At 25.4% G+C, this 266,746-nt stretch overlaps 16 protein-coding genes, 1 long non-coding RNA gene and 2 pseudogenes across 25 annotated transcripts; 5 read left to right on the top strand and 14 right to left on the bottom strand.

Moving 5' to 3' along the window:
* Positions 1-16,782: 16,782 nt before the first annotated feature.
* LOC114127538 (eIF-2-alpha kinase GCN2) lies at positions 16,783-26,721 on the bottom strand. Its single transcript, XM_027991802.2, has 23 exons — positions 26,484-26,721; positions 26,227-26,393; positions 25,173-25,308; positions 24,956-25,075; positions 24,734-24,870; positions 24,348-24,405; positions 24,048-24,182; positions 23,608-23,802; positions 23,216-23,343; positions 22,951-23,112; positions 22,640-22,834; positions 22,447-22,579; positions 21,926-22,092; positions 21,655-21,829; positions 20,942-21,326; positions 20,690-20,877; positions 20,395-20,622; positions 20,165-20,322; positions 19,888-20,104; positions 17,581-17,684; positions 17,317-17,524; positions 17,075-17,229; positions 16,783-17,007 (listed from the first exon to the last, which is right to left on the bottom strand). The coding sequence occupies exons 1-23, from the start codon at positions 26,532-26,534 to the stop codon at positions 16,878-16,880; spliced, it is 3,732 nt and encodes a 1,243-aa protein (XP_027847603.2). The 5' UTR covers positions 26,535-26,721; the 3' UTR covers positions 16,783-16,877.
* A 3,415-nt stretch (positions 26,722-30,136) lies between these two features.
* On the bottom strand, positions 30,137-45,325 carry LOC114127532 (bombyxin C-1-like). The gene is made up of 4 exons (XM_027991794.2): positions 45,193-45,325; positions 31,380-31,524; positions 31,044-31,230; positions 30,137-30,398 (listed from the first exon to the last, which is right to left on the bottom strand). The coding sequence occupies exons 3-4, from the start codon at positions 31,222-31,224 to the stop codon at positions 30,211-30,213; spliced, it is 369 nt and encodes a 122-aa protein (XP_027847595.1). The 5' UTR covers positions 31,225-31,230; positions 31,380-31,524; positions 45,193-45,325; the 3' UTR covers positions 30,137-30,210.
* A 2,557-nt stretch (positions 45,326-47,882) lies between these two features.
* On the bottom strand, positions 47,883-51,871 carry LOC114127547 (uncharacterized). Of its 2 annotated transcripts, XM_027991817.2 has the most exons (3): positions 51,765-51,871; positions 48,809-49,520; positions 47,883-48,661 (listed from the first exon to the last, which is right to left on the bottom strand). In XM_027991817.2, exons 1-3 carry the CDS (start codon positions 51,783-51,785, stop codon positions 48,135-48,137), a joined length of 1,260 nt encoding a protein of 419 aa, XP_027847618.1. In that variant the 5' UTR covers positions 51,786-51,871; the 3' UTR covers positions 47,883-48,134. The 2 variants fall into 2 exon arrangements, with proteins under 2 accessions (XP_027847618.1, XP_027847617.1); XM_027991816.2 differs by having other exon boundaries at positions 47,883-49,520.
* Positions 51,872-61,361: 9,490 nt separating this feature from the next.
* On the bottom strand, positions 61,362-63,537 carry LOC114127550 (translation initiation factor IF-2-like). Its single transcript, XM_027991819.2, has 2 exons — positions 63,413-63,537; positions 61,362-62,674 (listed from the first exon to the last, which is right to left on the bottom strand). The coding sequence occupies exons 1-2, from the start codon at positions 63,431-63,433 to the stop codon at positions 61,592-61,594; spliced, it is 1,104 nt and encodes a 367-aa protein (XP_027847620.2). The 5' UTR covers positions 63,434-63,537; the 3' UTR covers positions 61,362-61,591.
* Positions 63,538-66,703: 3,166 nt separating this feature from the next.
* LOC114127546 (cyclic nucleotide-gated cation channel beta-1) lies at positions 66,704-88,784 on the top strand. The gene is made up of 14 exons (XM_050206485.1): positions 66,704-66,721; positions 66,985-67,198; positions 71,750-71,908; positions 74,208-74,314; positions 76,156-76,305; positions 76,386-76,645; positions 78,082-78,180; positions 79,169-79,356; positions 80,249-80,390; positions 80,941-81,100; positions 81,552-81,733; positions 83,010-83,173; positions 86,955-87,056; positions 87,519-88,784. The coding sequence occupies exons 3-14, from the start codon at positions 71,754-71,756 to the stop codon at positions 87,625-87,627; spliced, it is 1,818 nt and encodes a 605-aa protein (XP_050062442.1). The 5' UTR covers positions 66,704-66,721; positions 66,985-67,198; positions 71,750-71,753; the 3' UTR covers positions 87,628-88,784.
* Positions 88,785-89,647: 863 nt separating this feature from the next.
* LOC114127549 (ATP-dependent DNA helicase DDX11) lies at positions 89,648-98,186 on the bottom strand. Its single transcript, XM_027991818.2, has 17 exons — positions 97,884-98,186; positions 97,571-97,750; positions 97,190-97,438; positions 95,985-96,182; positions 95,168-95,331; positions 94,786-95,032; positions 94,574-94,726; positions 94,191-94,314; positions 93,969-94,123; positions 93,660-93,801; positions 93,321-93,528; positions 93,002-93,212; positions 92,781-92,930; positions 92,540-92,663; positions 92,325-92,455; positions 92,051-92,269; positions 89,648-90,117 (listed from the first exon to the last, which is right to left on the bottom strand). The coding sequence occupies exons 2-17, from the start codon at positions 97,739-97,741 to the stop codon at positions 90,085-90,087; spliced, it is 2,679 nt and encodes an 892-aa protein (XP_027847619.2). The 5' UTR covers positions 97,742-97,750; positions 97,884-98,186; the 3' UTR covers positions 89,648-90,084.
* A 3,807-nt stretch (positions 98,187-101,993) lies between these two features.
* On the bottom strand, positions 101,994-128,532 carry LOC114127561 (uncharacterized). The gene is given in 20 exon segments (XM_027991836.2): positions 101,994-104,182; positions 104,546-104,663; positions 106,217-106,361; positions 106,424-107,328; positions 107,331-108,584; positions 112,309-112,529; positions 112,625-112,723; positions 112,845-112,907; positions 112,974-113,028; positions 113,447-113,616; positions 117,152-117,273; positions 117,347-117,589; positions 117,664-117,901; positions 117,963-118,060; positions 118,129-118,324; positions 119,914-120,042; positions 120,102-120,218; positions 120,386-120,445; positions 120,580-122,946; positions 127,972-128,532. Coding segments are annotated over 18 exon segments (6,468 nt in total). The 5' UTR covers positions 122,925-122,946; positions 127,972-128,532; the 3' UTR covers positions 101,994-104,182; positions 104,546-104,655.
* Positions 128,533-136,248: 7,716 nt separating this feature from the next.
* On the bottom strand, positions 136,249-145,675 carry LOC114127537 (protein FAN-like). Of its 2 annotated transcripts, XM_027991801.2 has the most exons (18): positions 145,261-145,675; positions 143,925-144,119; positions 143,506-143,599; positions 143,333-143,446; positions 143,058-143,240; positions 142,735-142,806; positions 140,801-140,994; positions 140,305-140,467; positions 140,070-140,224; positions 138,948-139,126; positions 138,753-138,884; positions 138,463-138,636; positions 138,092-138,377; positions 137,795-138,025; positions 137,286-137,374; positions 137,075-137,216; positions 136,698-136,807; positions 136,249-136,504 (listed from the first exon to the last, which is right to left on the bottom strand). In XM_027991801.2, the coding sequence occupies exons 1-18, from the start codon at positions 145,275-145,277 to the stop codon at positions 136,404-136,406; spliced, it is 2,631 nt and encodes an 876-aa protein (XP_027847602.2). In that variant the 5' UTR covers positions 145,278-145,675; the 3' UTR covers positions 136,249-136,403. The 2 variants fall into 2 exon arrangements, with proteins under 2 accessions (XP_027847602.2, XP_050062499.1); XM_050206542.1 differs by lacking the exon at positions 145,261-145,675 and having other exon boundaries at positions 143,506-143,594; positions 143,925-144,071.
* Positions 145,676-148,337: 2,662 nt separating this feature from the next.
* On the bottom strand, positions 148,338-149,517 carry LOC114127560 (uncharacterized; annotated as a pseudogene).
* A 2,576-nt stretch (positions 149,518-152,093) lies between these two features.
* On the top strand, positions 152,094-173,744 carry LOC114127562 (AT-rich interactive domain-containing protein 4A-like). 7 transcript variants are annotated; one of them, XM_050207964.1, is made up of 22 exons: positions 152,094-152,227; positions 158,620-158,708; positions 159,813-159,904; positions 160,780-160,893; positions 160,972-161,034; positions 161,119-161,212; positions 161,268-161,454; positions 161,559-161,753; positions 161,816-161,895; positions 161,966-162,087; positions 162,249-162,386; positions 162,776-162,894; positions 163,951-164,677; positions 164,996-165,225; positions 165,300-165,402; positions 165,935-166,111; positions 166,719-166,881; positions 167,710-170,248; positions 171,218-171,348; positions 171,427-171,531; positions 171,747-171,818; positions 172,039-173,744. In XM_050207964.1, the coding sequence occupies exons 3-22, from the start codon at positions 159,830-159,832 to the stop codon at positions 172,251-172,253; spliced, it is 5,649 nt and encodes a 1,882-aa protein (XP_050063921.1). In that variant the 5' UTR covers positions 152,094-152,227; positions 158,620-158,708; positions 159,813-159,829; the 3' UTR covers positions 172,254-173,744. The 7 variants fall into 7 exon arrangements, with proteins under 7 accessions (XP_050063921.1, XP_050063923.1, XP_027847639.2 ...); XM_027991838.2 differs by lacking the exon at positions 152,094-152,227 and adding an exon at positions 157,178-157,561 and having other exon boundaries at positions 159,813-159,889; XM_050207965.1 differs by lacking the exon at positions 152,094-152,227 and adding an exon at positions 157,178-157,561 and having other exon boundaries at positions 167,710-170,197.
* LOC114127522 (uncharacterized) lies at positions 153,039-154,447 on the bottom strand (annotated as a pseudogene).
* Positions 156,889-157,395, bottom strand: LOC126552873 (uncharacterized). The gene is made up of 2 exons (XR_007606331.1): positions 157,300-157,395; positions 156,889-157,206 (listed from the first exon to the last, which is right to left on the bottom strand). It is a non-coding gene; the product is annotated as an uncharacterized LOC126552873 (long non-coding RNA).
* Positions 173,745-175,121: 1,377 nt separating the features above from the next.
* Positions 175,122-180,389, bottom strand: LOC114127524 (LON peptidase N-terminal domain and RING finger protein 1-like). Its single transcript, XM_027991785.2, has 5 exons — positions 179,926-180,389; positions 179,365-179,485; positions 179,040-179,286; positions 178,208-178,421; positions 175,122-178,131 (listed from the first exon to the last, which is right to left on the bottom strand). Exons 1-5 carry the CDS (start codon positions 180,056-180,058, stop codon positions 177,839-177,841), a joined length of 1,008 nt encoding a protein of 335 aa, XP_027847586.1. The 5' UTR covers positions 180,059-180,389; the 3' UTR covers positions 175,122-177,838.
* Positions 180,390-183,478: 3,089 nt separating this feature from the next.
* Positions 183,479-188,254, top strand: LOC114127523 (acidic fibroblast growth factor intracellular-binding protein). The gene is made up of 8 exons (XM_027991784.2): positions 183,479-184,983; positions 185,076-185,274; positions 185,967-186,086; positions 186,151-186,258; positions 186,334-186,561; positions 186,625-186,753; positions 186,829-186,954; positions 187,759-188,254. The coding sequence occupies exons 1-8, from the start codon at positions 184,890-184,892 to the stop codon at positions 187,829-187,831; spliced, it is 1,077 nt and encodes a 358-aa protein (XP_027847585.1). The 5' UTR covers positions 183,479-184,889; the 3' UTR covers positions 187,832-188,254.
* Positions 188,255-188,456: 202 nt separating this feature from the next.
* LOC114127552 (erbin-like) lies at positions 188,457-195,384 on the bottom strand. The gene is made up of 11 exons (XM_027991822.2): positions 194,453-195,384; positions 194,204-194,369; positions 192,955-193,090; positions 192,596-192,885; positions 191,917-191,991; positions 191,019-191,144; positions 190,738-190,957; positions 190,363-190,650; positions 190,125-190,291; positions 189,421-189,540; positions 188,457-189,355 (listed from the first exon to the last, which is right to left on the bottom strand). Coding segments are annotated over exons 1-11 (1,701 nt in total). The 5' UTR covers positions 194,455-195,384; the 3' UTR covers positions 188,457-189,244.
* Positions 195,385-198,361: 2,977 nt separating this feature from the next.
* On the bottom strand, positions 198,362-205,405 carry LOC114127531 (putative defense protein Hdd11). Its single transcript, XM_027991793.2, has 4 exons — positions 205,239-205,405; positions 203,706-204,084; positions 203,101-203,195; positions 198,362-198,657 (listed from the first exon to the last, which is right to left on the bottom strand). The coding sequence occupies exons 1-4, from the start codon at positions 205,346-205,348 to the stop codon at positions 198,558-198,560; spliced, it is 684 nt and encodes a 227-aa protein (XP_027847594.2). The 5' UTR covers positions 205,349-205,405; the 3' UTR covers positions 198,362-198,557.
* A 10,723-nt stretch (positions 205,406-216,128) lies between these two features.
* On the bottom strand, positions 216,129-221,896 carry LOC114127530 (calumenin-A-like). The gene is made up of 6 exons (XM_027991792.2): positions 221,389-221,896; positions 220,672-220,819; positions 218,899-219,022; positions 218,201-218,399; positions 217,987-218,110; positions 216,129-217,838 (listed from the first exon to the last, which is right to left on the bottom strand). Exons 1-6 carry the CDS (start codon positions 221,570-221,572, stop codon positions 217,688-217,690), a joined length of 930 nt encoding a protein of 309 aa, XP_027847593.1. The 5' UTR covers positions 221,573-221,896; the 3' UTR covers positions 216,129-217,687.
* Positions 221,897-225,821: 3,925 nt separating this feature from the next.
* LOC114127539 (protein virilizer homolog) lies at positions 225,822-228,586 on the top strand. Its single transcript, XM_027991803.2, has 4 exons — positions 225,822-226,184; positions 226,918-227,027; positions 227,169-227,304; positions 227,364-228,586. Exons 1-4 carry the CDS (start codon positions 226,110-226,112, stop codon positions 227,616-227,618), a joined length of 576 nt encoding a protein of 191 aa, XP_027847604.1. The 5' UTR covers positions 225,822-226,109; the 3' UTR covers positions 227,619-228,586.
* A 20,726-nt stretch (positions 228,587-249,312) lies between these two features.
* On the top strand, positions 249,313-265,508 carry LOC114127525 (uncharacterized). The gene is made up of 22 exons (XM_050208145.1): positions 249,313-249,460; positions 250,475-250,546; positions 251,774-252,034; positions 252,180-252,215; positions 252,929-253,146; positions 253,255-253,426; positions 253,783-253,857; positions 254,560-254,679; positions 255,856-255,996; positions 256,154-256,291; positions 258,244-258,383; positions 258,913-259,102; positions 259,208-259,278; positions 259,418-259,649; positions 259,740-259,888; positions 260,107-260,296; positions 260,373-260,512; positions 260,597-260,762; positions 261,282-261,532; positions 261,661-261,733; positions 261,816-262,027; positions 265,092-265,508. The coding sequence occupies exons 1-22, from the start codon at positions 249,349-249,351 to the stop codon at positions 265,215-265,217; spliced, it is 3,285 nt and encodes a 1,094-aa protein (XP_050064102.1). The 5' UTR covers positions 249,313-249,348; the 3' UTR covers positions 265,218-265,508.
* Positions 265,509-266,746: the final 1,238 nt, after the last annotated feature.

Raw genomic sequence — 266,746 nt, 5'->3', positions numbered from 1 at the left:
TCTGAATACAGTATTCGGAATACTTTTTCTAACGTCCAAATTTCATTACTTTTTTCGTCATTAAAGCTTTTGCACTTGTTTAAAACTATAAATAAAACGAGATTATTATATTATTCATTTATAAACAATGAATTGAAAAAAAAATATGTTTTTGTCATTGAAATCTAAATCTACTAAAAAAAGTATTCGAAAAATATTTGGAATACTTTTTATGAAGTATTCCAAATACTTGAAAATATTATTATTATAAAGTGTTCAAATATAATATGTTCTGAATACTTTTTTTAAAAGTATTTGAAATATGTATTCAAAATACTTTTAAAAAGTATATTACTCAAGTCTGGTTATTATTGCATCAATAAAATTTAAATTAATCTTTACGATTTTATATCAAAAAAAAAGGCGGATGCTGCAATCATAATAAATAAATCAAACGACAGACAACAATGAAATAAATAATTTATAGTATAGAAGGTATAGTACAAAAAAAAAATATATTAAAATTTAATTTATTTATTTTTATCCACAATGAGCTATAAATGTTACGACAATTTTGTCCTCAGCTATAACATTGATTATTATTTATAAATACTATTTATTTACGTGTAGGTTATACGCAAAGATGTATACAATTTATTATTTAAAAATATAAAACAATACATTATAATATCTTACATTTAAATTAGCACAGCGCGTCAATAAGTGGGGACCAATATAATATATAATTTTGAAAGTGATAAAAGTTCCCTCACCATATAGGCGTTAGTGTGAACGTATAAATAGCCCATCTTTGTTTTAACTATACCTATATTTTGTAGCCTCAAGAGGATGTATTAGCGCACAATTTGTCTTCTCTATAAAACGACTCGCGACATCTGATTTGCGTTCAGCAGAACCAACTTGTGTAGTTAGCTTTAGAGTTAAAGTGAATCGACTCTTATTATCAAAATCAAAGTTAAGAACATTATCTGTGTTTTTGCATTGGTTTTTTTACGATATTTTAATTCGTAAGCAATAGTTACTATAAAAAAAGATGCTCGTTTTAAAATCGAAATATCATAAAAAAATTCGACGCAAAAAAAAACAGATAATAACATAATTTGATAATATGTGTTCTTCACTTAATATGTTTGGTAATAGGTCAATTCGCTCTAATATTTAAGCCAACAACTCGAGATTGGTTTTATATAATATATATAATGAACGCTAATTTGTCGTATATGTAAGTGCTGCGTGGGTCAGAGAGAGAAAACAAAATATATATATATATATAGTACGACACTGAAATCCTCTTAAGTCGGCTCGGTAATAAATTACTATATATATATATACAGTATATACTCGTACATATATTTTGGGCGTTTTATGCATATAATATAATATAATCATATTATATATTATTATATTATAATATATCTAGTGGATAATTTTGTTTTAACGCCAATGAGACGACGACGACGACAGAATATTCGCAATGAGCGGTATATATATATATATATATATAATACTGTAATGATATTATAATATTATCTTCTCGATGATGATAATAATAACATATCATACACACGGTTTTTGCGGTCGAGTCGGCGCACACGGTTCGTTCGTGCGGTCGGGCTCGCGGTGTATACGGCGCGCACTCTGCGAAACGAGCGCCGCGGCTGCCATCACGCGACGAGTGGGAATCGACCGTCAAAAAGTGTCGAAAGGTCGTTGACTCGGACTCGTCGGGCAGCGCCGCCGCTGCACAGCCTTCGGTATTCTCGTTTTATATTTTGCGCACAGCGTTATGTAATAAAACGCGTACGAACGACCGACGGCCGGCCATTTTGCGCGTTGCAAAATGCCATTCATTTTTTTTTTTTTTTTTTTTATTATTATTATTTTTATTTTTATTTTTATTTCCTTTTCTCCGACCCGACGAACCACACCTTGTGTGTCTAATACTCTATAGTCAGTCCGTAGTCGGTTTATTATTTCGCTGTTCTCTCGGAACGACCGCGACCACGACGACGACGACGACGACGACCGCGACCATAATATTTCAACTACCTATATTATAATATTTATTTTATTAACATAATTTTGCAATACATTATTATTCTAATGCTCGACCATACGGCACGATATTGATATATTATTATTATTATTATTTATTACCTAAGTTTTTATAGAAACCGAACGCGTCTCTGTCCGGCGGATATCTCTGCCGTAGGTACGGATATTATTTTAAAATAATATATTATTAGAACGCGTTTGCCTATACGCTCCTGACACCTGACCGATTATTATTATTATTATTATTAGAACATGAAAAATAATGTAAAATTTAGTGTTCGAGATCGATTTCGGTCGATCGCCCTTAGTTGTATCCTATAATTGATTTAATTGAGATACACGCAAATAGGTAACAAACGCACTGGCAGTACAGACGATCCAACGACTTAGACCGAATAAATGTTATGATAAAATTATAATATTATGTGAGTGGATTTTATCATTACAGTAAAGTTTGACAACGTTTCGCGCGACCGATCGATCGAGATATTTTTTTTGTTTCGTTTCAAGGACAAACGACGCGTTTCGTTTTTATTATTTTTTTTTTTTGTTTTGACAAGACTCAAGAGCCGTTCTTCCGAAGTACTTAAAACCAACCTTGTTATTCGGCGCAACCATAAAATACAATTTATAATTTTTATTATATACATATTGCATAATATACCTATTGTGTGCGATGCGCAGCTCTAATCCGATATTATTAAATTAAATACCATATTTTATACTTAGGCAATATTTAATATTATATTATATTATATAATTATTGTATACCTACATGTGTCACTAGTTTTTTTAACTATTCGTTATCAGACATAATATTATTTTATGACTTATTCGTTTTTCTTCTATCGTATTCAACTTGTATAAAGTTTTTTTACTGATTTATTTTATCTACCTATAATCTATATATAATATAATTATTATGACGTGGTTTTCACATAATAATATTATAGATAATTATTAGGTTGTCTAGTTAATAGTTTCTTCCGAATTATGTACTAAAACTAAATAGTTTTCTGTATTAGAAAATCATAGTTACGAATTAATTTATGTAAATAACAATATCACGTGCAGTGTAATGTATAGGTACTCGTTTTGTTATAATAATTTTAAATAATAAAAGTTCTTGCAAGAATTCTACTTCAAATTGAGAAAATTATACTATCTACTATTACCTACCTATATAATATATAAAACGTCTTTGTTCAAATGTTCAACTATGAATATAAATTCATTTATTCATAAAAATACAAACATATTTGTATAAATTAAATTTTACAGCTTGATAAATGATTGGATTTCAATATTTTTAGTGATATTGTATAGATGTATTAATTAATGATTTCTAGTAATTTCTATACAGATAATTTATTAAAATATACTATTGTAATAGTTCTACCTAACAAAATTATTTTTGGTTAAATCATTTTCGCAATCACTTTAAATTATTATTCATCAAGCTTAATTGTTATTTGCGAAATTAAAATGGCTGTCCGTGTCATACTCATTGCTGAGTATTGATTAAATTGAATGCGTTCTTATACACTGTGAAATTGTTATATTGTTCAGTTTTGGCATGGTATTTGTTCATTTACAATTTTATAAACTAACTAAATAATACTATACTCAACATTCGTATATCTGCACGTATTACACATACGTATACGTATATACATATACAAATAATACTATTTATTTTATATATATAAGGTACATGCTACATATATATAGTTTTTAATTGTAAATTTCCGTTCTCAATTTAAACTTCTATACATGGTGCACATAAATTAAAACAACTAGTAGGCGGTATTCATCATTGGTCAACATTATACATAGTATATACTTTGAACATAACAAACGTAATAATATATAATATAGTGTTTAAATTATTATTGGAGCTTCGGAGATGGAAAATCGAATGGCAATTTTTGAATGATTCTTCATAAGTATTTTTTTCTAAATAAGAACATTTTGTACGAAAGAAAGTCGACGACTAATTGTTTAGTTTTATTTTATACTATTATACTTATAAGTTATAAGATATACTGTTGATCGTATATTTTTTAACACCTTCATTTATAATATTATATCTTTTTTGTGCTATACAAAATAAAGTTATTATCGACTTTTTAAAAATATTTCAAATTATTATACAAACAAATTTTTATAAGTGTAGAGTAAAAAACCACGAGAAAGTAATAAAAACTTCCTTATAATTCAATTTTATGCTAATTAAAAAGTATTAAAATATAGTTTCAATTTCTTTAGTGTTTGAAATTTAAATTTTGACAAAGAATAATGATTAATTCTAAAACGATTTGAGTCGTTGTATTACTATTTAAAAAATATTAGTCGTACAAACTTAAAAACTTTCATTAGTAAGAATCATATTTTTTCATTACACGTTATAAAAATATTGAGACAAATAATAAGTCCTAATTTTGTCAGAACTAGATATTTAAACTAAAAATATGATTTTTTTTGCAACGATGTTGGTTAGGTTAAAAAATATATGTATAGTAGTATATACTAGTAATACTGTAATAGTAGGTATATACTTATGAAAAATATTCATCATGTATCTAAAGAATTGAAAATGTTCGCTATAAAGTATGTAATAAATGTATTATAATTTATAATGCTTAAATGCTTAGATTTATTTTAAGATATTTAAAATATAAGCCTGAGCACGCCGCTTTACAGCTAGTAATATTTATATTTATGTATAGAGAATTTAAATAAATGAATAATAATAGTACATAATATATAAATGAATTATAAAATATCCTTAAAAATATAACTGAATTATTTACTTAACATATTCACTCAGAAGCGTTTAACGAATATAATAGTTTATAACGATAGGACAAAATTCGTACGATTTTCAAACTCATGAAAAAATAAAAAGTATTCAAAAAAAAAAAAAATTGATGTGGAGTAAAAATATTGGAGTATAACATGGTTTTTCGAAATCATGCATATTGGCGATTGCGTGCTAAATACTCGTGAAAATAAATAGGAGAACTTGCTTTGTTGTACATATAGTAGGTGTCAAGTTTTTTCGACCTTGAATAGATTACTGTAATGAATATTATGTTAAATTTGAATAACATTTTAAATCATTCTATACAAAACACTATTCTATTAGTCTATATTATTAAGTATATTATATTATTATATGATATATTTCTATTTCTATTAAAAAAATTTATTTTATTACCGATCTATAAAGTAATATAAAAAGTTGAGTTAATTTTTGCCAAAAACATTGCATATGAAAATATCTTTGTATGTTAAGTATATTATTATAAAAGCATACGTTAAAAATTTCATGTATTCACGAATAATGTTTTTAAAATACAAAAAAATAACTAAAAATTGTTGTTTTTGTCTTAATATAAAAATTTCTTTTCTTTTTCAAATTTAAACATAAAATACTGATAGAAAAAAAATTAAATCGTTATTTTATGTGTGAATTTTTAATTTAATCAACATTTAAATTTTGAGTTCAGACGACCATAAAAATTATCGTTAGTATCTATTTTTATAAATTAGTATCTTCGATTTTTAATTTAAACATTACTTTAAATATCCATAAAAAAATTGTAATTATATCCTTTTTAGATTTTTTTCCTAATACTGTTTTTAAGTTTTCAAATAAAAATTTTAAATGTTATATATTTTTAACTACCAACAAAAAAGTTTGCAAATGTTCATTATTTTCATAATTTTGACAAACTTTGTAAGAATTTAAATTCTAACTTTTATAATAAAAGTGTAGTATATTATATTTTTAATATTTTTGAACTATTATTATAAGAACAAGTTGTATAAGATCTTACATTAAATTTTCAAAAAATGAGTACTTCTATTATGTTTATACTATACAGTAGGTATTGAATAGATCATACTATAATTGATGTGTTAAATTTGAATTCAATTATATATTATTGTATATGAAAAACGAATCTGACAGGAGACGGTCCACCATCACTTACAATAGTGATACAACTATTTCATGTTATATTTTAGGTGTGTATTTTTTTTTTTGTGGTGTATGTCTGTTTTATCTTTTTGAGTAGTAGAAAAGCTTAGATTTTTAACAATAGTGGTAGTTTCTGGTAACAAACTGGTTCTAGTTGATATTTGGGGTGTTAAAAATGATAATTATAAAGTATTTTTCTTAATAACCGAAAAAATTAATTATGAGAAAAAACATTTTTACGCTTAACCTGTTTTTAAGAAAATTATTTTTTTTATTTTATTAAAATTCAAAAAAAATAATAATCGTAGAGACTTGACATTTTTAACAAATGGTTACTTGTACATTATATATCTTAATTGTTTTTAAGTTTTTAAGTTTTAAAATTTATTTTTTTTCTTTATAAAATTACATAAGTGTCATTAACATAGATTTTACATAGACTGTTACATATATAAATAAAAAGTTGAGAGCATAAATTTACAAAAAAAAAAATTATTTTATTGTTAAAAATGCTTAACATTTTTAAAATTCATCCTTAAAGTTTGAAAAATTTTATACAAGGTTTAAGATAATTATTATATTAAAAAAAAAAAATTCTACCAGAATGTTAAATTAATTTTTTATGAACTTTTGAAGTTCAAATCTTTACAACATTACATATTATTTCATTCCTAAAATAACAATTTCTCCTTAAACAATTTTTATTATTTTGTTGTAATTCAAAAACGAAGAGTTCCAGATGCTTAAAATTAGGCTGACAGACCGTCTTTATTCAAATTATGTTTATGAAATTTTATTTATAAATAAAATAAAATAAAAATAATGTAATAAAAAAAAAATGATTTAATTTTAAATATCTTAAAATAACTCAAAAAGAGTCAAAATATTAAAACATGAAATGTATCCTACACATTATTTTAATGATAGCATAAACATTTGATTTTCAAATGGCCATACAAAACTAATGCAATTTTTTTTTTTTTAAATATGTATTTTTAACTAAAAAATAATTAAAAAATCTTCAAGATTATTAAATTCATACTTAAAACACCTATATATTGTGAAAATACATTTTTAATTTTATAAACTGATTAATAAGCAATTTAAAAAGAATCTTGTATTACATTTTTGAGTACTTTTGTCAGAATGAAAATTTTTAATATCTTCAATAGTTCAGGAAGAGTAGAAATGTTTAGTGATTTATAGTATAAATTTTATACTATGAGTAGGAAATACTAACATTAATATTGATGACAATTTAAAGTATTTATGGTTGGTTTTTTTTTCAATTACATAAAAAAATTGATTTTGTCGAAAATTGTTGGTTTTGGGAACAAATTTTTGTTTTCTTTATTTTTTTGTTTGATTTTACTGTTTATTGAGAATTGCTGAGAATTTTCAGCTATTTTGAGTAATATTTAGATTCAATTTTCCATTGAAAATAACCCTTATTAAAGTTGATAATCGAAATATTTTTTTAATTACTTACAGTGTACACGGAAATAAAAAACAACATATATTATTTTATAATCAATATATTACTCAAAATTTAAACATAAAAAGTTTCGTCACAGTATAATGTTTTAAGTTTTTAGTATTGACACTTTTTCTTGTGCAAAAAAAAATATTCAAAACTATTTAATGGATAATAATGTTTTTATTTGTGAATACAATTTTAAATTTATATCTTTTCAAAGGGTTTTGGTGGAATTTCACTCAATTTTTTATTATAATTCTTGTATGTAAAGCTTTTAAACTTTTGTGGAACCTACAGGTATCACATTTTCTAACCTTAGGTTAATTATTTTTAAAAATACATGAATACTAACTATAACATAATTTCCAAATTGTTGTGTTCCTTTTTTCTTCTTTAATAATGCAGTTATTCAAAAATTAACTTTTTGAATTTTCAAATACTACACTCAACGACCATATTTTCAAATTCTTGAAATTTTTTTAAGGAGATACAAATTTCTGTTTTTCAAATGACAATCTTCTTTTTATACTATAAATTATTTACCCCACCCATCTCTTCAAAATACTAACTAGATCTACTTAAGTATACTAAAAAAGATATTAAAGTTGAAGATTGAAAGTATTTGAATAAGCTTATTTTCTCTTACAAAAGTGTCTTAAAACTATTTACACACAAAAAACAAACATTGTAAGGTACGCGTTGCTCCGCACAAAATCAATAATTAAAGGATGTGGGTAGATAAATATTTAGTAGGTCATGGATATTCATAATAATAGTTAATTATACAATTCCGAAGTTTAGATAAGGATACGAAGTAATACTTTATTATGACTTATAACAGTTGTAACAAATAAAATATTATATTGTTTAATTTTATAGAATATCTAAATTTAAAACTAAAACTTCAAACGCTAATAAAATTGGCGTTGGAAATATGCATTGGAATTATGCTCAAATCACTTAAATTTTATTTAACTTTATACAGAAATTACTGTACTAGTACTACATTTAAGTTTACTTTTATAATTAAAATTCCAATATTAACAGCCAATGAAGAACCTTATATTATCTTATTACAGTTTCAAGCTTTTTTACAGTATATTTTCGATTTTGTAAGGGTTCATTCAAATTTTGGAATGTCATACAACCTGTTATCCTCATGCGAATTTTTTATAATAAATTCCATATCTTTTATAACATTTAATTTCAACCCTCTCCCTGACGATCCTTCAGTCCCCCAAACTGATCTAACATATTTAAAAAAAAGGTTCACGATTTATAGAGATACCTATTGAGAAAAAAATATTGGGTGCAACATATTTTCTATAAATTTGTAATGAGTTAATAAATGTATTTGAAAATAAATGTTAAATTTAAAATAAAAAGATCGATATTCTATTTTCGTTTACTTCTCTATAAATACTTTTTTGAAACTGAAAAGTATTGTTGTTGTTACATATTCTAATAAAATAAATAATTTTATAGTTGAATTATTTCCACAATATAGTATATTGTCTAAAAATTACAATAATTTGATTTAGTCTAAATGCGACTGGCTGAAACTACACATCCCCACTACAGTTGTTATTTAATAGTCTAATTAATATTTGTGTACTATATTATATTATATTATTTTTTATATTTTGTTATTTTGTTAACTAAAATTGTTAATGTTATATACCTAGTATCTAGTATTTACCATGTATTTTTACATACCTTTAATTATTATGGATGAAAAATGCATTACTTCGGTTAATGATATATACGAAATTAATAAACTCTCACTAACTAAAATAATTTCTTTGGTTAATCTCAATTGGAGAAATTGTCATCACTCGTCAAAAATGTTGACGATTTCCTTGCAGAGAAAATGAAAGCTGTTGTGGCTGATGAAGAATCGGTTTAAGAATTTCTATTTTCGTATAGAAGATAATATTTAAATAAATAAATACCTAATAAAATCATTGTACAAAACAAATTTATAATTTATTATATTGTCAGTGATAAAGTAATATTGGGTACCTAAGTGGTGGGTAAATAAACCAAATAAAAAAATTTTGTTTAATTTCATTCATAGTTACGCTTTACATTTTTAAATGAAAAAATGAAACATTATAGAAATATGAATGTTATTCATAAAATGTCCATCCAACAATTTTTCTTCTCAATTTTACAGGCTTAGGACTAAAAATAAAATAAAATTGTTGGCGTGGCTAAAAATTTTTTCATATTATTACATTAGTATATTACATACAATAATATTTTATACTATTAAAAAATACTATTGAAAAATATTAATATACAAAAAACTACAAATTACAGTATTTGTTGTATTTATTTTAAAGCAATATTTTTTCTAATTTATAAAATAACTTAATAAATAATCTTTGTATTATAATTAATTATTTCGTATTAAAAAAAAAAATAAAATAAGAATTAAAATTTTGTGTCACAAAATGGTAATTCCAAATTTTAATTTGTTTTTTCGAATCATGTTTAAACTTTTAATTTTTAAAGAATTTTTTTCGGGATGTTTAATAATATATTAGTAACTTTATTAACAAAAGGATATATGAAATAATATAAACATAATTTTTTGAATAAAATGCTAAATTATTGCTATTGCTTTGGATTTAATCTATTAATTTGACATTTCGGCCTAAATGAATATAATATAATATAATATACAGGCAATAATTTTGCTTTTTGGAAAACTTTCTTTGATACCATAATTATACATGCACTTTTTACAAAATCGAAATGTAAATTAGAATTAGCCAATGATAATGATATTAATAAATTTATGCTTGTCTACTGTCAATTTCAAACATAATTTTGTAATCGTACATTCGTACGCCACATATCTACAAACATTTCAGTTGATTTTGACATAAAAAATAGTATATACTATGTATATATAATATATATATAACATTTTTGTAGCGTATGTAATATCTATAGTATAAAGTTGATTATAGTATTAAATGAGTATAAAAATGTGTCATCAGAAAAAATATGAGTTTAACGTCTTAATACCAAAAAATTAATTATGCAAATTAATATTGCTAAAGAACTAAATTTGAAATTTCTTCCACGAGATAAAAATGTTTCCCTAGCTGTAGGTATTAGTTTTAAAAGTTTCCCGGAAGTTAAAATAATTGAAATTTCAATTCAGTGATTTTAGAATTGTTGGCATTTTTTTTTACGGAAATCGTACGTACTTTTTCTCCATATAGTCGAATATTTGAATGAGAGGTATGTCAATCATTTTCCGTTTTACGAAGTTCTAATCTAATTACCTTAATTGGTTTTTAAATAAATCACTTTTGTACATAATTTTTTATTTTTTATACTTGGTTGACATTCTTTTGTTAGTTTACCGATATCGAATACTGCCAAAGTTTCTATGTAGGTACTTAATAGATAGGTCTATTTTTCAATTGGTACGTCTTGTTATTTTCACAATGGCATATTTTACGAACCATCAGGGTAGGTAGTTACTAATTAATATTTTATACGAAAATGTTAACATGCATCACAACAACCAAAAAGTCAACTGAAGCTGACTCAAATAGAAAATCCGACTATACGACAGTATGTCAGTATGAAAGTATCCCATACTGATGTTTACAGTTAAAATAAATTAACAATTAAATACTATTTTCATTACTCGAGTGGCTATATACGGACGTTATATTACCTAAATACTTGCAGTTATTATATTATGTCTTATGAGGTATCGACATTGTAAATAAAATGTCTTTATTTTATACATATTATATTGGAGAAATAAAAATCTTTATTATGCTATTTATTAATATTTTTAAATAGTTTATTGAAAAATTGTTCATAGGACAACACCTATATTTTTTAGAGCACAATCGTGTTTCATTTTTTTCATGTAAAAAGGTAGAACGAGCGCAATCGTGTTATAGTCAATTTTTAATAATATTAAAATTATAGTTTCATATCTATTTATTTCTGTTTAAAAATTGGTTGAACATAAGAAAAAAAGTTACTTATAAGTTATTAGAATTATTTTAATTTTTACTTACCACATAGGACAATTGCTCCATCAATGCTAATAATACTACTACTAGTACTTATTGTACCTAATTAAAATATTAATAAAAATGTTCTTGTTACATAAATACATCTTCGTTGATTTAAAGTGTAGGTGTAGAATTTACTTACTTCAACTAAAAATTATTTTTTATCTCATGATTTTTTCATGTAAAAGTTATTGTTAATAAAATATGTTTAACTAGGTAATTATATTAATTTTTATCAATATTCAATAATCATAAGTGTTAATCTCATATTACTTACTGATTATATTTGCACGCAATTTAATATTTAATCCAAGAAGCAAATTATTTAAAATTACCGCATAATACGCATATTTTACTCATTTCGATTATCTAAAATGTTAGGTACATTTTGAAATATTGCAAAAAATATTTTTAAAATTCAACTATCATTATTAATTCAATTGTTTAAAGTTGCATAAATAATATGCCTAATATAAATTTTATGATCGTTATTTTTCTAATTTACTAATTATATTTTGTAATATTCTATTATATTGTACATTAATTTTGTGTTTAATAGGTTCAAAAAAATGGTTTATTGAATGTTTATTAAAAATAAAATACAAACAACAATATATGATATAATTTTTTAATTTTTAATTTTTAGTATATTTATACATAGTATTTAAATATATGTACCATTAAGTAATAGTGCACTGAATAATTTTCAGACTTGAGGCAAACTTCCATTTGACCATTTTGACAGCACATATGCACCCACAGTTTGTAATCTACATTTTTTTTTAAAGTATTTAACAGTATAAATATTATTATAAAATACTTATCCACCTACCCACCGGCCACCACTCATTTCTGTCTTGAAGAAATTGTCTCAAAAAGCCTACTTCGATACACTCTGTCTATAAGTTCCAATATGGTTGTATGTAAATAAATAGTTAATTAGTTAAATTCAGTTAATTATTTAATTTTTGATTAGTTATGGGCTTTGGTTAATTAATTATCATGTTCTTTATTTTATACAATATAGAAATAATATATTAAGATATATAGTTCAAACAAAATTTAAATTTCCAAATATATATGACACTTAATATTTTATTTGAACACTCTAAATGTTTTTGGTAATTTATAAGAAACTTAAAATCATTTTCAGACTCTAATATTTATTTCTAAATAGAGTGAAAATAATTTATGAGCATTGAACACCAGGCGTTGTCTTTATTTTTAATATCGTTATTTCTGATCAGCTTATCAGTGTCTATATATAATATTGTTATGTACCTAATTGAAATAAAAATAATTATCTATAATTCTAAAGTCAAAGACTAATCATGGTACATAGATTATAATTAAAACTTACTTACTTGCCAAATAAACAAGGTGAAAAAAATCAGATAACTAAAGCGTTTTAAATAGTAATGTTTTATACCTACTTAATAAACATTAAATATTTTATATGAGGTGAACTAATTATCAATTATAATGTTAAATTTTATTAAATTTAAAAACACAAAGTTGAATAATCGTGTCGAGCATTATCAAACAATATAATTAAATATATCTATCAACAACTTATATTATGACGAATTTACAATAAGTATTTTGCGTACCTACTGGCTACTACAATACTATAGTCTACAATAATAATATAATAAAGATAGGTATTAGCATTGATTACAGAATAAAATCTATTCTATAATCAGTGATATCTGATATACCTATTTTAGAATACATGAATACATTTTTCCACGAAATGGTTATATATTGTTAGTGTTTTTATTATATTAATACATGGTGAATTAAATATTGATATTTGATTACCGGTTTCAGGGAAGTAGAGTATAAATTCTAAGGTTTTTATAAATAATATGATCCAATCAATATTGCTCGAAATACATCAAAATATAAACTAATACCTTAAAATATAAATATCATGAATTGTTCAATAATCACAGACCAAGCCACCAAGAATATCATATTTTCAGGTTACTATCCTACATTATATAAATAACATATAATAGCTAATAGCCAGGCACGGCGCCAAGGGGGGGCAAGGTGGGGATCTAGCCCCCCCAGAAAACAGATCAGCCCCTTCGCCAGCCCCCCCCCCCACTAAAAAATATGTACGATATTGTGTAAAATATCAATATTTAGCTTATATAATATATTTGTCACAACTAAAAAAATTGAGGAATAAATTAAATTTATTATTTGTCGAATAAGGAAAAAATTTACTACAATTTTAATAAAATGTGTTTTGAAATTTGTAAAATAAGAAAAAATCTTTTATTTATTTTTTATTACCTTTATTGAGTACTAATTACTAGATGAAAATGAACAAATAAACGTATCCCAAATCATTGCATTAAAAATGATTGAAACAAATTGTTCATTACTAAACACAATTACTTTAATTTATATTTATGAAATGTAGGTAAGTAAAAGAAACATAATTATTCATTCACAAAGGTATGTAATATTTAAGTCATAAAGAACTTATCATTTTTGTGTATCATGTCATCATTATGAATATAGTTGTTGAAGGTCTGTGATTAGACATTTTATTACATAAGGTACAAAAAAAAATATTTGACATATTCTTAAAACATTTTTAACTATTCAAAAGTTTGTATATATTATCTGTTAGACTCTTAGAGCATACAATATAAAACGTATGTACTAAATAGATAATAGCTATATTATGTTATATGATACGAAAATATTTATATTTCATTAAAATAACCTCAGTATTTGTTGAAAAATTTTAGCCCACGTAAAAAAAATATTTGCCCCACTCTGCCTCCCCTGGAAAAAAATTCTAGTGCCGTGCCTGCTAATAGCTATACACAGCAGAAACTTCCAAACATTAAAAATCATCTCATCTTTAATTCCGGATAACATCAGTGAACTCCTTTAGCACAATTAAGTCTAAGAGACTCAATATATTGTTCAATACAAAGTATGTTATCTATATTATATTATTATACTCTATAAAAGAATGATAGAATTATTGACATACTTCTTGGTATTCCAAGCTTACAAAAATCGCAATGGGCTACAGAAAATACTTAAATGTGTGTATATGTCTCATGAATAAAATGATAAGACCTTTCATTTAGCTTTTTGACTAAAATTGGACTTATAAAAATAAAAAGTACGTGTTTCAAGTCACCTCAATTTTTGGGTGACTTGTAAAAGCTATGAATATGTAATGTGAAATTCAATTCAAACACGTTAAAGTTGACTTGTAACAATATATATTTTTTTTAAATTAATACAAGAACAATAAATTATAATAATTTTAATTAAATATTTAAAAACCCGGGTTGAATTAACCTTTTTTTAACTGTATACATGGTACTTATATTATATATAAATAATATCAATAAGGAACATGACAAAAACAAAATAAAAAAACTTTTTAAATAGAAAAACATAACTTAATAACATTAAGTATTTTTTAGGTACTTAATAGATACTATTGAAGTTTGAAATTGCCTCTTCTTTGGCTTTTTTTAATTATTTGCTCCCATGATATAGTTTTTTTTTTTTTTGATGTTACAAGTCACCCTCAGTTTATTTTGTAAAATTAAACTTAAGCTATAACATTGGAAAAATATATTTTTAGACCTCCAACTACAAAATTCTGCTTTTAAAGTGTTCTTTAAAAAATGTATATATATACCTCTATACTTGACTTCAATCATCAAGATTTAAAGCACTTTTCGAGCAATAATAAAATCGCTATAGTCATAAGAAATGTTTGGTTATTTTTTTTGGAAGTATGAAGGTAAAATTAAATTATATCATTTTCTTTCAGAGATGGCCTAACATGTTTAAAGAAAAACCTAATCGTTTCATTTCACCTAGCAGTTCCATGTCACCTCGGTTAACGGTAAATAATAAGTCACGAAAAATGTTTTCTTCAATAAGGCATAGAATTTTCTAAATTGTTTTCGCAATACTTCCACAATTTGTGACTATACCACAGAATTTGAATTTGTAAAAAGTTAGACTTAAACAGAAAACTTAAAAAAAAAATTTTTTTTGTTTGTTAAAAGATGAATAAATTAATATGTTCAATATTCATGATTAAAATTACTCAGGTTTTTATCAGTGTTAACAATATAGAATTAATTTTGCTCTGGCAAAATATTGGAAGTATTAAATGTAGGTACTCTCTAAATTAGACAGGTTTAAAATTATTCCACACCAGGATAATTAACCATAATAATAAATGGTTCAAAACTCCAAACACCCCGGTGCATTATTTTTCACACCGGTGAGGTCTAGCTAATTTGTAAAATGTATGCATTTGAATTATAAAGATAAGTAAGTTAGTATCACTGAATTGTTGTATTTTTATAACTTCAAACTTTCAGACAAACAATTAATCTTTCATCTCTTGAAAAAATCTCATAATAGTAAATATGATTTTAATTTAATACATAATTATAAATAGTATAAATTAATGAGTATTTGAATTTTAACATTCTAATAACTACCTATACTTATATATTAGAATCTCTTTGTAAATATGGACATTTATTCCTACTTATTACCATCATACCGTTCTAGAACATGTTGTACAGTCAGTGAAAAATCAGAACGCATATACTTTGTACTATTATATACATAATAAGTAATAAGTAATAAGTATACGGGAATATAAACAAGTCTGAAGTTGCTACCAACTTTATTACAAATGTTATTAAGTTTAAATAGTTTGGTAAATCTAAGTATCTTATACATTCCAAATAGGAAGGAATCATGAATATTATATGATATATATATTTCCAAAGCGCGACATCAAAATTAATTAAATATTCATTTCTGTTTGTCATTGAAATGGTTCAGTAAGACGATTACTAACATGTCTTTACAATATCAACAACAAATTCCATAGCAGTATGCAGTAATATTTTTCTAAAAATTGTAATGTATTAAGATTTTAATTTACCAGTTGTTAATCATTAGTATAAGTTATAACTCAAATAAATTTAAAATGTGGATAAGTAGAGTCTAGTGGCACTGTAGTCACACATTGTTGGCAAAAAACTTATCTTTCTGATCATCTAAACTTCTAAAAAGTCGAGAAACATTTTCAGAGAATAATACTATAATTGTTCTATCTAGGAAAAAAATTTCAACACTCAACCACAAAATTCTAGATTGGTAACTATTAGAGATAATATAAAATAAAATATGAAATATAACATTTAAAAACTGTTTTTAACACGTATACACAATTTTTATTTTATAAAAAACTTATTAAACAAATAATTCGTTGGTTTGTTTTAGAAAATAATTAACAAATCAGTAACTTGAATACATTTCCTCTTAATGTATAAAATATAAAAACAGTATCAGTACTTTTATGTTTTGTGTTAACTATATAATTAAATACTTTATTCAATTCTTTTTTATGATGTGAAAACCTGAAAAACAAAAATTCATAATATGCATCATAAATTTAAATATATTTTTTTAAGAATAAATTTTTACCTTTTAATTAAAACAGAAATGTCACTTTCTAAAGTTTCTAAATCCATCAAAGCCCCTAATGATTTTACTAGTTCTGCTTCAACATTAAGTACAAGTATTTCAACACGCATTTTTGGAGATAACTTTTGTAAAGTTTTTGAAACAGCATTTGAAATCTGTATAAATTAAGTGTTATAAATAACTTTCTAGTAGATATAAAAAACATTATGAATAAGATAATCAATAGCAATAGTAATAAGTACCTGACTTTCATAACGACGTTTGACAGATGTGACCAATTTTTCTTCAGTCAAAAACATTATGTTTATATATTGGTTTTCATTATTAGATCGGGATTCATTTTTGACAATATTATTAGTTTGAGGTAAAACAGTAGTTAAACTATTTTGTCTATTTTTACGCCGCATAGATTCTATGAATTCGATAACAGTCATAGTTTTATCCTGGAATCTAAAATGGATAATACAGTAAAAATGTTAACAACAACTTAAGTTTATTTTACTAACTTATCTTCCATCAACCGTCTTAATATTACTGACTTAGATTCTTTTAACATGACAATATTTGTTACATTTAAATCTGTACAATAATCTTGAATTTGTTCCAGAGTCTGCAAAAATTATTAACAAAGTAAAATATTAAATAACCATGTCTTATTTAAATACAACACAATAATTCATTTAAAGAACATTTACATATTTAATAAACAATCAAAAAATCTTATTATTCATAATTTGTGTTAGAGATTCAATTATATTATTTAATACTATTGTATTTTTATTTTATTCTTTATTCTGTTTATATATGGGTATATGAAAACGTATTATAATTAAAAGATAACAAAATTATAATAATTAATAATAATAAATTATATTATTACTTTATACATAAGTTAAAAAAAAATACAAAAATTAATAAATCACAGGTGAAAATATGTTAAACAACACCTATAGGTAGGTCTATAAAAATAACACTTATCTACTACTATTATTATTATAATTCTTTGCAATTCAACTAATTTAAGATTGACAATACATTATACAAAATATATTTTAAAAATAACAATATTAATTTAATATAATTTATATGTAACTTAATTACTGTTCAAGAAGCAGATTTAAATATAAAATGAAATAAATAAATTTATCAAAAGAAGTTCCCTACTTTTATAAGAATATTTACTTAGTAAATATACTTAATCAAATTGTAAGAGATATTATTTAAATAAAATAATATTGTTTTTCTGAATGACATATTTGAAGTTAATAAATAATTCATTTTAATACTTCAAGACAATAATATAATATGGTACTTTCATAATTTAAATAAAAAATGTAGTCCATTTCTGCATGTATTTAAAAATGTTGTGATTAAATGTTTCTAAGTATCACTATAATCTGAATACCTATTTCTATGTACAATAGAAGCATACAAATCGTGGGAAGTTAATTTGAATATATTCTAATAATGTGTTAAAGGTTTATTTTGTAATCAGTTATTTAGATAACGGATCTATATTTTTAGTGATGATAACTATAGAGTAATAAATAACATTTAATGTTTTTAGATTATTGAAATTTGTGTAACTCTTCTTTAATATTCTTAAACTTGAAAGAGCTTTATGTTTAATAATGTTAAGGTTGTTGTCAAATTTTTGCTTGCTATCAAACCATACTTTTTCATTGATGCATTTTTTGGTTTTTACAATGATAAATAGTCAATTTAGAGAATTACTGAAGTTATTTCTATCTAATATACATTTTAAAATTTATATTCTGAAGCAGAATATTGTTTGGTATATTTCAATAAATAAAAATATAAATTTGAATGAGTAGTTTATGACTAATAACTATTTAAAGTTTAGATTAGCAAAGTGGAGTGATATGAGGATTATACCTCATAGAATTATAGCTTAACTACTTCGCTAATCTAAACTTTAAATAGTTATAAGTCATAAACTACTCATTCAGATATAACTCATAAACTACATATCTAAAATTAGATTTTTATGTATCTAAATACTTTAAAAAATATTATACTTCAGAATATAAATTTAAAATGTATGCTGTCATAAACCTTGAAAAATTATTAAACAATATGTTGTTTAATTTTGACTTAAAATTATGTAAAACAAAAAATATTAATAGATTTTAAAATAATGAGTGCTATAGTACACATGAATATTTTCTGATTTTAAGGAAAATTCCGAATAGATGTGATTTAATTAAAATGTATATATATATATAATATATAGGTATAAACAATAAGGTTGAGATTTAAGTCACATTTACATAATTTTAATTCAATATAATATACTTTAAATGTTTACTATTAACGTTATAAATTTTTATCAGTTGCATTTACCGACCATGTTACAGAACTTAGATGAAAATTAATTGTACAGTTATTAATAAAATTTTAGGCTCCGTAAAATTTTCAGAATATAGATAACTTAGCAGTATTTAAGAACGTATTGATTAACATTTAGTTTAAAACATAATTAAAAATAATTTGCTGAAGTCTCAGTTTTATAAGAATAATTAATTTACTCTCAATGTTTGATAAATCTACATTAATGATTATAGAATAAATTTAATTATTAATTGCAATAAATACATCTTTTTCTCTTTTAAACGTGCCTAAATAAGAGCTTTGATCACATTTTTATACATAGAAAAATTATTAAAAGTAAGATCATAAAAATTTACTTTGTTCACTAAAGCTCTATAAAAGCAAATATTATGTAATACATAGTTATAAATAGTTACTTCCAATTAGATAGATATACATTTTTAAAATTATATCAGATATACCTGTACTACATCAAAAACAAGTGTTTTAATTCCTATTGACCACAAATCCTTGGCAATATTTAATTTTTCTTCAGTCATAGTTTTACTGCTATTTGATGAACATAATATTACATCTATTCCTGATGATTCTGTTTGAAACAATGCAGCCAGTTTATCTAATGAAAAACTAATACCTATTGCTGTTTGCTTTATATCATTGGACATATCTAAATTCCTCCTACATTTATATAAACATTAGTAGTATTACATTTAAAAATATTAAGATAATAATAATTACCTAAATGAAGATATTAGCTTATCATAGCAACCACCAGCTGCTAGTACATCATATTCTGTAACATTCTTTTTACTTTTATTATAATAGACTATTTCAAATATTAATCCTGAGTAAAATTGCATAATGTTCATTAATCCAGGGACAATAACAACTGAAAACTAAAATAAGCTTCAATTAATTAATCAAAATAATTATATATACATAAGAAGTTATTTAATTTATTTATTCACTTTGATATTTAATGATTCAATATGTTTAATGACAGTTTCCAAATGATGTAGACCTTCTCGTGAGAATATTCCACATTTTGATTTGCGTACTGTTATCTTACGACATACTTCAATCATGTCTGACAGTGTATGTTCCATTGAAAAAAAGTTCATGGCTATGTTAATTTGATGATTAGCAAATCCCAAAAGTTCTAACTCTTCAATTTGTTCTGGGGCCAAATTATTTTGCTATATATCATACGAATAAAACTATTATAACATTTCAATATTGAAAAATAATATTAACATTGTATACTTTGAATCTTGAAAAATAACTACAAATTTCTAAATGGCGAGCCCTTTCTATTCCAGAATACATCAATATTCCTTGAACCAGTGACATATGATTCAGACGAATTATACAGTTATTAGAATTAAAATCTTTTAGTTTACTGAATATTTCAGCTGCAATAGATAATAACTCTGCTTCAGCTATTAAATCACCTTAAACAAATTAACAAACAATTAAACTGTTAAATTATTTTTTAATTATTTTTTGGTAACCAACCTTGTGATGTACTTATAATATCAAAAGCAGCCTCATAGAGTTCACGAGGATGAACTCCATAGACCCTTCTTTGTCTGTAAACTCTGTCAATTGAGTACCGTTTCAAATTAGAAATTGTAGGATTGTGTGCTAAGAACCTAGCAAATGGGATTCTAAGGCTGTGAGGTATACATGTTAGTCCACCCCACCTTGCCATCATAGTTACAGTATTTTCATTGATCATAGAATTTAATGCTGGCATTAATAATGGAGTGCACAACCAAACACCTCCATGAAGCTGAAATATTTCTTTTACTGTGTCAATTATTTTATCTAATCGACCATGATGAAGTACATTTTTTCCAGCTGTCATAGTAAATGTTATGTCCTCCACGGTAGTCACTTTCTACAAGATTATACAAAATTCATTCTTAAAAACAAAGATTTTATAATATTTATAGACAATTAAACATTATTTGAAGGGTTTTATTCCTGAATAATAAAACTTTGAATATCTGTTACTTATAATAAGTATAATATTTATCAATTAAACATCACCATGGACTTAAAATAAAGTGATATCCAATAACATTTCCAAATTCCATTTCGGCAATGAGAAACCATCAATTTTGTACTTTAATATACTTTACATACATCATAACACAAACATTTTTACTCACAATCGGGTTTTGTTACAAACTAAACTAAATTATTACTGAAAATTGTATATTCACTTGGTTAAAACACGAAGCAATAAGGTGCTTATAGTTTTTACTTTTTGAATTGGAAAGAGTATTTCTGACCATTTCGTGTAATTCTGTATCTTTCAATTTAGGTGGTGGTATATATTGGCTTTGTAGTATGTCTGTTGAATTTGGCCGTTTACATGGATCATGATTTAATAACCACCTACTCATTACAATTAGAAAAAAATAATAATACATGTCCTTTACAATATAAAATATTGATTACATACTACTAAGAGATTATAACAATTTATCATACTTTATAATATGTTTTTGAGCAGGATCTCCAAATTTTAAAAATTCTGTAGGTAAAATACATTCATTCATTCTCAAATCAGTTAAAACTTTTATCCTTTCCATCTCTGTTGAAAATTGTTTGTGACACATTTCAAAAAAAATTATGCCTAAACTATAAATATCAACTTTCTGAAAAATAAAACAGAAATATATTTAATTTTAAGTTTAAAACTATATTATTAATTGTAAAACACAAATAATAATTTTAAATAGTAATTTTCATCGGTAAATTAATAAATTATTAGAAGATAATTACTAAATAAGTGTTATTGGAAATAAAATACACAATAAGAAATAAATACAATTACCTACTTAATTTTAAATAATGATAATTCAACACAGTAATAATTTATCAAGAATATACAAAATATTTGTAAAAAACAATTATTTAAAAATCTTCATCGATGTACAATGTACATATTATTTATGGCAATAAATTCAATATTTAAAACATCCATTATATTGTATATTATTTAAACTTACTTCATTATATACAGCTTTAGGACCTAAAATATTAAGTTCTGGTGCAACATACAAAGCTGTACCAATATTGCCTGTTTGAGATGTATCAACAAAAATATCTTGAATATTTGTTGAATCCATTTCAGGGATATGCCTTTAAAACCATTTAAACATTATTATTATGTTATTACTGTTTGGTTTATAGTAATGATACCTTTGAATTATAGTTGTAGCTAAACCAAAATCTCCTATTTTAACATGATCATCGGAGTCAATGAATATATTAACAGGTTTTAAATCTCTATGAATTATTCCCTGTTGATGAATGTATGAAAGCCCCTCAACAATTTCTCTTAATAATCGCCATACTCTTTTAGGCTCCTTATACAGCCCATTGTCCACTGCATTACTAAACAAAATAATACATTAAAAAGTTTAAATCATTGGACAATTGTATAATCATAGAATTGTTAAAATTAAAGATTGAATTAAAATTATATGATTGTAATTATTTAAATTTAATACCGAAGTGTGCTTTTTTCACAGAATTCCATTTGAATATACATAAACTGATCAACTTTATCTATTGTGTCTTCATTTTCATTTTCATTATTAATCCCTTGACTTGAGCTATCATAAATTGTACTTTCAGTGGAATTTAAATTAGCTTTTTCAGAATCAGACTGACTAAATAACAATAATATAATTATGATTAATAAATAATAAACAATTTAAAATTATGTAAGAAAAGTTTTGAAAAAAAAATGGCTGTATGGTAATTTTTATTTACATAAATGCTATCCAATCATCATCTTCATCTGAACTACTCTCGCTATTATTTTCTTCAATTAAATTTGATAATCTCCAACCACAGCTGATGTCTTTTAAAGGCCAAATGTCAGCACTTTTATTTTTTTTCTAGAAAAATAACATTGTGTATAATAAACACTTTAAACTTATTAAAAATAATTAATAAAAATAAAAATTATGTAAGTTTAAAACATAATTAATTCCCATTTTTTTTAAATATAAATATCAAAAAAATCAACATTTTTAATACCATAATAGTTGAATATATATAAAAAAACATAATTTAAATCACTCGTCAGTCTCAAAAATCTGTCTTAAAAAGCAATATTGTTTTCTTTAACATGAAAAAAACAGATATACTTTTTTACTTACATTTTTTTTGGGTGTACCTTCTTGACTGACTTTAGCTGCTTCTATCCAAGAATTGAAATATCTGACAACGTTTTCATGGTTCAGGCGTGATAAAAGTTTTACTTCTCTAGTGATTTTTTTATTGAGGTTTTTATTCTTCTCATTTAATTCAATACATTTTATAGCATATAGGCAATCATCTAGTTTGTTTTTTACCTATATATATATAATTAATTAATTGATTAATGTTTTATAACAAACAAATTTTAACTAAAAGATTTGGACTGTTTATAATAATTGGCTAAACTTATTTACATTTATTTATTTCTGTTTTAGTACATTTAATTTAAGTTAAATAAGTTTGATTTGTTCTTATGTACAATTTCTCTTACATAATGTGTGATAATACTTAACTCAGATTAATTAAGTAAAAATGATGAAAATTAGTAATATTATCAAACCTTAAGGACATCTCCAAATGCTCCTTTACCAAGCCAATCCAAAATAACAAATTCCTTATCAAGCCGTGATTTAGAAGAAGTAAAATTATACTCAAAAATATGGTTATCATTCCAATTGCTTTCATCTATTTGATCCTAAAAATAAATAAAATAATATTTTTATAAATGTTGTTGTAATAACAGTTATTACTACATATTATAGTAACTATATACTAAATTACTATAGTTGATTTAAAATTCCATTAATGTAAACTAACAGAAATAAAACAAATTAAATATATTGTTAAAAAGTTGCATTACTTTTTGCTGAATATTTATTTTCAGTGGTGAATTCGTATTTAATGAACATGATATTTCTCTGAAAAAAAAAAGATAAAATTCTTTAGATTTTAATGTAGATCAAATATACAATATACTTGTTACTTATAAAATATTATAAAACGCTATACTTCAAACTTAAATAAAAACCAATGCTATAGTTTAAAATTTAAAATTTAAATTACAATAAATATTTGTGCAACATTTATAAATTAATAAGTAATAAATTGACTTTTAATAATAATTAAATAATTTTTATAATGAAAATTTATATTCTTATATTTTTAACCAAATATAAATAATAAACAATAGAGACTATCAGTATTTTTATTTTTAACATTAGTAGTATTAGTGCCTATTTTACTTACTTCAAATTTAACTCGTCTTCTTCATCTTCATCAATTAAAGTTTCAATAGTGTTGTGTCTTGTTTTGTTTTTATGCATTCGTAGTTCTTCTTTGAGAGCTTCTCTCTTTTTAGACATTTCATTGTGAATCAATTGTTTCTAAAAATAATATTAATTAAATTTTGAATTAATGGTTGAATAACTGATCATAAAAATTAAAACCATAAACAAATAATATAACTACAGTTAATTCAACTTCTTGTTTTTTAGTTTCTCTTTCTTCAAACTCTTTTTGTTGTTTCCTTGATATCATTTCTTCATAGAATGAAGCATACTGGGGTTTGTTGTAAAGAGAAAGAAAATTCTAAATAAGCAAATACATGTTTAAATTAATGAATCAATGAGTTAAAATAATTTGATATAAACACTAATATGTATATAAATTATCACATTTCAGTTACCTGAACTTGTTGGACGAGTTCAAATACCATTACTTCGCCTATTAATTTAGAAGCTAATTCGTCTAATTGTTTTTCTAGATAAATAAGATAGTTTGCCGGTACACCTTTAGCATTTTTAAGTTTAATCAATGGCACTCTAAAAAAAATCAATATATTAGTAACAAAATATATTTTATATTTAAAATCATCTTAGGTATTTTTGAAGATTATATTTTTTGTACAGGATACCCTTAAAAAATAAAATCAGCAATCATAATATGTAAGAAATACAATTTAATTTAATACTCATACTATTTAAATTTTTTTTTTAAAGTATATTTTTAAGTACTTTTTTTTAACTACAGTAGGAATATTCCTATCCATTGGCACTTCTGTTAAAAAAAAAAAAAAAATACTATAAAAATGTATAGTACAAAAAAAAATATGTATTCAAAAACTGCTTATAATAAATAATAATAAGATGTGAAAAAAATTATATTAAATAATAATAATATTATAAGATTGTGGATAATATAATATAGAAAGTAGTATTTTATAATATTGTTCATGTATTAACAACATCACATTTACTCATTAATCACTGTGAGATATATTTTTTATAATAATAACAATGGCATATTAACTAAAGACTTAGGCATTGAATCATAAATTTGAATCTCCATAAAATCGAAACCTTTCGACAGCCAATTTTTTTTATCTTAATTGTGTTACATACTTATAAATGATGAGAAACCAAGAGTGATCTCCTATCATATGCTTTATAATTAAATACCTCCAATACGATTTGTTAAGCATACAAATTGACAAATATTTCCAATTACACAAATCATGTGGGACTGGTTTTACAGAAATATTATTAGTGATTAATTAAAAAATAAATAAATTTAGATGGTTTTTAAACTATTATTTATATATATTTCCATATTTAACTAAATATTTAATACCTACCGTGAAAAATATTTATATTTTATAAATTTATTCAATGAAGTCCATAATATTAATATGGTACAGAGAGTGGAAAAGAGTTTATTTTTCATAAGATATCTCAACTTACTCATTAGGATAACTGTCTAATGCTTTAACATGCAGTTCAACTAAAATGTTGTTTTGTTGTAAGTTTGTGAATCCTTCGGGCAAAACAGTAATAGTAACATCTAATGGTTTCCAAATATCAGTAGCTACACACTCATTGTTGTCCGTTAATTGATCATTGAAGATCGACTGGAATGAAAATTATTATAAACATAAATCATTATTCATACACATGTTTTATAGTGCAGATCATGACAACAACACAATTGTAAAACTTACTTTTAACGCTTCTAATTCGTTTGTTTGTCGTTCTTGCAAAGTCTCTCCCATTGAATCGACCAATTCATCGAAACTTTGTATTTTGCAAATTAATTTTGGGAGGGAATAGGACTTAAAAAGTTTGTTCGTTTGAACGTCACATCGAAACGTATCTAAAAGCTACAAATTACTGGCTATATTGACTACGGACTACAGTAAGTAAATAAATACAATCATCGATCACGTGCAATTCTGTTATCATACGATTTATCAGTTATCGGCACGGCAGATATTCTGCCGGTATCAGCACCACGATGAGATAATAATAATATTATTATTTATTATTATATTCCTTATAGGTACTTTAATGGACAAAATTGACAATAGTAATAGGTATTATGTATATATAAAATATAAATAAATTATAATACATTTAAAAACACACACACATATATATAATATATTATATAATGATATAGGTACCTAACACAATACAATTTTTTTATTTATTTAGTAATAGATATGGTATGTACATGGGATCCACGCGAAATTTTAAATCGTGCCATTGCGGCTCCTAATATACCTACCTCACACCACTGCACCAATAATTTAACATTTAATCTTTAATAAGTCATAGTAACTAGATTTCATAGATTTCCTATAAATTTTCATAGATACGCTTCAATGTCTACAATAATTAAAATTTAAAACAGTCACCAAATCAAGACAATCAACCCATGATTTAAGAATTAAATACCGTGTTTTACTATCAAGATAAAGGTTAATATTAAATTGAAATGTGTTATTATATGTTAACCAAATTGTATAATATTAAATGTTATTAAATTAATTCATATCATAAATTATTAATCATTAATTACCTACTATTATCACTATTTTATTTTATTGTATTTATATTATATTATTATTATTATTATTATCTTAATTATTGTTAACTCTTAAATTTGTCATATTGGGACTTTATACTTACTGTACTATTAATTATATTAATACCAAAAGGTACCCACCCGTTTATATATATGTATATTTTATTTTTATTTTCTGTTCGTCATGTTAAAAACTTAAATAATTAATACTACAGGACTACTTTAGTAGTCTATTATGAAATAATCTAAGTGATACAAACTGTTAATACTCAGAATTTGGCCATTTGACACCTATATTATACAGCAAAATTCTACCCTCTGAAACTACTGAAACCACCCTCAAAGCAGAACATTGAAATAAATTCTATCAGAGTATTTAGTAATAATTGAATGAAATCTAATTTGTTATTAAAAGTCTAAAACTTTATACTACCTAGCTGTTATTAATGTTATTAAACGATATTGTCTATGTTGCTACCATACGTATTGACCGTATTATAATGGTTTAACTCGGCACCCAAGGTCTTCAAAAATGTAGGAAGACCAATCGTTGAGTAAGAACCTGCAGAAATGCACAACTCATCACAAAAATTTATTTTTATTGTTTAGATATTTAGGTACTTTCATATCATAATGAAAAAGAAGTACTGAAGTACTGAGTTGTTGTACATTTTTTAGCATTAGATAATATCGATAAATTAAAATTTTATGAAACATCATGGTTAGCAGTATCAAGCATCAGCTACCTATCATTGGTTTTGTGGTGACAGAGTTCCTAAGATTATAACATCGCTGGTTCATGAAAAACCCGTGAACGCCACTAACGCTATTATGAAAATTAAACATGCAGGTAAACCTGGCAGAAAAGCCCGAAAACTTTAAAGTAATAATTGTGGGAAATATATTTTAAGTATATTCTATAATATTACAGGTGGTGTTATGCGCCGTGGTAAATTGTATGCGGCTACATTTTATTGCTACCTCTGCAACAGCGCAATTTATTCGTGTATACGTATTACACCCTTAAAAAATAAATTTTGATATTCCTATATAAATATATCCACTCATTCTGCTCAAAACAAAATTACTTGTCAATATTATATGGTGTAGTAATTTTATAATTAAAATGAATATACATATTACATAGGTATGTAATTATTATTGTGAATAATGTTAAAATAATAATAAATTAATAATATATTAATAAATATTATAATAATAACTTACATCACTCGGCATTGTCTCAAACCCGTAGACGACAGGTCATTATGTTTTCATTATTTATAGGTTATAGGTAATTTATTAAACAATTAATAACAGTCCACGTCCACCTGACTTATTTATAAAAAAAATCTGTTTTTCGAGAAAAGTTAAGGAGACGCTTAAACGTATATTATGTGTTGTCTCCGTCTTACAAATTTAAAACATAACAAAAACTATTTTGTACGGGAAAGAACCGAGAAGGCAACAGTCAAAACCAAAAAACGAAATTTTCATAAAATATAAAGGAGAAATATCTTTTTTATTTTTTCGATATCGGAATTACAAAAAAAGTTAGTCAAGTTTAAAAATAATCGATTTTGAATAATTTTTTTAGTATAAGTGATATCGAAAAAATAAAAACGATATTTCACAGTTTAAGTTCTCTTTTATATCTGGTGAAAATTGAAAATTTAAACTTAACGAGTTAACGCTTAAAATTAAATGTATATATTATATTTATGTATACATGCAGACTGTCTAAAAGATAAATGTTTAAAAAATAGTTTTATGTTTTTTTTAGGTCAGTTTTTCATAGTGACTATAAAAAAATACTATTCGAATATAGTAATAATTTGACAACTTGAAAAATGTGTTTTTAAAAAATATTATGTAACTACATTTATAGAATACTATTTAATATGTAAGTATATATTAATATAATTATATTTATATGTATAATATAAGAAACCCATTTTTAATAATACCTGCAATGTGTAATGATTAAAATCATTGCCATTTCTAATTATGTAAATATACGTGAAAAGAAATAAGTATTATAAAAACGTTTAAACAATGTTTATTTTACGAAGATTTTTGTTGATACATTTTTTTTTGACTAGAGTGCAGTTTCACCAAAATATTTTTAGTTTTTACACAAATGAAAATCGTATTAATTTAGGTAAAAAGTACGATTCTGCCTTGCTAACCTACCCATTACTCATTAGCTACTGAGCTCTCGCTGATAACTCTGGAACCATTTCCCCCGTGATTCAAGTGTATCTCTTAACATCTTGAAATTTAATTACTGTTACCTAATTTAAAATACGAGTATTTAAAAATATGTTTATTTAAGTTCGAAATTAAGACATATAAGATTTTATTGAACTCTACTTCTCTATTTTTTATCTATTAAAAGTACATTTAAAAGTTTCTAGTCTGGAGTAGTGGAGTGTACCTACCACCTATCAATCAATAAATTCATTTTTTATACTTACCAATTTTTAATATTAATGTACATTACATTATAAACGAAAATATTTGAACTATTCAATCGTGTAAAAATAGATTCTTACCTTTTGATATGATCATAATATTTAAACGCTGTTGTTAACGTCAAATTAAACGATGTTCCTGTTGAAATTGATCTAGAAGACTAGAATGCATATAGTATAGTATTGATAAACCTCAAACACTCTCTAATTATTTTTTTTATTTCATGTATATAATATATGAAATATATTAATTATCCTTTAATATTTGCTTATGGAACCTAATGAAATTGGTATGAATTTTAATAATAATGCATTTATATAATAATAGTTACAACTTTATTCTGCGTCTAAAAACACTTATGTATACAACTAAATCTATTATTATTATTAATTTGCACAATAAGTTTTTAGTTCAGATAAATAGCAGGGTCTGTGACAACATTCATCGATAATACTTCTTTTAAAAGTGCGTTGGAAACGTGAGGGCATGAACGGCATTGCTTCTCTCTTTGGCTGGTATGGATAGTCAATTGCATTGTAGTCTTCTACGTCTTTGTAATCCCATACATCTGATTCTATTAATAAAATATTAAAACACTTATTAGTTATTATTATTTATTACACTAATATTTAGATTATGAATGTGGAATAAAGAAGTACAATTTTTCTTTGTTAGAGCTTTAATGTAATTATACAAAACATAATCTTAAATTTTAATAAGCCATATATAGAACGAGTGGTTTTTCAATAAACATTAAGTGAATACTATAGGATTTTGAAAATTACTATTAAGACATAGTTAAAATTATTTATACCTATAAAGATACATATTTGATTTTTTTTTTTATTATGTTGTACCTTTATGTTTAATAAAGATTAACTTATAAATATTCGCAATTAAATATGTAAAATAGAAGTAATGAAAAAATTACTGCTATAGCAGTAATAAAAAGTGATATTTTTTTCACGAGTTTGTGGAAAAATAATAAAACCGAGTGTTCATCAACTTGTTAAAACCATACATTGAGAAAATAATTTAAAAATAAAACATGTTGTTATTTATATTATTATAACACTTTAAATTTGAATTAACAAAAATAACTTAAGTGAACTAAACCTTTCTCAAAATTTTTTTTTGAACTTAATTATTTTTTATTATTCTTAGCTAAGTTTAAATTTTATTTATATATGTATAGTGTAGGTATACATTATGGACTTACCAATTGGGTTTCTTTTTTTTCCATTTGGTCCATTGTACTTGTTTTTACACAGAACTCTCATGATGTCTGCCAATCTAGAGCCACAATATTGTTGAGGTGAACGCTGCAATCTAACATTAGCTGTTACGATTTTGATGACCAATGCCAAGAGGAGTACACTCAAATATAGACTTATCTTCATTGTATTCTTAAACGGTAAAAAAATATGTATATTAAATAAGGTTGCAGTTATTATACATAAATTGTTAGTAAGTAATAATCAAATATAATTTTTAAATATCAAACTAATGTATTACCCTTATAATACTATAGCTAAATATTTAAAAAATTACATACCTTGCTTGAATGAAAATTTAAAAAGTCTAGATATGGTTCGCTGAAAGGTATCGAGTGAACTGACGATTATCAGCCTCTGTTGGTCTTATATATTTTCTCTATTTTAATATTACGTAGGTAGGAGTTCTAAGTGAAGATCCAATAACTGCAAATAATTAAAACACATCAAATAACGTTAAGGTGATGATTGAACAAGGGTCAAGATGATTAATATGTATAAATGGAAAATTAATTTAATTTTTGATTGACATACATTATTAATTGTTGATGGTTGTTATTACATTTTCCCATTACCCTATTACCTACAATTTCTAAAGGTAAATAAAATAACATTAATGACATGTCAAAATATCAAAATGTCACATGTCTAAATTGTCTTACAACAAAATAATTAAGTCTTGAAATAATCAATACATTTCAATTACCTAAAAAAAAATGTTTATCCAATATGGTACCTACCTACAATATTTTTAGTTTAACATTTCTCTTCTAGATACCTATAATAAGCTCATAAATATTTGTGCTCCTAGATACAGAACATCATTTAAATTGATTTATTTGTATTTAGTACAATAATTAATTTAATACTGCAGTAGGTAACTAAAATTTGACGCAACATCCTCATGTATTTTACCGTCTTACAGGTGCGTAACATAGCAAGTTTACTCTCAGCAGATCACGTTTAGCTCCGTTAGTTTAAAAATTAGAGTAAATCGACTTATTATGAAACTTGATGGTAAAAACATTATCTGTGTTTGTAAGTTGGTTTTTACGATTATTCAGTTTTTTAAGTGAGTTATGAGTATTTTTAATTTATGCTTTATTATATACGCATAAATTGCTAAAAAATTGAACTTTTGTAAAAAACCAACATACAAACACAGATAATGTTCTTACCATCAAGTTTCATAAGAGGTCGATTCACTCCAATTTTTAAACTAACGGAGTTAAACATGATCTGCTAAGCAGAAATCGGCTATATTTGGCTCTTGTAACTTGTAAGACACAGACAACTATTAATTTATTTATGACAAAATATAGCTAAAATTAATTCAGTTAAAAATATTTTTAACCTTCTAGAATCTGGTAAAAATTCTAGTTTAAATTTAAACTTATTTTATGTGAATATTTACGGTACCAATTAATTTAGTTAGGTATTAAACAATTAAAAAAATATAAATGTACATAGGTGCAATTTTTTTATAAGCATTTAAAGTTGAAATCTTGACAACATTTGTCAAAAACACAAAAATTTGAAAATTATTTTATAAAAATTAAAAAATATAAAAGTGCAATTGAAATAATTAAAGGTTGAAAATTGAATATAATAACATTTCTCAAAAATTGTCAGTACAATTAATATCAGAAATATAGTCAAAATATTTTTAATTATATCGACTAATGTTTAAATTTGGTTATTGTATATTATTTAACTCTTAAAAATTATTATATTTTATTTTTTTAAGTAATCCTTAATATGTATTATTTAGATTTTAGATACACATTTTATATGACTGTTTGATCTACAAATTTCTATATCACTAAGTATACTGTGTAACCACACTTCATGATATGTTTTTTTGATACTATACTAGAAGTTGGATATGAATTATTATAAAATCATTAGAATATACAATTATATGCTTTTAAATATAATTAATAATTATTAATCATGTTTTCATAAACATAATATATAAAAAAAAATAAAAGGAAAAATATTTTTTTTTACGGATGAATGTGCAATTATATATTGTAAGAAAGTGATGAACTGATGAACTTTTTAGTCACATAAAAAATTTATTTTATTTTCCAGTAGACATATTTTTTATAGATTATAATACTTATAAAGAACCTTGTATTAAATTTTTAATAAATCATAATATTTTATATGTATATTATAATTTTATAGATTTTTAACTGTAAAATAATTTCATAATTTTCGCGATTTTGATGAAATTTGTTACAATTTTACTTCAAATGGTTATACATTTTTTTGTGGATTATTGAAACTAAACTAAATTAAATTAGAATTTTAACACTAGCAAAATTTGAAACAGGTATTTATTATTTATTATAAACATCAATACTTATATAGTTATAAAAAAAATCATTTAATATTTTATTTTATTTAAATTTTAAATTTTATGCTTATGACAAATGCCTTTTTTACAAAACTATAATAATTATTTTAACTTTTTCGAAGAGTTTATAATATAAATTTCATTCTATCATAGTTAATACTAATATAATAATATTATTACTTCTAAATCCTTAAAACTGAATATATTGCAAGAAAATATAAAAAATCTAATTTGGCGGTAATCTTACTGATAAAAACAAAAGCTCTTGAAACAAATGTATTATTTCCACTGTTGGTATTATAATTAGGAATTAAGAATAGATTTAAGTCCCTTATGTGTCTAAGTGGTTTGTGGAAACCAATTTCAGATAATAAGCTCAAGATAATTGATGAGAATGTTCAAAATATCGTAAGTTAACATAATATTTGTTAATTTACGTCGTACGTCGTATGAATTTTTCAACAATATCTAGTGGTATGTATATCAAATATTAGATACATAAGTAAATCTTTTCAAGAACATATATTCAATTTATATATAAGGTATTATATACATATTATACTTACACTGGAAGTTATATTATTAAAACAATGAATATATAAATACCGTAACTGACACGTCATAAGATACTATATTGACTATTGTATCGCGTTAAATACTATTAATAAAAATAGTTCATGTCAAATTTCTTATGGGTATTAATTGTTTGCTCCAATATTGTTAGTATAGGTACAATCATATTGGTTGCATGTAAGATTATTTCAAACAAATGTTTTTTTTAATTTGTATTACTTATTATCGTAAGTGTTTATCAAACTAAAAAATAATAAACTTTACAAATCTTTATAAAAATGTATATTAAGTTATTATTGTTATAAATTAATATTAATTTTATGATTGGAAATTGACAATTGTATACACTCCATGATAATTATGTTTACTGTAATGTGTGTATGTCATTTTTAATATTTCATTTCTATCATTTCTACATTAAATTTAGTTGGAGGGTTTTGGCTTGATTTCTTAATGAATAATGATTAATATTGTCTTCTTCTTTTGGTTGAATGAATAAACCTCTGAAATTAAGGATGTTTAGTATAGTTAATTATAGACTGATGTAAAAAATTGTGTTATTCTCTCACTAAATTATTAATACTTAATTGACTTCGATCTGCCATTACTAAATCATAACAATTTCATACATTTACAGGAGTTTACTGTTTACTGGATATCTTCTTTGTTATCTATGGTAAAATTGCTTATCTGATTATAATTTCGAAATAATTTGTAATTGGTATTAAATTTTTTTTTTTTTTGGTGTCTATTAAAGTAGGTACTTGAGTAAAAGTATTCTGTGTAAAAATATAAAGTATTTATTTAAAACGTGTTAGCAGTTTTTTTATTTGCATCTTTTATAGATTTACAATGCCTGTTTATTGTCTTGTCACAGGCAACTGTTGATGTATAGCAAGTCAAAACAATATTGATAATATAGATAATTTTATTCATAATATGGAATAGTGTTAATATTAATAAATTTCCGGACCACTGAGTAGTGAGTAATATGAGCTCACATATTTATGATAATTTATTCATTAAGATGACTTATACCCAATCAATAATTAAAATAACTTGTCAGAAAAAGCAGATGAGTAATTTTCAGATAAATTAAATGATATGATGTATAATAATATAAATGTAAAATATGGAAAATATGGAAATGCCAAAAAGACAATTAAGCTCTGTCAATTTATAAAGTGAAACAATATGTTATGAGTAGAAACTCATTTAACTGTCACTCGATTAACCGTCACTATCGCAACCGAGACAATGACGGTTAATCGAGTTTTAAGTTTGAAAATACTTAAAAGTACCTATCTAAAAATATTTTTTTTTACTGAACATTCCAATAATTAGGTATGTTTTAAATATTTTTCAAAAAACTGTTTCTTTTTTGAAAAATAATAGATATATAAAAAAAACTGTATATTCTTTAATATAACTTAATTTTTTAGTACACAAGCAAGAGCAACATACGGTTAAAATTTACAGCAAAATGCAGGATCTTTCCAACTCTATGACACTACACGTCTGCATACACTATGATAAATAAAAAGCAACCATTAATTGACATATTCGGAAAGTTCACTTTAATTGCATTAATTTAGACTTTCAAATATAGCATAAAAACGTGAGGTTTAAATTTTGACTTTAAAGTCTTTAACATTTCGGTAAATGTTAGTTGCGTCTAGGTAAAAAGGTTCTGATAAAAACATACGAATGTATAATTTGCGACTAATTTTTCTGTCATTTGGCATATAGATATACATTAATTGCGTTGGGAGGAAAATCCGTTTCTATTTTTACTATTATATGTTTACTACAATTTGTAGATATCATATTAAAAAGTTCCCTAAAATTATTTTATCAACTGTTTCTATACACAATAAATAATTATTATTTTTTGCCCGTTTGTTTTTTATTGTTATCAAAGTCAATTAAATGTTCAACACTGTTCGATTGTATGCCTATAATTTTGAACATGCTGATGCAAATACTGTCTGACCTTCTATTCAAGAAAAGGGGTGTAATTTTCATCTAAGTTAAAGTTGGTACAGGAAAATTCAACAGCTGGAGCTTAGTACCTATCGAGTATTCCATAACAAATTAAATAATTAATTTAATTCTTCTCAACCAAATATTTTTAATTTTATAGATATTTTAAAAATATACAAAATTATACTTATATAGCGTTACAAAGTTATTACTCATGAAACATATTATATCATTGATATTGAAAAATAGAAAGGAAAATATTGGTTGTAAATTTGTAACATACAATTTAAATTTAAATACTATAAAAAATACCCGGGATGTAATTTATACAACAGGTACGGTACACCGAAATACATTTGCCGTAATTTAAATTAAAAAGATTTATTTTGACGCAACTATAAGTCACCCAAAAATTTCTCTATTTATATTTTCTTTTTATTAGGTAAAATAACATAAACGGAAAGAATAACATTTGAATAGGTAGTAAGAATAGCTTATAGCACCTGTGGTAAGTAGGTAAATGAGGTATACAGCATACACTATACACTAATACACTATTCATAGATATAAATTTTATACATATGAACAGCGTTTCATTTTTTAAAGTAAGTTTATATGTGAACATATAAAATACAATTTGTTACGATTGGTTTTTATAGTCATAAACTCCAATGATTTTGATGTTTTTTCGTGTATGGTTCATTATTTTTATTTATTATTTGTTTTTCTAAACAGATTTTTTAAAATACCTACTATTATTTAGTTCATCAAGAAGTATTTATTGATTACAGTGTCTTAATTATGTTTTATATTTTAATAATTAAGTGTATTTACTATTCATGTGTTTGGGTTTTTTTATAAATAAAGAAAAATATAATTTTATGACCATCTTAATAATAATATTTTTATTTATATTTAAACTATTTAATGTGTATTTAACCAAATATTTTATTTTTGTTGATGCACATATATGAGTATTAGTAATAAATAATAATAAAATTGTAAAATTTCGTGCATGACCACGACATAAATTGTTTTTCTCATAACTTATATATTTTTGATACCTACTCGTTTCTCGATAAAACTAATCATTTTTTTGTGCATAAATTTGTACATCACTTTGTATTTAATCGTAAAGTGAAATTTTATAATTAAATATGATATATCTATCTATTAAATAAAATGTACACAATTATTCATAAATCTATAATATAGGTATTACGTGAAATTCGGACTGTTATTGGCATTCAAATGTCCTATGAACTATTTTTTGATTATCTAACACTTAACAGTTATCATTGCTTTATTTTCTAGTGATTTTTTTTCCAAGAAAAAAAAACTTAATAATTATTATGGCTATTTTTTTGTTTAATTCGTTTCAACGTCAAAGGTTATTGACGTAAAATGCGTCGAGCTTAAATATTTTAGATTCTGAACGTAGTGATAAATGTATTAATTTTACAATGATGTGGGTTTTTTTTCAATTTTAATTTTTGTGTCTGTCATCACGTTTTGGAGCAGTAAAAGTGCTTTGATTTTTAAACTCAGCCCCGTTTCTGATAGGAAAGTGAATCTAGTTGGTACTTTAAGGGTGTCAAAAGTAAAAAATTTTCAATAGTTTTCAAAAGCGTCAGGAAAACCCTAAAAAAGTAACAGAAAAACAGACATTTTTACGCAAAACCATTTTTTGATAAATTCGATAATATTATTTTACTGTAACTCAAAAAATAAAACTGTAAATACTTGAAATTTTCACCAAATGTTCATGTTACAATTATCTATATACAGTTAAATTTTCAAAAAATGTTGACTTTTTTTGAGTTAATTATAGACCACTGAAATTTGAAATCGATCGATAAAAATATTTTGGATGACCAAAAAAACTTGAAAATTTAATGCTAGGTTCTTTACGAGTTGTTTTTATTGTAGCTAAAAAAAATTAAAAATCGTTAGTCACAATTTTTTTTATAAGCGTTTATAGTTCAAATTTTTACGATATCTGTCGAAATCGCACAATTTTGCAAGTAATTTTGAATTTGAAAAATCATAACATTTTTTGTGTTAATAACTAAGGATTAAAAATACAACACTAAGTTTTCCATAAGTTTTCCTTCAAGTATCTATAGAGAAAACTCGAAGCATCATTATAGAAAAAATTTTAAGTGCATTAGAATTCAAAATTTTTACGAAATAGCGTAACGATGACGATTTATCCTCAAACAATTTTAATTATTTGTTATTATTCAAAAAGTATAAGTCGTCGATACTTGACAATTTCATCAATTATTTAGATTGGCATTTTCTTTACATAATTTAATTTTCAAAATATTTTGATTTTTTTTTTTTTTTTGAGCTATTTATAGACAACTGAAATTTTTAATTTTTCTGAAAATTTTTTTTTGAAGTGTTGACAAAATTTTTTCGGCCGAGTCAAAATACTTGAAAATTTAATACGAAGTTTCTCATAAGTTATTCTTATAGTGATCAAAAAATTATAAGAATACATAGGCACAATTTTTTTGTTATTAGCATTTTAAGTTCAAATATTGACAAAAATTCGTCAAAATCATGAATACTTGCAAATTATTTTGTAGGCATAATTCTAAGTAGCTAAGAGTTGAAAATTTAATTCACAAGATTTTTCAGAAGTTTAACTTACAATAATTATAAAAGAACTTAAATTTTGGTGTATTCAGGCCAAAATTTTTGGATTTTAGTCAAGTCTGAATGTACACTAGCAAACACTTCATTCCAAGACTGATTTTTAACAAAAAGTACTGTATCATCTACATAGCAAACTATACTGAGTGCGCCGAAAGAGTGCAAGTCGGCTATCAAGTTCTGCGCATCCTCCTGTATCTCCTTGCTGTCAAAACTGGTTTCCCTATGGCAGAGTGACGCTTGGGGATGCGCAGTAAAACCGAATTTGGTCGCCGCCGACTTGCGCTCTCTCAGCGCACTCAGTATAGTTTTCCACGTGTATTTAAATAATTAATTTGGTTTATATGCATATTAAATAGTGTGGGCGATGGAGTAGTCTCTTGATTTAGGTACACCACACATTATTGAAGTTTTTTCACTTAATCCATTAATTATTCGAAAGAGTTGTTTTCTATTATTTAAATAAAAACTTAATAAGTTGTAAGCCGTACCATTCATATCAAATGTGTTAAAATTACGTAGTAATATTTTATGATCAATAGTATCAAATACTTTCTCTAGATCTAAGCCAACAGTTGCATATTTTTTAATTATTTTTGAAGGAATTATAAATATAGCTTGATATTGTGGAAATTGCTTGTTCAGTACTTTCACCAGGTCTAAAGGAAAATTGGGTACATGATAGTAGATTATTACATTCAAGGTAATAAACTAGTTCTTTTTAAATATTTTTTTTCAAAAGATTTGGTGATATTTGATATTTGTGAGATTGATCGATAATTTTCAATATTGGATTTGTCACCTTTTTTGTGTATAGGTGTTATTACTGAAATTTTAAAGCATTCTGGAATATTAGATATTGTTACGATTAAATTAAAAACGTGTTATCGGTAATGGTTTAATCAATGAATGTATATTTAATTTAAGCAGTTTTACCAAAATTCCATCTAATCTAGGGGAAGAATCATCTTTTAAAGTCTTTATTGCACTTATAATTTCATGATCATTAATTCAGCTAAATTTATTAAATGAAATGTCTGAAGTATTTACGGTTAGTTGTTTAGTATCAATACACACTATATTATGTATGTTTTGTCTCGTATGTTTTATTTGATTATACATATTGCTTTGTTTTGCATTTGTAAAATACTCGTTAAAACAGTTTGATATTTCTTTTGATATATCTGAAGTATGCAGTTTTACACCAAATTCATTATTTTAAACCCTGGGCAACAACTGAAATTATTATATCGATTCATTATAGAGGTAACCTACACCAGAATTTAAAAAAAATATTCATTAAATGATAAACTTAAACAACACTATTTAAAATATAGGAATACACTAACATGATAAAAGAAGCTAGAACTAAATATTGTAAAGTAGAACTAGAAAAAGCTGGACTTGACTAATAATAAAAATTTACTTATTCAAACTTTTCGAACATTTTGATTTTTGATGATATTTTTTTCTGAAGAACAAATATTTAAAATTTCTATATGTTTGCCGCAGAATTTACATTAGAGTTGTTCATTACTGAAATTACATTCATGACCAATTGTATTCCTTTAATAAACATGATGATTTGGGGTGAAAACTAGTGTTATGATTCTTATATTTGGTGGATTGTTCCTGTTGAAGACTAGGTTACTTATATTGATAACTATTGAGTAATGATTAGCAACAAATGCTTTAACATTTATTAGTGTATTATATTTTTAATTATAGTAGATTTGTTTATGCTGTTTTCTAGTATAAAAACCTTTGAAAATGTTTTTACTATTTTTATATTCTCTTATATAGCATTTATAGATATTTATATGCTCTTTTACTTTAAAATATCGATGAATTTTAACATGTATCAGTTACTTAGTAATTTTTTAGTTTTTGTATTATTTTAAATCTCCATGTATTATCGTAAGCTCTCGTATAAGTTCAATCTTATAACTCTTAAACCTGTTTTTCGTTTGTTGAGTTGTGTATTTCTGAGTTGATTTTACATGAGATTATTCATTGTTTAATAGTAGTTTTGGAAGCTACTTTATTCTTTTTGTTTGGTGAATGCCTGATATACAGCGTATTTTGTTTTGTACACCGCGTATTCTAGCTGCGACGGTTTTTGATGAATGGGCTACACTACTATACAAGACGTATCCGTCGAGCGTATCCCGCCGAGTAAATCTTTACGATATGTAAACGTGGCAATGCGGCATGCCGGCATATTAAATCCATCATGAGTTATTCCGATATATAACATGAATATTGAATTCGATGAGAACGTCGTGTAGGTATAGCCTTAGCCTTATATTATGTTTGATTTTCTATCCATACATCAGATTAATCGATAGTTTCAAATTTCTTGGGCTCTCTTTGACTTTTGTGTCACCAACGATGTTTCAAGTTTCTTTTACGTTTTGAACTAAAAATAATAGACTAGGACCACGGTATATGCCTTTGGTTTGTGATTATGTATTAGAGGGAGAGGGGTTTGGCTATAATAACTCTCCTTCTGAAGTCGGTATATAGACAATACCAATTCGACTATGTGTCAACCTTTTCGTAATGTATAATAAATATTATTATTATTATCAAAAGATTATGGACACGGTGATACTTATAAGCAGAATCGAGGCAAAAAATACTATTATTATTATAACCAAAATAAAAGGAAAATAGAGACTGATAATTTCCTTAACTACTTTATTTACCTTGATATAATGTACGTATGTGTTGTTATGCCACTTTGAACATGTGATTATTCCACGACCTTATTACCAATAAATATTATACGAATCATTTTTACAATTATTTCTGCTATGTTTTTTAAGCTTTTTCTTTATATAATTCTCAATTATTTTATGATATTTACATGTTAGGCTCGTTTTACACGAACAACTTTACTTGTCACCACTGTGTCTTTTATCTGATGACACGTAAAGTGGTTCATGTGAAATGGCCAAATGCAAGGACAAATTATAATATTTTATACCCAAACATTTCTTATTATTTTGATTTTATATAAGGGTGCAAAACGATTCCGTAAATTAGCGGAATTATGTTATGTAGATTTTAAGAGCAATTGATATACATACACGATTCCACAAATTAATATATGTATACTTATTAGTCATTATACTCGATTCCATTTAATTTAAAATACAACGTTGCCATACAATTACTAATTAACTGTATACCTAATATGTGAATCTATCTTTTTTTTTTTAAAAAAAAAAAGGATTCAATGCTGTCAATGCTTATTGAAGTATCACTGAATTAAGATTCCAAAGTATATCTCATCTTAAAGAAATAATTAACCTTGCGTCCAAACTACAAATTTATAACATAAAATACGATGATCCTACGACAAATCCAACAATGTGTACAATGTAAACTAAAATCATATTTTCTAAAAGTTTTGTTTTCAAAAGTGCAGAATCATTTAAAGCACAAAACAATTTGCAATATCCTATACTACTACAGTAATATATATTTATTTTGTTAAACATTGGATTAAAATTATTTACTCGGAATGTCGGAATCATGTAAATACATACTCTCGATTATCCGTAAGCGGATTATCCTCTTTGCGGGTAATCCGTAGTTTTCCGAGGAATCATCAACATACACATGTTATATATGTATACAAGAATTATAAAAATAATTATAAAATTAAAACTATTTTCGTAATACTATATAAATGTTTGAATAAAAATAAAACATGCGCTACTTTAATTTTCCTTAAGTACTATTTAAAATTATATGATTTAATTTTTTTAATAATACATATAGGTACGTAATAAGAACAATTCCGTTTGAATTTTAATTTTGAGGATTATTCGCTTGTTACGTTATCCGAGGATGCTAAGCCACTCTAATCCACGGATAATCAAGAGTACACTATGACTGTACCTATATAATATATATATAAACATTTTCGTCATGTATATGTATATTAATACCTATTAAAATTTAAACGATTCCACAAATTAGCGGAATCGTACTCAACCGTTATATAAATAGGTACATCAATAAAGTAACATAATAATTATGATAATACCCAAGGTTAGGTTTGATTGTTATTTTAACACCTCTTATTATAATATTATAACGTAAATAAGGAAAATTTATTAATTCTGTTTGAGTTCCTTATCGATACTTACCTAACTATTATGTCATCCACTTAGTGGATACAAAGAATCTCCTCTTCAAAAAAAAAAAAAAAATGAAACATTTAACTTTTTAGTGTTTTGATTTTATTCCAAATCAATGCTATGTCTACATTTATTGTTAGAGTAGATGTGAAAATTTTTCATAGTTAAAAATTAAACATTCATTTTTTTTAAGTATTTTGTTTTTGTTTACTAGGAATGCGGGTGTTTGGATTTATTTTTATTTACAATTTCGACACATATTGGTATATGATTGCAGTTGTATATGAATGATAAGACTCCCATATTAGTCTTCTGCGATAGTGTAAAGTTTATTAAGTGAAGTCAATTATTGACCATTCTCCATTTGATGGATTTAAACGATTATTTTTGTTGCTATTTAGTTATATTAAATTATCACGTTTTAATATTTATTTAATAGGAAATTTTTGCTATTGAAATATCACATTTTTTTATAAAAAGTGTTGGTAATTAATTTATTATTTTAATTAGGTCGTTAACATAAAGTATTTTTAATTAGGTAAGTAAATTGTGCAATAGGTTATTTTTTCTTTATCTTTCACTACAATTATTGCTATCGCTTCGATATCGGAGTTTATAATGATTTCTTTATTCTTTAAATGTGTATACTGTGTAGTGTATTAATATGTAAATAACAACTTTGCTGCTTACATCATAAACATTATTTTTCTATTTAGTTAGTATCCAATGTAATCGTTTTGTTTGGTTTAATATTTTTTCAAAGTTTTGTCGGAGAGCAATAATTCTTAGTACTTGTTAGTAAATTATCATTTTGAAAATTTTGTTGATAAAACTTATTAAGTTTTAATAATTTGAAAGTTAAATTTAAAATTCATGTTATTTTTATTACATCTATGTATAATGTTCTATTATGTTTGTGTCTATTTGGAACAAGGCGTTTGATAATTTTTTTAACCATGAGTTTAATGGAATGGAAAAATATTTTATAGTTGGGGGACAGAGTTCTATAATATTTAGTAGATTTTTTGGATCAATACTACATTGAATGAATAGTTTTTTATGTCTGTATTTCCTTTCTGCGTTTTCGACTAGCGCTTTGAATATTTCGTGTGTTGTCAATAAATGGTTGTATTTGATATAGACGGGTTTTGAAGCTTTTAGTAATTTATCTCTATTTTCATTGCAATTAATGTTAGAACTACTTTTTGATTATTCAGTTGCCGCGTGATTATTCTGTTGTTTGTTCGTTATCATCATAGTTATTTGTTAGTCATTAATTGATTTGAGCTGAATGAAAACGAAGAGAGGAATTCTTTTCTTATTTCTGTAAGGTTTCTTTTTATTAGTTTAGCTTTATGGGTTTATATATTGTGTATGTTATACTTCGAAATTTTATAATTAGATAGGAGAATATTTTAAGTTTTGTTTTTCAGTTATTTATGGTGATTTGGCTTTTATAAGGAGGTTTCAATTTTCTATGTTTTCTGTAGAGTTTGATAAGGTATGACTTATTTTTTTATACCTGTGACATGTTAAAGAATAATCTATGTTGAAAATTCTGTAATCGAAATTCTTGTATTTTGTAATAAGTGAACTTCGAACTTTTTTGACATCTTTAGCATCAAAAATTTAATAAGTATGTGAATATAAATCTTTCTTGAAGCTCTAAGGTAAATGCTTTTGCTGGTTTAAAAGACGTAGGTACTTGAAAATTTGTTCTGATATATATCTAAACTCGTAAGAGATTGTGGCCGTGTGTTTGATATTATTAACGTTTTGACAGGATTAAAAAATGTTATTTTGTTTGGAGTGTTGTTTATTTGTGTTAGATCGGGTTAGTTTGGTACTTTCTGAATTAACCAAGTGCAATAAGATTCAAAAATGATTTTTAGATATTCAGGAAATAAAAATAAATATTTTTTTCCGGTTTCGTTCTTTACGGTATAGTGGAAATGTAATTTTATTGTTGAATGTTATCAATAATTTCGATAATAACAACTCGCTCTTTATTTGAATGTATAATTTTAGGTTTTATTGAGTTGAATGTATGTATTGGTTTCATTTTGTTCGATTTTTTGGGGTAGCTGTTACCTAACGGGTATTTTCATTGTGATTAGACGTTAGGTTGGATTTTATGTCAATTGTTTTGGTTTATACAATGTAAATGTTTTTTACGTGTCGTAGGCGTTTTAGGCCGTGTCTCTATTTTGTTTATTTGTAACATTTGATGTATTTAAGGTTTGCTTTTGTTAGTGTCATGACTCATGAGTAGGTAAGTATTCCTTTTCTAAGAGGTGGTCAAATTAAAATAATCATAGTTTTTACTTATTTAAAATTGTTAAAATAATTTTAAGTTTTACGTACCTTTAAATTACGTTGATTATTGTTGTTTGTACGAGTGTTATCGAAGAGAGACTTTTAAATACAAGACCGTCACGGATAAGCTGAACGAGTTAACTGAATTATTATGATTATTTAATATAACGTAGACCTTTACATTAATTTTAACACGTATAATAATATTATATATATATATAGTATATATATATATATATACTTAGAAACTAGATATATAAAAAACGGCTATAATTGATAATATATTATATTTATTTTCTAAACGATGTCGAAAATAATTTATGTTAAAAAAAAAAATGGTTTAAAATAGATGTTAAATATTTGATAGATAATTTTAATTGGCTGATTACATTTGTTATTTATTAAACGAAGTAGATAATAATAAATTATGATCATTATGAATGAAAGTGTTAGTCTGTTATTAGAATTTTGAATCAGAATATGTTTCTTTATAATGTTTGTCAAAGAGGCTTTTACACCTAGACGGATCTACAAGGTTTATTATAAGAGACATTATATTTTGGTTGTATTGACATTGCATGAAAGAAAAGATGAGTTTTAGCATTGATTTCATTAGAATAATAATAGCACATAACGAGTATGATAATTATGGTTAATGTAATATATATTTTTTTAATGCGATTAAACTTAATATTAACTGCACTAAATCGACTTTGTACTTTTAAAATTTAGGATTTATATACTGAAACCTCAAAATTTTTTTTTTTGAAATACTAACATTAACAAAAACATAAAGGTTTTTATATCAGATTTTTATCAATTGTTTTATTGTTAGTTTTGTTTGTTTTGTGGTAGTCCCGATAACTTGAAGCACAATGCGTTTTGTCGCTGTGGTTATATTTTGATTCATCTGTTAAATAAGCATATCTAGTGATAACTATACAACAAAAATTAAACGTTTTTGATGTAAGTACTCATTTGTAAATTAGTTAAAATGGTGTATATTTTTGCTGAAGTTCCTTAATTATCATATATACCTAAGAATAAATCATTGAAAATAGTGGCTCAATTACTGGGTCTACCTATTATAAATTTAAAACTGTAGCCACCCAATTATTGTTTGAAAAAAGGTTATTATAGTGACCCAATACTCGGGTGTTTGAGTCTAAAAACGATCTAATATTATTGATACAATTTTGGATTTTCTTTAAACTCAATTGTAAATAAAAGATAATACAATACCTGTATCGAATAATAGTGGTGAAAGAGAAAAATATTTCAATCGAGCAATCAATGATAGTTCCGATTTATAACCGAAGCATATAAAGAGAGGGAAACAATATGTACCTAAATATATTATGTTAGATCGGGTATATAAAAAAACTTAGGTTAAGTATATAAAATGATACAAATGTATAGTTGTATAGGTTTTTAAAAAAATATGTGACATAATACGTTTTAAATATAAGTACCTATTGTAGCCAGTTAGTAGGTGCCAACTCAAAGTATTTATTTAATTCATCTTTACAATACAATTCGGCTAGGTAGAAATGTAACTGTGCCTATTCATTTAATGTAGCATCGATTCCACCAGTATTAACTTCTCCAATACAGGTAGTCCAAAAACAATCTATCAATTTCGATACTTACTAATTTTTATTTTAATCTGGAGCCTACTGCTGTCAGCAGTTACTAATCACTTAAATACTAAAATTAAATTAAATACAATAAATACAGTCTTGTGGGGAACAAAAGAAATTCGTAGAGGAATTCGTTAAATAGAATTAACTCACGATTAACAATTAAGGTCGTGGTTTTCAAAAATAATTCGTTAAAATGTAAAATAGAAGTTCGTTGTATGGAAGTTTCACTATAATAATAATATATCTACAAAGTAATACAGGATAAATTTAAAAAAAATGTTTATCATATAATATATAATTATATAAATACTGGCGGAAACGATATACTTTATCACCTATAGGTATCTATAGTTTAACAGTCCCCTCCCGGTCGTCGGTCCCAAACAGAAAAAAAAAAAAAAAAGGTATCATAGTATAAAAAGGTTTGGTGGAATGAATAAAATTCTACAGAACAAAACCGGCTGGGCTTGTAGAATATTCTATTGTATATAGGATATAAGCTGTGGTTTTATGGAGAAAAAAATTATATTGAAATCATTTTGATAATGCAAATCTATTATTTTACTATTATTTTAATAATATAATCAAGCAGGATTGGACAATAATCACTGTCAATAAATCAAAATTATGTTACCTATTTAAATTTTTAATTTTTAACTTTAAAATGTAAGTAATTTAAATTTTTAATGTAATTTGCAATAAAAGATTGCTATAATTAAATAATTTATTCATGTATATCTGCATTCTACAGTTACTTTTATTCAGGCAATAATATCATTAATATAATAAAATAATAGGTAGTAATTATTACTCAAATAATTTGAATCAATATAATAATATACTTGGCACTTGGTATCAAGTATCATACTACTTTTGTTAAAATTAAAAACATGGTTTCAATACTTCAAAAATAAGTACATAATGCGTAATTATTACATAATTATTTTAGTAAACATCGTCATTGGGATCATATATTATGTAGTAAGTATTTAAGTATCATAAAGTTATATAATACGCAAAAAGTATATTTTCATAAAAAGTTATGTTAAATAATATGATTTATGGATTCTCGAAAAAATAAAACAAGTTAGACCATTAAGTTTTACAATTAGTTTTTAAATGTTTAATCGTGAATTTATAAATATATGTTAACATAAACATTAACATTAACTGGTACATAATTTATTTGAGCTTATAAACTCAATGTTTAACAATTACAGTATAATTATCTTAATGTATATAAATAAAATTTATTAAATATGGTTTATTGAATACATAAAGAGTTGATAATTTAAATAAATATTTCGTTCAATTTAAATATAATTACAAAAATATTTTTTATTTTTTTTAATCGAAATCCCCGTTTCCAGTTCCACCAAAACCAAATCCACCACCACCTCCTAATTGCCCACCACCTTGACCACCTGCACCACCACCTAATTGAGATATTTGATTTTGAGCTTGTAAGTTTCCAAAACCACCATTTAATGCAGCTCCTGAACCAAATCCTTCACCTTCTCCATATCCTTCCGCTGTTCCTGATCCAAAACCTCCCCCAAATCCTGTTGCTTGACCATTTCCAAATCCATTACTTTGTCCAGCTCCAAATCCATTTCCAGAAACTCCACCATTACCTGCCCCAAATCCATTTCCGGTCGCAGCTCCAGAAGTTCCACTATTACCTGCCCCAAATCCATTACCAAACGTTGCTCCCGATGTTCCACCATTACCTGCCCCAAATCCATTTCCTGTTGCAGCTCCAGAAGTTCCACTATTACCTGTCCCAAATCCATTACCAAACGCTGCTCCTGATGTTCCACCATTACCTGCCCCAAATCCATTTCCAAATGCTGCTCCCGATGTTCCACCATTACCTGACCCAAATCCATTTCCGGTCACAGCTCCAGAATTGCCACTATTACCTGAACCGAAGCCATTTCCATTATATGTTGCTCCAGAAGTTCCACTATTACCTGCTCCGAAACCATTACCAAACGCTGCTCCCGATGTTCCACCATTACCTGCCCCAAATCCATTTCCAAATGCTGCTCCCGATGTCCCGCCATTACCTGATCCAAATCCACTTCCGGTTGCAGCTCCGGAAGTTCCACTATTGCCCGAACCAAAACCATTACCATTACCAAAGCCATTTCCAGATGTCGTTCCACTACCAGCTCCAAATCCGTTTGCGATATTGCCCCCTGATGCTCCACTATTACCCAAATTTCCAGTCATCCCTTGACCATTTCCTCCTCCAAAACCATTTCCAAAACCTTCTCCTCCACTACCAGAAGTACCTCCAAATCCATTACCTTCCCCAATACCACCACCCCAACCAGTAGTTCCTACTCCACTTCCCCCACCAAATCCATTTCCGTTACTAGAACCACTTCCAAATGCACCATTGTTAAATCCTCCATTATTGCTATTGAAATTGCTTGCTCCTAAAGTTGCTGCGCCATTATTAGGTGTACTACTGAAACCTTGTCCTTGGCCAAATCCATGAGATGAACCGCTACCGATGCCTGAAGCTCCAGCTTGTCCATGACCAAAGCCACTGGCAGAACCAGAAATATGAGCACCACCTCCAGTAAAGAATTGTCTAACTAAGGCAATCCTTTTTGTTGGTGCGTTATTGTCTTCAGCAAAAAGAGATGATGTTAATTCCGGTTGTTCATATACTTGAACGCCGCTAATTGGATGACTAATTAAAATTGTCAAGAAAACCAAACACTATAACAAAAATAAATTAATATAAAAATTAATATTACTTAACAAAATAATAGTATATTATTTAATAATAATTATATCTAAGTAATAGTTCATAAAGATAACTAATTAGAGTTTCATGTCAGATTAAATTTTATTATCACGTAATTTATTAAGATGTATGAGTTTTTATAATAATATGTATGTTTATTAAATTAATAATATTTAAAAATATTTATTAATTTGTATATTTTAAGTATTAAATATCTAATTAATGTAATTTTAGTTTCGAAACAACTAAATGACGAAAAGAATAGCTTATAGTTAATCATATACATATGATAGTTAGGTCTGAATTCATAATTACAGGTGTCCTAAGCACTACAAAATTTTGGTACTTATGAATATAGCTCAAAAATATCGGGGAACTTAGTGTGTTGTATTAAATGTACTGTCACTGATGTCACTGTAATGGATATGTCAAATTTGAATAATGGTAAATTTGATATAATGATAAATAAACGAAAAATTTTTTTTAACCACAAGTCAGATTACATTATTATTAAACAATATTTTATTATATATTTATATTGCTATTGGTGAATTATTTTAATATCAATAATAAAGTAGTCAGTAGATTAAATTATATTTTGGCAAAAATTTTTAAAAAAATATTGAACAAATTGTATGTGTTTAAAGTATTTGCATTATAAATTATAATAATTAATAGAAGTTATTAGAATAATAATATTGCGAATATATATATATATTTAAAATATAAAAATAGGATTCTAGAAGTACAAATTCTTAGATAAAAAAAATTAATAAGATTAATAATAGTAAAAATCAAGACAGCATCAAAATTGTATAATGTGGTACCTATACCTGTTTACTTATCAGTCATCCTACTATTATTTATTGATTTATTATTATATATCTATTTTAATTGGCATGTGTACTTTTATACAACATAAAATATTTTTAAGTTATATTTACATTTGATTTTTATTAAAATTATTAAAAAAAAAAAAAAAATTAAGCTTGAGTTTTTAAGTATGGATATGTTAATGTGTATTTTTTTTGTCGATTACTGGGGCGCCAGTGTTAAAATGCTTTAGGGCGGAAATATGGTAAGTCCATACCTGGTCGAAATAAAACAGAACATGAATTTAAAATGTATGCTGCCATTCAAAAAAGTAAAAACATTACAATAAAAAAGGAATACTGTTGTTTTATTTCGACTATAAATTATAAACATGAAATATTTTCAAAAATGTTAGTAGTTTTTGAATTATTCATGATAAAAGAATCACATGGCATATTATATATTATATTTTTACCATGTATTTTTACAATATATTTGATATATTATTAACTTTTAACTCAATACGACAATACCGGTTCACCATAGAACGGTGTTAATAGGTTTGTGGTAAAAATAAGCAACAGCTTAAAACTATTCTAAATATATTTTTAATGATATTGTGTATAGAAAAATATAATAATATACTTAAGTATTTCATGTCCTTAAAAATTGTGTATTTAAATTTTATTACAACAAAATAACTATAAAACTATAATTTTTATCAAAATTTAAAATTCAAAAAAAAAATTGTTTAAATATCGTTAAGACTGTAGGTTTCAGTTAAAACTACTTATTAAGAATGTTGTATTACATTTTTATGTCTCAGCTTTAAAAATTGAAAATTTTATATATTTTTAACTACCTACAAAATAATTTACAAATTTTTCAAATGCCCATAAAAAAGTATTAATCATATATTGTACTGTATATTTTTAATATTAGAACGATTAATGTTGGTACATGATTTTATTACATTTTCAACGGTCTTAAGTTTTTAAAAGATCAACAATTTTTATAGACACTTTAAAACATCTTTAATACTTAAGTTTAAAAATTTTAATGATACTAAAAATATTAAAAGTTTCTCTGTGTTAAGAAAATGATGATTTTAACAATAGTTAAATGTTTCAAAATAACAAAATTAAGGCTCTACTTTGAAGTTAAAAAATTTGAAAATTTTTAATGAATTTTGAATAATTTAAATACCTAATAGTTGTGTTTTAAATAATAACTCAAACATTAGTTACATATTTAATTTTTCAAATAATAAAAACTCCGTCTATTATAAATTATAATAAGTATATAATATAGGTAGGTTAGGTTCTTATACGTCATAATATCTATGAATTTAAATATTTTAGTTTAAAACTTAACCTAATATATATAAAATAATAAACACTTACCATTGAAGTGGAAGACGCCATGATTAATTGTTGAATGTATCTCTGCAGAATAGATTATGGGTTTTTATAGTGTGAGATTGTTATTTATTTGAAAGAAACGGAGGACACACGACCCCCTACTCACTTATGTAATAACACCCCGAATGTATTATCTATACAATAGAATCTGTCTAATTATATAAGCTAACGAATCTATTGAAACTTTATTTAGTCATATTAATAATACATAGGTATCTATAGTTTGTTTTATTTCCTTATTTGAGAAGACATTCTATTAGAAAATTAATCAAAAATGAATGTACAATTTCACCACACATTATATGAATAGTTAAAATGTATGACCTTAATAAAACACAAGTGTCTATTAATGGTTTTGAACAACAATAATATTGTAAGACGTATTTTTGTATTAAAATGTAAAATATCATTTAAATATTATAACCATAATAATGTAATAAGTATGTAATTTAAATCTTAAATTAATCGACACATTTTATTTATACAATGCATTTAAGATACTCGTATTATAATAATTAGGACTAAATTATAGGTACTAATTAGTAGTTAATTGTGCATACTATTTAAATATTTTATTTTAATAAATATAATATAGTATACAAAGTGTTAACAGATATTCTTTTCGCATATATATATATCAACATCTATAACATATATTACCTCAATGTTATTTAATGTATCAACTAATAAATATTTTAATAAAAATACAACAAACATTACGTATTTACTTCATTCCGGGGAGGTATGGGTTATAAATATTTTTTTATATTTTACTCTTTTAGAAGATACAATTAATTTATAATTACAATTTGCAACACAAATAATCATTCTTAAATGTTTAATTAAATCTTGATAATGATTACATTCGAATTGAAAAAAAAAACACAAAAACAAACAACTAAACTTAATTACTTATTTATTTATATTATTTATAACAGTATATTGTAACCATTTATTCTAAGTTATCTGCTTCTGAATAAAGAAATTAATGTATAGGTTTTACAATAATGTATGGGTTGTTTTTATGTGTTTATCTTAGATATTCCTCTAATGAGAACATTAAAAAAACTTCAATTTTCAACTTTAAGAGTGGTATCTGGTAGAAATAGGACTTTGCCCAAAGAAAAGCTTTTATTTTTTTTTTGTTTTAAGTATTTATTAAAATAATAGTACCACACGTAGGAGCTTGAAATATTTAGAAAAAATATTTTTTTAAAGATTTTCAACTAATTTTATAATTTTCATAATATTCTAGTTCTTTTTAGGTTATTTGTAGATATTTTAAATATTTGATTTATAGATTCTGAACGAAGAGATGAATGTATTGATTTTACAATGATGAGTGTTTGTGTGTGTGTGTGTGTGTGTGTGTGTGTGTGTCTATGTACACTGTACAGCATAACTTGTCGAAATAATACTTCAATTTCAAACTTCAGGGGTGGCTTTCGATGGAAAAGTCCTTGGTGCATTATAAAGATCAAAAGTAAATATTTTCCAACTGTTTTTTTTAAAAAAAATCGAAAAAAAAACAAAAAAAAAGTGACGGAAAAATAGGAATTTTCACGTAAAACCAGTTTTTGTCCAAATCGATTTTTTTACATGAATATTACTCAAAAACTAATCACTGTAAATACTTGAAATTTTCACCAAATGTTTATTCAAGTGTTATCTATATACAGTTCAATTTTTTTTTAGCTATTTAAGGACAACCGAAATTTTTGATTTTTGTATCGATAAAAAAATTGTAGGTGTCCCAAAAAACTTGAAAATTTAATACAAGGTTCCTTATGAGTTGTTCTTATTGTAGTTTTATAAGCGTTTATAGTATAAATTTTTAAAAAATATGGAAAAATCCCTAAAATTTTCAAGTAATTTTGTAGTTAAAAATCATAAAAGTTGTTATGTTTGTATCTAAGGTTAAAAAGTTCAACATTAAATTTTCCAAATGTTTTCTAACAAATAGCTATAAAGAAAACTCGAAGCATCATTAAAAGAAAAATTTTAAGTGTATTTGAATTTTTAAATTTTTACAAAATTTCATAACGATAACGATTTCTTCTCAAATGGTTTTAAATATTTGGTATTATTCAAAAAGTATGAGTCGTAGATACTTGACAATTTCACCAGTTATTTAGATTGACATTTTCTTTAGGTACATGATTTAATTTTCAAAATATTTTACTTATTTTAACACTATTTATAGGCATTTGAAGTATTGGTTTTTTTTTTTTTTTATAAATATCGATAACAAATTTTTGGCTGTGTCAAAATACTTAAAAAATGTAATACTAAGTCCCTCATAAGAAAGTCTTATAGTGATTCAAAAATTATAAGAATACATTGGCACAATTTTTTTTATTAACATTTGAAGTTCAAATATTGACAAAAATTCGTCAAAATCATGAATATTTGTAAATTATTTTATAGGTATAATTCATAATATTGTTTGTATAAGTAGCTAAGAGTTAAATATTTAATACAAGATTTTCTATAAGTTTGGCTAACAATAATTATAAAATAACTTGAATACTGCTGTATTCGGGCCATTAAAACATAAACCACCTTTTTCACCAATCACTGGAAATTATATCTTAGGCTGACAAATAATATCCGTTCAGAATCGTTTTTCGTATACAATGATACCTATCATTGAATTCAAATTCAATACATCCATTATAGTGACCAACTATACAGCAGAGCGTTACTCACTTGACTAGTATTTTTTTTTCTGTTACATACGTCATATTTTCGATTATTTTATATTTATCATGAAAATGTATAAATACTTAGCTTTAACTAGTATATACTATAATTATACCATTATACTAATATTTAAATTATTTAATTTATGAGTAAATATAATTAATAGGTCATACCCGGTATTCATAAATAATATATATTATTTACGACTATTGGCTATATATTTGTATGTACTACTATTCAATTGTTTTAATACAAGTTTGAATGTTGTAGCAATTTTTGCTGTTTAATTAATAGAGATTAAAATATGCAATTTTTACTTTACATGTTTTGGAGACTTTAAAGTTAACTGTGTATTTAATTATTTTGATATTTTTTGTTACCTATACCTATAAATTATTAAACTATTGAATACATCTTAAATATTTCGTTATACTTCAACTTATTTTATGTTTTTTCATTATTATTATTATTATTATTAGTTTTAAGTTTTAGTTTTTATAAACGAAAATGTTTGATTTTATTATATTGTTCGCTTATCAACTATCACTATCAGATTTCATTCGTAAACGTTGCGTGTTTTTTTCACAAATGCATATTTTAATTTTTTTTTTTTTTATATATTTATGTATAGGTATTAGGAATAACAAATCCTTAACACAATATTTTTTAGAATATATTTTTCACTTTTTACCATATTTTGATATTCATACAACATATTTTTAAGGACATTTATTATTTTGTAGTTTTTTAAAACATTTAAATTCTAACTAAAGTTATAATATATATTTTGAATGAAGTTTTAAGGGTTAGGGCTTTTTATTATTTCTCTATTCTTGTGATCATACAAAGGAGTAATCTAATCATGTCGCCATTTCAAGTAAAATATTAAATCTGTAATGTTATTAAATAGTTAAATCATAATGTAATAAATTGAAATCATGTATAAGACAATATATTTATGGTATATGGTCTAAACGTTAAAATATTTAAATAACTAGCATAATATGTACACAAAATTCGCAGTTTTGCGACTAGTTATCTAAAATTCTAAAAGTATAATGAGCTTAGGTTAATTAAAGTTAATTTAAAAATAATAAATTTGAGTATCAAGGTAATTAAGTTAAGTCAAAATGTTCAGAAAAATAAAAGCTTGAGTTGAGTTAGGTAAATACTAAAACTTATAAGTCATTTTTCTGTATAAATATCTAATAATCTCATAAATGTATTTTATGTTTTACGAATGGAAATTTTTTTGTTTTTATCTTATAGTTTTAATACAGGCCATAGTCCAATAGGATATTAAATTAATAACGAACACGGCTGACTTTTTTAGTTTTATATAAGTGTGAGCTTTACACTGTAGGAGTAGACATCTGTAATAATTATTTGAAGTCCATTATTTTGGTGATTATAATATTATATAACATAATAAGTTTTTAATTATTTATCGACCAAAAAAGTGTGATTTTTCATTTCGACGTCACTATTTAAAAGTTTATAAATGTTAAGTGACATATTAAACACTCTATACAATTTGAGACAATAAAAAAAAAAAAAAAAAAATAGTTACTGCTCTTTAGTTATTATTTCCAATAGGCCTAGATATCAATCTATTATTGAATCTGTTCATATTATAAATTAAACTATGTGAACAGCATACTGCTATATACAAACAACTTTTATCACATAGGTAACCTATTATTATAACTATAATATAGCAATAAAAAAAATGTAGAACTTTTTATCTCACATCTAGGTATTTTTTGACTAATTGATTGGTTATATAAGTAAGTACCCGCGTGCCAAGGTCGACTTCTCTAATCATAATTTATATTAAAGTCGAAATAAAAAAGCGTGGTCTAGTGACCACCGCTCTGTAGTACATTGGGTGCCCTATGGATCACTATTATAATATATAAGAATTAAGAGAGTTAAATTTTAATCCAATAATAGGTAGGTATCATTGTATACGAAAAATGGCTCTGAACGGAGATGATTTGCCTACCTAGGATATATATTTTAAATTGGATGGTGAAAAAGGTGGTTCATGTTTTAATGACCTGAATACCTCAAAATTAAATCATGTACAGAAAATGTTAATTCAAATTTCAAACAACTGATGTATGTTTCAAATTTCTACGACTAATAGTTTTTAACTATAACAAACACATAAAATGATTAATTGGTCAACGTTCAAGTTATTTTATAATTATTGTAAGTCAAACATATGGAAAATCTAGTATTAAATTTTCAACTCTTAGCTATTTATAAAATTTTTTTTTATAAATTTTAATTAACTATAAAATAATTTGCAAATATTTATGATTGTAACGAATTTTTGTCAATATTTGAAATTCGAACGTTATCGCTATGAAGCCAGTGCCTTATCTATTAGGTATAGAGAGGTACATAGGTAATTTTAATTACTCGAACTGCAACTGACCTACAGCTAAAATATTGTCGAGTCACTGAAGTCCCCAACTCACCCACAGCCTAAAATATAATAGATACATTGGTAGGTTTAGCACTGAATGGATAATTAAAATACGATATTTTTTTAATCAATAATAAATTATTCAAGTATACGAAAAAACAATTTTAAGCTAAAAATACTGAAAGTGAACCGGCATCTATTACTATTTTTAAGTATAATTTAGGTAATTTGTATTGTTTATATTATATTGTGTATCACTTCATATTAATTTTAGTTAAGTATTTAATATTTTGTAATTTGATAGTTTAGAATTGTTCAACTACGTTTAACTGTACAGTAGGTGTCGATTCATGATAAACATAAACGTTTTAGGTTCCCACGAATAATGTTTTTGAATTATAACAAAATAATTTGATTTTTTAGTTCCACTTCTAATCAATTTTCAAACCTTAGCTATAAAATTGAAGATTTTATTAAGTTTTAACTATGAAATAATTGAAGTTTTTAAATTTTTATGATTTTGATGAATTTTGTAAAGATCGTTTGAAAAAAATAGTTATACTGGTGAATATTCAATATTTTTCAATGTTGTAAAAATTTGAACTTAAAATGCTCATACAATTTTGATTTTCTATTAGATTTTTTTTATACAGGTAGAAAATGTATACAGTTATAAAGAAACTTGCATTCAATTTTTAAATTTAACTACAAAATAAATTTTTGATATTTTTTAATTTTGGATAGACCACTCATTAAGAGCATAGGTTAAATTTTCAATCATTTTTACCCATTTATAATTTTTTTAATAGTATTTATAAAAAATAAATAAATAAATAAATACGAAAATTTAAATTGTCTGTAAATAGAAAATGATAATATATAAATATTTGATGAACATTTTAGGTATCTGTGTTTATTTGTTTTTGAAAAATTGAAGATCTTTTTATTGGCAATAACATTAAAAAAAAAAAAAAATTGAAAATTTCACATGCTTATATATTGCTTAAAAATAATGCAATTATTTTGTAAGTCTTATCATTCATATAAAATTCTGATATAAAAATGTAATGCAAATTCAAAGTATCTAGCTATCTACAATTATTTCAACTTCTCAAAAGTACAAGCTAGATCCACTTTGCTATCAGAAACCATCCTTAAAGTTGTAGAAGATCTAAGAATATTTTCGAATATTTTTCTGTACTTATACACACATACACACACAAAATCATTGTAAATACAATTCATTCTTTACTCTTGGGGTAGAATTTACAAAAATAATTTGTTACGCCAAAGATGAATCAATTAAATCGTAGTATCACTATTAACTTTCTGTTTAAATGTGAAGATTAAGTCAACTTTCCAGGCTTTTAATTCTTCGTTTCCATTAGTCTTTGTTACGGAAAAAAATATGAATTATGATGAAAGTTTAAGTAATTGCTATAGACAATAATTCATCCTTATCTTCACCAGGGATTGATAGATATACAAAGACACAAAGTAGTTAAGTACTATATAGATACATTAACAGGGGTGGAAAACCTTTTGAACAGTACGTGCTAAAAAATACCTTTTTTTTCGAGCCGGGTTAAAACAAAAATATCTTATATTATATTGTATTCAATAATGACCGATAAAAGCCGTAAGCTCAAAATATTTTTACCTATTATATATATTATAATATAATATAATTATAAATAGTGACAATATTTAAATTTTTCGCGTGTCTCCTTTGGGCACGCGTGTCGTGGATTTGTCATCCGTGCTATAGTGTATACTGCATTTAATATACAATAATATACTTTAAAAATTAAAATTATTGTAAACACGTTTACTGTAAGTAAAATTTGACTACGAAATTGTGATTCGGAACATGAATGTATTGATTTTACAATGATGTGTGAATTTTTATTTTGTGTCTGTGTACAGTACAATTTGTTGAAATAATGCTTCCATTTAAAACTTCAGGAGTGGTTATAGAGGTCAAAAATAAGAATTTTCCTACAGTTTACAAAAACTCGATTTTTTTATATTATTGTAACTCAAAAACTAATATTAGTAAATACATGAGATTTTCACCAAATGTCTATATTAGTCTTACCTATACACGGTTAAATTTTCAGAATACTCAGACAATTGAAAATTTCGATTTTTTTTAAATATTTTTTTGTTTTGGAAAATTGATCAAAAATTTTGGATGCACAAAAAAATTTGAAAATCAAATACAAGATTTTTTTATAATTTATTCTTATTGTAGTTAAAAAAAATCAAAAATGTTAGTCGTAATTTTTTTTATAAGCGTTGAAAGTTCAATTTACGAAACATGTCAAAATCGCTAAAATTTACAAGTTATTTTGTAGTTAAAAATTCATAACATTTTTAGTATTTATATCCAAGTAGAGAAAACTCGAAGCATCATTATAGAAAAAAATGTTATGAGCGTCTGAATTTAAACTTTTTATAAAATTGCAGAACGATAACGATTTATCCTCTAACGATTTTTAATATTTGTTATATTTATAATTATTCAAAAAGTATATAGATCGTAGATACTTAAAAATTTCACCAATTCTTTAGATTGAAGTCTTTTTTACATAATTTAGTTATCAAAATATTTTGCTTATTTTAAGGCTATTTATAGGTATTTAAAATTTTTTTTTTTTATATAAGTATCGATACAATTTTTTTGGCTGAGTCAAAATATTTGAAAATTAAATAAAAAGTTCTTCATTAGTTATTCTTATAGTGATTCAAAAATTATAAGAGTCCATAGACATAATTTTTTTTTATTAATATTTGAAGTTCAAATATTGACAAAAATTCGTCAAAATCATGACTATTTGCAAATTATGTAAATAACTAAGATTTGAAAATTTAATACTAGATTTTCCATATGTTTGACTTGCAATAATTATAAAAGAACTTGAACGTTGGACAATTAAAAAAAATTACAATTTTTTACAAAATTCAGTCGTAAAATAACGATTTTCTATCAAATAATTTTATGTTTTTGTTATAGTTAAAAAATTATTAGTCGTAGAAACTTGAAACAGACACCAGTTGTTTAAATTGACATTTTCAGATTTTCTGTACATAATTAAATTTTGAGGTATTCGGGTTATTAAAACATAAACCACCTTTTCCACCATCCAATTTAAAATATAATATATTTTGTATACTATGTCATACGCTGACAAATCATCTCCGTTCATAATCATTTTTCGTATACAATGATGCTTATCATTGGATTCAAATTTAACATTCCTATATAATATAATAATAATCCACAGGGCATCTAATGTACAGTAGAGCGGTACCCACTTGACCACGCGTATTTTTTATCATGTAGATAGCTTATTCTAAGGATTTTTATCAACTACACATTTTTTTTAAATAAGCCTATGAAAATAGAACCCAGAAAATATTGCACCAATTTAGGCTATGGAATTTGTCGTATCGTATTTCTTCTAATATACTATGTTCCATTAAATCTGTATACTCCATACTTAGATCATTATTTCCAGAACTAAACAAGTAACAAATACTATAGTAATAATACTATAAAATATAAATCTCAGCCCTAATTATAAATATAATACTGACGGAAAATGGTTAATCGGTGATTTTCTTTATCGGTATTTTCTTTAACTCCAAGTAGTCGGCTCTTGCCTACGATTTCTAATAATAAACATAGTTTAGTAGTTTTATTGATTTATAATCAATAGTAGTTTTAATCAACATTTTTAAATTATAATTATTAATCATTAATGTAGGTACTAAGTAGGTAGGTATATAAAATGATTGTTTTATTGCAAATTATTTCTGACACATTCCTATAGATACTACAGAACTACTATTTGCTTGTCTTATCTTATAAATATAAGCATATAGGTAACAATAAATTATGTTAAATTAGTTACGCAAAAATTGATTATCAAGTGTGTATCTAGCTTTTCCAAATACGCAATTAGAATGCGCTTTAGAATAATCCCTGTAACATCATGTATTCAATAAAAGTGTTGATAAATAATAACTATCAAGTTATTTAGTTATACAATATGTAGTATATTATAACTATAAAAACTTAAGCTAAACAAAAACCTTGGTTTTTATAAAGTATTAAAAACTACAAAATATATTTATGATTTTACTATAGGTATCTACAAGTGTTCAAGTACACTATAAAGTTACAACATATTCATGTTATTGATCAAAAATTTAAAAAAAATTTAAATGTATTTTATCTAATATCTGAATAATAATTAAAATAATGGAAGTGTCGTTTTTTTTGTTTAGATTTTAGCTTACGTGAATACGAGTGCGGCGGAATACCTATCATAATATAATCATAAATAAGTTAGGATAGGTATTTATCGATTTCTGAACGATTATTCATTATTTATGTATTCAATTATTTCATCTGTAATAGAAATAATATGCATGTATTCATTGCAAACAAGATTTTTAATATTAAAACATAAATAAAAATATACATATTTAAGTATAATAGAATATTATAATAGAGAAATTAAATAAACACAATAAAATACTAAAACAAAAGATTTCCGTGTGATTTAGTCGGTGCACGTGCACCAAAATAAGTTATAGATGAATAAATAATTTTATATATTATTATACGGTAGTTGAATTATAATTATAAATTATGATGTTGAGTTCATATATGCGTATGACTCTTGCAGTTAACCATAAGGAGCTGCTGCACCGCCGCCGGCACCAACGCCGAACCCGATGCCGCCACCGTGTGCGAGGGCTCCGATGAGTTGAGGCTTGTGGTGTAGACCAAAGATACTATGACCACCGCCGAATCCACCACCGGCACCGTAACCACCGCCATGCCCGAATCCAACGCCGTGACCAAATCCACCGCCGTGACCGTAACCTGCGCCGTGTCCGAAACCACCGCCGTGTCCGTGTCCGTGACTGATACCGCCACCAAAGCCACCTCCTTGGCCGGATCCACCTCCGTATCCTCCTCCAGATCCACCGCCAAAACCACTACCTTGACCGGCTCCAAAACCGTTAGCATAGCTTCCTCCAGACCCGACACCGTATCCACCAGTGTTACTGCTTGAACCACTTCCTGAACCATAACCACTTCCATGTCCAAAACTACCGGAACCGCTTCCCTGTCCGTAACTTGAACCACCAAAACCACTTCCATGTCCATATCCGGAACCACTAGAACCGCTTCCCTGTCCATAACCGAAACCGCCAGAACCACTTCCTTGTCCATAACCAGAACCACTTCCTTGACCATAATTGGAACTGCCAGAGCCGCTACCTTGCCCATAACCAGCACCACCGGCACCAATTCCTTGTCCATAACCAGCACCGCCAGAACCGCTTCCTTGTCCATAACCAGCACCGCCGGAACCGCTTCCTTGTCCATAACCGACACCGGTCCATAGTTACTGTTGGATGATCCACCGCCGATGCCATAACCTCCTCCAGCTCCTCCGCCTCCTGCACCACCTCCTTCTGCACCACCACCGCCACCCAAACCGAAACCAACGCCTATTCCGGCCCCTGAGGCACCTGCGCCGTGACCAGAACCTGAACCGTAACCGCCGCCAGCACCAATATTATGGTTGATCGGGTGTAAGGCACCGAAAATCACTCTTTTGGCAGTTACATCATCAACATTTTCAGGTTTCGTCTCTGTTTTCTCTTCTGTGAGTTTGGATATTTCTTCTCCCGTCACAGAAAAGCTTATAAGACACGCAGCGGAGACTAGCACCTACAAAAAAAAACATAATTATTAGTTAGTTGATACATAAAGTTTATTTTAGTTTTATATAAATGTATTTTTTTCTGCAAATTAATATAATGACTATAATAGTATATACCTATAGTTGTAAAATGAAAACTAACACAAAAACTTAATCATTTATAACTATTAGTCTGTAGTATGATAATCCGTAATTGATGGTAATTAATATAAATTTGTTACCGTGTTATTTTGTTAGTTAAGTAATTTAAGTTTAAAGAACAACGCACATAAAATATTATTAAATAACCACGGAATATATAGAAAAACACTATTTAAATGTAACTGCAACAAAGACATTTTCTTAAACGTATATGGTATAGGAACATAATAATTTATAACAATGAAACTCGTAGTTTAATCTTAAAATAATTAGTAATTTATTGATACCTATAATGTATGTTATGCCCATTGCAATAAAAACTGATTACTCGTTCTAAAATAATTATGTCTTTTACGAGTATAGGAATGGTTATAACTTTATAAGTTTTATTTTAATTTTTAAACTTATACTTGGCATTTTAATTTTTTTTTATTCTTTTTTACTCTACGGTAAAGTAATGTCGAGAAACTCTAAGAGAATTATTTATAAATATTATATGCACAATGAAAATTAAATTTTACAAATATCTACAAGTGTTAAATAATTTTTCAAAAAATATTTTATTTGTATACGATCCATAACTTATATTAAATAATAGTACTTACCAATGATGCGTGGAGAGCCATGATAGATTGTAGAATGTGCTTCTGTTGACAGGTTCAGTGGTTTATATACTCCGATTCCATTACCTACCTAAATCTGCATGGAACGGGGATACCCTACTCATACAAGTCATGCATAATATACAATATAGGTAACCCCGAATCTATTTGACCGAATTTGTTGTTACGATTGTATTATAAACACACATAGATAATAAAAAAAAATAACTGTCAAAATGGATTTTGTCTTTGTCCACATTACTTCAAATAGAGTTTTAATTTTAATACTAATAATATTGTCTTATAGTGTGTGTATATATATATATCTTTTTTTATTTAAATTATTTATTTATAAAATAGACTGTCTGTTATCAACTTTTAACTTTTCTGTTATACTTAAGAATACAACAATTTAATTGTCATTTCTGCATAAATAGGATATTTTTATTATTTAAAAATTTAAAAAATAATATTTAATAACATTAAATTATAAAATTAGAGTATCTTAAGAAGTGTTTTTATTTTTGAAAAGCACTTCATTAAAATTAAAATGTTTTGCTTTTTATTTAAAATAGGTTCAAGTAATATAAACTGATAAGATATTAACTTCAATTTAACATAGCGAACTAAATAAAATAAAAATACATGTACATTATACATTTTTAACCATCTTAAACGATTAAATATATTTACTATAAATAGGTAGTACTCATATAAAAAATGCTATTTGAAAATCGTGCCTAATAATAATTTATTTACCATTGAAATTATTATCAATACTTATAATATTATAGTAGTTGTTTCTAATAATTACTACCTACTAATTTAAAACCAACAAATGTATTTAGATTCTTAGTAAAATAATATTTTGTTTTATTTAAGGATAAAATTTTTCAAATATTAAAAGTGCCTTGAAAATTATTATATAAATTGTATTCTACAGTCAGAAGGTACGATATTTTTTATTTTATCAGATAATATAAGTTAAAATTGATAAATACCCAACCCAAGATTTATTTTACCGCACTCCACAGTCCGCTCAAAGTTATTTTACAAATATGGCAATATTTTCCAATAAATCATCAAAATTATAACGTGCAACTATGGATATATTATCTAGCGACCTGAGTCTTGGGCATATAGTGAAGTTATTTGATTGCTTAATATGGAAATTATTGTTCGTAATTCATATACATATTTGTATTTAATTACAGAAAACTCGAATTTAAACAACATCATAATCAATCGCTGACATTAAGTAATCATAACAATTTTGATTCCTAAATTTGTGTATAAAATATATATATTAATCCTTAATAGTATGCATGTTATACGTTTTATAAACATTAATCATTTTAAAAAAGAAACTTTATACTACAAACGTAGAATAAGTATTGAAATTTGAAATTAATTAATTTCAGTTGAGATGAGTATACGACTAATAATTATATTTCAAGTACCTACCTATATATCATACATTATGCAACAATACATTTTATTTGTGTTAAATGTAAATTGTTGTTTGTAATTTATTAATATAATACTAAAACGATTGACTATTCAATTTTATTGAGATAACTCATGCATAAATTGATGGATATTGGATTCTATAAAATATGCATTTGTATTAACCATTTAATCACCTACGTAATTTAATTAATTTAATACAATTTTAGGGTATCTTCGTCAGCACTTCAATTTCAACTACTGAATTAATGAAAAGGACAAACTGAAATAAATAATTTATTTTTCAATGTTAAATATTCAGGTTAAGTATATGCTTCTAATCAAAATAATTATGGTTACTAAACTAAAATTGTTTTATTAAACTATTAAAATATATAAGATCGAAAACAATATTAAAATTATATCTCTTTTAACAAAATAAATGTTGCTCAGCATCTAGATAAACAAATTCCATCAATCGAATAATTTAAGCATAGAAAATTGGTTTATAATATTATAGATTTAAAACTAAAAATTAAATTATTAACAGATAAAATAGAAATTACTTTATAGTAAATATGGATATTATTAGTTATGTTTTAATTTTTTTTCTCGATAAAGAATAGAGAGTTATGTTTTATTAATAAAATTACATTATTAATAAATTAAACCTTAATGACTAAACAATAATTGTTGACATTCAAAAAAATAATAAAAGAATAAATTGGATTTGAATTGAAGATTCAATAGAATATAATACAAATATTGCACATAATATTATATCGGTATAGCGCAACATTATAGGCTGTAATGATTTCTATAATCTGAGTAGAATGAGGAAACGAATAATTTGACAGATATTTTATGAAAAATTTTCTTTACAATTTCAAACCATTGTGTTCTTTAATTATAAATTTATCATTTGTTTATTTTCATTAAAATTAAAAACCTGTTACACGTCTATAAAATATAAGTCAGGTTAGGTAAAATCACAAAATTTATTGGTTTCATAATCTAAAACGATAAATAAACAAAACCGTTTGGGTTGGAAAAAATTAGACGACAAAAAAAAATTAATAATCAATAGAAATATTAATAATAAAAATTAAAAATTAAAATGCAACTTTAAAGATAGTTATTTGTATTAATATGTGAATTATTATTATAATACGTTAAAAATATATCTAAAACTTTATTTTTTATTATAATGGGAACGCTAACAATTAAAATACAATATAAAAAAAATACAAATCACTTAAATTAAATTAATATTAAATTATTAATTTTTAATATTTTTTAATTTATCTTTATATATATTAGTATTGATCTATTTGAACTTTGAAGTATTTTAATATTTTTTTTCTTTTTTTTCTTTTATATTATTTGTTACATCCAAATGGTTACATCCATTCGTCTTAGATCGAATCCATAATTATTTTACCATTCTGCTTGGTCACTCTAAAGCATAGCTGGTACTTATCAATAATATAATGTTCAAAATTTCCGTATGTGTTGATATATTATAATAAGGGTCTGAAGTTTTTATTATTTTTTTATTTTTTTTATTTTTTTTGTAAGTACCTATAATTTTCTACATACACATTATAATAAAGTGAACAAAATAATGTAGCTCGGCTCACGAGAGCTTTTCAAATACGATTAAAATGTATAGTAGTAAATAACACTACAGCCACTCGTGGTGCGGTATGCGCCGGTGCGAGACGAGTGGCTTACTGCAACGCCCGGTCACCATACGTACGTAGTTTGCTCTCTGTCCAGGTCGTTCAAATGTTTTTTTTTTTTAATCAAAACAAGGTAGAGCGATCGACAACGCCATGTTATAATATGGTTTTACGTATACCTACGGTATAATACATACATACATACATAAACCTACGACGACTAGCGTTCCCGCGTTCACGTTCGATTCTGACAGAGAATAATAATCCTATCTATATACTGTACATTTTTTCTACGGAAAATAAATTTATCGCCGAACACAGTCGCAATCGACTACAAAAAATTTATCGTACTAGAAGACGAGGCTAGACCGTATTCATAACGATAATATAGTATACAATATTTGTTCGGCGCAACTGATTTTTGTCATGTTTGTTTACTGTTTGCAGCTACGCATGTATAAAACGAACAACGTAAATGTGGGCCCAATTTATTGATTTGCCCGGGAGAACATTTCCTCTCGCGCCTTTCCCATCTTTCCGCCGGCACGCTCTGTCCGCGCCAGTTCATCCCTGCGACATTATACACTGCAAATACGCCATACGTTCGTCACTGTCACAACCCGATACCGTATTCATCGCCTATTACCGACGATCGAATTAAGTGAGTAATATTATACATTTTACTAGTTGTCATAATGTCCGTCGCCGATTTGTATGATACACAGCTTCCGCGATAGGATACGTATACCATAGCGAGTCACTCAATGAGATTTATCTGCCCAGAACCCTTCCCTCCCCCTCCCCCGTGCTGTGCTGTGATTATTTTGCAATAATTGATAAAGCGTTGTAGTATATTTTAGTCACGTGTCACACGACTTATTGACTCTATGTATTAAGTAACACAACACCTGACTTGTGCGTGAACCGTGTGCAAACATATTATGTTTTAAGCATAATATTATGAGTTATGATATTTATTTTAAATAAAAAAAAAAAAAAACAACACGGTTTATGGCTGCACTTTGGATTTAGAATGTTTGAATAAATACGTTTTACACCCTTCCTGTACGCTGCAGAGAAATAAATTGAAAATCGTTTTTAAACAATTCATGATTTTTATAGTTGATGTTTAAAATACTATCTATTTAATATAATTTAAACTATATGAACGCCATTTAGCCATTATCATAAACATTATAATATCAATAGTACGTAGAAAACTCTATTTAGTACAAGTGTACTTACTACCTACCTATGTTCACCTACTTTAAAATCTTTATTTAAATATATAGTTAACTGCAGTTATACTTGTATTGTTTCATGATTATTATAATATTAGACATTTAGAAATATTATTGAGTTAATAAAAAAAATCACTACATCTATAATATAAAAATATAAATAACCTAATAATCATTTTATCAAACTATGATTAATCAAAATGGTGTACTTATACTGTAGTAAATAAATATTAACTTAGCTTACTACATTAACTCAAAAAGTATATAAGGCTACTAATAAAATAGTAATAGTAACTAAAAAATATATATTGCATAATAGCTACTACCTACTTTTATACTAAATACATATACAAATTTATTATATTATCACACGACTTCGTATTTTTATTACATATTATTACTATAACAATTTCAATTGCTAATATTATATATTAAGTATATTTTTATTATTCATATGTGCATAATGCGACTTCTGTGACACCTCAAGTTAACAATACATGTTTGGATTGACATTTGTATCGATGGTGTGTACCTAATGCATTCGTTTTCAGTCACATAGTTTATTAATTCTTTTCACTAGTCAAAAAGAGTAGAGATACCGTTCGATTAATACCAACTTCATTATTTGGAATAATGGCCGATTCCAAAATATTTTTTTCGTATAAAGTGAGCTGTTTCTGAGGATTGGTTTCGGTAATTCGTACGTATTTTGGAATAAATGAACTCGATAATCCAATTTCCAAATAGACGTAGATCAATATCGGGCCCGTACGATGCCATAAATTAAATCATATTTACAACGAAGTGTTAGGTAACTAAAAAATAAATATAAATATTTTTTAATCAAAGAATAGGTGCTTTTTTGCTAATTGATCGATCATTTGAGTAGGTACACGTGTCAAGGTTGTTTACCTTTATCACGATTTATATTAAAGTCCAAATAAGTATTCACTTGCTGTACATAATAATTTCAATTTTTGCAATGATATAAGTTTAATAATTATATAAATGTATGAGTATTAACATTATATAATAATTATAATGATATTTAATATGTATACTTAACTATTAACTAACGGTAGCTATTGCTAATGTATTACCTAATATTAGTATATTGAATAATGCATTTTTTTTTTCTAGTTAACGTATAATATTGTAACTATATACGATAAGTATAAATCAACATAAAAAATTATACATTTTGTAAAAAAAATGTTGGATGTTTGCTAACTAAAAGTACCTATTCTTAATAAATTTGACAAATGCCTAAAAGAATTTCGGCAATTGTGTCTGCTATAAGATTGAAAAAAAATCTAACCAGTCAGACAACAATAATTAAACATAAAAAAAAGATTAGATTATTTTTCGATAATATTATGCACTGTAATCCAGTAGTGGCGTCCCGTAAGTAGGTTACGCAGTGTGATCGTTAGTGTTGCCGTTGTCTTGTGATCGGTGGCAACTGAGCCCTGCAGTAAGGAGTTGTCCGTGATCATCTTTTCATTGATTTCTATTGACTCGGGACTGTGACACTACGGGTGTCTCAGCTACTTTTACATAACCCTCTAGTCTATTATGGTCGGCTAATATTCTATATTGTTATATCCACACTACAGCGGACTAGACGGTGTTATCTGAGTAAATTAAATACATAAAGTACAACGGCAAACAATAACAAACGAAAAAAAACTTTCTTTTGTCCTGCAATATCGCTTTCATCACTTAAGGTCCTATGTTTTATATAAAGTTATATATTATACGCTCGATTCCTTGAAGCAAATAAGACAGCTAGTTTTGTTCCCAGTGCGAGTTACGTATATAATTATTTTTTTGTTTCTGTGTACTTTAATAAAAACACAATTATTGCCGGATGTCAAAAACATTCTAAACTGATAAAATATAATACTCATAAAAGAAATTAGAAAATTTCATTCTAGAATTTTCTTGAGGCATGTTCAAAGTCTTCTATGAATTTTATTAACACTATCTCACCTTGAGAATTTGATACTGGCAATAAATTTTTCTTTGACTAATTTAATTGTACAAGAGTTAAATGTATATTGACACGACATGACCAATATAAATCCTAATAGGTTTTTTAATTATATTTATTATGTATACAATATACATAAATATATATTATATATATTACCTATACATTATATTTTCTTATCTATATTAATCTTCTGAGAGCTTTTGAAAATGTATATAATATTTAATATTATGTTTCTGCCATTCACTAGATTTTTAAATTCCTAATGCAGTGTTATACATTGATTTTATTATAATATATGATTTTTTTTTTGTTTTGTGGTCTATTATAAAGAATTAAAAAATAATAATACATATAAATCTTAAATTTTGAGTCGTTTTTGTTACCAAATGAGACCAAGTTGGAACTTGTAAAGTAAAAAAAAGAAATTTTCAAAACTTTTCAAAAAAAATATGTAAAACGAAAATATTTACGTGAAACAAACCTTATATAAAATCGATTCAATATTTTTATCATTATTAAAAATACAATTAAAATCTACAAAGATTTTGTACATTGATAAATTATGATGAAAACAATACAAAAATAAAAATAATTATAATATTCTTTTGTAATTAAAAAATGACTATATAACTATATACAGATTTGACATTCTCACAAAAAATTTAAATTAGTATTTAATAAACATGCTATAATTTTCAAAATATTTTGGCTCGTTTTATGTTATTTACAGACATGATTTGAAATGTTTGTGTTTTAATACTTATTTTCTTAATTTTGTAATACTTATGTAAAATACAATATTTGTTTGTATGTAAAAAAAAATTGAAAATTGAATTCAAAAATATGAATTCATAACTTTATGAAAGCTTCATGTAAGTTAAGCTTACAGCTTACATAATATATTTTATTATGATTGTTTAAGAGAATGCTATACTCGCGTCTATTATCTATGTTTTACAAACGTACAACATGGTCGTAAATTTTCTCTCAGTAGAACTGATTTTGTGCTTATAGTTATAATATTAGAGGCAATTGACCTATTATCAAGCTTAAAGGTAAAAACATTATCGGTCATCTCTTGTTTTCGACATATTACTATGTTTTAATCTTTAAGCAAAAAATGAATATCTATAATACTAAAATATAAAAAAAAAATTTAAACCTTTTAAACTTTTCTTAACATAACATTTTTGAACGACTATATAGCCACATAGGTATGTAGTTAATATTCAATAGGTAGATATTTATTAATTACAAAATATAATTAATCTATTACATACATAATAGTATATATTATGATTTTATACTGATAGGAATTCGCTAACTTTAAGACACATTCAACTGTCCTAGATATAAATTAATATACTTACTGATAGTTTATCATTTAAAATCAACATATTTTACAATATATGTAAGTAGAAATATTTATAATTAAGTTACTGAAATAATTTGACTTGTCCTTCTGAAGATCAATTTAGTAGGTAGGATTTTGTACAATAACAATATTGTTGAACATTTAATTAAAAATATGAATATTCTGAATGTATTGCATATAATGAGTAGGTATAGATTTTGGAGGACAGCGTATAATCATATAATAATATTTGAATTGAAAGCATTATTCTTATTATTACTACGATTATTTATTGCATTTAATTTATTCTATTGATAATAATACATCGTTGTTCATTTTAATTTTAATTTTAATCAATAAATGTTTATTAAATATTTAAAAAATAAATAAAATGTACCTATGTATAATAGTTAGACTAAATCATACAAAATAAACTTAAGATACATTTTTAGCCCTTCCGCGTGCTTGATTAAAACTAAAATGTATTTAAACATAGTGTAAATATCAATTATGTTCAAAAATATAATATAATATTACAATTTAAATATTTTTATTAGTAAATTACATTTGTTAGTACTATATTGTTTATAAATTACTTAAATTTGTATTTATTATTTATAGCTAGATGGATAGAATACCGCCACAATATGATTACTATAACACAACTGATGAACCATGGTTGTCTGATAATATGCCAATTACAAATGAAAGTTCTTCGGGATCTGATGAATTGTATTCCACATTTACCACACCGGTTTCTCCAATCGAACAATCTACGAGGTATTTCAACTAATAATTCACTAGTTATATGGTTTAAAAATGTATATTTCATAAGTATTATATAACACCTATAATCTATATATTATAAACTTCTCTCGCTAATATTTTCCTTCGAGTGTGAGTTTTAATTATTTAGATGTTAGGCTATTGTTAAATTTAGTAATCATTTTTGTGTATCTACATAATTTATACCTATAAATTAAAGTAAAAATTGTGAATTCGGGGTTCGAAGATGAATAATCTCGTCTTCTTATATCAAGTTGAAATTTAACCATCTATAAGTATAGATTGGCATATGCCTATTCCTTAAACACATATAAACTTTAAGTTTAACTAACAAACACGATTTAAGAATTAAATATACAATAATCTAATTAATTTTATCATGAAACTTTACTACGACCATTTGCCAAAATAATAACTAGACAATAATATATTCTAAGATAAGATAACCTAGTGCTAAGTAATAACTAACTATAAGCACGCATAATACAATAAGCAACTATATATATATAATTATTTTATAGTGTAATTCAATAACGTAGAACCGCCAAAAAAGGAGTGAGGGTATGACAAGATATTTCATGATTACGCTCACCTATCAAAAATTTAATATTGATAATGTTGAATTTAAATTAACCCCAATTTTATTAGTTCTTAATAATAAGTACCATGATAATACTTAACAACTACACAGTACACATAATAAGTACTACCTACCAACTTACCTACCCCTTAAAACCTATAGGGTTGACAGTGTACTTGGCGTCATTGCACTGTAATGCATAATATATACATTACAATTAAAAAAACAAATTAATTTTAGAAATGATTCGCCATTTAGCTAAAGTAATAAAATGTAATAATGCTATAATAATAGGTGATATTTATTTATATACTATTGATAATCACGTTTAAAAAGCACATAGTCTATTTTAGTATGTAATATCGTATAAAAAAAAATATTTAAGTACCTATTCCACCTAGTTTTTACTAGTTATTATTTCTACTACAAACTACGTAATAAACTAATGAGTAATGACCTTTACATATTGTCTTATTTATTAGGTAAATAATATTATAATTTTCTTAATTATGACAACTATACTTATAATTGTGAATGCTAATTCTAAATTTATTTATTTATCGTTTATTCAATAAACATAAATCTTACAATACAATCATTAAAAATACTGTTAATTAAACATTATACAGTCCATGAAGCTTTTTTAAAACTTTAAGGGATTTAAGGAGTTTAGTATAGGCAATTTTCTAAACAAGCACTTAAAGTAACTAATGAAAAATAATTAATGTAGAAGAAACAGCAGAACACTACCACACGTGCACGCACGAATAAATAATTAATTTTACTTCAATACTATTAACATTTTACTATTTGTAGTAATCGAAATTTACAAATATACTCTTGAATAGTTTAGAAATTTAATTAACCTAAGTTGTTTTCAAACTATATAACGAAAGTATATTTTCAGAAGCTTTATTCGATGAATATGATAATCAGTATAATTTGCATACGGTTTTTATTTAAGTAGAAAATATTTTAGTCTGAATCTAATACTTTGTAGGCACTGTAAATTGACTAATTTTTTAAATTTTATTGGTATAAAATAAGTAATTATCAATTACTTATTAGTAATTAGTAACCGATTAGTAAGTAGTAAAAAAGTATAATTTTAATTATCTAAAAATTAAAATACAGTTTTGACCTATGGGATACATCGATGTGGGAGGCACATAAATATTTATCAAATTAAAACACTCCAGGCTAAGTGCCCTCTTTATCCACTTAGTTGAATAAATTTTCTTGTTGACCCTATAATTTTATTTTACAATTTGAACATATTTTTTTTTAAATTTTAAAGTGTATTGCAAGAAATCTCACTATGTTTATTTTCGAAATATTTGAAGAAATAAACCTCCTATTATTTGCACTAGTCAAACTTCATCAACACCTTCTATAGGACTTTAAAACTTTTGTGACTTAGTAACTATATATTATAAACTTAAAATTGAGATTAATAATTCGATTTCCAAAATATTTATAAATTAGCTATAATAATTTTAAACTACTTCAGATTTTAAGAATTAAAAATTCATTATTAATTTTAATGAATCGTTCAAGTATTTTTTAATAAATCAAAAATACTTAAAACTAAATAAATTAAACTGTTTAATACAGTAACAGCTTTAAAAAATAATAATTTAAAAAAAGTTATCATCAAAAACACAACGAACTACTTTGATATTGTACGTATAATATATTAATTTCATATTTCAGCTTGAATGCGATTAAACTAATGGACAAATTAAATGAACAATGCTCCAAAGAACGAAACAAGTGCGAGAACTATGTTTTGCCATCTTCGTCAAGTATGAGTTTCACCGGTATGTATATTATAATATAGTAGGTACTCCAAAACAGTAGTTATAAGCCTACAGCGATAACTATTACTGCAGTGTTGGCGCCAAGGGTGGGCCATTTCTGAATAAATGTCTCGGCCTCGTAATAGTGAGTGGTCCATTATCCTAAAATTTTCATGGTTACAAACATTTTATATTATTATTTTAGTAACATGCTATAAAATTATTATAAAGATAATTTTATATTATGTATACAATTAATGAGTATAGCCAGTATAGGTAGGTAATAGAAAACATATGCCCACTGGCTACCAGGATGTTGTTTATTATTTATTGGTTAACACTCGATGATATATTTCTTCTAGATTTATATACATTCACAGTATTAGAGTATATTACAGAATATTACATATGACATCAATGATAGATTTAAAGAAAAAATCCCAATCCATAAACATTACAAAAGCCTAATAAACAAATAGGTACAGAGCAACATTTTCGTTTTTTAATAAATAATTTGAATATAATTACCTTAATTATTATTTAATTATATAACAATCAACCAATAATTAATGATGTACCTGAAAAAAAATTCAACATCAAAATTTTAATAAAATAGTTTTATTTTAAGCGAAATATTTGCATTGAAATAGAACTCTTAGAAAACAGCATGCATAAAGATCAATTAAAATAAGAAAAAGAAAAATTGATAAATACTTTATGATTAATATAATATGGTTGGAAAGTTTTTACTTCCTTTCCATTTTTATAGTAAATAATCTGCAGTAATTTGTAATATTTACAACCGTATATAAATTAAAATTTAATGATTAAAAATAAACACATGAATATAGGTTGTCAATATGTGAGTAGACGTAACGCAGAATTCGCTGTATACATGACACATCATTCCTAGAATTATTTAGATCGAATCATTTTACGTTCTGTTTTTATGTAGTTAAAAAAAAATTCAAGAGCTGAACTCAGACCCAAAAGCCCGCGTGGACAAGAGCACAACTCGCAAATATTTATATTTTTTCTGTTGAATCCGCCATTGTATGGCAAGTGAAACCAAAAAAGCGTACCTACATTTTTAATTTTAAAATAATATTTTAGAGTTACAAACTAGCTCTCCAATAGATTTTGACGATACGATAAATATTAAAGTGGTACTAAATATACGAAAAAAAAGTAAAAAGTAAAACAAGAACCATAAACTCAAATATCTTAAGTAGTGATAATGGCTGTTATATTTCATACTATACCTACCTGCCTAGTGCCTGCTTTTAATAGAAACACATCGTTTAGATTAACTTTTACACGAAAAACTTAAGCCCTAAGGTCCTAACTTTCTAATTCTAATACAATCTAGAATAGTGTCATGCAAAATTAATTATTTTTGTTTGTCGATCGTTCAATTGAAATAAAAATTGTAATGACATATTTCTAGAAATATAAGAAAATAAGTGAATAGTTAAAATAAGTTAATGTGAAATAGACTTGAATAGTATATAATCTATAGCCCTACAGTAACTATATAGATATTATAGGTATAGGTACTTTGAACGACATAATATATGAATATCAATGAAATTTGATTATTTAATAACCAATAGTTATTTGCGTGAAACTATTTAAGTTTTTAAGTTATATCAGAAGACCAGTTGATTCCCAAGCATTTTATGTAAAAATAAAACCAAAGTACGTGCTTATTTTAAAGGTATACCTCTTAGCATGAAAAGTTACAATTGCGATAAAGATTTAATATTATGACTTAATAGTTAAATATTAAATAATACTATGTGAATATAAAATAATTATATAATAGAATAAATATTATAATAATTATTGTTAATTAAATATAGATGCAGATAGTTCACACCCGTTGTCAGCTCATTCAAGGTTCCAATTATCGGACATGCCATTAGAACTACAGCCAGAAAAGTCATTAAAAAAACGCTCGTGGTTCTTTTTGGCTTGGGTCACTAGTCTGGACTTCATCATCGAACCTCAGAGTACGAACACAGACATACAGCGCACACTGATCGCTACATATAATTTTGACGTTGTTGTAATCTCGAAATGTTCTATTTAGGCTTTTGTTACGTAGCTTGGTTAAGCCTTGTGACCATGTGCTACCTGTATAACTGTTGGGTAATACCGTTGCGTATAACATTTCCTTATCAGACGCCGGAAAATCTATGGAAGTGGATGTTGCTAGACTATTGCACGGACGCGATAAATTTACTAGATACATTTGTAATTAAACCACGTATTATGTATCTTAAGGATGGGTTTTGGGTGCGTGACCTGAAACTGATTGAAGTCAACTATTTGGAAAAACTTCAATCCAAAGTAAAATAGACTTAGTATAATTAAATTAGCGTATATACATAAATTTAATAAATTTTGTTTACTACAATAATTTCTAAGAAAACGTGTCAGTATTAATTAGTGTACTAAAATTAGGAGGTAGATACTGCAAACATACAAAATAAGAACCAACCCACATATACTCAATATTCATATTTCATAATATTGTTCTATAGTATAGTAACCATATGAACTGATAAAATAGGTTTAACGTGACCCATATATGGGTCAAAGAACTGATCACTTTTGATTTAATTTAACATATAGACAGTGAACGTGATAATTAGAAACATAAAATACCTGTGTGAATGTGTCGAATGTGAAGACAGAAATATATTGTAATATGTATTTATAACCTTTAGGTTAAGATATAGGTATTAAACATAACCTATTCATATTTTTCAAAGTAATTTCATCAGGATATAAAAATATTACCTATTTATAATATTTTATCAAAAAAAATAGGTAAAAATTGAATATCATTGAACAAAATATATTATTTAACATATAGTTTAAATCTGATGAATATTATAAGTTATAACAATAAACATATTTCATAAGAAAAATAATATAAAATAACATTAAAATACTATGAACAACATAAAGTTTGGTTTTTAATAAAATGTATAAGTTAAAAATTATAACTAATTTACAATTTATAAGTACAATTATTTTATTGATACAATATTATTATTAGATATAGACAAATTAAAATAAACTGATGATCTAATAACATTCAAATATTGAAATATTCAATATTAATATTAATTTGAGTAAAAAATTATAACTTACTTGTAATATCCTAATTTAACTTAATATAAAATTAAATGATAATCATTTCAATGACATAAAATTTAATAACAATTAATGTTTTATTCATATTACATTATAAAAATATTAATTAAAAATATCCAGTAAAGAAGTTCTGTAAAGTCAACCAACGCGATAAATTATTAAGAAAATTATATTTTTTTGAATGTTCTTTCTTCTTGAATAGCGTTAAATATACAATTTAAAAATAAATGACAATTATTTGAATTAATCAAATTACTTTTAATTTAAAATATAATAACAAAACATTGTTATAACATCTAAGTATCCAAAAATAATTATAAAATACCTATATAATATTAATTTGAGAATACTAATATTATTTCGTAATATTTATATATATTATCATATTTATGGACTATTTTTTCGATATCTTCGCAGTATTCATGCTGTAACATTATTTAAGATGATTAATTAATATACATTATAATTAATCTTATTAATCTATTAATTTGTATTCTTATAAAATAAAATATTGACAAATAATAAAATGCTATACTTTATTATGCTTTGAATAATAAAAGTTAATTATTAATGTTTTATCATATTTTTAAAATGCCTGTCTTATGTAATGATTTTATTTTTAGTTGGACATCATTTCTCTTCTGCCGGCCGACTTCATATGTCTAACGCCAGGATTCACTTCAGAAATGTTACCTTTGATGAGACTCAACAGAATAATCAAGGTAAAACAATCAAGTATCATAATGTAATTTATAATAATTTTTACTTTTGACAATTTCATTAATGTTTCGAAAGTTCCATTATTAACCTACATTTTAAGAGTAAAACAGAAAATATGTTTAAGGTATAAACAGTATATTAAATGAAATATTTACAGAATAATTGAAGTTCAAACTTAAGTAACCGGGGAACTAATATTTCAAATAGGATTTAAGACTAAAATAGTTATATCTCGTTATACAAAATAAGGTCATTGTAATAGATAAATCAAATGTGAATTCAATAGTAAACTATTATGTACGAGTATCTGGATACAGCTACAAAAACGATTTTGATCGAGGAGGCCGCGGGTGAATCATAATTTATTTCTACGGATAGGTTTTGACAAAAATATCATATACAACTTATAATCCATTATCGGCGTAACATAGAATAATGTAAATAGCTTAAAAAAAGTGTCAGTATTTTTAAAATATCATAGATCATTATAACCATGTACAGAAATTATAAAATATAGCTACGTAATGATTAAAAGTTTTAAGCTTCTACAATTAATATTTTTTGAATGAGAACAAAAATAATTCCAATGTTTGAGGAAAATTCGTTATATTTTTTTCAAACATACAATTTATAAAAAAAAATATTCTGTACAGATATGTTTTATACTTTTTAATTAAACACAAAAAAAAACATTAACACCGCCATTGTAAAAGCAATTTATCACCTCTTTCTAATTAGAAAAAATATCAATACATTTCATTACTCCCATAATCCCACGTGATTATAATTTCATTATTAATTATTATAAATTGTTCGTTGGAAAGAAAATTATTTTATACCTTTTTTGACTAATATTATATACAAATCTAATTTTAAATCATGCAAATGATTAAATAAATACACATTTAACTATAATATCACAAACATGTATGTGTCTATAATACATTAAATACAAATAAAATAACGGCCTCTTTGTTAATTGTTATAAAGATTCAGACGTTTTGGGAATTCTTTGATCATTTCGACAGCGTTTTGTCTTCGCCGTATGTAGTTCGAGTAACAAGAACATTGACATACATGGTCTACTTAGTGCATTTGAACGCATGCGCGTATTACTATGTTTCGGTTAAGGAAGGACTTGCTACGAACAATTGGGTATTCAATGGTCAGGGAAACGCGTAAGTATAACTTTAACACGAATATTTACCTTCATTAAAAAGACAGTAATTAAATATATACAGAGTACCGCAATAGCGCAACGGTCAATGCTGGGGGGCGGGTTTAAGTCAGGTGACCTCTGTAAACCCCTCGAGCTTAAGCTAAAATTTATGTCAAACTTAAATTTACATTCAACAAGTCTACAAGCATACTTATAGTTCGGTTAGGGATCGCCAAACAGTCGATCTTTCTAGTAATATAGGTCGATCGTTAAAAAAATTAATTTTACTATTTTCGGTTGATCGCGTAATAAATATAATCGTCTGATAATGTTGAACTTGCAAAAAACAATGCTACTTATCACATTAATAAATTTAAATTTTTTTCGTTTATCCGTGTACTATTATTATTATATCAATATTTAAATTGTTATAATTGTTATTTATTATTATGAAAACAATAAATAATTATTCTTTGTAAACTTTATTTTTTGCTCATCAACCTGAATGTTGATCCTCGGGGACTTAAAATTTCATATTATGTAGCTCACTTGTTTGAAAAGTTTGGCGACCCCTGTTATAGCTCATTATTTTATTAATTCCTTAGCTAGCGGACCGAATTTTAAAAATATTTCATCGCTTACCATGAGAAGAACCTGTTACTAGTACCGTGTTTTTAATTTCATACCATAGCCTTTTCCCCGTAATATTTCCCTGTGTACCAAGGTTATAACTTAAATTGTATTATATTTTAAGCATCGAACCTGCGGTTTCTCTTATATTTTTTTTTAGCCATTTGGGCCAAATAAAAAAATTTCAAAAGCTAAATAGGTATATTATTTTTCTCTTCAAAATTAAAATTGTACAAAATTTCACATTATACTTAATACTTAAATATAAAATAATATTACAGGTATATACGCTGTTTTTTCTTCGCCACAAAGACAGCAACGTCCATTGGAAAAAATCCACACCCGGAAAACGAAGCTGAATACTTGTTTATGACTGCTAGCTGGCTGATGGGCGTTTTCGTATTTGCGATTTTAATTGGACAGGTAAGTACAAATAAATTATTGTAGCAGTGAAACACTATAATATGAATAATATGTCAGAATTTTTACATGTATATAGTTTTTATATACCTACGTAGGCACCATAACTATAGTACCTACTAATATTATATTATATGTAAAGACAGTCTGGACAGTTCCTGGCTTAGAAAATTTAAAAATTACCGTTCGTTATAATATCTATAGATTTATTTGAAATTATAGTCACACAGATTACTAAAAAAAAAAAATTATTTTACCATCAAAGGTACTTTGATAATTAGTTTTTAGAGGTGCATTCTTGTGTACGATATTAATCGTAATCTGCAAGTGCTGAGCAAAATACCGTATTTATTTATTTAGCTTTTTGTTCTAATCCATCATTTTGTATAAAATTAACTAATAAAGGACTATACTATTATATTATATTAAGATGTAAAAAATGTTAGGTGCGAAATATATATATTGTGTTATAGTTGTATAGGTATTTGTATTAATATCGTTTATGCAAAATTTGTTTTATTATATTTGTCTGATATTTTTATATTTCTATTAGATACGTGACATAATAGCTACGGCTACCAGATCTCAAACCGAATATAGGAAACTACAAGACGAAACATTAGAATATTTGAGGAAATTAAACATACCTCCGCGAATACGACAACGAGTTGAACAATGGTTTTCGTTCACATGGGAACAACAAAGAACCTTAGGTGAATAATAAGTATATTTTATACTCAGTAAACATGAAAATATTATATAATATAGGTAACTTCATATTATAAGTAGGTATTATATTAATAGTTAATATTTAATACGAACTTCTACTGCAGTTACGGCATGGGGAAACATTTCCGACTGAGAAATTTTATTTGTTGACATAATTTCATGTTACCGATAACGCAATGAAGAAGGGGGTAAATAAGCTTTAAATACTACATTTTATTGTAATATCTATCAAACTTTTTTTAATAGATGGCCAGATGGGTAGTTGTTATGTAAGGTTTTTAATCTCTCAATATTTGATTCTATAGTTGGGCTTAAATTAAGCGCAGGTTACAAATAAATGCTCGCCAGTAAACAAAAATATGCTTTTTTGTACATTTCTATATATTAATATATGCCTTTACGCTTTAATATTAAATTTTATATTCTTATAAACAGACGAAAATCGTATTTTGGATTCTCTTCCGCATAAAATGAAAACTGACGTAGCCATCAATGTGCACATGAAGACGTTGAATAAAGTTCAGTTGTTCAAAGACTGTGACAAAGCTCTATTGCGTGAGCTGGTGTTAAAATTGCGTCCAATATTGTACTTGCCAGGCGATTACATATGCCGCAAGGTAAATATAGTTATTGCTGTAAAGTGTACATATTAAGTACTTAAGACTTTTAATTTGGAAAATGTTGATGCTGCAACCATATAACACATAAATAAAACGTACTTTACTGGATTTATTATTTTTTGAGTTGGCTTGAGTACACCCTGCAGCTTACATGTAGGTATATACTTGCCTAATGCATGTTATATTAAATTCAAAGCGCACAAAATAAATGCTTTTTAATTTTTCTTATTTTTCGTATAACGCACGTTTAGTATTTAAAAAAAAACACCAGATACCACTTAGGTAATTTCCATCTCACAAATTCATTACATATTATAATAATTATACCAATCAAATTCTGGTTTCACAGTACCAACTTTGAGCTGTAAATTAAGTTTTAATGCTGAATTTACCCATTATCCAAAATTAAAATAAGATTATTAACCAGAGCATCTAATATATTGTTAATGATATTTTAATTTTAAAATGAACTATATAAGAATGTTAAATTACCACAATCGTCGAGATTAAAATAGTATATTTACTAATTTAAAACAAAAGAGAAAAAAATATGTTAAATATTATATAATTTTGAAAATTTTGAATCGTTATAATCGCTTCAAAAATAAATTATTGATAAAAATCTACTAGATGACCTTTCTTTAAGTTGCATAATTATCTTTCGATTCACTCTAATATTAAAGCTAATAACACAAATTCGCTATACTGTACGTATGTAAGATGGAGACGACATACGCGTATGTGAAGTATGTTAATAAGTGACATTATATTAATATATAGAATTCACATTCGTCACCCATACCGTGCTATAATTTTCAAAGTGCCAACATTGTCAGAAACAGTCAATACCTATCTGCGTATAATATAGTTTAAAATGATTTAAAAAGTACGCTTTATCTTTTTGTATAAAAATGTTATTACCTACCTTTGTTGTTGAACTTCTTTCTTTCTCTCGTTATTAAAAGATAGCTATAAATGAACAGAATTGTACGTCACGATAACTTTTACCAACAGTTTTGGCCCTTAAACCTATCTCTCTCTCATTCTCTACGCTCATCTTGCTACAAGTCCAATTATTTATAATAAACTTGTACGACGAAGATATCATATTATTCTTTCAAAACGTTATTATATATAGTGCACGCTGCCATATTGCATTTACTATAATATCGTGAAGGCCGACAGAAACGACCAAATCACGACAATTATAATAATAAAATGTATGGGATCCAAAAGTTAACATTTAATATACTCTACTATACATACTCCATAGGGCGAGGTCGGCAAAGAGATGTACATTGTGAAAACCGGACAGGTCCAAGTAGTCGGCGGTGAACACGACGACGAAGTATTAGCCACGCTCACAGAAGGTTCGGTGTTCGGCGAAATCAGCTTATTGAGCTTGTGTGGAACTAACCGGAGAACGGCAGACGTCAGGTAAAAGCCAATCATAAGATATTATAAAAAATTATACAGATTTTTGAGGTATAAATTAATTGAGCTAGTTTTTTTAAAAGGGATGCCAAATTTCATACACGACAAATATTCCTCTTCGCTAGGCCACTTTTTCTTCATCGTAATAAATACATGTATTTTATGAACGGTCGGCACATGTATGGAGTTAAAGAGTCGTTAAGTTTGAAGTAGCTTTCGTCATGTATAAATTATTTACTTCCTCATATTATATTATATTATACACGTATTAATATAATAATATATGGTTTTGATAATATATTTTAACTATTATATGCATATGCCATTGGTGAGTTTGTAAATTGTATGGTAGGCCAATGACACGTAGAAAATTATAGAGTGTTAAAGTTCACCTTATCCCTTAGAAAAAAAATCACCCCTGCTTTGTAGTCGTATTATTTGGTGTCTCTAAGAGAGAAAATATAAATCTGTATAACCATACTTCTAAGCCTTCCACGTGATAGATTATATTACAGTAGATGGGTCAATTATTGAATTATCCACACTACAATGATTATGTGTGTTAAATTTGAATTCAACGATACATCATTGCACACGAACACGATTCTGAATGGAGACGATCTCATTAAGTATATTTCGTGAATCGTGATTGATGTTTTTTAGTATAACTATTAAAGTAATTTATTTTACTTTTAATATTAAAAGTAGGTTAATAAATTTTTTTCCAAAAATATTTCATATATTATATTATTAGTGTTTTATTATTATAATAATACTTATATATTATACTTATACCATATTATATATTTCTGTAAATAATGTAAAACTGTAAAAATAGATTCATAGCATAAATAAAAAATAATATAAGTATTTAAAGAAATTAATAATATTATTATGACGTATAGTAAGATTCATAGTAATACAATATACCTTTAAGTTTTAAGTCCCCAAGAATAATATTTTTAAATTATAAATAAATAATTAAAACTTCTATTATTTATCGTTTAAATAAGTGATTTCGTCCGAATTTAAACCAAAAATGTCTATAAAAATAATTGTCTTTGTATATTATTAGATTTTATGGCTACGGTAATACATAAGTACTTATGAGAAATCTTGCATTCAATTTTTAAGAAATTTGATTCAGTAAATAATTTTTTATCTATATTTAAAAAACAAAAAAATAACATAGAAAAAAGTTAAAAGAAAAATTAAAAATATCTTATGACTCTAAAGAACTTCAAAAAAATTATCGTATGATAAAAATGATAATATACCTAGTTATATAATCATTTGGTGAAAAATTCAAGTACCAGCTACCTACAATTTTTTTTTTTTTTAATACATTAAAATATTAAAACTGTTTGTGGAGAAATAATTATTTAAAATGTCGTAAATGTTTGAAGTTGAAATACTCATAAAAATGAATTTGGCTTATACCGGTAGAACAAAAATTTTAATAAATGTATTATGCCTATAAAGTATAAATACAAGTAGCTCAAAAATGCATAAAAATAGTTAAATAAATAATAATTATTATTATAGAAATAATTTGAAAATTTCATCGTAAATAGGAAATAATAATATTATCATTTGGAAGAAGGTCAAATACCTATCTAAAGTTTTTCGTTTTCGAGTTTACATAAAAAAAAATAAATCGATTTTGTCAAAAATTCCTATGTAAAAATTTGACTGTGTAAAAATTATCATTTTTCCTTAATTTTTGTTTATTTTCTCAGATTATAAAAATAAGTAGGAACCGGGAATTTTTATATTTGACTTCTCTAAAGTTTAAATTAAAAAAAATTAATGCCCAAAACTATCGCCAATGTTTGAAAATTGAAGCATTTTGTTGATGATATATCGTATGCTCACTACTTATTCACAAAAAAAATCACATCAATGTAACATCAATACATTCATTGAGTCTTCTTAAAATCTAAAATGTACAATGAACACGAATTTAAATGTTTTTTATAATTAAAAAATAAAACTATTGAACCATATATTATATAATATATAATGTATGAGTATTATTATGGGTATATTTTATCATATTTAATGAATAATTATTATGAATGTATTTTTAAAATTACGTAGTATAATTTATTTATAATATTCAAATTTAATAATGCATTTTTTGCTATTAATTGACACTTTACTGTATATTAAAATACAGTTTCGGGTGTGTTCGTAATCGAAAGACTAAATAACTAATACCAAATTAATCAAAATTTTAATGAAAAGTGCAATTTAGGGGGGAAGGTTTTTGCTCAAGAAAAATGTATTTCAAGTAGATTACGAGTATTTAATTTAAAAATGATTCATTTTCGATTTTATTTTGAACATTTTTATTTTATAGATTCTGAACAGAGTGATGGTTTTACAATGATCTTTTTTTTGTGTCTGTGTATACGATAACTTGTCTTCAATTTAAAATTTCAGGGGTGGTTTCCAGTGGAAAATTGGTACATTATAAAAGTTAAAAGTGAGAATTTTCCAGCAGTTTTTAAAAAAACCAATGCTTTTATATAGTTGTAACTCAAAAATAAATCACTGCAAATACTAGAGATTTTTACCAAATTTTTGTTAGTGTTATCTATATACGGTTAATTTTTTTGAAATGTTGATAAAAAAATTTTGATTACCCAGAAAATTTTAATACAAGATTTTTTATAAGTCATTCTTATTGTAGTTAAAAAAAATCAAAAATGTTGGTCGTAATTTTTTTCATAAACGTTTAAAGTTTAAATTTTTACGAAACATGTCATAATTGTGAAAATTTGCAAGTAATTTTGTAGTTGAAAATTCATAAAATTTCTAGTATTTATATCTAAGACTAAAAATTCAATACGAAGTTTTCCATGAGTTTTCCTTTAAATAGGTATAAAGAAAACTCGAAGCGTCATTATAGAAAAAAATGTTTTAAATGTCCGAATTTCAAATTTTTACAAAATCCCGTAACGATAACGATTTATTCTTGAACGACTTTAAATATTTGTTATTATTCAAATGTATAAATCGTAGATACTTGAAACTTTCACCGCCAGTTATTTAAATTGGAATTTTCTTTACATAATTTATTTTCAAAATATTTTGTTTATTTTCAGGCTATTTATTTTATGGGCGTTTGAAATATTCGTTTTTTTTTTAAATATTGAAAATTTTGAAAATTTAATACAAAAGTTTCCCATCAGTTAGGTTTACAGTGATTCAAAAACTATAAAAATACATACGCACGATTTTTTTTATTACCATTTGAAGTTCAAATGTTGAAAAAATTCGTCAAAATCAAATTATTTTGTAGTTATAAATGTAGAAAAATACTAAAATATACTAGTATAATAATATAATAATAAGTATTATGATAACATTTTCAGAAAAAATCCATTAACCATGCCGTGTGAAAGTATATATAACCGCTAACCCATCTTAAATTCTAATTGAAAATAAATTAATCGTATCAAAATAAAATTTATTACAATTTTGGTAATTATAATATATCTTACACAAATCATCTCCATTGAGAATCGTTTTTTGTAAACAATGATACCTATCATTGTATTCGAACTTAACACGTCCATGATAATGGCCTACTCTTTAACCGAGGCCAAACGCATAAAAATATACGTATTAAATTAGTTTTTTTAAAAACAAAATAAGGTACCTAATTTTTTAAAACGATTAATGCGGTCAAAATGCTTATTTGGCTATCTTTTAATAGTTTTTAGGACATTCAATTTTGAATTCTATCAATAACTAATTTTATTATAATACATTATAGATCTCACGGGTTTTCCAATATTTTTGTTCTAAGCAAAGAAGATCTTAATGAAGCCATCAAGTTTTACCCGAACGCCCAAGAAATATTAAAACGCAAAGCAAGGTGAGAACCCATCATAATTTATACGTTGTTATTATAATTATTATTCTTGCATAGAATAATAAATAATAATGAGATGAGTACTAGCCACTAGGACACTAAGTACATCATAATTCATGAAGTAGATAGTATTGACACATTGTATAATAATATAATACAAGCAATTATATTATAACCAAATTAAAAAGTACAAAAGTTGCTCCAATATTTTTAATGCATCAAGTGCTAAGTGAATTTAACTTCACATGTTTTAATGAATTTTAAAAAAGTTGTTACACCTCGAGTTAAATTGAGCTTATTGAGTGCAAAATATTGTAACTGTGTGTTATTTTTATGTTCTTAATCTTGATTTAAATCTTTTATTCATTTAAATATATCGATTTGAAATTAACTAAAATAACTTGACCTTTGCTAATGATTAAGTAGTTAGTATTCGGTTAAAGATTTCTGTTTTCTTCGTTTTAGGGAGCTGATTCAGCAAAACGCAGCAAGAGAACACAGACAAATACCTAATGAATTACTGCAGGACGACCATTATGGAAACAGCACGGACAACTTAATGCGAGTTTTATAAATCTCTTTGTGTTTAAAATATTTAAACACTGAATACGGTTAACTACTTTAAATTTAATATATACTTACCTAGGTACATAATATAAAATATAATAATATTATGTAAAATATTATTTCCATAGTTACACTATGTCATAATACTGCAAGTATAAGAATATAAATAATGTCAATATTTATATCTAAATGTACCAGTTGAGTCCCTAGACCCATTTTTAGAAGGTGCCTAAGAGAAACTAAATAAGGCAGGTCTTTGCATAATTATAGTTTTAAATTGCTTATTGTAAAATAATATATATTTATTTTTATAAATAAGGCGTCTTAAGTATCAATGCGTATTTATTCACATCGTTATTAATGCAAATAACGTAGCAAATTTTACGTCCAGAATATAATTATAACAGAGTATAATTTATTACTTTGCTATTTTAAATATTTTAGTGAATTGACCTATTATCATACTGAATAGGTAATCATTTTTTATGGCCCTCTATAGGTTTATCATAATTTTTAAGCAAGTTATAAAAAAAATTTACGATTAAAGGAATAAGTTTTAAAAAAATTCAAGTTTTAAATTTTAAGATAGAAATATCTAATGTATGCGATCTTAAGTGGAGTTAGTGGGTTCTTTAATTGTACTAAGTCCGTCTACAACTATCCAAAAAAAAAGTTGTGAAAAAATGTTATGTTATAAACTTTTTTATAGGCTCATATTGATGTTGAAAAATGTTAGCTTTCTTTAAATTTTAATAATAACCTTCTATACCTATACAGCGAGTAAGTAATAAGCATAAGTACTTCTAAAAAGGTTATGGATAAACAAAATTAGAGTGATATATTAAAACAAATTAATATTGTATAATTTATTAAAATTTAATCATTCAACTGATTATTAATAGTAGGTATGTGATCACGCATGCAAAATTGTATTGTATTAAAAATAATGTTATCAAAAACAATTTAGTTATAAAAAAATTAAATTTAAAAAAAAACTCAAAATCATTTTAAAAAGCTACAAGGTATGGGACACGGCTGCAAGATTCTTTTATTCTAGTTAAATGTTGACATTAAATATAATTTTATTTCGTCTTTTTAATTGTTTAATCGAATCGAAAAATTTGTGATGAAATGTGTAATAATAATATATTAGAATGTACGAGATGGGTTCTTAATACATATAGATACCTACCTACTAAAACGTTAAGTGTTTCAAATCTTTTTTATTTTAGTTAATTTATTATAGTACAATAATATGTTACAATATATTTTAATATAATTTACATCCGACTAAACACGAAATCTATACGAAAATTTTACTTATGCAAGTCAACCCTCGTCAACCGTAGTGTGATTAACTTGTATCTATATTTCCAATTGATAGCAATGTAGCGTGTACACAGGAACAAACACACACACACACAGATTACTATGTATAGTGTATTAATTCCTATGGCTACTGGCTATACGCCGTCACAGGCTAAGCCCATCTGTATTTTACGGTTCCACTTAACATATTTACGGTAAGCGATCAAGGTCTCAGAGAAATCCGAGAACGTTAATCCTTCGGCCGTGTGTCGTTTCCTCGAAGATGGCACAATAATACGGTAAGACGCTAAGGACAATGGGCATGCACATCATGACATCACGCACGTAGGCACCTATAATGTTCGTTTTGTTTTCGACGTACTGTCAAGGTCGTGTATTATTACGTTTGGAGCAATTGTTGATAATTCGCGGCACTGTGATGCTGTTACGACAACAGCGCACACGGACAGGCGAGATTGTGATACTATTATAATATAGTTGTAAAAAAAAAAAAAAAAAACCTCGAGACATCATCCTGCGCCGCAGTGCCACACGTATCCGCACACGATTGTTGGTCAAAACAAAATACCATATTATTATAGAGAAACTTTGCCTCGATGTTTGGTCATTTGGATGTCCAATTACGAAAAATAAAAACCAACCGTTTCATTAGGCTGGTTAGAAAAGGAAAGAAAACGATATTTGTAAACTACCTGGTATCCCACGATTGACGTCAGTGTTATTCCACACCACCAATTGCCAACCGTAATGTATTAATACAAAAGAGATGAGAAATAGTTCTAATTGAAACAGAACACTGTTCAAAAAGAACTACATTATATGCTTAAATTATACAAATAAACATACACTTTCATAATAGATTTTGTCGTATCGTTTTAATTTATTTTTCTAAAAATTATTTTATTACAAAACTGTTGTGAGTGATAAACATAGATTATTAATTCAATTTAAAAATGTCACTCATACATATATTATAAAATATTATACAGGCATTGTTTTAAATAACAAAATATTAATTATAAAAAGTAAACAATTAATTAACAAAGTATAAAAAGTAAAAAATAAGTAGGTAATGAAAATCTTGATTAAAAACTAAACTTAACTTATTGTACGATTTTGAAATTTATTTATAAAATCATTGTTGTAATTTCTTTTTTCCTGTAAAAAACTGAAAATAAAAAATAGCGGTCAATGAAAATGTAATATGTAACAGTTATTATATACATAAGTTGTAAGTTTAATTTAACACAAAGATACCTAACAGTTTAATTTTTATTTTTAATTCCTCATTCTTATTATTAAATTGTTACTTATGTAATATATAATATGTAAAAATAATAGTAATAAGACTAGGTACTTTAATATATTAGGTATGTTGTTTTTTTACGGTGAATGATGTTAAACGAAAATAAACGTTATTAACCAATTACATAGGTATAATTATTGTTTTAGACCAGATATTATGCACGTGAATCTAATAATCCATAATTTGAAAAAAATAATACAATAATGCATTATTATTTATTTATTTTTACAAGTTACACTGACGTAATGACGTGATGTTCACCTTTTACGACTTTTTAGTTCCGCAACAGGCACAACGTTTATTGTTGCAACAAGTCTTGTAATGGCTGGTACCCTTGAGGACTCACAACAGGACTATTACTAGCTGCTTCTTTTTTCGTTAAAAGTTATACGAACAATTTGTATGTCAATATAGTCATTTCAAATCGGTACATACGACAGTTGTACACATATTAAGGTATAATTAACTATTTAATTATTTATTAGGTATGATTTATTCAAATGTAACCTCCACCAGTGTTGGGCCTCTATCATATAATATAAAAGTACGCTTTATCTGTGCCAGTGACGTGTTGAACTAATTTTTAGTGAGGAATAAAAATGTATACAATTGTGAATAGGTACCCACTACCCACCCACCTTTACCATTATAGTGGCATGGATTATGGAATTTACGTCAACAAAAAGTTTTAACTTACAAAAAATACATTTATTTTTAGAAAAGTTCGTATAACTGTATATAATATATTATATACCTATTCATAATTAGTTTATTAAAATACAACCAACAGGATTTCATACTGTAAGTTCCACAAATTTTGACACACACTTGTATACATAGTATATTTCGATGATATACCTAGATATTTTGGGGTTAGGAGTACCATCCACTCTCAAAAATTTCGAAAGAACAATTGCTCCAAAATCATACCTATACTTCGACACTATAATCTGTGCCCGATAAAGTTTTATTAGTATTTAGTTTACCCAGTTAGATCCACAATTTGTTTAGCGGCCACCATTATCATTATTATTACAATGACCTTTATCATTGCTGTTAGAAATCTATTTTATAAATTATAATTAACATTTCCCATTTAATACCGGTTATTAATGCTATGCTATTCACAAAAAAACAACAATAATTCCCACATTCGTAGTAAAATAATGTTAATAACCGGTGAATAACGTTATTTTCCGATGTAACATCATTTACCGTAACATATCTATGTACTTCAAAAAAAAAAAAAAAAAAGTAATGAACTAATATTTATTCACATGTGATGGCTAAAAAGTGAATATGATTATAATACTTAATTGACAATAATTATCAAAGTATAAAAAGATCAAATTTACGATACGATGGAGAGTGGTCCTAATCGGTAGTTCTTTTTTAGGCATACAATTGAGCACGCTATATTATTTTTACTTTTAAGTTTTGAACAAAGATATAACTAACAAAATAAAACGCACGCAATTGTGAAACTCTACCAGTGAAACTGGTGAAAGGTGTTGTTCTTAACATATAATAGTCAATAAAAAAAAGTAAATAAATAATAATATAAAATTTAAATCTTAAAGTTAATAATACGAAGAAATAACATATTTAAAATTATTTGATCAAATAATAAATAATAATAAAACAAATAAAATAATTAGTATTTTGTTTAAAAATATTAGGTAGGTACTTTGTTAATTTACTATTAAAACCTATTCACTCCACATGCATTATTATTCCTACTAGGCTTTAAATACAAAAACTGTTGGTATTTTTAAAATGTATAACAAAAGAATACCTTATTTAACTGAGCAAATGATGATCCAAACTTAGAATGTACTTGTAAAGAAGGTTGCAACCATTTAGGAAGAGCATTTCGAACATTATCTCTTTGGTAACGATGATCTAATAGTAATACTGCTGCATAATCTCGTTGATGACGTACAGAGCGACCAATTGATTGATTTACAGCTTTCATACACAAATTTTCATAATGTTGTTGTCCAGTACCTTGGCCCTAAATAATAATAATTATATTTTTAAGTAATTAACTTTTAAAATTCAATTTATACCATGTGGCTATTAAGATAGTTCATTTTCTGTTGTAATTCAAGTGACTTAATATTTGGATATGGAAGACCAATGACAATAACACAGCGTCCCAAATCATCACTAAAATTCAAACCTTCACTTAACTTTCCACCTGTAATAATACAAATTATATACTTACATATTGTCAAATGTATAATAATTATTTAATTTGTACAAAATCTAAAAATATAATTACCAATAACACTAAATAATAATGCACCAGTTATTTTAGAGTTAGAAGTCGATGTTTTAGTAATGGCTAATGAGTAATTCTTTAAAACTTCGTCAACTTGATTAGTTAATTTTGGTTCTCTAAACACCTTTAATTATAGTAAAATATTAAGTAATATTTTATATGTTTTTAGATTTGGTAATAGTTTTTACATCAAATTATTATGTGTGATAAAAAATAATGCATTATAAACAGATGTAATTACTTTTTTTCTTTCTGAAAGTCTATTAATAACCTTATTTTTCTCTAAATGCTGATAAACTAACTCTTCATAGTCATAAGATGGAAAAAAACACACAATCCCAGCAGGAACTGTTCGACAAATATTTTCTAGTAATGAACCAATTTCATTAAGCTATAACATATTGTAACTTAAAAAAATAAACTAGTTAAACATTTTAACATTTACAATAATAAAAAAAATACCATTTTAATTGAAGTTCTCTCTTGGTAAGAAAAATCTAATTGTTTTCCAGTTGGTCCAGAACATACAATTAATGGTAAGATATGATCAGGTGGTACGACATGACCACAGCTGAAATGCACAATTCTATCAGAATTATTACCATTAAAATTGAACAACTGATCCTTAAACTCAGATATAGGTTCCATTGTTCCACCCGAAACAATCACTGACCTAATATTTAGAATATTTTAAATTACTAAAAATTACTAAAAATTACTTAAAAACATAAAAAAGATATAAATATAAAATTATTAAAATTAAAAAAATAGAATTTTTTACCTAGCTTTGTCAACAATTTCTTTAAAATGAACTGCAGGATTCAAAAGCAAAAATTTAAATACTCCTTTGCCAACTAATGATTGTGTAGTGCTAATAATACGACCATCCTCACAGCAATTTGTTAATGACTCTATAAATGCCATTACTGGTGTAAGAGGATTATTGCTAATTATATCTGCGACTTGTGGCTCAGTATGTTTGTTTTCATCTTAAATACATACATATATAAATAAATATATTATTGTATAAAAAAACCTATTCAATTGTGGATGTGTTTGTATTAAATTTACAAATTAAATATATAATTATTTTAAACTGTTATAAATTTTGTTTTCCAACCTTTTTTGAGTTCTTTGACTTTGTTATTTTTGTTATTTTTTTTATTTTCAATTTCTTTGAGAAAAGTCTGTAAACTGCTTAATTTAGGTTTAACTGGTTGCAATGATACTGAAGGCATATATTTTTCAGAATAACCTCTAATCTGAAAATTAAAAAAAATAATTCTAGAAACTATATAAGAAAAATATTTTCAAAAATGTTAATAGATTTTTAAATAATTAATATTAATCAATAAAAAAATCGGCCAGTAAAGATTATAATCAATACATTTTTGCATAAAACCACATTTAAATATTTTAAGTAAATTACTTTTTGACCTATCTTGCTTCTTTTAAAAAAATCAACAAGAGTGAACATATTTAAATGATCAATTTCGGCTTGATGTACAAAATTTTCAAGTGTGTAAACTTTTGATTCAACTTTTATTTTACTAGTTTCCGTATGACTAACACCCGGAGTACCACCTTTAATATATGAAAATGATCAAATATTACTAAAATAATATAATGATATATTTAATAGCTACGTTACCAAGCATGTTAATGAGCTTTCCAATAACATAAATTAACTGATTCAAATGCAACAAGTTATTGGCACTAAACCTTAACTCAAACTTGTTCTTGTACTGTATCAACTGACTATAACTATGGGTCAACTAAAATGTAATAATATAAAATTGATTAGAGAAACCATATAACAAATTAGCAAAAGTAAAACATAAAAATAATAATTTTACTTATTATATGCAATACTAGATAACTATTATTTAGATGTAACATTTACGAATACTACAAATACAGCATCTAAAACTGACTGTAACTAAAAATATTTTGAGAAAAAAAATTAATATGATGATATATAGACATAATCTAAGTGATAGCACAAATAATAAATCTTATTTATTATAGATATACCTGTTGACCATTTATTTGTGAACTATGTATATGACCAATAGTATCTAGTAAATTATGAGCTTCATCAATAATGAATACATTGCCCTCAAGACGGATACCACTGGCTTCTCTGGTACTTTTATGTAATAATGTATTATATGGTAAAGTTATAATCTATAAATACAAAATAAATTAATAATATACAACACTAATATTTTTATATTTAACATTACCTGGGCATATTTTATAGATTCTCTACTAGCATAATACGGACAAGCAGATATTTGATCTCCTCGATTAACTAATTCTTCCATATCTCTTAATTCTGTAGTTACCTCTTCAGCTAATGATTGAATTTTATCTTTATTATTATATATACATTTGCACAAAGTTTCAGATTTTTTTTTCTTAATTACTGAACCAACTGAAGACACTTTGGTAGGTTTTTGAGAAGGCTTATTTTTTCCCATTTCTAAACATCTGTGTGCAAAATCATATAAATTTAATTTACAGTAAAATAAAAAAAATTATCATAAAATTAAACTGCTAATTAATTTGTTAATATAGTAGCTGAATATATTTGTTACTTAAGGATATTTAAATATTAAAAATTACCTTTCATTCATTAAAGTGACATTTTTTAATGATTTCACTGTTTTATTTATACAATAATTTTGACGAGATGCTAATGGTATTATACGAGATGTTGAATATGGACTTTTCTTTAATTCGGCCACAAACTGTGATAATTGAGAATGAGTACGGCTACAAAAATAAATCTATAAATGGGAAATTTAAATACATTAAACATAAAATAATCAACCACAAATTAATGATATTAACAGAAAAAAATACAAGGAAAAACCCAGAGAAATAAATTCATATAAGAAAAAAAGCACATATGTAGTTACTTTTGTTTCTAATATTAGTTTAAATTTTGTTCTAATTTAAGAAAATTTAACAAATTGCCTATAAAATTATTATTTTTATATGAAATGTATCTTTAATATTTTAATCTATACAAGTAATGAAAGTACCTTTCTCAAACTGTCAATCTGTCAACATATTTATCAACAGTTGGATAATAAAATGCAATTTATTGTAAGGTTTAGCATACTGTATTCTCCAAAATGAGTATTTAGGACTTTTTTCTGGGATTTTTATTGATGAATCATTAAATGACAAGGTACATTTACAACTTGAAATATTTATAATGTTTTCTAAATATTAAATAATATTCTAAAATATATTTTTATAATATTGTATCAAATTAAATATTTTTTTTGCAATTTAAAAAAATTATTTAACAAGATTTTAAAAGTATAAATATTTAAACAGCTATTGACGTTTTGAAAAAAATTAATAATGATTATAATTATACCTATAGGATATAATACCTCAATTAATTCATGAAATATAATATAAACTTTACTTTAACTCCTTCATACTGGACTTTTTCATCAGATATTTCTTCAAAATCATCTACAGAAGACAATTGATCATAATCTTCAAGTAAAAATTCACTTTCTTCGTCAAAAAAATCTTTGTCTTTTTCTATTTCAATATCAGTTTTTTGGTTTAATGTTTTAGTTACTAATGATTTGACTTTCTTTTTTTTAAGCTCTTGTTCCTGAATGTGATAAAAAATATAATTTATTTATTAACTGGATACAAAATATATATTTTATGTTGTATAATATATATATTACACATATATTTTATAATGAAGTATAATATACCATATTATATGTTATATGAAAAATGGTAATACAATGTAAGATGTTCGGTTTATATTAATAAAATAATAATCAATATTTTAAATACAATCAATGGTATAATTATTATAAGGAGACTTCCTAGCGTTTATCAACAAAAAATTATATATTAACAATAGTAAAATTTACAGTTATGAGTTAACTATAAATATTAATATATTATTTAAATAGAATCATAAAAATATTGAATTTATCATATTTTTATTTTGCTTTTTTATTAAACCATTACCAAATACAAGTTAGATGTTTAAAAATAATTTATTTGTTTAGTCATCATTTTTAAAGTTATCTAAATTTGTTTAAAATAAATATAAAATTCAACTTTTTATTTTTTTATTCAAACTTTGTTTTACAATTAATTTTGACAATTATTAAATACAATATAAAAGTTTCTTACAAGAAGAAGAGTAAAGATATAAGATCAAATTAAAAAACCTGTATGGTAATTCAACTTTATCTGCTTATAATAATATATTATTGAATATTTTGCATTATGAATTGAAGCAATTTATGGAGTGTGGGCTATATTATAGTGTTGTTAGATTTTTAATTTCTATTTGCACCATTATTGAGTTCAACAATTATCTTATTTATTTTTATTTTTAAAGAACATATAATATGAATATATATCTTTTGCATTATTATATCTATATTATGGAATGTCGAATTTATTATTAAATTGCAATTAATGACTAAGAATAAACAATAGAAATTTTAACTTTTATTATATTAATTTTAATATAGTATTTTCTCTAGTAAAAATTTAAATAATTTTTAATAAAAATGTATTACTTAGTAAGTATATTTGTTGAATAATAAATCAACAATTTCACAAAAAAAAATAAAAACATAAAATACCTACCTTTTTTATTTTTTCAATATTATTATTAAATTCTTCCAGTGATTTAAGCATTTTACTAATTTCAAATACTTTATGTTGTTGTTCTACTAATTTAGCTTGTCCAGTGATCCAATCATCATCATCATCATTACAAATTTCCTCGTTTTTCATAGCAAGTGACTCGAGTGCCAGTTTGAGTTGCCTCAATTCTCTATTTTCATGATCAAGTAACCAACGTACAGCCCCACAAATAATACTTAATGTTTTACCCTAAAAAAATATACAATTAAAATATTTTAAAAACAATTACATTTTATGTCCTTGTAGATAAAAATAAAAATCAATATTTTATGTTTAAAAACAAAATACAGTGTGTCGAACAACTATCATGACATGACTTACAGTTCCGGTAGGACTTTCAAAAATTCCTAGTTTCTTGCCCTCTATAGCTGAATAAAGTTCGGACATGAAATCATGTTGAATCCTATACGGAGTAAATGGGAATGAAAACGTCGAGGGAGTTTCAAGTTTTTCTTCTCCAACCAAACATTTTAAATCATCGCTATCAGGCATGTTGGTTAACTACAAAACAAAAACAATGATTTAATTTCAGTACACAAAATATAGTGCACCAATGACCCATCACAGGATTTTGATATGAATAGTTGAGGGGCTTGCTTCATCTGTGATGTGTAAGTTATTGTAGACGGCTTACCTATACTCTCGGTTTGGCCGTAAATGAAAAACAGACAACGACAAAAAAACTGAACCACCGGAAACAAGTCCTTTGAACAGTTTTAATCCTTTTATTCAGTGGTCGAACAGTCTAACCAAACGCCTGAGCGATGACCGTACGAAACTACGAACCGCTCGAGCTCTCAATAAGTTAACAAATTCACAACAAATTTCGTATTTTTGTCGTATTATCAATCGCGATTTTTGGCGCGAAACAACAGATGCTGGTCGGCACTCGTCAGCTGCAGTAAGAGGTACACCATAAAAACGAAACGACAATTCATACACTGTTGAACAAATTTCGATATTGTTCACTTGTTCAAAGACACGGTTGTAGATATTATCTTAAACCGTGCTACCACCTACGTATCGTAACAAAAACTATAATACTAATACTATCATTATTCATTTATCAAACATATTGGAATGCTTAAGTTTCAAAAAAAAAAAATTTTTAAATGTTCGCGAACGCTAAATTAGTTTTGTTCGCGTAAGCAGGTACTAGGTACTATATTATGTGTATCACTACAGTCAAGTCGTGTGAATAGGTATTTGCAAATTATTTTGTAGTTATAATTCATTAAATTGTTTGTATAAGTACCTAGCTAAGAGTTGAAAATTTAATACAAGATTTTCTAAATGTTTAGCCCATAACAATTATTAAAGAACTTCAATGTTGGTGTATTCAGACCATTAAAACATAAACCATCTTTTGCACCAAACACTAGAAATTATATCCTAGGCTGACAAAGCATCTCCGTTCAGAATCGTTTTATTAGTTTAATCTTGCATTAAATGTTCAATTCTTAGCTCCTTATTCAAAAAATGTTATGAATTATATCTACAACATACCTAATTTGCAAATATTCATGATTTTGACGAATTTTTGGTAGTATTTGAACTTCAAATGTTAATAAAAAAAATGTGAGCCTATCGCCTATGTAGGTTTTCTTATAATTTTTAAATTACCTACCAAAAGGAATAACTTATGAGGAACTTTGTATTAAATTTTCATGTATTTTGACTCCGGCAAAAAAATGTTATCGCTATTTATAAAAACTAAATCAAAACGAATATTTTAAATACCTATAAATAGTTAACATAAGCAAAATATTTTGAAAATTAAATCATTTAGGTAGGTACCTAAAGAAAATGCCAATCTAAATAACTGGTGAAATTTTCAAGTAGGTATCTACGACTTAAACTTTTTGAATTATAACAAATATTTAAAATCGTTTGAGGATAAATCATAATCGTTACGTAATTTCTTAAAAATTTAATATCCAAACATACTTAAAATTTTTCTTATAATGATGCTTAGATTTTTTTTATAGCTATTTGAAAGAAAACTTATGGAAAATTAAGTGTTGAATTTTTAACCTTAGATATAAACAAACATTTTTATGATTTTTCAACTACAAAGTTACCTTCAAATTTTAGGGATTTTTACCTACATATTTCGTAAAAATTTGAACTATATAAACGCTTATAAAAAAAATTACGACTAACAATTTTTGTTTTAGATTCTGAACGGAGTGATGAATGTATTGGTTTTACAATGATGTACCTATGTTTTTTTTTTTTTTTGTTTCTGTGTACAGCATAACTAGTCGAAATAATGCTTCAATTTCAAACTTCGGGGGTGATTTCTGATGGAAAAGTGAATATCCTTGGTGCATTATAGAGGTAAAAAGTTAACATTTTCCAACAGTTTTCAAAAAAATCGAGAAAAACAAAAAAATGACGGAAAAACGGGAATTTTTACGCAAAACCAGTTTTCGACCGAATCGATTTTATATGGTTGTAATTAAAAAACTAATCACTGTAAATACTTGAAATTTTCACCAAATGTTTATGTTAGTGTTATCTATATACAGCTAAATTTTCAAAAAATTTTGACTTTTTTTGAATTATTTATAGACCACTGAAATTTTCGATTTTTATGCGAACTTTTTTTTGAAGTGTCGGTAAAAACATTTTAGATGACCAAAAAAACTTGAAAATTTTATACAAGGTTCCTTATGAGTTGTTCTTATTGTAGCTAAAAAAAATTAAAAATCGTTAGTCACAATTTTTTTTTATAAGCGTTTATAGTTCAAATTTTTACGAAATCTGTCGAAAACGCGAAAATTTGCAAATAATTTTGAAGTTGAAAAATCATAAAATTTTTTGTATTTATAACTAAGAATTGAAAATACAACACTAAGTGTTCCATAAGTTTTCTTTCAAGTATCTATAGAGAAATCTCGAAGCATCATTATAAGAAAAATTTTAAGTGCGTTTGAATTTTAAATTTTTACGAAATTGCGTAACGATAACGATTTATCCTCAAACGATTTTAAATATTTGTTATTATTCAAAAAGTATTAATAGTAGATACTTGAAAATTTTACCAGTTATTTAGATTGGCATTTTCCTTGCATGATTTAATTTTTAAAATATTTTTAGTTTTTTTGAGCTATTTATAGACAACTGAAATTTTCAATTTTTCTGAAAATTTTTTTTTGAAGTGTCGATAAAAATTTTTTGGCCCGATCAAAATACTTGAACATTTTATACAAAGTTCCTCATATGTTATTCTTATAGTGATAACAAAATTATAAGAATACATAGGCACAATTTTTTTTTATTAGCAATTGAAATTCAAATTTTGACAAAAATTCGTCAAAATTATGAACATTTGCAAATTATTTTGTAGGTATAATTCATAAAAATGTTTGTATAGGTAGCTAAGAGTTGAAAATTTAATAGAAGATTTTTCATAAGTTTAGCTTACAATAATTATAAAAGAACTTAAATTTTGGTGTATTCAGGCCATTAAAACATAAACCACCTTTTTCTCCAACCACTGGAAATTATATCCTAGGCTGACAAATCATCTTCGTTCAGAATCGTTTTTCGTATACAATGATACCGATCATTGCATTCAAATTTAACTTACCCTAGTCCGAGGTCAACCCCACCCCCTAATGTACAGCAGAACGGTACCCACTTGCCCACTTATTTTTATACTTTTCTCCTTTTTCTCTTTCTAAAACGTTGGAAAATATTTACTTTCGACCTCTATAATGCACCAAAGATATTCACTTTGCCGTCGGAAACCATCCCCGAAGTTTGAAATTGAAGCAATATTTCGACAAGCCATGCTGTACATAGACAAAAAAACATACACATTATTGTAAAATCAATACATTCATCACTTCGTTCAGAATCTAAAATGTATAAACTAACTGAACTTCTCATATGAGTGACAATAATAGAATAGATAGGTAGATCTCAAAAACTAATAGAAATAATAGGCAATATTATGATAATAGTATCATGCTATCATAGTATAAAGTATTTAGTAAATATATTATTATAATAAATACATTAGTATTTTCTTGGACTTTTGTATTGAAAAAGTACAGGCCATTAATTTACAAATTGATTTGCAAATCATAAATAATTTTCATTAAATTTATATTCCCCCTATAATTAAGAACTTCTGAATCTTTTAGGAAGACATTGTATCTGCAGGTGTTGTCATATTCATTCTATAATAAATTTACATACCAAATTCTAAGTTTAATCGTACCTAGTGTAATGATATATACTATATACATTATGATGTACCATTATTTAAATTTAAGAAAATTAAATAAAAATATCATCCGTACAGCTGCACAAACAATAATATTAACAAAAAATAATTATTATTAATTAAGTTATTTTTAGATTTGAGAAAATTGAATAGAATATTATCTGTACAGTTGCACAAATATTAGTTAACATAAGACAACTATTGTTGTTAAGTTATTTTTAGATTTAAAAAAATTAATAATATTTGAAGCTGTACAAACATAAATTATTATAACAATAGCAACACACGAATGATTAAGGCCGCTATCTGTAAATTCAGTTAAAAAAAGGAGCCTATCAGCATCTATAAAAATCGATACGAAAAATCAACACGGCGCTCAATCGTTCACCTAACACTTTTTTTTTTTTTGTTTTTAATACAATTAAAAATTGTATGGAGCTATCAAGTTAAATATTCATCGCTAATACATAATTTTAATAGCCACCATAATTAAAAATAGCTACCAAATCATAAAAATAAAAAGTTTTAATTTTGTTAGGTACAAGAATGTATTTTATTAAATTAATAAAAGTGTAAACATTTTTAAAAACAGATTAAAAAAAAAAAAATTACAATATAATAGGACACAATAATATATAATAGGGTAAAAAATAATTTATTATTTAATAATATTAAATAAACAAACAAAAAAATTGAATAATAAAAAAAATAACAAAACTTTAAATATTGAGTACCTAATATTTAATTTATTAAACAATACTTAAAATGATTAACAAAATGGGTTATATATAGTCATACAGTCATACAGTCATACAGTATCCAACATACGTACTTACTAAAAATTAACTGAAATGCTATTTATTAATAATAATTTTATTTTCAATTTAAAATCATAATTTATAATTCATAATAAGTTATACATCATTTTTACTATTAGTATAAAATTTAAATTTTTTTAGAAATTTATAAAATTATTCATAGTTTTCATAGTTAATAATGTGTAACTTAATTATTATTTAAAATATATTCATATTTTATCATAAAAATATACCCCATTGATCCATTAACTTTTATTATAATGGTACAAAAAAGTTTAATATTAATTTTAGTTTTAGGAATTTATAGTCTCGGTTATCTTAACATTATTTCAAATAAATAATTGTATTAAAAAACTATTAATGATTGCCTTTAAATTGGAGGCAGTTGTAATTAATACTTTTGGAAATTAAAACTTGATTAAACTATTTTAAAATGAACATTAATAACTACTGAAACGTAGTTAATATTCAACTTCAAATCACATGTTATTATATATTTATAACAATTTATCTAGCATACATTACTGGAGCCAACAAATTTTTATTTTCAATGACATTGCAAACAATATTATGTATACAATAAATTCACATTAAATTAATAAATAATGAAATCAAAATGTATATTTAAATAAATTATTTTTTTCTAATTAATTACATTTTTACGAAAACAAATTATTAAGTAATAAAGTATTTGATAATATAAACATTTTATTTAAGAAATATATGATGAAGTGAACTGAAACAATTCTCTTTTTAGTGTTTAGTTATATTTATTTTCATTTCAATTCTTTAATTGATTTTATTGTTTAGAGTTAAAGTTTGATACAAAGTTTATATACATTTTTCTTCATTTTTCAGTCATTCTTCCAATAAATTAATAAAATATATTTATAATATCATCAAAAAAATAAAAATAAAAATAAAAATAAAAAAAAAAACATAACAAAATCAACGAATAAATATTATACTAGTGACAAAAAATTGCTCCAATACTCATTTATTTGTAAAAAAATTTTCTGCAAGTGTTAACAAATTTGTTTATTTCTAAGAACTACCAGTTCTAATTACTTTATTATCTAGTTTATTAAACTTGGCTAAGTCAATATAATAAAGTAAACATTGAATGATTAGAGTATGTAAATTACAGTTTAAAAATAATAATAATAATAATAAATAACAAAATAAATATTAGCCGGAATATAAGATACATACATATATATATATATATTATTCTTTTGACAAAAAAACAATTAATTAAATAAATAAATAAATAAATAAAAAACCAGTACAAAATGTGATAATTTAGAGTTAAAATGTACACACAATAAGAACCTATATAACAGTGTTTTAAAAATTGTATCAAAACCTTTGGAGTACAAAATGTATTGATTATTGAGTCATTAAGCCAAAATTACAAAATAGATTATTTTCATGTATACACATGAATATGTCATAAGAAACAATTGTTTAAAGAATATACAGTTAATTAGATATTTGTACAAATACACTCATAGAACACAAACAAACAAATATTAATATGAAAATATACATGTAGTTAGAGATCAATAGGTAGTTTCTTAAGACTTGAATCGTATTATATAAATTTTACGAAATAGAAACTTTTCCTGCTTGTTATAAATTTAATAAAAGGTACTCAATGTAAATTTATTTACAAAAACAATAATACTCAACAAATTAAAAATAGCCTACTTGAGTTTTGGAAATAAAAAATGTAAATAATGTAATTTTGTTAACATTATAAAAATGATTAGTATTAGTTTTAAACATATAATTAACATTCTTGTCTCTGCACAGTCTGAAGTTTTGCCAACATAATTTATCTCTCTTGATTATTCATAAATGGCAGTGCAAAATTGACTGAAAAAAAATACGTAATGAATAAAAAAATTAAAATTTATATTTGATTTATTTAAAAAATTTAAAATGTATACTTTTAACTAACATATTTAAAAAAAAATCCTATTATATTAAACAAGTAGGGAAAATACTAAACATTTACCACAAGTTTATGTTTAACTCAATTGTTAAAAAAACTATTTAAAATTCAAATTTACAAATATAGTCGATACAGATAATAATATATCTAAAAATTCAAATTTAAGATGTTAAATATAGATGTATTTTTTTTTAAATACCCAATTTTTCTAATAAAAAAAATTTCTTTTTCTGTCTTAAATTCAAAAATCAAACCTAAAAATTATAAAAATGATTGTAATTTACCTTGGAAAGTTTAAAAAGTGTTTTGTAAAAAAAAAATAGAATATTACTATTTTAATAAATAGTAATTGTATCCATAACAATCTTATAACTGGTTGAAATGTCTGACAGGATCATTGATCTAAAAATAGTAAAATATTAATTATTTACTGTTATCTTATAGGTATACAGTGTGTTCACCCACTTAGGGAACACTGAATTTCTCAGCTGGATTCTTTTGGAATAAATCAATTTTTTTTTACTAGTTGACGGTATATAAATACACATTTTTAAAATTGACATGGCTCTTATTCAGTCAATTTTGAATTTAGAACCATAGTTGATATATCAAAATTACTTTAAAAAAAATAGGCCTATCTGAATATGGTGTTCAAAATATATCAAAATATATATAGGCGTTCCTATTAAAAAAAAAGTTTTTGTTGCATAAGCAGACTAAAATTTCAAAAAAAATATTGAAATTTATCTAAAAATGTGTATTTATATACTACCAGCTTGTGAAAAAATTGATTTATTCTAAAACAATCAAGCCGAGAAATTCAGTGTTCCCTAAATGGTGAACACCATTGTATAAATTAAAAATTAAATAATTACATTTTCCTATGTACTAAAACTTAATTAAAAATAAATTACATAATATTATAAATTTAACATACTCCATTCAGTTAAAAAATTCTCGTTTCGCGCAAATATACTGAGTTGGTTAACAGTCTGCCTCCGCTAGGTGATATCAGGTATGCTGTGATTAGTCAACAGTACGACGGCAAGACATCAGCGCTTACCACGATGACAAACCAGGGGCGGATCCAGAAATTTTAGAAGGAGGGTGGCGCATATAATAAAAAGTAATATACCTGGATATATAGATATACTAGCTGACTCTGTGCACTTCGTTGCCCGTTAAAAATGCCAATTCTATAATTGGCATTTATTCACTAAGACATTTTCATTGATCAATTATCCAAAGATAATATTGTGGGATGGAGATAGTCACTATAGAAATTATTGGTAAATGCAACACAATATGTTGTATCTTATTTTTTATTTCATTTAAAGAGGGGAAGGGGTAAATTCGTCCTTGAGACAGAAATACATGAACGCAACCAGTTTTCGGTGGTCGAATGGGCATTTTTAAACTGAATATATACACGTTTAAAATATCAAAATATTTTCTTCAAATTTCATAAAAATGAGTCCTTTTTATGCACAAATTTGTTGATAAATAAATAATTATTACTTTTTTGAGTAAATGAGGAGTATCCTATTTTTTTTAGATGTTTTCAATAAATAATTATGTATAAGATGGAATTATTGAGTAAGATAAATTATTTATTAGTATGACCACAGATTTTGATTAATAATTGTCACCAACAAAATGGCTGCCACATAAATAAGTTCAGCGGGGCTCATTATCTTCTTGAAGAATAAATAAAAATAAAAAATATTATTGAAAACATTATTTTATACGTATGGACCAAAGCAGACGGTTATCTAGTATAATGAATAATATATCTGTGAATACAACACACAATATATGTGTATTTAATTTAAGACATTTTTCTTTTAATTATTTATTATAATTAATATCAGAAATCATACGAATTTAAAGTTAGTAAAACTAGTAAAAGTACCCATATCAATAATATATAAATAAATTATAATACGTTAACATACCAGTACTTTTTCTTCTGTACACTTTACCATACTTTAACATATATTTTTTAATGTACAATTCGACTTTCTGTTTGACACTATCACTAATTCTTAAATCTTCTACCTTCTTAACTTGAAGTTCTTTGAATAAAATATTGGAATTGAGCTGTAAATATCAACCAAATTAAAATTTATTTTTAACATTTTAAATTTAACTTCAATTATTACCTTTTTAGCTAAATATTTGAAATCATCATCATTTTTTATACGACCTTGTTTGCAACTCTTTTTCACATACAAGTCTAATACTTTGACAATAACTGTAGCCATAGCATGATAAAAATCAATAACATACTTGATTTCTCTTTGATTATCTGGTACAAGGTCAAGAACTTCATCAGGTAAAGACATCATACTTTCTGGCAGCTTACATTTACGTTTTGTTTCAACAGTTTTTAATTGAGTACGTTGTATGTAATCCCTCACTATAGGATCATCAACAATATTTCCTCGCACCATAGATTTATTTTGATTTATAGAATTTTTGAAATTCTCCACGATTGGTTCAATTAGTTCACTATTAGCTTCTACTGAAGGTAAAATATCAGTAGAATCCATACTTATACTCGAGGCTAAAAATTTAGCATTTTGCTCCAATTCCGTAATTAAAACGTTATCTACTTTATTGAATGGTGAACACTTCATCAAAGGTTTTTGTCTAATTTCATTTAAATTTATTTTTGATGGTATAATATTTACGGTTAATGGATTAGATGTATTAGGTTCTTCACGTAATTCATTTAGACTTATTTTTAATAGATCAATATTTGATATTGTATAACTTGATGAACTAGGTTTCTGTTTAAATTCATTTGTATTTGAATGTGTAGTACTTGATGTTTTAAGTTCTTTTTCTTGACTGGTAACTATAGTATTAATACAAGGAGAGTTACATTTATTAGTAACAGGGAGCATAGGTTTTTTGAAAACCGTATTATCATCAATTTTATTTAATATTGTAGCTTGATTTCTGGGTTTATTTTTCATTGATAAATCAACAATTTTTCTATTCTTTGCATTATTTAGAGGTGGTAAAGGCATTTTTCTTTTTAATTGTTTTTTAACTTGATTTTTTTTATAGTATTAGATGATAAAATATTTTCATTTAATATTGATTGTAAACTAACAGGTTTTAGGGCCTTTGTTTCATCATATTTCATAACTATTTTTTGTTTGTACACATTTATGGTATCTTTACCAATTCCCTTGTTTAATTTAGCACATAAAATATTTTGCACTGATGGAATTAATTTGTAGTGAATATCTAATTCATTTGAAGGGTCGTGAGTGATCATCTTGGTATCTGATGGGACTTTGAGAATAAAATGTTTGGGCATGGTTAAATTATGTTTTATTAAACCATTTAAAATTTTAAATGCAAATCTATTTTTTGTATTAGCTTTAAAAGAATGCTTATTTAACACCTTATTTAAGTTAATTGTTTCAGGAACAGTACTTAGTTGTTCATTGTGTAAAATTAAAGCCATTGATGTTGTATCGGTTTTTTCAGTTTTTTGGTCTTCTTTAATCCTAAATATATCATTTTTACTTTTCTGAGAATTTGATTTTACTCTATTATTTATTTCAATTATTTTGGATGGTTGTTTTCGATAACAGTTACTGATTACTTTTATACGTTTGATCAAGTTGGGCAAAACATATTGATTTTGATTGTTTTCAGATGTCGTGTATGTTGATTTCACAATTTTTTTATTGAAAAATGATTGAAGTACTTTAATTGGAGACTGATCAAGGAAATTTAGTTTAGCAGATTTACTCCTGTTCAATATTCCTTTATTAACTAGTTGATGCACATTTTCTTCACATTGTTTAAATAATTTTTTACGCACATCATCATCTAGTGGCTGTATTGCTTTATAGTTTTCAATGAAATCTGTTTTTTTATGATTAATATTTGGTTTATTTAATTGAGATTTAGTTGATTTTTTGACAGTTTCATCAATTGGTAGGAAAGCCAATTGTTCTTGAATACTAGGATGTTGAGCATCATACATCACATTTTCTGGACGCATTATATACCAAGTAATATCATTAGAAAACATACATTGGCTAGTTTCATCGGATGTATTTGAAATTAAGTCATTTGGTAAACACGGAGGAACTGTTTTTAGCATAGAATGCAAAGTAGATCCATTACTAAGTTCAACAATTGTTGGAGGTGGTAAATTCCATGTTTGGTTTGTGGTTATAATTTCTTCAATAGGGTAATATACAGTTGGTTTAGTTTCAAATAATTTATTACCTTGTGTATTCTTACAATTATTTTTTTCAGAAGAATTAGTAGAAACATCACGAGTGGTTGAATTGACTGAAAAAACAATTTAATTAAAAATTAAAAATATACGAAATAATAATAATTCAATTTTGAAAGTAAAACATAAAATTATTCATAAATTTTATAATAAAGAATAAAGAAATAGATGAAAAAAAAAACAAAACTGTAAACCTATTTTATCACTCAAAATATAAATGTCAATTCAACCTACAGTAGATTCTTATTATGTTGAAAGTCGTTAACTTAATTTTTTGTTATCTCTAACTACAATGAATTCCCCTTGAAACTACCATTATACTCAATAACGTTTTGCTCTCAATAACTCAATATAAAATTAATTATTCTTTGTTATTCTACAGTACACAAATAATATTATTGTTATCGTTAATCCCAGAGAGAGTAAAGTAGAAACATAAAATGAGGAGGATTATGTATTTTAAGCATTTGTATTGTTTGTATTATTATTTTTAGTTTTTAATAAAATTTGATATCTCAAACTTTTTGCTGTTCCCTTTGAGATTGGGCATAACGTGAATCTAATAATTCAAGCATTTGGGCAAGTATTTAAAGTTAATTGAAAATTTTTAGAAGAACTCAGCATAAGATATGTTCTTACATAAATCCTTATCTCTTATATAAGTTTATCTACTAAATTTAAGATTATGAATGGAACAATGAATGTATTTATACAATATAAATATATTATATATTATATTATACATTCTTTTGAATGTTATCATTTTTAGGATGAGTATAGACATAAAATTTAAAATATTGAGTGGTTTTCCACATAAATTTGCATCTAATAATTCATAAAAACTAATAAAAAAAAAAATTGTTTTTTTAATAAATAAATAACCACAAATAATTGTTATTTTTACTTCTTTTGAGCTATTTATATACATGAAAATTGTATAAATAAAAGGTGCCTCCTAAACTGAAAAATAAAAAAAATAAAAATACAAGGACATTTTTTTTTAGAAATTGAGTTCAAATTCTACTTAATGTTTTATGTCAAAATCGATAAAATCCATATCATTTTTAATTATGTATATGTATAAAACATTTAAAACAAATTATTTTGATTAAAATGTTTTAAACACTTACTACATTTCTAAAAATAAATTTTAAATGTTCATAAATAACTGTGGAAATATTTAATTAAAAAAATATCATAGATGTTACATAAAATTTTCAACCATTTATTGTAATTATTTTTTTAATTACAAGAATTATTATTTTATTATTTATTTTATTATTAGCGGGCAAGTGAGTACCGCTCTGCTGTACATTAGGTGCCGTATGGATCATTATTATATATTATAGGAGTGTTAAATTTGAATCCAATGATAGTTATCATTGTATACGAAAAAGGATTCTGAACGAAGATGATTTGTCAGCCTAGGATATAATTTCTAGTGGTTGGTGAAAAAGGTGGTTTATGTTTTAATGGCCTGAATACAACAAAATTTAAGTTCTTTTATAATAATTGTAAGTTAAACTTATGAAAAACCTTGTATTACATTTTCAACTCTTAGCTACTTATACAAAAATTTTTATGAAATATACCTACAAAATAATTTGCAAATATTCATGGTTTTGACGAATTGTTGTCAATATTTGAACTTCAAATGCTAATAAAAAAAAATTGTGCCTATGTATTCTTATAATTTTTTAATCACTATAAGAATAACATATGAGGAACTTTGTATAAAATTTTCAAGTATTTTGATAGGGCCAAAAAAATTTTATCGACCCTTCAAAAAAAATTTTTCAGAAAAAATGAAAATTTCAGTTGTCTATAAATAGCTCAAAAAAACTCAAAATATTTTGAAAATCAAATCAAGTAAATAAAATGCCAATCTAAATAACTGGTAAAATTTTCAAGTATCTACGACTTATACTTTTTGAATTATAACAAATATCAAAAATCGTTTAAGGCTAAACCGTTATTTAACGCGGTTTTGTAAAAATTTAAATTTCAAACACTCATAAAAATTTTTGTCTGAATCCGGTAGTTTTTTTTACAGATATTTGAAGAAAAATGTATGGAGAACCTTGTACCAAATTTTCAAAACTAAGTTATAAAAGAAAAAAATTTTATGATTTTTCAACTTCAAAATTACTTGCAAATTTTCGCGTTTTCGACAGATTTCGTAAAAATTTGAACTATAAACTCTTATAAAAAAAAATTGTGACTAACGATTTTTAATTTTTTTTTAGCTACAATAAAAACAATTCATAAGGAACCTTGTATTAAATTTTCAAGTTTTTTTGGTCATCTAAAATGTTTTTACCGACACTTCAAAAAAAAGTTCGCATAAAAATCGAAAATTTCAGTGGTCTATAAATAACTCAAAAAAAGTCAAAATTTTTTGAAAATTTAGCTGTATATAGATAACACTAACATAAACATTTGGTGAAAATTTCAAGTATTTACAGTGATTAGTTTTTTAATTACAACCATATAAAATCGATTCGGTCGAAAACTGGTTTTGCGTAAAAATTCCCGTTTTTCCGTCATTTTTTTGTTTTTCTCGATTTTTTTGAAAACTGTTGGAAAATGTTAACTTTTTACCTCTATAATGCACCAAGGATATTCACTTTTACATCGGAAACCACCCCCATAGTTTGAAATTGGAGCATTATTTCGACTAGTTATGCTGTACACAGACACAAAAAAAAAAAAACACACACCATTGTAAAATCAATACATTCATCACTTCGTTCAGAATCTAAAATATCATAGATGTTACATAAAATTTTCAACCATTTATTGTAATTATTTTTTTAATTACAAGAAAATATCAAAAACCACTTCAGGATACATAGTTATTTTATGATGATTATGCAATGGTGTAAAACTTTGAACGTTCATAGACATTTTTTTTTATACATGTTAAAAAACTTATTAAAAACCTAATATTGATTTTTCAAATTTTAGATAAAACAGACATTTTTTTATGAGCTTCTAACTATAAAATAATTTGAACATTTTTGAGATATTATGAATACTATTAAAATTCTAAATTTAAAAGCTGAATTGAGACAGTTTATTTTTGATAATTTTAAATGAAAATGAACATATGAGGAATTCTATATTAAATTTTGAGTCATTTTTATTTATTGAATATCAAAAATAGGCAATTTCAAATGTCTATAAATATCTCAAATTTTGTGAAAAATTATGTTGTGAATAGAAAGTGATAAATTGGTAAAAATTTTGATTATTAGTTTTCAAATTCCTCAAAAATAATAATAAAAAAAAACAAAATTGATTATATTGAAAACTGGATTTTGGTTAGTATTTTAGATTTTTTAAATTTTATTTTTGGTATTTCCCAATCATTTTGAAAAATACTAGGAATTTTTGGTTTTAAACTATTTAAAATACCAACTAGATCTAATTTTTTAACTAAAAAACACAGTTAATATTCAATGTATTCTATATACTACACAATAAAAACCAAAAAAATCAAAATATTAAAAAATATTCTAAAATAAAAAGGCACAAGTTTCCACTAACAATAGTTCATATTGTAGGGGTACATTTGAAACAAAACATATAACCTAACATCTTTTTGGTGTCGAATGATTTTTTTTCAAGCATGTTTATCATAAACTTCAATAGTATTTATATAATGATACAATAATATAAAAATATCCTAAACTTTTTAATTTGAAATTAAATAATATTCTAGTAAATAGTTATGTATATATTTTATATCAAATACAGAAATACATATTCAATACTTACTTTCAGGGATATCACTCCACTTCATATTTTTAGTAGATGTACTGTTTTCAATTCTTGGGATATCACTGCGCATACTTCTTGGTTTAAATGTAGATGTTGAACTTTGCTTTAGATTTAAAACTAAATTACTTTGATAATTTACCGTGGCAGAATTAAAAACCTTATTTGTTTTTACAGGCAAATTCCAATGTTTTTTATTCCATTCAAAAACAGTATCATTCCTATTTAATTAAGTTAATATTATATATTTAAATGAATATTAAACTATCATAATAATATTTATATAAATTTTAAATATTTAAATAATTATTCTTACCTGTCTTGATTGTTCATCGGATTGTGATGATAAATTATTTGTTTTATTGGATCCGTAGAACTAGTCTGACCATATCCAGTACCCTGACTTTGCATATAACTAAAATGAATTTATACATTTAATGTAACATGAATAGTGTGTTTTAAAAAATAAAATTAAACAAAATTATCAGTCAGAAGTTATTAAATTAAATATATTTTAACTTATCATGTTTTCATACCTTATTTTATAAGGTTGACTAGGTCTAATGGTAGAATTTCCAAAATGATATGGAACAGAATTTCTAAAACAAATGTTAATAATATTAAAAATAACAATTAAAATAAATAATTGTTATTAAAAATCTTACGGTTTAGGCTGTGGTAAATGTATTGATGTTTGACTAACATCATCAGCAATGTTCACTAAAATCAAAATAATTATATAATAATCTATACTCCATTCAAGTTAAAAATACTATTTTATTAAAACTAACATGAGTATTCAAATCATATAACACCAATACATATCAAACAATGATAATAAAAAAATTATCATAATCAAAACTTTTTTTAACAATATTAAAGTAAATTATTATAAATCTGAATTCCAATACTATTCTCTATTCCAAATAAGTTAACCGACTTTCGCACATGTATACAGAGCTTCTAGATGCTAGATGCTTTGTGATTAGTAACCGATGGTCGGGAACATAAGGAATGTGCGCCGCTAACCAGTTTTTGTTGGTTGAGCGGGTTAACTTATAATGGTATAGTCATAGTCTATAGTTAATTATGAAGAATATAAAATATTACGTATAACATCATGTTTATGTATAGTAACCTTCTTTGGGACGATCTAATTTTGGTATTTTAAAAACAATTTTCAAAACTATCCATTTTTTCCATAAAACTCTGGCTGCTTGAACTAATAATGATGTATTAATCGCATCTGGTAATAATTTATCAACTTCTTCTTCGTGTTCCTTAATTTGTGATATTGGATACTCTAAACTAAAAATAAAAAAAATATTATAACAAAATAAGAGACTTTATCTCGATAAAAAAGTAAGTTTTTTAAGTATTTAACAAGGACCAATAATATCCAATCAATATTTAATATGAACTGTTTACGGATACTGTAGAAGATTTGGTTTCTAAATATCTAGATCATAAGGTCATTAGATTTAGTGACTTTAATCTCCCTGATATTTTTTTGTCTAACGATGGTAAAGGTCTTAACTATTCTATCACTTCTGGACATATTAATTTATTATCAGTCATACAGACATACAGTGCAATGGACTCACTTTTTAAAAATCTACAATAAATGTCATCAATTCTACAGTGATACAAAAAACAAGACGAATCCAAAGACACCAATTAAGAAAATATCGGACAAATTATTATTTAATTATTTAATAACTTATTGTCGCTTTATTTTATTTTACACATATTAACGCCGAACGGCTTTAACAATATAGAGCATAACAAGGATACATAACATTACATATAAAAAACATACAGCGATGTAGCCAGGGGAGGACCTGTGGGAGCTGCAGCCCTCCCCGAAATTTTAAGAAAATTAAAAAAAAATTTTAATGGTCTATGAAAAACACTACAAAAGTCTTAAATTGTATTTTACTGATTTTAAATCGTCATAGCTTTTTTTATTTGTTATTTATATTAATAATACTTCGGCATCTGCATTTTACACTTATGAAACCTATGAACCTTATGAACCTAGGTAAACCATCTCTGTGAAAAAATGTATAGCCTCCAACGAAAAAAATTCTGGCTACGCCACTGATAACATAATAGGTAAACTAGATAAATATTAAATAATTTATAAAAAGTGATATAACTGTAACAACAAAATATAAATAAATTAATAGCCTGAGTACGAACGGTCATAAAGTATTTGAGTTACATATGCGCATCATTTTCAAGAGAGGTGCATTAGCGGAAAATTTAAACCTACTTATTGGTATGTAAAACGTCACCTGTGATCGGGTGCTGCTGAGAACCAGGATGCTGAGTCTTTCTAATAAACGAGGCGCATTTATTTGTCCGTTTAATAATCCTATAATAAAGCGATAACCAAAATGCTGACGTCTAGATACAAGTGAATCAAGGTACCAGACATTAATAGGTTGATAATCGTAGGGTAAATGAAATATATTTAAACTGTAACCAGCTTAGTTCAGAAAAACTGTTCTGCGCTTTATTAACCCTTAGTGAATCGCCTATGTAGCATGGAGCCTAAACAATAATTCCATACTCTAATACTGAACGTACTAATGCGTAATAAAGCGCAAAGAGACACTTAGGAGAATTGAAACTTGAGGAATGTTCTAATAAACCCAAGAACACGTATGGATTTACTTACAATATAATCAATGTGCGGAAGGAAGTCCAAGGATGGGACAAAGAGAAACCCTAAATCAGTAATTTGGTTAACACGATCAAGATGCAAACCATTAAGAGAGAAGTCAAACTTTATTAAATCTTGAGTCCGATAGAATGACATGGTTTTTACTAATATTCAGAGAAAGCCCAACAATCTCACGCCAAGATGAAAACTTATTCAAAATACTTTGAAGTATTTGACAGTCTTCCATGGATAAAATTGCATGAAATATCTTTGTGTCATTAGCAAATAGCAGAATCCGTGCTGGAGAAATTACTGAACAGACTGAGTTCAGATCTCAGCCAGGTTAGGAGTGGATCACCAATTCCTAGCCTATCCAAAATATAAATAAGTATACCGCGGTCAGTAGAATCGAAAGCTTTAGTAAAGTCGGTATAAACTACGTCAACTTACTGATTTAACAGGAACGCATCATGTACAGAGGACACGAAATCAGTGGCACTAGTAGATTTTGATCGGTTAAGAAAAAATGCATGCTGGTCAATCGCTATTGTTGACAAGATTGGTCGTGTTATAATATGATTGAGTACAATCGATTCAAATAATTTCCCTAAGAAAGGAAGTTCGAATATGGGCCGATAATTAGAAATGTCAGTAGGGTCCCCTGATTTTAGTATTGGTGTAACACGGCTACATTTCCAGGTGGAGGGAAAGACTCCCTCTGCGAGGGATTTTTAAGCGTGGTTTAACATAAACTGAGACAAACAAATCTGATACTTGATTACCCGAAGCTTGTATGTTACTAAAATGAACCTGTTCAGGAATTCCTTGACAACCTTAGTTATTAAAGCATAGTCCCAAAATGAACGAAGATCACTCCGCAACCGCTCCTACATTCTACATAGATAGGATCTATGCAATTTTCTAGATTCAAATTTACAGCGCGCAAGTAATAGAGAAAAGTTATAATAGTAATAAGAACCACCAAATTGTTTAAACATTTTATGGTCCTGTTTCTTCTTGGCCAAAATATTCTTTGGATTTTTAGTTACCCACGGCGGAAAGGACGCATTGGTACACACTGATCAATAACATGTAGAAGTGACCTGAAAGAAAAATGCAGCCGACTGTTCGATTGTTAAAGTCAATAAATTTAAATCCCAGTTAATACTCCCTAAAACATCATTAAATCTTTTATAGTTAGCTCCTTTGGAGTCTTTATAGGAATGTTGTTCATTAAGGACAGGTATGTCAAAGAGACAAGTATCAATTTCTGGGTGATCACACGGCACAAGAGCTCAGGCGATTTTTCAACTTTGATAGATTTACTATTTGAGAAAACTAAATCAAGTACAGAGTTAGACTTATTGGAGACAGTATATTTTATTTATTTGAAGTGAAGAGTACCGTACTGATCACCAATCTGACGAACTTTATCTGTAACAGAACCATTGTACTTGAGACTTGAAACCCCGTTGGTCCAACTAATAATTGGCAAATTAAAAACCCCACAAAAAAATCCAAGAGTTAAATTGATATGATTCCCAAACATAGATATATCAGAACTAGGAGGTAAATAAATACTTGTTCAACACTAATAATTGGTGACAATACTAAAACACGTCTGAACTTGGAATGTACAACAATTCATTAATTGCAGCGGTACATTAACCACCCTCACGAAAACTATTACTGGTGTTAGCATTTTTGTCACATCTAAAAATCATAATAAAATAGTAACCAATAGCAACCTTTTATAAATCTCAAAGTCCCTGTTTAAGTACCTCCCCAAGTTGGACCACTATCTTTTTAAATTAACCTATCTTTTTTCCAGAGGTCTAATCTATCTCTGTAGCAAATTTCATTGCAATCAGATGAACGGTTAAGGAATGTTTAATGCACTTCAATAAATAGCATTCAATCAAAAACTTTTTACATTTTATGTATAATGGTTGAAAATTGTTACTTCAAATAATTACATATGTTAAATATTATACATTGAGCCTCAGCCTAGTTTGTTAAATACAATAAAATAAATTAAATAAATAAAACAAATAAAATAAGAAAAAAGAAAAAAGAAAAAAGAAAACGTTATATACAAATACAGTGCTAATATGTCTTAATGTGATTTAAGTCAGCTTAAGTTACATGCAAGTATGCAACAGTAATTATAATTACTTTTCAATAACTTCTTTAATGTTTAATGGAATATTAGCCCATTGAGCAATAATATCCAAAACTTTTGATTTAGTTATTGTATTTCTATTAGAAATTGGAAGGTCTGCAAGTGTTTGAACAATCTGAAATATAAAATAATAAAATTGTTTAGAATATTTTATTTTATCCATCATGATTGTTTATAATACTATTTACTTCTAATTTTAAGTCTTCATTGTCATTTGAAGTCATCCAGCTATGTATTATATTCAAGCCATTAAAATTCATAAATAACCTCTTACAGTTTAAATCATTATCTCGAATAAATTTCAAAATGTGTGATCTACTCATCGAATCTGTGATGTGAACCATTAATTTATTTAAATTTAATGTTGAGCTCTCTAAATCAGAACGATTTTTATTTTTCAATTTACTGATATCTGTCAACTGTTTATCAAGCTATAATAAACAAAAATTGAATCAATCTTCACACCGTTATACATACACCTATGTATAAATGACTATAAATGAACCTGTCGTAAACGTTGTTTATCTTTATTAGTGATTTTTTTAATTGTTTTTCTTTTTTTTTCCAAACATGGATCTAATTTCACCTCTGATGTTTCATCTACAGGTTCAGCAACTTCATCAGAACTGCTCTCATCAGAACTGTTTTCATTAGAACTGCCTTGATCTCCTATTCTAGATGTTTTGCTTATAACTCCTCGACATTTTGGTGAGCCACAATAACACTTTTGCTGAGCAGCATCTCTAAATAATGATAAAAATGATAGATTACATAAATTAAAGATACTAAAATAATAATCAATACCCAAATATTTCAAAACTGTAGTCAAAAGTGATTTCTTCTCCTTTTCGTATAAATTGTTTGCTAAAAAAACCCATCCGAGATTCACCAAGCACATTCCACTAGAATTATGTTTTAAAAATTAATTGTTTTTTCTATATATTTAAGAAGTATAGTGGTATAAGTATACTTTTTCTGCAACACAGTTAGGATCACAGCTGTGGTTTATGAATCTTGTAATATTTCCTTTTCGTGTAGCATCAATTATTTCATCATGTTTCAATTGCACCATATAATTATTGAACATATATACTTTTAGTTTCATTCTCTTTATCATTTCATCTTGATCAATAACTTCTCCGATATATTCATCAACAAATGTTCCACTAAACAAAATATTAACTACAATTAATATTTTATGAAACCAATTTATGACTATTAATCAAACTTAATTTTCTTTATAAATAATTAAGAAATCATAAAATAACATAACATAATTTGGTATAAAAACATTAAAAACAGATTATTATTACACTATAAACAACTTTTAATTACAACTTAATTTTTGCTTTCAATAATAATAATATGTATATTTTAATATTAAACAATATTTAAATTTAAATACCTATATAATATTTAGATATAATAAGAGTATTATTATAAAAGTATCAAAGTATACTCAATAAAGACATCAAGAAGGGGACAACTATGCTACACCTCCACTAGAGTTGACCACTATGAATATATTAAGTTCAAATTGATATCTATTAAGAGGATGTCATACTTGAATGTGTTATCACTGTCCACTTATCGCCTAACATGGCAAATTTTACATTCAGTAGAATCTATTTTACTTTGTTATTTTTTGTATTTGAGTAAATTATTTTTTTTTTTTTTTTTGATCTTTATAAATACATTGACATCTAGGTCATTAGTATAAGAATTAGGGATTAGGTTATAAGGTTATTTACATTATTGACATTTTTTTTTATAATTTAACTAATTCAGTTTTTTTAGAAATAAAATTTGTTTGATTGTGTCCAGTGGGTTTAGTCCAAGTGCTTGACGTACTTTTCAGTATGTGTAACACAAATTAATTATTAATTAATTAAATCAATCAATTATATTTTGGGAAAATACATTACTGTATCTCACGTGGGCTTTTTTGATTTTTTATTATAAAGGAATTTATGAGCATTTTTTAGTTGACATATGATGCTTGGAATAATATTTTTAATATTAAATTTGATAATTAGGTTTTCACTCTAAATAGCTTTAAAATAGAATCCCTTGAATCAGTGGCGTAAATTGGGTGGTGTAAAGGTAGCAATTGCACCACCACATTTGAGATGTGGTGGTGCAAGTTTATATTATTGCACCACCAAAAAAATCATAAAAATTTAAAGTACACATTTGTTTTACAAATTACAAATATGTAAAAAAATTAATTTTAGTACAAGTGTCGTTTTGTATCTATATCTTGAATCCTATTTCAAATAGGTTTAAAATTTGGTAAACATTTTTCTGACCATAATATAAATTATAAATTAGTAATAATCGATGAATATGAATAATTTGGTGCAATATTATGTTTTAAAAGAAGACGTCGATTCAGTTTAAAATAAAAAATTATTTGTAATTTTTTTTTTTTTTTTTTAATGTTATATAATAATAAAGTTGTTAAGTACTATTAAAATAATTCAATACTTATTTTATAATAAAAAAAAAATATATATATAACATTAATTGGGTGAAGATTTTTAAGTTAAGCTAGTATTGGTAGGTTAGAAATCAAAATATTTCTCAGCAACACCAGAAATCGAGGCCAATTTACGCCACTGCCTTGAATGGAAAATTTAGTTTTGTAATACGATAATAATGTAAAGATAATATAATGTGCTATATCCTCTTAATATAATAAAATATTTATAGTTCACCATTTAAAATTAAATTTAAGTAGTTTATAATTTATTACCTAGGTATATCTTCCATTGCAAAAACACCATAACCTTTATTTGCAGTTTTGACAATTTTGGTGCGTTTGAATTGTTTATTTTGAAATTGCTTGTTTGTACAAAATGCCTTTAGTACACAAGTTACACCACTTAAAAAATAAAATTATTAATTATTTCATTTCTTAAAAATAGTATTAAATTGACTTACCATTCAATATTTAATAACCGATTTAAACATTCTACAGCACATCCAGGTTTTTTTTCAATCCAGTCTTTTTTAGTATACTTACAATGGCATTTGTAAGTATCAGAATTGATAGTTCTCCTAAAAAAAAAAAAATCCCCACTAGTCAGTACTGTATTGAATAATAATTTTAATTCAGAACCTTCTTAAAATAAAAATATAAAACAATTGCGAAATCAGTTAATGATAATCATGCAAATACTACCAAATACCAGCTGCTATTAGGATTTTTAATCAATATGAATTACCTTGGTTTTAATCTTCGCAATTCTTGTTGTTCTGCCGGTGTATACTCACTCATTTTTTTCCTAAAATAATGTTTAATTCTTTATTACTAGAAATAATGTATATTTATGAAATTGTTGTAATTAATTAAAAATAATAGACACCAAATAAAATACTATATGGTCATCAATGTTTAAAAATTTTTATAAAAACTCACCTGCTAGGCCTGAACAAATTGTTAGTTATTAAAGTGAAGTTCAATTTTTTTAATTTTTTATCTAATTCCGGATCGTTTGCTCTAGCTTCAGCTAAATTTCTTTCATTTTCTTTTCGAATTTCATCAGCCAACAATAAAGAGTCAATTTTTGAATTTTCAGATGATAAAAAAAATTCTTCCTCCAATATATCACTATTCTTAATTTTGGTATTTAATCGCTTAGATCTTCTTATTTTTCCTTCAGATTCCTCTGGATCACTTTCACAATTTTTCAAATTACTTATATTTGAAGGTATTTGAAAGGATGGAGGATCATGAGTAGAACACAACATATTTAAATTATCTAAACTTCTAGAAATATAGCTAGTTTTTTCTTTTGGTTGTTTATATTGTTCTACAGGCACACTATTGGAACGGTAATGGTGGTCACATCTACCTGGTAAAATTTCTTTTATAAACCTCATGCCTGGTACTAAATCTGCATCCGCATCTACATTCACATCCATATCCATAACCATATTTGAATCTAAGTTAGATACCATTTCATAATTTTCTTCTGAATATGATTCATGTGCATTAACTATAAATCTCCAGATCATTTTATCTAAACCCAAGCAATGTGGAAAGCTTCTGCTACGTTTCAATTTTGATCTTAATTTTTTAGCCAATTCATCTTGTACAATTCTTTCATCCAGTATATTTGGTCCACTTTCTATATAAGAAAGACTTTTCCAAGGTTTCACTAACATATTATCATCAATAATACTCAAATTATTTGAAGATTTATACACAAAATTATCAGAAAGAGAATTTTTTCGATTTTTTATCTTAATTGTGTCATTTACACTGTTTGATCTAATCCTCCGTTTAGGTAACGGATTCCAATCTACAAATTCAAGTTCAGAGAACACATCTTGTTCATTTTTAAATGAAGACTCATTGATATTTATTCTTGCATCACTTTCTTCTAAAAAATTAATATGTGTAGTATTTTCTTGTACATTTAAATGATTACATTTTTCTAAAAAATTAGCACATGCAGTATTTTCTTGTGCATTTAAGTTATCACTTTCTTCTAAACTATTAATATGTGTAGTATTTTCTTGTACATTTAAATTATTACATCTTTCTAAAAAATTAGCACATGTAATGTTTTCTTGTGCATTTAAATTATTACAATCTTCTAAAACATTAACATGTGTGGTACTTTGTTGTGTATTTAACCCATTAAGATTTTTTAAAAATGTACTTTCAGTTTTTTCTTGTAAATATGGTCTATCACAACTTCCTAAAGTAACTAATGATGTGTTTTTTGGTATATCGCATCGTGATAAACTAATACACTTCAAATTTACACCATCGTCTGGAAATATTAGGATTGGTGTGTTATTTATCATAGAACCATTTTCATTCACTTCTGATTCATCTGAACTTGAACAATTTTCATTTACTTCTGGTTCAAATTGATCACTTATCAATTTAATTCGCTTATTTTCAATAACAGGACTTTGTGCTTTTCTTTTTATTTTTGAGACAATATTATTTGATGTACTTGGTGGCAATTGTTTAGTGCTTGATGTAATTTTTTTTTTTCTTGGTCTACCACGACCTCTTTTTATAACTTTTGATTGATCGGCATTTTGAGGATTCAAATCAACAACTGAATTAGTCTTGACTGGTTCTTGATTATCGGTATTTGTATTAATTGGTGTATTATCTTTAATATTTATACTAGTCTTTTTTGGTCGACCTCTTTTCCTTTTCACTTGTACTGAATTATCATCCAATTTGTGTACAACAACACGACAATGGTTTTCAAAGTCTAAATTAGAATCAATTATTTTATTGGTTTTTCTAGTGTTATTTGTATTTGTACATTCATTAATTTGATTAATAACACCATTTGTGGGTGAAACAGCCATTGTAAATACCTCATTTACTTTCTCATATTTAGATAAATTATTTACAGATTGAATATTGTTAGTTTGAAGGGATTCAGAATTTTCTAATGCCAACTCCATTTGACTTGTACGAGTCCATTGGGATTTAACTTTAACTGGTTTGTTGTAATCATCAATTTTTGGTACAAAATTTATCAAACTAACAGTAGAAAAATTGTGTATTTTATTAGTAGAGTTAATATTTTTATCAGGTATATGAGTTGTAGTTAAATATTCTTTAAGTCTTTGTTTTCTACTAGGTAGACTTGATTTTAAATCAATATTAGAGTGGTTTTCATCTACCAATTCTAAACCAGAAGATAAATTTCTTTTATTTGATGGTTTATCAACTTGTTTGTTAAATTTTCTCATTAAACTATTATTTTCTGTGCAAAATTCATCCATATTAGCTCATACAGAAACCATCCTAAAACAAAAAATAATAAATTACTTAGTTAATCCTTAAACATATATTAATTTGATAAATCAACAATTATTATTAGTTGATTCAATAGTAATTGCTTATACTTAGTAGCAATAATATCTGCAATAATATATACATGTTACTGGAAACATGATAATTTAGTAATTGTTACTGGAAACCATCAAGATAGATAGATAGAAATTGTATATTGTTGCTTTTAAATTATCTATTAGTACAACCAAATACAGCACATGAAATAGTCATATTATATATAATATAATTCACACAAGGTAAAAGTTAAATAAGTTTAAAGTAAAAAAAACGGATAAGTAGGTACCACTCTGCTGTACATTAGGTACCGTGTGGATCACTATTATATATTATAGGAGAGTTAAATTTGAATCCAATGATCATCATTGTATACGAAAAACGATTCTGAACGAAGATGATTTGTCAGCCTAAGATATAATTTCCAGTGGTTGGTGAAAAAGGTGGTTTATGTTTTAATGGCCTGAATACACCAAAATTTAAGTTCTTTTATAATTATTGTAGGCTAAACTTATGAAAAATCTTGTATTCAATTTTCAACTCATAGCTATTTATGCAAAAATTTTTATAAATTATACCTACAAAATAATTTGCAAATATTCATGATTTTGACGAATTTTTGTCAAAATTTGAACTTCAAATGCTAATAAAAAAAAATGTGACTATATATTCATATAATTTTTAAATCATTGTAAGAGGAACTTATGAGAAACTTTGTATTAAATTTTCAAGTGTTTATATTAGGCCAAAAAAATTTTATCGACACTTCAAAAAAAAATTTTCAGAAAAATTAAAAATTTTAGTTGTCTATAAAAAAAAGCTCAAAAAAAGTCAAAATATTTTGAAAATTAAATCCTGTAAAGAAAATGCCAATCTAAATAATTGGTGAAATTTTCAAGTATCTAAAACTAATATTTTTTGAATAATTACAAATATTTAAAATCGTTTGAGGATAAATTGTTATCGTTACGATATTTCGTAAAAATTTAAAATTCAAACGCACTTAAAATTTTTCCTATAATGATGCTTTTAGTTTTCTCTATAGATACTTGAAGGAAAATTTATGGAAAACTTAGTGTTGCATTTTTAATCCTTAGTTATTAACACCAAAAATTTTACAATTTTTCAACTTCAAAATTACTTGCAAATTTTCGCGTTTTCAACAGATTTTGTAAAAATTTGAAATATAAACGCTTATGAAAAAAAATTGTCACTAACGATTTTTAATTTTTTTTAGCTACAATAAGAACAACAATAAGGAACTTTGTATAAAATTTCCAAGTTTTTTTTTGTCATCCATTTGACACTTCAAAAAAAAATTCTCATAGAAATCCAAAATTTCTGTGGTAAATAAATAACTCAAAAAAAGTCAAAATATTTTGAAAATTTAGCCATGTATTAATAACAATAACACAAACATGTGATGAAAATTTTAAGTATTTACAGTGATTAGTTTTTGAGTTTCAACCATATAAAAAAAATTGATTTGGTTGAAAACTGGTTTAGCGTAAAAATTCTTGTTTTTCCATCACTTTTTTTCTTGTTTTTCTCGTTTTTTTTGAAAACTAATGGAAAATGTTTATGACTTCTGTAATACACCAAGGATATCCACTTTTCCATCGGAAACCACCCCCAAAGTTTGAAATTGACACATTATTTCGACTAGTTTTGCTGTACACAGACACAAAAAAAAAGCACACATCATTGTAAAATCAATACATTCATCACTTTGTTCAGAATCTAATATAAAAAAATCAAGGAAGAGGAACTATCTTAGTGTAGCATCTAGTTCACAAATTATTTCAGATATGCTTGAGTCAGGTATATGTCACAAAATTTCTAATTGGATAAATTTGTCCACAGGCTATAGTACTATTAATATGTATAGTACCTAACACATAATTTTTATTAAGAATCAAAATATTTTCATTTATGATATAAAAATATCATATCAACTTCAAACCATGAATAAAGTGGCTCAGATTCCAAGTAAACACAAAATAGCATATAAATGCATAAAATAGCATTTTAACATCATTAATATAAACGTAAAAGTAGTGTATTATATATGCCTTAGATACTATATTATTAATTTTTGCCGTACGGTGGTAGGGATAACATTTCAACCGGCTGACCGTTTTTTGGTGTCTAGTACACGCTCCAGTATTTTTATCTATCTTGATGCTGGAAACATGATAATTTAGTAATTGTTACTATTTGTTACTATGCATTGTTGACAATGACTTGTAAAGATATTATCATAAATCTATATCAGAACAAATACATACATCTTTATCAGTCAGATTATGGAACATAATAAAGTAAATGGACAGTTATAATATAATTCAAAGATGATAGGTAAATATAATTTATGTGAGAATAACACTTAAAACTATATTAATTACTTGAATATACATTCAGTAATATATATTAAGTAGTTAAGTTATTTATACTTCCATCCAAAGCTACCTTGATTAAAAACAATTGTTTTATTTTGTATATTACGATATAATACTAAAAACTGTGATATGGTATTTGTTATACCTAAATAACAATTAATTTAATAAAAAAAAAATATATTTTTAAAATATAACTTTATCTAGGGGCTGCTGAGCAACTGCAAATTTTATATCACATGGGTCGTACATAAAATAACCAGTAAATAAAATGGAGAAATAAAACTACATTTGGCGGGGTATTCCCTTACCTCTCCACTATGCTCACCAAAACTTGGAATAGTGATCTTATAAAGTAATTACTCATTCGATTTTCAAAATTTTTCCATTGAATATTTTGCTTAAGAATATTAAATGAAAAAGGTATGCAATTTAAAAAAGTAAAAACTTAAAAATATTAAAATTATAAATCTTTTTCTTAAATATTATTTTATTTTAACTGAAAGTTGTATAAAAAAATATTTTCAAAAACATTAAGTAATAGATTTTGAAATAATGAGTGTTGTTTGATAATAGAATTGCCATGTACATAATATATGTCCAGGTATATGACATATATATATATATTAGATTCAATTTTATGATCATACTTGTTTATCATTATAAAGTAACTAGTGAATTCACATACTATTACTTAGATAGGTAATATTAGTTGTCATATTGGACTAGACACTATTTTTATGATGGTTCTTTGTTGGAATAAACAGGGGAATAAACGTTATTATTATTTATTGTTGTATAATGCAATACCACTAACCCATGGTAGTTTTACATTAGAAGTCGATAAGGGATGTTTTCGATTTTAATTGTCTGAACGAGCGAATGACTATGCCGAGCATGTATGAAAATATCATACATTTCAAATGGATATAACTTAAAAATAAGTTTGATCACCAAATTTTGACTTCATCATTTCATCATGCTTAATTACATGGGTTTGTAAAACAAATAAACATTGGAAAAAAAAAAGAAAAAGGGTGTTTAGTAAAACAGAAAAGTTCCAAACACACAGCAAAATAGAGCATTATACACATGCATAAAACACCAAAAATTGTGATGAATACATGGGTTTTCAAAAAACAAAATTGAAAAATTTACGTAGGCGCTAAACTAGATTTGTTCCATATTATGTTGACATTTTCATTTGTCAATAGATGATTAATTGTTGTTAGGATTATTATGCAATCTGGCTAATCTGTACTTATATAATCATAGATAATTAAGATATTTGTACCATCCTAGAAGCTCAAAAAAAAAAAAAAAAATTGATCAACTATGAATTATTGCATAATTATTAGTATATGCACTATTTTATAATATTACTACATTGACAACAAATAATTGTTGTGTAAAATGCTATTAACAATAGTGTGTGTATTATTAAAAATTAAATCTGAATTACAGAGTAACATTACTCTATGACCTAAATATAAAATATTATAAACAACTCTATTCCTTAGCTAAAGACTACTTCCTACATTACATTTAATTTATTTTAGCTCAAAAAAATGTTCACTTAAAAAACTGGTATGAATTTGCTAACTGTTACCGATAATCCAAAGCAAAAAAACTTTTTGTAAGTTTGTTACGAGTAGGTACCTTATTATTTTTTTTTTATTAATTACCTATATTGTTATCTAAGTATTAAATAGTAATTTGAAAACTCTCATCATAGATAATTTTTTGAAGCTAAGGGAAAAATGTTCCTTATTCAATAAATAAATAATGCAATTTAAGGGAAGTTAAATTTAAATTACATAATAATAAAATACAAAAATCTTTTACTCAAATGACAAATTTAATAACCAACAAATTAGGAGATAAATTGTTATTGTACACTAGATAATGGTTATTTGTAGGTGAAAAGTTTTTTTTATTATTATTAACAATCACAGTCTGTCAGCTTTTTTTGTTGTGAAAAACAATCTTGAATGAGTTAAAAGTTGTTGAATATGACCAATATATTATTATTGGACAATGAGAGTTAGTTGCAGACAAACAATAAGTACTCAATATTAGTCAATATTCTAATCAAAATTATACCTAATGTTACGAATGGTAAACGACTAACTACAGAATATGTATACAACTATGACAAACTAATGAGAGGACCAAATAATGGTAATTTGTAAGAAAGTGTTGCAAAACCACAGAATCAGCTGTGCGCCCAACAATACCTTAACACATCATGAAGGTAAATATCAATCGGGTAGACGATGACAAAAGCAGGACATCGGTAAGTATGCGGTAGGGTGTAATACGTAAAACAGTACAATTCAAAACGATTTCGAGCCTACAACAAACATAGTATACCACATAAAATAGTTATCTGTAAGTTGACCGACTCGTCGAGCTGACAGCAGGGACGGACTGCGACAACAGTACCTAACGGAACAGGTCGGTAGACAAAATAACGACATGATCGTGGGCAACTATCGTTGGGTGTTACAAACTCCCAACGTCTTGAACACACACACACACACACACACACAACGAATAGGTAGAGTTAAGGTTAACTAGGTACCTGAATTTCGGTGGATCCGGGGAATGACAGACCGCCAACGGTGCACCGGTCGTTAGTCGCCATCATTACAGTGCGAACGTGAAGAGACGAACCACGCGATCGCGGGCAGGAGGGGGGCGGGTGCGAGTGAGCTACCCGAGGTGAGGCGTGTGACCCGGGATTCGCCGACTCGACGGCGCCGAGTGCTGTTGCTCTGATCGACTGGTCACCGACTCGCCGTGAGCAGTGACGGACGGAGTTGGGCGCGCGCGACGACGGGACCGGTACGTCCCGGGGAAGTCCTACGTCGGAGGGCAAAAAACACGCGAGACCGCACGACCGCGACGCACTAGACGGCGGGAGAAACGCCAGTCGACGACGATATTAGCGCGTTACGCCGTTGTGCAGCCGCGGAATCGAAACTTTCGAGTGTACACGCACAAGTTGACGGCTGATAACGCTCGGACGCCGACGGCTGTACGGGCAATGGTCAACGCAATAAAGCGAACGCCACAGAGCGGTCCGACGCGTACGACGGCGGAACGGGGAAATGGTGAAATCGGTACAGTACGGGCCGATCGTGGCGCTGGCGAGCGAACGGCGAGCATGCGCACTACCTCCGGCTCATACTGAAACGCTACAACTGCACCGGACGTGTGTCGCATCGACGCGTCGTCCACGATCCGACGGGTTACCTCCACCCCGGAAACGACCGAAAATCAAAATTTTATTATTCCGAATTCACGGCGTCATCGTACGTTTTCGATAAAGAGATTTATCGGCGGAGCGTGTCGAGTTGTCGACTATTGAGTATTTGAGTATTGTTTCGGACGTTTCGCCGGCCGTCTCGACAGACCTTTGACGACTTTCGTCGTTGCAGTATGTGGTTTACACTTTTATACTGGCGAAGTGGCGAAACGTACCGACCCGAGTGCACTGTAAAGACGTAAAGTAGGTACCTATACCCAAGACTTAAGACGAGTCTATAAGACCTACATATCATATTATAGGCGTGTCTTAGTTCATAATAGCGACTATTCGGTATCTGATAGATGCGAATCAATACGACGGTATCTACACACGTAACAACGACATCTTAAAAATCTTGATCATAATAATATTGTATGTACTGGTGGTGGAGGTAAAATTTTAAAACACGCTATATATATTTAACAATTGCACACGGTGCGTGTATAATAGTATTGTATAAGTTATTACTATTTACCTCTTATATATTGTCCATTAGGTACATAATTTACACGGTCAACTATAAATTAGGAAAATATCAACAAGTAAATTATTGTATTGCCAATGTTAAAAACAAAATACACAGATACAACGAGCAATTCGTTGTACAATATCTATGGCAAACATTTTAACTTTTATTACAGTAATTTAATTTAATTAACATTAAATGTGCCCGCGATAATAGTTTTCTTTGCTATACGGGAATAATTAAAATAACATTTTCAATACCTAGGTAATTAACATATAAGTTGTTAATAATTTCGTTTTAATGAGTCAAGTGACTGAAAGACGGCCTGAGGATAAAAATATGAGCGAGGAACAAAAACAATTTTGGTTGGATGGGTCGTCAAACAACAACAGCCAAATACAAAAGAAATTTTCTGCTAACTTTACTTTGAAAGAATCGCAATGACTTTAGGAAAAAGTGAACATTATTTTAAATTCATGTGTTGGCGAAATTAAACATGACAACTATGGAGAAAAAATAAATAAATAATTGTTATGCAAAAGTTTTTTAATTATAAACTATTTAATTATGAGTGCTACAATGATATAAAGTAGTTGACTAAAGGCAAAGTCCCATCTAAGGCATCGTATAATAAAATAGGAGATGGTGACAAACCAAACAGCGATTATCTTAGCGAAATAGAAGATAGGGTTGTAAACTTGTAAATATTATTATTAGTCATAGGTACTGTAGTTTACGGTCATGGAGGTAACATGGAAGCAGAGGCATCAATATCTTTTCTAAAAGACTGTAGCGACTAGCGACAACACAATAAATTTGTGTTTAGAAAATAATGTGTTCGTATTTTGAAAATTGTATTTTGTTGTATCTGGTGTGTTAAAAATGCAACTTCGTTAATATAAATTATAAAATGTTATTTTACATAAACAGTTAAATAATTTTGAACAATTTTTTTTTATCTGTTTGTTAAAACATCGAGTTTTACATTACGATCCTTTAAAAACGTCTAAAATAATTAATGCGTGTGTAATCTTGCACAATGTATTCATCGGTAATAAGTTTCCGATGACGACATAATTTGTGAAGACGATATTATTTTTGACGAGGACGATCAAGGAGTTATTTTTAATGTAAATAATAAACAAATGCGAACAATAATTCCCTTATTGGTTGCTGGTCGAGACTACTCGAAACATGCAGAGAACAATAATCCAACAATATTTCACAAGATATTTATATATTAATCATGTTTTAAAATATTTTGTTTAGTTTCTTCTTAATTTTATGTATAATAGAATAGAAAAAAGAATATAGTATTTTTTTATTTAAATCCATAAAAATATTAAGCTTTCTGCCAGTTTGCTTTGCAACGTCAAGCTTGTAGAATAATATTTTTGATTATTTTCTATTTTAATTTTTCTGAGTCTTAATTTTCGTTCATAATAACTCTCCTTTAGTTTAACCAATTGTTCGCTAACATAGCCAAAGTGTGTATTCGCATCCGCCGTTTTATTAAGTTTTTGAATTTTATTCGACTTCAATTCACTATTAAAAAAATTTATATTAATATATAAATTGTGGCGTTATACACATTTTATTTAATAAATAACTCTTACGCAATATTTAAGTACAATGTTTAATATACAATTTTATTTTATTACAATTGGGTACGCTAGTATACTAAGTCAATTGCTATTTATTATTAATGTTATTCAATGAGTAATGCGACTATAATAATTATTAGTTTAAATTAAAGCCTAAAGGCATTAGCTGCATTTCTATGGAGCCGTATTATTATTTACTAAAAGCTAACTAATCTAAGTATTATTATGTACTAAAACACTTTTTAATATTATTATTTTTAATTGCTTTTATAATTTTGTTCAGCTGAATTATTAAAATATTATACTTTTAATTTTCGAAGCTAATAACAAGCGTTGGTGAATTATTTTCAGTGATGATCGGAATTTCATTAAATAGTCTAAAAATAAAGAAATTAAGATAGAAAGAAATATATACCTACCTAACAAGTAACAATACTAATTAGTAAACGAAAATGGTTAACGAACAATGAGTACCAGTGGTCAGTGGACTACCGACTATTGGAGTCAGTGGAGTACCTACCTATCTAAATTTATGTTAACGGAATAAAAATTTTCAATTTTAATTATAGCGATACAATTTTTTTCAGTTTTTGATATTCCACTATTTTATATAAAATACGTACAAAATACATGGTTTATTATTACTAAATAAATAAAATAATAATACAATTTCATTCTAACAAGGTTTATTTTGAAAATATGTCTCGATTATGCTCCACTAGGTATTCACGTGATATATTAGTCTAGTTGATGCCTAATATGCCGATATAACAAAATACAATTATTAGTTATTAGTTATTACAAAATGCCAACTCATTATTTTCAAAAGACAAATTTATTGTGCCGTCGCTACAGTCTTTAAGAAAAGATATTGATGCCTAACCTAAGCTCGATGACCGTGAATTACAGTAGGAGTAGGGCCGGATTAAAGGGAGGGCAGAGGGGGCATCTGCCCCCGGGCGCAAGATTTTAAAGGCGCAAAGTTTTGAAATATTGTAGGTACCATTTCTAGTGAAAAACTATTAGCGATTACGACAGTGTACACAGCGCGCAAACTCACGTACGCGTTTCCACGAATCTACCGATATCTGAAATTACAAGTAATATGACGTAATAACTACAGTCACAGTCCACGCAATAACAATAATTATTAAACGACTATAATATAATATAGATAACATTTCCACCGACAACTGCGATCGATTATTCGAACGTATAAAAATAGATTATAAATTATTGGATTATCATTTATCCGTCTTACCGCTTGTGCGATAAACGCAGTACGAGTGAACGATTAAATTCGTTCGTATCTCGACCACAATCATTTCATTCATTTCGTCGAGCGCAGACAATAATAATAATATTAAGTCTATCGCTGTCAATTGTCCAATGTCCAAAGATTAGTTTTGTTATTTTATACTACAATTATTTTGTCAACCGTTCGTACTAACATAATATTGATTTTCTTTTCTATAGTTTTTTTATTTTACTTGTATTTTTTTATTCGCTATAAAAATATGTAATATTTGAAATATATTAACACGTTCAACGCCAGCGTCAACACGCAGTCGACAAATTAGTTATTAACTTAAATGTCTCATATGTTTTTCTGGGATTGTTTGATTGTATTAATTTTCGCTTCTGTCTATTTATGATTACATTACGTATTGAATGGCATATTTGGTTTAAAAATACATCTGTTATTTCTATTTTACCCGGAATGTAAATAGTGAACTAAAGTGATTTTATTATTGTTAATTTAATACCAACATATTATGTACTGAATATTATCATCTATACTAAATAAAATTTAATTAAATCTAGAAGATTTTAATTAAAATGTTATTTATAAGTTATAAGCAAACACATTTATAATATATAGTTTCTTCAATGATATTATACATGTATCTATGCACTATGCAGCAGTTTATCGACAATATAAAATTAAACTATTAATTAAAATAGTATAATATTATTAAATAATATTATTAGTTATAAAGTATAAGAAAATATATGTGTAGGTTCTAAAATGATATACAAGATGAACAGAAATAAATGACAAATAACATAATATTATACTACTATAGTTGACCGGGCGGAAATTTGTTGCGACGACGCGGTAACGAAACGGCATTGAACGTGTTAATACCATGGCGAAAAAATTATGTTCTCTTGATGTAGCTTTTATGATAATGATGTGGGCCCCAATACTAAAAGTTTTAATATAACAAGTAAAACTTTACAAACAGTAAACATTGATTTGTCAACTATTATCACTTTATATGATCCACTAGTGCTGTATTTAAAAGAATTTCGTCATAAATTTATTGATACAATGATTTCTGATTTGACTAAAAGAAAAATTGCTCATGATAAAATTTATAATCAATTTGATTTTTTATTTAATCTTAGGAATCTAAAACCGGATGATATTGAAAAGAAGGCAGATCACTTTCAAAATATTTTATTCAAGAAGCATTGCAATTGAGTTTTATAGTGAATTTTTTTCCCCAAATAAAAACATAGAAAAAAAATTGAACATAGATCAAATACACAACATTTAATGACAATTCTGAGAAATAAAAAGTTGGATAGTTTATTTCCTAATACTGCAATTGCATTAAGATTGTATTATACGTCTTTACCTATATCTAACTGTTCCGCCGAAAGATCGTTTTCGGTCTTAAAAAGGGTCAAGAGCTATTTGCGATCTACTCTTTCAAAAGAAAAATTAAATTAATTTGCTATTCTTAATATTGAAAATGTTTTACTTGAATCTATGTCATGGGATGAATGTATTGACCAATTCGCTAAACAAAAATCAAGAAAAGCGTTTTTATAAAAATATTATAAATAACGAAAATAAAATATTTTTTTTTTTTGAAACTTTGTGGTTTATAATATAGTATATTGTGTGGCAAGGGCGGGAAGTGAGCCATTTCAGTCGCGGGCGTTGTGTGCGGCACGAGCCGTAGGCAAGTGCCGCATTTCGCCCAAGACTGAAATGGCCTTCCCGCGCGAGCCACACATACTATTTTTTGTCACGCCCCTGCGTTCATGAAAAAGGTTATGCAGGGATCTATGCAACAATTATAGACTATTACTAACGCATCGTTCGACGCACTTATATAGGAACAGTGCAAATTAAATATGTTTAATGTTTATGCGTCATGCAAGGAGGTTACTATACATTTAAGATGTAACCAAAAGTTTATGTTTTGTAAGAACCGTGGTAGGTGTACATTTTAGTTTCTGGTTGTGCAGGGGATACCTACGCGCCCGGCGGCCGGCACTTTTGGGGATTTCCTCTTTTCCGCCCGGCACTTTTGGGGAATTCCTCTTTTCCGCCCGGCACTTTTGGGGATTTCCTCTTTTCCGCCGGCACTTTTGGGGAATTCCTCTTTTCCGCCCGGCACTTTTGGGGATTTCCTCTTTTCCGCCGGCACTTTTGGGGATTTCCTCTTTTACTTTGGGGATTTCCACTTTACCGCCCGCTGGACGGAAAAAGGACGCTTTCGAACGCTTCAACCGTGGTCGAAAACCAAACTTTCGGTGCAGGCGTGACAAAAAAATTATTTACTTACATAATTAATCCCAGTATTTTATATATCATTTTAATAAATAAATAAAAATTAAATTAAACCATGGTTACAAAATTGTTATTTTAATAAATGTATATACATTGTTTATTGCTTAGGTATATAGTAATATTAAGAAGATCGTTAACATATTATTTCAATATATTTCTAATATTATTTAATAGATGCCAAATTATAGTAAAACAATGTTATGTTTATAAAAAGTAGTTCTTAATTTTAGGTAGGTTTGCCTCGGGGCGCAAAATATCTTAATCCGGCTCTGAATTGTAAGACCAATAATATTTACAACCCATTTCTATTTCGCTAAGATAATCGCTGTCCAGTTTGTCACCACCTCTCATTTTATTCGACGATTTTTTAAATGAAATTAGGTATCAGTTGACACTGCGTAGACGTGCAGTAGTGTTTTTTTACAGAACCTTCGTCTAACACAGTGATTCTTAACCTTTTTCGAATGACGGAAGTACGGAACACTTAAAATTTTATAAGGTTTTCGCGGAACACATCCATAAAATAAAACAGTAATTATATTAATTTTTTAATATATTAAACAATAAATGGGTAGCATAAAACAGTTTTCAAATTTAATATGTTAGTAAAACATCTTATATCTTCGTGTTTCGTTTTAAAAGTCAAAATATTAGAGAATGAAGCTAGAAATACTAAATAAAAAATTTTTCACTGATTTTAACATTTTTCGGAACACTTATACCAAGTCCACGAAACATCGGTTTAGAACCACTGGTCTAACACCATTCATCCGCTCGATGACTGCCATATCGAAAAGTGCGCACATACGCATTCGCTACCATCATTAGCAAATCACTCCGCTTTTTCGAACTCATATGGCGGCGAATTTCATTTTTTATTTTAGAAAATAAGAATAAAATGTTAGCATTGCGAAAAAAAAATACGTAGACTGACACACAGCCGAACACGCAATCAACTGACAGTAAATAGGAAAGACACATCGTGCGCAATATTATAATTAGAGATATATATTCGTACACGTATATGGAATTTACTGTAAATAAGATAGTAATTCTGATCCAATATAAAAGTATATGATCTCAAATATTACTTCTTAGTGATGGCGAATTGGTCCGGTATCGGCAACTATAAGTAATAAATGGTATAGTTATATACTATATAGTAACGCCTATAATAATGACTTATATAATATCAAATAGTGAAAAAAAAAAGGGAAAATGCAAAACGAAATTGTTAACATCTTGTATGTTAATTACCTATAAACATGTTATTTTAATTATTTTCGTATAGCAAAGAAAACTTTCATCACGGCCCACGGGTACATTTGACCTAAAATGTTTGCCAATTAACGAATTTTTCGTTAATTTTTTATTAATTGTGTATTTTTGAAATAACAGCAGCTGTAATAAAATAGAGACACCAAAGCATATGAGTATATTTATACATTTTATAACAATATTTATTCGTACACAATCCATTTGTTTATTTTTATTAGATTATCTTTCAAAAATAAAGTTTTTCATTGATGATCGAAAATCAGTGAACGAATGATTCGTTTCGACTCCCTGCAGGTTAATAAGTGATTTTAATTCAATTACTGAATGATATAAAATCTTTCAACTGTTCCAACTGGTTTATAAGCTAACCTAGCATTTATAAGTTCTTAATATATGTAAAAACCATAATAAAATATAAAATATATTTGAAATATAGGAATATCAACTAAGTCATAAAAATAATATCTGTTATTGGTTAGTTATAAACGTATATAACTAAAAGTGTTATACACATAAATAAATTGAAAATAATTATATACATATGACATTATTGATATTTGAAACAATATTTCAAATGTATTAATATGTAATTTATAAAATTATACACAACATTCTTCATTAAAATATTTTTTAATTTATTTAAATAAAAAATATATTATATAACCATACATCAACAGATGTTTAAGTATTCCTAAACAACTAGATATAAAAAAATAAAATAAATATTTATTCTTCTTAATTTGTAATAATAGTAATGTTAGAATTTCTAAGTATCAAAAGATGTTTTCCACACATACACATAACGATCTTTACCAGTAGTAGCAATCATACTTCCGTCATTAGAAACATCCATATTTAATAATCCACCTTTAACAAATTAAAAATAATATAATAGTACAATTATTCTAATATAAGTTAAATATAAATATAATTTTAAAAATTAAACTATACGCATTATGCAACTTATAACTATACTTTTTATGTATTTTACTTATTTTTTTATCTATTGGCTATTTCTCAATTACTTTAATTATTCTAAATTCATATAACAACTATTTACCAGAATGTGTTGGAACTTTTTTAATAAGTTCAAATTTTTCCAGGTCCCACAAATACATGTTTCCATCTTCACCACCGACAAAAACATGATATCCATCCCATGCTAATGTTCTATAAAATATAATTTTTAATTTTTTATAATCAAGTTCTGAAATAAGTGAATTTATGTTGTAGTGAATGTTACTATTACATAATCTACATAAAATAAGTCAAAAACAAAATACATACTTCAAAAAAATCAAACTTTATGTACATACAAATATTTTTACAAGACACATATATGTATATCATACATATGTCAAGGATTTGACATATTTTAAAACTTAAAATAACCTTAATGTGTATATTTTCAGTAAATTTATATAAGAAAAAAATTACTTTAATGAGCATTGAAGAGTATTGGTATAGAGTTCTAATCCACTATTAGAATCAAATACTTTGAAACAGCAATCATCAGAACATGAAAGAAGTTTTGAGCAATCACGACTAAAACTCAATTTATTTACACTGTCAGAATGTCCTGTAATACAATTAATTGTAAGTTTACAATAGTTTAATATAACTAATAATTTTTTAAATTTAGTTATACCTGGTATCTGTTGTATAAATGAATAGTCAAGGAAAGACCATAAAAATATTTCACCAACATCAGTTCCAGTTGCCAACAATTTGTTATCCCTATAACATATTATGTGAATTATATTTCAACATTAAAAATTAAAATATTATAATTATAAAGCACACATTGTTGTGATAAATATGTCAATGACTTGGTATAATTAATAATATTGTTTAAATGCCCCAATTTTTTGTAAAAGGTATTACATTTTATTTATTTTTTTGATAAAAATGTATTTCAATCAATTCAAATTTTGGTTACATAACATTTTTGACAGCAAGTTTTGTGTTTAATTTTTTAAAGTATATTTTTACTCATTGTGCAAATATGTATGGATTTTAAATATTCAACAAATAAAAAAGTTTATTATACTTGGGAATTCTTAAATTAATCAGTTCTGATTAAATGCAACACCCTTCCCCAAAATAATATCTCAAATATACTACTAATTTTATTTTTCTAAAGATGATATCACTCACGCAGAAAGAGCTAAACTTGTAACTTTATTTTCATGTTCTAATTCAGCTTTAAGAGAAGTTATCAACTCAATTTTGGTCCATGGTGCTTGTGGAGTCTTCCAAATACGTACAGTACAATCTGAAGAACCAGTAATTAAAAATCCGTTTTTAGACCATGCTAAACAAGATATAGAATCCTCATGAGCTCTAAAGTCATCAGTAATTCGGCAGCAGTCAATATCATAAACAATCCTTTTATATAAAAAAAAAATTATTAAATCATTAAAAATTATGTCCAAAAGAAATAATCATAATTACAAAGATCCATGCATAGTAGCAATCAATGCTGTGGATGTATAAATTGATGGTAAAATTATATCATTAAATTTAACTGGAAAACCCTGTACAACAACATTTCTAATTTGTTTCTGAGTTGATATACAATGAACCTTGAGCATAGCATCATGTCCAACTGACCAAACTGTTTGCATGTCTTCACTAATTTTTACACTAGTAGCTGTATCTCTATGAATAGTTGTAGTAAATAATTTTAATATACTCAAATTATTCCAATTCCAATACTGTTCTATATTTGGTAATAACCCTAATAAAAAATGTTAAATAAATTAAATTATAAAATTGTAAACTAATATTTAATATTAAAATAGTCTAATAAATTACAATATTACCAAACTGTTGGAAATCTTTAATTAATGAACATGTTTTGGGTGGATGTGGCTTTTCAAATATCTGTTTTGGTATTTGACCAAACTCCATAATTTGAACCTCCAATGCATGTCTTTGGTTCCAGTCTCGAACATTGTTTAAATCAACAGCTCCCTCATAACATAAGTAGTAGAACACTAGTAATAAATTATTATTAAAAAAGTTAATAAATTAATTTGAATTTACACGACACTTAAGTTAAACTATTTAAAATATTTTATTATTTAATGTTATTAATTTAAATTAATTATACCATTATTTGCTTTAATTGCTTCTGTTCCATTTTGTTTATAACCAAAAATAAGATCAATCCAATGATGTAAATTATTGGATACATAGTCACTTTCTAAAGCTTGTCTCAATTTAGAAATAAAGTCTACAGGACCTGATAGATATATAAAAAAGGCATTATTTTAATAATTATTAAAAGTATATAAATGTAACTTACTACTTGCCCATTGTGGAAGTTCAACATCACCAACTTTGCGACCATCATGTCTGATTCCAAAATCAATAGCAAATTTATTACTTAAAAAATCACCACTTTGATCAGTGTCATAAAATTCTGGAACTAATTCTTTAAAATCTGACATATTGTTTAACACATTTCTCCAAGCATCTGATATACTTAAAAAAAAGAAAAGATTTTGTAAATATTTATATAATTGTATCTCATAATAATTTGTTTGTCTTAAACCAAGATATTAATCAAAACTTAAATTTCTAACAATTTCACAGACATAAGTTTATTACCCTCTCATGAAAGTAAATAAAAAATATTGATGGCGACAATGTCAAAACATTTAACCTTGGTCTGGATACAACTTAAGATACACACTATATTTTCCATTGTTCATTATGCTTATAAAATATTATAATAGAACCAAAAGCTAAAAACAAATAATTGCAAGATACTGTAATACTGCCTTACTCAGCATGAGAAACGTGACTTGAGAATAAAGAATCACAAGAATAATCTATTTACATCAAAAAAATCAATTCCTTCCATACCAAGTAAAAAGTAGATGTAGTAAATAGTTATGAGTATAAATAAAAGTCTAAATAATAAAAAAAAAAAAAAATGAAAATTATCAACAATTTTTCTTTTTATAAATGTATTAATTTTAAATCACAACAAAAACTTAGTAAATCAATACACTGTGTTTTACTTAAAGGTATAATGTCTATAAAAGTTGTTAGAGATAAATGTATTTTTGATGAGGATTATTCAGTTTGATTTTTAATGAAAAATATCTAGAATGACCACATCTCAACTATTATATATTTGTATGTACTTTGCAGCATTCCTTTAGAAAAACGAAACAACATTCTCAACAAAATAGGAAACAGTTTTGGGTAAATATATGAGTTAATAATTAAGATGTTTAATATTCTTAAAATATTAATGCTAATAAAAAGATGTTAGCTCTGTGATAAAAGTTTCAACTATGTAATAACTTAAATTTTGTTAATAAGAAAAATAATATTTTCATTAACATTCACTCAAAACTAAAATGAGTTCATTTTTAAAGTACTTAAAGAAAGAAAAACATACTATTAAGTAAAATACCTGTTAAACATTCGATCTGGATGATCAAATCTACCATTTTGCAAACACAACATGTATTGAGGATATTTGCGTACTAAATAAAACAAAACAAATCCAGGGGTTGAATAATGAGATCCGTACAAAAATTTTGGTTCATTCATTTCGTTGTATCTATCCTATAAAGTTAAGTACATTAGTTAATAAATAAATGCGCAAATCACACTATATAATTATGCAATATCTATATAATAAAAACCTGGAGTTTTAATAATCTTTCTGGATTCAAGGCACCAATTGGTTTGGTAAGATCACGGAATGTATTTGAGTTACTTAAATCTAAAGTAGATGATGTATAATCTGCTACAACCCATGGAAAAACAGGATATTGAGTTAGATCATTAACAGTCCTATCAGCCAAACTAAAATATAACATATTTATTTATATTAATACACAATAAATTCTTTTGAATAACAATATATTTGATTTGATTTGTAATAAATTAAAATATATGACAGATCTAATAATTATTAAAATAAACATTAATAATAAGAAACAAATAATATATTATGAATGTATAATGCACATAGCTTGAATATAATTTATTAAAATCATATATTTTTTAAAGTACACAATATTATAATTTGGAATTTTAAATTAGATAATCAAAATTTCACTGTAATATACTCATACAATAATTTTGTAAAATTATAATTAAAATATATACACAAAATTATAAAATATTTATAAATACCTATTTAAGTATAGTAAATAATCATAGTTAGATAAAGCACCATTTTGCCATTTTAGTGTCATAATGCATCTTTCATGTTTTTCCATTTTCAATTTTGACTGATTTAATAAATTATCATAAAGATTATCTCGTATTTCAGTATTTTTAAATGTCAAGTACAGCTGTGAATTTAGTTCATATTCAAACTCTAAACCCTGAAATAAAATGCTATTATTATATATTTCTATAAAAATAAAAATATTAACTTTAATGTCCCTATAATTATTCTACATAATTTAAATTCTACAAGCAAAATATGTATTTATAATTATGTTAAATATACATGAAAATTATGTATAATAAAATATTACTTGTGTAACACTGTAACTATAATAAATAAATAATACATTTTCTTGTATTAACAAGACTGGAAAAATTGGTGATTTTTTTAACTCAGTTAACTATTTTTTTTTTATTTTAGTTAAGTCTAAAATCTAATTAATAGACATTACGAACACATCAATTTAGTTAAAAATAAAGTTAACAATTACCGTAAGCTTAATTTGATTTAAATTAATAAGTGAAGTTAATTTAAAAAAGAAATTGTTTTAAATAATTGTTTTTTACTAGTAATTGGTTATTTATGATAAATTAATTTAAATATTATGTAAAGTTTTTAAAACTTATACTATATTTATAGAACTTTATTCATAATTCATTCTCGAGGATTATCAACATTTAAAGTTGAGTGCATTCGAATTTACAGTAATTTTTTAAAAAAAGTTATTTTTAAAATAAATAAAATTAATGAACAATAAAAAAAAAACATGCTACTTTTACTACTTATAAGAGAATATTTATTTTGTATGATGAACTTAATGTTTCTTTTAAAGTTATTAAAATTTAATTAATTTACATACTATAACTAGAGTTAATATTAAAACAAACAATTATTAAGTTAATCAAAGTAACTAAATGATTAGTAGACAAACCAATCAAAGTGATAACTAAGTATTGAATACTAAATAATACTGAAGCAGTGTAATGTGTGGGAAATTAAAAAAACTGTTAAAACGTATAATATACCAATATGATAAATTGTACCTTTCGAATGAAATAAATTGAAATGGCCACAATCCATGATAGTTGTATCAATAACTAATAAGTACTATGATTATAATTTTTGGGTACATATGTCTACAAGGACTATGTATTACACAAATTTCCCTATATAATTAATATGATAAATTAGTTTTTATAAGAACTTAAAACACTTCTTCCTAGTAATTTTTGTTAAAAACATAAAATTATTATCTGTGATAAACAAAAATATTTATCTGCATAATATAACAATTAAAAATTAACTTAATTGAGAGTATTCAATAGAATATTTCAACAGATTTCATCAATTACAATTAAGTAAATATTAAATTATTAGACCTATAATTATTAACTTACTATCAGAAAACATTCTTTTTTATAATATACTTTAGAACTATGTAATTAATTTCTAATTAGTTAGGACATGTATTATAATTTATTAGTTTTGATTTTAAAATACTTTTTTTTCAATTTTTATATGTGTACATACTCGTATATGAAATAGTTAACTAATATATTATTGAATTTGCCTTGCGATAAAGATTAGGCTGAAAACTATAGATATACATATAGCTGTTTACCAAAAAATGTATGGTGAAGATTTCAGTAATATATTTTCCTTTAATAAAATGCCTTGGTTATGAAATTAAATAAATAGAAAGAGACAATTATTATAATTAAACGAATTAATTGTTAGTAATTTAATAAAATAATTTTTTAAAAGTATTATCTTAAAAATAAGATTGGTAAGTGTAAAATTATGCCATGTTAAGTCAAGCTGCTGCTGAAAAAAATAAATATTATTACAATACTATAAAAAAACTATTTATTAATTCAAATGTATTAATACTTACAACTTGTTGTAACAGAAATCTTCTTTTAATGATTCGCTTTATTTCGGATAACTCAATTTTTAAATATAAAGTCTAAAATCATAAAAATATTTATAATTGTGTATCTTAATATAATAAAATTAATATTAAGATTATATAGAAGTGTAAAATTAAAATTTAATGTATACAATGTTTTAATAGTATTCAACATACTGTACTTTAAAACATAAATTAGGTAATTCACTAAAATCATATTATTTTATCAAAAATTAGTTTTAAATAGATATTAAGTAATCTATATATATATATATAATAAATGGTAAAAACATATAAATTGAACTTACTACTTCATTATTATTGAAAGGTTGGAAATACACATGTAAACTAGTCAATACTATTCTTCCGGAATTTATACTAAGAGGTGTTATTTTCTGACCTACTTCTTCCATTATTATATTTTCACCCAATTCTAACCATGTTGGATCAAATTTGATAAGCGTTTGTCTACCATACGCTATTGCTGCAGCCTAATAATATTCAATAAAATCACATTGGATATTAAATAATATAATTAATTAATTTAATAACATTAAAAATGTATTTTAAATTGTTTATTCACCATATGTCTATGTTCTGCAGTTTGTAAAGAAGAAGCTCTGTGTAGTTGTAATATAAGAGATAAGCAATCCTCCACTCGAGCATATTTTAAATCAATTCTGAATAATGATAATTCCTAGAAAATGTTAATGTTTAAATATAAAATGCACTCAATATTAACATATAAATACATACATTAATAAACTTGTAAGGTTCTAATACATTATGATCTAACATTTCAATGTACTGTTTGCATATTATATTCAGTATATTTGAATCTTCATCTGAACTAATAATATGAAACAAAAATGATAAATATAACATTAAAAAATATATAAATACATATCCTATAAACATTTGGTTTTATAATAGATAGTTACTAATCAACTTGAATTGTTGTTTTCCTAATAATTGTATTACTTATCTAAAGACCAATACAATACTACTTATTTTAATAGTGACAACATCAATTGGTGTTGAATATAATTTTGTTTTACTCTTAGTTTTATTAAAACAATTATAAATGAAAACACTTTTTAAATGTTATACCAAATACTAAATAACTTTTTAAAAAAGTATTATTTATTTAACTAAGTGTTCAGTCTCTTACAAACCTCTTAGTAATAGATCCACATTGTGTAAACGGTATCTTTAAAATAGGTTTATGATAATCTTTTGGATCGAAAACTAATGACAATGAACACACTTTAAGTCTTCCATTAAGCCATGTATCATTCTTGGTAATTGATATTGAAGCAATGTAATCTTCAAAGTAGTACTCTCCCGGTTCCAATAACAGTAATGAAAATCTATTAAAATATGCATTAATTAGTTAAATTTTGATAAATGAAGTATATACATTCATTCCAATCATATATTAACCTTCAAACTTAAAAATTAAGTTTTAATTATTTAAAATATATGAATATTAAATGTTTTAAATAAATCAATAATGAAATGTGTATCAATTTATAACCTAACCATTAAAAAATAATATACTTAAAAATGCTAACAAATCTATAATCTTTAATTTAAATTTGGGTACTTATGGGTTATAGTGACTACCGCACTTTTTCGGTGGAATAAGTAGTTGTGAATTACAGCAGAAATTCTTAATCAGCATTCTGCTATTTTGATGTCTGAAATACATCAAAACATAGAGAAAGGGACGATTTACTCTGATTGCTGGCGGATATATAACGCAATACAAAACAATGGAATTTCACAGTGAATCATTCTTACGATTTTGAAGATTCAGGTAAATATGCTCACACACAAAATATAGAAAGACTTTGAGGATCAGAGACAACAAGCGTCATAAAGGTAGAGTAAGACATCCTCCTATTTAGCGAAATTTATGTGGAGGAATACTCATAATAAAGACCAGTTCATTGTATTTCAAAACTTTGTCCACCACAAATTGATTATTTAACTGTTAAAACTGATTAAATTAACATGATAAATAATAACTTAGTTAAGTACCTATTTTATAAATTGTACGTATTATAAAAACATGCATTGCAGCATAAGTTTAGTACCAAGGTAGTCGCGATAACTCATAAGTACCTAAATTTGTAATCTTTATATGAATTCTTATTGAAATTTGATTGTTTATTTTATGAATATATAATTGTGGTCTATGGATGAATAATGAATGAAGACAAAATTATGAAATTGAAGGCACAGTAACAATTTATTGAACAAAGTTTCAATAATGTTTGATTCTGTTTTTTCTTTTTAACTGACTAGTTACTAATAAGTAAAGAATAGTTATTGAGGTCTGGAACATTACTATCTGTCTTGTATAGCCTTAAACAAGTAGACCACTAATACAATTCTAGCTAATTGTTTATTTTTCTGCAAAGAAGAATCTTTTGCATCCAAATCTTTGTTGTCTTTCTTGTACCTTTACTATCCTTAATTATTTAATACATCATTTTCAATAATTACCTTTCCTTATTTTCCATGGTAAAGTGTAGAAAACCAAACACAAGTTGTATTCTAATGTATTATAATGTACATCTGAGTATCTGACAATGCATATTATTATTTTTTGATGATTTTTTGAGGCGTAAGTTATACAATAATTAGGAACTCAATAATTACTTAAAATTAATTTTTACTCTCAGTAAAATACGAGTATAAATATTATACTTCAACTATCACAGACATTATGAAACACGATACATAAAAACTACTATATTATTACGTATACTAATTATAATTTAATATTAATTATAGTTTACTATACCGATTACCATGATAAAATAAATATTAAATAATTATATCTATTTTGTCATGCCGTTGCGGCGATTACTTACTACTACAAACTAACTAAGGTCTAAGATCATCATAAATATATTAAAATGTTTTCTTATAAGATAATATATTTATCACTTTCCAATGTCTTATCTCTAAGGATAACAAATAAATCATAAAAAAAATTAAAGTATTATAATATTACAATCATTATTGTTCTTGGAAACTGCGTATTAATTAAATTTTTTGTATTTACTTTAATAAAGGTACATAAATTAATTTTAACTGTTGCTTTGGACAATATTGATATTATTACGTTTTCCACCATTCGGCACCTTAGATACTTTTGTCACTAATAAATAATATAGTTTATATTTTATTCGTGAGTAACTTCAGTGCACACTGAATTTATATTACCTAGGTATCTACATTTGAAGTTCAATTAAACATAAAACATTTTAATGAAGATAAATCTGCAGATATTCCTATTTTTTAAAAACAAACAGGTCTTATAAAGAGATCTTTCATAACAGAATAAATACATTTTTATAAATGCAACGGGACTACGGGAGACATTTTCCTAATGTCGTTTTTACTCCCAGTATAGATAGTTGTATCAATTCGACTACTCGAGCCTAGAAAACACAATTTTTTTATTTTTATGCTAATATAGAATAGATGGAAATTTTAAAATATGAAAAAAAGTCACTTGAAGAATGATTTAAATTTTAAAATACATATACCTAATACATAATACATTAAATCATTAACTGGTTAAGAGTAAAAATTCCAGTTTTAAATTTTTTTTTTCGTTTTCTTATTCTTTTGAAAAGTAGTTGGAATTTTTTACTTCTGACTGAAGTATCAATTAGATCCAATTTATAACCCGGAGTGGCGTAAATTGACCTCGATTTCTGATGGTAAAGAAATATTTTGATTTCTAACCTACTAATACTAACTTTATTTAAAAATTTCCACCTAATAAACATTATAATATAACATTAAAAGAAAAATTACAAACAATTTTTTTTTAAATCTAGTCGTCATCTTCTTTTAAAATATATAGCACTAAATATAGATTAAATATAGTACCTAAGTATATTTAATCAATGATCAAATTATTCAAATTTTTCAAATTCATCAATTACTAATATATAATATTATAATTTTATTTATATTACTATCGTCGAAAAAATGTTTAACAAATTGTAAACCTAGAGAGCCTATATAATAATAATATATTAATATAATATATTTATTATATAGGCTCTCTATGTAAACCTATTAGAAGTAGGATGTAGATGTAGATGTACGATACAGATACAAAACGACACTTGCACGAAAATTATTTTTTTTTACATACTTGTAATTTGTAAAACATAATTTTAAACATATGTATACTTTTGAAATTCGAAATTATAGGTAGGTACCTATAAAATTTTTTATGATTTTCTGGTAGACGGTTGTGCAATAATATGAACTTGCACTACCACATTTGAAATGGTGATGCGATTGCTATATATTTGCACCACCCATTTTACGCCACTACCTAAACCACTCCCTCAAAGTTAAAAATCCAATCTTTACAATTTTATTCTGAAAACTGTTGTAACTAATTGTTTGCGTTATGAGAAACAACAAGTAAAACAAACACAGTTATCTTTTAGATAAAAATAAAAATTGCTTGTCCCATACCTACCTAGTTAGTTTTATAAAATGATCATCATCTAAGTAATCAAACAATTAAAGTGAAAATTATTTATCCACATATCTAGTTTTTTTAAATTAATTTTTAAAAATATCAAGTCAACAGTATTTTGTATTTTTAAAATTGTAAATACAAATATCTATGGTTAGTCTTAATGTTTTAGCATATTAAAAAAAGAAGAGTAAGGTAACATGGTAAAAATAATCCTAACAAGACACAAATTAGAGTTGGCACGTAATTTTATATTTTTATGTTAAAAAGAATTTACTTTTGTACGATTTAGTGTATATGATAATAAAATAGTCCGTAATTTATTCTGTATAATTTTTGGTTTACTTATACACTCGGTAAACTAAACAACCTCCATGCTTCATCGGTACCGTACCTCCACTGCTGTCTGAAGTGAAGAAACAAGCAACAAAATATTTCAAAACAATACGGATGGCGCGGATTGTTTAACAAACTATAGTGAAGCATATTATGCAGTGCAACGCCACTACACTACATTCGGGCAATAAAATATGTATTGTAAAACAAAAACTAACATATTTTTTATACCTATGTAATATTTTGTTTATAACAGTCTAAAAACAAAAAAAATAATATTACGTATGTCGTATTGTATAGGTATTTATTTACAGTTTTCGTGTTCAGTTACCTCGCCAATTAGATATAGAGAAAAATATCCAAAAAATATTCGATCCAAACCACAATGTGGATAAGAAAAATATTTTATTCGAACAGTAAAAATAATTTTTTTTTTTTGTTGAATATATTTCAAAAATAATAATATTATCATACTTAAATAATAAATAGAGATTTTTAAATACCTATTTGTTTTTGTATTACATGAATCATGAATGATAAGTGTTAAGAAATTTGAATATACCATTATTCTGATAAATAACTAATGTCTATCACAAGAAGTTAAGAAAGATTCTAATGATTTAATTTTTTTAACATTTATTTATCTCTATAATACTTTTAGCATAATAGGTAGGTATTTTGTTAATAAATGTAATATTGATCAAATTTAAATTATTAATTATTAAATATTAAGTTTAAAAAAAAACCCTTTAGTATATTTCCTTATACTTGTATACGAGAAACAAAAATTTCAAAAAAATATATCAATATAAATCAAAATAATCAGACCTAACTACAAAGTTAATGAACAATTTAACAACATTGACAATGTTTACAATGTTTAAAGCACCAGTGTTTGTCACTTTCTTTGTTGAAGTTGCAATAATTAGAATTACAATATGCACAAAGCTCACCTTGATGGAAAATTGATGATTTAATTTTACTTTGGGTTTTTCAGTTGGTAAATTAGTACTTGTTTTATTTTTAATTTTTGTAATGTCAGTAATTCTTCTTTTTATCGTATCAAATAATTTATCTAAATACATTTATAATGCAGACAAATAATGAGTTAGGTATTTAAAGTTTACAATAATTAATGAGGTATGTTTGTAATAAACACCTACATATTTAAAATTAAAGAAAATTTAAACATATTTACTTAAATTGTCTGTTTGGGAATCATTGTGTTTTGTATTTTGTAATTCATGTTTTGGTTCATTTTTATGGTTTTGTGGTGATATGGTGGTAGCAAATACCATTACATTGCTAAAACAAAATTGTTTCAATAATTTATGGGTACTAATTTAATAATAATTTATTTTGTCTACTGTTCTTGTGATTTATCGCTGTTTTTAACTTGTAAATTGTTGTTCAATAGATAATCTCCTGTATATTTCTGTTCTTTATTATCTTTCATACTTAGTAAAGTTTTTTCAACAAAATCATTAAACATTTCTGTAAAAGTATTGTTAATTATTTTGAATAAATTTTGTTATTGACATATTAAATTTTGAATATTTAATTTAAAAAATGTTTAATACCATGTTAATTAATATTTAATTTATTATTTACCCATTTCTTTTGTGAGTGATTCAGCTGGTAAATAATGATTGTTTTTTATGGGTGTATTTGATTTAGAAAGTTGATTCCTATATTTATGGAGAAAATCATACTTTGATAGAAAAACTTAACTATTGTTTTATTTTTCTAGTACTTACATGATAGAAGAAGTTTGTAATCTTAAATTTGATAAATGATCATAGTTTAATATTCGAAACATTGAGCAGTATAAAGAAGGCAGAGTCAACATTATTATAAAAAAATGTTTGTTTTTCATATTTATATTTCAATAATCATTTAAATAAAAATGAATTACCTAACAAATAATAAATATTAGTTTAAATAACTTAGTTACGTTTATAAATAAATTACTTAAAGCCATAATACAATAACCAATTAAATATTTAATACATTCTTCTTTTTCTTATCAAAACACTGTTGTAATTTGCTTGTTCTTTTTTCTTCAAATGTATGTTCATGAGTCATGAATTAACTAAAAGATAAACCATAAACGGTTCATATGATATATATATATATTATTATAACCAAATAACTAGGTAATACATACATTATGCAATTCAAAATGCCATTAGAATCAAATTAATTTTGCATTATGTAAAAAAGGGGGAAAATGTAACTGTAAATTATAATTTATTTTATTATACTTAGTCATTTTTTAAAATAATAAAAATTTGATATACCTATACAATTTAATAATTTATAATAGTAAAAAAAAAAATAATCGAATACAATTTTTTTTTGTTATCATGAATTTTAAAATATTAAAAAATCAAATTGTTTAACTGATTAATATAGTAATATTAATACATAATATAAAATGTATTAACAATATACCTACATAATCAACTCACAATTTAGAATTGTATGGAAATAACAAGTTATTTTATACATTTTTGAAGTAAAGTATTTATTTAATCATAAATACATTGTGTACAGTTTTGAAAGAAATTGCACCACCTATTTAATTTAAAAATTTTAAAACAGGGAGTTTCTCAGTATACAGGGGATAAAAAAAGAAAGAAATATTCATTATTTATACATATTTATAGATTGTGTTATATTATAGAAATATAGGATAAAGGATTCAAGATTTTAATGGAAACAGTATATAATAAATGAGTGTCCCTTATCAAGAGTCAATTCAATCAAAGATTTAGGAATTCACTTTGAAAGTGATCTTGGCTTCAAATTGAATCATAAAACAATCCTCAACAAATCATATAAGATGTTAGGTTTCTTAAATAGAAATACTAAAGAATTTAAAAATCCTAGATGCTTAAAAATACTTTATACTTCTTTAGTTAGATCTAACCTTGAATTTGGCTCACTTGTTTGGTCGCAAAATCTAACAACATTTTACTCTGAACTTGATAATGTTCAAAACAAGTTTCTCAAAAATATTTCATACAATCTTAATCTTCCTTTCTCCAGAGACTCAATTATACCAATTCAGGAATTATTGGATCTCGATAGTCTTTCTCTGAGACGGAATCTAACAGATATAATGTTTATTTTTGACATAATTAATGGTTTTGTTCTTTGTCCTGAATTATTAGTAATGATTGGTCTCCGAATTCCTCGTTCCTCAATCTAGATTTATTTGTTATTCCTCATTATAGAACTAATAGTGGAGCCTTCTCTTTTCTACCAAGAGCTCTTAGGTTAGCCAATTTAATCTCCCACCATCTTGATTTTTTTAATTCTACTCGTGTAAATTTTAAACTAAATACGTATTGCTTCTAAAAAAATCACATTTTATCTAATTATCATTACTCTTTACATTGTTTCTTTTCGTATAAATTTATTCTTAGTTATATATTTTTAATTTTAAAACATTATTTAAATTTTTGTATTATTATTACCTACTTTATATATACTTTATATTTATATGTATCTTGGTTGTTGTCATATTGTTATATTATATACTTTGTAAAGGGCTATTGCCCGTTGAATATATTCAAAATAAATAAATAAATAAATAAAACGTACATACATGTTACAATGAAATACAATGATAAGTTTTAATTCTATTCCTAGGTAGGTATTCTATTTTGTTATAACATAATTTAGTTAGTTTGTAACATAGTTTAGTGAAATCAATTTTATACTGTTAGCTTTAATATTATGTAATTTACCTATTATCAAACTTAAAGGTAATTATATTATCTAGAGTATCTCCTAGGCTTAGTTACGAGCATTTTAAAGTTAAAATATTTTACATAACTATAACTCACTTGAAAATTTAAATATCAATACAAGCTTATGAGATGTCTTTGATAATATTATTACTTATTAGTTATTACCATTAAAATTTAAGTTTGATAACTACTACATTTATAAATGAAACAGTTAATGCACAATGAATTAGTCCAAGAGTTTAGTGCAAATAAAAACACTTTTAATTGGCATTAAACTAATGAGCATTTGTTAATTAATTTCATTTATCAAATTGAATTACCTTATACTCCGAGGATTAAGAAACGCATGTAAACGCTTTAATGCGAATTAATATTTTAGCGGGAATTTTAAAATGTCAAATTATAAAATTATATAGGTGGTAAGCACGATTTAAGATAGTATCTTAAGAGCTGGACGCTACACATAAATAGTAAGATACTATCTTAAATCGTGATGGTAAGATACCTAGCTGCGCGGAGGCAATGCAAAAGCAGTTCTCGCGGCGTCGTCGGTTAAAACTGGAAAGAAAAAAATTGATGGTAACCACAGCGGCCGTGGTGGTAATATACCAATCACATGTTTTGGTCATGGAATCAAAAGTATAAAGCATGGACTAAAAGAGCGTTCGCATCATCATTAATATTAAAAAGATTAATATGATGAAATTGTGGCGTCTATCTCTTTTCTATGGCGTCTACTCACTAGTCTACTGCTTGCCGCTTGGGCATTTAACATTTAGAATTTGTTGTTTGCACTTGGATTATAAGTTATAGCCTTTGAAATTTGCAAATTTGAGAATTCCAACCCGTCTGAATTAAATAAAAAGTAAGTACAGTAGTTAATATCTAATTATTCTGTGACTTTATGTGACTACATAATGTTAGATGTGTGTAATGTTTTTTATGGTTTTTTTGTGTTACATTCTTATAAGTACAGAAGAGTCATTACTCGTTATTTATTTTATAAAACGATTTATACTAACAGTTAAATATTTCTCAATATATGTATGTTCACAGTTTTCACAGATGTTTAACATGTATCTTTTACAAATAATATTGATTAATTTCTTTAGATCAGTTAATATATTTCTTTTTTTCTAAAAAGTAGTTCTTAAAAAACAGTTACAGTGTACTCTCAATTATCTGTTGTCTTCTGCGGAATCATTTACATGCATATATGTATATTACACACATTACCTATACATCATTATCGTTTAAATTGGGTTGTGATAGCTGATTACTCAATGATTACATAAAATACAATACGCTTGTTTAATCATAGGCGTGTGCAGACTCTAAAAGCAGGTAGTGCCCATATTTATCATCGGCTATTTAGTCAACCGTTTTGTATATACCTATAACAAAACTAAATTTTATAAAAGTATCTATTTAATATAATCACACAATATGTACACATTTTATTGTGTTTCTTACATAGTTTAATATAATAATAATAATAATAGTACACAATAGCAATAATTGCTACAAACAATATAATAATAAAATAATATAGTAAATTAGAATAGAATATAACAAATATAATAATTATGAATTACAGATCTAGAAATAGTAGAAATCATAAAAGTATTTTATGTCCTTAGAGAGACATTTGTCTGTTACCCATACTATTGAATTCATCTATTATTGCATTTAAATCTACCTTTGATACCACTTTTTATTCTTTGAAAATCAGTAATAATGACTCCAAATGTTCTTGACTTATTGTACTGCGTAATTTTTTTTTACTACAGTTTATTTTGAAGAAACACGTTCACACGTACAGCTAGTTACAAGTATGATTGTAAACATTTTTAAAGTCTTAAAAACACAAGCATAAACTGTGGAATATTGAGTTGTTATCAATCAATCAATCCACTCATAAACAGATTCACTAGTAGCACCATTTAGTTGCATAGCATTTTGATAATTTTTTAAAGTTTCAGTTCAGTTATTAAATCTTCCTTTGAAACCTTGGAAAGTGTTGATAATATTTTTGTAGTATTTTGAGTTAAATTCATATTTAACATACATAATATAGTAACAACCAAGTCAAATGTATCTTGCTTAAATCTTAAATTAATCTCACTAAGTAGTTTTTCAAGTAATGGATAGAATACTGTCATTTTCAATTCATCAAATTTTGTATTAAAAAAAAGCTTGGTTTGATGAATTAAAATCTAAACGAGTTGAAACTTTACGAGAATTACTATCTGGAATAGCAGATCATGTTTTTTGTATAATATTACAGAACTATCAAACATTTGTTTGTATTCTCTGTCATAATTTCTCATACTATCTAATGTACTTCTCTAACTATTAACATTTTTCATTTTCAATACAGATTAAGTTTTAGTTTTTGGAGTAAGGTACTAACTTTTAAAATTAACATTGAAATTGGATTCATCATATACATACCAAAAATGATATCAAAGGTTTTTAATTGATATAATAATACAATTCCTTTAGCTCTCATCTCTGGCACTGAACAATTTTCACAAATGTTTTCTATTGCAATAATTAAAACTTCATAATTATTCATAATTGCTTTCACAGCTTCTGCTCGACAAGCCTATCTTGTATTTGAACAAGACTTCAATGTATGGAGTTTATCACCAGTTTCTTTTGCAACTTTTTCCAATGTTGCGTGTCGCATTGGACTACTTTCTACTATAAAGTTATATATTATAAATTGAACAATTCCCAAAAAATTAAAAATTAATCGATTTTGTTTTCCTTTAGAATTTGATTTTTCACATATAGATTTGACCAACACTAAATTTAAGCAGTGAGCATAACAATGCTATTGTCTTTCTTTTTGCATTTTACTTAAACGCCATTTAAATGTCCAGACATGGTCGATGCTCCGTCAAAACAAACAGATAAAACATTTTCCCAATGTTTATTCATAAGATCCAATACATTACATAATGAATTAAAATTTCCTGTACTGTGGTTGATTTTAAACATTGCAATGACACTAATGTTAATTGGTCGATTTTTTTCTTTGTCAAAATAACAAATTATAATAGAAATTTTTTTGTGATGAGTGATGACCCACATCATTGGTTTCATCAGCCAACATAGAAATAAATGAATCTTGAACATTAAATTTAATTGTTTGTAAAACAACATTATGAATAAACATTATCAAATTATTTTGTATGCGATTACTTGTGTATTGTGCATGTTTTGGACTTTCTAAAAGATGTTTTTTTAAAACAGTATCATATTTTGATAATAAATTAATCAACTCTTTAAAAAGACCTTGATGTACACTCTGTGAATTTTCATTATGCTCACGAAAAGTCTATCACCTTTGACTAAACAAATTACAATGTCAATAAACAATTCATAGTTGGTCTACTATTTTGACGTTTTATTTCTTTTTGACAAGTTTGATATGCATGTAGTTCATCTATCTTAGAAGAAATAGATTTAAGATTTATTGTGTAAATAATTAAGCAAAGCTGTAGAATTATTCAAAATGGTACTTTGATACTTGATGTTTATTAAATGCCTCACTGGCTCTATACCACACACTGAACCCTTTTTCAAAAAAAGTAGAATCAATTTGATCACAGTTTTTTTCATTACCTTTAAACATTCTGCATTACTGTACACAAAAGCAAAACGATTTAATGGAACATTACAATTTTTTCATGAGTTAACAGGAATCAAGTGAAACATTTGATAAATTTATGCTGACTTGAGAAATCTTATAAAAAGACAGTGCCTTTAAAAAAAACTGATGAATGCTTATTACGAAAGAATATGATTTGGTGTTAGTGACAAAGATCTTCAAGAAAAATTGTTTTGTGAAGATTTTAACCTTAATTATGTTGTATGGCATTGTCATGCAACTGAACAAGCAGAAATGAATAGAAAATTTCTGGTGTAAGAAAATGATGAAACCAATAAAAGAAACATTTTAACCACCTTAGGTGGTAGAATCCATCATAAGCTTTTGTTTAACGTTATAAAAAATCAGTGGAAAACTGTATCAATAACTATTCCGCTAAATAATTATGGTCTAGTGTGTTTATTAATGTTCATTGGCAGTGATGGTGTTAAGATATACAGAATGTTTAACTTTATTTTTCAATCTTAGGTTTTTGGATAATGTTAAAAACTGTGATGCATCTTAATCACAATTTGCATTATTAGATGGATTAATAAGCATGTTATTTTGTCATTGTTGCTCATACATTCAAATTGGAGAAAAAAAATGTTGATGCATCTGGAGTTACATTATTTCCTCCTTTCAATCTTAAAGTTGAAAAAAAACATTCAATGAAATCTTGGGTTAGACGTCTAGTTAATAAATTTAATAATCGATTTTATAGTTTATGTTTAATTCATTGTATAAGACTTTAATACTATTAATATTTTCTTGTCTGCCAGTAATGCAAGGGATAATGTTTTTCGTTTATTATTAACCTAACTTTAGACGTTGAAAGAAATATTTGAATTTCTTCTAAAAATGACCATTGTTTTGAATTTTTTGTTAATGGTGTTTTGAGTTAAACTAATTCACTAATTTTAATACTATTAAAGCAGTCAAATAATTAGTTTCAAAATTTAATCAATTTTGTAGTATACCTATGTTAATTTATTATTCAAATGATTAAATGAAACTAATGTTAACATCTCTGTACTGAGTTACCAAAGTCTCTGCAGCTAAACAAACTCATTGATGAGAAGGACGGAAGCTCTGTATGATTTTTTTTTTTAATTACTTATTAATCGTGACTTAATTTTACTATCTATATAGTAAGTCTTCAATATCTTTCCAACAATAACTTTCATGCTTATTTGTAAAAGTATATTTTTTAAATTATTCCAAACAGACTTTAATAAGTTTGAAGGATCGTGTATAAAAATATATTTTCATTAATGTAAGTGATGTAAGGTTTTTCTATGGTAACTTTAAACAATTTTTTCATTTTAATATTATTTGATCCTTGGTCACAAATTATAACCTTTGGGATCAAGCCACAGTCTATTAGTTTTTGAACAATATGTATTACAATTTGCTTTAGACGATCACCTGATACAGGACCACTGGAGACAAAAAATACTAATAAGTACTTATTTCCATGGTAACATAGGACTTTTGAACTAAAGCTTGATTGTCATGTTTTAGTGATGACTGATTTTCAAAAATATTTGAACCATAATATTCTAAACCAGTAAATGTGTCGTTCTGTGAAATGTACTTAAAACTTTTTGATGACATTTCATCCATAATTATTGAAACTTTTTTTTTTTCTATTTAAGCTGTTTTAAATTTTAAACTTAAAATATTCAAAATGTTTTTTAGCTTAAAAATTGTTTTTTCTTATTCTTATATAATATATAATATAGTATTTGGTTTTTTGTTTGTGAAATTTATTATCAAATGAAAATTATAAAATGGTATAGGTACCTGAAATTTTAATTTTTAATATTGTATTATATTTTGTAACTACTAAATACAAATGACGAATGTAGATTGGTAAAAAATAAAAATCGTGTTAAGCGTTTAGTGTTTACAGAATTTTAAAACGCTGATAATCAAAATGATAGTCACCGTTTGTTTCGCGGTGGTGACTGATATTATTCTCTTCTCTTATCGGCACCACTGTATTCGTCTGTTTACCGTTTAGTTCTTTATATTATTACATCGATAACATTATTTATAATAGTCCAACAGTCTAACGTTCAGACTTCGGACGGTTCGATTATTTTGTTTTTTTTTCCTCGGGACATCGTTCCAATATCGATCGACTTCGTTTAGCAATAACTTTTGGGAACCACTGAAATATTCTTATCATAAACACGCAATTAATACTGTTGTACTCGTACTATCATGGCAATATTCTTGTATACAATTTTATGAACGCATAAACTCGTACTAACCGAATACTGACTCTGGCTGGTTAGTAGGAGAGAACGCCAGTGAAATGTTTTCACTGTCCCGGCGTTCGACACACAGCATTCGTTTACGGCGCGCACTAATCATTGTCTTCTGAGGACGCGAGTACTCGTCTGTGTTTTACTGTTTGCTATCGTCGATTGTGCGATTGTGAACGGCACAGCAACTTGTGCAGTTTTTTGCCGCGAATCAACGGATTTTGCGTCGTTTTGCGTAGTCGCCTTCGCTATGAAAGAAACATTGCCGGTAACTATAAACAATCCAGTTGGCTTGTCCATTATTATTATTATTATTATTGATATTTAGTCCGTTCGTCCAACTCTAAGCGGAGTTTTCGTTCTCAGTGTAAATATCTAGGGCTCTCAAAATACATTTCATAAACAACAGAAGATATTCAATCTTGCAATAAAAAGGTTTAACTAAAAATTACATTTAACTGTATTACCTACTAACACTTAACATTAAAAAAAAAGATTTGACGGAAATTACGATATTCCATTTTTATTTAGCGACAGACAAATTGTTGACATTGTGGGAGTCAGAAAGATTAGTTACCAAATACATAATTAGGTATGTTGTAAAAATAATGATAATAGTAAACATTTTGTATGAATTCTTGCTTAAGTGTAGAGTGGTGAGTAATTGTATAGAATAGTGATAATTTGTTTCTGTTGACGTAGACTTTACTTGTAAAATTATAATTATCCATTTATCTTATAAATCCCTTTTTAATATCATAATTAACATATAATAATAATAAATGCACATAATTAAAAAATTTGTTCATCTGAACTGGTGTGAAAAAAGAGTAGTTGAATGTTTGTACCATATTATTAATATGGTTCATTGTCTCGTGGTTTTTTTTTTTTACACTAATTTAGAATGATTAAATTTATCGAATTGGTAGTTAATTTATATCCTTAAGTATAGTTAGTCAGTATTGAGTGCCAATACTATATTTTAATTATTATGACTATTTCATATTTAATTCTATGTTATCACTTTAATATAAGATAGATAGATTATTTAAGATTTATAATCATTTAAATTTTTATTACCTATTAAAAGTTCAGGAATATGCTACAGAGATTACAAATATCTTCAGTTTTTTATGATTTTTGAGACTACTATGTTACCCAGTTACACTGTTACTGTATGCAAGCATACATATATTGAGTAAAGTATGAATACTAGATATTTTAAAATGTTTGATTTTTATTGAAATTTTCTTGTATTTTATAAAATTCTTAAATAGTGTACCTACTACTTAAATAATTGATTAATTGTTTCTTTTTTTTTTTTAGATTAAAAATTATATTATAATATAATGTAACTGAGTGGAATAATCAATTCTTATCTACACATACGAGGAAAAAATCCTGTGTTTACAATGGTTCGTATCATCTAATTTCTCGTTCATAATTTATTATTAATAAACAACATAAAAGATTCAAAAAATGAACTTTGGAAATTTAAGTCAAATCTTAAAATTGCATTAATTAAAAATACTGAAAATTTAATTGAAGTAAATCATCAGTAAGTTGATCTTTGTAATTTTAAAATTTTTGTCTTGGTTAATTTAGTAGTGAATTTCTCTTATTCTTATAAAATTATTAGTTATTAATATTATTAATAATTAGTCATATTTATTTATTATAATTTAAAAGCTCTTAATTATTATTAATTTAAAAATAATTTGCTTAATATTATAAATATATCTTAATAAGTATATGCAATACATCAAGTTATATTCACAATGGTTTTATTTAATTAATGTTGATCTGTTTGACTTAAATTTCCAATTAGAATTATATTATAGGAGCTAGAGTTGCCATTGACTTAAGAGTTAACTAATTAGGCAGATTTTTTTTTATGTATAAATACTAAATAATATTCTTGTAATGTTGAGAAATATATGTTATATTATAATACTAAAAATACTAAGAATGGTAAATAATTAATTATATGAAAGAGTATTTTCTATTAATAGTTAAATGTATTATTTTTTTTATTCTACATCGACAATGGAGTGAAAACCATATAAATTGTATGATAACAATTAAACTAGAAATACAATTTTGTTCATTTAGCGCAGTAAATTGAATAATTAACATTTTTTTTAAATGAAATATATTAAATTAGATTTTATGAATTTTTTAATATTTAATTGTTTGTATATGAGTTAATTTTGCTTAGAATGTTTTAAGTGATATATCAAAATCGACAGTATATTTCTTTCAAATTATTATATTACTAAATGAGGTAAGTAGGTTAATATGCCAATTGTTAATATTATTTTAATATTTTCAAATGTTTTATAAATGAAGAAGTTTAAGATAATATGGTATATTTATGGCAACTTTAGTATTTAATATTTATATTTACTTATTCTGTAGCAACTATTCAGTTGTTGGTTGTTCAACTTGGTAATGATTGCACTTACTGTATTAAAGTAAACAAATGAACCTAGTTGTTTTTATCCATGGGTTGATTTCAGAATGAAAAAGATGACATATGAACGAGGTCTACTACATGTACCTACTTGTTATTCCATTAACACTTAAATGGAAGTCAGTATGTAGTATGGTCGTATGTTTATTCTTAAAATGTATGTTACTTAGATATATATATATCATCTACCTATAATATATAGGCGTATCTCAGGATTATATGTTCTGGATGGTTTAAAATGTAAATATATTAATTAAAATTATTAAAAACCATTGGTTTATAACATACATTTAATATCATTTTATTGTTCTTTATAACAATACTATTCAAATTACTAGAATTAATAATTCTGAGAAATACTATATGATATATGTAATTAATTTTAATGATTAGCACTTTTTTTTTAAAACTTAACATTTATTTTATTTTAATCACTATTTAAAAATTTATTATTTAGTTTATAAGTTAAGTAGTATGATAAGTGCAGTATCATAATTATTACATTTTTGATTACGTAATTTAAATTTAATTTAATGTAATTTGAACTTCAGTTGGTTGAGCGGGATATAAAATGTTTTCTTGTTATTATTGAGCTTGAAATTTATAGTATAAAATTCCTCTACTAACTGAAGACGATTGAAAAAGCTATATTCATGTTAGATGGTTGATAAAATTTCAACTTTAAATGTTGAATGAATTAATATTTATTTATGTTTTACATGGATGTTTTGGATTTTTTAATGAATTGTATTATAATTATAAAATAGTATGGACAATATCTTATAATTTGAGTTTAATTTAAGTTAAATATTAAGTTTTAGTGTCAAGTTAGTTTTTAATATTTTATGGAATTTATGGGTTCTTTAGTCTTATGAGTTTATTATTGTTCTGTGCATGCACTTAATTGTTGAATATTATCATTACCTATTTAGAAAGCTTGTATTAATGTGCTTCAAAATTGCATTTTTTATTGATAAATAGAAACAAAATAATGTTTTTTGTGTAAAATATAGGTGAATTTGGATGACCCTCCTTTTCTTGCTGTTGGCACAGAAGTAAGTGCCAAGTATAAAGGCGCATTTTGTGAAGCAAAAATCAGAAAAATATCTAAAATTGTGAAGTGTAAAGTACGTAAATATTCTATCATAAAATATTTTTATTTTAAAACAATTATACTATATAGTAATGTTTATTTTTTTATTAAGGTTCAATATTCTAATGGGATATCTGCATTTGTCACTGATGATGTAGTGAAAGGACCATTAAAGGTAATACATTATAATTTGTATAACATACAAATATTTTACTTTACTCTTCATTATATATTAATATATACTTTTTGTTGAATCAAGGTGGGAGCTACTGTTGATATAAAATGTAGTGATAAAAAAGAATTAGTTCGAGCAACAATTCAAAAACTTCAAGACTGTAGTCAATACACTGTTGGTATGTTTTTTCTTATAATTATATTTATTTATGTATTCACTTATGTTGTTTTCAGTATTTGATGATGGAGATATAACATGCTTAAAGAGAACAGCATTATGTTTGAAGAGTGGAAAACACTTTGCTGCTAGTGCTACTCTTGATCAACTTCCTCTAACACACCCTGAACATATTGGTATTACTCCTGTAAAAACCACCATAGTACAAGGTCGTAGAAATCGAAAGCATAAAAAAAGTGTTGGGTAATTGTGTAGATAGATATACTCATTTATAAATACTTTATAGCAATTATTTTTTTTGTTTGTATTTCAATTTTAATTTTAACTCATTGTTTTGTTTTATATAGGGAAAGTGGGGAGGAAGAAACTTTAACAATGGAGGAAAAAGATATTGGAAAAGTAGTTTGTGTAGAATGTAATGATAAAAAGAAAGCAAGAGACAATTGGTTTCCTGGTTTGATAGTTGCACGTACTTCACAATCCTCAATCAGATTTCCTTCTCCAGATCATTACTTAGTTCGTTCGTTTAAAGATGGAAAATAGTAAGCAATCTAGAATATCTTTTTTAGTATAATTAATTATTTACTATCATATGTTTAAATAGTTATACAGTACCAAAAAAAGAAATAACTGAATTTACAAAAGAAATTGGTGCTAGAGTGGAAAATCCTACTCTTAAAACTGGTAAATATTAGTTTTTGTACATAGGCATTTTTATTTTTATAATAAGTTATCATTTTTTTCTATTATTTAGCTGTTGAAAAAGCACTATTCTTTCTTGATAAAGATGAACTTCCACCACACTGGGATCGAGATTTGTTATTTGGTGTTGATAAAATTTGTGTTGCTTCTGATAGTGAAGCATTTGATAGCGATGTAAGTATATTTTATGTTAAACAAATTAGTTGATATTCTATGTTAACTTGATTATTGCTAGTTTTTAAAACACTGTAAGCATTATTATTTGTTTAAAAATTTACATTTTACTGTCCATGTTTTAACCATTCTTCAACTTTAATTATTAAATTATTTTTTAGAATTCCGATGAAGAATCAATTGAAGAAAAAGACCATTTTGTGGCACAGCTGTTTAAATTTATGGATGATCGAGGAACTCCTCTTAATCAAGCTCCAGTGATAAATGAAAAAGATGTTGATTTATATAAACTATTCAAAGTATTTGATTATTTAATATAATAAGCATTTTATAAAATATAATTGGGTTAATTAATGGCCAGTTATAACATTTAACAACACATTAAGTGTATAAATTTATTACTTTTGTTAATTTAAAATTTTCTTTCATTACTTGCATTATTATTTTCTTTTTAAGATCTTATATGTATTAAAATTTAATTGTTTCATTTATTAGCTACTTATTATCCTAAAATGTAAATAATACTTAAAAAGTACTCATAGTATTCTCATATAAAAATAATAGATACATTTTTTATACAATAACTATTAAAGAACTGCATATTTTTTATACTTAAAAAAAAAAAAAACAAGAAAATTATAACCCTTTATCTAATTATTAATAATTAATACTATTTAATTATTTTTAGGTTGTTAATAATTGTGGAGGATATAACAAAGTGAATAAAGGTAAACTATGGAAGTTTGTAGCACATAAAGCTGGTCATGAACAACAATCATTTTTTTCAGTAAAACATTGTTATCAACAGTAAGTGTACTTATTTAAAATTTTCTTTATAGTGTATTGTATTATAATAAATGTATCGAAATTAAATTTAAAAATATTGTATAATAATAAGGATTTATAAAACTAACAATCAAAAAATGTATTTAATCTATGTATAATCACAATATTTATACCATTACTTTGTATTATAAAATAATTAATTAAAAATTTAACAGTATCAGATATTATAATATATATATATATATGTTATAATTAGAACTTGAATGTGTTTAATTTATCGCAATTTAATATTTAATTTTTTACGCAAACAAAATTATACCAAAATATGACTTATTAATACTCATAAATTATAGATTTCAAATTTGTTTTCTTATTTTGCATAGGCATAGTTCAAGGCCGTGTTATATATTTCTAATAAGAATTCATTAAAAATATTCCATTTTATTATTATTATTTTGAATATTGATTAGAACAATGGATGTATACAATTATTAAATGTATACATTCAGTTTTACAAATTAATTTTTGAAATATAATTGCAGCCTAGTTGATTTTACAAACAGTATGTAGTTTTAATAAGTAAACACTTAAAATTTTAATATATTGTATGTTTCGTGTATATTTGTTTAATTTTATTATTTTAATATAGATTTTTGAAAAAAATAATCTTTAACCATAAAATCAAGTTTAATTATTTTAAAGGCAGTTAATTGCATATTTTAATATTTTCAATTGCTTATTTAAATTAATTTTTGTTTATTAACACCTAAGCTCTAGTTATGATAAAACAAAATGATAATTTTAATTCTATTCCTATACTATTCCATACTAAATTTCACTCATTACCAAAAAAACTTAATATACCATTTTTACATAAATAAAATTTAGTATAAATTATATTTATTAATAGAACTATTATAGACAAAATGGTATAATATATTTTGTAAAATTATAGTTATCATTTAAAGTTTTCTTTAATTAGAGTATAAATTATCAATGAGAACTAATTATTTAATTATAATTTATATTTTAAAATATTTAAGAAAAAATTAATGATGTTATTGTGTTGGATTACAGATATTTACATAGTTTTGAAGATTTTTATCGTAAACTTGGATGTACAATGTTGAGTCATCCAAGAGGAGTTAGATCACGCAGTAGATTCAGTAGGAGTATTATACGAGATGTTGATAAAGCTTTACCTAGTACATCATCTTTAACTGATAAAAATAAATCTTTAAAGAATGAATCGAACGATAAAAAAAGTAAGGATTCTCCTGGAACTAAAAAAACAGTCAAAACTATTAAAGCTGAAGAAAAGCTTCTAAAGAACAATGAAGAAATTTCTAAAAAAGGTGACAAAAAAAAAGATGATATTACTAATACTACATCACGTAATAAACCATCAGTGAAATGGGATACAGATATAATAGAAGCAAAAGACCCTGTTAAAAATTCTAAAACTAAAAAAGAAACAAAAGAAATGTTGAAAAAAGAAATTAAAAAAGAGATAGATTCTGATACACTAGATGATAATCAAATTATTGAAGATAAAAAAGCAGAAAAGAAAAAGTATACAAGAAATTTATTTGGAAAATCAGTGCGTAAAACAACCAAAAAAGAAAAGGTTGCAAAAGTAAAATCTGCAGATACTGGGTTACCAGGTATGAGAAAAATGAGAGCTATCAAAGACCAACTTAAAACGTTTGTTAAAGTAATGACTCCATTCAAAAAGTCAAAGAGAGGAGCTAATACTCAGCAAGATGCTTCAAATAAAGGGAAATCTGATGAAGAAGTTCCAAAAGTAAAATTTATTTAATATTTATACTTTTTATTACTTTAATTTTTATTTAAATTTGAATTAAAACCATGAAGATTTTTATTAATTGATCTAAGCTGATTTTTTTTCTCTGTGTATAAAAGTTAATCTGTAACAACTTGTTTTTTTCCAATATGAAAAATAATAAACTTAAGATATTTAATTTAATTTTAATATTTACTAGATTTTTATGATATCGTTGATAAATATTATTTTAGAATTTACAATTAAATATTGCTATTTAAAATATGTATTATTCATAAAAAATGTTTTAATTATGAATGTTTTGTTTTATTATTTTAGATTACACGATCAAAAACTAAAGAAGATATACCTACTAAATCAAGGAGAGTATCAGTATTAAGTGATCTTACAGATAGTGCTTCTGTGGTACAACTTCCCCAGACTGGACTTCTTGCAGAAAATCAAATCAAAATTAAAAAAGAGGAAGGATCTGAAAAGAAAAAGGTTGTTAGAAAGAAAAAGGAGGATAAAGAGGAGAAAGCGACAAATGAAATAATTCCGACACCTGTGTATGTTTATAAACTATTTTTAAATCTGTATAAATAATTGTATTTAATATTGATTTATATTTTTGTTAATTTAGTAATGTTGAAATTGTACCATTTGATAAAGATTCTCCGGTGGTTGTCGGAGATAACTTGGTAGTTTATTATGGAGATAAACAAGCTACGACTTACGCTGCTAAAGTAAGTTATTCTGATACATAAAAAGTATACATTTTTGTTTTAAAAATATAGTTTGAATTTGTCTGATTATATATAGTTAATTAATAAATATATTTATAATATAATAATTCATTGTCTGTTTTACATTAAATTACTCTTAAGCTAAACAAATAAGTATTGTTTTTTAATCATACAAACAAGTTATGTTACATAGGTTACTAAATTAACTCTTTATTGATTATTTGTTATTATTTAATTAATGCTTTTATGTTTTAAACAATTTTTATAGAATGGTTGTTGAGTATATATTATGAAATGAAATAGTTCTTAATGTGAATGAATGTTATTGAAAAATCAATTTCTGTATTTTAATAATCTTTAAATTTATTTATTTGTATTCAATTTCTTGTCTGATATACTCTCACCAGCTTTAATTTTTTTTTTCTTGGTTAAATTTGAGTTTTATTTATTTTTTCTAGTACTTAGATATGTAATATGTTAAAATTTGTATTATTTAAAATAATCAAATGACATAAATACTATATATTTTTAGGTTATTAATGTGTGTGATATTGAAGGCGTTATGAAGTATTATGTTCACTATAAGGGGTGGAACTCGCGTTATGACGAATGGATAGATGTTATGCGTATTGCTTATAAAACTAAGGATCCTGAACCAGAACCTGGTGTTGATAATGACGCAGAGTCTTCAAAAAGTAGTCCTCCAGAAGTATGTATTATAGTAGTCAAAGATTGAATAGAAAATGGTTGATGTATAATAATTTTATTCAGTTTAAATTTTTATATTTTGTTTTCAACATTTAAAAGTTTTATTAAAATTATTTATTTTTAAAATAAAAATTTAGTAAGTATGAATATAGTATCTTTTGTATTCATATACTCGTACGTATGATTTATTAAGTTTTTTAGAATAATTATTTTGAACAACAATGATATAAAAGTTAAAACTTGTAAAATATTATTTATTTATTTAAATATTTCTGTTAAATAATTTAATGTAAATACTATTTTATTTAAGTATATATTTTTATTGTGCTTTTGAAGTAGGTACACATTATTTAAATTATTTAAATCTATTAAATTCAAATGCAGAATTGATTAAAATTTTGTTTGCATTCTATCATTACTTTTAATACAAACTACAGGTATATATTATAATATAATTTATGGTTAATTTTGTATTTAGTGAATGTAATTTAAAAAATTAAATTCTAGTAAATGTTTTTCTCATTCATAGTCATTATTCATTATTATTTCTAATTAGAAAAATACCATAATTCCTACCTACAAATTATAATATTAATATTTTTTTATAGCAAAAAAATGTGGATTCAAAAAAAGTACCATCAACAACTAGTTCAAGAACTAGACGATCAGTTACTCCACTCACATCACATTCAAATATAAAAAAATCACCTTTTAGTAGTGCTCGTCCTACTAGAACATGTACCTTGACAGATCGCCCATTATTCAATATTGGTAAGTAATATTTATAAAAACACTTAAAGCCTGTCTTATGAATAAAAGATTAAATTTTGATAAAAACCAGATATTCTTGCGCATCTCTATCTGCTTCATTACTAATATTCCCACCATATTTGGCCTGGTACCGATTCTTACCTCAGTCTACATGTGATTTTATATTTAGATCTCATGAATATTATTTAATAATTTAATAATTTTGAACTTATTTATGAACAACAAGATTTTTGTCCTCATAATTTAAATATAATTTGTAACATTATACTTTGTTAAAACATAATCTGCTCTTTTTCTGATACCAAGTTGATGTATCAAGATATTATTATGGTTGTAAAATTTATCTTTGAGTGAAGTAACTCACTTCTATGACACATCTCATCATGTTAAGCTTTCTAATGCTAAATCTGATGAACTCATAATTACCATGATACATGGTACTTCCCTCCAAGTAGGTAACCTATTTTTTTTTCTCTATTAATATTTCTAAATCTGTTCTTTCTGTTGTCTACTTAAATTTGCAAAGAGTATCGATTTTATTGATGATAGTTTACCTTTACTATACCCAGTATTTTGTAAATTTAATTTGTATTCTTTTGTATTTTGTAATATTCCTTGTTCCATACTCCTTTCTGCTCAACCAATTACCTAATAACCATTACATTATAAAATTTAAAAATTTAATTTAATTTATCAATGTTTTTTTTCTTTATCTAAATGGTCAATATATTGTATTATATTTTGGTCATTATTAATATATCTTATAATAAATAAATAAATGTAATGTATTTGATGTACAATATTTATATTAATTTTATTGTATTCTAGATAATTCCGATTCAGAAGGAGAATATACAGTTAGTGTAGGTACATCCAAGCAATCTAATAAGAAAAAATCCATCAAATCGGAACCGGGTATTGTTATAAAAACCGAACCTTTAGACATTGAAAATCAGAAAAAAACTCCACTTCTCAAAACATATCCTAGTAAAGAAGTGCTTATGCAGCGAAGTGGACCTAGAAAACCAAAATCAAGTGTGATCAAAGCTCATAGCAATAAATCTGAAGAAGTTGAGGTTGGTGAACAAGTGACTCTAAAACCACCATTCGATTTTAGTTTTACGATGCCACCACCTGGTGATAGTATTAAACCAAATGCAGATAATGAAAATTCAGAAACACAGAATGAAAGTAAAATTGATGAAGGTATAAAAATTGAACCAAAAGTTGCTCCGAATCATTATTTATCACCTAAAGAAAAATCTGAGAGAAATGATCTTGAACGGGTATCTGAATCTTCTAAAAGTGGAAATGAAGAAATCAAAATTAAAACTGAGCCTTTGACAGTTCAAACAAAATCAGAAATTTCCAGTATAATCTATTATTCATCATCATCTGAGGATGAAGAACAAAATCAATTAAAAAAAGTAACAGAAGTCATCTCTTCTTCATTAGATGATAAATCTGATGAATCTAAAATATCTGGTACTGATTTTGATCTTAACAAAATAAGATCAGAAATGAAGGGACTCGTACCAACTTCTTCCAATAGTAATAATGATATAATTCAAAATAAAGAATCATTTATGTTGGATAAACAAATAGAAATTGAAGAACCTATCGAAAAAATTAATGAACCAGTCACAGATGATGTTTACGAATTCAAGGAATCTGAATCATGTAACTTTGATACTATACCTTCAGTCACTGAAGAAAAATTTTGTAGATCTATTAGACATGATTCACCAAAAACATTTAACTTAGAGAAACCGAAAGCCATTGAAACAACAGCACAAGAGGAAATAATTGAACAAAATAGGTCCACGGTACCATTTGTGCCCAATAGCAATAGCGTGTATTCATTTGATAATAATGTTGAGATAAAAGTTAATGAAAATTTGAACATTTTAAATGAAATCAAAATTCCTATTTCTAATAATCAACTTGAAAATGAATCTAATGAGTCCCAGAATTTAATAATAAATGATGGTACAGTAGATACCTCAATTATAAAAGAAATCAAACATTCTAAGGATGAAACATGTCATGAAGTTAATATATCTGATATTAAAGACGAAGTATTGGATTTATGCATGAAACCTCCTCCTGAATCACCGCCTAATAATATTTTTAGTATGCCTGAGCCAAATGAATTAAATGATATAATTGTTGAAGAAGATGATGATGACGAAGATGATGATGAATCAAAATTAGTAATTGCTGAAAATGATAAAACTGAAAGTGATTATCAAATGGATACTGATTTGGCAGTTATTAACGAAGATCATAATTCTTCCAATGGACAAATCAATGAAAATGTACATACACAAGCATTGCCACCAATGCCACCTAGTGTCCATCCTAATACTGAATTAGAGTTCAAAAATGTGTATCAAGTTAAAAGAGATATCACTGTATCAAAAGATACAGATGATGAAAGTACTACATCCTGTAATGAAAGTATACAAAATGCTCTTATTCAAAGTTTCCAAAAATACTCACATTTTGAAAACCATTCAAGTCAAAATAGACTTTTTGTGGATAATATTGATGACAATACAAAATCTGGCTTTGAATTTGATTCAAATTCAAAATCACCAACAATTGAAAATAAAGAAATCATTGAATCTACGACTAATTTTCCCATTAATGAAACTTCAAACAATGATAAGCCTAAAACATTTGATTTTGATGTCGAAAATGTCAAAGATAAATACGACAAAGAAAAAACTACTGTGCTACCTGAACTGCAGTGCAGAGAGGAGATAGTTGATGAAGAGACCCTTAATAACGCTCTTGTTATAGAGTACAATCGTAAAGCTGCAGATTATGATATTAACAAACCAAGTACTAGTAAAGGTTTCTTTGATTCAATCCACCAACCCAGTACAAGTAAAGATTGTTTCTATGAAACTGACACTAGCAATGAAACAAAAAGTAGCTTCTTTGAAGCTAGACAACCAATCAAAAGTGTTACTTTTGATACAAATATCTCTAGCAAAAGTGGTTCATTTGATCCCAATATGCCAAGTTGTAGTAGCAAAGATTTCTATGATCATAATATTCCAAGTACCAGTAAAAGTAATTTTTATGAAAATAGCTTGCCTAGTACTAGCAAAGGTTTATACCAAGAGTCAGACGTAAATAGTGTACTATTTTGTGAAGAGACTATACCAGGTAGTCCAACTGGTACATCGGAAGAACAATATGATCAAGAGGAAAGAAAAAAAGCTCTTCAAGCACTCTATGAAGAAAGAGAAGCTGCTTCCGCCATGTATGCCATGAACCAATCTTTTCGTAGACCAATGATTACTAGGTTAGGTGCTACTCAAGAAGAAATGGAAGAATATTCTAATATTCTTCAAAAGTAATTTTGTTTTATTAGTAAAATATCATATACATATTTTAATTTTAAAAGTACCTTCTCATCCACATATTGTATTGACTTCATATCATAAATAGACAAACAGTTAATTTGAGTTTAAAAGTTCCAACTATGACACTGTGTTCCAAAATTTGGCTTAATAATAATAGTGAAAGTAAAAAAATAATTTATGTTGTCTCATTAGATTATTTACCAATAATTTTTAGTGTTGCACATTTTTAAATATTAATATACTTTACATCAGTGATTTTCAACCTTTTTGTATATTCTTATTATTTTTTTTTTTTAAATAATCTCTACCCACTAAGTTTTACTGATGTATGGGACTCAGTTATATTAAAGTTATAATAAAATCTTAGCATTATTTATCTATCGTAGACTGCCAATAAGCTTTAAAACACAAAAAAAATTATAGAATGTTCAATCATTTATTCAATTTATTATTATTTCATAAAAGTTTTATTGAAATCATGTAATACTTGCTCATAGTTAAAATCATGAATCAAAGTTTTCGATTGCTTCCGGATTTAAAAATAAGCTGTTCTAACATTAGTGTGCTGTACCGACTGAAACCTATCACTTTATAAACGTCTAGCTCATTTGAAAATTAAAATATTTTAAAAATACCAATGAGATAACACAGATAAATTCTTTAAATTTGATAACAGGCAATAACCTTTAATATTTAAGCTTAAACAAAATTTAGATGACTTACTGTAAATTGTTGTATATATTATGCGTTAATGCTACAATACTTTGAGAATCTAACATCATCTTAAATATATTATTCAATCTCTAAGATGTGTTTTTAAGTAATTGATTATATTAGACACATTCCAACAATTAAAAAATATTAGTAAATAATTTTTATTCCTTTTATTTCTTATTATATTAATTGTAATTAATTTTTATTTAATTATCAACATTTTGTTTTTTTATTAAATATTAAAGTGATGGAGCAATACTCGATCAAAGGCATTTACAGTTTTTGGCTGAAATTTCAAGTAGGAATCTTGGTATTAATATTAACGAACCTTCAGTCACTGAACCACCTAAAACAGAACCAGAGCCAATAATTGAGAGTAAGTAATGTGTATATACTATATATATATCAAGATATTTCTAAAAATATTGTATATTTTTATTGAATGTACTCACAGAAATTGTAAAACCACAAGAAAAACCACAATCCAAGCGTAGAATCAGCAGTCATGAGCAATCATCAAAACGCAGTAAATCATCTACTTCTACTCCAACACCTTCAGGTAGTTTCTAAAAATAAGTCTTTTTATTTATTGGTATAATATTATTTATTTTATTATTTTATCTAATTCTTCAGTAGCAATTATTTAAAATATTTGTTAACTATAATTTATAGTAAACTGTATTAAAATGTTTCTATAATAATTAAATAAAATTAACTATAATTAATTATAATTGTTTCAAATATTAATTTATATATAATAAATGTTTTTTATAGTAAGTCATAGACTACCTGATATAAGAACAATGCCGATACCGATAAGAGATGGAAAACCATTGGTTGAATTCAGTAAGTAAAATTACATTTTTCTTTTTTGTATAATTTATAATAATTTGTTTAAGTATGAATGAATTATGTTTTCATTAATTACAAATATTAGATAAGAAAAATAATATATAAGTATATTGCACGTATGATTGGATATTTCTGACATTAGCCTTGCATATTTAATACATTAAATAATGATTATAATCTTTCATTACATTAACATGAAACATAAACATTTTAGCTCCAGAAATGGATTCACCACAACGTCAAGCTGTGATTATAGCTAAAATGAATGAACTGCGAAGACTGCACACTTTTTGGCAAACTCGTATAATTGTGGTTAAACGAAGGAGGAAAAAGATTAAGAAGCGAAAAAGGGATTTGGCAAAGGCTGCTGCTGCTCAAAATCAAAACAAACAGTCACAGGCAGCTAGTGGTGCTAGCACATCTAAATAAAATTTAGTTTACTTATTCCACCTATTAGAAATTTAGTATTGATATTAGTGTTAATTATTAATATTATATCATTGAAAAAATGGTATTGAATAATATTACATATTTCATTGTATTTATTTGTTTTTTTAACCTTCAGAAGAAGAATGACTTATTATTAGTTACTTACTTGGTAGAATATAAGTTTTTTATGATAACATATTAAATTTTAAATTTAAGGGTCCATTGCAACAACTAGATAACTTCACTTTTATAGTTGTTTCAGGCGATCATAACAAAATTATTTTGCCTAATTTCATAAACAAATCCTGAACATGACGTAATGAATCAATATTGAGTTAATGATTCTTTAAACATGGTTTAATGAAAAATAATTGGTGCATTACATTACATTGAGTCATTAAATTAACTATTCCGATTCTTTATTAATTAATTAATCCTTATGATAACTTCAAAGATAATAATTTAATTTTTATAGTTTTACCAAAACAAAATAGAATTTTAACCAACTAATATCTGAATTTCTTTGTTAAATGAAAAATATTTTCATTAACTATTATGAATTTATAATATGCTTGATCTATGCTATGTACAGTTTCCGATGATATGGTTACATCATAAATAACAGGAGTCTGTAAACTAATTTTATTTCACTTGCAGACAAAATAATTATTTTCTTTTTACAGCAAATAAAATAAAATAAGGTTTTCATTTATTTTTATTGAAAGTTTTTATTTTGACTTTAATTAGATAAATATATATGATAAATGTTGTTAGACCCCTAAAACTTCTAGAGTTCATAAAATGGTCTTCCATAAATGTCAATTGGTAATCCCTGATAATAATAATTTTATATGTCAAATGCATTTGATACTATTGGTTCTATAGCCAATACCTTTTTTCCGTGAAATTGTTTTCACAAAAGTCATTTTTGGTAATGTTGGAAATTATTTAGTTGTTGTAGTCAGTGGACCCTATTTAACATTGCCTATTTAGTATTTAGTATAAAGTAGTTTGTGCGCTAGCACTAATAGTATTTAGAAAATAAAATTTTTTATTTTATTAAGATTTAAGTTATTTTGCAGTCAAATGTGTTTTTCATTATGCTTATAATTTGTGAGTGTGCAAAGAAAAATTGTGCCTTATAAAGATCTTATTCAGTATATAAATACTAAATAGTATTTAAATACTTCCTATTTTGTTAAGATTAAGTGTTTCTCTATTATTAAAGTAATTAATTATTTTGTATTCAATAAAATATTTGATTGTATTCTAGTTGTAGTATAATTGTATAATATATTTATACACTATTATACCCTAATTTGTTACAATATCATTAAGTACTATGATAATATTATGTTCTATAATTTTAAATTTGATGAACATAATGAAATTATTAAAACTTAAATGTATTATTTGTATCAATAGTTAAACAACATTTATAAACAACAAGTTATTGTTTATTTAACTAATATAATAATTATCTATCATTAATATTGAGATTTTTTTCTTAAACCTATCCCAGTTTATAAGTTGCATGTTTTTCAGAAAATAATTTGTTAGTATAATTTAGAAATATTTTTATGTAGGTATAATATAAAATTAATTATTTATTTACAATCTTATTTGTATATTGCTGTTTTAATGTTCATTGACACAGTAGGTCACAGTCAGCAAAATGTTACATAAACATTTTTTTTTAAATAGTTATATAGTATTATTTTCAATATTCGATATGCATAATTTATTATTCATCATAGACATAAGGCACCAGTTGTAATTACTGTGTACTTAAGTTTTAAAGTTTTTAGACTTCAATATTTGAAAAGCTTTGTGAATATGCATAGAATAGGTTATTCATAGATGGGCGGATAAGTAAAAAAAAAAAAATGACAGGAAAATATTTAATTGGGTGGCACTTGGGCATTAACTATTCTACAAATAGTATAGGTCAGGAACGCCAAACCTCTAAGTATTGTGTGTTAACTTTTTTTCTTCTGATAAACATAAAAACAGAAAAATCTTCTTACATGTCCTATTACACTACAGGTCATAGATATAGATGAACATTATAAAATAATGAAATTTAATGCAACAATAACTCGTATTTTGAAAACTTTAGCTTACATTAATTAATTAATTAATTTTTTTTTTTGTTTATTTATTATACATGTTATTTGTTTTTCATACAGTATAATACTATAATGCTTTTTTTAAAAAAACTGTGTACTGTCACACCTTTTTGACATTAAGAAGTTGAAAATTATCAACTGTACATAAATAATTACATTATAAGAAAATAATATTATATAAATACTAATTTTGTTTAAGAAACGCTACGTCCTCATGCAGATTCCTATACATTTGCAAGATGGAGATATCACATGCAAGTCTAGTGTCCTTTAAACATTATTTTTAATTTAATTACAAAAAAATTATTAAAATTAAAAAGTTAAAAATTTTAAAAATTACAAAAGTAATATTTTTTGAAGTATTATATTTTTGGTTGCCACAATATTTATAATATCCTCATTATCAAGATTTTATGATAAATGTTTTTCTAAGGCCTAAGCATGAAATATTGTCAATGAATTTTTAAAGAAATTTTATTTAAAAAAAAATATAAAAAATTAGATTACTTTAATGGAATGGGGTCCACAGCCTAAGTCTCAATATTCCAGTGGGTCTACCCACCCCTGTGCGTAAGTAACTTTACTTTTCAGTAGGTAAGTTTAATTTATAATTCACCTAGGTATATAGGAAATAATAGGAAATAATATTCAAGTATTAACATTAAGAATGATATTTACATAGAATTAAAATAGTTGGATAAAAACTCAAAAATTGTGATGTTATAAATGAATGAAAATATAAATACACACACTTTTTATTTAAGTAAATATAAGTACATAAGCATATAATTATAAGTTTACTAATATATTTTCTAACAATTTAACATACTATTACTATTTTAAAAATAAATATAACATGTATAATACGATACAAACAAAAGATTTTTAACAAGCTAGAAAAATTATTATACAGCAGACTGGCATTATACAATGACATTGCTTTTTGTTTTTATACCTACTCTTTTTTTGGTCATACATACTGTTTATCCTAACTACTGACAGGTACAATAGGTACATGATTGTTATATTTATGACTAAAACAACAAATTGACCAAGGTGGCCAATTTGTTTATCCTTTGAATGTTACTTTTCACTTTTACTTTAGTTTACTGTATTTTAATTTGTTAATAACAATTCCAGAGTTCCACTATCAATAATCAAATAAAAAATTAAAACTTATCTTATAGACCTTAAAGTAAAGAAAAATTAGCAAACATATTTAATGTATAATTATTTATATAATATAATGAGGTAAATACATGATAGATAAGTAATAAATATATAACCACATTATTATTCAAGACATGCAATTCATCACCACATAATATAAATTAACAATGTAGGTACCTATTTTAAAACTTTTTATAATTCATTTTTAACTCACTTTTCATTTTATATTGATACGATTGCCGATAAGTATTTTGTATAATTGGAAACATTCATGCAATACCTGAATATTTTAATATTAATAAGTAGAATTTTAAAAAAAATTTTGAATTGATTTGTCTTTTATCATTTGTATTTTTAATAGTTTCTCAACTTACATTTATTCGTATGGAAATTATGACAGTAACTTTAACCTCAGAATAAGGTAATAGGAACTGTGAAAAATGTGGTTTACACACAAAATAAAATATTTTTAACTTAATCTACCTATACGTTATTTGTTTATTTAATAATATTATGTTTATGCAATAATAGAAATAATAATTAATAGATAGGTAGCAGTTTTTCTAGTTGTTAGATTTTAAATAGGTATTATAAAATGTATTTTAGTAAAATAACAAAGCTATTATCACATAAATTAGGTACTTTAAAATACAAAATTATATTAAAATTTAAAATTACTTTTATACAATACATTAAAATCAAAATATTCTGATTCAATTTATTAACTTTTCAAAAACATTACCAGAACACCAAAACCTACACATAATATGCATATTAGGTAGGTTGATAGAAAGCAAAATAACAGAATTTTCCAAAAAAAATCCTATACATAAATATTTTACCTAATTAACTATATTATCTTAATCATAAGTGTGAGATTGCTGTTGTTACAACAAAAGTTACAGTTTATAAATTTTATTATTTTGATACGAATGTAATAAAATAGAAACAAATCAAATAAGTGTTACAAATGAAGTTAAAAACACATTATAAAATTAATATTCAATGTTCTGATAACTTGATAAAAAACAAATACTTGTGAAATCAGCTTCACTCTTAAATTTATTTCTTATAACTCGTAACTCGTAAGTATAATTTATTTATTTTATTCACTTTGACTTCAAACTATTGATAGTCTATAGTGTTTATCAAATATAAATGCAATAATCTTTAAAGTGTAACCCAATTAATGTGTTTTATAATACATAAATATAAATTAAACGGGACAGCATAAAAGCATAACACAAGTATCAACGAGAAAATAATAATAATAACAACAAATAGATATAGGAGGTACCTATACTTTATTTTTAAGTTACCTTATGAGAAGGTAATATAGGTAATCAATAACCATTATAAGTAAGAACAGAGGTGTATTCAAAAATGAGATTTGGGGTCAGAGATTCCACATTGTATGAGATTAATCTTTTTCAGAGAAGTCTAAAAAAATAAAACTATTCATATTTATAGTTATATAAATATGACAAAGTGCCTAAATAAAATTATAATACATAGCAGCAATCAACAAGGTACTAATTTGATAAAATCATGTAGACATAAAGTACAACTAAAGCCAGTCTCAACAATAATAAAAAATGGTTAAAATCATGACAATGTTAATAGATATCACTAAGAAGACAATATTATGATAGTTACTGTTGCTACCTATGTCACATGGGCACTTGGGTGTATAAAATGTATACCAGTACGTTTTATTATTAATTTATTATAATACATAATATATTATATATTTTTATGAGATTATTATAGTGTATGTTAGTATTGCATAGTATTTGTATTAGTATGTTGTTGTATTATAGTGTAAGTTGCGCAGCGGAAGCAATGCGACGCTGTCAATGAAGACAGCAAAAAAAGTGTATATTAGGTAATTTCTTACCTACATAATAAACTCTACTATGAATTTAGATGGCTTGAATCTCACATAAAATAATTATTTAAATAGGTATGAATTTTTAAGGGCTAATCGATACAATTTGTTTTTTAGATTTATACCACTGATTCCCTCCTAAAAAAGTTATGTTTGGTATGCCGCTGCACAGTAGGTATTATAAAAATGTATGCGTAGGTATATAATATAATATAATATATAGAACAGTAACTTGTAACTATTTAGGTAACATTATAGTTTTTCATAATACCTAATAAGCGTTTCATAGAATTAAGAAAATCAATAATTAATTAAAAAATCAACGTTATAAACATGCTCGGTAATAATATTCAATGATTAAATAATAATAAGAAAAAACAATTACGAAAGGGCTGAATTTAGTGACGAATGGAAGGGTTATTTGGCCGGGTTATGGGTCTATTTGAAGTTTGTTCATCGGGAACAACAATATAACTCATTAGAGGGTTTATACCTCTGGTGTTTACAACTGTATCGTGCAAATTCATTCTGAACATTTCCGATTCCTCGATAATAACGTCTGCATTGATATCATCATGTCGATCCATCGCGATGTATTGTAGTGGTGTGTCAGCCTCGATTAGCTCTTCCAAACTTAATAATGCGGCAAGATCTATACTATTCATCCTATGGCTCATTCGAGGTTTTTCGACTGGAATATAAATATTAATTATTTACTGATGAACACGCTTAAATTAGGTAGGTAGGTACTATCAAAAGATATTTACTTTTTATCTTGTTGCGGTCTTTTATTGCTATCGTGCGTTTGTGTTTAACTTCCTGCGGCAAATGTTCAACAATCTTCTCTATGAAGCTATCCAAAGTCAAGCAAAATGATTTTGATTTAATTAGCACACGACAAATTGGACATTTTTTAGATCGGTTTGTCCAAACATATATACACGATTCGCAAAAAGTGTGTGAACAATTAAGTACTGTCGGCTGAAATAAAAAAAAAAAATTAATAAATTATTATTGATCAGAGGAAAGTTTTAAGATTGAAAAGTGTTATTTTTGATACTGACAATTTACATATAAGTACCTTTATACTATAAATACAAAATATTGATTCTACTGCAGCTGGCATACGCGTGTATAGCATTTATACATATTTTAAAATTATTATTATGAATCTCAAATACAGATCCAAATTTCAAAAATATTTCATTTTATTTATAAGTATAGGACAGATATCTACCAATAATTATTATACGCATTTATTATTTTACAGATAGTATTTCATTTTTAGTTTCAATGAAACTAATATATTTAATAATAACAAATAAATTTTATATATTTTATAATAACACAATATACCAAATAAATAACTAACTAAGCTATTATACTTATTAATTAGGTATATTAATATCATTATATTTACTGTTCAATTTCAATAGTGTTTGGAAAGTTAAACTTTAATTAGGTATATTGTTGAATTCTGATATCTACCCCTTTACAGCTTACATTATATCTTTGGTTACGCATATCGTAAAATTAAATGAAACTTATAATATGGTTGCGCTACTTGCTGATAATTATAATTTGTAAAATAGTAGGTACCTTAATAAAGATTTCAAAACAGATGTTGCACTGTAAATCACTGTCAATAGCACACTGTATAACATCATTCCACTGCTCGGAATGGTCATTTTCAGTATTTTCTTTTGTTTTTTGTTGATGCTGTGTTTGTGAATTACTTGCACTCTCTTTTCCGCTTTTACCATTTTCTGTTTTTATTATCACAGAAAGTTCGTTTGTCATCTTTTGCATTTCTATTTTAGACTCGTTGGACTGTTTTAATTTTGGTCTAAAATTAAAAACATTTTATGAAAAATTAAAATAACACCTATAACAAAAATAAGTTATAATAATTAAAAGAGCATACTTCATTGATGCTTCAAGAGCAATATGAAGTCCTTGTGCTTGTACTTTACTTTTAGGTATGCCACTAGCAGTAGGATTCGGAGCGATTGGCGGATAACTAGCTTCTGCGTAATAATCTGGAGCTAAAGAGGAACAAATTAAAAATTGATTTATACTCGCATCATTAATAAGTTGGTATTAAAATCCGTAATTTATTCTAAACAATAATCTCATACAGACTACACAGAAACTTCTTGATATATTCTTAGGAAATGTTAACACAATTGTGACAAATTCTATTCTAAAATTTATAAATTATGTTACATTATAACAGTATATAGTCATAAGTCACATATCTAAGTAGGTTTATACAAAGATGATGCGTTTTTTCCTTTTGTCGTAGGTATACTGAACCTAACATTTACACTCAACGGTGTACATATACGTCACACACACACACACACACACACACTCATCATGAATGGTGGGCAGGGGGTGTTTAACGGCCTATTTTTCACTTTTAATGCTCATCCCGCGTATTGATATTCACTGAATAAATAATAAAATTCATAATGTATTTTACCTGTAGCACCTCCGATATTCGGTTTAACCTTGGGCGATTTGTAAGCTGTCAAGTCGTGCAAGTTCCAACACTTGTTGCCGAACCGGCAAGAGCCCCGCAAATAAAACGTACAGATCTGTATAGACTGCTGCATGATCGTGCAGGTCGAGATTTATGACACGAAAGTATTATTATAGTTATATCGAATCGTTTAAACGCGATAATACAATATTCGTTGTGTATTATATATAGGTAGGTATGTACAGTCCGGAGTAAAAGTCGCCAGTCGGTGGTGGTTATATATACGTAGGTACGATAATAATTAATTTCACAATATTATAACGTCGCCGCGGTCGATACCGTACTATTACGACGGTATATCGTGAACGAACGCGCGCGAATTTCCGCGAGTGCCTCTACTGCCGGCGTCGCCTGATGAATGTCCCGAGCTCGGGATGAGCGCGCGGCCGAACAGATACGACCCCATCCCCCCTAGCCCCTCGTCTACCGTTAACGCTTTTCCTGCCCGTCGCCACGCAACTACCCCTCTGGACTACGCCACTGTCGTGTCTAAACCACCCCCCCACAGACGTTTCGGAGGGTGGCGTGCAGTGACGGCGGGCGGACGATCGATATTGTCGTCCGCACCGGACGAAACGCGCAACCGCGGCGGATGTAACGATCGGTGCCGGAACCACCCCTCGCGGTATACGCGTACGCCACTGCAGCGTTACATAATATCGTACAAATCGCGTATATAATTTGTAGTTCGTAATTTGGAATGTACATAGATTATTATTATTATTATTATTATTATTATAATACACGACGTATATGCGTACAGGTACGTTTTAAACTCTGCCAAAAAAAAAAAAATTGTGTTAAAGTGATCGTCGTCGTCGATATACGTGCTGTGTATGATATCGTCGTCGTGTTTGATACGCACACGTACGCTGCAGACGAGATGCCCTACACGTGTATATATCGTTATATTATGTTTTCAAGAATATATAAATTAAAATGAATTTCAACGGCGATCGGTGCTGTATGTTTAGCCTGTACCAGCAGCAGTTATATTGTAGGTACCTATACCTGACACGTATATAATATTATATTATATTATATAGGTAGGTACCTACCTATAGCTGTTCGTACGGGGCAAATGCAGTTAAAATATTATACATCGCTCGTAAATAATACGATATCGTGTTTTGTTCGTACACAGAAATTGTCAAAGTAATATTATGCGATTATTGGTACTTGACAGTTTATAATATATACCTACGAGCCCGGTCGACCTAATACTTCATTTGCCTGCAATGGTCTTGTCGCGTGTATACACGCGAATAAAATGTAAAACGATATTATACGTGCTGTGCATTATATATTGAACGACGTTATTGGATATTTATGTGTGTGTGTGTGTGTGTGTGTGTGTAGTTTTTTTTACAAAATGTGTAAAGGTACTATTTATAATAATTTTTATAAGTAGATATCTATACATATAAATAATATGTTATGTGTAGACGCGTTGTATATATTAAAATCTATAGTAGAATATATCTAGCAGTGTATACTGTTCCGATATAATATAATTATATCTAAGTACACTTATTAGATCATATATAGCCAGCTGGAGTTTCGTTCGTTTGTCATCGATGAGAATAAAATATAGTGAGGCGTATGTATTAGGTAGGTATAGTCAAAAACTCAAAACGTTTCAACTCTATGTGTAGGTATACCATAAGGCGCAGAGAAGTGAAAAAACGAACTTAGCCATTATCATTTATGCATACATAATATAAATAGGTCATATTACGATATTAGTTAATATTATGTTATAGGTAGGTGCGTTTAAATTATTCTAAATCTAAAAACATACATAATATTAATTTCTAACATTTTATGACGATACAAATAAGGGATGTGGCGGATTTCCTTCAAAAGCAAAAATCGAATAATTTACTTGTTACACAACAACATTTGATATATTATGGCTTATATTATACATAGATATCAACTCTGCAGTATACCTACCGAATTTAGGATGTGAAAATTTGAAGCGTGAATTTTGTGAGCCTGTACACAGTACACGTAAAGCTGTACCTACGGCTATAACCGACGGGCGGCGTTGAAAAAATAATATCATATACATTTTGTTTTCTTCGATCAATAATGTGTATGACGGTGTTTAAATTTCACTCGTTTTCGGTTTGAGATAAAAACAAAAGTCAAAAAGTGAAATTTTCTTCTCAAAATGTTTTATATACAGCGATAAATAAAATATAATAAAATTGAAATTCGCATTTAGTATTTGATTTAATATTTTGAATAGACTTTGTCATGGTATATTATTGTCATTTATACCTATAATCGCAGGAGTAAACCTATATAACTATGTACACAGTGTATATAACGTCATCGAAATATACCTATAGAGAAATTTATAATTCATATATATATATGTATATGAATGTATATATTGCATATATCTAAATACGCATAATGATAAAATATTAAAATATTTTCAGATACCTCTCGACTAAACAACATAGTTATAAGTAATATAAATTACATAAATAATAAGTTTATTGTTCGATATAAAATAAATTTGAATAAATTCAATGTGATTAAAATGTTTGAGCCATGAATAAGTTATTTTTGTTACTTACATTTTAAAACTTAAATGGTGTATAATTAAAAATATAATTATAAGCAATTAGGTATTTCGATACTTATCCAAGACTATACCACATATAATTTATAAATATCAAATATGTCATTAAATATGAGCTCTGCTCAATATATTCTATATTCTTAAATTATTTACACGGCAATAAGATTTATAGCTGATACCATAATTTATGAATAATAATTAATAAGTCACGTTTTGTAGTTAATTAGGTAAAAAATTGATTGCATTTTAATTTGTAAGGTTATTAATTATGTTAGTGTATGCAAATTGTAGTGATATATAAAAAAAAATAATAACAAGAAGAAAAGTACGAATCATTAAAAAAAAAACAAAATAAAAGATAATACATTGTAGGTATTCAAGCTGATGCCAAGGTATCTAAGATATAAAGTTAGACTATAAACAATAAACGTATATATACTACCTAAAATAATATAATATTACCACATTAACATAATTATAAATCATCTAAATTTTTTTTTAAGGCGAATTGGTACAATAAGGATAGTAGTCACTATATAGTCGCATATACAGACAGTGTTTCTTTCGTAGGTACTTGGTTGAAATGTTTTATTTTTATTGGCAATAAATTGTATCTGCAGATTATTATAATATACGAGTAAGTACTAACTCACGTGACTTAAACCTATATAACAGAAGTCAAATACGTAATGTAATATGTAGAGCAAAATAATATTAATATACGAAATAATATAGTTTCTCGAATTTCGCCATGGGACTTTTTCATATTATTTATTGGTTTAAAAACATATATACAATATGTGTATATGTATGATATACATATATGTATATCATAATGAGACATAACAAACTAAAATATCTAAGTCATATAATACTTTTATAATAAATTATCGTATTGCGTTTCAACTAAAAACAGACGTAATTATTGATTTTGGTGGCTCGTCGATATTCAATATTTATAATAACTATATGGTGTTGCTGTGCCGGTGCGGCGGCGCGAAAGTTGCCACGAGCAACCGAAAAATCTCGTAGAACTGAAGGAAAATCAAATGATAAAAAAAACTTTGTAGGTACTCGTTATACTCTAACGTTGTTGCCATTATTTTTAGTAAGTAATTAATAATAATTAAATAACAATTATTGTTATTCGACGGATTGACACAAACAGAAATTACTTATCAAAAGTCGTCGAGAGAGCCTGCTGTAGAGTGCAGATTATAATATTTTATTATTACGTACTTTTGTCATGCCATTTTCGTTTGTTTATTATCTACAGCCAGTGGCTTTTTGAAGACAGCCCTCCGGGAACATTCAAGTTGTTGGGTGGGAGAGGGTGGCACAGTACTTTTATCATGCGATAATAAAAAAAATAAAATCACTGAGAAATTATAATTCTTATTTTTTATCAAACCGATATACTCAATAAGTTCACTTTTTCATACCTAATTAAGTAAACAATGTTCAATCGAATTTATGTGTTTTAAGGGGCTTTTGTTTTCTATAGATCTTAGGGTCGTTAAATTTCACGTTACGCCACTTCCTAAAACGGCTAGAACTATAGATATATTATTATAGGTAAGTACGTCATTAGCTCGCATCGGAGAACAGTCTCAACAAAAAATAACACACCTAGTATTTCAATATGAATATAAAAACAGCACCTACAAAATATAAAATGTATAATTAAATGTAATAATGACGAATAACAGGTAAAATATCACATTCAGACTACCTACCTACCCGGATACACGGCCCGATGTGTAAAAATGTTATTTTAAAATCTAGTTTCATATTTATTGTAGCCACATCATTGGTAAGCACTAGGTACTGGATGGAAAATTATTGTTTATTGGACTGGTCGAAAGGGACAAGGAATGGTTGGTTGAGCTTCTAAAAAAACTAAAATACCTTTATTAATAGAATTAGTACCTTTTTTAGTTTCGAAATTTTCTATTGTATAATTTATAATGACAATTATAACTAGGTGTTTATATCTAAATTAATATAGATGGGTACCTATGGTTTTTTAAATTTATTAAGCAAAGCGGCTCAAAAATCATTGTTATCAAAATATTATCACAATGATATCGAAATTTATTATCTGCAAGCATCCAGATAAGGGTTAAGCAAAACGCAAAATTAAAAACATCGAATAGTGCTGATAAGCAAACGCGAAAAATAAGAATACCTAATAATAATATATTTTAATATTTTGCAATTTTGCAAATATCTAAATCTAAAAGCACTGCTTTTGCAAACATGAAAGAAATTAATTCTTTAGTATGTCGTTAAATATTACAGAACCATAATGAACGCACCGAGTCCGGAAGTGGACGTATTTATTAGCAACTATACGATCGTCGATCCAGACGTATATCATCTGTGGGTGAATGGATATTCCGGTAAGCATTACTTATTTGATAAATAGATAAATATAATATTATTATACATATTGTATATGACTGATTAAATGTTATTGAATTGCTTTTTTAAGCATCGGAAGCAGTGTCCATTCTGAAACAGTACGGTATTCTAGAGGAAATGGGCACTACACTCGACTTGGTTGCATCCGACATATTGGATCACTACAGAACTTATAGTTTGCTAGAAAAAATAATACATTATCCAACAAAGTTAGATCAGCAGCTGGCATTTCAAATTGAGCCACAAACTAAACACATATTAGTGGAAAAGTATTTATTATTTTAACATGTAAAATATATTAGATTAATAATGTTATAGGTACTAGGTATACTTTATACATTTGTTTTGCTATCTCAGATACTTGTACTTTAAGTAGTTATTTTTAGTTACATCAGTAGTTATCTTATTGAGATTTTATGTACATAATTCAATAATTAAAACTTAAGGTACTGCTTTGTTATAGCCCTGCTGTGGCGAGTGAAAACATTTTAGACTTGCAACCCATATAACAGTAAATACATCATATAAAAATAAAATAGCGATTTAATTTATTTATATTTATTAATCTAATAATTCGATGATGTATTAATATAACATTTAAAACATTAAAATTAAAAAAATGGAATAATAAATACAATGTTAAAAAATGTATAAAAATTAATTTTAAACATGAACAAACGATGGACAAATAAGTACTGTGATATTTGATTGACTTTATATATTATATCGATCCATAGTATGTGATAAATATCTATGATAGATACTTTATACTAATAAATTATTTTTCCGTTGAATTATTAGATTATTTGTTAGATGTATTTATTGTAATATGGATGGCGGGGCTATAAAAAACCAGTACCAAAGTTATGATGATAATATAAATATAACTTTTTACTTACAACATTAAGATATGAAATTAATAACTGAAATCTTTATACTAATTTATTATAATTTTATTAAGGTATTATGAAATAGATGATATAGTTATTCGAGAATTTCTTGGAAAAAAATTATCATCAAAACATCGTAAAGATTTGGACGAAGTTAGTGAAAAAACAAGCATCGCTATAAAATCGTGCAGGTTTGTGTTATTAATAATTATTTAACTATAATATAAACACATAAAACTTAAAATATAATTTTAGACGCCAATTTGATAATGTCAAAAGAGTTTTTAAGGCTGTTGAAGAACTTCAAGGTTCTGTAATCCAAAACATTTCCAGCATATTTCTACTATCAGAAGATCTGGCAAAGTATGTAAAAATAAACATTATTTTATTTAAAATTTTGCAAATAGATAATTAATTATCATGCTAATATTTTATCAGGAAGTATGGAGTAATTGTTTTCATAGCCTGTATGCGTTTTGAAACGTCGAAACGTAAATTACAAATGTTAACATTTCCTGATTTTTATGAACCAACTCTTTGTATTATGAACAAATGGACTTACCCTAAAAGTAGTCCAGAATTTGGAGACACTGACTTGGATCGAGAGTTTCTGCTTGAATTAAGAGAAGTTAGAGTATTATTGGATAAAGAAAAGGATCACAAACAGTAAATATTATTTACTAAAAGCAATTAATTGTATATTTTAATGTTATTTTTTTTTCTTTTTAGTATTGTATGTCAAAAATTAAAGCCAGAGTTTCTAGAAAAAACATATAATAGTATGGAAGGAAATTTTCGTTTATTGAATAGAGCTATAATAGGAATAGCCTATAATCTTCACCATAATAGAGATTTACGGTAATTTTCAGTAACAAACTTGTTGACCAAATATTTATTATTAGTAATTACATTTTTTTTTAAATTTTATTTTAGAGGATTTTTTCTGGAAGTAGTAGAAAGAATTATTGATCCATGGAGAATACTTGGTTGGAACAAAGTAGATGTAATGAATTTTCTAAAAGTATACGTTAACTGTGCCATAGAATTAGATATATTCCAGTAAGTAATATGTTATGAATTATTTTAAATTATTTCATCTATAAAACCACTGAAAAAAAGTATAACAACTAAAACACAAAATATAACTTTAATGTATTTGATTGTTGCAAAGATATTTTTCCATATCTTGATATGCTTTATTCAAAATGTATTATTATGATTGAATCATAATTGTTAAAATATTAGCACATTAATTGTTTTCTATCTTGATAGTTGGAACAAAATTCACTAGGAATATAAAACCGAAAATATTTCAATTAATAATTTAAAAAAATTAAAAATTAAATTATGATTTATAAAATATTAATATTTGATAAATTTATCACTGTACAATTTCAGAATATTTTTACGATAATGTAAGAACTTAAAATATTATTGACTGTTCATTAATATTTTCTTTAACTTATTATTATTCAAAATATTTTATACATTCATGATTTCTATAAAAGAGTTGGTATTAAAGTATATAATAATTTGTAGTATGTTTTTTATTCTTAACTTTTTTTAAATATCTCCTATTATAATTATGTTTATTAAAGTTTATAAAAAATATTAAAACTCAATTTGATTTTTACAGAATTATACATATCAAAACAAAATATATTTGTGACCTTTTTTCTTTTTCTTTTTGCTTTCTATGCTCTAGATTTTAATTTTTTAAAAATTGGCTCTCTAGTAACTGGGTTCTCCATCCTTGCTATAAGGGATACTTAAATATGTTTGTTTTTATTTACTATCTTACTCGTATGTTAAATCATGTTTAGATGCTCTATATGATAATTAATAAAATTAATCTTTATCTAGAGATGCAGAAGTAAAGAAAGCTTGGGAACGATATATGGATGTAATAACTACCAGTGTCAAACAACTTTACTGAAATGATACAATGATATATTTTAAGAAAATTAAAAATTGTTTGTTTTATAGTATAGACTGCTCAGATAGTGATTTTTAATATTATGCCAGTTTTTTTTTAGTAACACGTGTCCTTATAAACAGTTGTAACTATATTTATATGTATTTTTATGGTTTAGAAAAGTTAACTATTTTTATAAGCATTGAAGCCTCAATACGCCAAAATATTTGTTTTATGTTACTTGTATTGCCGTTATTCTTAGATTGTGAGTGTTATTTTTAACTTTTGTTTTTTGAAAGCTTTTATATAATCTAGTAGTTATACTTTTATTTTATAGAATATAGATTCACTAAAATTGTAAATCTGTTGTGCTAGTCTTCAATCTAATACATACATGTATGATATTGTATTTATTTAGTAAATTATAAATATTATGAAAAATTAGATTTAAGATTTATACTTTTAATCAAAACTTTGAATTGTTTTTATTAAATTATATTGAAAGTATTAATGGTTAATAATTCATTTGATTTTAGGTGGGAAGTTATTAATTGTTTTATCTATATCTGAACATAATACACATTATAATTTATCAGTTAATGTATAAAAATACATTTCTGTGTGATTTCAATAAATACATAACCAATTCAAAATATTACAATTTTAAGTTAAAAGTAATTAATGTCACATATATAGTTGAAGTATGATAATAGTTAAAAATCACAAATAAAAAATTAAAATAAAAGAAGTTTACATAGGTAAGCTTTGACATATATTTTGACAATTGTTAATTTACATTACAGTTGTATAATAAAAAACTTAATTAAAATCTAAGAGTTAAGTATTAATTTGTACTTTGTTAACAGCTAGATACAAAAATCTCACTAAATGTCATATTCATCAATAAAACTTAAAAATGAGAATAATGGTACAAATTATTGTATGTTTGTATTTACTGAAAAAAACTAAATTAAATTTGATTTTATCGTGGTATTGGTAAATTTTTAATTCTTTATCTTAACGTTACAGCTTTATAACTGAAACTTAAAAATTAAATAAACGAAACCACTCATAAAAATATAAACATCATAAAGGTTTTACAAGTAAAATAATTTTCTTAAATTACATTAAATTTACATTTAACATTAATAGGTTCAGACGAATAAAACTGTATTTTTGATTTCTATACATAGTAAGTTGTTATAATTATCTTTAATTAAGTTAGTACGTTTTCAAACTATAAATACAATTTAAAAAAAATGAAATATAAATCTCAATTTAAAAATAAGTTTTGTTAAAAATCATGTAACAAACATAAGTTATAAAAAAAAATATATTTTACAAACATGAACTTGGTTAGGAAGTTTTAGTTAAGTTTGGTCATATGAAAATAATTATAAAATATATTCATTTATTTAATAAGCTACCTCTATTTCAACTAAGATTTTCATTATTAAAAAATGTTACTTGTTTTGAGTAAGCTGCAGCAATATGGTAAGGTGGTGGTACTCTTTGTGTGTTTACTTTTGGTTCATATATTTTTTCCTACAATGAAAAACCATGGGTATTTAATTTTGTCTAAATTATTTAAGTATTATATTTGTACATACTGGTTCAATCAGACAATTTTTCATTTGATACAGTTGTTCCATTTTTTCCGCTTCTTGATCTATTATTGTACAATTATCAATTTCAGCAGAAAGCTGTTTATCAAATTCACTTGATAATTCCTAAAAATGTATATTATTTTTAATTAATTTTAAGAGAAATTTTACTCACATATGTTGTTTTTAATGTACTAATGCATACCATAACAAAATGCATGTTCACTTATTTCAATTTTGTGTTAAATAGCTTAAATATTATAGTGAATTTGATCTTAATTGATCTATATAAAACTTAAGGGTAAGAATTATCTGTGTTTTCTTGATGGCTTTTACAATATTTTAATTTTTAAGATTGTTATAACTGTAAGACGCATAAGTATTTTAAAATAGAAAAAGCAATATGATTAACATAGGAAGTTTTTACCGTAAAGTTTGATAATATGATTATTCACACTACTTTTTAAATGAATGTTAAAAAATTGGAAAATGAAAATGTTGAAACAAATACAAATTCGGAATGTTGTCCATTTGTAAGATAGAAACAATACATGCAGGTTATTTTTGAAACTTAAAAATATATAATTAAATGACTGAAAGATAAAAGCTTTAGAGTAGTGTTAACACTTTGACTCCATTTTAATTCTACAATTACATTGCTTGTAAATATTAATAGAATTTTAGAAATGAATAATTTAAAATAATATTACATTATTTTTCTTTTTCCTTTCCAACAACATTTTTGCAAATGCTCTCATTTTTTTGGGATGCGGTGTAGGAACTCTCATTAAATTTCCTGGTTCTTCTAAACCAGAATCTTCAGTAAACCTAATTCTTGCATTTGTTTTAACCGGTTTATTACTTCGATCTTTAATTTCTATAAAAAAATATTATGTTGATAGTATTTTATTTATATGTATAAATAGCATTTAAAAAATATAAATTTACCCATATAACTCTCTTCTCTTTGTGGTAATAAATAACAAGTTAAAATATGTTTTCCAGTCTCATCTTCATAGTCATTTTGTAAAGGTGTTAGTGGCTTACTTTGATTTTCTGAAAGCCAAAGGGCATTTAAATTTTTTAACTTTAGAACTGAAAGGGGAAGATTTGTTATCTTGTTTTGTGTCAGCATTAAAACAACTAAATTTTGTAAGCTTCCAATTCCGTCCGGTAAACATGACAAATTATTAGATCGTAGGCTAAGTTCTCTTAAGCTTCTACAGCTACAAATTTCTAAAACCAAAAAAAGACATCCATGTTGCTAAGTTTCTTTTATGAACGTATGAAATATTTAAACTATAAGCATATAAAAATAATTACCTGTAGGTAAACTAGTTAACCGATTGGCATCCAAACGTAAAGTAATTAATCTTCTCATTAAACCAACAGTAGGTGATAAAGTTTCTAAGCAATTATAAGAAGCATCAAGTTCTTCAAGACACTGAAGACCTTCAAAAATACCATTCATTTGTTTCAGACAGTTATGATCTACCTTTAATGTGACTAAATCATGTAAATGCTTCATTGAATTTGGTAAACTCTGATACAAAATTACAATAAAATATTAGACAATAGTAATTGACAAAACTGCGTAAATTTACTTTTAAATTGTTAAATGATAAATGGAGATCTTTAAGTTTTGAACAGTATTGAATATCTTGATCAATTTTAGATATTCTATTATAACTAGCATCAAAATACCATAATTCATGTAGATTGCTAACTTCCTAAAAAAAGTAAATATAAAAAATTAAAAAAATTAAAAAAATTATTTAACAGTTTTGTGGTATGTATATTGTATATGGTGTAACAGTAGTGAATTTAAATTTCTACATATTATAATTTTTCTTGATAGTTGTATAGTGTTGTATAATGTAATTGTGCTACCAAATGAAATAATACGTGTTTTTGTGTGATTTATAATCTAAGTTAGGGGGTCTTCAATTTTTTTTTTTTACAGCAGCTAAATCTCAGATATGCTTTGACATCACAAGCCAATTTATTTTCTTATTTTATTTTTATTAAAATATTAATAAATTAAAAACAATGAAAACTTATACTATTTTCAAAACATTAATTAGCTTAGTGGACCATTAATTGGAGATCACTGATTTAATAGTGATTTCCAAAGCCTTAATTGAAAACAATAACTGTACATATGAGTATATACTATGTATCATTAAACTTTTTTAAGTTCGTAATATTGCAATATTAATTTCAAAAGATTCTATAATTTCCAAATTTAATTTGCTTATAGTAATTTGAGGTAACACTCTACAGTATTGCACCAATAGAATTTATCATGATATCTAATAAATATAAAAATTAATTTATCAAAAGTCCATAAATTTCAATAGTTACAAATTTACAAACAGTTAATATATACTTGTAGATACGTATTACATAGCATATACACACTCTACAGTAGAACGTGTGCAATATTGCTTTTGAGCAGTAGACCATATACAACAGCACTATAAAATAATTTGGTATACTTACCGAAGGAATGTCCACAATATCATTGGAGTCAATCCACAACTCATGTAATCCATAAAGATCACTTATTGCAGTAGGCTAAAAAAAATAAATAATTTTATTGCAATTGAATTTAAATTTTAAAAATACAATGAAACCTCTTTTAATATATATCTCTAAATAGTGAACATTTTTACTACATATCTACAGAAAAACTACTAAAAACAGGACACTAATAACAAGACATTTTTATGGCTATATTTAGGTAATTTTTATCTTCATAGTTTAATTGAATTATGTTATGTTAAGTTGGTCTATTCATAATTAATTGTGTTAGTGATTCAAAAGTGAGTGTGAATTTTATTGACGTTTAATAAATGTATATTGTTGTATGCAATGGTCAGTAAAAGAAAACTATGAATACTGAAAAAAAATGAAATTTTAGAATTTCAAGTGTCTTATAAAATACGAGTGTTGGTGCATTCGTAAACAAGTTTAGAATTAGCAAAACCTAAATTATGGATATAATTACAAATATACATATTTTTTATATATTATACATACATGAATTAATTTTAAAAATATTTATTGATATTGTACAATTTTTCATTAATCCTCCATTTTCCCTCTAAATAGTAGACAAAATTTTGGCGATAGACTGTTAGGTAATTAAAGGTTTCATTGTATTTTTAATTATACTTACAAAATCAATGAAGTCATTTTGTCCGATGTCGAGTCTATATAATTGCATCAAACGTGAAACTGCCTTAGGTATTTGAGATATTTTATTATCTCTTAATTCTAATACTCTTAGATTAATAAGTCTACCAATATTTGCAGGTATAAATTCTAATTGTGTGTCATTTAAGCAGAGTTCTTCTAAAGATAATACTTGCGTCAAAGGTATTGGGAATATTGAAATAGGATTGGCGCTTAAGTTTAAAATAGAAAGCTTTTTACAGTTCTTTATGTTTTCATCAATTGTTGATAAATCTAAAATTATTAAATAACAAAAATATTTTTTTAAAAGGCTTAAAATAATTTAATACACATTTTTCTTACAATTTCTGCTCACATCTAACTCGACAAGATTAACCAAAGATCCAATTGCTTTTGGGAGATGTTCTAATCTATTGTCACTTATATGTAATACTTTTAACTGAATACAATGAAATAAAGGTGAAGGTAAATCTTTAATCTAAAAAAAAAAAATTAGAATAATTAACTATAAAATAAAATTCATTTTTAATAATTTAAAAATTTAAATAGATACAGAAATGAGTTGATTATTTTCATACTACAATAAAATAAATCTATCTCTCTATTGTTTATCATTAGTTTAAAGTTAAAATAAATAATGTAACCACTGCAATTACAATGAATAATTTCATGAATTTTACTGCTTTCTGATTTTGGACATCTATTTAATGTGAATAAACTAGTACAAAAAAACTAGAGACAGGTTCAATAAATGCTTAAAAGTTTATGAGAATTCAATTTCGTCAAGATTGGTAATTGTCATTATGTGTTTTTATTAAAGCTATGTCCTGAAAGCAAGTCACACAAGTAATTGTTACAATTGTGTTAATAATTTAATTAATTTGATTTTTTTTTTAAATATATTTGTGAAAAATGTTTTATGCCATATTCCTATAAATTATAATAGTATGTATAATTTGTAACCAAAGACAAAGATTTAAATAATAATAATAATAAAAAAACATTAGATTTTGGTGAGCTAAATTTAAGTTCATAAGCAGTTTGTTCTATAACAACCTATAGGGGTTCAAAAAATAAACTATAAACACCCTACGAGTCTTAAGAAATGTATCGAAAAACTTAAGTTTGCGTTATTTTAAAGTTATAAGATCTTAAAAGACAGATAAAAGAATTATAAATAATAATAATTAAATTATGCTTAAGAAAAATCAAAAGTAAATACATGTTTTTTCCAACTCAAAGTTAGTAGTGTTATTTTAAATACCTAAACATAACAATTAATATGGATATACATTATTTTTAAGTTGTATCATGCTTTGTAATATTTCAGAAAAGGTAAATTATACATTCAGAATATATATTATATATGTTTTTAGGCCTTAATAGCTAATACTTATAATATAATAATTAATTCATATTATGCCTAATAGTGTACTCGCTATATTATAGTTGTCTTTAAGTTTAAAGCGATGGATGAAATAAATGAAAAACAATTATTTAAAAAAAAAAATTAACTCGTTTGGTAACTAAAATTGGGTTGGTAGATTTATGTGTATTATTAAAACTATCAAAAATGCTGTATTTTCCTTACGTGATTGGAAGATAGTAATAACTTTTCTAAGGTCCTTTCATATAGAAATATATGTAATGGTACATCAACTAGATCCGTGTTGTTCATGTCAATAAAATCAATAAAGTCTTCATACTGGTGGTTAGTACTTTTTCGACCAAAGCATGATAAAAGAGACATGATTTTCCTGGACATAAAAATATTATCATTGTTTTACGTACCTAATAACGTAATTGTTAATCAACATTATATGAAATGTTTTATACTTACATTTATCGGTTAAACATGATCACTAAACAGAAATCAAGAGAATTCGATTTGTTCAACTTGGTGGGAATCCGTTTCAAAAATGTGAATGTTTGATAACCGAAAATGATATGATCGTAAACAAAAAAAAAAGGAAACTGGTTTACGAACGTTCTAGTCTGGTTCCAAACACGCCTCCATAAAAACGTATTCATATACCTGTCCTAGTAGCTGCATTGGAGGCTCCAGATGTTCCAGTTATGATAAGAAACATAGCTACTTAGCTGATGTCAACGCTATACTGAATATTAGCAAATGACCACATTTCTTACTTAATAATTCGGTTTGTGGTTATTCATATTTTGCATTCATTAGTCGGTTCGAGATACTACAACTCACTAGGCACAAATCTGATTTTAGATTCCAGGAGGAGGGATGAATGATTTGAACATTGGTTTTTAATATAGATTATAGGTATGTATTATGGTGTAGCACTGTAACCGGTTGCCGGTGTAAGTATTTTTATTTTTGAGCTTACCAGCTACGTCATCTATTTTTCGAGCATTAAAAAATCTTCAATACCGGTCCGGTCAATAGGTATTTGTTTATCTTAGATAGTGGTTTCTGGTAGAAAATTGGATCTAGTCGTCTTTTAAAAAAAAATCGGTACCTACCTAATAATTAAGACCAATTTCGGAAAAATAAGAATATTTACCTAGCCATCTTGGTACAAAGATAAATTTACAAATCATAAAGATAAGTAAATTTCAACTATAATAACCTACTGATAATTTTACACATCAAATAGGTTAATAAATTTCAACCTCACTATGATTGTAAATTCACAAGTTCTGTGTTGCAAATTTAAACACATGGTGTTATTAATGTGTGTTGTAACACGTTCTGTGTAAATTTACACAAATAATTAATAACAGTGTACGGCGTACGCAATAATAGTTTGAAAAAAAATATTTCATTATTCTATTATTAAAACTCAAAAATTATTAATCATAAATAGGTACTTGAAATATTCACTTAACAGATAATTTTTTTAACCTGTTTGAACAACTTGAAAACCTTATACATAATATTACAATGTTAATCATAGGATGTTCATTTAGCAATTAAAATATATCGAAAATACATAGGTAGGTAATTACAATATTTTTTTAATTACGTTTTGATTGAACATTGTATTTGCGTGTGAGTTTTCTGTGTTAATAACACATCTACACATCATATATCTAGGTGATAGGTAGATACTTAACTTACGTTTAGGAAATCTAATTTTGTAACGTTGGTATAAATATTTAATATCTATTATCATATATTTATAGACAAGAACATATTAAAATAATTGGTGTTCTTTCGTCGAATATTATCTGTACTATATTTAAGTGTGTTTATATTTTTTAGTGTTTTCCTCGTATTGGTCATACTTATTTAACGTTCAAAGGCGAGTGTAAGAGACTTGTTAATACCAAAAGACGTAATCGTAAAAGTTAAACATTCGTAATAATAATTTAAGACATGTATATTTATAATTTATATATGTTTTTAAATAATTAAATATAGTATATAACAGTGGACCAGAGAAAAATGTCTTTTATTTTAAAATAAAAACCGGTCTCCCATCCTTTACTTAGTACCTCAGACGCTAACTACAATTTCAACAGGGAAGTCGCTACAAAGTAATAATATATATTAATTTATAATATAGTTGAGTAATTGATTTAGAGACATAATATTATAACCGTCTCCGGTAAAAAAGCTTAAAGCTTTGTTCTTGCTACAGCCATAATATGTGTATAGCCATATGGTCTTTCTGGTCTTATTTTGGCATTAATTTAGCTGTTGTTGTTGTAATGATTTATGTGAGTAATGACTAATATATATACACACACACACACACACACATATAATAATTAATAATAACGTAATATACGATTCAATTTTCCTATAAAATTTACTTAAAAAAAACTTATTCATTTAGTTTATATATTATATTTAACTGACGTAGGTTATTTGTCTATATAATATATTTACAATAGTAATTAATTTAATTAATAGTTTGATATATTATTAACGTTTTTAAAAATATTTTTTCTACATAACTTCCAGTCTGTATAAAACAAAATTTTAAAAAAAAATTATATTTTTTAATATGTTTTATCGTATATCTATTTATTATTTTTTTGCTGTTTTACTTTTTTAAACGAAAACATAAATTTTTAATTTCATATTATAAAGCAGAATATTTTTCACAGTATTTTAGTATTTAGAAATTGAAATTCTGAGATCAATCGAGTAGTTTATGAGTTATAAATAAGGTATTTAAAGTTTTGGCGAGCGGTGTTGAGCGGTGTGCGAATACTCCAAAAAATGTGTATTTAATACTCCGATCTTCTAAACTTAAAATACTTATAACTCATATGACATATAAAAATATTATACTATACATAAATAGGCAATTATTAAAACTATAATGTATCCCTTTTCATAATTTTGTATCTAAATTTATAAAATCATTGAATTGGTTGAAGTTTGTGTTAACTGTTAAGACTACCTACGTATATTTTATGTTTATCATTTTATTATTTTAATATATAATATATTGATATGTATAAATATATAGATTAGTAGTTAATAATTACAATTTGATAAAACTAAAATTTATAGAAATTTTAATGCACGTGAAATACTGTATATTAATATTCGTACTTAAAAATGTTGTGTTTCAATAAAATATTGTATGTGTATTTGATATTTATGTAGGTATACCTATGTTGTATATTAATTACCAATAATAGTGTCCTTAGTACAAGTTTTCTCTCGTCTGACGACAGTGATTGTTTCAATAAAAAAGTACGCATTGGTAATATAAAATCCACGAAACAAAAATTACCTTGAAAAATAAAAAAAATTACACGAAACTGCAGTGATTACGTAAGTAAAAAGTTATTAATTATCATTGTTTTGGAAATTATTTGAATAATTTTTACCACGCTTGAGAATATATGTTAACGATAAAGATGCATACGAGGTGAAATGAGATTTAAACGTATGTACGGTAAAATGTAAGAAAATATAAATACACTCACAATTATGTAACAATGAAGTACATTGTATAAGGTTTTGAATCTTCAATAACAATGAGTGAAATAATTGTAATAATTATTATATTACCTTCATAGACAATTATTCACTAATATTGGTCTTGACTCCTGACAAACATTCATTAGTATATATTTAAAATATACCTCTGTTCATTATGTAAGAGCTTGAATTATTAAACATATAGATATAATATACATAGTATATACACATCAATAATAATAAACAGTTTTTCGTCTTCATATGTATCTATACACACAAACCTATCTATTAAGTCTGGAGATCAATGCCTCAACAATTAATTATTTTCGCACCACCATATTGTACGAATTTATAAAACAACCCAAGTTACCTCTACAAGTCCACAACCTACTAAAATGTATCAGGATCACGCTTTCTATTAAAAAAAGTTATAAGTAGGTATATACTATACATATGGATGCCAACATTTCTAATAATATTATTAGGTATATATGGTTATTAACAAAATTATTATAAGATAATATTATATATAGTCAGGTATTTTCGATAAGTACTGGATATTTTTTTAATAAAATCGTATCCGATTCAACTTCAAATGCCACCAGATAAAATTACACATTTTTATGTCAATAATTTCCGAACATTGGATTTTGAATTTTCTAAAAATGTTTTAAAACTTTTTCTATTTGTATAATATTAATTTTTTCTCAGATAATGTGCAATAAATCAAATATCAATTTTCAATACCCACTCAAAATACAAATATAATTTAGGATAAAGAAATATATATATCATATTATATGTATATAAATTGTCATGTTAAAATTGAAGTCAATATAACTTATAATTTATTTATTTATACACCTTAAAACTAATATTATAAATATTATGTATGATTCATATGACAATTTTCATCACTATTCACTGCTTGTAAAAAAAAAGTACAATGAACGGGTACTAACACTAAAAAATTATACATTTCATGATTATTTATAATTTAGGTGGTGATTTTATTTTGTGTTTTCTGATGCAATTAGTTTCTCTTAGTGGAACCTGGATTGGTTTGACTCACAGCAATACTTTCAGTTTCCTTTCCAACCCAGTATTCTCCACCATTCTTGGCGACTGTGAATCTAGAAAAATGATATAAATGATTATATTATAAGTTATAATTGTATACAATAATGAGAAAAAGTTATATTTTAGCTGCAAATAGCAATAATATTTTAATTAAATATTATTTACACGAAAAAAATTATGTCCCTGTAGCTTAAGAATGATACAATGGAAAATTACTAAATAAATACTTAATAGTTTTGAATTTTGAATTTAAATTTCGGGGAACACAAAATCTAGTTTTAGCTTTATTTATAATAGATACGCGTTAAACAGATGATTAAATCATAAACGTAATTTTAATTAAAAATGACAAATTTCATACACATTATTCAGGTACCTATTGAAATTAAATTATGTAAATAATAAATGGTAATTCTATTTTAATTTTGAAAATGTGACAAATTCTGAAAACATGTCGCGTTAAGTACTGTTGACTGAGTAAATTAGTAAAATATAAATCAATACTATGAATTACATTCCAACAAAAAATGTAAAAATTAAAACTTTTAAAGATTAGACAATAGTTCCATCAGTTAATACTTTAAGCTGTACCGACACAACACCATAGGTGGTAAGTTGTAACAATTAAAAATATATACTATATACTATATAGGTACCACTTAAATTTTAAATGACCTTGATAAATGAGTTGATACAGAATCCAATATAATATTCTATTATTAAAATTAGTTAAGTATATGGTACCTCCTAAGGATTACATTTTATATTATACATATTATACACCTAACTATGAATTATTTTAATAAGCTATAATTGATTTTGTCTATAGTATTGAGTTGTTGACTGCTAAGTGTTGTGAATAGGGAAGTAGTCAAGTAATAGGTAACAGGTACAGTAGGTACACACAATACAGATAGGTACTTGCTTATACGTATTTTCAACTTCCTTACATTATACATTCACTATTAAATCGGTTCTTAAATTGTACTTTAGGTGTATTAACGACCTTGAAATGTAGTTGTATACAACAAATTAGCATATTATGTAGCTGTTAGTGTATAGTAATTCATATGCATTTAAGTTAGATTGGAAAATCCCGCGAATTTTTACAAAATACGTCTTACGTTTTCTCCTTTAAGGTATATTATAATATACTTTTAAGTACCGAAATGTATAATATGGTATATTATTACTGTACCTATTAGATAATATGATCTATTTGTGCAGAATTAATATATATATTAATTCAATTTCTGAAAAATCTTTGAACCAGTCAAGTCAGATACGTATTTTTAAATTAAGTTGAGAAATAAACCGGTTTTAACCTTCCACACATCATCAGTGCTAAGTTAAAAATTTTGTTTTTTATTATTCGTAGCATTATTTTTTAAATTACATTTTAATTGGTTAGTATGATATGTGTCCATATTTGTTACAAATAAAAAAAAACTATATGTCTAATACGTTCATTATTTAAACAAGTAAGAAGTATATTTTATAGTATCGATTCTAATGATTTTATACCAAGTCAATCTACTAAGATACTATTAATCATAATAGACAATTATATGCCTTATACAACAAGGGCGCCCGCAGGAGGAAGCCGAGTGACCCATGCCTCTTCATAGCTCTTTAGAGCCAATGCTTGTAAAGAGTAATGAGTATATATATATTTTTATAACTTTTTTTTTAATAAAGGAAATTATTGTTTACAAGATAATAGCTTAATGTTAAAAAATAAAAACATCAATGCTCTTTAGTGTTATAACATATAAGAAAATATAGTAAATATAATATCGTCAATTTTTTTTCGGTTTGTAATAAATTATAATTAGGTACAATCGTACAAACAAAATACAGAAATTTATATTTCATTACAGAAAAAATGTACTATTTATTAAGAGGAAGCTATATCCACACGTGTTGTCTCTGTCTTATGACTGTAAAACATGGCAATAACTGTTTAGTGCAGGAAAAAACCGAAAAGGTTACAGTCATAATTAAGGAAGAAGTTTTCATCAATAAAAACGATACCTACTTCACAGCTAAAGTTTTCTTTTTTAAGTGATGAAAATTTTGTTTCTTATTTATGATTGTTATCTTTTCGGTTCCTTCTCGTACAAAACAGTTTTTGCTATGTTTTTCATTTGTAAGACGGAGACAACACATGTGGATGTAGCGTCCTCTTAAATTTATTATGTATATTATGTGTACATTGACCTTCCCCTCACAATCGGTGAACATTTCTGAGGGCGCGTCTAGCTTACAGCGTTATTATGTAACACAGTCGATTAATTATTATAATCTTCTGTTTCATTTAAGCCATTCATTCATAAAAAGTAATAAAAAATAATTTGGTACTATTAAAGTGTAACGTGTTTTAGCATTGAGCAATCAGGATTAACTTTGTATTTACGAGGTTTACAAAAACATCAAATACTGTATAAGTACTAACTGGTAGTTATTTAAGTAAGTACCCGTTGATTTGATTAACATAAAACGCCATTTAAAATAAAAAATTATGATTAAGAGATTGACTATAGACATTAAAAACTATCTTTTTGGTTTGATTATACCAAGCGCAATATTTGTACTCAATAAAAATATTATTTGAATTTAATAATTTCACTATTCTTTGACGATCAACACTGTTGTGATATATAAACGAAATGGCTAAAGATAAATTATGTTTTGCCTGTTTTGGTTAATAATACAAATGGAACATTATTAATAAAATTACATATGATAGTGTAATTCTGTCTTATAGTTTAAACGAAAAAAGTGTGTATTAAGTGCCTACGTTCAGCTGACTGCTATTTTAGAGCACAATACACAAATTCAGTATAATAGTTAATATATGTGGAATAGGTATATTTGTATTGCATTTACGTATTGTGCTCTCTACGAATACCAATTAAAAAGTGGTAGAATTGTATACAATGTTTGATACAGCATGTAATACCTGTATTATAGTATATATAGGTAAGTATTAATGTATTATGTAATATCGTAAAAAAGTTTTTTACTACATTTTATGGATTTAAATACCTAATTTTAAGTTAAGTAATTGTATTTTTTTTTTATCACGTTCAATCCTATAATAATATTTAGGTAACCTGGTATAAGTTCCTAAAATCTATTTTGTTTTTTTTCTATGTATGGACTGTTAATGATGGTGTTTTATAATAAACGCACTTTCATGGCCTTCTTTAGATTTTGAACTTTTGATGATAAAATCAATTCACTATTTCTTAAAAGATGTTAAACAATACGAGTAGCTCTCTCTCACTCATAATAATACATTATATATATACATAATCTAAATCACAACATTTATATTGTGTTGTTCTTATTCTAAAAATATTTTTTTAATTAAAATAAAATATAGATATGTATTACATATTTACATCTTGATAGTTAATATAATACCACAAAATTCCATAATTGTATACCTATATAGTATATACATACATATAGGTATTTATTTAAAATATAATCAATGTATTTACGTATGTGTAGTGTATACACACGCCTTGTGCGTGTATAATCAGCAGGTTGATTAATTTAATTTAATTTATATAAATAAATAAATAAAATTATTTTATTATTTAATTTCAAGCCTCAAGTTTTTTTAGTAAGCCAAAAATAAAAGTAACTTACTTGGATTAATGTAGACACTTTCTAAACATATAACAAGTTTTAAAAAAATGATAAAATATCTAGATAACCTTGAAGATTGCAACACGATACTTAAATGGATAAAATTGTTAACAATCGTTTTCATTCGTTAAGTTCAATGTACAGATTGATTTCGTTTCCTTGTTGTGATGTTTGTAAATAGTTGTCGTATCGTTAATTATTTAGTTCAGTCACATCTCATTTAAGTAAATTTTTTTATGCTTTCTATTATTTTTTAGGAATATATCTATAATTTTTGTTATCAACTTTATTATGTCAATTCTTAATAAATATTGGAATAATACCTACTTATAAGTATGTCACGTGACTTAGTTAACACAAGCTGCGAATAACAGCTCTTCGAGAATTTACTTTCGTAATTTACTTTACTCAATTAGTTGTTTGATCACTTCAATAGTTATGCGTGTAATGAATTAAAAACACTTTAACTCTAGAAACGATTACGGTGAGGGACACGCACTATTACACAATATTTGTATGCAAATGGTTTGTTAAAATGTATGTCAGCGATACTTTTTGAAGAAATATTTCATACCTGCATTAAAGTATGTTTGACATTTGTCACATTATAATATTGTATCGTGCCTATGACTAGTTAACTATTCAGAAATACCTGTTTAATTCTATATACATATGCACCTACGTCCTACACTGTGTCATATGATATTTTTTTTTCGGAAACCCGTTAAACAACAACTACTTTTAATAAATATATGGCACTATTGCTTCTAAAAAACATTATTCATTGCTTATTTTGTAATAATTAAACTTGAAGTAATATAATGTATAATACTTACTTAAATTTGAAACTCTGTAATTCAAGAGTTTTTGGTGCGGTCCATGTGAGAACTACTCTTGATTTTTCGACTGCGTTTGCATGAGTTGCGGTATTCTATTAAAAATTCATAAAAATGGTTTATTTTTATTATTATTATTTATTATTATTATTTTTCATTGAATAAATATAGGTAATGGTTACACTAATTATATAACGTTGCACCGCGTAGCTTATAGTTTTATTAACCAACTGATATTTATTATTGTAGATTATATTGTTATACAAATAAATAAAAATAGTATTAAAATTAGTTCATAGGTAGTACGTATAATATAATATAATCTAGTAATTTTTGAATGCATAATCCATCAACATAAATGGTTATATCCAATCATTAAGATAAGTTTGAATTATATTAATTATAAATGTACTAGGTACTATATAATATGTTGGAAAGTTCTCGGAAAACTATATTTTCTTAGCTTATAATATGCTTACTACAAACTGATTAGTTTTATCGAGCCTTATAGAGCTAAACCAGTAAAAACTACATGAATATATATAAATCTATACCTATACTATTTTTAATGTATTATATGATTTATATTACATTATAATACTCACGTTGGATGGCCCATCGGGGCAACTAAGGAGCTTCCATTTGCCCTTGAACTCGGAATTGTTCTTGGATGCGGGCAGAGGAGTGAATGAACCCATGGGCTTATCGCGACTGTCTCTAGCCTGGACCATGAAGCCTTTAAATTTAGAAAAATCTTTGGAGGCGAGTGTCAGCGTTATCGATTCACCAGCTTTCACGGACTTGCGGTTGGGCGTTAAAGTGTAGGGTGATTCTTTGGTTTGGGCTTCAGGTCCGTGCTGGGGCATCAAGTCGCTACATACTTCTAAAGGTGCGCCTTCGGAATAAGCTGAGGCAGTCTTCAAGTAACCGAACGCGGCTACCGACACCAACAGCAGAGCTAATTTTGCGTTTACTACCATCATCCTGATTATGAAATGAACAAAAACATCGGGTACTTATTATTTTGTTTAAATATATAAGCTTAAATAATTTTAAATATCTATATAGCTATAAGTAAATTAAATTAAATTGAGAATTAAAATGTCTATTCCTAAAATATTAATAATAATACATAAGTAGACAACATGTATAATATCTGCTGACTTCCACATATTATATGCCAATATCTGTTGTAGATATATACCAAATACCAATTCTTATAGTTATAGTTACAGTTAATAATAAATTGTATAATATGTATTATGTAGACCGAGTGCGTACATGGATATTTATTGACGAACTCGACCTACAACAAGATACTATACTTATGACAGTATTTAGATGGGTATACAACATTTATAGTTCAAAATTGTTTATTTTTTTACTTTGGTATTTAATAGTCGTAATATGTTCATACATATTTTATAACGAACACTATCAAATCATCAAAAATATTAGAACTTAATGTATGAAATTGTGTGCTCTATAATATATATATTTTTAATTTATTTAAATTTATAAGAGAACATTATGATTATCTTTTTATTAAAAAAAAAAAATAATAAATATAGTGTAATTAAATAAAATAAAAAACAGTACTAATGTAAAATTTTAATTAAAAAAGTACAATTATTTATGAAATTTATCGGAATATGACTATATATACGTAGATTATTTAATTTCTTGAGTGAGTACCTATACATTCGTTGATTGAAAATAATTAAATAATCCTAAAATATGAATAACTTACAATATTTTTATTTGAACCTACAAATTCTAAGTAAAATAAGTTGAAAAAAACAGTTGCACGGATTGAGTGGAAAGACAATATAACAATGGAGTGCTCCAGCAAAAATATATGTTATTATGAATAATATTTATTGCATAGTGATTAAATACACAATTACTTAAAAATTAAATTAAATATTTCACATAAACTTACTTACAATTACAACGTAACTAATACATAAAAATCATTTATTTATCAGTTCTCATCTATGTCATAGAAATAAATTATATAATAGTATAATATTATATATTTTAAAATATAATTTATATAGTAGTTGTGTATTTATGTAAATAATGGAATATAACTAATTAAATTAAATTAATTATTTAATATAATATTAATATGTTACCTATCTGCTGAATATATCGAATTACGAGTGAAATATGGAAGTATGAGCAGAACACACGATGTCAAGTTGAGTACTGCAATAGTCGATGATACCTTTGTCCAGTACAACATATAAAGACTTACCACACAAAGAATACACAGACACAATTGCGGAAAGAAAGGGAACTTAACCTTCATGGAGATTGTCTAATAATATACTCATTATTGATTTATACCTGTCTTATACGTAATATTCAAACGAATGTCTAGAATAACTCGTTATTTTTATGCTGTTTCCCACCTAAGATCTTCGTGCAGACACAAAATTATTATTCGTCTTCATATTACGTTTTAACCTCCTTTGTTAATCGGATTCGGATGAATAACGGCTGTACTTAAAAAAAAATCATTTACAATGGCATATGACCTACTATTATAGGTACATTTTTATGCATTTTATAATTATTACCTACCGTCTTTGTTTTGTAAACAAATTAAAATAATTTTGTAATTATTTGGTAGGTCATAGGACGCAGCTATAGGTAGGTATAAGTATATATTTAGAGCTTATGATCGTTGTAGAAAATGTTACTTTACAGTTTATTCTAGAGGTCGTCTTACATGTAATTACTAATTACACATTTATACAAATGGGAAATCTAACAAAATATTTCGATAATAATGATGTATAATATTATATAGATATTGATTATTTTAATTTTTAAATTCAAAGATTAGTTAAATTATAATCATATTAATTAATTGTATTTTATTAAAAGTACAATACTCATGATAATTAATATTTGTTGATATAAGTGATTAAAATACTTGTGCAAAGACTTAAGATAATAATTAATATTACAATATTCTTTTTTTTTAAATTAATTTTTATGAAATACATTCTGAAGGAGTAAAATTAATTTACATTTTTACGATGTCTATTTAGAAATTAAACACAAACTGATGTATTTAAATTTCATAGGGGTTAATAGAAGGTGTTATTCATCAAAAATTAATATAAAAATTTGTTAACAATTTAAATACACTCAATTTTAACAAAAATTAATTATTTTGAATAAATTGAATCATTCGGAACATTTTTTTGATTGCAATGATTAATATAACACATTAATTTTTAAACTTATTACATACACACTCGTTTTTTTTTTGATGATTAGGTATTACCGTATTAGAACATTGTATAATGGATTTTATATAGTCTCATTTACTAGAAAATGAAATTTAACAGCATTAAATACTTATTGTGTATAGTGTATACATTGCAGTTGCATTATTTTAATGTGATATGTCAATATATCTTATTTAATTATCAGAATAATAATTGTTGCATTGGTATTTGGAAGCATTTCTATTAATTATTAATTACTATGTAAGTATATAATATAAGTAATTAAAATTTCCTACATTTTGCTATTTTTAATTAATGCATTATGTTTGCATGTTAATATTAGTATGTTTATATTATCTACGTATTTTCCATATTATTATCATAAGTAAAAAGCCGATTGACGTTCATATCTAAAAAATAAAAAAATTAAAAAAAAAAATAATTAAAATATTATATGTATCGCAGCAAGTTGTAATAACTTTGTATCATATCTAATAATAATAATAATAAAAAACAATAACCTAAGGTATATAATATACTTATTACTTACATACACAAGTTTCACAACTCGTGACCTATCTACACTAACATACATAGACCTAAATGCTACTTATTTAATAAAAATATTTATAATTAATAATATTAATCTAGGTACATGAATATTTACTATTGCTTATCAACTATTCAATTTATTTATGAACTTGCTAAAAATAATCAAATTATAAATAATATTATTCATGATAATTATAATAATAAATAATAAATAAAAATATTATGATAATATAATAATTTACTATGTGCCTCATATTCAATTGATTTATTTTCCATACCTAAACATTAACCTATATTAGTCACTAATAAAAATAAATTCGTATTTTACATTTTTAATTTTAGTTTCCGAGCAGAATGATAAATGTCTCGTATTGCTGTATTAATTTTACAATGACGTGTATGTGCGTTTTAATTTTGTTTGTCATTAACATTTTGGACAACAAAATACTTCAATCTTCAATTTTGAGGTTGGTTTCTGACATAGATAGTGAATCTAGACTTTGGGTAGGTATTAAAAAATAAAAAAACCACAGTACTTAGAAAAAAAAATCGGGAAGAAAAATTTAAAATGATATTACAAAATATGTAAATATACACGCCACACCAGTTTTTAACAAAACTGATTTTGTTTTTTTATTGTAATTTAAAAAATAATAACCATAAGATCCTACATTTCCTGATTATAATATAATTTTAAAATATCATGGTTGTTTTAAGTTATTTAGGTATAAATATTTGAAATTTTTTAATTTTTTTTAAAAACGTTGATTAGTGTTTTTTTTATAGGTAATCAAAATCTTACAAGATTTCTCATAAGTTACTTCTATTTCTATGTTTAACTTACAAACATCGAATATATACATTTTAAGTTAAAATTATATGTTTTGATATTACCAATAATAATAGAATAGTTATAAATATAATAAATTCAAAATATACGTACTAATGTAATACAATAATAAAAATAAATTTCATATAGTTTTGTTATTAAATTATAAAATAACCTAGGAAATAAAAATTGACATGCAGACTTGGAGTATCAGAATTATTTTTCTATTAAATTAAAATTAAAAACATTCATTACAATTAACTGTAAAAAAAAATTAAAATGCATAATTTGTGTTAATTTTAATTGTTTTCATTATACATGCATTGCTAGGTATAGTAAACTATATAAGTCTTGATTCTTGACCAATATTTAAATATGTTTAAAAAAAAAACAATCTCGGATATATTTTCTTATAGATGATTATAATTGTTCTAAAAAAATTCATTTTAATCGTTATTGTAATAATTAAAAATTGTATTAGTATATAATTATATCGAGTTAAATTTAAAACCTTTTCTGACATTTGTATACATAAATCATAAATAATGTATTCTTTATTTTATTTTTTAATAGGTCATGTAAAAAAATCAACCATTGTGACCCAAAAAATGATTAACAGAAACTGGATTTTTAAATGTCTTACACGAGAATATATGAAATGAATTACAAGAACGTTATATTTAATACTATAATACCTTAATCATAATTTATATTTTAACGATTTAACAAGTCACTAAAAAGTAAAAATTATTCACCTACGTAAATACGTAAATGATGTGTTAGCTGTTTTGACTTTCAATATAGGGTGTAATTACATTATAATATCTATAGTATCTAAGTACCTATTTAAGTATGATTATGTTTTTATTATATTATTTTAGTACCTATATTGCAAAGATAAAGACGAACATTGTTCAAATGTCACAATTTATTAAATGTTAGCCACAATACTTTACATAACATAATCTGCATAATATTCATCGTATTTAGACAATATTATAAATTATAATGTTATAATTATCTCTGCATTTAAGTGGATTTTAATGTTTAAAAATGAGATATTATTTATATGAGTGTTTTTAATATCTTATTAATTTTTATTTTCCAGGAAAAAACTTTCTTTATTAATTCATATTAAATAGTTATTTATTGTTAGACACACAAAATAATAATATTGTTTAATACAATATTATTTATTTATTTATTATTATACGTATTTTTTTAAATTTCTAACCTATATTATATTATTTACAAATAATACTTTATAAATAATAAACAAGTGACAAATATTGTTATTTATTAATAAATATATAGATAAAATTAACTAATTAAGATTTATTAAAATATCAGTTATTTTTTTAAATATATAAAAATTTAATTAATTTGCTTCAAAATTTTAATATAATCACTGCAGATAATGTTTTTTTTTTGACTAATAATATAAATATTTCTCTCCTCCAACTTAACTTTTATAAATAATTAATACACATAAATTAATATTCATATTAGTTTGAAAAACTTTTCTATAAAAATATAAAAAGTAATACATTATTTTTTTTTTTTAATAAAAAAATTTAGTAATTAAAATTAACATGTAATTATAAACTTTGGGGTTTCATCAAATCATCTCTGCCATATTATAATAATTTAACTATTTGATTTTCTATAAATACTTTAAATACATATTATGTTTATATATATGTACGTATTTATAAATACATCGAACTAATTTAAAAAAAATTATAATAATTACACATTAAAAATTAGGTAATCATTCCTCTAGATTCTCTGAATTAATTAACATAGAAAATATATACGGTTTTAAAGAAAAATAGGTAGAATTAACTGAAATCAGAGTTGGAATGTATTTTGAACAAGTGGTTTTGATTAAAACATTTTATACATAAATGTTTATTAAAACATTTAAAATTATATAAAATTGTATCACGTTTTTTTCTATGAAATATATATTTTGTTTGTAGAACCCGGTACATTGGTATGTACAATCATGATGTAGAATGTAGATAATATTATAAGAATGGTGTTCCTTTATAATGTACCTACACAAAATATTATTATACATTTAAAAAATGTTATAAATTGTTTAAAACATTATATAAAAAGGACATTTTAAATTAATAAAAATGTGTTTTGTATTATTCAAAAACAACTGCGATTTTTTCCAACCTGACTGAGATCTTATTGACATTTTAGTCATCAAAAATACATTGTATAATAATATAAATTTATTAAACGATAGTAAAACAGAAAGAATACCCCGAAACTTGGATCAGTAAAAATCTACTATGAATCTATAAAATAGGTATATGTATTTTATATACTAGGTATTTAGTACATATCTATAATGAATAATGATATTATATATTAATTATAAATAATAAATAATAATTACACGTTTGTCATTGATTAATATAAAAAAAAAAATAAATAATATAAATATCGAGTATGTTGTATAGATATTTAATCAATGTTTCGCTGTGCTATATCGTAGGTATATAGTATTAAATACTACCTACAAGTCTACCTAATATTATAATATTCAGTTATTCATGTTTCATATATTATACGAGAACCATAAATCGTGTTTTTAAATTAATTATTCGTATGTGTACAAATAGTATGTGTATTTTAATATTATTAATTATTGTATTACATTAATCATGCATTTGACATAATAAACAACATAATAATTTTGATTTTTACAGAATTAATAAAAATATGTAGATAAGTTAATATTTACAATAATATCTGATTTAAATTTTTTATCAAAAAATTTTTCACGATTTATAAATATTTACGAGCATATTATTACACACGCTAATTTACTGATTTTACCTATGTAAGTATAAAATATGTACACACTTATTATTAGACCTCTAAAATAAAATCTTGTTTACCACGCGTAATAAATATATAGGTACCTATATTGTTAAAATGGAATATTGTATCTACCATACATAAATATATTATTTTATTTTATGTATATAAATGAAATTATAAATAAAACCATTAATAAGTTCTGATTGTATGTTTGTTAATTGCAAATTTAAAATTGCAAATACACCATGAATACCAAAATATTAAAGTAGGTATATTATAATATAGGTATATATTACATTAGTATTTTTAAAAATGTTAAAATTAATATTTTCAAAATGTAATTATATATTACCATGTATTATAATATACTACTACTATATATATTTCTTACCTATTATATAAATGTATTGAGGATTTCATAATACCTAATGCGTGTATTACTTCTACTTATAAACGTGTTATGCAAATTAATCAGTAGGTATAACCTATACTTTTACAATTCAATAATATATAATAATTGGCTTAATATAATCTTTATATTCTTCATATTATAAAGGTACACTAATAAAAAATTAGCAAAATAAAAATAGTTGTAGCAAAAATCGGTAATTGACATAAAAATATACTTAAGAGATAAGGACACCATAATATTTTCGTAATCAAGAAAAAATTTAAAAACAGCTTAATTTTATTGAATGCCACAGACATCAACGAGTTTGAAAGGTAGATACGTAGGTATACAATAGGTATTCTAAATATTAGAATTGTTAAAAGTAGGTAATTAATATTTTTTTAGCTTTAGTAACTATACTAGTTGATTCCGTTTACTTCGTTTCCCATTAAAAATTCCAACTCTATGATATTACGTTTTCGATTGAATGCTATTTATTAAAGTACCTATATTTGGATACCTATACAATTATATTTTTTGTTTTCCTTCTGCTTGGTTTTCCGAGAAAACTCCGAAAATATTTTGGTGGCATCTACTATAAACAACCCTTAAAATAAAATATCTAATTAAAACGGTTAATAGGTAGGTACTATAAAATGATTGTAGTTCTTAAAAAACCTAACTACTCTTAGCCTGTATGCACTAAGCCTGAAAAAATAATAAAAAAAATAATAAAAATTAAGAGTGTTAAATTTGAATCTAATGATAAGTATCATTGTACACGAAAAACAATTTTTAACGGAAATGATTTGTCAGCTTAGGATATATATTTTAAATTGGGTGGTGAAAATGCACTTTATGTTTTAATACCTGAATGCCTCAAAATTAAATCGTGTATAGAAAATGGCAATGTAAACCATTGGTGTATGTTTCAAGTTTCTACGACTAGTAATATACTTAAATATTTTAAACTACAAAGAAAATCTAAAATTATTTGATAGTAAATCGTAATTTTACTAGTGAATTTTATATTTTGTAAAAATTTGAACTATCAATTAAAGATAAAATTTTTTTAATTGGCCAACGTTCAAGTTCTTTTATAATCATTGAAAATCAAATTTATGGGAATTATTGTATTAAATTTTACTCTTGTACAAATTTTTCTGTAAATTTTAAGTACAAAATAATTTGCAAATATTCATGATGATTTTGACGAATTTTTGTCAATATTTGAACTTTAAACACTATAATTAAAAAAATTGTGCCCATGTATTCTTATAATTTTTTGAATCACTATTAGACTAACTTATGAGGAACTTTGTATTCAATTTTAAAGTATTTTGACTTAGTCAAAAAAATTTTATCGATATTTATAAAAAAAAACTAAACAAAAACGAATATTTAAATGCCTATAAATAGCCTTAAAATAAGCGAAATATTTTGAAAATTAAATTATGTAAAGAAATTGCAAATCTAAATAACTGGTGAAATTGTCAAATATTTACGACTTATAATTTTTGAATAACAACAAATATTAAAAATCGTTTTAGTTATCCTCAAATCAGATCGTTATTGTTACGCATTTCGTAAAATTTAAAATTCAGACACTCATAACATTTTTTCCTATAATGACACTTCGAGTTTTTTCTATAGTTATTTGAAGTAAAACTTAAGGAAAACTAAGTGTTGAATTTTTCAACCTTAGATATAAATACAAAAAATTTTATGAACTTTCAAATAAAAAATTACTTGCAATTTTGCAAATTTTCGTGAATTTAATACGCTTATAAAAAAAAATCGTTACAAACGATTTTTTTTTTTTAACTCCAATAAAAAAAACTTATAAGAAACCGCGTGTTAAATTTTCAAGTTTTTTTGAGCACCCAAAATTTATCAACATTTCAAAAAAAAAAAATACTTAGAGAAATCGAAAATTTCAGTTGTCTATAAATTGCTCAAAAAAGCCATAATATTTTGAAAATTTAACTATACATACCTAGGTCCTAGATAACGCTAATTTAAATATTTGCTAAAAATTTCAAATATTTACACTTTACAGTTTACAGTGATTAGTATCTGAGTTACAACCACAAAAAGAAATTGATTTTTTCTTAAAACTTTTGCAAAATTCTTACTTTTGACCTCTATAATGCTCCAAGGATATTCAGTTTGCCATCGGAAACCACCCAAGAAGTTTGAAATTGAAACATTATTTCCACAAGTTATGCTGTACACAAACATAATAAAAAAACAAATCATTGTAAAATCATTATAGGTACATTCATCACTTCTTTCAGAATCATATATATATTATTATAAAAATGTTGATAGATAATATGTTTATTAATGAAAATCTAACATAATAAGCACTTATTGTACTTGTAGTATCTTCCTATATAACTACTTTTTTAATCATATTATATATTAGTATTTAGTACCTATATTACTTAAATATATATTATATAGACATTAGTATAGTAGTAAGTATATCAGTATATGTATATATTTTTAATTTTTGTGATGAAGTAAAGCATTCTAATCTTCAGTATAATAATTAATTCACAATACCTGTATTGTATTTCTGTATTTATATGTTTAGTGTTACTGCATGTAACCTTCATTGTTAACGTTGCTATTGCTGTCTACGGGTACAATATTTATTTTAGTTATTACTTTTATGGCAATATTGCTATTATAATATGACATATTATAATTTACTGCAGTTTTATACAAAATTATAGACAAGCAATTCCTACCCATTCCATTCATTACCATGTTTTCATCTTAAAAATTATGCAGATAAATATGATAATAAATATACATACCTATTACATGGTGTACCTATTACACTGCAAAGTGTTTAATTATAACTAATCCTATACTCATATAGGTATAAGTAGGTATATTGAGTAGTGACAGTAGTGTGACAGGTAGTAGAAGATATAAGAATAAACAAATTGAATAGATTCAATTTTATAATAACTGAAATAATCGATAGGTAGGTATTAAATAAATACACAATGACTGGTGAACTTATTTAGAGGATTAAAATTAATAATAAAGTATGTTTTTGTATTACATTAAATTAATATAAAAATGTGAAAATTAATCAAACAATTTTCCGAAAAACAAAAATTAACAAAAGTATAATAATATATACTGAAAATTCATAGCTTGCAACTTGTTGATACAAAGTATTGAAATAAAAAAAAATAAAAATCCTTAAACTTATTTGTGAAAACATACAATTAATGTATTAATTATTACGGTTATGGACAATTATTAATGCAATTAAAAATCAACTAGTGCTCATAGGCTGTTATTTTAATAGCAAAAAATTAAATAACAAATGGGCTTACTTAAAATTCTTTGAATTTTTGTTTTCATATTATTAAATATTGTTTTTCAACTACTGAAGGCACTTCAAACCATGGGCGTTTAATGTCTAGGTTTCAAATAATTCAAACTTTTCCAATAGTAATAGTTTTAGTTATTTTATTCCTTATTTCCTGTATTTATTCCTAACCTTCCAATTTTTTAAATTATTAATCTAACCGTATAGCGTAATTCTATAATATGCAAATTAGACTTGGTTAGAAAATACGATGCTTGTCAGATGTTTACTAAGACATAAAGTAGAAAGTTAAAACTACAGCATATAATTATCTAAATACTGGTTACAAACATACCTACATATTCATTAGTTTTGTATCACTACATCAGTAAAAAAAATAAAAATATCTACCTATGTAAGGTTTTTTAATAAAAATATTTTGTCAACAATAACTAAAATCTTCATATAAAAACTTTACAAATTTGTGTTTTAAAGTACTCTTAATGTTAATTTGAGTTGGGTTTCCAAAAATTTGATCTCTTAAATTTAATATGTTTAGGGGCCACATTCACAATACATGGTTTTTGAAAAGATTGCAGGTTTCACTTAATGCAAAGTTGGTGGGGAAAATTCAACAAAGGCTATCAATATTCAGATAATGATATAAGAGATTATTTTAATCATAAGTGCCTTTTTTGGGGGGAAAGAGTAAATATAAGGCTATTGTATTGTCAATGATTTAATGGGCATTAAACATGAAAAAAAATTAAGATATATATTAATGAAAATAACATAATCTAAAAATGAATTTAAAAAGTGTATTATAGATGGGAGCAAGGACTAATAAAAATCAGTAGATTTTTACAATCCATTTTTTAAAGATAAAATATCTATACACACATTTGATGCATAATAAAAATAGACTTTATTCCTAGTGCAGTGGTTAGAATTTAAAAATGTGAATATTATGTTTAAATTCATGAACATTATATAAGAGCTGATACATAAAATATGTAATAATACTAAATCATGTTTAAAAATAATAATTAACTCACTACTGATTTATTAAATGTTAAGTGATATCCATGCCATAAAGTATACTTTAAATGAAATGGTGCATTATGCCCGCGCAAAAGTCACCTCAGGTGAAAACCGAGATTATTTATATTATATTAATAATAATAATAGCTGACCCGACAGACTTCGTATTGCTTACTTCATTTTGCACTTCGTTGCCCGTTAATAATGCCAATTCTATATGACTCAGACTTTGTTCAATACGTTATTTAATATTCGATGGATGATGTTCTAGATTTATCTTAAGTTTTCTGTTGCCCGGAATAAAAACTCTGATTCGCAGCAGTATATTATTAGGTAGGCAATCTACCTGCGGTAGATCGCGGACCTAGTGCTGTTTGTACGTAAGTGTATGATTTAACTCTAATAAAGTATCAAAGTTATACTAAGTTTGACATAATACGGTAGATATCTTAACCTTTTGAAACATTAAAAATTGGTTAACTTAAGTAAAAATGGTAAAAAAATAAATAAAAATATTTAACAGGAATATACCACGTCTAACACATTTTAAAACTATACCACTATTAAGTATAAGATAATTATATAGGAACTACATTGTTATTTTATTTATGGTATAATTTTTCTTAATAAGTTTAACCTGCATAACAAAATTCTTAAAAATGTATTGATGAAAAAATGAATGAGTTTGTGAAGGCAAATTTGATTTTTCTTTAATCATTGGTTATTAGTTATTTTATTACATATCAAATAATAATATTAATCGTGTTAAATTTAAATGTTTGCCATATTAACAGATTACGAAAAAAAGATAAATAAATTTATTTACTCTAATAATTTAATTAGCAAGATTTAAAATAATTTTTGTTATGGTATTAATTAAAAACAATATTTAAATAAAATAAATTTAGAAATATTGAAAATAAAAACAACATAAAACATCACACCTAAAAAACTTCAAAACTAACTAGTAATTAAAAATACTTGTAAACTACAACAAAAAATATACTTATATTTAAATGATAAAAAAAATACAATCATTTTGTTTATTTATATACATGTTTTGTGTACTTTGGCAGATTAGAAATATATTAATTAGTATATTTTAATAATAACATAGTCTTAAGCAAAATGGAACACAATACTGCAAAACAAATAATAATACTGATAAATGATAAAATAAAAAAACATATAAGCACAATAAAAATAATTTCTGAGTTAAATAGTGTTTAGTAGTAAGTTTTTAAAAAATCAAAAATCTTCATGGTTAAGGTTTTAAATTCTAACATTTAAAAATATTTTGATTATTAATATAGTATATTTAATGACACAATGAATAAGAGACAACAATTAATAATAACAATACATACTTATTTCTATTTTGACTCGATTACTACGAATAGGCAATGATAAAATTAAATTTCATAAAAAGGAACATAAAATATAAATTATATATTTATGAATTTAATAATTTTAGTAATTCATTAATTTTACAAATATAATTCATGAATAACTACAATTCATTTCATTAAACAAACTATTATTAAATATAATATTATAAATCATAAGCTAACTGGTTAAATGCCATAAGCCAATAATCATTATAATTAAAGAGTACTAAATCAGTCATTTTAAAATGCTCATTTTTAATTCTTTAAGGAACAATATAAATAGTAAGGCATCAAAATGTATGTTTATGATTTATATGGTTAGGAAATTACTAATTAGTGTACAACATAAATAGTGAACCACATAAAAAAAAATTAAAGGCAAGGAAGAAAATATTTTATGGCTTTTATACAATTAAAATGTCAGGTTCAATAGTTAAATAATAGAATATAATTTATACAAATCTCAATTAGAACTCTATAACTAATTAAAAATAATTTTAATTAAATACTTTAGACATTCATATTATTCTTAATCATTTTTCACATATTTTTATAATTAATTATTTTAGTTAGTTTTTTACAGTATTATTTTAATTAAACATAATATATTCAAGTATAAAATAATAAAATTCAAAAGAAATTATGTTATAATATTTATAACATACAGTACACTCAACTATTAAAAGTTACTTTTGAAAAACTTATCAGAAAATAATTAATTTAAATAATTATATTACCAATAACATAATGAAAACAATATTTGATTGAAATATGAGTTCCAAAATAATTTTAATACATAGTTACATTAATTTTACTGGACATTACTAAATAGTATGTTTTTAGTTTAATTATATTGATTAATTGTTATCAAGTAATCAATTTACATATAAATTTGTTACACACACTTTCATAAATCATATAATTCCAACTTCATAAAATAACAAACTAGTCTTTAATGATGGTATTTTATAGCTCATCTCTAAATATATAATATCCCTCACTTTCTGGAGAAATAAATGCATAATAATTGTCTAGAACTTCATCAAAGCTTAGTACGCCATCTTGGTTCTTGTCTGCTTTCAAAATTAAATTTTCTGCTTCACTTTCTGCAATTTGGCTATAAAATTAAAAGTACAATATATATTATATATTTGATTTGTTCACCATCCATTTCATACTAAAATGTTATAACTATAACAATTATAACAATAATATTTATAATAAACAGTTGAGATATATAACCATAATGTTATTTAAATTCTTACTTGTTGTTTGGTGAAGCCCAACTATGCACTTCGTTTTCGTCTAATACTCCATCTTTATTAACATCGAGCTCTTCAGTGAATTTAGTTTTTTCTTCCTCAAGCCATTCTTCAGAATGTTCTGTTCCTAAAATGTATCAAAATAATTTAAGAATAAAGCAAATTTCATTCTTATTCAATTAAAATAAATAAACAATATTAAGTTAAATTATCTTACTTCTATCCCCTATAAATTCTTCAAATGTGATTTTCCCGTCCTTATCAGTGTCAAATCGATTCATTACACCAAGTAATACTAAAGGTTGCATGTGAGGGTAATCTTCAGGAGTATAAAAATAACGGAATTCTTCTTTATTTAAATGATTATCTTTATCAACATCAGCAGCCAAAAATAATTGTTTTTCATCTTCTGTCATCTAAATAAAAGTAAGGCTCTTTTTAATTAATACAAGTAGTGATATTTAAAATTAAGTTTTATTTTTTTTTTATTTTAATCATGTTAAGTATAAAGTTTGGACATTCATATACTGAGTGAACATACCAATATTTATTTCACTAAAAAATTGTGATGATATTTTTTTTATTTAATTATAATAAATTTAAATATTATATTTAAAATATAATATAATTCTTTATAAATAATAATAAAACATAAGCAAAGGTTCAAGTTAACTGATCGATTTTAATATTATAGATATCTATCAAAGTTAAAGTATGAAATTATATGATAGAAAACTGATTTTATATTTATTTTATGTTTTTATTACTTTGATAAGTAATAATGAACATGGAGCTAATCAATTTTGAATTTTGCTCAGAATTAAAAAAATGTTTTTTTTATTATCATGGTTAAAATTAATGTATTCTATGACAAAAATTATAGTAGTTTTATTAAATGATTTTCAAAACAATTACTTCATCATCAAAATGTTCACTTGAACCATAAGTGTCACCAACATATTCTTTCCACGTAACAAGACCGTCTTCATCAAGATCGCTAGTTAAAAATTCTGCATCAGATTCTTCAGCTGATAATTTTCTAAAATGCAATATATTTTAGATAAGATTATAATATATATTATACAAAAATTAATAAACTAGAATTAATCTATTAATTATTATAAATAAATAACACATTTTTCATTAATGTCATATTGAGGATATTTTATACAGTTATGTTGCATGTTGTACCTATATTGTTATAATTACTTATTTGTTGTTTTAAACATCTATTGTATAGAGCTGTAAGCTTCAATATAATATATACATATACATTATTGTAAGTATTAAGGGTGTCCCATGAGGATTTACCCTTTGTGATCTCTTCTGAAAAAATGGAGATATCATAATTCTGTTTTTTTTTATAATATAAGGCTCACAGTGACAAAGACTACAAGCATTTCATATTTTAATTTAATTTAATGTTTTAATAAAAAGTTTAAAAAGTTATTTTGTAAGGTTTATTTTATTTTTAATATATATATTTTTTTTTAAGTTTGAGAAGTGATGCAAGTTACACTGAAAGTATTTGCTGACTGCATGCAGGCTACATGTTTAATATCACTGGCAAACCATGCATGGTCATCTGAGATAGCTATAAGTAGGAATAAGTACTCTGGTCCAGGAGAGCTGGTCCTCATATCAACAAGGACTTCTGAAGCAACAACATGGAGCTAACAGCACACCTCACATCTTGCCACTTTATTTTATTTGTGTTAATAATTAATTTTAACTTAAGAGTATTTGTCAATAAATATAAACATACATAACAATATTTCAACTTTATACCTTCGACCTATTACCTATTAGAGTTTGTAACAATATCATAAATTATGCATATTCTATAATAAATAACCAATTATTTTCAGTTATTGTAATATAAATGTTGAGTTATATTCAAATTGAAAAATAAAAATATTATTTGTGACATTATGTTGAATATTTTCAATACCTATTATAAAATTAAAAAATTAAAATAAGAAAAGCAACAATACATATACGTGAAAAAAATATTAAGCAAAAATGTATAGATTAACTGTGTTGTTTTTATCTTTGTTATGCTACTTAATTATATATAATTAGAAAATTACCTAGTTCTGGTAAAATAACAAATGTTTTCATAAACAATAGAATACAATAATTAAGAACAGCATTTAACATATAATTTTCAAAACTTAACAATTGAAACTTCATACCTGTGAATATTAATAAAAAAAAAAAATAAAAAAATATAATAAACTTAATATTTAAATGGTATGAATTTTAAAATATAATTGTTTGTCAAAGCTTTTGCACCAAATAATAACAATTAAAATATCACTAATAATTGGAATAACTCATATTTTTGTAAATAATATAATAGATATGTAATATCAATTAAATTTTAACTATAATATTTTGGATAGTAAATGATTAGTTTCATATCAATATTAATTAATTTTTTAGAATGCATTTTTTAGATACCAATTATTTGAAAAAATACAAAACTGTTAAAAGTAGGCAAAATAAAAGTATTATACATATAATAAAACGTTAATAATATAATCTTGTATTTATACTATAATACGTATTAGTAAAAAGCAAAGAACGTCTTTTAGTTTATAACTAAATTACTATTTATGAATATCAATGTGTTCAATAAAACTATGTTTAATCTTTATACAAGTAATTAGGGACAATCATAATTACCGATAAGAATCCAATAATTTTTCCAACAGCTCCATTTTATCGATAAAGCCATTCTTATTTATATCCATACTTTCAAGTATAATGCTCATACGTGGTTTTATTTCTGATGGATCTAAATGTTTCATTTCTTCTATATCTTCCTCATCACCTAAAAGAATACACACAAATAAATAAATTTAATTTCATTATGCTGATAATATATATTATATATAATATATTATTGTACATAATATTGTTATTATTATTATTTGTTTAATTTAAGATAACTTTTGGAGGCAGTGACCATTGAGACTACATATTAAAGTTGTTTAAAATAATTACTAATAGTTAAGAAGTGTGTCAGTGAGATATTGAATATGGTAGAGTGGTTTGACAGCCACTATGAATTTAATGATATTGGAGATGAAATCAAAACTCAGGGTGCTGTTTGAGTGATTTGGCCAATGATAACAGAAGTTTAAGATTTAAAAAAATATATTATGGTTATGCAGGACGCATAGTCTTATTTTGTATTTTTAAACATAAATCTAAAATAAAAATACACCCAATGTGCGTTAATTTTTCTTATTAAATGGTTAATCATAACCGGAATTATAAGGTCAGTGAATAATAAAACTATAACTATAACCTATCTGTAATATATATTATACATTAAAATATCGGAAAAAAGTATGAAACTGCTCGGAGGAGAAAAACAATAATTAACATGCAACTTACTCAAGATGCCGGCGTAAGCGGAATCAGACCGGTGGTCATGTTCGGAGATCGCTCTACGCCTTGAAATGATCAGGTTTTCTTCGATTTCTTGTCCGTCGGTCAGATGATTTACGCCGGACATAACAGCTGCTAGCAGCGTCTCAGCCACTACCATCAACAAGAAAGTAACAGGAAAGTAATTCATCGTTGTGCCGGCTAATAAAAAAAAAAAAGAAGCGTTTCCCGACGACTGCCGTTCAACAGTGAGAACCGACACAGGAACACGAACAGCGCAAAGCTAACAGTTGTTACTAAAGTAGTAAACAGTAAGTTAGTAAGTAGGTGTAATAGGTACCTATCCACTAAGAGATACTCTGTGCATAGACCGTCGTCTATCACTGGTGGTGATTCGGCGGTGGCCGGCGGTAAACAGACGGCAGATAATAGTTCGTGGTGATAACGATAGGAATGATAATAGCCGCCGTATTAAAAATATTTCGATTTTCAAATTTTTCGAATGGTTTCTAGTAGCAAAATGGATGTAATCGATACAATATGGTCTACGAGAGACCAAAATTAAAAAATGCATAGTGTTTTTTTTTATATTATTATGAAAAACAAAACACAAAATTAAGCAAAAATGCTAGTATGTAGGTACCGTAAACCAGTTGTCAACAAAATCGATTTAAATATTTTTTTACCTATACCTAATTCAAAAACGAATGACTGTAGAGCCTTGAAATGCTCAACAGTTGTTTATATCCTCACTTTCTGTACAATATATTATTTATAAATTTTTAAATTATTATACATACGGCTGTCGGCTACTTACGTACTGCGGTTTCTGTTACTATTATTTCAGCTACTTTTTCTGAAGCAGTGGGGCAGCAAATTTATTAAAAGTTAAGCTCTGTGATATTCCGCTGTTATTGATTCACGGAACAACGAATTATAAACTTCGTGGTGCTGTCTGTTTTCATCGTGGTAAGAGTGGTTTAAGGACTTCAATTGGGCACTATATACAGCATATGTAAAAAGAAGCAGTGGTCGTCAATGGGAACTTTTCGATGATATGAAAAAAAAAACCTGTTCCAGTTAAGGACACAACAACCATAATGTGTGAATTTTTGGTTTATACAATTTAAAATTTATTAAATGAAAGCTCAAACAAATTTCATAATAGTTGTTATATTAAAATTAGGTATAAACCTTTTTTCTAGTCAATTATTTCTTCAACTTCAGGAGATGATTTAGTAAAAAAAATAAAGGATTGTTGTGAATCTCGTATAGAATATTGTATAAGCGATTTTCGTCCTTTGTCATCACGGGTTGTTATTTTGGATGTCCGCGGTACAAATAGAGCATGTAGAAGTAAAATCACTAAAATACATATTATAACAATCTCGACTATCTAAAAATAATTTTTTTTTTTTGAAACGTACAACATCATAAAATATATTATATTTTTAAGTATCAGTTTAGTAATGATATTAATGATATAAAATAGGAAGTTTTGTGATACGAGTATCATTACTGTACGGGCCGGGAGCATATAACATACGCGCCCGGTTACCAAACTGCTTTGTACGCTACACCCACACACCGATACCGACCTGTGTAAATTGTGTAAGTATACATAATACATTTGCCGAAACAGACTAGAGAGTGGTGGTGGTGGTGTGTGTGTGTGTGTGTGTGTGTGTTAAATGTTAAAACGGATAGGTAACTCTAAATAAATGGTAACTCAATGAAATTATTGTAAAGGGTTATATAATATAATAAGATGATAATAATAATGATTTACGGCCCTTATGACCCAACAAGTTAAATATGTAATATAAAAAAATATCCTTTAGCTCAATAAAATAAATTATAATAAAGGATATTTTATTAATTATTAATTATTATAATAATATAATAATTTAAATTGCCGGTTTGGCACGAATAATAATAATAAAATATAAAATACAAATAAAAATAATAATAAAAAACCACCTTACAGACAGCCGGTGCTTCGCTGGCCACCTGCTACCTATATCTATGGTGACGAGATTTACAAATTTAAAAAAGTACATTTTAAAGCTTAGCTTTTCCTCTGTCGTAATTGCCAATGCGTAAACCCATTTTTCCCATATCATAGACCATAGGTCATCTACAACAATTGTTTTTTTTTTTTAATTATTATTATTGCATACCTAAGTAGTAAAAAACTAATTATTTAAAATTATTATGTCAACTCATTAGATGTGTCGATATGTGTCTTTATGATAAAAATTTTATAAAATTTAAGTAAACTTAATCAAAAGCATAAATATTTTTGTTATTTTTTAAAGATAAAAATACCTAGTGTAAAATTTGAATAAATTAATACAAAACTTTGTTAAAACGCAGGAAACATTAACAAATTAAATTAACTATGCTAACAACCAATTAGATTGTATTATAGCTCTAACCATAAAACATAAATTAATACCAAATTATGAAAAATCATAAACATGTAGTAGTCCATAATATTTTCAAAAAAAGATTACAATTTCGTATACTAAACACAATATTGTTAATGACACTAGGACATGCATCAAAAAATAGTACTGTTCTATGAAAAATAGTACTTCTGGTTACCTATATCCTATGTAATACGATTTCACACACACACAACACATTGAATAAAATAATAATTATTGTTATAAATAAATATAAAAATTAAATGGAAGTGGAGATTAGCGCACACTCTATATTATAATATTACAAAGGAAAACGTGGCGATTCGCGCCCACACAAAATAAAATATAAAAAAAGTGGCGATTTGCGCACACGAAAAATGTCACTTGTGGAAATAAACTTAGTGGTGATTCGCGCACACAAAATTACATTTTTGAGTAAAAGATGCCGACGGCGATTAGCACACGTAAGAGGCGGGCGTTACCTATACATCAACGCTGGAGAGAAGACTGAACTTCAGACTTCGGTAAAATACTTTTAAAAGTATTTTGAATACATATTCCAAATACTTAAAAAAAGTATTCAGAATATATATTTGAATACTTTGTTATAATATTTCCAAGTATTTGGAATACTTCACAAAAAGTATTCCAAATATTTTTCGAATATTTTTTTTTAGTAGATTTAGATTTCAATGACGAAAATATATTTTTTTCAATTCATTGTTTATAAATGAATATTGGGTAGTAGGTACCTATAATAATCTCGTTTTATTTATAATTATACACAAGTACAAAAGCTTCAATGACGAAATAAGTAATGAAATTATTTTTTAAGTGTGATTGGACGTTAAAAGAGTATTCAAAAAGTACTCAGAATACTGTATTCGGAATACTACTCAAGTCTGCTGAACTCATTATAATCATATTATACGGACGACGGACGACACAGCGTCGACACAAAATTAGCATATTAAATTATGATTATTGACAATACTGCGATAAAATATAAATATAATGAGAAAATAAAAACAAAAATAACGGACGGCTCGTGTGAATGTGTGTGTGTGTGTGCAATCGCCCGAATTGTGCGAGGGCGCTTTTTAGTTATTAAAAATTATTCGTCGGCCTAGACAATAATTACAGTACCTACCTACCTAGAACTTATTACTATCTTGAAAGATTAATCTAACAGATTCGTTAGATCGTATTTAAGAGCTACTAAAATTATAAGTCACACTTGCCACCTGAAATCAAAAACCGGAAACCGATAACGATCGTTTTTAAGTAGTTAGTAGTAAGTAGAAAATCATCCAAGTGCGGATTGTATTGTGCGCGGTATAGCGTGTATTGTGTAAAAGAGATAAAACGGAGCGCTCCCGAGCGTGAAAGAACATATAGACTGCGCTCTCTTGTAAAAACGATAATAATCGTAATGATGTGTAACAGTTTCGAGAATTGGCCGCTAGATCGATCTCTAGTAAACATAATAAATTTATAACAAATCGAAATCGGCTTTTGCTTTTTTGGGAGTATAATCGTAGGTATTACCAGCATCATCGGTACGATTGAAAAAATATTGGTAAATTGTGGTTGAAATAACTATTATCGTTTGCAATTCTCTCAAATCGTGTTTATAGGTACCTAATCAGTTATGACTAATACGTAAGTAAAATATAATGTTATTTCGTCATACTATACTACTGCGTCCATTACCTACAAGTACGACTGTTGACTTTATACTAGTTCGACAACGACGATGACAAAGCTCCCGTTGACCATAAAACCTTTTCTCGGAGCCGAACGTTGAACTACACTGACAGAAGATATCTTAGTAATAGCGGCGAAGTTTCTCAGTCTAATCCACCGTAACACGTCTGACCGGGTTATGACTACCACCAACGTGAACGCCGCCTAACCAGTAGACCCCCTCACGCGTGTGCCGTGTTCCATTGGTGGTAAACGAACAGCAAGAGCTAACGTCCGACATTCTGAAGCCGTGGAATCGTCGTTTGCGGCCCACTGACTGGGAACCCGAAACTGTTGCTCCGCCGCCGCCGATTGTCGACTATACGACGAGTATCTATCTTAAACTTGCGATTGCGTCATAATTTTCTTCCCCCACTGAAGGCCAAAGCGATTTCAGTGACCGACGCTAATCAGTCGGTAATCACTTCATTCGTTTCCCGTACGCACTGTGCACCCGTCGCCATTCCGTCGAGTTCCCTCAAAACTTCTGCGTCAGTCTCTGAAAGTCTGAAATCGTAACAGCGTCGTGCCCGAACCTCACCGTTCAACAGCATGTGTAAGCCGAAGAAGTCCGAGAGACGCGTGGTGGCCGCCGAATCGATTTTCCGTTCATTCGTCATATCTAAGGTTAGTAAGAATACAACATTTTGCTTGCTATTTCCCGGCGTACCGCTATTCTGTTGCTCTACTTGTTGCTAGTTTAAGGCATACTCTGGTTCATCACAAAAGTGTAGGTATAAGTGACTGTTCGTTCATTTTGGGCTAAAAATTTTTAATTCAGAGAACCTTTTCAGTGGAGGAGGGACAATATTTTTTTTTACTAAATAAAGGAGTTATGTTTTTTTTTTTAACAAATGAATATAAAAAACATGTTATTATTTATTGTATTAGTACATTATGGTTAATTAAAATTAATTTTAAAAAGTAAAGGAAAAACGTAGAAAATAGAAAGGGAAAGTATAATCAAATTTCTTATAAGTATCAGTAAATGAGAACTGCACATTTCTTCATTTTGTGATGTCGCACCTATTCGATTCCATTACCGAGTTCGTAGTAGACCACATAATGTTATTATAAAATCAAAACAAATCACATCGTTATTTTTGCCAGCCCTTTGTTTACTTCTTATAAAATCACTTCATATAATGATATAAATTTCTGCAGCATACCTTGTGTTCCTAGGCTAAATAGAAAATTACATATTACTATAGATAAATACCTACTTAGTAAATCAAATTTAATTGAAACAGTTCTTCTTGATTTATAAGCAGACGTACAATCATCTTTAGATTTTCCTATATTTATGTATCTATTGTATTGTGTATTTTTATAACTTATTAATTCAAATTGATTTTTATAGAAACTTGAATCAAGTGAAGTCATATTTCAGAAACCCGTGAACATCACTGATATCCATATTCTTTCACCATCAATGTTTTCGCCCACTCCCAACGGAGGAATCATTCCTGGGTAAATAATGTATTTTTAATTAACAACGAATAGTTAAGTGATTAATTATTTACGTGTACCGTAGTCTATGAGAATACGTTTACAGCAAAAATATGACAAACCACTACTGCTGCTTTCAATAGTTGAATTTTTAATTTTCAGATTAACCGAACCTGGAAAAATCCAGATTACATTTCAATGCAACAACGTGGATGAAGAATCTGCTTCGGCAAATGTGGATTTGGGCGAACTCAACTACGAGGAAAATATAAATACAAAATTGCTGTGTGATAATGAGGTAATTAAGATAAAAAATTAACTTTATTTTTAATTTTTTAAATAAATATTTTTTTTTAGATATGGACAAACAGATTGATTGTGCAAGGAAAATTCTTGGTATTAACCATTGTTGTTTATGGAACAGTCAATGATCTTAAAGCTGAGTCTACACAAAAGAAAGATCCATCAACCATCACCATTCCACCTATTTTTGACGGTCCTATTGATATGACTGGCGTTGAATATATTCCTGACAGCGTTATGGAGCGCATCGATGCTGAAGTCGAACATGAATTTGATAAACTTTCCGGTGTTCATCAAAATAATCACTAAACTTACTTTTTCCGTTTGATTTCAAAATTTTCATAGTTATTATTACTACTTTTTTTATTTCAATGACATTTCTGACTAATTGCATTTTATAATTTTTTTGTTTACTGAATCATAAATAAATATTAGGATAGAGAAGTTATTAGTATCAGGTGAGTTTTTGTTGGTATCTGCGGATTGCGATTTATAACCATTATAAAATTTGACGTTTGATATTATTATAATTTTCTATTAATTTATACTTCATAACTAAATTAGATATATAACATTTTTATGATTTTTTTGTGTATATTTCGTAATTCCTGATTGTTAATGGTTATCTGATCTATAAGATTCTAACTATCTAACTATTTATTATTTATTATTAACTATTATAGTTTGGAATATTTAAATAACTATTGATTGTATAATTACAAAAATATGGACTGTTTATTTTATTAATAATTATATATTTATATATATTATATTACGATTATAATTGGGTTGTTGTTTAAGTAAATATTAGGTGAATTAAATCTCATTTACACAAATTTAAAAGAGTTGAATATGTATAACGAAGTTAAAATTAAATATTTTATTTCAATTACTTATACATAGGTAATTTAGTTTTTGTAACTTATAAATAGTTATGAGTAATCTTGATAAAGATAATTTGGATTTAGAACTTTTAATACATATTTCTAAAGCAACTTTTATTACTTTTATAAATCATTTTCTATGTAATTTATAACACGTTTTGTTTAGGTTACTATGATGAACATTCATTTAGAATAATATTAGTAAATTACAATGGATAGTTTTTTAAATGTACTAAAAATTGTTTACAAATGTTTAAAATGACTAAATGTAACAATTTTTAAGCGATTTATAACTAAAAAATGTTAAAATGATTTTCAAAAAGAACTATTTTAATATTTGTTTAGATAAAAAAAGTGCTTGAAATTAAAATATACACAAATATTATATAATAATGATCTATTATTTTATATATACCTACCTATGTGAAAAAATATACTTCTGTTTTAGTCTTAGATCTCAAATAGCATTTTCGTGATAGATAATAGATATTAAAAAATAATTACATGCATAAAATATTTTCAGCTATAATATGCGGTAGTCGTTTACGTGTGTATATTTATCTAATTGGTTTTTAAATATTTTCCTCATCGGCCACCATATTTATAATATTATAATAATTATATTCTTACTATTAATTATTAGTATGTGTTATTAGATATAATAATACGTCAATAGTTGAACAAAATAATTGCTCTGTTTGTTATATTGAATTATTACTTCATTTAAAGTAGATACCTACTGTCTACCTACTCAAAGTCATGCTTACCCCCCCCCCTCACCGGTTCAAGAGTTCTTTTAATTTTTTATAACTGTCTTAATATATCGGCTATTTTTTAAGCATTATTTACTATTATATTTAGATACCTAAAATATTATAGCTAAGTATAGGTACTAGTCAGTAGGTACTACTATTTTATAAAATATATTGTAACTACCTATATTTATATAGTATGTATCGACATGCACGCCCAACGATATAATTTTTGTAAAGACATTACGAATTGCAATCCGAATGTAAGTTCCCAAGTGAGATATAGCAGTTAAAAATTACCCAATACGTAAGTTTCTAAGCGGAAAAATGCATCTATAATAAATAATACCTCCAAGTACTTACTGAAGTACATATATTTGCTATAGCGGTGTGTTTTCTTATAAAATTTATAATTATTATGAACTAAAAGAGTTTTTCCCTTTTCGCTGTACATATAAAAAATTACGTTCATTTCTATAACTTGTATAGTGCTACCTCTGTTAATAATCTACGAGTACTGAATTCAACCAGTGAATTATCTTTTATCTAATCATGGGTAAGTATAGATAGTAATCGCGTTGTATCGCTGCACAGGGAATTACATTATACACGTGTAGGTGTATTTTTGTTCGTGTTTACGAACTTACATGTCAACATGTGTAACCACTTACCTACTATATGTTTTGTGTGGGAACTTACCAAGCCCCTTTTTAGTAAATCCAAAGGTTTTATACCCATATGCATGTATTTTTCAAAAAAATAAAAAACATACCAACCTACTTATTCTCGTATACGTTCTACGACTCCGTGTTGCGGACTACGGGTCTCCGACGCGACGAGAAACTCGTTTTGACAGTTTGATTTAGGCTTATGATGGCAGGTAGGTACTATGTTATAGTGTATTAGTGTGTATACTTCTATTGAGATACATGCGGTGTGGGAAAATAATTCTTAAGTAAAGATCCAATAGACGTACAGGTTTTATTTCAACTGTTATATTGTATAGGTATACAGGCGGTACACGGGCACGTAGATAGGACAGGTAGATTGGACGGCCGGTTCAATTATAAAATCAAAAATATTAAAACCGTGTTTGAGAACTCTCGTAATATTGTGTACCGACCATTAACCAATCAGGTAAACGTAAGTAAAATATGTTTCCCGAAAATCCATTAGTGCGACGCCCTACCTAAACCTATATTAAAATGTTAGATATAGGTATTATAATATAATATTTGAGCGTATCTATGTACAGTATACGGCGGTGATGTTACTTTTTACATTTTTATCTACATAAAACGAGCTGCAGCGCGTTTATTTGCATTTGACAAACATTATGGGTAGACGGCAGTGATCTCAATTAAATAAACATTTTACGACGATGGCTAAAAAAAAAATAAACCAAACACATTAATTATATGTATGATAGTGATAGATACGCATTCACAAATGAAGAAGCATGCACGTAAAATCCAAGAATTTAGAAAGTACATATTTTGTCTAGACGAATTAATAATAAATTAAGGATTAGACATATTAAATTGTAATTAGTATTCAACCATTAAGGCATATTTTAAAAACAGAAATAAAAAAATGCTAATAACATGTTGAATCGAATTACCCATCACGTCATGACGTCTTTAGACGAAGACTCTAAAATCCGTGTCCTTCCCACGTCGTCGAAATCCAATGTCTATACAACTATTTCAAATAAAATTAAATAAATATACAAAAAACTTAATCGGCACTAAACTTACTATTAATCTACAATCGCCTAAACAGCTAATGTGCAATAAGAAGGAATAACTAGGTATATATTTTATTAAAAATTAAACATACCTAGTTATTATTTAAAATAAATTGAAAGTTGCACACCTATCTCTATATGTTTGACCAATGACCATTGACCTGAAATTTTTATTCGAATATTCTATGCACGCTTCCTATAGTAATAAAAAAATAATAATTAAATAATAATTTGTAATACTTAGTCAAACGTACAAAAAAAAAAAAAAAAAAATTAGAAGAAATTAAGTTCAACCATCGAAAATACTGTTAAATAAAATATTTTTTATTGTTATTAGTTTTTTTTAATTCAAATTTTTATATCTACATGACTAGTCTATAGTCTATTTGTATTTTTATTAACGAATTAATTTAAATTGTATTATTTAGCAAACCACAGTAACTTTATTATTTTCAGTCTAACAAATAATTAATATTGCATGTCTACTTTTTAGTTTTCACGATTAAACTTTATGGTCAAATATATTATTTAATTTATAATTATCGCTATCAACTATATTTTATCAAACCCAACATAGTGTTTTGAAAAAATAACTGAAGTATTAAAATCTAGCGATAATAAAACATAATATAATTTTAAATGTTTAACATGTTGCTCACATTTTAAAGAATGCCGTATTAATCTATTACTGTATTGATTAAGTTTGTTGTTTTTAGTTCCTATAAAGTTTGTTGGTACACAAGTTGTTGAATAAGTAATTATAATATTTTCGCACCATATACATAATATTATATAAATCAAAAATTAATTTAATGTAGATACATTAAAAATTTGGAGTTTTGTTTAATAAGCATGTACTCAACTTCGTTATGTTTCACATTGTTAGAGAAAAAAATAGATTCATTAAACAATTAACTTCATAGATATATATTATATTTTAATTTAACAAACAAAACCTGTATAAAGTATGATAATATATTAAAGACATAATTCAAAATAATATAAGTACGTATATAAAATTATTATTATATGCCGTAAAGTACTTCTACACAAATGTGTACTTAAGGGTTTTAAATAATAGGTACAATGAATGCACTTAATATAATTCAGCTGTACAAATATTTTTTTACGTAGGTAGGTAATTCAATAAATGAATGTATTGTAAACTTACCTATAAAATATTATTGAAAACGTTTGTTTAACCTTTTTTTTATCAATTCAATTTTTATATTTATTCAATCTGTATAGACTTATTAACGACTATAATATAAAATATAGTTATAGTCTTATCGATAAGTACTTATATTTATCTTATCTTTAATTTTCAAAACTCTATTTAATCCATTAATTTTTATTTCAAGAAAACCAGTACATCATGTACATTGTACATTGAAGGAATACATATTAAAGAATATTTTATGTGAATAGTAGATGTTATAGAATATAGAGGACATCCCATTAAGTACGAGAGCGATATTCGAAAGTTTAAGGCATAAAATTAATAAAATAAAATGCAACTATTTTATAAAATAGATATTTTGATACTTCAACATAAAATTAATGTACAATGCTAAAATTCTAATTTCTAAATTTTATTCTTTATAAAAATGATTTTGAAACAAATTATAACTACTTATGTGACTAAGTAACAATGAAAAAAGTAAATTAAGTTAAAATTTTAAATCTATTTTGAATTTATTAAATACTTTTTACATTTACATACAATCCAAAATATATTGAGTGTATTCAATGCGATGTATTCATAATATATTTTATAATTTTATTTTAAATAATATAAATTAGTTATATATCTACATTATACATTATTTTCAGATATTTACTCTTCTAATCGGAACAGCACGTTTATAACCAGTACCATATAAAATATAAACGTACTTAATAGTAACCTTCTCATAAAATATTTATAGACAATGTCTATTAGGCATGGTAATAAACTCAGTTTTTGAATTATATAAATAAATAAATGCATATATTTTTACTATGATAGGTACGTATGGCGTGTATGTAATCAAAAATTATATTACAGTTAGTAACCCATGTTAATTCACTCCTTTAAATAGTCTCTACTCTCTATTATATATTTATTTTCTTTCATTTTTTATTATTTCCCTGCACTTGGCTGGACTTATATTTTATAGATTTTAGTTTACAGTTGAAGTTGACAATAATTGATAAATATCCATTTTTATTTATAATTAGTGAATATACCAATATTTATATTATACATATATATTTATATAGGTTCAAATATATTCATTGTTTTATAGATAAATATGAAGTATAATATATACCTACCATATTGTAAATATTTATTTAAAAAAAATAATTATCATAATTTTTTTCGTACAAATAACAAATATACATTTAAATGCACTATTGTGCACTATTGTGTAACAGTTTTCCACTTAGAGCCACACTATTCGGTTTGATGGGTCCGAGTAAACCAATAGTTCACACCCACCCACATTATATCTTGTTGAAACAATAGGAGCCTATAAAACGTAAAAATGAATATACCTAATATATTTTTAATTCAATTATTAAGGCTCTAGTTCAAAATAAATAACCTCGATTACAATGAACATACATTTTTATTAAAGTACTTATACGTTTAATTAGTATCGATCTCGCTAGTATAGCTATTTTTAAAAATAATCTAACGATTTCGTAATTTAGATTGTAAATTCAACGAAGCTCCAAAGTATATAGGGGAAGTACCAATAAACTCACCGAATAAAAATATGGTGTATCGTAATTTTATCAATTGTGTTTAAATCGGCATATAGGCACTATTGATAATTCGCAAGATACAGTTTTATTGATAAGTTTATTACTTAAAACTGACAAGTATTCAAAATGTTGTAAACATAATGTGTGAAAAGATGAAAAGTAAGTAATTGATCTTCTGTAGGTACAGTAGGTGTCAAAGGTTGTCTTGCGAATATCTAAGTCACTGTAATATGTATATGAGGTGTTAAATTTGAATTCAATAATAAAGCATTGTACACAAAAAATGATTCCGAGTGAAGATAGTCTGTTAATTTATAGAACCATTATTATATATTTAAATTAATATTGCAGTATTTATTTTACTACTAATTTTAACACTAGGAATTGAATTAATTTAAATTAATTTATGCCAAAATATAGCGTTAGTTGCATTGTTAATTAATAATTAATATATGTGTGTATCATATTCAAAAAAATTTAAATTACAAAATAATCTACGAAATTTAGTGATTTTGAATATTTTGACTATGTTTGAAAAGATAGTTACAATAACAATTAATAAAAAACATTATGTTAAATTTTTGTTAAGCCTTTTGATAAAATGAACATTTTTTTATACAGATCATTATTGAAAACTACTAAAAATACAGAAAATGTTTAATTGCTATAAATAGCTCAAATGGATACAAAATATTTTGAAAATTATACCATAAGAATTTTGTGAAACTAGTTGTGGTAGTGATCTCAACACCCAAAGTACTAATTAGATTTAATTTTTAACAAAAAATATTTTATAGTTTAAAGTAAATAAATTCTAATTATTTTTACTGTTCCAAAAAATGATGATAGACAATAAAAACATGCTCATCCACACATTGTTGTAAAACAAATAGATTCATTGTTCCGTTAAAATTTAAAATTCAAAATGTTTTATTATTATTTATGCGTTTTATGATATTATATTTATTATTACCTAATTAATAATAATTATTTATTATTATTTGTTCTGATTTATTATTTAGTAAATTATTAAAAATATTTTATTAATTATAAAATAATAAATGCAACTTTATACGATACATAATATTTATTATGTACCTAACTCATGAAATTATTTTCAAAAAAATAAACTGACGATATTGATGTTTCATCTTAGTTTATAATGTTTATAGGTATGCAACACATGTTTGAAAATAAGAATAAATACATTTGTTGTAGGTGTATTATTATTTGTTCCATTAGCAAACCTTAAAAAATTTTGTTTTTCAAATGTAGATCAATTAAAAATTAATCAATGAAGTTAAATAGTAGCCACGATAGCCACAGGTAAATTTAGGAGATGGAGGAATTGATATAGGTTGTTTTAATGTTTTAAAACTACCTGAAGCGGGATTGAATATCGATATTCTATTATTGAAATCGAATGGGTCCACTAGTAGCTAGTTGATGTTTATTAAGATGGGTATTTTTTTATTTGCTATGTATTGTGTATTTATTGTTTTTAAAATAGTTGAATACACATTTATTTTATAATGCTACGAAACCCCGTTGTAAGTAATACGATACGACTGTGTATTAGGGTAAAAATAATGTGTAAAGGAGTTTTTTGAATGCTATACGTTTCATTTAATCCAAATTAACAAAGAATTCGAGAACAGAACCATCCATTAAGGACTATTGACAACCTCGTCGTCCACGCCACCTATACATCATTATAATGTATCTATAAAAAGTATAGCCCGAAAGTGTATTTATTTAGAAAGTTAGGGGAATATTTTGGCTCTATCATCAATATTTGTTAAAGACTGTTCATGGGCAATGTGCACGAAAACTCTAAAACAATATATATATGGATATAATATACAGGACTCTTAAATTATGTTTCTATAATGTCACTGCGGTGACCTGTCCCCACTCTTTTAATTCTATTCGATGCGGAGGTTGCGTAAGTATAATAATATATTTAAGATATAGGACCACCTGCTTTCTATGGCTTGTCATGTTTGATTTATGTTAATGCATACGCACCACGACGCAGCATGTTGTTTCGGGTTTCGTCGTATCCGTCGAATCGGTCTGTGTTTTCCATTTTATTTATTATTGAATAATGAATATATTATTACGTATAAAACATATACATATTTTTGTTTTTTTTTTTTTTTTTGTTAACTGTTAACGAGCCTAAAACCAGACTCGACATATTCAATAGGACTATTGGAGTGTTATCCCTATCCAAATCACTATACATTATATAGTATAATAGTTGAATATACAATTCTAATTTTGTAGTTGTTTACGTGCCCAAAAGGTTAGAATTCACGTTATTACGACACACTTATTTTGTACCAAATTAATATTTATGACGCACTTTATTCATTCCTAATTTATGTAACGTACGACGTAGGTACCAATGTATATATAATACAATATGTCAGTATATTATACATTAAAATTATACACTATATGAATTTCATGATAGTATAGTACGATAATAATATTATAAAAAAATTATAAGGAGCTTAATATGTTTAAATGTATTTTCTCTCGATTATACTATACAGTACATACAGTACTATGTATAGAATCTCATTAAAATAAAATCGAAAAATATATTAGGTAACATTTATATAGATGAATTGATTTGAATAAATGAGTCGATTATCAGTTAAAAATTATAACGTTTTATTTTATAAGCAACCATAAGAAACTTTCAGTAAAAATTAGATTACAATATGTTCACTTCTTGATAAAAACAAATTAAAATTTAATGGTTTAAAAATAAAATAAATAGGCAATAGCAATATCATTAACATCAGATCAGTAGGGTATATACCTATATAAGTACCTTCCTATATGGCTATATCCTAGTACAATTTAAATATAAAATATTCAAAAAATTTAACGAAACAATTCGAATTTTTTTTTTAAATATATAATTGTCCTATTCAATAAAAAATAACTACATAAACGGAAGATCACGAGAAAAAATTTATTTCTATACATCTTATGAAAAGTTGTTATTATCATTATTGATAACCTTTTGTTATAAAATTATTGAATGAATCCATTCAGAACTGTTTAAAAATTTGTTATTATTAAAATTAACCGACTGCGATCATTATTCATTAAACTAAACATACCTAACTGTAAACATTTTTTTTATAAAATTCTACTATCTATTATAGTTCCTCGTACATTATTTATACTCTGTACAATTATACAAATTCAATTAAAACCAAGATATATCTATTGAATAATATAATTACACAGATTATCAATGCGAATTCCTTTAAAAAAATATTTAAGCTTGTCACAATTTAATTGTTACAATTATTTAATTGTAGAGTATATTTAAGTTTTAGGTTGATATCTATGCAACTTTAACCTTTTGGAGGGAATTATAATTGACAAATCACCAAGGTAGATTCTTCAATTTTCTCGACAGTAAACGATGCAAAAATTGTCTAGCAGTGTGCACTAAAACTTACAAGTTAGTTGGCTGGGCTATGTAACTCATTTTATGTGAATATAGTAATATTCGTATTAACCAAATATTTTTCATGGTAATGTAACACTGTAACAGTATCACAGACTTATATTTAGCTAAATAGTTGAACCGGCTCAAGTCCAAAAATTGTATATTTGTGTTATATTTAATATTACAATGAGTATAAATAATATATTTATGGCTAATCATTATGATTTTAATACCTATATGTATTCTATACAATACATATAAATAAACGCGTATAATATTATAATATTATAACACAATAAAATTATTAGTTATTATACTTATTATCTATTACGTAATAATTCCAATTAATTCTTTTTCTGTTAAACCAAACATGTTTTATCGTTATTCTTTATAAAAATGATAATTAATTAACAATAATAATTTAAGTGATAAACATATTAAGGTTCAATGGTCCATATAATAATACATCGATGGCTAGGACCCAATGTAAGACAAGATTAAGTCAAATAAAAGTCGGCCAACAATTTTTTTTTCATTTCATTACGGAAAAATACTTGATAAAAAAAAATATCCTTTCAGATGGTAATCAAAAGGAATTTGTGAGAATTTCGAATTGTTGAAAATAAACAGTATTTTAATCATTATTATATTTTTGTTTAGAAAATATATAACTTAAGTAAAAATTATAATAAATGCAATTTTATAAAAAATAATTAATTTATAATTTATAATTACGTTTTAAAACAAATTATACTTAAAATAATCATTTACTTAACATTTGTATAGTTACCTGATGAATACTTCCATGATTTTTGATTTGAATTGTGTAAAAAAAAGACCTTGTTTTCCCGCATTTATGTTTGTATGTATAATATATATTATGATGGAAGTTATTAAAAAATAACGAGATATAAATTTAGGTAAACAGGATACAAATTTCTTATCAATTACAAAATTATAATTTGAGAGTAAAAAAAAAATTTTCTATTAGGCATATTTGTTTTCTGTGTACTTTAATAACCTGTCACCAAGTGTCCAAGTCACTAGGTATGTCCCCAATTCGAACGATTTCGACCTAAATAAATCGGTGAAATGTGAAACCCTTGGAAAACTCCCTTCTAATTAAATAATTATCTATTGTACCATAGAACAATTTGGTGATTATACTTCGACCCAAAAATACTGTACAAACAGTGTTAACCTATACAATTATCGCGTTACGACGTCATTATACTTATTGTCGGAGTTGTGTTTCATGTTTTTTCATGTACTCGATACCTATGTCTGTTAAAACACGGTACAAGTGCACCTAATAGTAATATATCTGGCTTCGGTGGTCGACTATTGGGCTGTATATATTATAAAAATCATCGTAACGACGAAAGAGTTCAAGGACTTATGATAATAATAAAATATAAATTATAATACGTTTATTATACATATCAGACGGGTCGACTGTGTTTCATTTTAATTTTTTATGTATGTGTTTTAGCGTTATTATAATATTTGTATATATTATCATTGTTGAACGCGGACACGTGGAAATAATATTATAATCTCGAAATAATGCTTCTATTTACTATAATATAATATGCGTTACGCACACATTTATGACAATGAAGACTAAATCATTGTGCATTATTTGTTAGTTTGTTAGTGTTATTTTTATTTTATTATTATTATTATTATTATATAAAACAATGAACATGGCATATGGATATTGATATTTTACCACAGTGTAAGATTATTGTTTTGTGAAATATTGTAAAGTACTTAAGTGAAGCTAGTTAAAAGTGCTTCGATAAAAGTAATCAAAATATCTATACCTAACTATTTAAATTAAAAAATATTTTTTTTTATTATTCCTATTTATTTTACTATTTTACAATCTCAATTTAAATAGGTACTTTAAAAAAATTGGAGCAATAAATGTGTGCATATCTTCAGTTATAAAATATAATAAAAATATTACAAATTTCAGTAGACTTACTCTGACTTAGTGTTGATTATTGAAGTCTCTTAAGTCTAGTCGAGTATTAATTTTTTGAGTTAAGTTAAGTTCATAATTTGAGAACTAGAATATTTAATCTAATCTATTATTGTCATATATCAGCTTATTATTTTAAAAGTACAGATAAAAATTCAATAATTCAGAAGCAATTTTATATAGTTTTTTTTTTTATCTTCATTAAATTAAAAAATATAAAAAAATTATAGTTCTTACATTTATATTCTTGATAAAATATTGGAGTAAAGCTGAGTACCTACTTGATTTAATTCGATTAAAATTAAACACTCTTGATCATAAGTACAAAAAAAACAAATAAAATAATCAAATCGAATGGAGTACCCGAGTACTCAACCTACACTCGAAAAGTTTTTCTTAGTTGAATACTTAATCAACTTAGCATAAATTAAGTACTCGAATTCACTTCACTATTTTTTTTTTTTTTTTTTTTTGATAAAATAAATATAAAAAGTAAAAACTATAAATTTAAATCTTTTTAAAATATGTTATGTTTTGATATTTCGTTTTAAATTTTGTATATATATTTTTTTTATTTGTTAAATACATTTTTGTTGTAGTCCGAGTGAGTCCGACAATATAATAATTAATTACCGAGATTAAAGTGATAAAAGTAAAATTGTAAAGAATAAACAATAAATGACAAACTTGTACTGCAATAGTCTGTGATTCTATGAATTTTATTGTAGAAAGAGTAAAAAATCAATTGCGTAATAATTATTGAGGGTTGTATTTGTATATATAGGTATTTGCCTAATTACTGAACTGCAAAAGCGTGATGGTCATATCTATGAATTGTTATTTTTCTGAAATTTGAAAGTAGCGGGATGGGAACATCTGGAGCGATAATGCTAAATAGCCTGAATAATATGGAATTATTAAAAACTTAAATAAAAACATCATGGATAGGCAGTTATCAAAAATATGGTTATGTTTGATAATGCCATTCGTAGAACAATCATTATAAACGGAAATTCTGTGATAGATTATATGGATAGGTAACTGTAAACTTCCGGTTTTAATAACCCGAAACTCTCTCGAGTAGTCAGGTTTACTACAATACTATCTATAACAAAGGCGTATTTAGTATTTTTTTGAAATGAAAAAAAAAAGTTAGAACTACATCAATATCTTTCCAAAATTATCGTCTGAAATTTAAGAAGCACAGTAATAATTCTGGTTGTAATATGTTGTTATTGTTTTATGGTATTTTTAAAACAATATTTCCAAAAATAATATATTGTCTCCCACAGTGTGATCCAATTTCAGCCATATAATTTATACAGAACAACAAGTAGTTTGCTAACCATTCCAAATAGTTCTACAAAACACATCCTAAAATCAATTTATTTTTAGAAATTTTTATTTCAAGTATTCAAACTAAAATTAAACTGTTCTAAATCAAACCAACAAAATATTCAAATTAGATTAAATAACACATTAACTGAAATAAAAAAAATATAAAACTAAAACTATTGCCGGCATGGAATTCTTGAATACAGTACTTATGTAAAAACTGTTGTAAATTATAATATTAAAAATAGATTAATATAGACGCATAAGATAAAATTAAATCAATAGATAAAAACTATTGAAAATATTTTTAGGGAAGCAAGATATTAAAGTGATATATTATACTTCATTAGCTCATATATCCTTCTCGTCTCTAATTTCCCTTTATAAATATCAGATTACTAGACTTGAAGGGTACATGTAAACTCTTCCATGTGGCCAAATCTAAATACTTTTACGTAATAACTTCATTCATAAATTATAATTTAAAGTAATATTGTATGTAATGTAAATGTTATAATAATAATAATAATAATAATAAAGTATTTATAATATTTTATATTATGAATATCCAAATTTCAAAAAAGTCTAGTACTTATATAAATTGTAGTAAATAATAAAAATTATTTTAGTAGAGAAACTAATAAAATAAAAAATCATTAGTTAAATTGAATACTGATTTAAGTTTTAAATTTAATTTAACATTCAATAATATTGGTTTTTTTTTATCAAAAGTGGACGAGTTCAACATTAAAAACACTGCTTCTTTTCTTCGTTGATCTAAACAACCGAGTAAAGTTCACAATTTAGGCTTCGGGTAAATATAATTTTAACCTGAGAGAGTTTACTAGTTTTAAAAATGACGTGGTAAACCATATAAGACAATCGGGAGAGTTTATAAATACATAATACATGGATATATTTATTTTTATTTGAGGTCGCGCTTTCTATTCAGTTTCAGCAAACCAAAAAACGTGACTGCGCCACCGCGGGGGTGCTATAGCGTATCATATGGCGAAACATCGACTAGGGTTGTTCCAAAATGTACGGTCACGTCATTATATTGAGTGTATATTATACTTGTGCAACTACGTTATTCCATAAATATTTTAGTCGATTTGAGCTGCAGTTATCGTTCGTACAAAATGTATAGAAACGATTATTTTATTATTTTGTTTTTTTTTTCGTGACGTCGCGGTTGTTCAAAAGGTTTTTGTGTCGAATTGCATTATGTCCTGTCTGTATATAATATATTACATTATTATGTGCTTACGGTCAAAGATGAAAAAAAGCCGGTTTGACTAGGAAGAAAGACGGGTGCGGCAGCGACCGTAATGAAAAATGTTTTTCTTTATCGTTATATCTTTGTATTTATCGACCCTTCAATGAATCGTTTGACTGCGTTGACCCGCCTGTAGGCATTTTTTTCACACGCCACCCTTTTTTTATTGTACAAAGCGTATAAAGCCTGTTTATTATATTCACTTCTAAACTACAAAATCCGAAATTATTATATTTTATTGTTATTATTTTTTTATTTGTTATTGTCTGTTTTTAAAATGTGAAATTGTGAAACGTATAATACAACCGTAAACGAAACACATGTACACGTAGAAACGTTGGTATTAGACAAAATATTTATTGTTGTCAAGATTTCGTTGGCTATATATATATATAAAAAAAAAAAAACGAAATAAGAATTAGGATGAGCGACCTGGTCGCATCTACGTGACATGAATGCTATGCCTACCAAAACATCTGGTTGAAATATTGTGTCTTGGTTGTGATATTTATAATTATACTCTTTTTTTCCGTGTTGGATCGAAAAAAGCTCGAGTATAATCATATAATATCTACTACCTATTAATGATTTTTTATTTTTAGGTTTTATAAGTGATCGAAATACTAATGTTAATATTTTAATAATATTTTTCGTCTATACGTTTGCGATATTAATTGATTATACATCCGTTGTGAGTATATATTTCAAATAAATAATTATTTCTATCATTAAAATTTTAATAACGGACGCAGACGTAAAAAACGTCCGTGTAAATAGATACCTTATCTTTTTTCAGTCAATGTTTATATTTTATTACTCGTTGAGGTTCATATTACTATATAGTATAAACTCGCAGTCCATTTTATAAAATTTTACTCGTTATTAAAAAAAAATATTTACAATATCTGAACAAAGTATACGACAGGTACAAAGTATTATATTTTAGATGAAATATAATAGAATATCGGGTGGCCTCATATCATTTCGAGACCAATTTTCCCAAGGCTGGTTTAAAGATTTGTATTATATTTTATTGTTCTGCCGCACGTCTGTGTATTATTATAGTGGCGAACAAAACGAACAGCGTTTTTTTTTTCGGAATACATCTATTCACTGTATTGGGTATATGCTATATTATGATATTATACTCTGTTTGATGAGTGTAACACAAGCAAATAAATTGAAACACGTTTGTCGGGCATTGCAGTCGCCGTACGATTCTAACGCGATTGACTCTGTATAGTTGTGGACTCCGATATTACGGTAACGGAGGTTACGCATATTACCATGATTTTAGAGCGGGAGAGACACTTGCGGGCTAGTTACCATAATGGCGCTAAACAAATCCAATTCCAAAAAAAAAAAATGTAATAATAAATAAATAATCAGACCATGTTATTATACAGTGGTCCATTCTCACGGCGATAGATTATTCGTTATCGTTTATCAGCAATGATATTATAAGTGTAATTTGGTTTTTTTTATGTTTCGTTTGAATAATAATTGTCGATAGGGTACGACAAAACATAGATATGTATTACATTTATAGCTCGGCATATATTATTATAATATCATGTTATACAGTCCGGTTATTGTTGACCAGATAAGCTAATAAAAATACATTTATGAACGAAAAATTATTCTATTTTTAAACGTGACTTGGAACAAAAAAAAAAAAACCAAAGTTTAGAGAAGTTGATATTATAAATATGAAGTTTATGACATTTTATTAGACGATGATAATCTATGTTATTTTATTTCTGTATAATAGTTACCAATAACTTATTGGATTTTATGTACGGATTTGTATTGTACTAGAATACCTGATATTATTAAAAATATGATATAAAATATTATAGAAACAAAGAACAGTTTACGATTTTTATTAGAATTACCTTAAAATGTTGAAAAATTCCAAAAAACAAATTATAAAAAATTAAAATAATGTAAAATAAAACTAATTTTTTTTTATTTGTTTGTTAATTTTACATAATATTCTTAGTAAGACAATATTATAAATGATAGTTAGATGGTATAAAAATAATACGATTATCCGGTTTAGTGATTATTAGCTACTTATTTTTTAATTATTACAACATTAAATGTTTTCTTTTACACGTTAAAAATGCTATAAAATTATTTTACGAGTAATACACTTAAACGGTATACACCGTTTATGTGCATTTTAAATGTACGTCGGTTTAAAAATTATCTAATTTCATCATATTCATCCCACAGATGTATTAAATATCTATTTTTGAACTAATGCAACACTCACCCTAATGAAATGAAATAAAAATAAAACGTTGGCAGTATTACAAATACGGGATGTGCTATCGCATGTGTGAAAGAAATTAGTATTTTGTCGTTAGACGGACTTACAATATATCATATTATTATTGTAAGAGAATTAAATGTTTTGTGTGTTTCATGGTGTTGGCGCACACAACATTTAAACCGTTTATTTATTGTTATGATAATACGAGAATATTTTTTTTATTGAAAGTGTGAATCGTAAGTAAACGACGATTTATTTACTTCTATATATTGGGCGTCTATATTTAAATTTCTAAATGAACGATGCATGGATAAAATGGAAAAAGTTAATTTTGGCTATTTTTGTAATTATACACTGTGTTGTACAAAAACAAAAATGTTCTATGTAGGCAATTTTTCATTTTTATTGAAAAAATGTGATTGGCATCAATAATTCTTGTTTGAAAATTAGCCGGAGAATGAAAGTTTTAATACAGAAATGAGATGTTGTTTTTTTTTAAGTTTTTTTAAAATCAATGATTTCGATTAATTTTCTTTTAAACATTCGGTTATTGCACAATGCAAATAATTTATTTGTGATTCAGCGTACAATACTAGGAATTTGTACAAATATTGATTGGTTAAATGATTTATAATACCTAATATGCAAAACTAATGTTATTTGGTGGTCTTGTTGATTATGTATACAGTATACAGTATACGTATAGTATGTTATTAAATTGTTGGTACAATTTATTGTGTATTTGTTCATGTTACGGGTAACATAAAATGGATAGTGTTCACATTACCCAATTTTCGTACTTTATCCGTAACAAATATATTTTTTTAGAATTAATAATATGATAAAACGATGTATCTAATACGAGTAAATATACATTGTTTTTTGTATAAATTCACATAACGTATTTTCCTCAGTCGTACACAAAATAATTACAATCGCTCACAATACGGTATTAATACTGTTCACATGCTGGCGTCGACATCGATGAGAGGTCTTTTGAAGGCCATCGCCATAAACACGGTGCATATTTGTAGGCCGAAACGACCAATCGAAATTCTTTATATCCTACCCTGCAGGTGTTTTTATATTTTATATAAATATATATTATATATAAAACGCAGTCTCTCGCATTCCAATGCACACAACTCCCGAACGCGCATGAAAACATGTTGTACTGCGTTGAGTGTTCGAACGTATTAATTCCAGATGTCCAAATTTAATTTTGTGGAGATAGAGATTTGAATCCATTATTATCTTACATTTATACAAGCACATGAGTTTAACATATTATTATATAATTCCCATGTAAAATAATAAAAACCAGATTTATATTCATTTTGTTTGGAGATTTTCATAAACTGCGTTTTATTTCTTTCCAAATATACATGTATAGTAGTCAGTAGATATAATAGGCGTGTTATACAAAGGAATAAAGGACATAATATATAGTAAGCTATCTTTATTCCATGCAAAAAAAAAACAATATCCATTTGAATATTGTCTTATAAATCTTGATTTTCTTTCAAATTGTAAATCTACGTTAATTTAAATTTTTATATTATTAAATTATCAATGTTAACGGCTGCATTTTCATTGCTTGTTTATAGCGGCTAGGTGGACTGGCAACATGGCATTCCCCTCCGCTTGGTCTTTTTAACAGATTTATTGAATACTTATATAGGTAGTTTATTTAAAACCGTGGTGCTCGAAACGTCATGTATAAAACTTTATAATAGTTATAAAATTTCTAGATAATTATATGTTTGACCGGTGATAAAACCGGTCAAATACTTATTATATAGGTTTAATACTAATAATTATCATCTAGCATACAGTATAAATTAGTCCGTTATTAAACGTTCCATACATTTATTTTACTAATATATAAATATTAATAAATTATTTAATATGAAAAAAATTATCTTTATGTTATTCGTTAATATTCTGTGATAAGTGATAACCGTCGTTACGTCTTTTAATTTTAGGTTGATTGAAGCAGAGGAATTCTAAAAACATTTTTATTACTTGTCAAATCTACAAAAGAATATTTTTTCATTTCTTTGATTCGATCTCTTAAATCTAAAAACATTGTACTAAAAAAATCAAAGTATAGTCGCTCTGTTGTATAGTAGGTAATTGTCGAGTTTACTAGTCACTGTTATCGAAATATTAAACTTGAATTCAATGATAAATTATTGCATACGAAAAACCATTGTGAGCTAAGACAGTATGTCAGACACTGTCTAATGTCTATTACTTATAATTTATTTTATTATATTTTTATACTAGTATACTACTATCATTAAATTTTTTATTGCTTATTAGTTATTAGTTATACTGTAGATTCCATTATTTTTTTTCCCTCAAAAGATTATAATTAGTATACTATTAATTATTATAATGCTATATAATACATAATTTATACCTAATTTATATTATATATACATTTTTATTAACTTGAATCGATACCGACTATTAAAAATTTATTTTGCGATTAGTAATAGGTACTATGGATTTAATTATTTTTCACTTGTAACATGACGTTTATTATTACTTACTTAAATATTTTTTTTTTATTGTAGTACATATTTATATCAATATAGTTAGTCTAATAGTGATATAAATAGGTTATAACTAATAACTTAAAATTAATCTATTTTAAAAATGTTTTAATGAAATATAGTAATATACGTAAAATTTTTAAATCCCAATAAATAATATTTTTGAATTGCAACAAAAAAACTAAAATAATTATTTTTCGTTTGAAATATTTATTTAAGCCCTGGTTGTAGGAAACTTGGGCTTTATTGAATTTTGTTAACATTTAAACTTCTATAAAATATGTTTTTTTTATTTTTTAGACTTGGAGGTTTTTTTAAAACTTTTAATGAGTAACCGTGAACTAAATGGTCAAAGCTTAGGTATAAACATTGAAATTTGTATGTATTTTCAAATAATTACAAATGCTAATTTGCAAATTTTCTTTATTATGACGAGTTATGACGAATTATGCCAATTATTTGTATTTTAAACGCTTACAAACCTATGTATTTAAATATTTTTAATTTACTATAAGAACAAATTACATGTGATATTGTATGCATTTTCAGGCTTTAAAAAAAGCCTAAACATTTTGATAACAATTTTAAAAAAGTTAACAATTTCAAATGTCTATAAATGATTTAGAATTAGTCTAAATATTTTTTAATACTTCATTGTATATTTTTTAATCGTTTTAAGTTTAAACAGATAATATTTGAAAATCATCAGAGAATAAATCATAATGTCTAATTATTTTCCAGAACATTTTTATGAATTTGTCTATTTGAGTGGTGGAGAAATTATGCTATTAACTATTTTTTATCATAATAAATTGAAATTTTTACCAAATAGCATAATAAATGTATTAATTTCTTCGTTCTACCGTACTATAATATAATAGTATGTCAATTATAAATATTTTATTTGTCTCCTTCCATATAAAAAACTTCAATTTCATTTCTGAACGTCAGTATGACAAATATAATAAGTAATAACAATGCATATTGTACAAAACTCAATATTTCAATCGGACAAAATTGTATATTAATTGTATGAAAGGAAATTTCTATAACTATTCGTAATTTTGTTCACATTTGAAGAATTAAAAGGGTCTATGATCGTATATTATTATAGACGTGTACTTTGAAATGGTTTTTTTTTTATGTAGGTACTGTATCATTTTCACTGCCATAGAATTTATTAGATAGGTTGTTCTATTGTGCCATTGACTTTTGACTTTTGATATCGATACATTTGAACTAATTAACGCTACCTAAATATGATTAAAATGATTGAACGGAGAATTGTTATCGGTATAAATTCTTATATTTCTGTAAGCACACAAAAATATAATGGCTGAAAAGATTTTGTAATTAGACATATTTTAACTACTATTCGTGTTTTTGACTATGTATAGCAGTGATGCCCAACCTTTTTTCTTAGGCAGGCCACTTTGGTAAACAATTATTTTAAAGCGAGTCGCCAAATATAAAAGTACTAATAAACAATAATTTATATCTTATTCTTTATTTAATAATTTCATTTTATTATACATACTACATGTAATATGTAGACATGTAGTACAATAAATCTATAGGTACATATTAGACTTAATTTTATATTTTTTATTGACTAATGAAAAAATTACAGATTGAGGTACATATTATGTAGATGTAAGTAGTTTGATTACTCTTTTATGTGCACTAGTGATATCGATATTAAATCGTAAACTTTATAATTGAAAATTTCCGATAGAAAAAGTCGCTAATACAATAAGATAAAAAATAGTTTTTCTAAAAATTGTTTCTTTCATTTAAAAAACGTACAACTGGCCACTTTTATACCTTCGAGGGCCACATGTGGCCAGCGGGCCGCGGGTTGGTTATACCACAGATGTATAATATAGGTAGGATACATAAAAACTTGAAACTATAGTATAACTACAGTAAAACGTCCATGTAACGGTCACCATAGGGACCGGAAATAATGACAGCTATTTAGAGTGGGCGGTGGCCGTCCTACAGAGGTGACCGTTAATAGAAGTGCAATATTTACAGGTGACAACTATAAATTTTTCTCTGTATTTTCATGTACTCTATATTATTATAGAGTATATAAAAAAAACCAAGTATATACACAATAATATGCACATTCTAAAAAATGTATTTTTAGGCAGACAAGAGTTATTTATTTATATAAGTATGAAGGTACCTACAATTTAAAAGTTTAAAGTTAATCATATTCAAATTAAAAATATTAGTTATATTAGTTGTTTGTTTTAAATTTTTATTTTCTAAAAAAATATTTTTCGAAATGAATTTCTGCTATTTTTTTATAACCTCTTCTGCAGCTTCCTCGATTTCTTCAGTACATTCCTTCTCCTCGTTATCTCTAGTGATGAATGACTTGACGTCACCATACACATGTACAGATATAAAATACAAATAATACATAAATTGTATAGGTATTTGTGATATTTTCTATTATTTTATCTTATAATTTGACCGTTACATAAAGGTGACCGTTAACGGAAGTTGAATTGTTTTCACAAATATTTAAATACAAATCGACTTCTATTCCAAATGTAAACACAGAAAAATATTATATTATATGATATATTTGTATTAGTTTTTGTGATAAAAATGAAATTATTAGTGTAGAAATTGAAATTGTTTATACAGGACGGACCTGTAGTGTTAATAGGTGTATTCCTAATAAGTTAGTGTTGTATAATGAAAAATATGCAATGCTTCACACTGTACATTATATTAGACAGCTGTCAACAGCAATTAATAAGGAATGGTGGATTTTTTTTATAAGATATTCCACCTAACTCATACGCAAATAAAAAAAATGTCCGATAATATTTTTTATTTGTATAATATGGGTGTTTCTTGTATTTAATAATGAACAATTAGTTGTTTAATTTGTTTCAAAGCATTCAGTTTATAATATTGTTCCCGAATGTCAGTATTATTTTACAAGTTAAGAACTAAAGTCTCATAGTATGGTTTATAGAAATAATAATAACATGCTAATTTTAATATACTATTATATTTGGTTTTCCTTATGTATTTCGAACGCCTGGAGTGAAATCACAATTCATACTAATAACAGCAGTAAGTATTTATGATAAAAGCATATTTTGAAATACAAATACCTATGACTAAATGATTAATTTAAACATTAAAAGATATTAATTTTTATATGATATTAGAAATTGCATAAATTGCATTCTTATAAAGTACTACCTATATATTTATTAAAAATTAAATCTATATTTATTGCTTAGAGTTGTACCTACCGGTCATTTTTCGATTTATTATTACGCAAGTTTCTTATCATTGATAACTTGTTTCTATATACCTGTACAAGATGTTTCATTTAAGTATTTAAATTCATTATTTTTATTACATCATATGATGTCATTGCAAAATCAAGTTTTTGAAAACAATTATATAGGTATTTAAAATTTGTATCGTTATCATTTTTATGCTTTTTACTTTTTTAAATTACAACATTAAATAATAAATATCATTTATTCAATCAGAATATTTTTTGGATTATCTACTTCTGTAAAATGTAGTCAACTAAGTATTTGAAGTTATTAATAATAAGTTTATGACGAATTATCTACTTATTCGAAATGCGATTTTTGTATTAATATTATTACTATCTACTTCGGAATATGAAATTAAAACTGTATTATATAATATGATATAATGTCGTTCAAAAAAGTTTAAAAAAAAATACATTTAAAAAAAAAATTTTTTTTGCAATATAATACCTAATGTGAAAGTAATATTTTCAAAAAAAAAAAAATTAAAACTTTTGAAATAATGATTGTAGTTATTGCTTAAATGGAAAACTTTGTATAAGTCAGTTGTCAATAATTATAAATTATATTCAATTATATTTTAGCAAGCGTAGTTTTAAATTTATATTTTGTATTTTTGTGAACTATTACTGTATTTTTAGATCATGTACATTTACCTTGTTGGTAAACTAAACATTAGAATAAGGATAATCCTATAAGAAATATCAATTTAAAAAAAATCGAAAACATTAAAATAAAATTTGTTTAGATATATTAATAATTTACTTTTTATCATTATATTTTATTCTCATTTCAGCGACTTATAAAGATTATGACGTTACTACGATTTATAGAATGACGAATGAGTTTAAAGAAACAAATGAGAATGGTAACTACCTATTTATTTATGTAATTTTTCTTTCTTATAAGAACATGTAAATTTAAATTTAAAAATAGGATTAATGGTAATTCGCATATGAAAATTTTAACGTATAAATATTTATAAATTTATTTAATTTTGTTACGACTAACAATTGTGAATATTTTTATTTTCTAATGCTCGTTGTTCTTATATATAGATATAGAATACTTGAATTTTAATCTTTAAATTATAGATCATAAATTATTACTGTTTTTAAAAAGGTTAAATGAACAAGTATACTAGGTAAATACACGAGATACGAAAATTAAAAAGTCATTCACACTAAACATGTTTAAATTTTTTTTTATTTGTGTATAATGTTTTTATCATTACCTAGTCAAAATAACGTGAATTTATAATTTGTTTTAACTATTGAATGTAAGAAAATTTGATATCCTTTAAAATATCATCTTATATTCGATAATATTAGACAATTGATAGTTAGATTTTTTTAAGGGGTATTGAACACGAAACTTTTTTAAATGTTTTGGCTTATACTATTAAAACATTATTATTGTTGATCGAGTATAATAAACCATTATTAATACGGGTTTTCTAAGTCCACTTCTATCAAAATCCAAGTCATCTATTTACCTGGTAAATTGTTATACTGTTAATTATTGTTTACCGCTATGTATAGAACAAAACAAAAATAATTTTCGTTTATTATACCAAATATCAATAATTCGGTCAATTCAGATTTGTTGATTATTTCATTTATAATTTGAGATCATAGGAATTAATAGTTTTATAATAATGAATAATTATTTTATTTTCATTTTTTGTCTAGAACTCTCAACAACTATAATATTTTATATTCGTTGTAATCATTAATTTATTATTTTTTTAAAAATGTCTGGAAGCTTGTAAGATTTTTTTACCAATATAAAGAATAAACAGTTAACATTATTTAAATTTATAATACTTAATCACTTAATGTACTTATATTCACTCTGTTTAAAATCTTAACTAAAAATAGGAAAGTTTAAAATTTATATAAATATTTTTAATAAATGTATTTTATTTTCTTTCCTAGTTTTTTATAAGTTGGTATACGGGTATTACTTTATAGTTCTTTTAAGCTTTCCATTGTTAATATGTTAGTTAATTTCAAATTGCTTAAAATTTATAACCGTTTTACTACTGATATATTATAATGTTAAATATTACTATTATTGTAAATGTTTACATTAGTCGGATTCAAGGACCCGAATTTTTATGTGAACTATCCAAAAAATAGTTACTCAATTGAAATTCATTCAAGAACAAATGCCATTGGACTACCAATTTTTGAAGAAGTAGAGTTTTCACAAAGAAAACATCCACATCCATGTCAGTCAATTTTACAAATTAGTAAATTAGTGTTCTTAAAAAATGGATTATTTGAGAATAATAGTCATATTAAAGTTAATTATTTACCTAAAATTTGGGAAATCAAATCTATTTCATTAATTGGTAAGATATTAAAAATATATATTTTATATTTTAATTCATTTACTCACATTATTTTATAAACATTAAACATATAACTTTTATTAGTATCAAAATTTTTTACTATGGTTTTTTAATAAAACATAATTATTTATTTTTGTTGAAATAGGGAAAAACTGCAGTAATATTGAAGACGAATACAAAGGTAATTTTGATCAATAGATTTAAGTTTTTAATATTAGGTATGTTTAGATAAAATAATAAAACAATTAATATTATAGAAATAAAAAAAAATTGTTCTAAAAATTAAGAATATTTTGATAGAACCCAACTAATATTAATATTAATTAAAATTAGAAATGATGTACCAAATCGAACTTTATTTTTAGAAATTTTTGATATTCAGTACCTAAATGTGATAATATAATCTTTATAGTGAACCCATGTCTTCTATAAATATTCATTGTAATGTGATGAAACATTAACTGTAGCGTAAACTTTTTAGTTTTTAACCATACTTTGTTTAGTCGGCGAGTTAGTAAAACACTTTGTATTTTCTAAACATGATTTATATACCTACTATTACAGTAAATATTGCAGTGCTGCATGATAAAACTCAGTATTAAGTTACTTTATTGTTTTAAGGATTTTAAATTTCATAAAGTAATTACAATTGCAAGATCCTGTTAATTTATTAAAACCAAAAATTAATAACAACAATTGTTTTATATATTATAAATTACAGTTCATTATTTTTTCTTAAACACAAGTTATAAAATACATGTATTGTATAGCTTTTAAATTAAAGTTTTCAGCAGTAAAAATAAGTACCTATTTACATTTCGTAAGGTAAATTCTAAAAAAATGTTGAATTTATAATTAATAAGCTACGTGTTAATATTTATTTTTTGGTTTTAGATCACTGTATAAATGTTTTGGAATACAAATATGAAATGGATAAAGTATATATTAACAAAGATTTTACGACAATACTTTCGGTACTTTGGACAGCAGATAAAGCCCGTTCGGGATTATCAATCACATATACACACACAATGTTGTCCAAAATAGATGTCTACATAAATATATTCAATGCAAATAATACGTTAATACATTTTGCCAAATTATATAAAATTGTGAGTTTAACATTATACATTATAACTGTTTTATATTTCATTTAAAATTGTAAATCAAATAAGCCTTAGGAAATTAATTAATTAAATACAAATCTATTTAACATACAGAATGATATAAGAACAATGAAATTTAATGATATTCGCTTCATACAAAATCAAGAATATAAATTGTCATTTGAAATTAAAGTAAATAATGATTATTACCACAGAGGACGGTATAATCATGAGTATAGTGGACTTTGGTTTGGACTTATACGAATTGCTGAATCATCAAATTACGGTACTCTTTTATTATATATATTATTAGTAATAGTATAGCATGGTAATTAAGTTAGTTTGGATAAATGATTATTAAAAATTCATGAGCTGTGATTTACAAAGATTATAAATGTGATAATTTTATATTTGTATATATTATATAATTGTAATTTATGGGTTATGTATATTATAATATTGTCATACGCTTGTATAATGCGATTAGAATAGTATCATTATTTTTGGAAAATATGATTGTAATTTGTATTATAAATAATGTATTAGGTACACAATTGCGTTAGATTATTACTTATTTTATACCTAGTAGAAGTGTTAACAATACCTAAATCTAACTTAATAGTTTTGATTATTTGTCTATAGATGAAGAAGATGTTCGAATTGTTTATGATTTCGAAGGCGAAACAAGGTCATTCGACGTACTCGGAAACAATAATAGTGGGTATTGTCTATTATAGTATTACCACCCACAAATCATTTAAAAAATCTAAAACTATTTATTTTATATAGGTATTATATTACTCTTCAATTAAATATGTTCCTAATAGAATACACATTTAAATTTTTCTAGAAAATAAAATATAACAATTTTAATTACTAACTACCTTCTTTTGTTAATTGAAAATCAAAATCAAAAGTTACCTATACCTAATATAAGCAAAATGCACTTTTCTACAAATTTATTTATTATTTGATCAATTCAATTTGTCGCATCATTTATCATTTATGTAGGCATGTAAAAATTCTGTAATCTCATCATCATAAGTAATTTATAATAATTTATTATTAATATATCATAATAATAATTATTTTATTAATTAGGTATATAGGTACTTTGTACCTACCAAAACCTATTTGCAATTAATAATAGTAATATACAATAATAATGTGTATAATTATAATGTAATATAATAACTAATAAAAGAAAATAAACAAGTACCTAAACAGTAAAAAGTCATACTTAAAAATGTAATTAAATAATTGTAACCAAAGGTTAATGCATACTATGATTACTGTAAAATGTAAATCAGAGACTTGAATTTTTTGACTTGGTACTTGGTAGTCATATAAACACTCGTATAAGACAAATTATAAGTTATAATAATAAATCATTTATTTGTTTATTATGTTGAAATATAGTTGACAATATAACCAAGGGTATGTATCAGAAATTGGAATGTTTAAACGGTGGATACAAATTACCTACGATGAATAATTGTACCTGTCCTCCTGGATTTATTGGAATACTATGCGAAACAGGTAATTGAACTACTCTGCCCTGCTACTGTGAAAAGCAGTACCTAACTACAAAAATATTAAAAATGAGGTTTGATGTTATATTTTTAATGAGATTATTCTACTTATAATTTTATAATGATCAAGTACAGAAAAAAATGATATCTAGTGGCTTAAAATTAATCTTAAAATTTCGTAACAATACAGTACATTTTACAAAAATCGTACATTTTCTAAACTAAAATGCAGTAATTAACATTTCTTAAAATCAAAAGCTGTATTTACATTGTAGTTATAGCAATTACCGTTTGGATTAAAATATTAAAACGCTTTTACTGTATTTTCCTCTAGTGACACGAGAACTTTATTGTTATAATTTTCCACGGAATTGCCATACCTAATTGATTATTATCTAACGTTAAGTTTAACTAAGATACTAAATATAATATGTGTATGCTAAACCGCCATTTTGCGATTCGTTTATCAATAATAAAATAAACGCGGCAACTCGGGCAACTTCGTAGTTCCATAATATTATATGGGATAACTATGCGGCTTAGCATACCTATTATCTTTAATACCCTAGTTTAACTTTACTTATTGAACTCAAAATTGTTTTTTATAATTTATAATAACAATATTTGAATTATTTATTTATTTGTATAATTTGTATTAGTTTGTTGTAGTTACTGTATTTTATACTAACAGTGTTATATACCTACTTATATATGATACTGGTAATACGGCATTTTATAAGTTGTACCACTATAATATGATGTTACCTATATGAGCAATGCTAAGATGAAACACAGTAACTGCATTATTATATGAAAATTGTCAAAAATAATGTAACTATTACAATCAAAAAATTAATAACATTTTTTGAAATTAATTTTTGTAGTTATTACTTTTCCCAGTTGGAGGACAGTAACTCTAGTAATATTGAATCGCGTAAACATAGTTATTTATAAAATATTATCAAATTGACATTGATAACTTAGTTTTAAAATTAAGTTAGTGGAACAATTTAAAAAATAAGTACATTTAGTACCTACATAAAAGTACTTCTGACAAAATATTATATTATAAATGAACATTGAAAACGTAACTTAATAAACGTTCTTAATTAACGGATACACAACAAATAATTGAATTGCAATTAGTATACGAATTGACATAAATAGTACACTCTTATTTCAGCATGTGGCCCAAATTCATACGGACTCGATTGCAAAGGCGTTTGTTCTATGCATGATCATGAAATGTGCCGTGGTATGTACATGTGTACGAAATTTGGATGTACTTGTCCACCAGGTTTGACTGGTCCGCTGTGTAATATAGGCAAGTTAAATATAATGTATAAAATATACATATTTCAATATTTGATGTGTCATACACCATTAAAATGTTTTTTAAACTGTATAACTGTTATAACTTATAACACTCATACCAATATTATAACTGACAACTATTGTAATTCATTTTTATTTTTTATTAGATTGCCCAAGAGGTAGATTTGGTGCTGGTTGCAGTCAATTTTGTTCGCCGAATTGTAACGACAATATGTGTGATCAATACACGGGCGTCTGTACAAATGGGTGTTCACCGGAATATGTCCTACCATATTGTTTACAAAGTAAGATAAAAAAAAAGTTCAAATTAGTTAACATTGTGTAGGTCAGGGCCTCAGGGGTCTCCAACCTTTTTTTACGGTGGGCCAAATTTGGTATACGTTTTGGCATCGCGGACCAAAATTTTTAGAAATGTGTTGTCTAAAAAAAAAAAAAAAATTGTTGTCTATCTAGGAATAGATAGGTTATGAAATTGAGAAATAAATAAGAATAGATAGGATTTATTTAAAAAATGTATGTTTATTTATATAATTTTTTATTTTATAATTCAAAATTTGTTTTATACTTCAAAACATTAATTAGCTTGGTGGGCCGGTGCAAAAAGCTTGGCGGGCCGTAGGTTTAGGACCCCTGGTGTAGGTAGTAGGTAAGTAGGTACAACGTTCTATTTTACAAATACAATTGGATTTGAATTAAAAGTTTATTTTACGCTATAGGTATAGTAATTAAAATTTACAAAAAATAAACATTATTTATTAATTAATATTTAGTAGCGTTTTAATGGATTGTTATAATAAGCTAAATTTAATTTTTCTAATGTATATACTAAAAAAAAACCATATTAATATATTATATAATATGATGTATACATGTATATATATTATATTTATAATAATATAATATACAAATAAATGTAGGTATGAATGTATTTTAAATACTTAACAACTTTTTTTAACGACCGATTTCGACGAAAATTTCAAATTGTTCTTAATGTTCATAAAAAAAAATTTGGAGTGGAATTAGAGAATACTAGTATACCACGTTCAACAATATACTAAATGCTATATAAAATCTGCCATAGATGGATTATCCATTTCGGTTAAGTTAGTTCACAAGGTGAGGTACACTATTATCACTAGGTAAGTTGCGTCCCGCAAAAAAAGATTCAAAAAGGGTCATAGCCGATTTGCGTTCCGGTATACCTTTTTTATAACCTAATTGCACCCTGAAAATATCGATATAATCGATATCTATACATTATACTTATTTTACCTAATTTATAATATAAAAGTTTCATAACACCTTATTGTCATCATAATATCATTCATAATTCATATCAATATACAAAATTCTTATATTTTACATTTTGTCAGGATAATAATAACTATAGATCATTTCAATTTTCAAATATAGTACAATATAATTAAAAATATTAAAATAATTCATATATTTTACATTTTTGTATGAAATACATAAAATAATAGACGTAATTGTTATATCTTATCGAATATCGAATCTAACGATTAACAAATTGTATCATGTATTCATATTACCTTCTTCACGGTACATAATACCCAGTACCCACATAGGTATTATTTAATTATTAATACAGTATATTATAATGTACCTAATTATTATGATATATCACGATTGCAATAGGTAAATTGTACCAACAAACTGAAATGTCTCTACCCCACAAATAGTGAAGTTTATTATACAGTATAGTTTATGAATCATAAATTTTAGTGACACGATACTATAGATTTTAGTGATTTTAGTAGATAAGACAGTCGACTTGCGTCCCAAAAACGAGACGCAAGTTAACGGCCAAATTTACTACCTGGAAATTATACCTTTTTTGGGGACGCAAGTAACATGTAGCCGATTTAACCATTAACTGAGGTATACTTAAACAGAGATACCTATGCATTCATAACACCATATTTTATAATTGTTATTATTTCATAAATGAAGTCAGGTTATACAGATATTATATTATAGTTGCTTATAACAGTTTATCGTCATAGCATATATTAGGTACCTATATTAAACTAAAAATGTAAAAAATAAATTTTTCATAGGGCTTTTACTTATAATTTATTTACCTTAAAATCGTGATCATTTAAGAAATTAAAATGTTTAAAATGGTGCGATTAAAAAATTAAAGCCGCGAAAAAATAACACTTTAAATGTAAATTATAATAAGCATAATATATTATTATACTTTAATGTTTAGAATATCCATACCTCTTGAATCCACCTAAACTGGTATCAAACAAGTTTAATTCATTAGAAATAATATGTGATTTTCAATCTTCTAATGTAATGGACGAAGTTAAAAATATCAAGTTGAAATACTATCAAATGCTTTATAAGGTAAGATATTTTGACTAAAACATTTATTTATAGTATTTAAATATAAGCTCCACACGCTACTAAACTATATAATTATTTAATATATTATGCATATTATACAAATCATACCTATACAATATTATTATACCTAAATTATAATATTATAATGTAATCTATAATTTAATAATGCTAAATTATTTTGTTCAACATTTACGAATACTTAATGGTTAATTTGTTCTTTAAATCATATAATATGTATATATTATACACGCTCCATATACATTCATTGTATATTAAACACTAAATTCGTTATGTAGGTATATTTGGTATTAATTATTATTATTAGTATTATTATTGTTATTAAACAACAAGTATTTAAATTTAGAGAGTCTGAGCTCATTAACATATAGATAGGCCTATCAAAATCAGGTAAGGTTATTTAATTATAATTTTACAAATTCTAAGGTAATAAATTATAGCATAGCTGCTATTGTTCTTGGATTGTATGATAATTTAATACAATTATGTATTCTATTATGAATGTTTCTAGAAGTTAGATGAAAATAAATTTAACAACTCTCAAATCAAACCCATTATTGAAAATAGTAATAACACCTATGAAATCTTAAGTGATTTAGAAGTGGATACTGTATATTTAGTCGGTATTCTGTTAATAACAGATGATGGTAATTTTAATGATCAAGATATAGTATATGGTCAATTCAAGACGTCGTGCATAAGTACGTATTTTCAATAAACTATTTAATTATGCAAAATGAAATGTCAATAAATGTAAGTTGTTGTAATTTTCATACTAAGTAAGTTTGTATAATTCTATATTTTAGCACCAAAAATTGACGATTTTAATGTAACACTTGTAAGTGGAATTAAAAGCATCAACATAACATGGAACAAAGTAAGAAGAAAAATATTTTTATTATATATTAATAATTTTTCATTAAGTAAAAAATTTCATATTATATGATATTTTTCCTATAAAAACAATTTGTAGGTAATCATTTTATTTGTTTTCTAACCTTATGCATTCATTACAGATCAATACTTCTATTAACCGATTTCAATGCAATATTTTTGAATATTTATTGATGTTGTCGTACAATCAGACACAAAACCAATTATCTGGTGTACAGAAAATAGTATCAAATTCAAGTAATGGTCACAATATCATCGACCTTATACCAGATTATCAATATAACATACAACTATTTCTAAATACAACTCAAGGACTATTTCCGTCTCCTATTTATTCGGCCATTCCACTTGCAGGTAAATTTTATATTATATACATCGACACAGTGTAATAAATACCTGTATATATAACATAAACTAATAATTCTTATGTCATACTTAATTAAGGAAATGAAATCAAAGTTAAAGATATTATCACAGTGTACGAGAATGGAAAAATCAAAGTATTCTGGAAATTAGGATATAAATATGAGCGTTATAATGTCATGGCACAACCAGTAGTAAATGAACCAGTCACATGCATTTTAAGATACAAAGTAATTCATATATAAATGTTTCTTATAATAAACATTCTTAAATAATGAAATCATAAATCAAATGATAATTTAATATAACTTTTATTCACTTATGTTTAAAGTTTTTTTTTTTTTTTTTTATGATAGTATGACTTAAATGTTACAGTAATTATTTAGTAGATAGGATGTATAATAAATTATTAATTAAAATAAAATAAAGACGAATTTATGATATTTAGATCAACCGAATACTCAGTTGTAATTTACAAGATTTAGAAAACCATTGGACGTCAGTCACAATTTCCAATAAAACTAACTACGAAATATTAGACGTGTTGCCTAATTCGCAATACTTTGTACAAGTTTATATCGCTGAAGATAGTTCCGATCAAAGAAAACAAATGAAGTACATATTGACGCCGACATCAAGTAAGAATCTTTTAAAATTAAAATAAAGGTAACTTTTCTGAGATAACTTCTATGTATTGTGTTTACAAAAACTTAGAGCCAAACATAGCCCCGGATCTTGATCTTGAGAACCCAATGTACATAACAAATAGTTCTATATTCGTTCAATGGAAATTCGATTCTATTAACTGTTCTAAACTGAATGGATTATTTTTGACATATTTCGTGGAATTAAAGGTACAATATATTATTTTATATAGAAATAAATGTATAGACTTTATTATTTTTTTAATAAAATAAGTTGTTTTTTTATAAATATAGGAAAAGAGGAATAACTATTTACAAGTAAAAGAAACGACACAAAATAATATTTTGTTTGAAAACCTCAAATCAAATGCACAGTATGAATTGAAAGTATTTATAAAAACACACATTGGATATAGTGTGGAACATTTTTTATCGATCAATTTCACGACTAAATCTGAAAGTAAGTACTAAATATTAATATTTATTACCGATATTGTGAGTATTCAAGGTACAATAGTTACATTAAGAACAGTGGCCAATCCACTAATCTTTTTAAATTAATTTGTCAGAGAATATGACGTCATATATTGACAAATGCATTTGTTTAAAAAATAATTTAAAATATTAACTTTAGTGTTAATATTGATTAACCGTAGAACGGTGTGAATATGTTCATGGTATAAATAGACAATGTATTTAATTACAATTTTAAAAATATCATTGTGTATAGTAAAATATAATAATATACCTACGTAAACGTATCAAGTTAATGATCAATTCATGAATATATTTTTTTTATTTTTCTATACGATTGCGTAAGTTAAGATTTATTAATGTATATATTTAGCTAAACGTACAACTGTTAATTCACAATATTATTTAATAATTTAAGAATTTTTATGACTATATTTAACTAATTTGAGTAAATTGTAAATAAATGATCACTATTTACTAAAGTACTAAACTCTTACATTAATAGTTTTAAGACCAGTGGACAATTTTACGATGTACAAATACGATTTGAAAAATAAAGTGATTGGACTTCGTTGGTATTATCCAGACAATTTAGATTTAGAGGCATTTATAGTTTCATTTAATGGCTCACTTGATAGCTCTATAGACGGAGAAAATGAAACTATTATTCCACCAATTAAGTGTTCGGCTTGGCCAGAATATTTCTGTTATACATTTAATGTGTTTAATGGCAGTAACAATTATTATACATTTGAAGTAAGTACCTATACGAATAATAATAATATAGAAAAATGCAAAAAAAATGTGTATATTTAGAATTATTGTTGTATACACAATTTATATACATAATATTATACATACATATTACTACTAATTTGGTATAGATTCAGGCCAAGACATCATATTATCCACAAGGTGGTTTATCTTTGTCAAGAACATTCACAACCATTGAGTGGTGTAAGTTAGATTTATGTGCTATGTAAATTACTTCATATATTATACGAGTAAATCACGTTATATTGTATTTTGATTGTAATAGTACCCGATCCTCCAAGAAATGTGAAAATTATCGAAATGGGAATGACATACATTAAACTTCAGTGGGATATTCCATGGATATTCAACGGTGCATTGAAAATGTTTGCAATTAATATAGATGAAATATCAAACGTTGATAGGAACAAGTGTTGTGCTTACTCAGATCCAATACAAATTCCATTCAACGAAGAAGTGCCTTCTTATAACTATACGGTAATAAATTTAATTTTCATTACTTTTTAAATATTACAAAATTATAAAGTTTACAGATAATTACGTATTACACGGTTGTGTTCCATTTATGTATTTCACTAATAACTTATTCTTAAAATATATATATAAATAGTTAATATCGGTTAAGGCTGCTTCTGAGTTGGGTCCCGAATCAAACATGTTTATACTAGTTGGGTCCCGGTTTATTTTAGGTTGTACACTAGTTAGGTACCTAATTTTCTTTTGGTGAATACTAAGCAGTAATAACATATTCTATCTATAACTCTTATAAAATAATCTTTCAATACCTGTACGAGAAATGTGAAATGTTAAAATTATATATAACTATATCAATATGGCATTAGAGCTATATAGTAGTATATAGTATTACGTTTTCTTAAATAATTATTATTTGGCATTGACATATTTCATATAGAAAAATACCAAAAAAGTAATCACTAAAATAGCTAATAGCGGGATATAAGAATTTATAAAAATGACAAGTTCCCGCCAATGTCATCATTTTCAATATTTTTCGTTTGTATTGTAAATTTACTTAAGATGCTTTGTTACTTCATTAAAAAAATCCCTCACCTAACAAGTGTAATAGCTGTAAAAAAAATCGTACCTAACTGGTTTAGTACCTGAATAAATCTAGACCCGATTAATGTAGTACCTGTGATTAGACCCTAGTATTTGGGACCTAACTAGGATGCGCCGTCGCGCGTCAGTTAAAGATTGTATTATTATTATAATTATTAGCAATATAAAATATGCTACATTTTTAATTTTTTTATAAAATATAAAATATTTTTCACACGATAAATGTTTACACATGAAAAATGGCTATTAATTTTTTTATTATATAATGTTTACAAAGCGGAATATTTAAAAAAAAAGTATGAAGGTTTTTTTAAAAATTCTTATCGTTAACTTTTTTAAGTAATATTATTTTTGAAATAATAACATACATATTTAATTTCATACACTGAAGTAGAATATTATTCGGAATGCTTCGATGCATATAAAATCAAATATTACAAAAATTCATAACACTAAGAAGTTTATAGTTTATTAACTATTTGTCCAAAAATTGGTTATAGCGAAGTACATAATTTGAAAAATATTCGGTGTTTAAATATAAAGAATTAAAAATGTATGTTTTCATTCCAAACAATTAAATAAACACTTAAAATTGATAAATAGTAAAAATATAATATAAGTAAACAGTAGATTGGTAAATAAAAATATTTTTTTAAACTTTATAATAGTGTTTATTTATAAAAGAATTAATCGGTACCTATACATATATTTTAGTATAAGTTACTTTTTACGTATATTAGTTGTTTACTTATTTCTCCAACAACTCAACAACTGATAAACTTGTTTGTACAGTTACATAAATTTACAATAGGTAGTTTTAGTATTATGCATTATTATCAATAATCCATCCTATAGTTCATTTTATTGACGTCCATCAAGTACCTACCAACTAAATATAATATATTAAGTACCTATTATAATAACTACCTATATCAATATGCAATATTCTGATAATAGAAAGTATAGTTTTAACCACAGAATAATTATTCTGTGTTTCAATATTTACTCTGACCTCTCAACTTGATACACGACACGTATACTTTTACCTACTATTTTAACCATATTACATATTTTTTTAAACAAACTTTATTAATATGGATTTAAGATAAATAGTAAATAGTTAACAACTATACTTACTAGTTTAAACTCGTAGTTAACGCTTAGTCGAGCTTTAATTTAATCAAGTTAAACAAAACTAATTTAAAATATAATAAAATTAATTATAAAAATTAATGGCATAAATAGTAGGTATACAGATTGTACCTAGACTGTATAACAAATATAGTAACATTTGTAATGGAAGTTTGTCAAATCGTATTATTACACCTTACATACCTTATTTAAAACAAAAGTAAAAAACTGTTTTGTTGAACAAATCAACAAATATCATTAGGATTAGAAGAAAATAACAGTAACTTTGTGTGATTCAATTATAACGTGAACGGTATAAAATAATTAAAAGAGAACTACGATATATCGAGTAGTCGAAAACAGCGGTTATGTAATAATAGGCCTAATAAGTAATAACCTCCGGAAAAACGATATAGTATGTAGGTAGCTTATGTAACTGTTGCTTATTCAACTGTTGAATGTAAATAAAAAGTTGCTCACGTACACCGTTTCCGGTTTTTATCGATAAAAAAATCGAACGAGAATTCAATTTTAGATCCGTTAAAATAATTAAACCGACAGTCTGACAATGGAGAACGTTACACAATGTAACCATATTATAAGTCAATGTATTAGATAGTATAATAATATAAAAGTTATCTTTGACAAATACAAATGTGAAAATGTTCTGGACCCATATGGTTATATTATAGTGTCTGTTTTCGCGATATTTTAAATATTAGTCTAACATATACAGTAGAAGATTGTATTATAAAAAATTTAATAAATAATAATTAGACTTATTATTGTTAAGCAGATAATGCGACCTACTTTGATGCTCAAATACAAAACCTTTAAACGTTTCGTTACTATTATAGCTGTATTATATACATGGATGCCACCGTATTCTAACCATATGCATTGCTCATCAATGAATAATACAATAGATATTCGTATTTGGCCCCAAAAACAAGTGTCAATAACGAATAAATTATTACGATATGCCTACGGGTTATACCTATCTAAAAAAAAAAAAAAAAGGATAACAACTTCAGTCCGTGTTTTTTTCTGGAAATATTGTGTATAAATACTCATTATATAGTATATTAAGTGAACCAAAAACAATTATGTTCATATATCCTACTTGGGCGTGGCTAATGAAATAGATGTACAAGTGTACACGTTATAGGTATAATTATGTTATTCAAGTGCAAAGTTGTGTTTTTAGCTTCAAACCATACGTATGTTATAATAATAATAATTATTATTGTTGTTATTATAATTATTATTATTGAATTATGAATGTATTGCACATGACAAACATATTGTACATATGCGTTTTATTTTACAGTTAACTGGCCTACGATCAAACTCAACTTATTCAATTGGTGTGATATCTGTAACAACATTGTCGTGGTATAGTTCTCCAGCAAAAATTCATAATGTTACAACAATGTTAGATGAAACATACCTATAATTTAATATTACATAATATATATCGTTATTCTAGTTATTTTAATATTTTTCCAAGAATTTTTAAAGCATGCTTAATTTATGTATAACGTATTAAATAAAGCACTAAAAAGTAAACAGTAGGTACGTCATACTGTTTACTTAATATTACTTAATAATGTGTGAACTAACTACTTATTGTTAACTAATAATATATTTATTTTCAAAAATTATCATATATATTATAATTATTATTATATTTTATAAAATGTACGTATCTGTATGGTTGTGTAACAAATAAATAAATTACAATACGTAGGTACTAAGTTTTATTAATAAATTATAAAAAAATAAACCAAACTATGTAAGTTGTTGGTACTATTTCAGAGCTTATTTAAAAGTTTTTTTAAGTGCTTAAACTCAACCTTCTTCTAATACTCCCCAAAAAACATTTCTTTTGTATAAAAAAATATAATAGGTATAAAGCTGATTTATATGATAATGCCTTTAAACTTTTTAACGAGAAGGTATATTTTGATGAAAACAAGATTCTAAAACTATACTTATAATTTATAATGTATAGACTATTTTGATAGTACATATTAGCAAAATTTACTATAGTTACAATTGCGTATTTCTTAAATTAGAGCTACGCATTTTTTATATTTTAAAATTACACAAAATGTGTTCAAACAGACGTTAAAATAAGTAGGTACTGTATTATTATAGGATAATAGAAGTGTATATTTTTCTTGGACAAATCAAATGATTTTAAGTTTCAACATTAGTATTCAATCGCGTTGACCTTTTTTCAAGTAAAAAAAAAGCAATCTAATGTATTTCAATCGAAGTTGTCGAGTTAGTTGCGGTTTAGAAGTCAATATTTAAAAGTTAAAAAGCTATTCCACTGGAGTTCGAGTTACCACAGAAATATTGAAGTATGCACACTTTCATTGTGGTGTTAACATGTTAAGGAGTTTGAGCGAAATAAGCTAAAAGTTATATATTATGAAAAAAGTACAACTTAATTTTAAAAAAATCTAAAATTTAGCTCAATGTGAATTTAAACTGATTTATTCTTCAAATAGCTCAATATTGTTAGAATTCTATTAATGCCGTATATTAGAGCGTCATACAGTTTTGCAAGTATTATCTATAATTTTTTTGTTTGTTAAATAATTATGATAGTAACTCGGCACATGAGTACAAAGCAATACATTTCATATTGAAATACTTAAAACCAAACGGGAACCAATTTAGTCAACAGGTGAACGGCTGTAATAGGCTGTAGCATACCACTTATATTTTCAAAATAAAAATATTATGCTAGTATAGAGTTAATTTAATAGGCGATTTGGTGGCCGCTAATGGAAAGCAAATTAGGGCCTTGCTCAAGTGCGCCTGTTATCTGTATCGTACCTTTTTATTAGAGAAGTGCGGCCACGTTAGTATCGCTAATAATATTTGTTTATTCCCTGTGCGTCAATTTATTGTTATCTCTAACAATACACAAATACTACCTATTATAATGGCCCCTATATAATTTATTATTTT

This window comes from Aphis gossypii, chromosome X (genome assembly GCF_020184175.1).
Source record: "Aphis gossypii isolate Hap1 chromosome X, ASM2018417v2, whole genome shotgun sequence".
Taxonomy (NCBI): domain Eukaryota; kingdom Metazoa; phylum Arthropoda; class Insecta; order Hemiptera; family Aphididae; genus Aphis; species Aphis gossypii.
This window is presented reverse-complemented; position numbering and strand designations above follow the sequence as displayed.

Coding starts and splice junctions, on each gene's coding strand:
- LOC114127538 (XM_027991802.2), bottom strand. CDS start 26,534: ATGGGAGAGACTTTGCAAGAACGACAAACAAACGAATTAGAAGCGTTA. Junction 20,323..20,394: donor TTGAATCATTAAATATCAAA/GTGAATAAATAA, acceptor AGCTTATTTTAG/TTTTCAGTTGTTATTGTCCC. Junction 17,008..17,074: donor ATTTCTGTTTTAATTAAAAG/GTAAAAATTTAT, acceptor TTTGTTTTTCAG/GTTTTCACATCATAAAAAAG.
- LOC114127532 (XM_027991794.2), bottom strand. CDS start 31,224: ATGAAGATAAGTCTATATTTGAGTGTACTCCTCTTGGCATTGGTCATC. Junction 30,399..31,043: donor AAAAAAAAGAAACCCAATTG/GTAAGTCCATAA, acceptor TTTTATTAATAG/AATCAGATGTATGGGATTAC.
- LOC114127547 (XM_027991816.2), bottom strand. CDS start 51,785: ATGGCGTCTTCCACTTCAATG. Junction 49,521..51,764: donor TGGCGTCTTCCACTTCAATG/GTAAGTGTTTAT, acceptor TTTTTGTTATAG/TGTTTGGTTTTCTTGACAAT.
- LOC114127550 (XM_027991819.2), bottom strand. CDS start 63,433: ATGGCTCTCCACGCATCATTG. Junction 62,675..63,412: donor TGGCTCTCCACGCATCATTG/GTAAGTACTATT, acceptor TTTTTTTTGTAG/GTGCTAGTCTCCGCTGCGTG.
- LOC114127546 (XM_050206485.1), top strand. CDS start 71,754: ATGGATAGAATACCGCCACAATATGATTACTATAACACAACTGATGAA. Junction 74,315..76,155: donor GTCAAGTATGAGTTTCACCG/GTATGTATATTA, acceptor AATTAAATATAG/ATGCAGATAGTTCACACCCG. Junction 78,181..79,168: donor GACTCAACAGAATAATCAAG/GTAAAACAATCA, acceptor ATTGTTATAAAG/ATTCAGACGTTTTGGGAATT.
- LOC114127549 (XM_027991818.2), bottom strand. CDS start 97,741: ATGCCTGATAGCGATGATTTAAAATGTTTGGTTGGAGAAGAAAAACTT. Junction 93,529..93,659: donor AGTCAAAGAACTCAAAAAAG/GTTGGAAAACAA, acceptor TATGTATTTAAG/ATGAAAACAAACATACTGAG. Junction 92,456..92,539: donor ATTATTATTTAGTGTTATTG/GTAATTATATTT, acceptor GTATTATTACAG/GTGGAAAGTTAAGTGAAGGT.
- LOC114127537 (XM_027991801.2), bottom strand. Junction 139,127..140,069: donor CCAGATCGAATGTTTAACAG/GTATTTTACTTA, acceptor CTTTTTTTTAAG/TATATCAGATGCTTGGAGAA. Junction 138,026..138,091: donor GCTACTATGCATGGATCTTT/GTAATTATGATT, acceptor TTTATATAAAAG/GATTGTTTATGATATTGACT.
- LOC114127562 (XM_050207964.1), top strand. CDS start 159,830: ATGAACGAGGTCTACTACATGTACCTACTTGTTATTCCATTAACACTT. Junction 160,894..160,971: donor CTAAAATTGTGAAGTGTAAA/GTACGTAAATAT, acceptor TTTTTTATTAAG/GTTCAATATTCTAATGGGAT. Junction 162,088..162,248: donor GTGAAGCATTTGATAGCGAT/GTAAGTATATTT, acceptor ATTATTTTTTAG/AATTCCGATGAAGAATCAAT.
- LOC114127524 (XM_027991785.2), bottom strand. CDS start 180,058: ATGCAGCAGTCTATACAGATCTGTACGTTTTATTTGCGGGGCTCTTGC. Junction 179,486..179,925: donor GAATATCGGAGGTGCTACAG/GTAAAATACATT, acceptor GTTCCTCTTTAG/CTCCAGATTATTACGCAGAA. Junction 178,132..178,207: donor AGACCGCAACAAGATAAAAA/GTAAATATCTTT, acceptor TTTATATTCCAG/TCGAAAAACCTCGAATGAGC.
- LOC114127523 (XM_027991784.2), top strand. CDS start 184,890: ATGAACGCACCGAGTCCGGAAGTGGACGTATTTATTAGCAACTATACG. Junction 186,087..186,150: donor ATCGCTATAAAATCGTGCAG/GTTTGTGTTATT, acceptor ATATAATTTTAG/ACGCCAATTTGATAATGTCA. Junction 186,259..186,333: donor CTATCAGAAGATCTGGCAAA/GTATGTAAAAAT, acceptor ATATTTTATCAG/GAAGTATGGAGTAATTGTTT.
- LOC114127552 (XM_027991822.2), bottom strand. Junction 193,091..194,203: donor TATTACTATCTTCCAATCAC/GTAAGGAAAATA, acceptor TTTTTTTTTTAG/ATTAAAGATTTACCTTCACC. Junction 190,292..190,362: donor AAGAGAAGAGAGTTATATGG/GTAAATTTATAT, acceptor ATTTTTTTATAG/AAATTAAAGATCGAAGTAAT.
- LOC114127531 (XM_027991793.2), bottom strand. CDS start 205,348: ATGTTGTACTGGACAAAGGTATCATCGACTATTGCAGTACTCAACTTG. Junction 203,196..203,705: donor GCCCCGATGGGCCATCCAAC/GTGAGTATTATA, acceptor AATTTTTAATAG/AATACCGCAACTCATGCAAA. Junction 198,658..203,100: donor TTACAGAGTTTCAAATTTAA/GTAAGTATTATA, acceptor TCATTTTTCTAG/ATTCACAGTCGCCAAGAATG.
- LOC114127530 (XM_027991792.2), bottom strand. CDS start 221,572: ATGAATTACTTTCCTGTTACTTTCTTGTTGATGGTAGTGGCTGAGACG. Junction 219,023..220,671: donor AAATTATTGGATTCTTATCG/GTAATTATGATT, acceptor ATTGCATTTTAG/AAAATTATCAGCTGAAGAAT. Junction 217,839..217,986: donor TGGGCTTCACCAAACAACAA/GTAAGAATTTAA, acceptor TTAATTTTATAG/CCAAATTGCAGAAAGTGAAG.
- LOC114127539 (XM_027991803.2), top strand. CDS start 226,110: ATGTGTAAGCCGAAGAAGTCCGAGAGACGCGTGGTGGCCGCCGAATCG. Junction 226,185..226,917: donor GTTCATTCGTCATATCTAAG/GTTAGTAAGAAT, acceptor TGATTTTTATAG/AAACTTGAATCAAGTGAAGT. Junction 227,305..227,363: donor AATTGCTGTGTGATAATGAG/GTAATTAAGATA, acceptor ATTTTTTTTTAG/ATATGGACAAACAGATTGAT.
- LOC114127525 (XM_050208145.1), top strand. CDS start 249,349: ATGGTTTATAGAAATAATAATAACATGCTAATTTTAATATACTATTAT. Junction 253,147..253,254: donor TTGCCAAATTATATAAAATT/GTGAGTTTAACA, acceptor TTTAACATACAG/AATGATATAAGAACAATGAA. Junction 255,997..256,153: donor TGGTCCGCTGTGTAATATAG/GCAAGTTAAATA, acceptor ATTTTTTATTAG/ATTGCCCAAGAGGTAGATTT.